This window comes from Corythoichthys intestinalis, chromosome 6 (assembly GCF_030265065.1).
Source record: "Corythoichthys intestinalis isolate RoL2023-P3 chromosome 6, ASM3026506v1, whole genome shotgun sequence".
NCBI classification, from domain to species: domain Eukaryota; kingdom Metazoa; phylum Chordata; class Actinopteri; order Syngnathiformes; family Syngnathidae; genus Corythoichthys; species Corythoichthys intestinalis.
Genome location: NC_080400.1, coordinates 39,940,563 through 40,228,920, shown reverse-complemented (window position 1 = coordinate 40,228,920; position 288,358 = coordinate 39,940,563). Strand labels below are relative to the sequence as shown.

At 39.5% G+C, this 288,358-nt stretch overlaps 5 protein-coding genes across 11 annotated transcripts; 4 read left to right on the top strand and 1 right to left on the bottom strand.

Moving 5' to 3' along the window:
* Positions 1–81,659: 81,659 nt before the first annotated feature.
* Positions 81,660–143,951, top strand: vps53 (VPS53 subunit of GARP complex). 3 transcript variants are annotated; one of them, XM_057839030.1, is made up of 22 exons: positions 81,666–81,801; positions 88,145–88,225; positions 94,728–94,777; positions 106,768–106,834; positions 114,922–115,008; positions 115,369–115,484; positions 116,053–116,172; positions 120,819–120,897; positions 120,963–121,106; positions 121,182–121,324; positions 123,848–123,989; positions 124,546–124,650; positions 124,951–125,045; positions 125,701–125,943; positions 126,643–126,790; positions 127,600–127,682; positions 127,765–127,843; positions 127,962–128,110; positions 128,199–128,268; positions 128,386–128,523; positions 138,400–138,504; positions 142,825–143,951. In XM_057839030.1, exons 1-22 carry the CDS (start codon positions 81,700–81,702, stop codon positions 142,993–142,995), a joined length of 2,517 nt encoding a protein of 838 aa, XP_057695013.1. In that variant the 5' UTR covers positions 81,666–81,699; the 3' UTR covers positions 142,996–143,951. The 3 variants fall into 3 exon arrangements, with proteins under 3 accessions (XP_057695015.1, XP_057695013.1, XP_057695014.1); XM_057839032.1 differs by lacking the exon at positions 94,728–94,777 and having other exon boundaries at positions 81,660–81,801; XM_057839031.1 differs by lacking the exons at positions 94,728–94,777; positions 106,768–106,834.
* An 862-nt stretch (positions 143,952–144,813) lies between these two features.
* On the top strand, positions 144,814–153,773 carry rflnb (refilin B). Of its 2 annotated transcripts, XM_057839425.1 has the most exons (4): positions 144,832–144,888; positions 144,951–145,369; positions 147,399–147,484; positions 152,528–153,773. In XM_057839425.1, the coding sequence occupies exons 2-4, from the start codon at positions 145,178–145,180 to the stop codon at positions 152,874–152,876; spliced, it is 627 nt and encodes a 208-aa protein (XP_057695408.1). In that variant the 5' UTR covers positions 144,832–144,888; positions 144,951–145,177; the 3' UTR covers positions 152,877–153,773. The 2 variants fall into 2 exon arrangements, with proteins under 2 accessions (XP_057695407.1, XP_057695408.1); XM_057839424.1 differs by having other exon boundaries at positions 144,814–145,369.
* Positions 153,774–154,648: 875 nt separating this feature from the next.
* Positions 154,649–161,506, top strand: dus4l (dihydrouridine synthase 4-like (S. cerevisiae)). Of its 2 annotated transcripts, XM_057838318.1 has the most exons (7): positions 154,649–154,951; positions 155,204–155,325; positions 155,437–155,554; positions 159,355–159,477; positions 159,553–159,779; positions 159,859–160,164; positions 161,469–161,506. In XM_057838318.1, exons 1-6 carry the CDS (start codon positions 154,863–154,865, stop codon positions 160,122–160,124), a joined length of 945 nt encoding a protein of 314 aa, XP_057694301.1. In that variant the 5' UTR covers positions 154,649–154,862; the 3' UTR covers positions 160,125–160,164; positions 161,469–161,506. The 2 variants fall into 2 exon arrangements, with proteins under 2 accessions (XP_057694301.1, XP_057694300.1); XM_057838317.1 differs by lacking the exon at positions 161,469–161,506 and having other exon boundaries at positions 159,859–161,458.
* Positions 161,507–161,701: 195 nt separating this feature from the next.
* Positions 161,702–185,292, top strand: bcap29 (B cell receptor associated protein 29). Its single transcript, XM_057838319.1, has 9 exons — positions 161,702–161,852; positions 162,212–162,319; positions 164,050–164,150; positions 165,338–165,485; positions 165,555–165,690; positions 168,164–168,266; positions 181,880–181,980; positions 182,070–182,151; positions 182,270–185,292. The coding sequence occupies exons 2-8, from the start codon at positions 162,228–162,230 to the stop codon at positions 182,103–182,105; spliced, it is 717 nt and encodes a 238-aa protein (XP_057694302.1). The 5' UTR covers positions 161,702–161,852; positions 162,212–162,227; the 3' UTR covers positions 182,106–182,151; positions 182,270–185,292.
* A 5,099-nt stretch (positions 185,293–190,391) lies between these two features.
* Positions 190,392–258,816, bottom strand: slco1c1 (solute carrier organic anion transporter family, member 1C1). Of its 3 annotated transcripts, none has more exons than XM_057838314.1 (15): positions 258,612–258,816; positions 240,497–240,679; positions 223,002–223,143; positions 212,012–212,144; positions 211,793–211,914; positions 211,561–211,707; positions 210,414–210,512; positions 206,683–206,925; positions 203,636–203,800; positions 203,250–203,445; positions 202,205–202,370; positions 197,627–197,799; positions 194,745–194,809; positions 191,914–192,031; positions 190,392–191,846 (listed from the first exon to the last, which is right to left on the bottom strand). In XM_057838314.1, exons 2-15 carry the CDS (start codon positions 240,590–240,592, stop codon positions 191,609–191,611), a joined length of 2,103 nt encoding a protein of 700 aa, XP_057694297.1. In that variant the 5' UTR covers positions 240,593–240,679; positions 258,612–258,816; the 3' UTR covers positions 190,392–191,608. The 3 variants fall into 3 exon arrangements, with proteins under 3 accessions (XP_057694297.1, XP_057694298.1, XP_057694299.1); XM_057838315.1 differs by lacking the exons at positions 240,497–240,679; positions 258,612–258,816 and adding exons at positions 228,058–228,694; positions 231,015–231,058; XM_057838316.1 differs by lacking the exons at positions 240,497–240,679; positions 258,612–258,816 and adding exons at positions 228,578–228,694; positions 231,015–231,051.
* Between the last annotated feature and the right edge of the window lie 29,542 nt (positions 258,817–288,358).

The window sequence follows — 288,358 nt, the reverse complement described above, 5'->3', positions numbered from 1 at the left end:
AAAAACTTATATGATATGTTAAATATTGCTATTGATCCTGAAAATATAAGTGATTATCTCTGCATTTGTTGGTTTTTGTCCATCTAGTGTAAAATCTGAGAATTTTATAGCCATTTTAAGTTTTGTTATCCTTTTATAAAAAAATAATTGATCAGAATTTTATAAGGGAACGACTTTTAATTTTTTTATCCCGCTGCACATGGAGACCCCTATTTGTCTAAGGTAGGTGCTTGTTTTGGTTTTAGCTCGGTAGCAGCTTTGGTTTTGAAAATATTTGAATTTGAAGTTTGTAAGACAAGGCCCCAAAGCCTTATATAAAGGAATGTTGTTTTTAACCTCATCAACTGACATCAAGCTGCAAGGTAACATAACATGTTTTCAAATCGGAATGTGTTGTTTTCAACCTTACCAAGCTGACTCCCAAAACATCGGCAACCTTACCAAGCTGACTCCCAAAACATCGGCAACCTTACCAAGCTGACTCCCAAAACATCGGAATGTGAACATAACATGTTTTTCTCGTCAACCGTGTGAAACATCTAATCGCACTCGAACGGGAGGGGAAGTTACGGGGCGCGGTACTTGCTATAAAGAAGCGACGGAGACAAGTACAATCAGAGTCTGCTGTGGGTTTACGCGCGGACGCCCAGCCTTGGTATTTCTTCGCTCACTATTACTGAGGACGCCCGGCTCTCCGTCCTTCCAGCACACGGTAATGAGATTTATGTTATTGCATGTAATCTATGAGCTGAAATACAATTGTTGCTTGTTTGCTTGTACACTTTATACTGTGGGTTAAATAAAATGTGCCACTTGTTTAACGCAGTGAAGTGTTATTGTTTGCTGTCCATGTAAGTCGCCGACGATCCGCGATCCTGAAGTTAATAATAAGTCATAGCAATTGATTATGAGTTGTGACTATTATATTATTTGATACTGTAATTGATTATAAGCAGTGTCTACTCAGAGAATGCTTGTCTGATTGGATATACCAGACAAATCAACCCATTGTAGCCTGGTGATTGGGTATCAGCCTCGCTACTATTCATTTTCATTGATACTGTGATTGATCATAAGCAGATCATCATCAGAATTGTTTCAAAACAAAGTTTTTGAGAATAGGCACCCTACGCATCGGCCCCGTTTCCCGTGTCCTGTCAAGTATTATGAAGTCTATGGGTAGCAGTTGTTAGGGTTGCGTAATCCATCCACTAGACGAAGCTGAGCTAAAGGGAATGTCATGCCATGATAGACCAATATTGATCCATATATAAGGTGCATCGAATTATAAGACACACTGTCGATTTTTCAGAGGATTGAAGGCTTTTGGGTGCGCCTTATAGAGCAGAAATACGTTATAGGGAGCAGTTTTAAGATCAGGCGACTTTTATTTTACATTATCGCAACGGCCGAGTTATATTTTTGGGGAAGTAAGAAATTTAAAAGTTTGGCATAGGTTGTGAAAATGCCTTGAAATGCATTAGACACGCCCAATGCCCTAAATAGTGTGAATCTGATGAGGAAGTCATTTTTCTAACGTGTTGCCAGCACAGTAAACAATTCAAAAAGCATGTGTGACTTTACAAACACCTTGGTTTTGTGCCCTGGGGAAATCCTAATGTGCGGGTGAATTGTGACAATGTCTTGCCAGAATCGGCCCCAAGGCCTTAGCTGCAAGGAAATAAACAAACATGCCCCTACCACTTCTGACCTAAGGGACTACATTTCTCTCTGGAGAAAAGTAATTGTTCACAATGTTTTGAAAGGTGTGATCAACTGTGGCTCTTTGCATGCCTCTTTTTCACAAGCAATACACATGGTTTGGTTCAAATATGTAATCAACAGTCAAATAAAGCTACATCGCAGTTAAGAACAGACCTAAACAACGAAATGGTATGAATATGGAAAAGTTAAGAGCCTATCTTACTTGCAGAGATGTTGTCTAGGCCACTTATCGGTAGCAGCAAATAGCGACCAAAATTGTGCTTTCACTCTCACCAGAGCGATGTCTTACGGAGTCTAGTTCATTTTGATTTTATCGCACTTGTGTCGCCATGACTTCTCCCGCTGCACATGTTCAGATATTTTTCATTGGTGATTGCTTCATTTATTATGGCATTTAATGGGAAATCTGTGGAAATATTTGGCAAAATAGAGAGACATTTTCATGGTAACTTGAAAGATGTGTACGTCTGTATCCTCAAATACAATAATCACACACGAAAACCTTAGCCTTTCTATGTTGCGTCTTCCAACGCACTGTGCTGTGCAAAAATGAGAAAAAATATTGAAAGATGTCGTCACATGAAAGCTGGCCTGCATTAAAAAAAATAGTTGGGACACCTGGCCGAGCTACAAATGAGCTTTTGGTAACAATAGTGGGAGCTGAAGGCCTTTCAAATGACCATCTACTGGTTTGCTGTTCTGAGAAAAAGAAAAAATAACTACACATTTTTTATTTTATTTTTTTTTTTTAACTTTTTTTCAATTTAAATCCAGTTTTTGCATTTTTTTTTCAGTCTGATCCGCAATATAAATATATATAGTACGCAAACTGAGAATTGCGTATGTGCCATTAGTTAAAGCAGACTCGCTTGGTTGGGAAAGCAGAGCAGAACAACGATCTCTCTCTATTTCCATAGTGTTTTCCAGTCAGCTATAAAATAGACATAAACTTCAGCTACTGGTCTGTATACACTGCATTGCTAAAAGGATTCACTCACAGGCCTTGATTTGCTTAAGAATTTAAGAGGCATCTCATTCATAATCCATAGATTTTAATACAACGCCTGTCCACCTCCTGCAACTATAACAGCTTCAAACGTTTCTGAGAAGGTATTTCACATTGGTTAGGAGTGTGTTTGTAGGAACTTTTAACCATTCTTTAATTTCTTTCAGAGCCGCATTTGTGAGGTCAAATACTGATTTGAAGGTCAAATACTGATTTGAACAAGAGAAGAGATAAGAATGCCTCCGCTCAGGGGATACTTTGGCATGACAACGGCAGGCGCACCATATTTAACGGATGAACGATCTTGGCGAAAAGTATAGCTGTCCTAAGTAGCCTGATTTAGAATTCCCCTCAAGAATGATGGGAAACAAAAAAACGCTCATTTTAAACCTTTATTATCAATATTTTTGTACGTAAATTTTATTGTGGACACTGCATTTCGGGGTCATCAACATGTCACCCATCATCAATCAATCATCAATCATCAGTCATCAATGTGATCCCCCTTGCCCGAAAAGTCAAACTCCGCCTATGCTACAGACAGTGTTGTAACGCGTTAATTTAATCTGTTTACTTTCTTTCAGTAACGAGCAATCTAACGCGTTCATTTTTCCAAGCCAGTAATCTGATTAAAGTTAGTTTCCTTAGGGCCTGTGCGTTACTATCTTGTTGTTTACTCATAATGTATGTAGAATGAAGAATACTGTAGTCATATACTAAAAGCATGTGAATAGAAAATATTGCTCTTGAGTTTGGGAGTGACATCACATCGTTTTCTCATCAGAAAAAAAACGGGTCACGTGTATTACCATGTTGTCTGAGCGCTGTCTGCCACGGCGGTCAAATCAAATCAAATCAAATTTATTTATATAGCCCTTTACAAAAGGTCCCCAAAGTGCTTTACAACAAAGACAAACATGGCACATAGTAAATAAACGGCAGGAAAGTATTATACAATGACATTAGGAAGAAAAAAGAAACGAAACAACGCATCACCATTAAAGTCAGACAGCAAATAAATCAATAAAACAGATAAAATCCAAAAACATTAAAAACCCTAAAGAAATAAAACCAGGCTAAACTAATCTTGGGGAAAGGCGAGTCTAAAAAGCTGTGTCTTTAAACGAGATTTAAAAAGGCCCAAATTTGTAGTGGTGCGGATTTCAGGGGGAAGACTATTCCATAACCTGGGTGCAGCAACCGCAAAAGATCGGTCTCCCCACTGTTTGAGTTTGGACCTCGGGACTTGCAAATGAAGTTGGTCAACAACATAGCATTCTGACGAGGTAGCCAGGCTAACAGTGAAAGGCAGGAGATATACCACAAACGGCTGCATTTGCTCACTGGAAATACAGCCATTAGTTTACATTTCTGTCCAGTAAAGATGACAAAAATTTCTCTGACTGTCAACCGCTAAAAACTCGACAGTCAATTCAAGGAACCGTTTGGAATTACAGTGCAACACGACAAAACTCGAAACAAAGCCTACGGGTGACGAGACAGCCAGTACTACAATTTGTAACCAGAATTTATGTACATTTAATAGTTAGAGCTTGTAACCATAGGCGGAGTTTTACTTTAGTGGGACTGGGGACAAAACATGTTGATGACATTGACACAAAAGTCAATGTTTGGACACACCTCATCATTTTTGCGTTTTATATATTTTCACTACGATTGTAAATTCTCACTGAAGACATAAAAACTATGAACGAATATGTGGAATGGCAAAAAAAAAAAAAAAACTTGAGAAGATTAGAGGCTTGTAATTGTCAACGTGGGTAAACCTCAACCATGAGAGACAGAATATGGAAAAAAGAAACAGAAAATAACATTGTCTGATTTTTTAAAAAAATATTTCCAAATTAGAGTAGAAAATAAGTATTTGGTGACCTACAAACAAGCAAGATTTCTGACTGTCAAAGAGGTCTAACTTCTTCTAACGAGGTCTAACGAGGCTCCACTCGTTACCTGTATTAATGGCACCTGTTTTAACTCATTATGGTATAAAAGACACCTGTCAGTCACACTAAAAACTCCACGATGGCCAAGACCAAAGAGCTGTCGAAGGACACCAGAGACAAACCTGCGCCAGGCTGGGAAGACTGAATCCGCAATAGGTAAAACACTTGGTGTAAAGAAATTATCTGTGGGAGCTATTATTAGAAAAAGGAAGACATACAAGACCACTGATCATCTCCCTCGAATGATAACAAGAACGGTAAGCAAAAATCCCAGAACCACACGGGGGGACCTAGTGAATGACCTACAGAGAGCTGGGACCACAATAAGAAAGGCTACTTTCAGTAACACAATGCACCACTCAATGCGGGACTCAAATCCTGCACTGCCAGACGTGTCCCCCTACTGAAGAAAGTACACGTCTAGGCCCGTCTGCAGTTCGCTAGAGAGCATTTGGATGATCCAGATGAGGACTGGGAGAATGTGTTATGGTCAGATGAAACCAAAATAGAACTTTTTGGTAGAAACACAGGTTGTGGCGTTTGGAGGAGAAAGAATACTGAATTGCATACGAGGAACACCATACCCACTGTGAAGCATGGGGGTGGAAACGTCATGCTTTGGTGCTGTTTTTCTGCAAAGGGACCAGGGTGACTGACTGATCTGTGCAAAGGAAAGAATGAATGGGCCATGTATCGAGAGATTTTGAGTGAAAATCTCCTTCCATCAGCAAGGGCATTGAAGATGAGACGTGACTGGGTCTTTCAGCATGACAATAATCCCAAACACACAGCCAGGGCAACAAAGGAGTGGCTTCGTAAGAAGCATTTCAAGGTCCTGGAGTGGCCTAGCCAGTCTCCAGATCTCAACCCCATAGAAAATCTGTGGAGGTAGTTGAAACTCTCTCATGGTTGAGGTTTACCCATGTTGACAGTTACAGGCCTCTCTAATATTTTCAAGTGGGAGAATTTGCACAATTAGTGGTTGACTGAATACTTATTTGCCCCACTAATATATATATATCTTCACACTGTTCGTGTTCAATCCTCGGTTCAAGTTCAGTTGTTGATAGTGTTTGAAAGCTTAGGTTTAAAGAAATTCTACATATCCATCTTGCCTCCTCAGGTGTAGTTTTGGCAAAGAAAAGTAAGGACAGTCTCTAGTGTGCTAGTCACATGATCTGTTTGGAAATTGAATTTGACCTATTATGAAATACGTTGTACAATTCTTGTTTATTTCATTAATTTTTGTTGTTTGTTTTATTGCTTTACAACTTTATAGACAACATTTTAACGGCTAGGTCTTTATTTTAAAAGGGACATTAGGCTTAATTTTGGAGTTAGCGGGGGTTTAATTAGTCGTTGGAGCTGATTTTAACAAATTCAATGCAGTTTGTCAGTTATTTGTTAGTTTCAGGGCTCCGGAGTGGCTAAGCTAGCATGAGTGAATGGTGGTTGAAATCAACTCCATCGACTAATTAAACCCCCGCTAACTCAATTACATGCAATGACATTTTTCTGTTGCCATTTTTTATGTTGCGGCAGCAAAAGGATAAAAATTGGTAAAAACTAACTAATAAGTTACTTTTAAAGTAAATTTGTTACTTTGATAATAAAGTAATCAGTGAAGTAACTAGATTACTTCTTTGAGGCGTAATCAGCAATTAAATGACTTTTTTAGGTAATCTGTGACAACACTGGCTACCGGGCTACTGTATACTGAGTGCAGCTGTTGACAAACCAGTAAAAACCAGTTCTTGAATGTATAAAGCCTGTCTGCAATTTATTGAGCAACAGTCAGAGGGATGGGGGAGGAGGGCGAGGGAATACACAGGAATGGGGAGGGAGAGTTGTAGAGGTTGAGCTGTATAGACTTAGCCTGGTACACCACACTCACCGCTGTTCCAGCTATTGAGTCTGGCCACCATTCAGCGGATACAATTTCCAGGGCAAGCAAGCCACAGCAAACAGACAGCGGAGTGGACCAATCAGCGATGGGCGGCCGTGACGTTAGTAAAGTGACGAGAGCAGGACAAGGGACTTACGCGCGGAAGTAAACATACAAGGAGAGCGTTTATTCAACATAGCTAGCGTGAGACAGACTGTTGTCATGGACTTGTGTAGATGTGTTTTGGGTAATTTAAAACTGATTTTACCGTGGATTGGAACATGTTCTCGGCTCTCCTGTTCGCCATCTGTGTTGTTGTGGAGACGACTTCCGACGCGGAAGAGTGACGTTGCTCGTTAAGAACACGTCACGCAATTACGAATCTGATTGGACAGTTGATTTTGTCCGTGCTCGAGAGGCCGTTAATGGGCTGGGTCCCAGACTATTCTCGCAGTGTTTGAAAAATACAGGGAGAACAGTCTGGCAGTGCCAGGCAAGTATAGACTCCCCCTACTGGTTCAGGGGTATGGGTCATTTGACCCATTTTGGCTGAAAACGACAATTTTCTCACCCAGAGCCCTTTGAGTGTTAAATCTCAACCTAGCATAACACCTTTAGTGTGAATTAGAGCAAATACTAGGAGCAAGGCGTTCTCAACCAATATTAGTGTGGAACCGCACAAATTTCTTCCGGAAAAAAAGAAAACAAAAAATCAAAATTCACATAAACACACTCTTGAACCAAGTAGAAAGCCTGTTGACAATAGCTGAAGATGTTGCTGCTGCAAGTGACAGGACAACATAATAGTAAAACCAATAAATTAGGAATGAATGACATGTCAAATTAGTTTGTAAGTGAGTAAAGGCAGGTAAGCAAATGCTTTGTGGCACTTTAGTGCATTACTGAATGGGTTTGGTCCTGAATGCATTCAAGAAATGCCAATAAAGAAGCTGCCCCTGACCTCGGATGGGATGGGATGGGATGGGATGGGATGGGATGGGATGGATGGATGGATGGATGGATGGATGGATGGATGGATGGATGGATGGATGGATGGATGGATGGATGGATGGATGGATGGATGGAAGGGAGGAAGGAAGGAAGGAAGGAAGGAAGGAAGGAAGGAAGGAAGGAAGGAAGGAAGGAAGGAAGGAAGGAAGGAAGGAAGGAAGGAAGGAAGGAAGGAAGGAACAACAACAAGGAAGGAAGGAATTCAGTAGGGATCTGAGACTACAGAGCTCCAGGCAAACATGAGCGAGCAAGCAGCATTTAGATGTGATGCTTAACATGAATGGAATAAACAGCCAACACAAATGAAGTTAGGCCATACTGTGATTTTTCCTTTTAAGTCCAGGTTTAAAATGCTTCTTTTTCTTATTCTAACATTTGAGGTGTTTTAAGCATTTTTTTTTTATTTTTTTTTAAATGTCTTACTTGCATTGTACGTTCTTTGGCACATTTCATAAAGTCATTCATTTCTGTGCTCTGTTCTTTAATTTTTTTTATTCTTTTAAATGTTTTCAATTGAATGATGTAGTTTTATTCATGCAAAGACTTATAAAAGAAAATGCCGTTCCCTTCCACACTTGTTCCCTTTTTAGCCTCTTCATGTTGGTGGTCAGACAAAGCCATTGGTCTTATTAAGCACCAGGCTTTTATGTTTGTTTGTTCCAATTATTTTTTCAGTTACAGTTTGTTTTCTAGAAGGCACTATAAAACAACATCTGATCGATACCAGCCTGCTGCCACTGCTGAATAGCTCTTTCATTCCCTGTGGAGCCTTAAATTTCATATCCAACTCCCAGCCAAAACCTCTGCAATGCACACACATACACACACACATGCACATAAACACACTGAAATGCAATCTCCCAAATATACTAGTACACATGCACATGCCTTTTCCATTAGGCACACAATGCTAATGTACCAACTGTCTGATTACCAACAGGCCACTGTGCAAATCTTTAACAAATCCCTGCCCAGCTGATGAAGTAAAACACAGCACAGAATACATAAAAGGAAATATCAATAAAACTGAGAGCAAATTATAAACCTTTGTTTTTAAATGAGAGTTTAAAATAAAATTAAAGGGCTAAGGTGTAATGTGGTGGCAGTTAAAGGAAAAAAGTAAATGATTTGAACATCATGATTTTTTTTTTTATGATTGGAAATATAGTGGGATATACAAGAATGTTAACGCAAGGGTAAAGAATATTGCCAAAAGGAAAGCAAGACATAGGAAATGAACTGAATGAAGACAAGCAGTTGATGTGACATATCTGAGCTCAACATGACATCCAACAGGAGAATGTCGTGGTTCGGGATGAGCCAGTAGGGCAGACATATGATCAGTCACCAGTCACATTCGCTGTATTTCACACCTCGGCATGCAAAGGTTATTGCAAACAAAGCCAGTCAACTGTTATTGAGAAATATTCATGTTGATAGTGAGCTGCATTTGTTCTCTCGTGTTACGTATTTGTCAACATCAAACTCAGGCAATAACCAAATCATATGTAATAGAGCTAGGAAGACATGGTACTTTTCTTTAATAATATTTCTTTTATATTTTCATTTAAAATGTCTTCATGACAAATTATTAAGAATTATTTTATTTGCAAGCAATGTTGAACGAAGATGTGGCAAGTAAATATCCATAAAAGTTTGAAATGGCATTTGAGTGCAGCAAAATATTGGTTAAATATCAGACAATTTCACTAACAATTTATTCATTTTATGTGCCTTCCCCAATAGCAGGTGACTGTGAGCCGGATCCGTTGTCACCTTGCCAGATTCACATAGCAAACACAATCACTGAATGTCAGTGCGGCAGAGGCGGCTGGGATCATTAATCTGACCCAATCATAGGCTATGCACTGTTCCGGTGCGGACCGTGCAGACCGGACGTGCTCAAAATCTGAAATTTAACGGTTGATGTGTGACGTCAAAATAGCGCGGCGGCAGCACTACGACACTAAACAAGAGAACACACAGGAGTCAGGACATAGCATCTCGGCGTAGGGCAAATTTATATGATAAGTGCTTCATTTAAAGTCATAATCGCGTTTCGAAGTCACTTCTTCACTATTAAACAAGTTATTCTATCGAGCGTGAATAAAATGGCCGGTGTATTCAAGTGATCTGCCATGTCAAGCAATTAGAAAATTTGTTGCAGAACAACATATGAAGGAAGAAAGCATTTACTCTTTATTGCTGTAAATGTTTCAATGTTGGAATGCTGTTACCCCGGAAACACACTCGGACCGTGTGTGCTGCGCATGCGCTGCGCTCAGCTCCGATGCAGACCGCCTGCGATGCCCAATGCCCACGGCGGTCCATACACTAGACTACGTATATCCATAACTCTATATATTTCAATCTACTTGCTTTCTATTCCTCTTGTGCTTATCGCCATTGCTGATTTCAATTATTATTAGTAGTAGTAGTTTTTGTTTTATTTTTATTTATTTATTTTTATTCTATTTGTTATTAAATGCAATTTTTATGTATAATTTCATTTCCGATTTTGATTGTCTTGGTTTTTACGTTGTATTGATTTAAATGTGATTTTTATGATCTTCATGTGATGTAAAGCACTTTGAATTGCCTTGTGTTGAATTGTGCTATATAAATAAATTTGCCTTGCCTTGCCTTGCCTTGCCTTGCCTTGCCTTGCCTTGCCTTGCCTTGCCTTGCCTTGCCTTGCCTTGCCTTGCCTTGCCTTGCCTACGTGATAAGATCAACGCAAAGTTTATTATTGTGACAGTATTTTCAGAAAAAGAAACACGCACAAATATGGGCCAAAAATGCACAAAGCCCAATAGCTACAGTTAACACATTCCGTACAACACAAATAAAAGCACACAACAACCCGCAGACGCAACCTCCCCTCACCTCCTACAAATCCATAGTGTAGCACTTTGAAGAACTGGCAGCGGAAATTAGCTTCAGTAAATAAGCACAGAGGCTATAAGATTGTAACAGTATACAAACTTTAACTTTCAAATGCTGTTTTTACTGTTCTACTGATCCCGCACCGAACCTTGATCTTTGTAGCGAGGTACATATTGAACCATGATTTGTGTGTATCTTCACACCCCAATATATATAGATACATTTTTCAATATGCAAGGTATATGGACACGTTATTCAAGAAAAGTGATGACTATTTTTGGTAATTAAAAAAATATACAGTATATATCAGGGGTAGCCAACTCTGGCCCTCGAGGGCCCCTATTTAGCTTGTTTTCCATGTCTCCCTCCTTTAAAACACCTGAATCAAATGATCAGCTCATCAGTAAGCGCTGCAGGAGCCTGATAATGATCCTGATTATTTGAGTCAGGTGTGTCGGAGGAGGGAGACATGGAAAACAAGCTCGATAGGGGCCCTCGAGGACCGACGTTGGCTACCCCTGACATATATTATATTGTAAAGTCTACAAGGACAACACCAATTTGGTGGTGAAAATACACACTCAGCAGGAAAACAGCAGGCTACATTATTTTCAATTAATCTTACCCGCATGGACGGCACGAACTGTATGTAAAAAATAGTTGCCCGAGAGTTTAAGATGACGCTCGCCACGTTAAATGCTAACAAGAACGCGAATGCCAAGAGCGTAGGTTTGTTCTTAACATTGGTAGGGACGATATAACAAGCATAACCTGCATGTACACTTTTTGCTGGGGATGGGACATTTATAAGGGATTTGGTGAACGGGGGTCAGGGCTACTTTCCTTACCAATATGAACCTAATTGGCTAAAAGATCAATGCAAAATAAGTAGTGTATTGACTTATACTTATTTTCACATGTATTGGTTCAGGTGATACACTGTTCAATTCAAACCTTTGTTTTCGGAAACTACAAAAACATCTTGAAAATGTAATAATTGTCTACATTTTATTAGCAAATTGAATTACAATATTTGAACACAATTTAAACGATATTAACATACACAATAAATACAAACTTGTTGAAAATAAATACAAGTCCTCAGCCAATCAAACATGAGCTGAAGGGGAAAAATGGAGCGGCAGATTCAACAAGCGAAAAGGGGTTAAGTCTGAACACAATGAAAATAATTCACTTTATAATGGTAGGATCAATTCTATCCTTACAACATATGGGGAGACAATCTAAATTACCTATATAACTAAACTCATTATGCAATGAGGTTGCTTAAAAGTTGGTGGGGACAATTTGAGCATCCTGAAAAGTGGCTAGTGTTATGTCACTACTGTCTCTATGCAAACCTACGCCCGTGGCGAATGCTATGTTTACGCTCTGAGCAACCTAGCCAATCATCATTGCCTTTGCAACGGCCTCCTTCCCCCTCCCGTTCTGCATGCTCCAGGGCAGGTAGGCAGGCAGATGTGTGATAAAATCAGACAACTTGCGCTTCATTCAACCAAATTCTAGTAACGCGCTCCTTCACATCCTCAGTAACGGTAACGGTGTTGCAAAGATGGGGGGGGGGAAAGTAATTAGATTACTCACTACTGAAAAAAAAAAACGCAGTTATTAACAACACTAAACACAACACACTATTAATTCATTCAATAAATCATTATGAATGATCTAAGTATTAGTAAATAGACTAAGGCCGGGATCGGCAACACAGTTTCAGGGGAGTACAGTAGCACGGGATTTCTCGGGGCAAAGGGCTGGACCTCAAAACACCTTGATTAGCATAGGTTGTGGACCAACAAAACATTATTTTGGCAAATTTCAGTTCGAGAACATTAATTTGTAGCTGGGTGTTGTTGGGTACCCTGGGTAAAACCTTTCATGCCACTGTATTTCTGTGACATTCTCAATTCTCATTGAAAAGTTCATGCTCCGTGGTTTATAGGTAGCGTCAGACTTTTATTAGCCATGCCCATGCCACTTGGGTGGTTTCAGACAAATTTCAAGGTTATATCTGTTTGACAGGAGTCTGGACAAGAGAATTCGGGTTAATGAAAGGTGTAACCGGAACGCGAGACCATTGCCTTAAAGAAAGGTGAAATTGAGTCATAAGCAAACATACATCTCAGACAGCTACACCGATGACCAAACAGAAAAAAAGACATTCCCGTTCACAATGGGTCATTCTCATTGAATTATTTGAAAACATCTCCATCTTTAACCCCTTTATCTAAAAGCTAACCCTGGCAGTAGATTCCAGGCAAACAATTTCAAAGAATACATCCTGAGGAGCAAGGAGTAATATGTCAAGTTAAAAGTAATCATCTAGTCCTGTCCTCTGTGTCCTCAGTTTTGAGACATCAATTACTGTAAATATTCTGTGTCTCGCAGGTCGTGTGTCCTCACAGCAATTGTTATTCCCACTTTAACGTATAGTATGTCCACAACAATGTATTGTTTGTGAAATAAAATATGCTATATATACATATATACACTCCAAATCAGATAAATAAAATCTTGATAATCACAAAAGATCATTGAGTGAACCTTCTTTATGCTGTGCACATATGACACTGAAACATATCATACATACAGTGCCTTGCAAAAGTATTCGGCCCCCTTGAATCTTGCAACCTTTCGCCACATTTCAGGCTTCAAACATAAAGATATGAAATTTAATTTTTTTGTCAAGAATCAACAACAAGTGGGACACAATCGTGAAGTGGAACAACATTTATTGGATAATTTAAACTTTTTTAACAAATAAAAAACTGAAAAGTGGGGCGTGCAATATTATTCGGCCCCTTTACTTTCAGTGCAGCAAACTCACTCCAGAAGTTCAGTGAGGATCTCTGAATGATCCAATGTTGTCCTAAATGACCGATGATGATAAATAGAATCCACCTGTGTGTAATCAAGTCTCCGTATAAATGCACCTGCTTTGTGATAGACTCAGGGTTCTGTTTAAAGTGCAGAGAGCATTATGAAAACCAAGGAACACACCAGGCAGGTCCGAGATACTGTTGTGGAGAAGTTTAAAGCCGGATTTGGATACAAAAAGATTTCCCAAGCTTTAAACATCTCAAGGAGCACTGTGCAAGCCATCATATTGAAATGGAAGGAGCATCAGACCACTGCAAATCTACCAAGACCCGGCCGTCCTTCCAAACTTTCTTCTCAAACAAGGAGAAAACTGATCAGAGATGCAGCCAAGAGGCCCATGATCACTCTGGATGAACTGCAGAGATCTACAGCTGAGGTGGGAGAGTCTGTCCATAGGACAACAATCAGTCGTACACTGCACAAATCTGGCCTTTATGGAAGAGTGGCAAGAAGAAAGCCATTTCTCAAAGATATCCATAAAAAGCCTCATTTAAAGTTTGCCACAAGCCACCTGGGAGACATACCAAACATGTGGAAGAAGGTGCTCTGGTCAGATGAAACCAAAATTGAACTTTTTGGCCACAATGCAAAACGATATGTTTGGCGTAAAAGCAACACAGCTCATCACCCTGAACACACCATCCCCACTGTCAAACATGGTGGTGGCAGCATCATGGTTTGGGCCTGCTTTTCTTCAGCAGGGACAGGGAAGATGGTTAAAATTGACGGGAAGATGGATGCAGCCAAATACAGGAACATTCTGGAAGAAAACCTGTTGGTATCTGCACAAGACCTGAGACTGGGACGGAGATTTATCTTCCAACAGGACAATGATCCAAAACATAAAGCCAAATCTACAATGGAATGGTTCAAAAATAAACGTATCCAGGTGTTAGAATGGCCAAGTCAAAGTCCAGACCTGAATCCAATCGAGAATCTGTGGAAAGAGCTGAAGACTGCTGTTCACAAACACTCTCCATCCAACCTCACTGAGCTCGAACTGTTTTGCAAGGAAGAATGGGCAAGAATGTCAGTCTCTCGATGTGCAAAACTGATAGAAACATACCCCAAGCGACTTGCAGCTGAAATTGGAGCAAAAGGTGGCGCTACAAAGTATTAACGCAAGGGGGCCGAATAATATTGCACGCCCCACTTTGCAGTTTTTTATTTGTTAAAAGAGTTGAAATTATCCAATAAATTTTGTTCCACTTCACGATTGTGTCCCACTTGTTGTTGATTCTTGACAAAAAATTAAAATTTTATATCTTTATGTTTGAAGCCTGAAATGTGGCGAAAGGTTGCAAGGTTCAAGGGGGCCGAATACTTTTGCAAGGCACTGTACCTCAAAAAGAAATAAACTGTCCATCATGATACAGTATTTCTATATAGAAGCGGAACGTGGTAACAGTTGTGTTGAATTTAAAGGAGATGGCGATTACTTCAGTATTTTGCAACAGAAAAACTGATGGTTTCAGTTATTTAACCTGTATTTAGCTAGGAGTAAAAAAAAAAAAAAATTAAATAAAAACATACTCAGTGTGACCAAAAAACATTTTATGCACCAGTGTTCTGATTAAGATAGACTGTCCACAAATAAAACGAGTTTGAAACGCTTAACACAAAAATCAGCAGTTTTCCTCAGCATCATCCAATAGATCCAAAACCAAAATAATAGTGCCCTGGTGCCCTTTGGATGCTCCGTGTCTCGGCAAAAGTGGTGCGACACCAGAGAGAAGCAATGGAGCTTGTTGCAATATTGGCGATGCTATCAATGCGGGGTGCGCCAGCCTCAACAAGGCCTGTGATGACTTATCACAGGTGAAGATGGACCTAACAGCATCGAATGTTGCCACAGCTCAAATGGTGACAAAAATCATCACGGAGATTCGGAACCAAGAGAGGCTTGTTCGCGTGAACTAAGCTAGGGCTGACGAGGAGTGAACCACCTGCGCGGAATGCGGCGGAGGAGGGCCTCCTTGTCTCCCTCGGCTGTCCTCCATCAACTAGAAGATTTCTTAACAGATAAATTCTCACCAAATCAATGACCGAACGGATGATTGACTGAATGACCCACGTGCCACGTCTAATCAATGACTACTGGGAAGATAATAAAAAATAAATTAAAAAAATATATAGCAATATAACAATATTTTATGATTTTTAATCATCTTTGTTATGTCATTCAAAATTTTGGGAAAAATTCATCACAATATAAGACTAAACCATATCATTGAGATAAAAAAGGATGTTTAATTGTTTCGTATAGCCTTGCAGAGCGTGAGAATTGAATTACTCATGCTTCACTTACCGATAGCTGAAGGTCCATAGTGACAGGAACTCAGACCCTAGGCCTAACTGAACAAGAGCGAAGCAAAGCAATTAATAAATGTGATCGACAGACTGAATGGACCATTTCATGCGTTATTAACTTTACTGATGGCGTGAGAAAGACCAAAAGGTTTGTCAACAAACTAATCTCATGTCTTCCTGTTAATCTGGTCATCCATCCAGTCTACTGCACACACTTCAATACCACTTACCCTCAGATACTGATCGGTGACAAGATGACACTGTGATATTCAAAAGACAGACAGAATAAACAGACGTCAAACAACATTCAAAACAAAAAAACATTTGTGGTGATTAAAGTGCAAAAATGTTGATTTGCTGGTTGATTTTTGCACAATTTACAAACAGACAGATCAATCGATCAACTCCCATTTAAAGTGATGGGGGTTTTTTATGTCTGCTGTTAAGCATTAAGGGAATGGAAAATGATACATTGTAATTACAAAACAGTACATTCTTCTCGTTCAACTTCTGTACTGCTTATCCTCACGAGGGTCGCATGGAGCCTATCCCAACTACTACTACTACTACTACTACTACTACTGTATATGGGCAGTAGTTGGGGAACATTCTGAACTGATTGCCAGGCAATCACAGTATACTGTTGTTCTATACTGGATTTATTTATTTATTTATTTATTTATTTTTATTTTATTTATTTATTTATTTTTTTAACTGTCCTGTTTAGCTGTTTGTCGCGGAGAATGGATGTCTAAGTGTCCGGTTGGTCTGAACAGTTTTAACGTTTCACATTGAGAGTATGACATACTCCCATTGTGATCATTCAACATACCTCGTTTATTATGACGAAGCAGTGAACAGGAAGGGGTTATGGGGGAACAGAAGAAAAGAAACACAACAAAAGAAAGAAAAGAAACACAAGCAACAACAAGAAATACATTGAGCGCCTACACGAACTATTAATACGTTGGTGCTATCGTCAGCTAGATGTATTTCCCCTTGACACCATGTGGAGGGCCTGTTGACCAGGGAAAGAAGGGGAGGGGGTGGGGGAGTCTATAAGGTAAGTGATTGGGAGGGGTAGAGTGTACACAAATCAGCTCTGTGTGAATCCCTTGTGAGTGTAAGCCCATCGGCAACCGACCCTACACCGCCCCACCACCAATCCCGGCCCTGGGGCCCCCCCATTCGAGTGCACCCAATAACATCCAGCCGCGCGCAACACCCACCAAACAAGTAACAGCCACGCAGACGAGCGGAGCCACCGCGCGGGTGCCACCCCAGGACCACAGGCGCCACGGCTCCCACCCAGCCAGGCCGGGGAGGGAAAGAGGGAGGGGCGTGGGGTCCAGTGCAGCCCATCCCTCCTCCCGCAGCCCATCAAAGGAGCCATTGTCACCCCCCGGCATCCAGGGTGATTCCCATCAAACGGCCTTCAGGGATGGGAAGAAGGGACGCACCAACAACCCCACAACCCCCCTCGCCCACCCACTCGGCCCACGAGTCACAGCCGCAGCCCTCCAACCAGCATAGCACGCTACGGGACCCCCGGCGGCCCACCAAGCCCAGGGCAGGGCAGGGTCCCCCGCCGGAGTAGGCGACATCCAGCCGATACACTGGCGTCCAGCCAGCAACCCGCGATGGAGCGCAGGGTGGATACACAGAAAGAGAAGGGAGGGAAAAGCAGAGGAGGGAGAACGCCGAGGAGCCGCCGCAGGGCGGCGCGAGATCTGAGCCCTGACCTCCCCCCACTCCCGCGGCCGGCAGCGCAGGCAGAGGGGAGGCCACGCCCCAAGAGCCACTCCATAGAGAAAAACTGTGGGACCCACATACCACACTATTACTGTGGCTGCCAGGTTTTGGGGATTGTGGATTGTGTGGGGAAGGTTGTGCAATGTTTGCATTAAAATAGGAGAGCTCGGCTTGGGGCAGTGGGACTGCTGCATGGAATTTCTACCCAGCCGCCCATCCCACCACCCTTTGCCGGAGCTCTCCCATGGAGTATGATGTGTGTGGCACGTTAAAAAAGGTGCAGGAATGGCGGGGCCTGCGCTGAGGAGATAACCGGGAGGAACCCCCCCCAACAAGTCACATCCATCCCACAACCTTGGTGTGTGATGCATTAAAAACGGTGGGGAGCCGGGCTGGGACTGCAGGGCCCAATCCCAACTCTCCCCGGAGGAATGAATGAGTATGTAGGTGCCAGGGTGAAATATACAGTATTTACAGTGCAAAGTGAGAAGTGCGTGAATTAAGAGGCAGGCTCCCGCAGGTGTGGCCCCGTCCACGAGAACCACCGGCCGCAGGGCAGGAGAAGCACCAGGGCCCCGATCAACCCCCACCCCAGACCACCCCTGGTGCACCCGCAACAACTTCCCGGGACAACCCACATATAACAATTTATGTATACTGTACATTTTTATTAATGTTGTGGCATTCCTTTGCAGACGAGACAGAATCCTTATTCTATGTTCATCATTCTAGCAACTGTTTCCCACTGTTGTTCGTAAATAGTCCATTTTATTTGTCTGTTTGGCAGATATTTTCTCTAATGTTATATATTCAATGACTAGATGTAGCCATTGCTTCATGTTAATGTTTTGTTTGTTTTTCCAATTCAACAATATTGTGTTTTTGGGAATCGTTAAATTTGCCAGTAGTGGACGGGCTTGATGATTTGGAGAACCCCATTTTGTGCATTTTTGATTGAGTAATATGCCATCTATGCAGTATTTTAAGTTGAGGGTTCTTATTCTTTGTCACTGTAAATGTATTTTTACAAATGTGGAACCAGTAGTTATTATCTAATGTTACCGTTGCTACATGAGAAAGCATTATAAACTTTTGAAAGTTTTTTTTTTTGTTGAGGATGGATGTTTACTATTTTATTTACGAAAGGTGGTGGGTCTCACGTTCCCATTAGTGATGAGAATTAGCATTTGATGGCTGCCCTGATTTTATTGTATTGAAGGAAATTGACCCCTTTGATTTGGAAATCTTGTAGTATTTTTTCATATGACATGATGTATTATATTTAAACAAATGCTGTAATTGGTTTATTCCCGTGTCATCCCATGTGCTAAAATAAATAGGAATTTTATTAATTCCAAAGTCTGTGTTGTGCCAGATTGGTGAAAATTTACACGGCGCTAATTGTGAATGCGTAATTTCCATTCCTCTCCACCAGGCTTTCAAGGTACATGCTATCATTGGATTCTTGAAGCAGCTATGGTGCTTGATATTAGAACTAATAAAGAGGAGGTTTGCCAGTTGTATTCGATTGCAGTCTGTTTTCTCTCTAATTCTAGCCATGACTGTTGTTCAGTGTTAAGATGTAACCACTTAACAAGATGTTGTATTTGATATGCTATATAATAGTGTTGGAAATTGGGAGCCTCAAAACCCCCTTCTGGTTTATTTCTTTGCAAGTTGGCAAGGCTAATTCTCTTTTTCTTGTTCTCAAAGTATAATTTTGTGACTGCAGAGTCTAGGTCTTGAAACCATTTTTGAGTGGGTTTAAAGGGGATCATTGTGGACAAATAATTTGTGGTAATATTTTCATCTTGTCTCTCTCTATCTGGCCCAAAAGTGAGATAGGTAGATTATTCCAGTGTATCAAATCTTCACATATTTTTGCTAAGAGAAGGTGCATGATTTAGCTTAGTTAATTCTTTAAGATTTGGTGAAATGTTGATTCCAAGATACTTTATGTTCCCTATTGGAATATTGTAATTTAGATTTTGATCCGCAGGATTCCATGAGTTTGTTGATAAGGGCATTAAAATTGATTTTGACCAATTTATAGCATAATCTGATATTTGTGAAAATTTCTTCTTAAATTCAAAAACCTCATGAAGGAAGGATTCTGGTTTTTATAGATATAATATATATTGTCTGCGTTTAAGTTAATTTTATGTTCTGATGTTTGCGAGCGGATCCCTTTAATGTTATCATTTTGTCTAATTGCAATTGCTAATGGTTCAATGAATAGAGTGAATAATAGGGGTGAAAGTGGGCAGCCTTGTGTGTTCCCTTTTGAAGACAGAAACTTTGTGAAATGACCCCGTTTGTGTTGACAGTGGCTTTTGGAGCATTGTAGAATGTTCTTATCCAGCGGATAAATGGCTCATCAAAGCCCATTTTTTTTCAAAATTTTGAAGAGAAAAATCAAGTTGACTGTCAAATGCTTTTTCTGCATCCAAAGACAGGATGATTGCTTTCTCTTTATTATTCTGTACACTATTAATGAGATTTAACAGTCATCTTATATTGCTTGTAGAGTTATGTCCTTTAATAAAGCCGGTCTGGTCATTATGAATAATTGTGGGAAGAATTTGTTCTAATCTAGCAGCTAAAGCCTTTGCATTTTTAATATATGTATTCATTAAGGACATCGGTCTATAGTTTGCTGGTTGGGTTAGGTTTTTCCCCGCTTTTGGCAGTAATTCGATTACTGCAGTGTTCATATTGTCTCCAGTTTGACCATTGGCACTGATTTCTTGCACTATTCTATAGAAAAGTGGTGCCAGCATATTCCAGAAGTGTTTAATATATGATGTCGAGAACCCGTCGGGTCCCGGTGAGCGACCTGTTTGGATGTCCTTTAAAGCGTTCCATAGTTCGGCGAGGGTTAGTGGGGTATCTAGCAATTGTTTACTTTCTAAAGTTATTTGATGGATGTCAAGACTGCTCACAAACAAGTCAATGTCTTCTTCATTATGTCATTTGTCACCTAGTATAAGTTTTTGTTGTAGCTATAAAAAGTTTCGTAAATTTTTTCTGGTGATTGTATTATTATGCCGGCTGAATCTTGTATTGTTGTAATTAATGTTTTTTCTTTGTTACGTTCAAGTTGGTTTGCTAACTGTTCAAAGTTAGTACTGTATATCGTAGCTGTTTTAACATAAACTGAGTTTTTTTTTTTTTGTTTGTTTGTTTTGTTTTTTTGACAGAATGCTATCGAGCCTTTCTTTGTAACTGAAGAGTTCTTTTTTGGCAGTGTCCAGGCCCGGAGTGGGCACTCGGGAGAAATGGCAAAGTTCCCGCTGGGCCGGTCTGACGTTTGGGCCGGTCGTAATATATGTTTGTACACGAAGCTTTCAGTTAAACTCGTTACTAATGCAATTAATGCAACCCCACTTTGTGCGATAAATTGTGGCCATTCTAACATTCCGTAGTTTGAAATTCAATACCCCGCGACGCGCTCCCAGTGCCGCCAGCTCTGCCTCTGGGTGTATCATAATACACTTGATCCTAGTAAAACTTAATTTTAGGTTTTAAATTTGGGTTTTAAAGTCCGAAATGGGGCACGTTGAGGCAGCGTGACAAGCGTTAACCCGTCTGGTTGTTTGCGCGACCCATTATGATTTTTTTCAAGCAAGTTTGGATGAAAGTACAGCGATTAAACTACCAGCGTGTTGGCTGCCCGAGACGTCGTATAGGCGGGCAGAAGCACTTGGGCGCTATGGCAGTCAGGCCAGCCTCATCCTAGGGGTGAAATCCCCTGGCCGGCGAAACGTAGCTTGGTCTTTTTCTAGACGAAAATGTGGCACTCTTCTCATTTGTTACTGCAATGTACAGATAGAGTAAACTATGAATGAACATGTAGAATGAAAGAATTTTAATGAGAGCACCACTTAAAAACTCCAGCATGAAGGCTCCAGGCACTTCGTGCTTGTGTCGCGGCCAGCCGATGCTCACTATTTTTTGGCACAAAAACAGAAGATTGGGGTGAAATCCACGTTCTCAGGCAAAACATACCTTTGCCATTTTAACCCAAAACATTGCACACTGAGGTGGACTGATGGGCGCAAACTACCCTGAAATGCAGGAATGGACAGCCGTTCTGGTGAGTTCAATCATACTATCTTTCACCTTTTTTTTTTTTTTTTTTTTTTTTTTGTAATGTCATGAATAATAGGAAAACACTGATAACCAATGAACTATTACATTAAAGTATATGTATATTGTACTCCCTGAAAATTTTGAATATCAAGTCAAAGTTGTTTTAATTTGGCAATTTGACATAAAAGATTTAACCAACAAAACTGAATATGTCAATTTGCATGTAGTGGCTTATCTCAAGCAGTTCCTCATAACTATTCTGATGCTGAAGATTTTTCAGCGTATTATAACCACAAACTTAAAAAAAAATTGAATATGATGAAAAGCTTCAGTTTTGTACACACTTGACACGTGTGTCATTCAAAACACCTACAAAAGGTTCCTGAGCCTTTAAAAAGTCAGTCTAATATATAAGATAAAATTAGAGCTAGTACTCCAAAAATAAAATGGTAACTCCACAAAGAACCTGTGCTTTAGCCCTTGATCTCAGAACTGTCAGTGGACATGCTAATCACTCTTCCTCCGTGCCTCTCTTTTTACAAGTTATTTGGGGAAAATTCATGTTTAATTCTTTACAAATGTAAAACTCTTGTGCTAATAGGTGTGTTTAAAAATGAAAATATGTAATTTATGCATTTTAAAAAATACCACTAATCACAAGTTTACTACTGACGGCATGCGATTAATCGCGATTAAAAAAAATGTAATCGCTTGATAGCCCAATTATTATTACAATATTTCAATACGGTAGGTCATGATACAGTATAAAGAGGGTCAGTCTGTGGCATGTAACTCCCGGGCTGAAAATGAGTCCCACTCCGGCCCTGGTAGTGTCTGTCGGATTTCTGGCGTATTCCTCAGTTAGTTGATTTTTATTTCTAATTCGTTTTCTAACTTCTGTTCTTGTTTTTTTTTTTTTTTTTTTTTTTTTTTTTTTATATGATGAATATGAGATGATCTTGCCTGGAATTCCATTTCCCCTTTCCCAAAGCAATGATGGTGAAATGCTTGGGTAATCGTTAAGTTCCATAAAGTCTTTCCATTCTTTCTCAACGAATGTATCAAATGCTGGGTCATCTAATAAGGAATCATTAAAGCGACAGGTTGCACAAGACAGAAAGCCCACCCTTCTCATCAGACCGTAGGACATGGTTCCAGCAATCCATGTACTTTGTTGACATGTCATCAGCAAACTGTTTGCGGGCTTTCTTGTGTACCGTCTTCAGAAGAGGCTTCCTCCTAGGGTGACAGCCATGCACACCAATTTGATGTAGAGTGAGGCGTATGGTCTGAGCACTAACAGGCTGACCCCCACCTCTTCAATCTCTGCAGAAATGCTAACAGCACTCCTGTAACGTGTCACATGACATTTTAGAGGGAAAATGACAAGCAGTACTCAGTTTGGACATTTAGGGATGTACGTTTTTTCATAGGGGTGTACTCACTTTTGTTGCCTGAGATTTAGATATTAATGGCTATATTTTGAGTTATTTTGAGGGTAAAATAAATTAACTCTATTATATAAGCTGAACACAGACTACTTTTCATTGTGTCAAAGTGTCATTTTGTCAGTGTTATCCCATGAAAAGATATACTTAAATATCTGCAGAAATGCGAGGGGTGTACTCACTTTTTTGATACACTGTATAGTGGCTTGTACTATGTTTCTCCCCTCAGGGTCTGCTATTGCATTAATTAATATAAATAGGATTATTTAATGTTTTAGTATTGATACTCCTCTTTGTCTGCTGTTATAGTGTATAGTGTTATACTGCTGTTATAGTTATAGTGTTGTGTCATGCCAGTTACCCTTCAATGCAAATTTACAGTATAACAGGTATCATCAAGACCCAATCACTATAGAATGGCACTCCTTAATCACTGTTGAACACAACTGTTTTTTGACATGAGCTCGCACAATGTACTACCAAGAAGAAAATCCTGTAAACGCTCAAAGGTTGTGCTCTTTCCCTCTCATCCTATCGCAGGCACTCAAGGTTCCATTTGTGCATAACTTTTTTTTTTTTAGAAATCCCTACAAGAGTAATTTTACACAACAACACATGACCAATAGCTCTCCACATATACCGTACTGTACATCCTTAGCACACAATAGGTTGGCATGAGGCTGGAATAAACACATGCCCTTGAAAAAGATTCATACAAACTGTATACAGCTGTAGAAGACAACTGTTGAAACTTTAATGTTTGAGTTTTAATGTACAGTGTTTTGCTGAGAACAACTGTCATATAAGAATAGCATATAATGTGTATACAGCATTAGACAGGCTGCAAAAGTAGGCGAATATTGTGAGTACCATGAAGTACATGTCTTTGACAAGTACAATGGTGACCAATAATTCCCCTTTTCATTGTGTCATTATTGTGAATGGTCCAATTTGGTCCATTATAGGTCGAATTGTTGCACTTACTCAAGTTGAGAACCTGGATTGACATTGTAGTATTCTTCAGAATAATGATTATTGATGTTGCAAAGGGCTGCCTATGAGATCCACTCAGACGGTCAAAGTTCAATTATTTCCAATCAGATGGAGCAACTGAGACTGGAGACTGAAGATTTGATAAAGGTGCCTTGATATTGTATTGGCAAGGTCTACTTCCTGGAATATTACTGAATATTCAATAGAGACTGTCACATGTTTACCAAATGATCTGTTGGGTACTGAAATAAATTTGTCACAAAGAATACCTTTTTCACTCTTTCATTTTAAACTTGGAATACAGTATTATATTCACGATACTGTAGTTGTATAAGCAGCGTGGTGGATGACTGGTTTGTATGTTGTTTCACAGTTCTTAGATAAGGGTTCAATCCCAGGTCCAGCCATCCTGTGTGAAGTTTGCATGTTCTCCCTGTGCATGTGTGGGTTTTCTCCAGCCACTCCCATTTCCAGCCACATCAGAAAAGCATGCATGGTATGATAATTGAACACTTTAAATTGTCTGTAGGTGTGAATATGAGCATTCGTTGTTCTTTGTCTTTTTGTGCCCTGGAGTTAGTTGGCAACCATTTCAGGGGGTGTCCTCCTCCTGCCCATAGTCAGTTTGGATAGGCTCCAATACTAATGCAAAACACGTGAGTATAAGCGAAAAGGCTGACAAATGTTTATCCATACATCTTTATTTATAGATCAATATGAGAACAACCACAGTGATAATGGTGCTGTACATAAACAAGACTGTTGCTGTTGTATCATCGCAGAAGGCCAACAAATCAAATTCTATACTGTAATAGTGCAAACAGTTTCGCAAATCAATGTAGCCCAAAAAATGTCATGTCAAAATAGTGGTGAACAGTCAGTTGATGCCACTGTACACCAACGCTGTGCATTGGTTAGCATAATGCTATTTGTAATCATATTTTCTAATAAAGTACCAAAGAAAAATGTAACTATCAAAAGGAAAATTACTGATACGAGTGGAATTCAGACTTCAAGAATTTGTTCAAATGAAGTGCTGCGTTTCACATACTGTACTGGGCAAAAGTAGCAGACCATCTCAGACTTCATTTTAGTTTTGCTTTTTTATTTCCGATACCTAATTACCATTTAAAAAACAAATGAATAAAAAAAAATTTATGAGAAAACTCAAGATTGTACACACACACACACAAAAAAAAAAGAACATACCGTTTCATGCATAAAATATCTGACATAGTTGAAATTTTACATCCATGCATTTTGCCAATTGATAACAATTGCCTTTGAAAGTCAAATATCTTTGCAAACAAGCGGCTTTGAAATGGGGGACAATATGATGTAAGATTGTCACCCATTATAAGTTCTCACATCGTGCTTGTGAGACGCCCACCTATCTTGGCCCATGGCTGTATTCATGTGGAAAGCATTGCATCATCTGACAAACTCAGACAACTTTATTCATTTTTCAGTTTTTCTTGGGAAAATCATCTAAGTTTTCAGAACCATGGTTACCTCATGTTTGTGCCCATTTCTTAAATAGTAATTAAATAGTAACATTTTAAGTACAACCCCAATTCCAGTAAAGGGACGTTTTGTTAAACAGAAATAAAAACAGAATACAATGATTTGCAAAACATGTTCAACTGCATTTAATTGAATACATTACAAAGACATGGTATCTAATGTTCAAACAGATAAACCTTATTGTTTTCAGAAAATAATAATTAACTTAGAATTTTATGGCTACAACCTGTTGTTCCTAAAGAGCTGGGTCAGGGTAATGTTTACCACTGTGTTGCATCACCTAACCTTGTCTTTAAACAACATTCAATAAACATTTGGGATCTGAGGACACTAATGGTTGAAGCAGGGGTGCTGCCAGGGATTTTGGGCCCCATGAAAAGATATCACTTTGGTCCCCACCACCAGTGCCGGGACACACACACACACACACATTTAGAGTATCAACGTAATTTCCTGCATTCTGGTGAATCTTCACACACTAATTGGTGCATTTTCTGCATTAATTTAAGATGAAAATATATTTATGTAAACATACAGCATATGGAGCAATAATGAATAGACTGATATCATCCATAAGAAATGTACTGAAGGCCATCTTTTACAATCTCAATATATTTTCATTAGAAATATTCTCAAAGCAAATACCATAATGAATGACTTAGAATAAATGTTTTGTTTGAACTTAACTACACGATAGTCAAGGGCGTAGGTTTGCATAGGGACGGTTGGGACAAAACACTACCAACTTTTCAGGATGCTTAAATTGTCCCCACCAACTTTTAAGCAACCTTATTTGCATTATGTAGTGACTTCAGTTATATAGGTTATTTATATTGTCTTCCCATATTTAATCTGTTTGGTATTATTAATGTCCCATCCTCAGCAAAAGTATACATGCAGGCTTTGCTGTAATATCATCCCTACCATTGTTGAGACCAAACCTACACCCTTGAGTATAGTATACATTACAGTATACAACTGTTTTAGTATGAAGAGATTGCTAAGGATTTGCCTGCTGTACTGATTAAATGTAAGCTAAAAGTGGAGCAAACACTAGCTCGCAAACAATTACAGTATTTCATTATGGAGCAGGCTTAGCCTCATCTGGAAATTCGCGATCTCCACTATGGGCAACAAGTCCGAAGCGAGGTCCCTTGTTAACAAACTAAATTCAATTGATGACAAACTAAATTCAATAAATTTTTGACAAACTGTATTCAAGCCGATTTTAAAAACGAAAATTTCCACACCAACTTTCAACATCTGTAGGATACCAAAAAATCCCGTCAGGATTTGGAATTCATGTTTTTGAATAGGAGCATGTCGCTCATTGAGACGGGAAAATCCCGTATTTCTTACAGCGTGAGCTGGGACCTCGCTACAGAGCTAAGATAACAGGTTAATTTTCAGCACTACACTGACACAAGCCACCAACCTTCCTTTGTGAAGTACTTTGTCACATCCTGTTGGCGTTTTCTAAGCATCTCCTGTTTTGCTTTCTTTTCTTTTCTCTTTTGAAAACCCGATTTTTCTTTTGAAAACATTTCTGCACTACCGCGCTCTGCGCGCTTCGAGTCATTGACTGGTGTAAGTGCACATCACTGCTCCCGTTTTGATCGAAGGAAGGGCGGACCAAACCATTTAATGAAAATACGGGGGTTTGGGGGGTGGCTGGCAATACATATGCTCTCTGTGTGTTTACTTTTTGCCAAAAACAAAACAAGAAAACGAAACCCTTTGTTTTATTCCTATTAAAATTATAATGATTAATATTTAAATTTGCAAATGATTACCTAATGTTATAATTTTCTTCGTGGGCCCCCATCAGGGCATGGGCCCTTAGAATCAGTCTCACTTTTCACCCCTATACGACGCCCCTTGTTTGAAGCTTTGTATTCTTTCCCATTCTTGCTTGATGTATAGCTTTAGAGGCTAAACATGTCGTATTGTCGTATTTTACGCTTCATAATGTGCCAAAGGTTTTCAATGAGAGACATGTCTGGACTATAGACAGGCCAAAACAAAAATAAAATAAACAAACAAAAAGTCTGATAGCATGATCCATGTCCAGAAATCAAGCTAATCGATTCATGCCTTCCCTCAATCTGTCTGCCTCTGTGTCTCATCTGTAGGCAGGTGCTTATCTGCTGGCCCTGACAAGTAAGAGAGATGGGACGTATGTGAGTAAGAGACAGAAGATGGTGTGAGGCCGGATGGAGACAGGAAAAAAGACTCAAGAAGGTGTGTGAGAAGCAGCCAAGAGTACTATAGAAAGGAGGGGAGAATATACTGTAAAAGGAAACTCTTCAGGGATGAAAGAACCACTAGCAAGGACAATTCCAGTATCCACCCTTTGAGGAAAAATTGCTTCTTGTGTGTATGAGGCACTCAATGATGCTAATTGCTTTAGTTTTATCTTATATAAAATGGCTAAATAAATACAATAAGATGAAGGTAAGCGAAACAAGATTTGTTTTTAATCCACAGACATGTAATGGACTCAAATTTAATATGGATAATGTCATAAATTATAAACGACAATGATTTTTTGTTATTGTTAAATGTTGATGCATAACTGCTAACTCAATGACCAGTGAGGAAAATTAATTGATTAACATCGAGAATTCAACATACTTTAAGATGTTTTGATGAACAGCTGTATAATAGTGCTGATGCTGCTCTACATTGTACATTATTGTGAAAAAATTGTAATATTTTAATTGTTTACCTCGGAAGAATGTTTCACAATAAATTTTGCTATTTCTACTCTTTAAAAAATAAAAAATAAAAAAAAAACTAAATTTCCATATGCCTTAAAAAATATCTCTTCAAAAGGTTTAAACTCTACGAGAGTTTAAATTCTCTCCAAAAGGGTTAATTTTAACACTGAAATAACATATGAGTTATTAACACAGAAAAAGTCATAGACACCAGAAAAGGGTTAAAATTAACATTGTGGGAGTTGTATCAACACTGCTGATTTTTCTGTATACTCATGTGCAGCACAATAAAAAAATTATTCCTTTACAAAGTGGGGCACATTCGGGCTTATTCATGTCTCTCGTAAGTGTACACAAAGCTATGGGTCACTTGAATTTAGGGTGACAACCAGTCCGGTTTTAGAACGGGCACTCAGCCTTTTTGAGCGATGTATCAGGCCGTACATTATTTGTCTGGCTTTTAAAGAAAATGGGCCGTGGTTCACTTTATGTGATGCAACTCAGCTCCACGGTTGTCACAACTGGTCTGTGATTGGCAAAGAGTGCCTTAAGTTTAAAACGTCTTATATCATTGGTTCAATAAAATGTAAACAAAACTTCACGTGTGGCCATCTGATGACGTCATTTCCTCGCCAAGATTTTACAACAGTGCTAGCACACATGCCAAAATGGCAGACATCTTTTAACACTAAATGAACGAAAGAGCACTATTTCCTCGCCAAAAGCAGTCGAGACTCGTTCCACGGTTTCTGCATGCTTTACCATTGTGGTGTGGACTTGAGCAGCAGGGGTAAAGCAGCCATAGAACGTCACGCAATAGCGTGAAACATGAAAAAATGAGGCGAGTGGCAGGTGTTTCGACATTGAAAACAACAAGCTTGTGTTTCATGTTTCCCTCCTTTAACACACCTGAATCAAATGGTCAGCTCATCAGCAAGTTCTGCAGGAGCCTGATAACGATCCTGATTATTTGATACAGGTGTGTTAAAGGATGGAGACATGGAAAACAAGCTGGATGGCGGCTCTCCAGGACAGGACTTGAAGACCCCTGCCTCAGGGCTATCCAGTCACTGTACACCCAACATGAGAGTTGTGTCTGTGTGCTCGGCAGTAAGTCAGACTTGTTCCAAGTGGGTGTTGGCCTTCTCCGGGGTTACACTTTGTCACCAATTCTGTTTGTGATTTTCATGGACAGGATATCGAGGCATAGTCGTGTTCGAGAGGATTTAAAGTTTGGTGGGCTGAGGATTGCATCGTCGCTTTTTGCAGATGATGTGGTCCTGTGTGCCTCATCAGCTTGTGATCTGCAGCCGAGTGTGAAGCAGCAGAGATGAGGATCAGCCCTTTAAAATTTGTGGCCATGGTTCTCTCCAGGAAATCGGTGCATTGCCTTCTCCGGGAAGGGAATGAGGCCCTGCCTCAAGTGAAGGAGTTCAAGTATCTCAGGGTCTTGTTTACGAGTAAGGAAGCAGGAGCGGTATTGCAGTCGCTTTATCGCACTGTTGCAACGAAGAGTGAGCAGAGCCGAGGGGCAAAGCTCTCCATCTACCATTCGATCATCGTTCCAACCCTCACCTACGATCATGAGCGATGGGTCATGACCAAAAGCACAAGATCGCGGGTACAAACGGCCAAAATGGGTTTCCTCAGGCGGATAGCTGGCGTACCACATGGAAACGGGGTGAGAAGTACTGCTATTAGTGAGAGGCTCAGAGTCAAGTCGCTGCTCCTTCGCGTACAAAGGAGTCAGTTGAGGTTGTTCGGGTATCCTTCTCCCTAGGGAGGTGTTCCTGACACGTCCAGCTGGGAGGAGACCTCGGAGGAGGCCCGATACCATGTGGAGGGATTATATCTCGACACTGGCTTGGGAGCGCCTCGGGATCCCCCAGTCAAAGCTAGTTAGTGTGGCCAGGGAAAGGGAAGTTTGGGGCTCCTTGCTGACACGGCTGCAACCTATGACCCGACTTCGGATAAGCGGTTGAAGATGGATGGATGGATGGATGGATGGACGGACGGACGGACGGACGGGCCGACGGACGGACGGACGGCTGGACGGAAATATGTTCCTTGTGAATGCTGTTTCAAAATAAGATTTGTTCTTGGGCATGTTGCAATTTAAAAATACTGTAGGCTACTGTAAAGTAAATAAATGGCCAAAAAAAGTTTGACCTTTGATTGGTATTTTTTAGTGATGCACGATAATACATTTTTCAACTGATACCGACAACCAATAATTTCCTCCTCGTTCCAACCGATAACCAATAATGTTAAGCCAATATTTCTATTAAAAGATTTATGTAAAATTTTAAAGTATACACAAGAGAAAATACTACTGTGCAAAAGTATAATTTATTGCTCATTTTTTCAACATCAAATGAGAACAAGTAGTAAATTCCAACATCTAAATAAGGACATTGTTGACATTGTGTAATGGTAAACTTTTGGCAACAATTACTTACAGAGTAAATACCTAAGTTGCACAAAAATGCCTTTAAATGTAAGCCATTCCTAACATATAACATTACAACACTGCAAAAACGCACCTCCTTAAAACTAGTTAAATTCCCTTGTTTTCTGTGTAAATCTATTGGAAATAGGTGAAATTATCTGCCAGCGCTTCAAGTATATTTCACTCAGATTTCTTGAAGAAAAATAGCTAGCTGAAAATAAGTTTAACAGCCTTATTTTAAGCAATAGATTATTATACTTAATCCTGAAAAAACTTGTTTGTCAGAAATTTTGTTTATTCAAGAATACTGTAGGTAAGGTTTAAAACATTATAACGCCGTGGGGGAACGCTCAAGAAACCAGGTTTTTTACCTCAGGTCCCGCCGTCGGGAACCAGGCTCAGCCCACCTGCCCACCCTACCGGACCAGCCAGAGCGGCGGGCTATGTTCGAAGACGGCTACTTGTCGACTATCAGTCTTGTACCGGTGTTTAGCCTTAGATGGAGTTTACCACCCGCTTTGGGCTGCATTCCGAAACAACCCGACTCCAGGAAGGCCACAGCGTCTCTACATCGTCACAAGCCCCATAGTTTAGCTTAATAGTTTATGTGTGTTTACATTAGCTTTAGCATTTGCGCTAGCGGCAGCCTCGTATTTGTTCCAAAAATCTTTGTTATGCAGTTTTAAATGGCTGATCGGGTTAGTTGTGTTGAATGAGGACGCTTTCTTTCCGCCTCGTGGAAATTCTGCAGTGCATGTTTTGCAGATGGCGAGAGCGCGTTTTTTTTTTTCACACACGGATAAATCAAGCCACGCTGGTGACAGAGTCGCCATAATATCCAACGACAGTGCCTCTGTTTTGTAACTCCGCGTCCTCAACCCCTCCTCCCTCGGGGGCTTCAGAGGTGGGAGGGGTTGAGGACGCGGTGGTGCAGAATTGATTGCGGACACTTGGAGGCTAAATCAAGTATATAATTATCGGATTGCATGATAGGTTGAATTTTATCTTCATGACGTCATAATTGTCATTATTGGCCAATAATTATCTGTGGCCGATATTATCGTGAATCTTTAGTATTTTTTTATTATTCAGTTGCACAAATATGTGGCAAGTCTGATGGGTTTTTTTTTGTTGTTGTTGTTGTTTGTTTGTTTTTAACATGTCCTCCATTTTGACCTTATGGAAGTGGTCACCCTACTTGAGATGCATGTGTAAATGAGCAGCTAATGTAACAAAGGCATACAATCAAATCAGAATTTGCCACTTGTACTGTAATCCAGCTTTAAAAATTGAAGGCAAGACCTATGATCAACATGGAAGTTACAGTAATTCTAGGTGAAAATTAATGAGTAAAATATAGTGTAAACGAAGTAGTATTGTTCATTGTCTTCAACATTACAACACAGAAATATGTTCCAGCTTGCTTGCAAATAATGCACACCGTATTCTTTTTGCTGGAACAAGGATGATGACAATGACAGTACAGTACAGTGTTGCATTCCTTAGCTGTTATAAAGAAAGTAGAACGCAACCAACTATGGACTATTTAAAACCATTGACTTGAACTTGCTGCTTCAACATGAAAATGTAATGTGAACAAAAGCAGTATTTACTTGGAATTTGCGAGCATCTCTGCCCACACTAAGGATTATTACGGGAATCCTGGTAGGTTTAGAGCTTTCTTGTCTCAATGTTCTTTAGTGTTGGAGCTGCTGCCTCACTGCTGCTGTTTCCCATTGATTGTTCTGAAGTTGCTTTGTAATGAATCTGCTTCAAGGGAGAACTTTAAATTGGGCCGCTTCATTGTGGGAGAGAGCGGCTTGAAATAATGTTTCCTTCTTGCTGCTTTCTAAAGAAATGAAGCAAGTGTTCTATCACACTGTGTCTGGTAAGGGCAAGGCTAATGTGCTTTTAGCACCACACCAGGATATCATTATATTTCTTGGTTTGTCGTAGTATCTGTAGGCAAGCCAATTATCTGGTTGGAAGGAGAAAGCTTTACAGTATTTTTGTCAGGACTCAATTATTAAAGCACAATTTGCTTGCAGCGATGAAACCTCCATTTTAAGTTGTTATGCTACAACACTGAATTATTTAGGAATAAGGAGGAAAAGAAACTATATAACCTATGATACCCCTATTGGGCTTCTAGATATTGTACAGTATCTAGTATTAATAATGTTACTACATATAAATAATATATCTATGTACCATACATGTATGAAATGCAAGCATCATCATGAAATGAGTCTTTAACATTTTCAAATACGCCACTTACTGCTGTACAACTGTACCCCCCAAAAAATTGTATCATTGTGCAGTGTCTTTCAACCTTTTCTTAATCACGGCCAGTTTTTGGATTGGAAAAAAATCTCGCGCCGCACCACAACCCAAAAATGTTCCAAATTACTTTCTGTACAGTAGGCTATATTTAATTATAAAATAATTTCTCAGTATTTAGACTTACTCAATGTGAAACTTAGATGTATTAATCTAAACTCTGTTTAGATTAAAACAAAGCTAATATCCTGGCAGGAATCTTCTTCAACAGCTCTCAGTCTCTGTTTTTATTTTTTTTAGAGCAGTTAGGCTTGAAAAGCTCAGAATTTTCAGACAGCAGGACTTTAGTAATGTCTTTAACCACATTAAGGTCTCGCTGACAATGACTTTGCAGACAGGTAGTATTAATGTCCCTGCCACAGTGTGGGACTTTTTGGATTTAGCAACAAGTTCAGCAACAAGCTTTGAGAGCTTTCTCATTTACCTTTGTAGTTCTTCTCAAAAAGTTGCCTGTTTCTCTGTGTTTTCACAAAGGCGAACAAAATAGTCCATAGTTTGAAGCGACGGGTGTTTCGTTTGGAGATTATGTTTAAGCTTGCTTGGCACCATGAGCTGTTGGCTCGTGTCGCGTTCAAGAACTGCTCGGATTTCTAGCTATCAGCTACCTTGCTGTCCTTGACAATGTGTTGGAATAACAAACAGGGGAGGATTGACGGTCATCACATATGGAGAAAATAGAAAGGATACTTTTGTGTACTAGTATAACGACACTTGACAAGTCTAATCAAATGATGTACAGTAGATGTGCTGGGTTCCACATGTCACGGATGGCAAGGTGGCTGATGGCTAGAAATCTGAGCAGTTTTTGAACGCAACACGAGCAATACCTCGCTCATTTGCACACAACCGATAACTTTCTACCTACTCCTTCCTTCCTACTGCAACTCCGCCTGACAATGTAAAAAAAAAAAAATACATAATAAAAAAATAACAAAAAAGCGATATTGGATAATTTGTTGCGGCACACCTGACGATCTCTCGTGGCGGCACACCATTTGAAAAACACTGAATTAGTCCATGGCTCCATTTACTGTATGTATGTATCTGCCAAGAATACGGTACTCAATGTGTACAGGAAACTGAGATTTCACTGTATAGCAAAATTATGAAGTACTTGCTCACAGGTATGTTTTTGGAAACATAAAACATATGCACAATAATAACATACAAACACTGAACAACAACAAACAACATTTAATTTATCTTTTCTAAATTCTCATTAGTTTAAACATTTTAAATATTACTGTAAAACTTCCATTTAACCAAATGATGGTTGTGTCTAAAACCGCACCTGGCTGCCCTCACTGGTGCCCATCTCATCTTATGTAAACAATCTAATACAAGAGGTTACAGCTATTATTATCAAGACAAACAATTTTACAATGAGGCCAGAGCCAACTAGGGACTGGAGTTGAGAATTAGCTGTAGCTATGAACTACTAGTATATGCGTGCATTGCACGCAAAAGACATGGCATCCTGTATTATAGGTTTTTAAATCAATGGCAATAATATATGTGTTTCTAATAACATATATATATATATATATAGATATAGATATATAGATATATATAGATATATATTAGGGCTGTCAAATGATTAAAAATTTTTATCGAGTTAATTACAGCTTAAAAATTAATTAATCGTAATTAATCGCAATTCAAACCATCTATAAAATATGCCATATTTTGCTGTAAATTATTGTTGGAATGGAAAGACACAAGACAGATATATACATTCAACATACGGTACATAAGTACTTTATTTCTTTATTATAACAATAAATCTGCAAGATGGCATTACATTATGCCACGTTATTAACATTCTCTTAAAGCGATCCATGGATAGAAAGACATGTAGTTCTTAAAAGATAAAATGTTTGTACAAGTTATGGAACATTTATATTAAAACCCCTCTTAATATTTTCGTTGTATTAAAATTTGTAAAATTTTCAATCAAAAAAAAAAAACTAGTAGCTTGCCATTGTTGATGTCAATAATTACACCATGCTCACTCATTGTGCTTAAACCCATAAAATCATTTGGACCCAAGCGCCAGCAGAGGGCGCCAAACACCAAAAAACAAGTAACAAATGGACATTACACTGCTGTCATTTTAATCTGTTTGAGCGGGGCATGTGCGTTAATTGCGTCAAATATTTTAATGTGATTAATTTAAAAAATTAATTAACGCCTGTTAACGCGATGATTTTGACAGTCCTCACATATATATATATATATATATATATATATATATATATATATATATATATATATATATATATATATATATATATGTATATATATATATGTATATATATATATGTATATATATATATGTACTAGCATATTTAAACAAAAACAAAAACAAATTTAATAAATATATACAAATTTAATTGAATAAAAAAAACGTTTTTTCAACAATATTGCCGCACACAATCAAAACTGATTTATATTCTTCCTTTAAGCAAAAAGGAACTGGTTGTCTTACAAGTTGTGTTGCAATCACGAGCCCGGATCTGGAAAGGTGCCATATTACTGACTACAGCTGTATTGACACGAGCTTGTGATCAATAAAATCTAACACATCCAACAAAGGCTGTGTCGAAGAATCTTTTGTTTGCCTTTCCATGCATCACTAAATCTCCAAAGAGTTACAGAGATCTGACCTCAAATGTTAATTGTGTCTCACATTCCTCAGCTTTTTAAAGTTGAAACCCTTCAGCTCTGCCAGACAAGTGCAATTGTGTTGTGATTGGTTTTCTGTTGCCAACTTAGCTTTAAACTTAGTTTATTTTCATGTCAAATCAATCAAAATAGTTTATGCAGGCATGATATGATTGGCACGTATTCTACTCTGTTATGCTTTCAGTTTGAAACATTGATATAAATGACCTTGTGAAGTAAGATAAATTGGAACAAGTTTATTGCTTGTGTATGATTTTTTTTAGATTGCTTGTACTATGGTACAAGTATGATTTCTTTTGGCAAAATGATAACAAATCACCATGTTCACCTGCAGTGCTTTCAGTATGTATCCACAGACATTAGATAGTTTCTGTTTGCATACGTCAAAGGAAAAGCACAGCTAACAAGCTTAGCCCACGTTAGTAGACACTGTCAGATATATACTGATCATTCTATTTTTATTCCTATTCAAATGATTGAATCACCTCAGTCATGTCATCATGGGCTAGGAGAAACACAATGACTTGAGATAAAATAAAGTCCTTACCGTTAAACAAGATTTCTTCATGTATGCAAATTGTGCATTTTGTGCACCAAAAGCAGAGTCAAGCTCCCTTCCTGACATGAAAGGAGACATTAATAGTGATTACGTGGCATGAGTCATTTTATAAAATAGCAGCCTGTGAATGTGGAGATAAAGGTTTAGCTGTGGCTGATATTATTGAATAAAAACCCTGATTTGTATGGCGTCTCTACACAAGAATAGTACTGCACAGGTAGAATAGACCTATCGCAAAAACCTGCCCCTTTGGAAAACTCGGACAACCCAAGGCTCTGTCAAATTTTCTCAGTGACAGTGAGACAGTGACTGATTCAAATTTCAAATTTACTTTCAAACTTTCTTTCAAACTTTCAAACTTGAAATTTATGAATTTGCAGTACCACAGTTGGCAATATACCTATTTTTCAAAATGAAATGTTTTTTCTTCCAGTATGCAGTGGAGCGGTAGGTCAACGGTATTAAACTTTACAGCGAGGAGGCCAATGTCATAATCGACGTGAAACACTACCATTCACAACCTAAAAAAGAAAAACCCCACAAGTCAAATATCTAACTAGTACCCTAATAACGTTAGCCACTTAGTAATATTATGTCATGGGTTCTGTCAGATTTTACTCCCGAAGCTTTTGTGGATATGAGTAAGCAATCTTTAACATTCAGTTGTACTCTCATTATTATCCAGAGGTGCTAAATAAACTATTTACTAGTGGTGTCAACAATAATCGATGCTGCGATGTATCCCGATGCGGGGCATGGACGATTCGATTCGGTGGGGGCAACAAGCCGAATCGATTCAGCGCATTTTAAAATACATAAGTACATTCAAAAATCTTCCCTGCGCAATTCCGGTGATGCAACGGATTTGGTTTCCCCATTTGGTATTATTATTCTCATGTTTCATTTTTTACACACGCATAACTCTGGTCAAGTTTCCCACCAACCTCGTAGAAGCCAAAATGTCTCCAGATGTCTGCTTTCAATGTCTTAGGTGCATCAATAATCTTTCTCGCTCCCTCATTCTCTACTTCAGCCATTCTTATGTTATGTCCTATCTCTTAGTGGTTAGATCTTGTGCCAGAACCCGACCCGAAATGTTAAGCATTCACGTTCGGGACGGGTCGGGTCGGGTCGGGTCGGGTCGGGTCGGGCCGGCGCGCCGACTAATAAATTATTTTTTAAAATTTTTTTAAAAAGGGATAAAACCGAGAGCAGGCTCTTTGAGTTGTGAATTTGCTTGTGCACGCACCGCCCGCTTTTTCTTCTTCTCCTCCCGTTATGGCGCTTGCGATTCGTTACGAAAGAAACTCTTATTTATGCACACAAAAGCAGCACAAATGTGATCCTTTTGAATCTTCTCCTCTGTGTGTCTGCAAAATCACGTTTTTTTTGTTTTTTGTTTTTTTAAACTTTCCCGCCGTTATTTCGTTGTGTAAATGCTTTTATAATGATCCTAAAAATATGTAGATTATCTAAACATTAAGAAAACTTGGGTTTTTTTCTGCCAACTGAGAATTCGTTATGAAGGACATTTTTATTTATGCACACAAAGGCAACAGAAATGTGATCCTTTTGAAGATTCTCCTCTGTGTGTCTGCAAAACCGTCTTTTTTTTTTTATATTAAACTTTCCCAGTGTTATTTCGTTGTGTAAATGCTTTTATAATGATCATAAAAATATGTAGACTATTTAAACATTAAGAAAACTTGCGTTTTGACATTTTATTTAAAAACTGTTTTGAGATTTGTTGTTGTTGTTGTTGTTCTTGTTGGTTTTAAAATGAGTGAGAGAAGGAGCCTGTCTGGTAAATTATGTAAAATTCTTATCAAGAATATGTGACCTACATTTGGTCTGTGAACCCGAGGGAGAAAAAGAAATCAAAAGACTGAAAATTTGGCTTCATTGGACACCCCGAGAGGGGTGCTGAAGAGGACCTAACACCACTAAAGCCAAAATAACTGACTCACTGCTCTAATCAAAAGATGAAGATCCTGTAGTGACCTGAAGCCATTTGGAGTGTTTAAAAAAAAAAGAGAGAAAAAAAAAAAAAGAAGAAAGCAAAAACTCCACATCACAAAAGATGCATAGTAGGGGCTTTAAGATAAGGAGCAGGAGCTTTTGGGGATGCTTTATTCATTTGTTTATTATTTATTTGTAAGTTCTTTATTTTGTGCTAGCGATGTGGCTCTTTTTTTTTCCAGGCGTAAAGGTTGTCTTTATGGGCGAGCGCATGGTGTAAAAGCAAGATACAGATACACATGATGATGTGTTGAGCTAGAGGGAGAAGCCCGCAAAATTGTTTTTATATGTTTCATATTATTACCATCATTGTTATATCTTACTGTTAAAACTACTAGTTTTATGCTTCTGTGTTTCTGTATGTATGTTGTCAATAGAATGCATACATTTTTTTCCACTGGGATATTAATAAAATATCAATTTTGAACAAAACTGAATCCAACGTCATTTCATGTGTTGCTTTTCTGTCATCTATCCTACCCGTATGTCAAGGTTTACTCTATTGTGATTCAACATGTTAAAACACGAAGAGTCAAAGGTGCTCCTCAGGCCAGCATAAAACAAACATTGACGTTAGTTAATAAATCTATGTATACAGTTGTACCTCGACATACGAATTTAATTCATTCTAGGACTTGGTTTGTAAGTCGAAATGGTCATATGTCGAGAGGGATTTCCCCAGATGAATACATTGCAATTCAATTACTGGTAAATCGTTCCACAGCTAAAAAAAAAAAAAAAAAAAAAAGCTACTCTAAATCCTTAATAAACACCTGCAGGTACAATTGTAAATAGCAATTACACGTAGCAAAATAAAAAAAAATTAAAATGAAATTTTAAAAAGCGTTTTTATTGTCACCTTAATTTATAGAGACTGGCAAACGGAGGTCGGAGGAGATGGCGGGTGTGGAAGTAGAGGAGGATACGGTGAGGCGTTTTCTAATTTAACAAATGCATTAAATTAGACACATGTAATACAAATACTATATGAATGAATAAGAAATTTTAAAAAGTGTTTTTATTTTTACCTTAACATACTGGGCAGGAGACGGCAGGTGTGGAGGTAGAGGGGAAACAGTGAGCCATGTTGTAAGCCGTATTGTCTAGCCTGTTCACTCACACGCACATTACGCTCATATTTTTATTTGATTTATTTCTTAATTTCATTGGTAAAGGTCACCTTCATCCTTTTTACACCGACACTACCACCTACACTTACCTTCTTGGGACCAATGATGATTTCTTTCACAAGAAAATCTGACGTGCTGCCATCTTGAACAATGAAATTGCGACGCTGTTATGGCAAGACAGATGATGAGTCAAATTTTACGTTGTCCATACTGTATGTCCAAAGAATCATATGTTAGTCTGTTTGTATGTCGAGGTATCCCTGTACATCTCAACAACAACAAAAATCATGTACATGTTGGGGTATATGCTTTAGGTGCGTCATCACAGCAGCACTACCGGCTTCATTCTTAAGTTTGGCCTCTTGATTGGCGTGTACCATGTTTTTTTAACTGTTTGCAAATAAACCATCTTATTTGCTCCAATTGCTCCCTTGTCGTCTACCCCTCCTTATTCCTTGCCCAGTAGTCCTCCGTTCATGATAGAGACATTCAATCAAGGCTAACTGTGAAATTACAGTGCCTTGCAAAAGTATTCGGCCCCCTTGAACCTTGCAACCTTTCGCCACATTTCAGGCTTCAAACATAAAGATATAAAATTTTAATTTTTTGTCAAGAATCAACAACAAGTGTGACACAATCGTGAAGTGGAACAAAATTTATTGGCTAATCTAAACTTTTTTAACAAATAAAAAATTGAAAAGTGGGGCGTGCAATATTATTCGGCCCCCTTGCGTTAATACTTTGTAGCGCCACCTTTTGCTCCAATTACAGCTGCAAGTCGCTTGGGGTATGTTTCTATCAGTTTTGCACATCGAGAGACTGACATTCTTGCCCATTATTCCTTGCAAAACAGCTCAAGCTCAGTGAGGTTGGATGGAGAGTGTTTGTGAACAGCAGACTTCAGCTCTTTCCACAGATTCTCGATTGGATTCAGGTCTGGACTTTGACTTGGCCATTCTAACACCTGGATACGTTTATTTTTTAACCATTCCATTGTAGATTTGGCTTTATGTTTTGGATCATTGTCCTGTTGGAAGATAAATCTCCATCCCAGTCTCAGGTCTTGTGCAGATACCAACAGGTTTTCTTCCAGAATGTTCCTGTATTTGGCTGCATCCATCTTCCCTTCAATTTTAACCATCTTCCCTGTCCCTGCTGAAGAAAAGCAGGCCCAAACCATGATGCTGCCACCACCATGTTTGACAGTGGGGATGGTGTGTTCTGGGTGATGAGCTGTGTTGCTTTTACGCCAAACATATCGTTTTGCATTGTGGCCAAAAAGTTCAATTTTGGTTTCATCTGACCAGAGCACCTTCTACCACATGTTTGGTGTGTCTCCCAGGTGGCTTGTGGCAAACTTTAAACGAGACTTTTTATGGATATCTTTGAGAAATGGCTTTCTTCTTGCCACTCTTCCATAAAGGCCAGATTTGTGCAGCGTACGACTGATTGTTGTCCTATAGACAGACTCTCCCCCCTCAGCTGTAGATCTCTGCAGTTCATCCAGAGTGATCATGGGCCTCTTGGCTGCATCTCTGATCAGTTTTCTCCTTGTTTGAGAAGAAAGTTTGGAAGGACGGCCAGGTCTTGGTAGATTTGCAGCAGTCTGATGCTCCTTCCATTTCAATATGATGGTTTTCACAGTGCTCCTTGAGATGTTTAAAGCTTGGGAAATCTTTTTGTATCCAAATCCGGCTTTAAACTTCTCCACAACAGTATCTCGGACCTGCCTCGTGTGTTCCTTGGTTTTCATAATGCTCTCTGCACTTTAAACAGAACCCTGAGACTATCACAGAGCAGGTGCATTTATACGGAGACTTGATTACACATAGGTGGATTCTATTTATCATTCATCATCGGTCATTTAGGACAACATTGGATCATTCAGAGATCCTCACTGAACTTCTGGAGTGAGTTTGCTGCACTGAAAGTAAAGGGGCCGAATAATATTGCACGCCCCACTTTTCAGTTTTTTATTTGTTAAAAAAGTTTAAATTATCCAATAAATGTTGTTCCACTTCACGATTGTGTCCCACTTGTTGTTGATTCTTGACAAAAAAATTAAATTTCATATCGTTATGTTTGAAGCCTGAAATGTGGCGAAAGGTTGCAAGATTCAAGGGGGCTGAATACTTTTGCAAGGCACTGTAGTTGTAATTATATAACCACATTTTTCAAATAATTCGAATAATTCGGCAGCACAGCCCATCCCTCCTCCCGCAGCCCAGCAAAGGTCAGAGTGGTGGCAGACCGTCCTCTCTAATCATCTCATTAGAACCTAACATGCTCGAAAGTCGCCTCTTTACATTCACACACCTAAGAGATAAAAACCCCTATTGGAGAGAGTACTACAAAAAAGGAGCGAATAAAGCGTCGTCACGGCAACAGACAGAGACATGTGGACATGGGCCGTAAAATAAGTGTTTCAAAAGGTCTTGAAACTACAATGACCAACCTGAAAAGAACTGGACATATATTAGAAAAATGAGTGACTTTCTATTGCCACTAGTTGGCGCTGTAGGGTTGATGCAAATGACCCCTACAGGACCCTTTAGAGTATGACTCAACAAGCACGAGATGTTTGGCGCAGATGTGTTGTAGAAGTTATGACTGTTCAAAACTTTTGGTGAAACGAAATGGCTTCAGTCACTTTCACGTCTCCTGTTGGACTCTTCTGCTTCAACCAAACCTCAGTATTTTTCATCAGGCACCTGGACACATGTCCTATGGCTCCCCTGATGCAGGTTTCAGGTGAATATATTTTTTTCCTTGGAGGAGGAGCCTGTTTAGTAAAAAAAGGCATTTCCTGTTCACACTAGGGGGCGCTAGGCCTAATGGGTAATGTTTCAATGCACTCGTGTTAAGGGTGGGATCCCGCACATACATGCCAGATATGAAAAAGATTGAACGTTGTGTCAAGGAGCTATTAGTCTTTTACTGAATTTGTTATTTTGCCAAAAAAATGGCCAACTTTGGCACCACGCCCAGGTCAGACCCATGAATAAAAACGCACCATTTTGAAAATTTTAGATCGCCTATGTCTCCTGAATAGTCTCACCAATTTTGAAGATGATCCAACTAACTCCCTCTGTGACAAGGTCTCAAATGTACACCCTGTTAATTGATAAAAATTTCACATTCGATCCAAAATACCCGATTTCCTGTTGGGTTTGGAATATGGGTTCAAGAGACTTTTTGGAGCAGTTTTGCACAAGGTATCGACTCCCCAAATTTCATTGCTCTGCGTTAAAAAAACCTAATAGGAAACGCCTTTTTGAAAAATTCAAGGGGCCGCCATTGAGCTATTTTGTTACATTTTTTTGTAACGTTGCAAGATTATCGCAATCCATGCAAAGCCGCATGTATGTGCAAAATTTAGTGAGTTTTTGTGCTTGTGGAGGCCTCCAAATGTAAACTATACTACAAATGGATAAAAATTTCACATTCGATCCAAAATACCCGATTTTCTGTTTGATTTGGAAAATGGGTGCAAGAGACTTTTTGGAACAGTTTTGCATAAGTTATGGACTCCCCAAATTTCATTGCTCTACGTTGAAAAAACCCAATAGGAAAGGCCTGTTTTAAAACTCCTTTCTGTCGCCACTAGTTGGCACTGTAGAGTTGATGCAAATGACCCTTACAAGACCTTTCAGGGTATGACTCTCAACAAGCACGGCAAGTTTGGCGCAGAAATGTTGTATATCTGCTGAGTTATGACTGTTCAAAGTTTTTTGCAAGACAAATTGTTGACGGTCATTGGACCTGTTTGGACCCCGCCGCTTCAACGAAACCTCAATATTTTTTATCAGGCACCTGAACACAGGTCTTAAGGCTCCCCTGATGCAGGTTTAAGGTCAACAGATTTTTTTCCCTTGAAGGAGGAACCTGTCTCGTAAAAAAAGGCATTTCCTGTTCTCACTAGGGGGCGCTAGGCCTAATGGGTAATATTTAAATGCACTCGTGTTAAGGGTGGGATACCGCACATACATGCCAGATATGAAAAAGATTGAACGTTGTGTCAAGGAACTATTGGTCTTTTACTGAATTTGTCATTTTGCCGAAAAAAATGGCCAACTTTGGCACCACGCCCAGGTCAGACCCGTGAATGAAAACGCACCATTTTCAAAACTTAAGATCTCATATGTCTCCTGAACAGTCTCACCAATTTTGAAGATGATCCAACTAACTCCCTCGGCGAAAAGGTCTCAAATGTGCACCCTGTAAATCGATACAAATTTCATATTCGATCCAAAATAACCGATTTCCTGTTGGGTTTGGAATATGGGTGCCAATGCTTTTTTGGAGCGGTTTTGGACAAGGTATAGACTCCCCCAATTTCATTGCTCTACGCTGACAGACCCTAATGTTATAGGCCAATTTTAAAATTTCAAGGGGGCGCCACTGAGCCATTTTGTTAGATTTTTTTGCAATGTTGCAAAATTATCTAAATTTACAATTTTCCGCACGTATGAGCAAATTTTGGTGAATTTTCATGCATGTTCAGGCCTCCAAATTGGCCGTTTTCATTTGCCCTGAAAAAAAAAAAAAAAATCCTTTGCAAAACAATAGGGCCTTCGCACGCTTAGTGCTCGGGCCCTAATTACATACCTTCTTTTTATGGCTGGGTTGAAACAGAAGCTGTAGTCTGAAAAGTAGTCTGAAAAGTCTGTAAACGGGGGTTTTCAGGGTAAAACAGAAAAATTTAACATAGTTCGGGGACTTCATGCGTCATGAATCTGCTATGGCAGCATATAGACAAATTATTCTATCAGACACAACAGTTCTTTTGGCTTAAAATACAGCGTTTTATTTTATAGAGGGGTGCGAGAGCAGAAACTGCTTTTTCAGCCTGGTCTGCGTTTTCCGCCATATATAGATAGATAGATAGATAGATAGATAGATAGATAGATAGATAGATAGATAGATAGATAGATAGATAGATAGATAGATAGATAGATAGATAGATAGATAGATAGATAGATAGATAGATAGATAGATAGATAGATAGATAGATAGATAGATAGATAGATAGATAGATAGATAGATAGATAGATAGATAGATAGATAGATAGATAGATAGATAGATAGATAGAAACATTTCTATGAAAACATAGCCTGTAGCTTCAATAGACCCTGTAGACTTGGCCCAACAAAAGCGACAGAACCACTTGACTTTAAAGTCAGATATACAGCATGCCTCAAATGACCTCCTGTCAAACTTTGTTACTATTGATCCGGGTCAGCTGTTTTAATTTTCGAAGTGACTGCACTTAAATGCCCCTGCCCCAAGCCTCACCCTATAGACAGCTGTGTGGTCAAAGCTTCCATTTCTTAGCATGGTGAAGTGTATCTTCTCATTTATCTTGTCACATTTATTGTTATTATTTATATTACTATATTATATTATTTTTTTTTTTTTATTATTATTTTCTATGCAAAAAGAAAATGATAGATTGCTTTGTGATGCATGATAAAAATCCACTAAAGATCCCTGCTTACTGTATGACAAATATTGAAATATCTTTGTAACTATCATCTCAGTTCAGAGCTTTGCATTAAATATGGCAGAATTTTGCACTAAAACGTTATCAAGCCTCAAGCAGGGTTTCTTTCCAAGCAAATGCTAAATGAATAACCCCCATCTGCTTATTTCAATGAACATCTTTCAAGTTACAACAAGAACTTAATTGGAGATAATGAGGTCACACTGGCCTTAAATCTCTGTATTAAAAAGAAAACGGTGTGGTTACATGACAGAAAGAAAAGAGAATTAGACTGCTAAATGTTGATCCATAAATTATTTGTTGTAATTGTTTATCGATAAACATTAATCTTACATTCGTTTTGCACAGAAAGATATTTTAGGTTGCAAAGGTTATTTTTATCACTTACCAATATCCAATTATTTTTTAAACTAGAAATGTGCCGGCTTATATTTCCTTACAAAAATAAACTAGTTGCAACCAAACAGACCGCAAGACTGATTGCATCAACCAGAAGAGCACTTAATTTATCATCAATTATTACATGATATTGTCATATCTGTATGCCTTCTCAGTTGTTTTTTCTTTCCAGCATCTGATTCAGCTGGATGGGCGGGGCCGTGGCCGCACACCTGTGGCGCATTAGGAGCGCTCATTATTTAAGGACTCCTGTCACCGTCTGCGAGTGTCGGACTATTGCATTTGCTTGTTACCTGCTTTGCTTACCGCTGTGTGCTCATCGTCACCCTTGGTGCTTCCCGACATTCTTCGATCGTGTTCTGGTTTGATCTCATTTACTTTTGTGTTTTTTTTGGATTTTGTAATTGTAATTTTGTACTGTTATATTCACGCCATTTTGGCGTGCTCTCTCAGTTGTATTTTCTTACTCGCGTTTTCTAGCGTGCTCTCTCAGTTGTATTTTCTTACTCGCGTTTTCTAGCGTGCTCTCTCAGTTGTATTTTCTTACTCGTGTTTTCTAGCGTGCTCCCTCAGTTGTATTTTCTTACTCGCGTTTTCTAGCGTGCTCTCTGTTGTATTTTCTCAATCGCGTTTTCTTAGCGTGCTCCCTTTGTTGTACTCATTAAATACTAAATTCGCTCTCGGATCTCCTGGTCTGTGTTTTGGATCCGCATTAACGGCTTGCCGTTCGTAACAGATATAGTTAACAAAATTTTGTATTGCATTCCCCAGCATTTTGATCCATAAATGACCATATCAATTCTCTGCTCAACTGTAGTTGCTGAATCGCAAGACATTTGAAATACGGAAAACATCCATCCATCCATCCATCCATCCATCCATCCATCCATCCATCCATCCATCCATCCTTTCATCCATCCATTTTCTGTACAACTCCTCCTCACTAGAGTTGCAGATGAGTTGAGTCCTATTTATATAAGACCTACAGTAAATATATATAGTATTTTTTTTTCTTCTACCATAGCTGTGAATAGGGCCCTATGACTCAAAACCATGACATAAAAGGAATTGCCAATACTGTCAAGATGTTCCGGTTTTCCCTCGGGGCATTGACTTTTATTGGATCTATTTCAAGCCCGTGTGAAAATTTGTAAAGTTAGACTCTCTCCTCAAGTGTCATATAGCAAGGATTTATAATACTGTAATATCACAATTTCAAAACCACTTCTGGCTTCAAAATGCTATATTATTTTCCCTCTTCATCTTTTTCAAATTATTTAATCTGTCTCATGAATGACAGCATTTCACAGAATCTGCCTCTACAGCATGTGCGATTTTAGATATTACGTCAAACTCTCACAGCTTTTGACATTTGTTTTTTTTCTGTTCTCCATGAAACTACAAATTAAACCTTGATGTTTCCTTTACAATGATAATCCCGTAGTGTTATTTCATGATGTACAGTGTATCACAAAAGTGAGTACACCCTCGCATTTCTGCAGATATTTAAGGTAATCTTTTCACGGACAACACTGACAAAATGACATTTTGACACATTGAAAAGTAGTCTGTGTGCAGCTTATATAATAGAGATCATTTATTTTCCCGCCCGTCTCATCAGACCATAGGACATGTTCCAGTAATCCATGTGCTTTGTTGACATGTCTTCAGCAAACTGTTTGCGGGCTTTCTTGTGTACCATCTTCAGAAGAGGCTTCCTCCTGGGGTGACAGCCATGCACACCAATTTGATGTAGAGTGCAGCGTATGGTCTGGGCACAAACAGGCTGACCCCCCCACCTCTTCAATCTCTGCAGCAATGCTGACAGCACTTGTGTAACGAGTCACATGACATTTTGGAGAGCAAATGACAAGCAGTACTCAATTTGACATTTAGAGATGTACGTTTTTTCAAAGGGGTGTACTCACTTTTGTTGCCAGGTGTTTAGATATGAATGGCTATATTTTGAGTTGTTTTGAGAAATTTTGAGGTTTGAGGAAAATAAATGTTCTCTATTATATAAGCTGCACACAGACTACTTTTCATTGTGTCAAAGTGTCATTTTGTTAGTGTTGTCCCATGAAAAGATATACTTAAATATCTGCAGAAATGCAAGGGGTGTACTCACTTTCGTGATACACTGTAGTTATTTTCTTTCTGTGTTACCAAAGTTCCACAATTGTAACAATTAACACATGAAAAATGAATATACAAATTTAAGATATTTTAAATTCTCATTTGACTGGGGATAAAATATCATAAATTTTTCCATACGGAACATTAAGCAGTATGTTTAGTTTTGTGTTGTGTTGTGTTGTGTTGTGTTGTGTTGTGTTGTGTTGTGTTGTGTTGTGTTGTGTTGTGTTGTGTTGTGTTGTGTTGTGTTGTGTTGTGTTGTGTTGTGTTGTGTTGTGTTGTGTTGTGTTGTGTTGTGTTGTGTTTTGTTTTGTTTTGTTTTGTTTTGTTTTGTTTTGTTTTGTTTTGTTTTGTTTTGTTTTGTTCCAGTTTATTCAGAAACCATTGAAGATAAACAGTACATGGTCACATGCAGTTCATATTATAAGATGAGTGAAAAGGACACTCTAAAGAAGCTATTTAAAGGTTTCAGTTGGGTCCATGTACAGTATGTTTGCATGTAAGTTTATTCATTTATTTCCATGCTTATCCTCACGAGGGTCACAGAGTTGCTGGAGCTTATCCCAGCTAACTATGGGCAGTGGGTGGGGTACCCCTGAATTGGTTGCCAGCCAATCGCAGGGCAAGATGAGACAAAAAACTAATCACACACACACGCATACCTATAGACGATTTGGAGTGTTCTACCCGCCTAACAGGAATATTTTTGGGATGTGGGAGGAAACCTGAGTCCCCGGAGAAAAACATGCAAACTCCACGCACAAAAGCCGGAGCCCGGGATTGAACCCTTGATCTCTAAACTACGAGGCAGACATGCTTACGACTCAGCCACTGTGCCGCCATGAATGTATCTATGGAGTTAGAATACCCTACTCACATGACATCACAACCACGCCTCCGCGCCATATTGTCCGTCTACTTGGCGTGTTGATGCATTACCGCTACGTAAATTCCTGTTTTTCTGCTCGTTAACATTAATAATCAAAATGGTGAAGGCGTGTGTGGCGGTTGGTTGCAATAACAGAGAAGATAGACGGAGATACTTGAAGTTCTACCGTATTCCGAGAGACCCGGAGAGGAGAGCGAGATGGACTGCTGCAATTTGACGAGAAAACTGGGCTCCAAACGATTACCACAGATTATGTAGTAGTCATTTTATATCTGGTAAGATGCATTTAATATATATTTAGAGGGTTTTGGGCTGACAACCACAATTAAGATCATTGCGAGGATAATCGCCGACAACATACAGGTTCAAATTCAAGATGCTCATTTCTTCCACCATCATTACATTTTGAATAATATTTAGCTGGTACCAAGTGAAGGAAGCTGGCCTCATCGACGGATCATCAGTTAAACAGGTGTGTCCAAACCTTTTGCAAAGGGGGCCAGATTTGGTGTGGTAAAAATGCGGGGGGCTACCTTGGCTGATTTACATAGAACAATATATTTAAACAAATTTTAGCAAGCCCTTCTGTGTGTCACATTTGCTTTATTATTTATTTTAATTCATAATTTCAACAGTCTCGTCTTTGTGGCTTTCTCTTTTGACACTCGGACTCTTGAGAAATACTGCTGCTGTGAAAAAATAAACTAGCTTCAAGTTGCTATAATTTCTCGCTGCGTATCTTCCCTGTAATGTTGTCGTACATGTCAGCGTGTCTTGTTTGGTAATATTGCGTTACATCGAACTCTTTGAAAACAGCGACTGTCTCTTTGCAAATGAGGCAGACACAGTTGTTGCGTGTTTTATTGAAGAAATAGTCCAATATCCACCTATCCTTGAAGCGTCAGCCATCGCAGCCAACTTTTTTTTTTTTTTTGATTGTCGCCATTTTAGAAATCACACAGGGTAATGTTGCTTAGAGTGCTGCTCTTAAAGTTTTTCAAACTTTCGTGAGAATAGGCTGATTTTGTGTGGACAAGATAGTTGTAGATATCAGGGTAGCAGATGTCAGGCAGAGAGGGTGAAGACAGCGGGTCGAAAAATATCGATTTAGGCATCAAATATGGATCTGGCGAATGGATAGACTGAAGCTTTTCCACATAACGCCTTTTATGCAATGCATCCAATGAGTTTACAGCGTCTTAAAGCACCGGGGCTTCCATGAATTGCTCTATAAACTGAACGACTAATTGAAACCATTGAGAATAGGGCTAAACAGAGACGGACAATATGGCGGCCGGATACAGCGACACGTCATTCTGTGACGTTGGTGAGTGGGGTCTATAGTTAGGTAGTTCCCAGGTTACAACGTACCCGACTTACTGTACGTGATTTTGACTTTACAACGCCAGTGTCTTGTCCGCCGTTTTGTCTCCAGTCGTTTTCCTTTCACAGTCGCGTAACAGTGTCTTCCTTTGTCACACTCGGAAATGTTTTGAGGTCACACCAGCGCTACTTTGTGTTTGTTTCGAGCATGCACAGCCATTCATGTTGAGAAGCAGGGGTGAACGCCAGTTAACATTACAAGAAGGCAGAGAAAAGGTAAACGGCGCAGGCTCGGTGATGCCCCCGATTATCGCCCTAAAATGCTGTAGGCTCTGGGTGTTGAAGGCTGTTATGGATGACACGCCTCTTTAACATTGCGTGGAAGTTTGGGACAGTACAGAAAGAGTGGCACTCTCATTTTTAAAAATGGGGAGCAGAGGGAGTGTGCCAACTACAGGGGCATCACACTCCTTAGCCTCCCTGGGAAAGTGTACTCCAAGGTCCTGGAAAGGAGGATCCGGACAATTATTGAACCTTTGATTGAAGAGGAGCAATGCTGGTTCTATCATGGTTGTGGAACAATGGATTAGCTCTTTACTCTTGCTAGAATCCTTGACGGACTTGGGAGTATGCTCATCCAGTCTACATGTGCTTTGTGGACCTGGAAAAGGCATATTACTAGGTCTCCCTGTGGGAGATACTGCGGGAGTATGGGGTGAGGGGGCCACTGCTTAGGCCCATCCAATCCCTGTACACCAAAAGTCAGAGTTGTGTCGGTGTCCTCGGCAATAAGTCAGACTTGTTCCAGGTGGGTGTTGGGTTGCGCTTTGTCACCATTTCTGTTCGTGATATTCATGGACAGGATATCGAGGCGTAGTCGTGGTGGAGAGGGTTTATAGTTTGGTGAGCTGAGGATTGCATCGCTGCTTTTTGCAGATGATGTTGTCCTACCGGTTTGCAGTCGAGTGTGAAGTGGTGGGGTTAGGGATCAGCACCTCCAAATCTGAGGCTATGGTTCTCTGCAGGAAAACGGTGAATTGCTGTCTCCAGGTAGGGAAAGAGGTCCTGCCTCAAGTGCAGAAGTTCAAATATCTAGGGTCTTGTTCACGAGTGAGGGCACAATAAAGCGTGAGATTGGACAGAGAATCGGGGCAGCAGGAGCAGTAGTGCAGTCACTTTTTTGCACTGTTGCAATGAAGAGGGAGCTGAGCCATGAGCTAAAGCTCTCCATCTACCGTTCAGTCTTCGTTCCTACCCTCACCTACAGTATATGGTAATGAGTGATGGGTCATGACCGAAAGAATACGATCGCAGGTACAAGCGGCCGGAATGAGTTTTCTCAGTCTGATAGCTGGCGTCTCACTAAGGCAAGGTTCATACTACAGGTCTTAATGCACAAATCCAATTTTTTCGTGTTTTTCTGACTCGAGTCAGGCATTAACTTGACGGTCTGAACGGGATAAGTCGCATAGAAGTGGACCATTTCAAATCCGATCTGAGTCACTTTCGTTTGTGGTTCAAATCTGATCTGGGCCACATTTTTTCAGAACATGACTGGCAGTCTGAACTGTCAAGAGTCCCAAATCGGAATTCATGCAACTATTACATCAGCAAAGAGCAAGAGGCACGGAGGACGGCAGGCATGTCGGCATTAGCGCCTAGCTTGAACTTTGCTTTTAAGCACGAAGCGGGCTTGACCATACTCATAAAAAAATTAAATGAGGAAAAGAATAAGCCTTAAAATTTTCGATTTTCATTCTGTGCGCCGTATTAGCAATATTTCATTATTGCACACATGGCCGAGTCGGGGCAAACTGACGCACCCACGTCATTTCACGCACACACGTCAAGGCTCATGTGTGCGCATGTATGGGTTCTATCAATCCATAGAAACTTTGAATATAAGGCTAACCGGGGATTATTAATGTCTGTTATTTGTGTCCTATTTTTGGAAATCAAAATATGATCACTCTGGAATGACATAAAGCTAGCATGTGTAATTTGTTTTGATGCTTCTGCGTATGCAGGTCTCTTTCCTGAGCGCATCTCGGACTGCGAATTAGTGCGCATGCGTGATACTTGAACGGTCTCAATGGACAAAGGCAGTCTGAACGGGCACGCCAAAAAAACACATATGGCAAAAAATCGGATTTGTGCATTAAGACCTGTAGTATGAACCTAGCCTAAGAGACATTGCTGCTATTCGTGAGAGACTCAGAGTCGAGTCGCTGCTCCTTCACGTAGAAAGGAGTCAGTTTAAGTCGTTAGGGCATCTGGTGCGGATGCAACCAGCGCGCCCCTAAGGAGGTGTTCCTGAAACGTCCAGCTGGGAAGAGACCTCCGGGTAGGTTCAGGACCAGGTGGAGGTGTCACAGTAGCTTGGAGGTTCCTTTAACATCGACATTTGTTTCCACCGTTAGAAAAGGGAGTCTAAAACTGTTCGACTTCAAAAAGCAGTAAAGCAAAATAGATTTAAAACCGTCGAGCCTCTTCCGGGCGCGGCATCTTGCCAGGCCACTCGTACGGTTGCAGCGTCTCCAGTTCTCCGGTCCGCCAGTGCCCGACCGCGGCGGCGGCTACCTCGGGGGTGCCTGTGCCCGATTGCGTCGGCAGTTTTTGGAATCACTCCTCGCCATACCTCTCTGCCTTCTCAGTTCTCTCTGTTCAGGCCAGTCTTTGTTATACGGGCAGGCAGGAGCGCACACGCGCCGCAGCCCGCCGCCCGACTCGGCCTTCTGCCCGTCTGCTTCCCTGTTCACCAGTTCAGTCCAGCCCCGTTTTGGCCATTTGGCCTCTCTTTAAAAAGAGTAAAAGTCAATCAAGTGCAGGGGGTGTGGTCCCTCAATAATTACTCTCAGCTGCCAACAATTAAAACTCACTAAAATCATGCAATGTAAAGTACTAGTAAAAATAATTAGAACACAAAAAAACTTTCAAAAGTCACACAATTCTAAAACCATGAAAACAAGTTGGCAGCCAAGATAAAAACAGGGTTCATTTTGACACTATCCCCCCTTATACAATGGTCGTCCCGACCATTAAAAATTTTTTTTTTTTAATAAAATGTATTGTGTCCTGTCCCCTTTTCTAACGGTGGAGTCGATGTCCTGCCGACAACACCAAAAATGTCACAGTAGCTCGGAGGTTCTTTTAACATTGAGATTTGTTTCCAACCTTAGAAAAGGGAGTCTAAAACTGTTCAACTTCAAAAAACATTTATTTTAAAACTAGTAAAGTAAAATCGATTTAAAACCGTCAAGTCAGGGGTGTGGCATCTCACAGGGCCGCTCGTGCCTCCTCCGGGTGCGGCGTCTCCAACTCTCCTGGCCGCCAGTGCCCGACCGCGTCGCCGTCCTCCGGGCAGCTAGTGCCCAACTGCGGCGGCGTCCTCCAGGCCGCCAGTGCCTGACCGCAGCGACGTCCTCCGGGCCGCCAGTGCCCTATCGCGGCAGCGGCTATCTCGGGGGCGTCTGTACCCGATAATGGTGGCGGCTATCTTAGGGGCGCCTGTGCCCTATCGCAGCGGCGGTTTTTGGAATCACCCCTCGCCATACCTCTCTGCCTTCTCCTCAGCCCTCTCTGTTCAGGCTAGTCTTTGTCATACGGGCGGGCAGGAGTGCGCACGCGCCGCAGCGCGCCGCCTGATTCAGTCTCCTGCCTGTCTATAATATGATAACAATTATTACTATTGTAACAAATTGGCTTCTAATGTGGCGGTTGTGTTTTGCACTCTGTTCCTGAAAGCTCCATGTGACTGACGACAGAGTGAGAGAGGTGCGTTAGAGTTTTTACTTTCACTTTTCATGTTCTGTTTTGTAGGCTAAGTGGTAACTTCTGAAACCAATTGATTAAAAACCTGACTAAGCTGGCGACTTCCTTGCGGATGTTACAATAATAATAATGATTGTCACCTTAACTTCACTGGTGAACAGAGGTCGGAGGAGGACCGTCGAGTTCGTAGGTATATTCCGGCCGTATTTTCAAGCCATTTCACTGCCACGCAAACCGCGCTCATATTTTTCTATAATTTCCATCTTAATTTCAATGCTAAGCGTCACCTTTTTCCTTTTTTCAACACCTGCACTAACCTTTTTGGGACTAATGTTGATTTCTTTCCAAAAAAATCGACGAGCGTCTGTCTTGCTGGAGAAAAATGACATTGTGGCGCTGTCATAAAACGTAATATTTCAAGCATGTCGTCATATGTCGGGACAAATGACGAGTCGAATTTTACGTCGGATGTTGAGAGGATCGTATGTCGATGTGATCGTACCTCCAGGTTCCACTGTATAGCGCTACACCAACAGCATGTGGTTGATCCATGATTGTCTGGCCTGTGAGTGAACGAGGAAAGGTGTGTTCCATTTACGCTTTCGCTCCCCCTCCGCCCATTTTCTCTCCGCCCTCCAAGGCCTCCGTGTGACGTCTTAGGTGGTTTAACAATTTGTGCTTTGAGGAGAGGCCACAGCCCGTGGCCTCTCCTCAAAGCACAGATTGTTAAATCTGCTAAATGCTAAATGGCTTTTGTATTGATGCATTTTGAGGTCTATCTTGACATTGGAAAAGTTGCTGCTCGTTTCATGGTGCTGAAAAATTTCAGTGATTAACTAGCTTGTGTGGGAGCTTCTCTCCATGAACCTTTTTTAAGGCTCTAATGCGTCACCTTATATATCCATTAGGAAATAATGTGATTTTTATAATGAGAACTTTGCCCGAATTTAAACACAGTTTTAAAACATTTTTAGTGCTAATGTGCAAGTTGGATTTCTGTATTTTCATTTTGTCTATCGCAACAAAGGACATAGACGTAGAGACAAAGCTGGATGGAAGCAGCTGTTAATCAGCAACATGGATGGCAGAAACCAAATGGAGGTTCTCTACTTGGAGAGTGAAAAGGGAAACGGAAAGAGCTGGAACAGCATAGGAAAAAGGAGACCCAGAGAGGTGAAGCTAAGTGGATTAGAACAGAACAGAAGAGTAGGGGAGAGAAACATCAAAGGTGCTCTTAAATATGAAAAAGAGGCTAAAAGCAATCGAATTGGACAAAAAAAAAAAAAACTCGGATTATACTGAGTATATCACTGATCAAAATGCTTGACAGTATGCATGACTTAAAGTACAGTGAATGTATAATTTGGCTGATAGACCTTAATTTAGCATCAGTACCCATGGGCCATAATGAAATTTAGGTCAAGATAGGTCTTGCCTCATTGGCCGTTTAAAACAGGAATTCACTTGACATTCTTCTTTGGTTTCATACTGAAGACAATGATGCATGAAGATGTCTTTACCATGTACATTGAAGAAAGTAAGTATTTGAACACCCTGCTATTTAAGTTCTCACATTTAGAAATATTGGGGGGACTCTGAAATTTTCATAGTAGGTGCATGTCCACTGTGAAAGAGATAATCTAAAAATACATCCAGAAATCATAATTTATGATTTTTCTTTGAACAATTTATATGTGTGATACAGCTGCAAATTTGAATTTGAACACCTGAGAAGATGAATGTTAATATTTGATAAAGCAGCCTTTGTTTGCAATTACAGAGGTCAAACATTTCCTGTGATTTTTCACCAGGTTTGCACATACTGCAGGACGGATCTAGGCCCCCCCATCAGTCAGGTTTCTGAGCTGTCGCTAAGAAATACAGAGTTTGAGCTCCCTCCAAAGGTTTTCTATTGGGTTTAGGTCTCGAGACCGGCTAGGCCACGCTAGAACCTTGATATGCTTCTTACAGAGCCACTCCTTGGTTTTTCTGGCTGTGTGCTTCGGGTCATTGTCATGTTGGAAAGACCCAGGCAAGACCCATCTTCAAGGCTCTGAATTAAGGAAGGAGGTTTTTCCCCAAAATCTCACAATACAGGGCCCCAGTCATCCTCTCTTTAATGAAAAACACCCTCAAAGCATGATGCTACCACCCCCATGCTTCACAGTAGGGATGGTGTTCTTGAGATAGTACTCATCATCCTTTTTCCTCCAAACATGGTTAGTGGAATTATAACCAAAAAGTTCTATTTTACTCTCATCTGACCACAAAACTTGCTCCCATGACTCCTCTCCATCATCCAAATGGTCAAAGGCAAACCTAAGATGAGCCGTGACATGTGCTTGTTTAAGCAGGGGAACCTTCCATGCCATGCATCTTAGTGCACAACAGTAACCTTGGAAACAGTGGTCCCAGCTCTTTTCAGGTCATTGACTAACTCCTGTGGTGTAGCTCTGGGCTGATTCCTCACCTTCCTTAAGATCATTGAGACCCCACGAGGTAATATCCTACATGGGGCTCCACTCCGATTAAGATTCATATTTAGCTTCTTCCATTTTTTAATGATTGCTCGAACAGTGGACATTTTTTCACCAAGCTGCTTGGCAATTGCCCTTTCTAGCCTTGTGGAGGTGAACAATTTTGTATCTGGTGTCTTTAGACAGCTCTTTGGACTTGACCATGTTACAAGTTCAAGTCTTACTGATTGTATGGGGTGGGCAGGTGTCTCTATGCTGCTATCAACCTCAAACAAGTGCATCTGATTCAGGATAATACATGGAGTGGAGCTGGACTTTTAATAGGTCTTTCAGAGTCAGAATTCTAGCAGATAGACAGGTGTTCAAATGCTTATTTGCCGCTGTATCACACAAATAAATTGCTAAAAATCATACATTGTGATTTCTGCATTTGTCTTTGAGATTATCTCTCTCAAAGTGGACATGCACAAAGCATGAAAATTTCAGACTCCTCCATGATTTCTAAGTGGGAGAACTTGCAAAATAGCAGGGTGTTCAAATACTTATTTTTTTCTCTATGTCTTTACCATGAATCAGCTAGGAGCAAACTGCAAAGCACGTTCATTTGACAACTAAATTGTATAAAAAGATGACTGGAGCAATGTATATTGCTTTTACCCGGCTATGTGCACTATGTTGTATATCATTGAAAGAAGTATCTACATTTGTACTTTTGTACTTGAACTTTGTTTTTTGTGTGTGTGTGTGTTTTTTTTTTTTTTTAAATCAGAATGGATTCGTGGGTATTAAATTTAAAAATATTTAATACGATGACCAAGACCACCTCATAAAAATGTTATTTCCCCACGGAAAACAATCCAACGATGGCTTTTCAGTGATAAATGTCTTCATCATTGAGCTGGCTTAGTAAGAGGGTTCGTGGTCATTGAATTATTATTTCAGCTTGTAGTGAAAATGGACAGTGATAAGTTGCATGTTTTCAGACTTTTTCCATAAAGTGCTGTTGTTCTTTTCTGGATATGATTACATGGTGAGAGATGAGCTCTTTTGACATATTCATGCCAAACTCGTGACAAGGGCTTCCCAGTTACCGTATAATCCAAACACTTCACATTGTTGGTGCTGCATGAAAGTTATATTTAATCTTATACTTTTATGCCACACCGTCATCAAATGTTCATTACAATGCCCGATAATCGGTGTGACTTTACCAAACCTTTTGCAAGGTAAGGAGAACAAGAGAGCCACTACTCAGCACTACTGTGCTTCTGTTTGTTGCCAATGCATACCGACTGCATTCTACTTCTCCCAGGGAGTCCAAAATCCAATTACAAAGGGAGTTGTTGAGGCCAACAATTGAAAGTTTCCCTGACAGGCTGGCTTAGGGAAATTTTGAAAGTGCTCATGAGGATATAAATCAGCATATTGGCGCATACCATGAGTTTATGATCTGGTATTTTGTGTGGTCTGAAAACTTTGCATAAGGGACTGGATATGACTCTTTGCACATTTTGTGTCCCAAAATAGTATTTTGACCTCAAAATCTCATTTTTTCGAACTATACAGAGGACTCCCTAGACAGGTGTGATGCTGATCTTAATGACTGGTGTATTTATTAGAAATAATGTACCTGACAGCAAACTGTTAAGGGGGCTTATATAAACCAGAGAGTGGAAAAGAGTAGATAGAGGTCTACTAGAAGGTATTTTTAAAAAAATTAAAAAAAAACAAGAAGCATAAAATCGTGTTTGACATTTGGAGAGTCTTTTGAAAAGAGAGAGAATCGGATAAAAAAGAATAGGCACGGGATTAGAATTGTTTCTCCTTGAACACATGTGGGTGGAAGTGAGAGGAGGGCCTGTGGACAGAAGGAAAGACTGAGACATAGAAACATCACAAGGATGTGTTCTGTATTTTTATCACTAAAATGTCTTATCAAAATGTGTTTTAGTGCTATTTTGATTCCTTTCCCAAGAGCAGTTTAGAAAATAAATAAATAAATAGATAAATAGTAGTGCGGATTTGTTTAGATTTGACAAAACGTTGCCTCATGATTGCTGGGATCAGGCCACTAAGGCAAGAGTTAATGCAAGGCTTTAAAAACAATGTGTCTGAAAAAAAAATAACTGAATCCAGATTATCCTCAAAACAGATATGTCGTCATATGAGCTGTTCAGAGTTTGATATTTTGTTTCTGTCTGTATGACCTATTGCAGACGGTCTGTCCACCCTGTTGGTGGCATAGCAAAATGAATAAAGAGTACTGCACTCTTTTTTATTGAGAATATGCAAACTGGAACTCATGTACAAAAGCTTAAGTGAAAATGAACTTATTGCAAGTTAAGGTTATAAGTAGGGCTGTCAAACAATTAAAATTTTTAATCGAGTTAATTACAGCTTAAAAATTAATTATTTGTAATTAATCGCAATTAATCGCAATTCAAACCATCTATAAAATATGCCATATTTTTCTGTAAATTATTGTTGGAATGGAAAGATAAGACACAAGATGGATATATACATTCAACATACGGTACATAGGGACTGTATTTGTTTATTATAACAATAAATCAACAAGATGGCATTAACATTATTAACATTCTGTTAAAGCTATCCATGGATAGAAAGACTTGTAGTTCTTAAAAGATAAATGTTAGTACAAGTTATAGAAATTTTATATTAAAACCCCTCTTAATGTTTTCGTAACCAGTTCAGGGTGTCCCCTGCCTACTGCCCCGAGTTAGCTGGGATAGGCTCCAGCACCTCCGCGACCCTCGTGAGGAAAAGTGGCATGGAAAATGAATGAATGAATGAATGAATGTTTTCGTTTTAATAAAATTTGTAAAAATTTCAATCAAAAAATAAATTAGTAGCCTGCCATTGTTGATGTCAATAATTACTTACACAATGCTCATGGGTGCAGAAGCCTATAAAATCAGTCGCACCCAAGCGCCAGCAGAGGGTGGCAAAACTCCATAAAACACAATTAACATGTGGACATTTCATTGTACTGTCATTTAAATCTGTCTGAGCGGGGCATGTGCGTTAATTGCGTCAAATATTTTAACGTGATTGATTAAAAAAATTAATTACCGCCCGTTAACGCGATAATTTTGACAACCCTAGTTATAAGATAAGAATAATACGATAAGATGTCAATAAGATGTTAGCAGTGTTAGCTCTCGACACTGCTCGACTGGTCTGCTACATACATACATACTGGAGTCCTTACCAAAAAAATGATTTTCCTATCATATTTCATACCTGAAAAATTGCAGCCTGTAAATGGTCTGTGTATCTTGGGTATTGCACAATATCATGGGAGAACATGCAAACTCCACACAGAAGAGTCAAAGCTAGCATACTCCAACGTGGGACTTACTACATGCCCTTCATAGACACTCAGTTCTTCAAAATACTGAAAGGACAAAGGGTGTATTTGGCTGTCCTTGGCATTAGTGCCTCACTTTATAAGTAGGAAAATTACAAAAGCAAGAAGTATATGGCTGAAAACACAGACAAGGCTAAAAAAAACCAGTTTCTGCTCTTGCACCCCTCTTTAAAATAAACTGCTGTATTTTAAAGCAAAAGAACTGTTGTGTTTGATAGAACAATATGTCTATATGCTGCAATAGCAGATTCATGGCGCATTAAGGGTAACTATTTTTAATCTGTCCGTTTTACCCTGAAAACCCCTGTTTACAGACGTCGCGCAACTGCTTTTTTTTTTACCTAGCCATAAAAAGAAGGTAAGTAATCGTATTTATTATTCGAAATGTCAGTCATTATTAGCTTAAAATCGTTAATTGATGTCTAATATTTCGCTTAAAAAAATTTTTTTAAAAACGACTTTAAAAAATTATTCACTGGCATATTTTAAACTTTTAAACAAATTACGTCACAATGAAAAAATTGGTGTCTGTAAAAAAAGTCACAGATATCTACCTCATAACCATCGCTTAATTGTATTTTTTTTTTGTTACAGTCGCATTTTCCCTAATATTTTAGATGATAACTAATCGATCCAAACAAAGAAAAATTGGACCAAAAAAAAAAAAAAAAGTTTAAAAAGGTAAATACTGTATATGAAAATGAACATCTTGATTACTCCTTGATGTCTGCGATTTCTGCATCGCTACCCTTAATATATTACCATGTTGTACCCATAAAATCCCCCAAAAATCCAGCTGTGGCAATTCACAGCTGTGTCTTGACACTCGGTGATAAATACCACATGGAGTTTTTGATTCGAAAAGAGGTAAGTACTCAATAATATCTCGTTAAAATCATGGCATCTTTATTTATGCGCTAGAGTGCTCTCACCTCCAGTTAGGGTTTTTGCTGTTTAAACATTTTTTTAAATGCCCTCCTGTTCAAAATGTTTCTTTCACCAGAAAGCTTAAAATTTCATTTTAAGCCTTCCAATGATGTTGGAATGCATGATGCATGATCACACATGCATATCGGACAATTTTGAAATTTGGCCAAATTGGGGGTAACAGAGCAGAACTTCAAGTCACCTGAGTGTTTTTCACCATACATTGAATAATGAATGAACCTTGCATAAATCCAATTTTTTTTTTGCTTTCAAAATCCTGAAAAATATCCACTGATGAAGTATGTTTAATGACTCATGACTGTAAGTCAAGACTGCTTGAGGCCACTATCTGGTAACTCAAATGAGTGATCTTTTTAAACGACCATAATTGCAAAGTACTGTAATATACTTGTCAATATTCTAGGCTAATCACAGTTTTTAAACCTTCTAATTAGATAATAAAAATGAAAGGGAGTACAAGGCTCATAAAATTAAGACTATTCAACCTTTGTGAAAAAAAATAATCGTTCTTATTCATTCAGTTATACTGTAGCAGGTTTGGAGAAGATTGCACACACAAACAGACACAGACACTGTGTTGGGTAGAAACACATCTTTACTTCATGATTGCCAACAAGAAAATGCTCAAAAACTACTACGCACAAACATGAATGACGTGAAAGCAACTGTCTCCCAATCCATTTCCACCTAGATAAGAGGCCTCCATCGTCCTAGTACCTCTGCCCACACCGCCTCCCCTCCCTACCCAACCCCCACCCCACCTCTTCTGCAGTGAGCCCTGTCATGTGGCAAAGCGTTCTGATGCGCTGCATGTTGGCAGGTTTGCAAGTCATCTGCCTCTGTTGCTGCTTCATCATGGTGACATTGGGCTACTTGTGGTGCTGCTGGGCCAGCAGGTAGCGGTAGTTGGGGTGACATGGCCCAACAAACACCTATTCAACTGCTGATTATTCACATATTCAACGGGATCATCAATGTGGAAGGATCAGAGAAGTTTTAAGAAGAGACAGTGTCAGAGTAGAAAGGTGTCTTTATTTTATAACTGTCCACGAGAGAGCAATCGAATACAATATCCCACACAAAACTGTTTCACACTGGTTGAGAAGTCTCCCCGATAACGCCTTTTGTCAATGTTTTGCTCGTTTTTGGGAATAACAGGGATGTAAAAGTTGTACTGTAGTTCTAGTACATTAAGACAATGATGGGAGATGAGGAAAAGTCCAGATTCATGTCTTCTGCCATTCATACACTTTACACTCAGGGGTGAAAGTGGTTAGAATTTCTTGCCAGAACTCCCGGACGTGAAGGTCGCCACCGAGCCAGAAATGTTATTTATTTTATTTTTATGTATTTATTTATTTGGGGGGGTCAAAACTACTGAAATGCAAAGAAAACTGTTTATGTCAGTTATTTCTATAACACATACAAAAACTGATTTTCATTCAAAATTGTATTTTTTTCAATGATTTGCAAAATAGAAGTTGACAAAAACAGCTATCAACCCAACTTCCATCTCCTAATTTTTATCTTCCCTCATTTCCTCACATACTAAATGCCAAATCTCAATTTTAACTACTTAAGAACATAGGATGTGTATTCAAGTTAAAGATAATGGAAACATTAACTTTTTTTTGTGTTTTTTAATAATACTGATATAAGTAACATACATTCACAAAAATAAGTGCAAATGACTTATATTATGCAGAGTGAAATGGAACATATTTTGAAGATCGCGCAAACACTGACTTTTTTAAATCATAAAGAAATCAATAAGTAGCCTAACATAAATGAACAAAGATAAGTCCAAAGTGCACATTGACAGCTAAAATGTTCTGAACCTCCCCGTCAGAGCAAAAAAAACTAAATATGATAAATAAGCCATCTTAACTCTTTCCTTGCTATTAAAGATTTGATTTGCATTGCCCTTTTTTTAAAGGTTTTTTTTTCTGTTTCAGAAAACATGAACATTTGAACCAATCAGAGCCAACTATCTCTGGTGATCATATGTCAGTATGTCAGCCAATTGAGCGGAGAAATGAGTCCAGGCGTTTTGCTTTGCTGCGTGCATTCGCACATTCTCGTGACCCGTCATCGTCAGACTCCTGATAATTGCAGCAGCTGGGGAAACTTCCATGCCGTCCGTGTAATAAAATAAATAATATCGGTGGAAACGGATTACGTTACACAAACACTTTATTATGCTTGTTGTTAACACTTGTGTATGTAAATCTGATGTTGGTAGATTGTTATCTTCTTGGAGATGAAATGTGTGGCAGCTTTGTATTTATTTTTTTTTTTACATAGCGTTTTGACAGTTGCGGTCATATTTTCGGAATCAAAGCACTGTATACCGGAACAGCGTTCCTGACCGTTCCCGCCCAGTTTCACCCCTTGTTACACTTCATTCACCAAATTAATAACAACAGTATAACACATGGAGCTGACCATTAGGACCACTGAAAATGGATTACAAAGAAAATTTACCACTGGACACAGATCAACTTTAACAAGAGAAGAAGATGGAATTGAATTCTCTCTTGGAAGTAGTACCTTGTATTAGTTCTATTACCAAGTGTTACCTTGAAGGCTTTCGTGGCAGGTTGAGGGCTAAAACATCCTTGGATTTTATCTTGGCAAAGATGCTTTTCGAAGGAAGAACTGGGAGGGAGCAATGAAGAAAGTGTGTACAAAGTAGCCTAATGGAAGTGGTTACCGCAGTTATCATAAGGGAGGAGTTCTGGTAGCCAATAACTTGGTCACTTCGACTTTGTTGCAGCTGTCGGGGAAAATGATGAATGATTTTTATTTCTTATCCAGTGTCCTCATTTGTCAGACTAGTTTACTAATGTTTTTTCAGGGCAGGGCAAAACATTCTCTTCGGATTTACTTATCTTTGGACCCAAATACTCTGTTAAAAGAAAGACAGTCCACACACTTAAAAAAATCACATTAGTAACAGTAGTGACAGGGACCTTCTGCTCACTCTGCTGCACATTCTTATTGCTGAACTAAGACTAGAGCACGTGTATTCTAAAATGACCACTAACTTGGAAAGTTTTTCCTTAGCGGTTGGCTCTGTGGGGATGGACAATTCATTTTTCAGAGTCAGTTACAGGTTGATTTGTTGGTTTTGTTCAATGTATAGAGTTAACAATTGGAAGACATAGTAACATTTGTTTGTCACCCTGAATTTTTCACTATTGCTCCTCGGTGCGATTCTTGCCTGAATTTGTCATTGTGATTTTTGAATTAATTTCTCTCTTTTTTTTAAAGGCCATTTGTTAATAAAGTTTCGCTTAGGAATTTTTTTTTTTTTTAAATCATTGTAAGAATGCAGGTTTTTGTTATGTTTTTTTTAAGAAAAAAAAAAAAACATTTTTCTAAAAATCTTTAAGATGTTTGTTCGTTTCTGTGGGAGGTTCATTCATCCAGAGCAAGGTCAGCGCTCACTGTTGCTGTGGTTCAGCAGAAAATAAGCAATACAATTGTGCTTTTCAGGCCTTTTTTGTGTACTTCGGTCTACAGTACTTGCATTTCGTCAAAGGGATATGATAAATGGAGAGGACATACACAGTATAGAACTTTTATCTGCACCATTACAGTGTCCATAGTCTTTTACAGGCACACGTTATACCATTTACTCAGTAGTAGGGACTGGTGGTTCTGCCATGCCCACTGGGAGCAATTTAGGGTTTCTTGTCCTGCCCAAGGACCTTAAAAAGTGGGCAATTGGAGCCCGAATCAATCAGCTGACCCTTGGGTCATTGGACACCCTGCTTTACCCATCTACTATCATGGATTGGTTATCCTTTTGTTCAGGTATGTATGTTTTTTCTTTTCACTTTATACTGGTTTATGTTGGTTTTCACCTGTATTTTTCCTTTGCAGTAGTTTCCACCTGTGTGATCACAGAAGGCATCCACAGCTGGAACCACTTCCTCATTAGTTAATCATCCAATCATCTGCTCGTCCTGCCACTATATAAGTTGAATTGTTTGCTTGGTTCAGGAGAGGTGGTGGCAGCTCTCAATTTGGTTGTCTTGGTTTGTTGGAGCCTGTTATGGTTTGATTTTGATTCTGTTTGTGAAGTTTGCTTTCTGCCACTTGTTTATTATTGATCTTGATCCAGACTTTTATGATGCAAAACAATCTTTTTAACTCATTTCAGTCTGGATTTCGGCCACAACACAGCACCGAGACCGTGCTTATCAAAGTCCTAAATGATATTCGTCGGAATACCGATGCAGGCAAATCATCTGTTCTGCTACTATTGGATCTCAGCGCCGCATTTGACACGGTTGATCACAACATACTACTCAGCAGATTGGAACAGTGGGTAGGGCTTACTGACACTATTCTTCAGTGGTTCACATCCTATGTACATGATAGGGATTTCTTTGTGTCAATTGGAAACTATCAGTCAGAACGAACCAAATTCACGTGTGGAGTCCCTCAAGGGTCAATTCTTGGACCACTCTTATTTAACATCTATATGCTTCCGTTAGCTCAGATAATGGAACAGTATGACATCTCCTATCACGCCTATGCAGATGACACACAACTGTACATTTCTGTGTCCCCACATGATTATAGTCCCTTAGTCTCCCTGAGTAAATGCATTCATCAAATCAATGAATGGATGTGCCAGAATTTTCTCCAGTTAAATGTGGAGAAGACAGAGGTGATCATTTTTGGGCCAAAAAAGGAAAGGTCAAAGATAAGCAGCCAACTTAGCACAATGTCACTTACAGCTACAAATCAAGTCAGAAACCTTGGCGTAATTATTGACTCAGACCTAAAATTTGATAGCCATCTAAAGTCCGTCACTAAATCCGCTTATTACCACCTAAAAAATATAACCAGAATTAAGGGGCTTCTGACTCAACAAGACATGGAAAAACTTATGCATGCATTCATTTTCAGCAGATTGGACTACTGCAACGGTATATTTACAGGTCTTGATAAAAAATCAGTCAGGAAGCTGCAGCTAGTACAGAATGCTGCAGCCAGAGTCCTCACAAATACAAGGAAGCTGGACCACATTACACCGGTTTTGAAATCGCTACACTGGCTTCCAGTGAGTCAAAGGATAGACTATAAAATACTACTGCTCGTCTACAAAACATTTAATGGCCTTGGACCAAAATACATGCTTGACTTGTTAGATTCCTATGAGACATCTAGACCCCTAAGGTCGTCTGGAACGGGTCTTCTGCATGTTCCAAGAACAACAACCAAGCAGGGTGAGGCAGCCTTTAGTTATTATGCTCCTCACCTCTGGAACAAGTTACCCGAACATCTGAAGTATGCTCAAACTGTTAGCTCCTTTAAATCAGGGCTAAAAACGCTTTTGTTTGGCATCGCATATCCATAACTGTCTATATATTTCAACCTACCTGCCTTCTATTCCTCTTGTGCTTATCTCCATTGCTGATTTCAATGATTATTAGTAGTAGTAGTTTTTGCTTTATTTTTATTTTTGTTTTATTTTTATTTATTTATTTTCATTCTGTGATTAAATGCGATCTTTTGTCTTGGTATTTACGTTGTGTTCATTTAAATGTGATTTTTATGGTCTTCATGTGATGTAAAGCACTTTGAATTGCCTTGTGTTGAATTGTGCTATATAAATAAATTTGCCTTGCCTTGCCTTGCCATCTCTTTTGTCTGTTTTTTCCTTTAGGTTGTCACAGAGCACAGAGGTAGGGACTTTAGTTAGACACCTGCAGGTATACATCGTGTCTCCCACCTCACGTAGGTACAAACTCTCTGTATTAGTCCATTAGATAGAGCGGCAACACCACCCATGTATTTTGGGGTACACAAGGTGCCTGCCACAGTAGTGCTTTAGTTTGGGGGTTGTTTTGGGTTCTAGGTTTAGTTGGGGTTTTTTGGAACTTTTATTTGGTGTTTGCTGCATAGTGCAGGAGGTTGGGTAAATGTTTGTGTGCTCTGTGTCCATTGCCTTTTGTTCTGTTAAATTAACTTTTTTTATTTGCAATTTTGATTTGTCACTGCCTCCTCCTTTCACACCTGCCGTCTTACGTTACGCTCGCGGCCCATGACCACCAGGGGTACTCGTAACAGCATCTTTTTAAGGGTTAGGGGGAGTAGTTTTAACACATACTGTATAAAGCATATCAATATATTCTACAAAGAAATGCATACTGTTTTAGATTTCTAGAGGAGGATTGTAGTGATGTTCTCTTTCTCTCTCAGTCCCTTATTTTTCAGAAAATGTTAACTATAAAATAGAGAGGATCAACATTGAAACTAAAGTGCCACAAGTAGAGTAAAGTAGACCTCCACCAAGGACAAACAACAAAAATGTCCAATCAAAGCCTAACTTCTGGTCTGTGCTATTCACGCTCTGCAGGGTAGACGAATAGAGGTAAACACTAAACAACATTCAACAGCCCATTTTCACAAAACACTACTGCCATGACAAGATTTTGTTTTCTATTATCTTGATCCTCCTGGCACTAAATCAGAAGTTAGGACCTCTATGAATACAAACAGCATCCCTAAAAATATGTAAGATGGCAATTAACAGAAACATATAATTAAAACAATATAGACAGCCTGCCACTTTATCACTAGACGATAAATTTTGGCTGAAGGAAATGCTTGATATTTTCCTTCTCTTTGCTGATCTTCTGCCCTACACACTATGTGAAACAATGAGCTTTTGCCCAAAATATATCTAACCAGTTTCCATTGAATGTTGAGTGATGATATTGTTTGTATCATATCTCCCACGCTCTATTTGCAACTAAAAACATTCAACCAGTCTTAATTTACCTGCCGCTGAGACAATTACAGAGCCGACATCCCTGTGGTAGAATTTGTTCCGCAGTTAAAATGAGACATCTTCTTGATTCCTTTTCTCATCAAAACAAATAAATCCACCATGACATATAATCTCAGCAAAGTAAAATGACTGCTATACACCTAACGTTTTTCATATTAAATGTACCCATGGCATCTAAATCCAAATCCTAATGCAGGTGATAAAATGAATAAATGCTAAATCTTATGTTACATTTAGCATACTACAGCTCAAGAGACTGAAGTAAAATTAAATTATGACTGGATTTCTTAATTCAAGACTTTCATTTAGTTCAAGTGTGTCTGTCTCTGTAAGATTACACTATGTCAAATCTTCGCAAAATATTATTTCTTTTTAATTGTGACACCACCTAAGACATATTTAGTTCAGGTTTGATCAGAAAAATTCTGGAATCTGCATTTTTTTAAATATTCTATTGGGATATCATGACTTTACTTTTGTTTTATAGATGCCTACTGCAGTTGACAGTTACTCCTTGCCTGCGCTGCAGTGATGTTAGTGGTGGAAAAAAAGGTTTGCTATTTCACAGCGTTTGACATTCCTAGGTGCACTTTCATCAATGTGGCTGACTAAATTAAAAGATGGAGTCGAATGAATGAATCAGGTTAAATTATGGGAGATAATGGCATCAATAGTAGCAAAGAAAGCAAATCTGTTCATCAGAGTATAATTAAAATGTTAGAAGTATATGTTTCGTTTATAAGAGAGAAAAACCTATTTTCAAACACTTTGATTTTTGTCTCAGTTCACAAGGGGGTGAATTTGCCTCCTTAATCTTCTCACAACATTGACCATTCTAACACACAACACTGAATTCCAGGGATAAACTCGATTAATCCACCAAATTATTTAAAAAATCAGTAAACAAACCTATTGTGGAGGGATTTTAACTACACTGCCTTGCAAAAGTATTCGGCCCCCTTGAACCTTGCAACCTTTCGCCACATTTCAGGCTTCAAACATAAAGATATAACATTTTATTTTTTTGTCAAGAATCAACAAGTGGGACACAATCGTGAAGTGGAACAAAATTTATTGGATAATTTAAACTTTTTTAACAAATAAAAAACTGAAAAGTGGGGCGTGCAATATTATTCGGCCCCCTTGCGTTAATACTTTGTAGCGCAACCTTTTGCTCCAGTTACAGCTGCGAGTCGCTTGGGGTATGTTTCTATCAGTTTTGCACATCGAGAGACTGACATTCTTGCCCATTCTTCCTTGCAAAACAGCTCGAGCTCAGTGAGGTTGGATGGAGAGTGTTTGTGAACAGCAGTCTTCAGCTCTTTCCACAGATTCTCGATTGGATTCAGGTCTGGACTTTGACTTGGCCATTCTAACACCTGGATACGTTTATTTTTGAACCATTCCATTGTAGATTTGGCTTTATGTTTTGGATCATTGTCCTGTTGGAAGATAAATCTCCGTCCCAGTCTCAGGTCTTGTGCAGATACCAACAGGTTTTCTTCCAGAATGTTCCTGTATTTGGCTGCATCCATCTTCCCGTCAATTTTAACCATCTTCCCTGTCCCTGCTGAAGAAAAGCAGGCCCAAACCATGATGCTGCCACCACCATGTTTGACAGTGGGGATGGTGTGTTCAGGGTGATGAGCTGTGTTGCTTTTACGCCAAACATATCGTTTTGCATTGTGGCCAAAAAGTTCAATTTTGGTTTCATCTGACCAGAGCACCTTCTTCCACATGTTTGGTGTGTCTCCCAGGTGGCTTGTGGCAAACTTACAACGAGACTTTTTCTGGATATCTTTGAGAAATGGCTTTCTTCTTGCCACTCTTCCATAAAGGCCAGATTTGTGCAGTGTACGACTGATTGTTGTCCTATGGACAGACTCTCCCACCTCAGCTGTAGATCTCTGCAGTACATCCAGAGTGATCATGGGCCTCTTGGCTGCATCTCTGATCAGTTTTCTCCTTGTTTGAGAAGAAAGTTTGGAAGGACGGCCGGGTCTTGGTAGATTTGCAGTGTTCTGATGCTCCTTCCATTTCAATATGATGGCTTGCACAGTGCTCCTTGAGATGTTTAAAGCTTGGGAAATCTTTTTGTATCCAAATCCGGCTTTAAACTTCTCCACAACAGTATCTCGGACCTGCCTGGTGTGTTCCTTGGTTTTCATAATGCTCTCTGCACTTTAAACAGAACCCCGAGACTATCACAGAGCAGGTGCATTTATACGGAGACTTGATTACACACAGGTGGATTCTATTTATCATCATCGGTCATTTAGGACAACATTGGATCAATCAGAGATCCTCACTGAACTTCTGGAGTGAGTTTGCTGCACTGAAAGTAAAGGGGCCGAATAATATTGCACGCCCCACTTTTCAGTTTTTTATTTGTTAAAAAAGTTTAAATTATCCAATAAATGTTGTTCCACTTCACGATTGTGTCCCACTTGTTGATGATTCTTGACAAAAAAATTAAATTTCATGTCTTTATGTTTAAAGCCTGAAATGTGGCGAAAGGTTGCAAGATTCAAGGGGGCCTAATACTTTTGCAAGGCACTGTATAATTACTTGTTTTTTACTTAATTTTCTTTATACTTGTGATGGACGAATAAAGGTAAGTAAGGTATCAGCAGTTTTAGCCGTATTTTGTCAGATGGCCTCAGTTATAAGATGTGAGGCTTGCTTGACGTGATTGATCGTGACACTTTAAATGTTGGCCAAATACATTCTCATTCACCTCTTATTCCTATGGTATCTGGCGACCACCATAGGTTTTCAATGCTACCTAATCATTTTCTGACAAAATTGTATATACTAGCAGACGAAAAGGCGACAATTCAAGTATTTATTACAACCTACCTATAAATCATGCTGTCCGTTAAATTTTGCAGGCTTTTGACTTTGAAAGTTCCTATCTTTCCTTCCTGACCCACCTAAAAAGTTCTTTTCCCCCATCCACAATCATGTTGCAAGGCTGATGCATCCACTTTGGAAATCCTTTCAGTACTTTTCCAAACCATGAATTCTGCCTGAAGCTGATGATTTTCTGAGAATGTGCTTTCAGCACATCTTGCATGAAGAAGGCGACAGTATTGCAATCTGCTTTCTGTGTCCATCTCTTTGTTAAGATTGTCTCTGAGTTACTGTTATTAAGATGTGTGAAAGCCCTGCTTTGTTGTGGCACTAAGGGTCTTGTGTCTGTCTGTGTCTTGTGCTTGTCTGTCAGTGATTTCACTTGATCTTATAGGCAAGTGACGTGTTGGATTTTCATGTACTTACGGCGTTACACTATACTGGCATTTATAATGACGTTATTTTTTTTCAGCAGTGAGTAATCTAATTACTTTTTCCATTTTTTGCAACGCCTTTACCATTACTGAGGACAATTTATTTGCATGAAGCATGAGTTGCTACTGACTGCCTGCCTGCGGGAAAGGGGGTGGTGACGCCGTTGCCATGATGATTGGCTAGGTGGGTGGACCATGGCCTGCTTCACTGCACACTCTGGCAGACAAAACAAGACAGGGAATTTCAAAGGTAGCATTCTTAAACTTAAATTATTTTCAATATTTAATAGTGTTACTTTTTGTAATATTTAAGGATAGCATTCTGCATATTGTGCAGTAGACCTAACATACAGTTTCAGAGATTTATAATTAATATAAGTTAATAGTTAATGGTCATGGTTACATTTGTGTTTTTTTACCAGACTAATATATTTAATCCATATAAATACCAAATTTTGTAATACTGTATATAGTGTTTTTATTCTTCAATCAGCTAAAATAAACATCTTAAATGTGAAAGGTGTTATAGAGTGTAGATTTGATTAGTGCTCAAGGCGTCACTTCCCTGCGCATTGAGATGACCATATGAACCAGGTTTTTCCAATGCTGGCGATCTTCTGCCAACTGCCCTGCATCTTTCAGGGTAACGCCGTGTTATTGGAGGTCGTTCGTAGTGACGTCATGCTAACGGGTTCGGGGCTTCCTTCCTGGTTGTCTCCAGCCTGCAGCCAAACTGGAGAATGGCTCGTGTCAGATGGTCTGGAGGCAGTCGAAGGAAATGGCCGAATCAGCGGATGGGGTGTGGTGCAACCAAGGAAGATGCTCAGAGCTAGTGTTTGCGGGCTCTAAGCACACAACACATTACAATTTCTAATTTACCCGTGCCATGGCTTTCAGACATGGGGAGATGTTCCGGGAATAGCCCGGGTTGGACACTTTCAGACTTGTTCCGTGTTGGTGACTCGACGCCCTCTGTGCGGGGAGGGTGTGTGTGTGTGTGTGTGGGGGGGGGGGGGGGATTTTACAACCTTGCCATTACTCATTTTTGGTCGGCATCGGCAACAAAATAAACCACACATTTCCAAAGATGGATGATGAACTGTCTCTTCCTCGGCTCTAAGATCCAATATATGCAATTTAAATTCGTTATGTTTCCAGTTTATTTTTCTTATTTCTAGTTTGCCATGTTGATAATCACAATGTTTGTTTACCACTTTTCATCTTACTGCACCGAAATAGGAAATGACAATCAGCACGCAATGATACTGACATCATCAGCCTTTGCACTGTGGCATGGGAATTAAACAGTTCCTTTCATACATGCTGTGTCCCGGGAAATCCTTTACATTACACTTGGACGCATCGGTTAACCTGTGTGTCATCTCCGTGTCAGTCGACCCAGGAAATTGCTTTCAGACATAAGGGCTAAATCCCGCGATTTATATGGAGTTCTTCGTATGTCTGAAAGGGGCTTTAGTTACATTTCAAAACAACTTAGTCCCTCAAGGGCAACCCATGTGCAGCTGCTTGCTTTGTCTGTCGACGTTTGGAGTCACCAGCAAACCAAATTGAGGATTACCATTTCCAGGTCATTGCTAAACTGTGAGTACAGTTTACTAACCTGTTAGTACAGATTACTAAACTGCGGGTACAGTTTAGTAAACTGTGGGTACAAATTACTTAACTGTGGGTACTGTTTACGAAACTGTGGGTACAGTTTAGCTATGAATAATACTTTTTTTTTCTAACTTGGCACCCGGGTTGCGCCGTACAAAAGCATTAATACTGATTGAAAATGTTAAAATTTCATCTGAGAATAATACAACCTGGATTTTTCACTGGATCACTTTGACAACGCCGGGACAACAACGAGGGCTAATGCCTTGTTGTTTCGGTTGCGATGTCATTGTTAAGAACTTTTCATTGGCAACATGTCATTTGTCACTTAGTCAAAGAAGTCGTCAGTAAAATGTTTTGATCAAAACAACAGAACACTTATCCACTGGTCCACTTTTATGTGCTAAATCCACTCAGCTCACTGATTGGTCTGAAAGAAAAAAGAGGCTTATATCAGCAATGTTCGTGTTGGATAAATTTCCCACACAACACCTATATACTAGGGTTGGGAATCTCTGGCATGATTCGATCCGATTCGATATGTATCTATATACACAGATTACGATTCACTTCATCACTAGCTCTGTCCCATGCAGATCTAGCTGCCGTCCTCACTTTTGAAAGTCTTCTCCAAACAGTTGGTCCAGAGCTGACATTTTCTTCTTTTTGCAAGGAGGCTCATCATCTGAATGAATAACAATGATGGTATATTACCGGCTTTGTTTGGCATGACTCAGTGTTGCTTTTTTTTCATCTGAATTTACCATTTTCTGCAAAACTATTTTTTCTAATGTTAAGAATTGATTTGTGTTCACTTTTGCGTACATATGTAGAAGACACACAAAAACCTTTGAGTACATCTTTGGTGGTGATGTTTGTGTCTTCATGGGCAGGCTCACTCCGACATGGATCTGTCTGCACTGCATCACTCTCAGCTGGAATCCCTTTTGCCTAGAAGTAAATAATAAAAGTACAGTTTACACAATTCAACAGCCGATGACAGTAATAACAGTCAGAATAAATCAAGTAACAACAACAAAGCACAGCAGACTGACAAACTGATAGAATGTGTTGTAATGTGTATTTGAGTAAATGACAGTGTATTACCTTATTATGCAAGGCTGTAGCTTCTGCCAAGATGATCATGAATGTCCTCTCAGAATCATGGTCACTCAGGAAGGGCAGAGACTTGAACCGGGGGTCCAGAGCTGCTGCAGTGTTCAAGAGATAATCGAGGCCAGCATAACGTTTCTCCAGGTCATTCCTGAATGCCTGCTTCATCTCTCTGATGACCACTGAGTCTTTTTCTGATGCTTCAAAGTTCTTTTTAAGCTTTGCTTTGACTGGGGAAATCATTGAAAGTGTGGGCCGGTGGTCTTCAGACATGGTTGTGGTCACAAATTTGACCGGTGCCATCAGCTTGACGATGTCTTCAGCATCACAAAAGTCTTTGTCCGTTAGAGTGGTCACCTCTCCTCTTTTTCTGAGATCCCTGGAAAGGAGGGCAGCAGAAATGGCAGAGTGTTGCTCCAAAAAGCGTTCCAGCATGTCGTACGAGCTGTTCCATCGAGTTGACACATCTCGGATCGGCTTGTGGGAGACCAAGGCCAGCTGTTTCTGTTTCTCTTGTAGAATTTCTGCTGCCCTAACACTGTGGTGAAAAAAGCCAACTACTTTTCTCACTCTGGCCAGCAACATAGCAACAGTGTCCACTTTGAATGCTTTCTGTGTGGCAAGATTGATAGTGTGTGCAAAACACATGAGGTGAGAAGTCATCTCAGTTTCTTCTCCAGCTAACACCATATTACTGGCATTGTAAGTAACCAGGGCTGGATCCTTATCAAGGAGGTCCCAGTCAACACATGCTTGTTTAAGCAGAGCTCCTATGTTCTTCCCAGTGTGTGATCCTTTAAACACCCTTGTTTGGCAGTTGAAGGTCCATGTTTTACAATCTGGAGTTACAGTATGTGGTGGGCCGTAATTGTCACATAGGACTCGGTTGCACACGATGTCTAAGCATCAGTCGTTACTGCCACTCGCTCTACATTTTCTAGTTCTTTTTCAACGTGGCTCTTCACTTCAGCATACAACGCTGGCACGCAAGTGTTGGTGATATGCTTTCGGGACGGTAACGTATAGCGTGGCTCTAAGGTACGCATCAACTCTTGAAATCCTTCCTACTCAACTATACTGTACTGGCATGAGCCCTTGGCAATGAAACGGGTTATAGCTGCCGTTATTTCCTTAGCTCGTGCTGAATTGTGGCCAAGTAGCCCGAAATAGTTCGAAAGTTTACCCGTTTGCGACTGTGTGGTAGCACTGTTAGCAGGCTCCCACTCCTTTCTCGTCTTTAACTCACCATACTATTCTTTGTGTTTTCTCGTTGCATGAAAGTCAAGATTTGTTGTACTACCAGTGTACTTCAGAGGTGCTCGGCACAGCTTGCAAATAGCATGGCTTTTATCGAGTTGTCCGTCGTTCTTGAAAAATCCAAACACGCTCCAACTTTTGACTTTTGTTTTCCAGGCACGTTGAAAATTGGTCGCTGTGATTCGGCACTTCTGCCGGGCTCGCTGGCGTCTGTGCTTGTGCTGTTTGTCCATTTTAGCATGTTGCATCGTCGACACTACTTTTTTTTTCACCTTTAGCTTTGGGCTGTGAGAGAACGTATGAAGAGAATGCTACGGAGCATGCGCGACTGTCGGTTCGTCAGCTCTCGCGTTATTATTTTAGAGATGAAAACTAAACCCTCGGGTAGCCAAATCTTATTCTTGCGATAGCCTGTTCTTAGCAATACAATCGATTTATGGACATATTTGTGGCTTTTTACTGTCGAATGGTTAGTCTGCTACCAATACAGCCTAATCGCTCACATGTAGAACCGGATATCCAGTCGTATCGGTTTATCGTTCTCAAGCTTAATATATACAATTGGATTTCTTGGAAAAAACAACTCAAACACTTGCCGCCACAGCAAAGAAACTAACCGATGAGGGCGCTAAGCATGAAAAAGCCTGCCTTTGAATACATCTCTTCCATTTACTGACACTGGCTTCCAGGCCATCAACAACAAATTGGGATAAAAACTGTGTTTTGTGATTTTTTTGGTTCATCTTACAAAAAAAAAAGTTTACCGGTTTAGGCTCGGTCAAGTCCAATCTATCGAATTCAGTCATGTACCTCATAATGTGATAGGGGACTTTAAAGATACATACTTTTGGTTGTAATACATTCACTGTTTTCTTCCCATCTGTATACAATATTAAAAACATAACAACAGTACAATGTTTATTCAATAAAATCGATAAACAAGATGTGAATATAAAATAAATTTGCTGTTTTCATTATTCATTCAGTTGGATATCATGAGACATAAAAGTTCAGACTTACAGCTTCCATATTGCAGTGGTGCTCACATGTGGATGCCCAGAGGGTTGTATGACACAAATTCAAAGTTCAGCGTTTATATTCATGAAGAGGATTTGTGGCTCAGAGGAGATATAGATGTATCATATGAAGTGTCTATGAATCAGCTCCTGAGTGCTATTGAACAACATGGTTCCACTATTCGCAAAGACAGGTTTATTAAGGGAAATAAATCAATGTGTGCAGAAGAACAGCCCTCCCATCAAGAATTTTATCGATTCAAGTGCCCCTTTGAAAAAAAAAAAAATTATAACAGTGTAGTACATATATTTAAAGGACATGGTATGGTCGTAGTATAATGAGCTTCTCAAAAAGCAGTTCATCATGAGATACAATTAGGTCAATTACATTTAACCATCATGTTCCGATCAGATTGTGAATGAATGCATAATACATTATGCCCCATGAAATATTACATTAGTCCCTCAGTACATTTATCTAGTGAGTTGGTTCCCAAATATGGCGATCGCTGACAAGTGTACGGGCCTTTGCTTTCATTCTTAAAACACTAGAGAAAATATTAAAGATTTTTTTTTTTTTTTTAAATCATTAAAAAGACAACACTGCATTTCTTTCAGGGCACGAGGACATCATTTATATTGTTGTGTGCTCTTGCAGTATGTAGTGTTTCTCATGTTAAGACAAAGCGTTTCCATGCATCCCCTGGTAATGCTGCGGCACAGCCCAACAAAAAGAACTGCTATTTTATTGGCTTTTTAAGAGAAAGGATTATAATATTAGTTTATAATGGGTACAAGCCACCTGCGGCTAGACCTGGCGTCTGAGAATGGCATGTATAGCGTCCTGCTGCAGAGCTTCAATCCATTTCGAGTCATGTCTACTGTGTAGTCCCTCAAACAAAAGAGAAGGCAAGACATACTGGACTTCATTCCAACATGGTAGGCTACAAAAGATACAGTGAGAAAAATAAGTATTTGAACCCCTGCAATTTTGCAAGTTCTTCCACTTAGAAATGATGGGCCGGTTTGAAATGTAGGTGCTTGTCTTCTGTGAGAGACAATCTAAGAAAAAAAATCCAAATATCACAGTGTATGATTTTTTTAACAAATTATTTTTATTATACTGCTGCAAATAAATATTTGAACGCCTTAAAAAAAATCAATGCTACAATTTGGCAAAGTAGCCTTTTATTACGGTTACAGAGGTCAAACATTCCCTGTAACTTTTCACCAGGTTTTTACAGACTGCAGCAGGGATATTGCACCACTGCTCCACATAGATCTTCTCTAAATCAATCAGGTTTCTGGGCTGCCACTGAGAAACACAGAGTTTGAGCTTCCTTTATTGGGTTTAGGTCTGGAGACTTTCTAAACCCCCCCAGAACCTTGATATGCTTTTTAAGAAGCCACTCCTTCGTAATTCTGGGTGTCTGCTTCTGAACATTGTCATGTTGGAAGACCCGGTCACGACCCATTTTCAATGCTCTAACTGAGGGAAGGAGTTATACCCCAAAATCCCACAATACATGGCCCTGGTCATCCTCTCCTTTATATATTGCAGTCGTTGTGTCCCATATGCAGAAAAACACCCAAAGCATGATGCTACCACCCCCATTCTTCACAGTAGGGATGGTGTTCTTGGGATGGTACTCATCATTCATCTTCCTCCAAACACTATGAGTGGAATTAAGACTATTAAGTTCAATTTTGATCTCGTATGATCACATGACTTTCTCCCATGACTCCTCTGGATCATCCGAATGGTCATTGGCAAACTTAAAACGGGCCTGGACATGTGCTGATTCAAGCAGAGGAACCTTCTGTGCCAGGCATGATTTTAAGAGTGTTTATATGCAGCTAACCGCCTCAAATAGGTCAAAAAGGCAGTCACAAAAAGTCCACCTCCACTCCACTTAATCGTTGGACTTTTTAAAGGTGACTAACAGGTCTTTGAGGCTTACAATTCTAACTAATAGAAAGGTGTTTAAATACTTATTTGCAGCAGTATGATAAAATTTTTAAAAACAATTTACTTTGTGATTTCTGGATTTGTTTTTCTTTAGATTGTCTTTCAGTGGACAAGCACCTACCATGAAAATTTAAAACCCGTCATTTCTAAGTGGGAGAACTTGCAAAATCGCAGGTTGTTCAAATACTTATTTTCCTCACTGTACCTATTGTAGCCTACCATGTTTGAATGAAGTCCAGTATGTCTTGCCTTCACTCTTGTTTGAGGGACTAACTCAATCGCAGGGTGTTCAAACTTTCCTCGCTGTACACAACATGACACAAAGGCGTTTGTTTTAAACAGTTGAGTTACTACTTGTCTGTAATATGTCTTGTTCTGAACCTAGTTTTTAATAGCAAGAGGGATTTATACATAACCCAGCTCATAATTAAAACTAACTCAAAAGTCAAAAGTATGGCTTAGTAAAACTACTCTTAGAAGTACATTTTACTCAAGTAAATAGAAGACAGTACAAGTAATGCATTACTACCCACCTCTGACCGGAAGTAGGGTCATGCTCCTCAACAATAACCTACAATACCAAATTCATATGAGCAATTTCTTATAACCAGGGGTGCACATAATTTTTTTGCCCAGGTTCTCAGAGGAGGACCTGGAGATGTGACTTGGTCCTCATTGAGCTTGAGAGCCGACCCGCCTGATGCGATAAATTTATGACAAGCTTTACTTAGAGCCAATTAACTTTAATTAATTATATTAACAATTATTGCTTGATTAACATCAACTGGCACAACAAAATTGCCATTACTTTGAAGTGAAATGTAAAGAAATAAGAAGCACCAATTCAAAATAAAGGGCATTATGCGGCTCACACATTAACTCCAAGCCTTTTTAAATCCTCCTCATAAGACCTCATTGAACGTGCATGTTTAGCTTTGTAAAATGCGAGCAAAAACACGTTTGTCAGTGCATGTCGCTGTTCATTAACTTTATTCCGCCACTTGTCCAGATATCAAGTGGCGAGTGTTCTTTGACCCTACATAAAATGCGCTGCTCTTATCGGCGACATTGGGATTATCACGGCACATTTTGTACCGCATTTCCGTGCGAGCATCATTTGCTTCTAGCCATGGTACCTCCTGTAGCCACTTTTCAGCAAAAGTCCTTTTTTTCGGTAGCTCCGGTGACGTCTCTGTCGTCTGTCTGTCTTTTGACGGGGGTGGGGGAACACGGAAGTAATTTAGTGATGGCCAAATGAAGCCTCATGAAGCAATGAAGCTTTGCAGCCAATTGGTTTGCACATGTAGCAAAGCTTCATGGTGCTTCATTTACCCTATGGCGCCATCAAGTGGTCTAGAAGCCCAAGAGGTCAACATTGTTAAGAATTCAATGGCTATTTGCTTAAGACAAAGATATGAATGTGCTTATGTTAGTAATTTAATATGTGAACAAAATACAACAAGTGCTAAGGGTAATTTGTTATTCATTTTTATTTAGAAATAATAGCTTTCCCACAGTGGCTGGCTTTAAACAGTTTCTTTTTTTTTTGAAAATATTTCACCAGCTTTAGAAAATATTCTGTCACAAGGCACAGATGAAGCTGGGGTGCAGAGAAATGTGAGTGCCAGTTTATATAAATTTGGATAGGTATTCTTTTGTGCCTACCAGTACACTAATGGATTGTTCATTCTGTTGATGTTTGGTTCAGATAGGTACACACACACACTCACATTTATATTAAAGTAGTTTTTCTCCCTTACCTTATTGAAAGCAATCAAATCAAAATGTTCCCATACAGGGGAGGATCGCTCTTTTCGCGCAGGATCCATCGCAAGCAAAGGACAAGGCTCGAAAAAAGATTGCACTGGTTGCACTGTTGCGCACAGATGTAACAAGTACAGGAGCCCAAAATCCACAAAATGTCAGATAACAGGCGATCGCCATTGCGTTTTGCAACCAATTTATACCGTAGTCTGTCCTGTTTTTGCAATGTGCGCCAAACGTTGGATCACTTCCGAAGCACTCACGAGATTCAGCCGGCCGCCGGCCGCCGGCAAGGCTTCCCACGTCATCATTTCCGGGTTTTGCCGAAATGAAGCGCGCCTCGCTACAAGCTTCGTAGAAACCCCTCTCCCATTACTCGACACAAGCTTCGGAACCTCGGCTCATTTCGTCCCATCACTAAAGTAATTACTCAGTGTGGCCTGCCTCTTCAAAATTTTGAGAAGTTATTTTCTCGTGTCCGCCGCAAATACAGTGGTCAGCCATCGGTACGCAAAAGCGTATGGAAGCCGTTGAGGGCCAGCGCATTTGTCTACGTCCAGTATGCATGTGCGCATGCGGACCACTTATGTGCACCCCTGCTTATAACCCTAGTTGTTCATTTTTTACCAGTATTTTTTGACAGGTGTTTACAATATTTTTGGATTTTCAATGTATGCAAAACATCAAATTGATGAAGAGTTTCGTTTGAAATAAACACCTTACAGGGACCAAAAACTTAATTAATTACTTAATCAATTAATTGTATTATTTTTCTCCTGATAACCTATTAATGTCATTCTTTCTCTCCTATTTTTCCCCTCAATTTTCATTTTCTATTTAAACGATCACAAACATGCAATACAAATCTGACACCACAAAAAAGAAATATACAGAGGGGAAAGATTGTAAGAATAAACAAAAATAAAGGAGGCACATTGCACACACTGCACACACACATTTATAGACATACTGTTGTGGTCAAAAGTTTACATACACTTGTGAAGAACATAATGTCATGGCTCTTCCAATTATTTCTACAACTGATTTTTCTCCGATAGAGTGATTGGAACAGATACTTCTTTGTCATAAAAAACATTCATGAAGTTTGGTTCTTTTATGACTTTACTTTGGGTTAACAGAAAAAGTGATCAAATCTGCTGAGTCAAAAATATACATACATGGATCTGAAAAAGTGAATCATTGACTTGTACAAGTCAGGAAAGTCACTTGGAGCCATTGCAAAGCAGCTGCATGTCCCAAGAGCAACAGTGCAAACAATTGTTTGTAAGTATAAAGTGCATGGCACTGTTTTGTCACTGCCACGATCAGGAAGAACCTGCAAGCAATCACCTGCTGCTGAGAGAAAATTGGTCAGGACGGTGAAGATTCAACCGAGAATCACCAAAAAGCAGATCTGCCATGAATTAGAAGCTGCTGGAACACAGGTGTCAGTGTCCACAGTCAAGCTTGTTTTACAATTTCATGGACTGAGAGGCTGCCGTGCAAGAAGGAAGCCCTTGCTCCAAAAGCGGCACCTTAAGGCTCGACTGAAGTTTGCTGCTGATCACATGGACAAAGATAAGACCTTCTGGAGGAAAGTTCTGTGGTCAGACGAAACAAAAATCGAGCTGTTTGGCCACAATGCCCAGCAATATGTTTGGAGGAGAAAAGGTGAGGCCTTTAACCCCAAGTACACCATGCCTACCGTCAAGCATGTTGGTGGTAGTATTATGCTGTGGGGCTGTTTTTCTGCCAATGGAACTGGTGCTTTACAGAGAGTAAATGGGATAATGAAGAAGGAGGATTACCTTCAAATTCTTCAAGATAACCTAACGTCATCAGCCCGAAGATTGGGTCTTGGGCGCAGTTGGGTGTTCCAACAGGACAATGACCCCAAACACACATCAAAAGTGGTAATGGAATGGCTAAATCAGGCTAGAATTAAGGTTTTTGAATGGCCTTCCCAAAGTCCTAGCTTAAACCCCATTGAGAACTTGTGGACAATGCTGAAGAAACAAGTCCATGTCAGAAAGCCATCAAATTTAACTGAACTGCACCAATTCTGTCAAGAGGAGTGGTCAAAGATTAACCAGAAGCTTGCCAGAAACTTGTGGATGGCTACCAAAAGTGCCTAATTGAAGTGAAAATGGCCAAGGGACATGTTACCAAATATTAGCGCTGCTGTATGTATAGCAGCAGATTTGATCATTTTTTCTGTTCACCCATAATAAAGTCATAAAAGAACCAAACTTCATGAATGTTTTTTTTGACAAAGAAGTATCTGTTCCAATCAATCTATCAGAGAAAAATCAGAGTTGTAGAAATAACTGGAAACTCAAGAGAGCCATGACATAAAATAAAACATGGTGTGGATATGGAAACCCTCATTCTATGCCATTAAAATATCCCAAATAGCAACATAAGATTGAACACATAGGACAATACGTTTAACATCAGCTTTAAAAAAAATTTTTTTTCTTTATTAACAACAACACGATAGACAGAACAAACAACAATACAACCCAAAAATAGACAGAAGAAAAAAAAAGAAAAAAAAAACATGAACACACACGTTTCGTCATCGGTTTTCCCAGAAGCCTTTTCACCAGGAAGTGGGAGGCTCTCAGGCTAATGCATGTTTTGACAATGATGGAGGATGAAGAATTTGAATTTACTGATGATCTGGAGGAAATTTTGCATCTCACCCCAGAAGTACAACTAGCGATTGAACAGGTAACGTTTGGGTTTCAAATCAATGTCCCTCAAGGCACGATTGCTATGGGTTTTGTTAACACACGTAGATGGTGTAACACATACCTGCTCGAATTGTATGATACTATAGTTACTTTTTTATAACATATTACACATATGGGTTGGCTGAGCTGCAAATCGTATTGGCAAACAAATGTCAACGTGCTAATTTAACAAAATGCATGCGTTTAATTTGCCAATGTTACAAACGACCGGTGTTCTGCAGTTCGTTCTACCCCAAGTACTACCGTGCTCTTTAAGGTTGTTTTGTTGAGATGCATACAGGAAGAACGTACTAAAAATGCTTAAAGAAAATACTTAAACGTAATAATATCAAATAAGGGGGGTTTAAATACACTACGTGACTAATGTGGTCAACAGATAAACATTCTGCTTTAAAGCTACCACAAGAAAGCACAATGCTTAAAAGCTATCACGGGAAAACACGCCAGAAATATTTTGAGGCAATGGAATGGTTAAAAAAGACTCAATAGACAAGTTTCCTGAGCGAAACATGGGCGGCACCATCTTTGATAATTTCTGCTCCGAACTTCCGGTTTAGACAGAACAACATGAAGGGCGGTTGAAGTAAGCAGCAGTGTTGTTAATAATGGTGTTACAATATAACGGCATTACCAACGGCGTTATTTTTTTCAGTAGTGGGTAATCTAATTAATTACTTTTCTCATCTTGGCAACGCCGTTACCGTTACTGAGGACGGAAAGGCATGCGTTACTATGCATTATTATATTGGTCGAAAAGTCTGAGGGAGACGGACTCACCGAGACGACAGAGCAGAGCAGGAGTGGGGAGGAGGCAAGAAAATTGTGACGCAGAGCAAACGCGATGCTAGGTAGCTCCAAAAATACCTGTTGTAGCCGATAGCGTACAAACTACGCCCGCATGTTATGGTAGATATGGTAGACATGGTAGATATCACATGTACTGTATATAGATATAACTAGATGCAAAATGACAGACACGGCACTAGATGCGTTAGTAAACAGCCACCATCTTAAAGCAGTAGACCTTTTATTACGGCTCTGTTGTAGAGAACCTTCCTAGCGAACCTAAGTAACTTTTTATCTAAAATACTTCTAAATTAGCAAAATCTTGACTTGAATCTATCTTTAAATGATGACACAGTTTTAAAACTTTCATATGTCGAAAGTAGAAGGGAACTAATGCAATAATGGGAGCAATTTTAACAACTTTTAACAATTGATTCAGGGTAAAGGGTAAATTAGGGTAAAGAATTGGGCTCGGGCCAATTGTACCAAAATCCTTCACAAAAAACTTTACATAGTGTGGCCAATGTTTTTTTTTTTTTTTTTTTGAGGAAAAAAAAAAAGTAATTATCACCAATTACTTTGTCAAGTAATTAATTACTCTTACATTCAGGTAATTGAGTTACTAACGCAATTACTTTTTGGGAGAAGTAATTTGTAACTATAATTAATTACTTTTTTTTCAGTAAGATTAACAACACTGGTAAGCAGTGGGCTGACAAAATTAAAACAGCAAAATATAATCAGAGCAACCCACGGAATCTCCAAAAATGGATTCAGCATCACGTAGATGAGACTCCGAGGGTTTCTGTGCTGTGTGCAAACTCCTGGAAGCGCCTATATGTACTAGTCGTTCTCAAAAAAATTAGCATATTGTGATAAAGTTAATTATTTTCTGTTATGTACTGATAAACATCAGACTTTCATATATTTTAGATTCATTACACACAACTGAAGTAGTTGAAGGCTTTTATTGTTTTAATCTTGATGATTTTGGCAAAAAAGTCAAGAAAAAACAAAAATCACTACCTCAAAAAATTAGCATATCATGAAAAGGTACTCTAAAGAAGCTAGTAACCTAATCATCTGAACCAACGAATTAAATCAAAACTGCCGACCTGACTGCTGTCCAGAAGGCCATCATTGACACCCTCAATGGAGAGGCTAAGGGGCAGTTTACATGTCGTCTCTGCAACACAAAGACGCAATGACTGAGTAGCGGACTCACCTCGCATGCATATGGTGTCGGCGAAGACGATAAATCCTAAATCCTGCCTCCAAAGTGGAAGAATCCGATTGCGGGGGATTGAGGGGGCTTCCTCGGCATGCATATCAAAGGCTCCCTCGGCGCAAGACCGCGCTGATAACGGCAGCACTCGTACACGTCACATTGGACGTGCGCAGCGTTGCTACTAAACATTAAAAACTGCAAATATGGCGGAATGTCGGCTTTAATTTACTGTTTTAATAATATTTTTAAATTAAATATGTTGAATGTTTCCATTTTTGTGCCTTTTTGATCAAAAGAAAAAGCCATTCCTTCGAGTGAGCGGGCATATTTTTTTCTGGGCTGAGGGAGCTTGGTGGGGTCAAAGTGCATCATTCTCGGTCGCCCTGTAAATCTGCACTGCCCCCTTGGGCCTGGCATGAATACTACATCGTTTTCATGCAGAATTGCGACATTGTTCAAATGGAGACGCAAATGCAAACACAAATTTGAAATTTTTCATATTCTTGGAGAGTCACCATGTAAAAGGCCCCTAAGATACAGAAAGAAATTTGTGAGCGAATAGGCTATTCCCAGAGTGCTGTATCAAGGCACCTCAGTGGGAAGTCTGTGAGAAGGAAAAGTTTGGCAGGAAACGCTACACAACCTGAAGAGGTGACCGCACCCTGAGAAAGATTTTGGAGAAGGGCCGATTCCAGACCTTGAGGGACCTGCAGAAACCTGGAAATGGGCTACAGGTGCCGCATTCCCCAGGTCAAGCCACTTTTGAACCTGAAACAGCGGCAGAAGCGCCTGACCTGGGCTGCAGAGAAGCAGCACTGGACTGTTGCTCAGAGATCCAAAGTACTTTTTTCAGATGAAAGCAAATTTTGCTTGTCATTCGGACATCAAGGTGCCAGTTTGGAGGAAGACTGGGGAGAAGGTAATGCCAAAATGCTTGAAGTCCAGTGTCAAGTACCCACAGTCAGTGATGGTCTGGGGTGCCATGTCAGCTGCTGGTGTTTGTCTACTGTGTTTTATCAAGGGCAGGGTCAATGAAGCTAGCTATCAGGAGATTTTGGAGCACTTCATGTTCCATCTGCTGAAAAGCTTTATGGAGATGAAGATTTCATTTTTCAGCATGACCTGGGACCTGCTCACAGTGCCAAAACCACTGGTAAATGGTTTACTGAACATGGCATCATTGTGCTCAATTGGCCTGCCAACTCTCCTGACCTGAACCCCATAGAGAATCTGTGGGATATTGTGAAGAGGAAGTTGAGAGACACCAGACCCAACACTGTGGATGAGCCAAAGGCCGCAATCGAAGCATCCTGCGCCTCCGTAACACCTCAGCAGTGCCATAGGCTGATTGCCTCCATGCCACGCCGCATTGAAGCAGTCATTTCTGCAAAAGGATTCCCAACCAAGTATTGAGTGCGTAGCTGATATAATTAATTAAAGGTTGACTTTTTTTGTATTGAAAGACACTTTTTTCTATTGGTTGGATGAAATATGCTATTTTTTTGAGAGAGGGATTTTTGGCTTTTCTTGACTTTTTTGCCAAAATCATCAACATTAAAACAATAAAAGGCTTGAACTACTTCAGTTGTGTGTAATGAATCTAAAATATATGAAAGTCTAATGTTTATTAGTACATTACAGAAAATAATTAACTTTATCACAATATGTTATTTTTTTTAGAAGGACTAGTATGGTTGGAAGTGGAAAGTTTTGAACAGCGTCCAGCTTCAAAGCGCCAATGTGGATCTACCTCGCCATACGCCTTAAATTGAAACCACCTGCAGACAATAGTTTAAGGATGTGCTTTTAAACCAAGGATCTACCTAAAAGATTGTATGTTTGTTCTTATCAGTTCGTTGATCATTCGTGGACAAAATTATAACAACCTCTAACCCTGTGTTGACGTGAGGCGTAGATTGGTATGCTGGCAACTTGAGTGACCAAAATGAGGTGAAATTACAAATAATATTACAGTTGCTGAATGCAGAAGGGCTGACATGGATTTTGTTTTTATAAACAGAAATAGTATGTCATTCTTTTTATGTTGCAGATATTCATCGCAATAAAACATTTGGACAACAACTATTTCTTTTTTTTTTTTTTTTTCAAACGATTGGTGCATGTGCAAAACAGGTGACTAAATCACAATTTATAAAAATTATTTGAAAAATATTAACAAAGGTGGAGCATAAGTCAAGCCTTTCATTATCAAAGTAGAATGCACGTATTCTCGATATACACTCACCGGCCACTTCATTAGGTACACCTGTCCAACTGCTCGTTAACACTTAATTTCTAATCAGCCAATCACATGGTGGCAACTCAGTGCATTTCGGCATGTAGACATGGTTTAAGACAATCTCCTGCAGTTCAAACCGTGCATAAGAAAGGTGATTTGAGTGACTTTGAGCGTGGCATGGTTGTTGGTGCCAGAAGGGCTGGTCTGACTATTTCAGAAACTGCTGATCTACTGAGATTTTCACGCACAAGCATCTCTAGGGTTTACAGAGAATGGTCCGAAAGAGAAAAAATATCCAGTGAGCGGCAGTTCTATGGGCGGAAATGCCTTGTTGATACCAGAGGTCAGAGGAGAATGGCCAGACTGGTTCGAGCTGATAGAAAGGCAACAGTGACTCAAATAACCACCTGTTACAACCAAGGTAGGCAGAAGAGCATCTCTGAACGCACAGTACGTCGAACTTTGAGGCAGATAGGCTACAGCAGCAGAAGACCATGCCAGGTGCCACTCCTTTCAGCTAAGAACAGGAAACTGAGGCTACAATTTGCACAAGCTCATCGAAATTGGACAATAGAAGATTGGAAAAACGTTGCCTGGTCTGATGAGTCTCGATTTCTGCTGCGACATTCGGATGGTAGGGTCAGAATTTGGCGTCATCAACATGAAAGCATGGATCCATCCTGCCTTGTATCAACGGTTCAGGCTGGTTGTGGTGGTGTAATGGTGTGGGGAATGTTTTCTTGGCACTCTTTGGGCTCCTTGGTACCAATTGAGCATCGTTGGAACGCCACAGCCTACCTGAGTATTGTTGCTGACCATGTCCATCCCTTTATGACCACAATGTACCCAACTTCTGATGGCTACTTTCAGCAGGATAATGCGCCATGTTATAAAGCTGGAATCATCTCAGACTGGTTTCTTAAACATGACAATGAGTTCACTGTACTCAAATGGCCTCCACAGCCACCAGATCTCAATCCAATAGAGCATCTTTGGGATGTGGTGGAACAGGAGATTCGCATCATGGATGTGCAGCCGACAAATCTGCACCAACTGTGTGATGCCATAATGTCAATATGGACCAAACTCTCTGAGGAATGCTTCCAGCACCTTGTTGAATCCATGCCACGAAGAATTGAGGCAGTTCTGAAGGCTAAAGGGGGTCCAACCTGTTACTAGCATGGTGTACCTGATAAAGTGGCCGGTGAGTGTATGTCCATCGAGTACAGTTAGTGTTGTGAGGCACATCGAGTGGTCTTACCTTGCATAACAGCGTTTTCCACCTGTAAACAAATGAACAAACAACTTGTAACACTTGCATTTATGAGTTTACATAATTGTGGCATTCTACACGTACTGAATAGCAACAGGCTAGCAGCAGATAGCATGTGTTGCAGCCACAACAGTGCAGTAGTTATAATAAATACTATTAAACATAAATAATATTAAACATCGTCATAATTACAATCATCATCTAATAACAATATCAAAGACAACAAGTCGTTTTATGTGCAAGATTTTAGCTTTAGTACTTTTTGAGCACCGGAAACATAAAAATGCAGGGATAGGAAGAACATACTTTCCATAACACCAGTGGCAACATGGATACATAAACACCCGGTCTTTGTGGTGGCACAGTCTTGGCTCCATATCTGCCTTCATTAACATGTTGTCCTCCAATGTTGGGATGATGGCAGATGGATGTGATATTTCGAAATTGCCTTTTTTGGGGGATTATAATGAGTAATGTTACTCCAGCTCCACTGTTGTTTTGGATGCAGAAAGTGTAAAATGAAAGTCGCGGGCAAAAATGCTGAAGTAAAGCAGAAGTACCTCGGAAACTTGTCTATAACGAAAATAGTAAATACTCACTGCTGTTAACTGATGTGCGCATGTGTGCGCAAGCGTACTGGGCATTGGTAGGACGTTTTGCTGTGTAGATATTTTGGCAGAGCACCGGTGGTCTGTTTCATTACGTTAGCATTCCACATCATATACAGTATACGCATATATGGAGTACTTAAGTATTATGCTTTGACTAAAATATGTTTATCATATGTTCCCAAGGTGTTTCCAAGTCAAGATCCACTTGATAAAGCAGACTTCAACGCAGTAGAATATATCAACACATTGTTTCCCACCGAGCAGGTAAAAAGGCAGTTTATTCAGTATATTTATTTCACTTACTGCACTTGTACTGACCATTTTATTACCTTGGTCTTTCCAAGGGAAAGAACAAGGTTATGTTGTTGTGCAACTTTATCGTACTTATTTTTATTTTTATTATTATTATTCATCTTATTCTCCGCGTTTTTTCGGCGCGCCGCACAGCCCGAACCGCTGCACCGATCGGCACCGTTCAAATATCGAAACGTCCGGAATTTTTGCGCGACGATGGCTTTTTTAAAAACGGCCCCGAAAAATTTTCCGTTTTCCCGCAAACGGCAATTTTCCAGAATTTTTTTTTTTTTTCAAAATGTATCTAGTCCTACAATTTTTGACCAAATCACATAATTTGGGTATCAAAAATTCCGGGACGATGAGGGGCATAAAAGTTGTATACAGAATTTGGCAAAAATTTACGGTTCCCCGGAAATTTGCCAAAAACTTTCCTATTCATTTTGAATGAAAAAAAAACACACGCTGCACAGCCCGAACCGTTTGACCGATCGGCACCGTTCAAATATCGGCACGACCGGAATTTTCGCGCAACGATGGGAATTTTTCAAACGGACCCGAAAAATTTTCCCTTCGCCCGTAAACGGCAATTTTCCGGAAAAAAAAAAAAGTTTCAAAATGTATCTAGTCCTACAATTTTTGACCAAATCACATAATTTGGGTATCAAAAATTCCGGGACGGTGAGGGGCATAAAAGTTGTATACAGAATTTGGCAAAACTTTACGGTTCCCCGGAAATTGGCCAAAAACTCTCCCATTCATTTCTAATGGGAAAAGTTCCCATTCACTTACAATGGGATTTCAATGGAATTTACATTGCATTGATGCCATTGACGGCCATGCATGTCAAATCTATTGATGCCAATGTACTTGGATTCTATTGACTATATGGATGTCGATGCCATTGACTGCCATGGACGTCCAAAATTTTTCCCATTCATTTTCAATGGGGAAAAAACAAAATTTCCCCAAATCAACAGAAAATGACCAGATATCAATAGGACGTGTCCCCCAAACTTCCCCAATTCCATTGACGCTTATGAAGGGTGCCGCCATTGACTTCCATGGACGTCCAAAATTTTTCCCAATCATTTTCAATGGGGAAAAAACTAAATTTCTCCAAATCAACAGAAAATGACCAGATATCAATAGGACGTATACCCCAAACGTCTCCAACTCCATTGACGCTTATGGGGGGTGCTGCCATTGACGTCCATGGACGTCCAAAATTTTTCCCATTCATTTTCAATGGGAAAATTTTTTTTTTCCCCAAATCAACAGAAAATGACTAGATATCAATAGGACGTGGCCCCCAAATGTCCCCGATTGCATTGCTGCTTATGGAGGGTGATGCCATTGACGTCCAGGGACGTCCAAACTTCCCATTCATTTCCAATGGCATTTCTTCATGTTTGTTCATTTTATTGATGCCAATGTACTTGGATTCCATTGACGCTTATGTAAATTGATACCATTGACGTCCATGGACGTCCAAAATTTTTCCCATTCATTTTCAATGGGAATTTTTTTTTTTTCCCCAAATCAACAGAAAATGACTAGATATCATTAGGACTTGTCCCCCAAATGTCCCCGATTGCATTTCCGCTTATGGGGGGTGATGCCATTGACGTCCATGGACGTCCAAACTTCCCAATCATTTCCAAAGCCATTTCTTCGTGTTTGTTCATTCTATTGATGCCAATGTACTTGGATTCCATTGACGCTTATGTAAGTTGATACCATTGACGTCCATGGACGTCCAAAATTTTTCCCATTCATTTTCAATGGGATTTTTTTTTTTTTCCCAAATCAACAGAAAATTACTAGATATCATTAGGACGTGTCCCCCAAATGTCCCTGATTGCATTGCCGCTTATGGAGGGTGATGCCATTGACGTTCATGGACGTCCAAACTTCCCATTCATTTCCAATGGCATTTCTTCATGTTTGTTCATTTTATTGATGCCAATGTACTTGGATTCCATTGACGCTTATGTAAGTTGATACCATTGACGTCCATGGACGTCCAAAATTTTTCCCATTCATTTTCAATGGGAATTTTTTTTTTTTTCCCAAATCAACAGAAAATGACTAGATATCATTAGGACGTGTCCCCCAAACTTCCCCGATTCCATTAACAATTATGAAAGGTGCCGCCATTGACGTCCATCGACGTCCAATTCTCCCATTCATTTCTAACGGCTTTTACTTTGTTTTTTGCCAATGACTGGCATTATGATCCATTCTATTGATAGACCTGAGTGGGGCTAAGATCTGTATCTCCACAGAGGAAAGACCAAGGTGTGTAATTTCTCCCGAAATTGCAGTTTCTAGTTTTAACATGATGTCACACGTACGGTGGTACTTCTACCTATGAATTTAATTTGTTCCAGGACCTTGTATGTAAGTTGAAATGGTCGTATGTCGAGCGGAATTTTCCCATAAAAATAAATTATAAATTGATGAATTCGTTCCACAGCCCAAAAATCTACGCTAAATCCTTAATAAATACTGCAGGTACAATTACTAATAGCAATTACACATACAAAACAAATGTATTATAAATCAAAATCGGAATAATGATACTAATAAATGGAAATAAAAAAAAAAATAAAATCAAAAAATAAACGTCACCCAAAGTCATCAGCAACTCACTCGCTGACAACTTCAGCCGATCACCGAGTCACGCCATCGAGTGACAGCCGGCCTAATGTTTATTTTTGAGTGTCTTTTTATTCTGGTAGCCTCCCTTTTTCTTTATTTTTTTTTTTTGTCTCCTCAGACAAAAACTTTGTCTTGTTACTCTGATATCTCTGCAGAATTTGCGCAAAGCGTTCGCATCGACTTCCATCTTTACAACGAATGGAGAAGGGACGAAGTGATGTATGACTTAAGGCAATCACAATTTTTGTAGTTCATATATGTGGCAGGGTTCCTGCCACCTTCTACAAAGTTATTTAGCGCTGATGAAAGCGATACAGACCCCCTCAAGCCATAACAGAGGTGTCATTCAACTAGTTGTCAGTCAACATATCATCACAAACGTTATGAAAATATTTTATAATGGTTGAAAAGTTCCTTCGTGTTGTTTTAACAGGGAGCAGCTGGATCCAGCCATTCTAAATGAGTTATGTCATATTCACTGTTGCTACTAGAGGGCATTGTATCCACCCAAATTAATAAAAATAAATGCAAACACCTTCACTACGAACCGTTACAACACCACGCAACAATTAAATCCTCGAAGCAGCAAAATTTGATTCAAAGCTTTTTTCTAGGGCTGTCAAACGATTAAAATTTTTAATCGAGTTAATTACAGCTTAAAAATTAATTAATCGTAATTAATCGCAATTCAAACCATCTATAAAATATGCCATATTTTTCTGTAAATTATTGTTGGAATGAAAAGATAAGACACAAGACGGATATATACATTCAACATACGGTACATAAGTACTGTATTTGTTTATTATAACAATAAATCAACAAGATGGGATTAACATTATTAATATTCTCTTAAAGCGATCCATGGATAGAAATACTTGTAGTTCTTAAAAGATAAATGTTAGTACAAGTTATAGAAATTTTATATTAAAACCCCTCTTAATGTTTTCGTTTTATTAAAATTTGTAAAATTTTCAATCAAAAAATAAACTAGTAGCTCGCCATTGTTGATGTCATTACACCAAGCTCACTCCCCAAACCCATAAAATCATTTGGACCCAAGCGCCAGCAGAGGACGCCAAATAATAAAAAAACAAGTAACAAGCAGACATTACACTTCTGTCATTTTAATCTGAGCGGGGCATGTGCGTTAATTGCGTCAAATATTTTAACGTGATTAATTTAAAAAAAATTAATAACCGCCTGTTAACGCGATAATTTTGACAGCCCTACTTTTTTCTAATCGAATTACTGGAGTTAATCGATTATTCGTGGCAGCACTAAAAAAAAGTTGAGCAGAGAATGAATTTGTGTAAGAATTACTTCATTCTTATTGAATATGGGCTAACAGCTAGCATTCAACTGGGTAAAGAATGTGAATCAATACTGTTACTCATGCCACAAACTACTTTTTAGTGCCAGCACTTTTCATAACGTAGAACCTATGAAGTAAAAGCCCATAAAAAGAACAGTCCATCTTAAAATTTTGAAATTGATCTTTAAAAAACGAATAACATTTTAAGGCCTTTTCACACTATCGGCAGCCCAGTGTGAAAGGGTCCCGTGGCAATGCACAACAAGATGGCAAAATCTAGGAGCCCACGTAGGGCTGATGTAGACAGAGCCAAGAAGTGAAGAGTGGTGACTGGCAAGCCCATTTACTAAGGTCCCCATGCACTAATGCATTTATTTGTCATTCATGCCCGAGAAAATATATTTTAAGGAATCAGGGAGATTATATTAGCCGTGTAAGATTAAGATTTACGTTCATTATCCACAATTCCACATAAACGCGCCTAGAGATAGCATTTGACTTAGCAAGAAAAGGTGTGAGAGGCACTTTTCAAGTTATTTATCAACGTTTCCTCTTCCAACTTCCTCCGCCAAAACAGCATTGATATCACTAGGCCTGCACCACCGCTATTGGAAGTGCTCACAGTGTGCCGCTCTTACACAGAACAAGTTTTTATTTGGTGATCCACCCCTCCGTGGAAAGTTCACTCAAGCTTTGCACTTACTTCCGTTTTGAATGCACTCTCCGACATCCACAATGAACGGGCTTCCACGTGGCAAACTGTGTGCTGCTACTGGAAGTGTTAAAAGGCGTTTACCTTACAGTGATGGGACACCCTTCAGTCAACACAATGTAGATTTTTTTATTGTCGTAATGCTGATTATTTCAATAATGATATTGCGCAACGCAACGCTGCCCTTTGGTGGGCGAGTTATAGCAAGTATGACAACCAACCCCGCTCTCCTTTATTGCATTCAAAAACGATGTGAGAACTGCTCTATTGCAGTCAAATCTACACAGTTTATAGATGACTAACATAGAAAACATAAAGTGAAGATTTTGAAGGGGGGGTCAGGGAACAACATCTGTTGGTCTATGTGGTTGACTTTGACAGTACATATTTTCCACGCAAAAAATTCAGCTACTTTAAATTGGAACGGCTAAATTATTTTTTTAGGCAAGTTGGTGGCCTTTTGAGCTATGTCATCAATATTTGAGCTTTGTTTTCCTTATTTGGAAAGCCCGCTAAACGCCATTGTATGTGCAAGCTGGCTGACTTACTTGATGGCAAGAATCACTGACAAGGCAGCTCAACCCAAAACAGGAAAATGGGGTCATTGATTGGATGTCCATTGACATCAATGGCAGCGAATCAATTTAAAAATAAGCGAATCAATTTAAAAATAATTATAATGATGAGGTTGCCGAGCTATGTTAACACTTATTTTTGGACTCATATGTGTCTCTTTAGGTCTTTTCAAGGGGCTGGGCGTGAGCACTTGAAAATTTTCCAATGTACATGTAACTTGTTTACTTTAAAGCAGTTTGTATTAGTGTAGTAAACTTTACCCGATGCGAATATGGCTTGCTACTCAGTGGACAAACAGATCTTCAAAGATTTTCTGATTTCTTTATTCCTATAAGTGAGCATTGTTTTGGGTCATTTTATATGCTGCTAATGCCAATGCCCTCAAACCAAATTGCGTTATTGTGCTTGCTGTTTTTATAGCGATGCAAATGCTGTTTTTTTGTGACTACATATCGTATATCTTAGCATGTAATGTCATGAAAAAAAGAACAGATCAAACCATAACATGCTTTATCATGTTTATGCCTAAAACACAGCAGTCGTTGGCACATTATGGCGATAGATGGGGGGAAAATAGCATGCATTCAGATGTCTCCGCTAACGCCCAAACTGGAACTGAAAAAACGCTTATCACAAACCCAATGATGACTGTTTGGTTTCCAGTTTTTCATTTTTGAAGTGGCTACTCTGCCAGCAGGCAATCTTGCGATCTTCTCTGTACAACTATTCACGGCTTCCGCTCGATTTGTCTTCTCTTTGATTAATTTAGATTTTTGGAAAGAGGGCGTGGAGAGGACACGTAAAACACCAACCTTCAGGGAAATATCTGGTAGTGCAACTACAAACAAAACAAGTTTTGTCATTTTCAATGGACCCCAGCTGTAATCAGTCTCATTCTGTCACCCAGATGCAAACATGAAAAGGTCTAGATCAAAATGTCTGAAATGGATGGATGCAGATCCTCTCATGGCTGTGAAGTGTTTACAAGTCTAGTTATGTAGATATCCTAAATTTCCATGAGGGGGCTCTGTAAGCTAATAAAATAGAATTGTAAAGCAAGCTAGATCAAAAAGATCTTTAAGGATTTTGCAGAGAACGTTTCACAGAAATGCTGTCACATAAATATAACATGAAACGGATATAATTTTAGAAGACTCGTGTTAAAGTGTTGTCGCTTCTTGTTTGCTTCATTTTTTCCCCTCCAGTCCATTGCTAATATCGATGATGTGGTAAACAAGATACGTCTGAAAATAAGGTGAGTAGATCTTAATCATTGTGGTCATTTGCTAACTCAGCAATATGTATGTACAGTATATGTATACAGTGGTATGAAAAGGTTTGGGCACCCATGATAATTTTCGTCTTTATAAATCATTGATTATTTGGACCAACAATTTCAATTAGATACCGTACATCATATAACAGTCAAACAGTAATATTTGAGAAGTTGGAAAAAGTTTATAGGAGTTACAGGAAGTGTGTAATAATTCTTTAAACAAGAGAAGCCAGGTGTATAAATTTGGGTAACCCAACAGAAATATTACATCAATATTTGGTTGATCCTCCTTTTGCAAAAGTAACAGCCTCTAAATGCTCTCTATCGCTTCCAACAAGGGTCTAGATTTTGGTTAAAGGTACAGTGCCTTGCAAAAGTATTCGGCCCCCTTGAACCTTGCAACCTTTCGCCACATTTCAGGCTTCAAACATAAAGATATACAATTTTAATTTTTTGTCAAGAATCAACAACAAGTGGGACACAATCGTGAAGTGGAAAAAAAAATTATTGGATAATTTAAACTTTTTTAACAAATAAAAAACTGAAAAGTGGGACGTGCAATATTATTCGGCCCCCTTGCGTTAATACTTTGTGGCGCCACCTTTTGCTCCAATTACAGCTGCAAGTCGCTTGGGGTATGTTTCTATCAGTTTTGCACATCGAGAGACTGACATTCTTGCCCATTCTTCCTTGCAAAACAGCTCGAGCTCAGTAAGGTTGGATGGAGAGTGTTTGTGAACAGCAGTCTTCAGCTCTTTCCACAGATTCTCGATTGGATTCAGGTCTGGACTTTGACTTGGCCATTCTAACACCTGGATACGTTTATTTTTGAACCATTCCATTGTAGATTTGGCTTTATGTTTTGGATCATTGTCCTGTTGGAAGATAAAACTCCGTCCCAGTCTCAGGTCTTGTGCAGATACCAACAGGTTTTCTTCCAGAATGTTCCTGTATTTGGCTGCATCCATCTTCCCGTCAATTTTAACCATCTTCCCTGTCCCTGCTGAAGAAAAGCAGGCCCAAACCATGATGCTGCCACCACCATGTTTGACAGTGGGGATGGTGTGTTCAGGGTGATGAGCTGTGTTGCTTTTACGCCAAACATATCGTTTTGCATTGTGGCCAAAAAGTTCAATTTTGGTTTCATCTGACCAGAGCACCTTCTTCCACATGTTTGGTGTGTCTCCCAGGTGGCTTGTGGCAAACTTACAACGAGACTTTTTCTGGATATCTTTGAGAAATGGCTTTCTTCTTGCCACTCTTCCATAAAGGCCAAATTTGTGCAGTGTACGACTGATTGTTGTCCTGACTCTCCCACCTCAGCTGTAGATCTCTGCAGTTCATCCAGAGTGATCATGGACCTCTTGGCTGCATCTCTGATCAGTTTTCTCCTTGTTTGAGAAGAAAGTTTGGAAGGACGGCCGGGTCTTGGTAGATTTGCAGTGGTCTGATGCTCCTTCCATTTCAATATGATGGCTTGCACAGTGCTCCTTGAGATGTTTAAAGCTTGGGAAATCTTTTTGTATCCAAATCCGGCTTTAAACTTCTCCACAACAGTATCTCGGACCTGCCTGGTGTGTTCCTTGGTTTTCATAATGCTCTCTGCACTTTAAACAGAACCCTGAGACTATCACAGAGCAGGTGCATTTATACGGAGACTTGATTACACACAGGTGGATTCTATTTATCATCATCGGTCATTTAGGACAACATTGGATCATTCAGAGATCCTCACTGAACTTCTGGAGTGAGTTTGCTGCACTGAAAGTAAAGGGGCCGAATAATATTGCACGCCCCACTTTTCAGTTTTTTATTTGTTAAAAAAGTTTAAATTATCCAATAAATGTTGTTCCACTTCACGATTGTGTCCCACTTGTTGTTGATTCTTGACAAAAAAATTAAATTTCATATCTTTATGTTTGAAGCCTGAAATGTGGCGAAAGGTTGCAAGATTCAAGGGGGCCGAATACTTTTGCAAGGCACTGTATTTTGGACCATTACTCCTGTTCAGTCAGGTTGATGGTTTCCGAGCATGAACAACCCGCTTTAAGTCACACAACTGGTTTTCAATAATATTCATATCTGAGGACTGAGATGGCCATTCCAGTACGTTTTACCTTTCCAACAGCATGAATACTTTTGTAGATTTTGTTTAGTCTTGTTGTCATGTTGAAGTATCCAGCCCTGGCACAACTTCAACTTCATCTGTGATATTTGAACATTGTTCTCAAGAATCTGCTAATACTGACTGGAATTCGTATGAACTACAACTTAAATAAGATGGCTCGTACCTGCACTGGTCGCACAGCTCCACACTTTGAAGGAACAACCACCAAATTTTACTGTGGGTAGCAAGTGTTTGTCATGGAGTGTTTTTAGAACTGGCTTAGGTCTTAACTAGTAACAATAACTTTTTTTTGTAAGTATAGATATATGTTCCCCAGGAATTCATGAAATCAAATGTGGGGTGCCCCAAGGGTGAATTTTAGCTCCAGTACTATTTTTATATGCTTCCCCATTAGAATATTGTCTGGAAACTAGGGATGCAACGATACAGTTAAGTCACGGTTCGATACGAGGGACACGATTTTTGATTCGTTTTTTTATTTTGCTAACAAGCAAAAATAACAATGCCATCATATAAACATGCATTTTAGTTAATATAAAACCAAGTATTGTTGCATCCTTACTGGAAACATGGTATCAACTTTCACAGTGATGCCGATGACACACAGATGCCATATCACCTGATGACACTGGACCAATTGATGCCCTTTTAAATGCATTTTAGATATAAAATCTTGGATGGCAGCAATATCCAGTCTTTCAGTTAGTAATGTTAATAAAAATGTTATGCATCAAATATTTAGTATAATTTATTGAAATTTACACAAAACAAAATGTAAAAAGGTCATCTGCATGGGATGTACAGTGCTTGTGTGTCTCCAAACAATAAAATATATTTTAAAATGACTAAAGCAAATAACATTCTTCCTAAAACTATTGTAGCGTCACTAGGAATACTGTCGGCGCCGTAATGATACGTCAACGTGACCCTCCTATTGGTGCGTTTGATGCGGCAATGTGACACTCCCATTGGTGGGTTACTGACACCACAATTGCATATTTTTTGTGAGGTGCAGCACCTGAGTGATTGCGGAGAAAAAGAAACCGTAAAAAGCGAGCTATACTTCTGGACTGATTTACTGAAGCTGATTTCTATGTTCGTGTGCTTGCGCATGTGTGTGTGGATTTGTAGTGGGGTGGGGTTGCGTCCGTGTGTTGAACGGAATCAAACCGCAGCAAAACTCTACTTTTGCCCTTTGTGCATTTTAGGTTCATATACTGGACTGTCTCAGGAAATTAGAATACACAATATTCTATTAGAATATTGTGTATTCTAATTTCCGGAAATTAGAATATTGTGTATTCTAATTTCCTGAGACAGTCCTGTATATATACACAGGACTGTCTCAAAAAATTAGAATATTGTGTATTCTAATTTCCTGAGACAGTCCAGTATATGCCTTTTTTCTGAAATTAGTCACAAAAATAAACTTTGTGTTGATCTGATCTGGTCTCCGTTTTGCACATGCGCATCTATAGTCCACGGGTGTACGGACTGCATGATATATGCATTGGGCATCGCGGCCCACACATAAGCGGCCCGCATTGGAGCTGAGTGAGGCGCACTTGGAGATAGTGGAATTTGGGGGTAAGCATAGCTGTCATTCTATACTGTGACCAAATGGTGCATAAGGGCTGCAGGCTTACCTATTCACTTTTTGCCCAACATATTATACATATCATGTTGGAGATATGGGAATCTCATGAAGCATATTCATTTTACATCATATGACTAGCGCAACCAGGACAAAACTGAGGTTTTCAATATTGGTCCCGAAGCTGAGATAAACTACCTGAATTAAATTATTTTAAACTCTGGCAACACAAGAGGTAGGCCTGGACAGGGAGGAGACCCGGACGCCAATGGTTCCAATCACACCGCTTCTTTATTTGATAAACAGTGGATTTCCCCCAAAAGAAAGTGGCCAAAATGTGGCAAAGAAGATAAAAAAACAATAAAAAATTAAACTCCTTAGAAGGGTCAACCTAGGCCTGTTCTTCAAGATCAACAAAATTTTAGCATTGTGTCAATCTCCATCGCACCTCTCCTCTCAATCTGGTCTTTTTTTATCCACTCATCCAGGCCGGCTGCGATCAAGTGGCTTAAGCAGCCACACCTGGGTGAGTTGTGTGCCATGTTGGGAAATGTAGTGTCTGGGCCGACGGCCATCTTGTCAGGATTCCTCATCTCCGGCCAAGGAATATAGCGTCCCTCCACTACTTGCCCCTGCGTGATGTCACAAAACCTACTCAATCTGTAAGAACCTTGGCCGTCACTTTTGACTCTAAGCTTAGTCTTAGGTTTTTATCATCAGATAAACATAGCCAGAGTTCACTCATTTCTCTCTCAAGCAATCACAGCTATGTACTTTTATCCAATGTCGCCTCGGCTATTTAATTCTCTGGTCTTCGAAAGAAATGTATCACCAATCTGCAGTTATTGCAAAACTCAGCTGCACGGTTGTTGACAAAATCAGCGGGTGATAACTACATCAGTTTGGCATTGGCTTTATTTCAGTCTTTAAGTGTCTTAAATAATGGTCCAGGCCGAAGGTTGGCAACCCATGTTTTCTTTAGCGCTGCCCGAGTGGCTCCCTGGAGCGTGTTAAAAGTGTTTGAAAATGGAAAAAGATGGGGGAGGGAAATATATTTTTATTTTGAACATGGTCTCTGCAGGAGAACAAACATGACACAAACAATCGTAAAGTTTTCCAATGCTTTAAAAATGTAGAATAAATATTACATTTCAACATTTCTGTCAAAGAAGATTTGGATCATAGCCTGTGATGCAAGTTTCTATCAACAGGGCGACTGTGTAAACCTACACCGGCAGCTCTATCCTGCCGTGAACTGATCTGCGTTTTCTAATTCAGAACACCTATTTGTAGACTTCAAAAACAAAACCAAGATGGTGCAGAAAATCAAATACAGTGGGGAGAACAAGTATTTGATACACTGCCAATGGGTTTTCCCATTGACAGTGTATCAAATACTTGTTCTCCCCACCAGAGGGTGCGCTAGACTTTTTCATTGTCTGTCATTTTGACTGACAGGGTCATAAAAATCCGGTCATAATCTATTTTTACCCGTCACTTAAATTTTTAAAATGATGATAATGACATTGTGGTTACCCTTTGTTTGGCATAATTCACCTTCCGTACTTGTGTGTCCATTTGGCCGAGCGCGTTACCGGCTACGACACAGTCACGTGACAGAGACAATTAAGAGCCGCGCGCGTTCCGGCTTGAATAGATAGTTCACAGAGAGCAGCAGAGCTACAGCAGCTGGACACAGCAATTCGAGCTAACAAGACTCTTAACATTGCATACCGCTTCAACATATTCAATAGTATTTAGTTTTCATTCATTTTAAATTCTGTCCGAACAAGCTTAACAGAGAATCCACAGCGTGCCATCACACATCAAGCAGATGAATATGTAACTTTTTCTCCGCAGTGACAAAAACAGCTGACTGTCGCCCCAGTAGGTAGGCTACATATGAAACAATGAAATTAACAGTTCACCTGCTGTGGCCTGAACGCAGTCTCACACTTTCCTCCTGGTGCGCATGGACTTGAATTGCGTGCCCGCTTGTGCAGTCCCTCTTTTTTCACCTCTTTTATCAACACCATCGTCGTTTTGGGGCTTTTTGAAGAAACTTCGGACACTCGGTTGCCTTGACATTTTTCAGAGTAAGGCCAATGACGTCATGCATCAAGAGAGACAATAGCTAATTAATATGCTCACTCGCCACCCTGTGGTCTGGGGTGTGAAATGCAACCTGTCAAAATGACAGATGGACTTCAGTTTTTTCCGTCACCGTTTTAAAAAATCGGTCAATGACGGAAAATATTCGGTTAACGCGACCCCTGCTCCCCACTGTACATGCCTCTCGCACTAAGACAGTGAAGGAAAGGGCCATTAAAATGGCAGGCAACATCACCAATCAGCAAATCAAGGACATTAATTCATGTCAGCATACCTGTGATGAGTCGTGTGATGTGATAGATTTTGAACACTCTGCGCTTTTATGCAGGTACGGGAACTCCGATTATATACTTTTTCAAAAGGGTGCTGTTTTATTTTTCTTAAACGCAGGCTGCATTTTTCACTATTTTTGTAGCCCAAATAAGGGGCATGTTATGCACATTCTACTTTGTTGTTGTTGTGTTTTTTAATCATTAATATTGTAATGAAGTTAAACTTGAGGCAGCATTGTACAACAACAAGTAGTCACGTGGTGCGTCATTCTTTATAGAACGCACTGCAAGGAAAATAAAATATTAATCCAGAAGGCTCATTGTATTTATAGCAAATTTAGTCATTTTGATAGAAGCTAATATAGATACATACAACATGTGTTGCCTTCATCATAATGCTTCGATGAGGCTTTTAATTTTTTGCTGCTCCAGACATATTTGTTTTTGTTATTTTGGCCGAATATGGCTCTTTCAACATTTTTGATTGCCAACCCTTGGCTTAGGCCCATCTGATTTATCTGATCTGCTTTTACAATATTGGTCATCACATATCCTAAAGTCCACTGGCACCATCCTTCTATCTGTTCCTAAACCTGTCGCGATATGCAATAATTCCATTTATCGCACTGTAAATAAAAATGAAGGCGGTAATTTTCCCGCTGCGATTTATCGCCTCGCGTGCACGTGCTTACGCGCTCGTGCGGCAGTTGTGTGGCAGAGGTGCTGTTAAAAGTTCGGCTTCCTTGTTACCAACTATGCAATATTCTGCGACGAGGACTCACTCTGTTTTATTGACTTCTGGGTATGTTTGTTTTATACATTTGAGTTTGAGTGACCATCATTCAATGGAGGTGGCCAAGCGCACAGCAATGAGCATGCAGAGTGAGGAAGACGAAAATGGACGGAAAATCCTGATTTCCAAGACAAACAACACAGCCCCGGTGTGGGAATATTCTGATTTTAAACCAAATGAAAAATGGCGAGGCAACCAAAAAGGATGAACCAGTCTGCAAAATGTGTTTGGAGGTTGTTTCAACAAGAAGGGGCCAACAGAACAAACCTACATGCTCATTTGAAACACGATCTCCCTCTATAGTTTTCACTGCTTGGTAAGATGCCTTCCTCGTTACATCAATTGACAATTACAGAGGTGTTCACTTGATGTGAGAAATACAAACGAGACCGCGCAAAATGGCGTTCCCTCACGGAAAGTGTAGTCCGCTACATTGCTGAAGAAATGAGACCGTTTTACCTCCTTTTAATTTTGTTTGATACTTATTAAAGCCAAATTTTTGTTACTGCTTCTTAAATACTCTATTTTTCTCTTTTGTTGTTGCAGTGCAACTTTTTGTGTTGCTACAACTTTATACCTCTGTGCCTAAATGCTTAAGTTATTAATTTAAATTTGATCTTGAAAAAGACATTTTATTTAATATGTGTTTCTGCGAGGTATTAATTAGGGATGCAACAATACAGTTAAGTCACGTTTCGGTACGATTTTCGATACGAGGGACACGATTTTCGATTCGATTCAATGCATTTAATGCTCTGAAACAAAAAATACAAGTGTTGAAAAAAATTTTTTTAAATTTTTTATTTTGCTAACAAGCAAACATAACAATGCCATCACTTAAACATGCGTTATAGTGCATAATATTTATGTGCTTACTTCTTACAGATCTTAAGAAATTTTGTATAAAAGTGCTGAGAACAATCTTTACTGTTTGTAAAAAGAGGCGGGGCACACTGTTGATTGCTATTACTCTCTTAGCAGGTATGTTTACCACATGAGAAAAACATCCTATTTGTGGTCCGAGTACTGAATTAACAATATTTGCAGCATTATCTATAGTCACTGGTATGTATTGATTTGGCTTGCTTAACTTCCATTCAGTCATGCCGGTTTTTAATTAATCGATGTAGTGTATGGACTACGCGTCCCATGATCAGTCTGGGCTCACGCAGCCAATGGCATGGGATCTAACGTAGCACATCTAGGTTGCAATTATTGCTATTTGATGATATCTAGTGTGTGCGCGCGAGTGTTGTCGGGCATTAAAAAAAAAAAAAAAAGTTAACAAACACCACAGAAGTCTTTGTTTAACATGTTCGAATGGGGATAGCATACTGTATCAGCTCACCCAACATGCTGCCAAACAACTGATCTGTACGATACTGAAGCCGGCCAGCCGCCTCCTTAAGTGTCTGTCTTTCCTCACGAGTAATGATCCTCGTGCAACAGCTACCATCTTTTATGCAGTCTGAGGGAGGAGTGGCGGAGGGGGGCTGCTAGCAGCAGAGTTTGTTTTTTTTTCAAGGTAAAGCTGCGCCGGACATTTTAGCGAGACGGACGACAAAAATAAATTCGGAAAATACATTTTGGGAGCTTTTCATTTGGATGTAATGTTTTTGCGTATTGAATCGAAGAGGCTGTATCAAACGGTTCAATATAAAACCAAGTATTGTTGCATCCTTAGTGTTAATATTGTTGAGGCATGGCCTATTGTTTTAAGTTGTGATTTCTTAAAAAGTATTTTTGAATTTAAGAGTAAACGTTTATTGCGTTTAAATAGGTGTTCATGATCTATTAGTATATATTGTATTCTCACTGTATTATTGTAAATTGGTTAAAAAAAATGGGGGGGGGGGGCGCAATAATATCGCATATCGCAATAATTTATGAGATAATTTATCGCCCACTAAAATTTGTTATCGCGACAGGCCTGTCTGTTCCTAGGGTTAGAACACAATCTTAAAGTGATCCTCGATTTTAAAGACATGTAGGCTGTAATAAACCACAATTGTTCTCTTATATTAAAATATGTCGTTAGAAACACATAAAATGTTAAATCAATGGAAATATTTTATAATATTTAGTGCATATTTTGACCGATAGTTGGCGCCATGTTCTGCGGGCGCGGAGTGATGACGTAGATGATATTTTTCCAATCATGTAGCGTGTGTACAACAACTGTGTATTACTGGCTTAACTCGCGAAGTAAAATGCCACAATGTGCTGCTTACGGATGCAATTTCGAGTCAAATGGAAACAAGGAGAGTGATGCGAGTCTCCACAAATTTCCTGTTGACAATAAGAGGAGAAAGGTTTGGGAAAATGCCTGTAGATAAGCAAATCTTCTCAAACAACCAAGGCTTTGTTGTCGCCATTTTTCTCCTACCGCGTTTGAGGATTTTAGTAGATGACAACTAATGAAAGATCTCACCGGAGCGGCTAGATATAAGCGCAGACTAAAACCAAATGCTGTTCCAACTATTTTCCCGCACAAGAAGCCTCAGCCTGCTCGGATATCGAGTGAAATGCGCGCAATGAAGCGAGACGGACGAGACACTCTGGCCGCCCTCTTAAGCACCCAAGCCGCTCCTGTTGCTACAGCGGGAGGCGAACCTTCAGGCGTACCGCTAGTCACAGAGGAAGCTAATAATTCACCTCTACTGTCAGTTCATCAGGCAGTAAGTGTGTGTGTTCAGTATTCAGCTAATATGAGTGATGCTGCCACTCAAACTGATCAAAGCACGTCCAATGCAATTCATTCTATGCAACACAAATGTCCCAACCCCATTGATAAAGCAATAAATTCTCATCGCCGGAATGGCATACATGTGAAGTCAAAATCCATTTTAGGGGACTCCTCTGAAAGCTCATCGCGAGAATTATGTTGGCACGTTGTGTGGTTGGGGGGGGGGGGGGGTACTTTGTGAAGGGAACAGCTGGAAATAATGCTACCTTCCGTGGGTCGCATGCCAGACAGACATTACTATTTCTTGCAGCCTAAATGTCAATAAAACAACGCGGATTAGCTCCGTGGTTTGATACTCCGCCTCCTTCCCGAGCTCGCCACACATTCATAGTTTTATTGCCTTCAGTGAGAGTTTATAATGTCAATGGTCAAGAAAATAAAAAGGCACGAATGCCAATGTGTTTTGGCCTGTACTGTATGTAAAGCATATGACAGCTCTGGATGCTAACAATCTACACAATTATATTGGAATGAGTTTGATGACGCAATAACTCACCTTGAAGATCTGCTGACAAAAACCTGAGTTCTCGACAACATACGCTCTCTCGCTCCGTTGTCATCGAGATGCACTTGCCGCAAGTACACCAGAAGTTTAGCCCAACTCTTGCCTCATCAGGTATTTCTTGCTCTGCATTTCGTCTTTGCTGCTCGTCTTGTGAACGACCGACAGTGCTGTTCTGCTCTTCACTTTTCCGCTCTGGTTCAAATTGGAAGGGACGAACCGACGACATGTTGGGATAGCTAATGAATGACACGCTGAAGTCCGGCAGCGGGATTTGTGACGTCACAGCACTGCGACGTCAACAACCATGGCGAACAATCAGTTAAAATAATTTTACAAATTTTATTAAAACGAAAAGATTAAGAGGGATTTAATGTCAAATTATTATAACTCATACTAAGATGTATCTTTTAAGAATTACTTGTCTTAAAACTAGAGGATCACTTTAAGGGGAGGCTACTCGGGTTAGAACAAAATCTTAAGGGGAGGCTACTTTTAGTTGCTTTGGTCCTTGCCTCTTTAACAGCCTGCCTGAGGACATCAAGAATTCAGATATTTTTTTAAAGGAGACTGAATACTCAGTTTTAGTTTGGCTTTTATCTGATTATATTTGCTTATAATTTTTTGGTGATCTTGCATTTCGCTTCAGTGTTGCCTTCTAGGTGTGCTTCCATACTAGGAGGAGCTTGCCTGGGAGGACATTGTCTGAGGTAGCCTTGGGCCCAGCAGGTGGAGTGGAGGCTGTTCATGATGTGTAGCCGCTGTCTTCTGGGCTTGTTATTGTCTCCAGGCCAGCGCTACCTGTGCCCCTGGTGTGGAATCGCCCCTCAGCTTGCCTTTCAACACCTGGTTCCTCATCCTGATCGAGTCTTCTGTGCGTGGGAAAAGGAATGGGCAATGAGAGTTATGATTTGGGGTCGGGGGGGGATTCCTGTTTTGTTTGTGTTTTTGTTTTACAATGCCATTTTATGAAGCACATTGTTGCATTTATTTGCTTGAAAGTTGCTAAATATTCATTTGATTTGATTTTTCATCCTTCATGCATACCACCCATTTTTATGTCCAAACAACTCAATGTCATTTTTTACCCGTGCAGTACCTCATTTCAAAATAAATCTGGCTTGTCCAAATCTGCTTTAGCATGACTCGAGCTACTCTGTTTGTGACCAGTAAAGGATTCTTCCACATTACTCTCCAATACAGCATTTCTTTGTGCAAAGTTTGATGCACGATGAAATGATACCCAAAGACACCATTGGCAGCAACGTCAAGTTTTAGGTCTTTGGAAATGGTCTGTGGGTTGAGTTTGACTGTTCTCACCATCCTTCGCCTCTGCTTATTTGAGATTTTTCTTGGCCTGCCACTCTGGGCCTTATGGAGAACTGTGCCTGTGGTCTTGAATTTTCTCACTGTTTCTCAGTGGAACCTGACAGCTGAAATGTCTGAACTAGCTTTTTGTATATTTCTTATAAACCATGACCAACAATATTCGTTTTCAGATCAATCCAGAGTTGTTTTGATGCTCCCATGTTGCAAATCATTAGAGAAGATGCAAAGAGAAGAAACACTTGCAAAACCGCCATTAACACCCTTTCCAATGATGGGCCTCATCTATGAATAATTATTGTTCCCTTTCCTCAACTGTACAGTTTTTTCCCCCACTTTTCAAATATTAGTATGTTTGACTATAATTAACTGAAATTGCTGATTTTTACAACTGATGATTTGTAAAGGAATATTTTGAAAATGAGGGGTTGCTAAACTTTTTCATACCACTGAATACTGTATATATCCTCTTTAAATAGTGTCTTACATTGTGCAGGCGCCTTGATGACAACATCAGGACAGTGGTGAGAGGTCAAACCAATGTTGGGCAGGATGGGAGGCAGGTGAGTTGGAGTTAAAATTTTCACAGCCTATTTTCAGCCTAAAGGTTTTTTTTATTGCTTGTTGTTAATACTGTTTTACACATTTATTACTGCCTCCCCGTTAGTCGGCTGGGATAGGCTGGCGCAAATTAGGCGAGTATACATTGCCCCTTGAGATACTACATGCCCTAAATACAAAGAATGTAACATCTGCTAAACCAAAAATATTCCTTACACACTATTATATATGTACAGTAATATTCTGCATTGAGAAACCAATGTCTTATATTTAATTTATTTGTGAATGGCAGAAGCAAGTATTGCAGGTAACTTCTTTGTAGCTATTGTTCTCTTTCACATTATAGTCAGAGTCCGTAGCTTGGCTAAACTGCATACCAGCATGATGATTTGTGATTGGAAATATGTTTAACAATTACAATTGTCTCCCTGCCTTTTTTTCTACGCAGATGGGAGGGAAAAGTCTCTTCTAATACACCTCTCATTATGATATTCTGTCACTGTATTCTTTTAGAGACGAATAATTAGCTTTTGAAGCGACTGCTGGTTTCTATACCCAGTGTAAGGAGTAAGACACATGAACAAATAACTTCTAAAATGTAAATAGGTTATCGGGTAGTGTATCTGCAAATTATTGCTTCGGGATATTTGACCAAGAAACATCCGATTTAATGTCAGACATGCTAAATGGCCAATTAGAGGGCTCAAAACGTTATCCTCCCTCTGAAGTCACAATGCTCCAAGGTGATGTTCTCATTGCTGGAAAATAAGGACAGTTCTTGCTCTCCGTTTCATTTGTCCACTGTGCAATCCATGGAAAAGGACATAATGACTCAGATTCATCCCCATTGCGCAAAACGACCTTTTTACAGAAAAATATTTCTGGGAAATATATTCCCTTGCGTGTACTTCTTTTTGTTGAAAAAAGAAGGAAAAAAAAAAGAAAAGAAAGAAACCGGCTTTCTTGTTAGAGCGGGAATGGAAAAGAGCAGTCCCTCCATCTTTAATTCAAGCCTTTCCCCAGCCAATGGTTTGTGGTTTATAGGGAACATGACTCCTGAAGGCTGAGCCATGATGGTTTTGAAAAGTCTACTTCATTTGGTGAGGGTTGTCCTCTGGGTGTCAGCTCTGGTGGCCATGTCTTTTCCAGTTTGCTACTGTTTGGAAGCGGAAACACTTTAGCACAACCCCAGACGAATAACATTATCAGGTTGCACACACACAATAACTTAAGGTTGTTTTTCCAAGGCCACAAAGCAATTCCTACATTTCCAAAGGGAAAATCTTTTCTACAGATGGAAAGAAGGAAATGTGCACTTTTCGGATGAAGAGTGAGACATAACAGCTGAAATAGAATAAAATCCTCCATTATCATCATCATCAGTATTGTCTTTTGCTCTTATTTACAAAGCAATATGTGACTGGTAGTTGACATGGAAGAGTGACTCATTGGCTTGGTTCACACCGCAGGTCTTAATGCACAGTTCCGATTTTTTGTCTTATCTGTTTTGTTGGGGTGCCTGTTCAGACTGCCTTTGTCCATTGTCATTCACTCCCAGCCATTTTCACCAGAGCAAGGCCCTTCGCTCCCGTTCGTTTTACTGGATTTTGACTGATTTTGCAAGGCCCACAGAAAATTCTGTTCTTTTGCTATATAAATGTAGAACCCACCAAAAGAAAGACTAGACTCGCTTCTTTCAGCAGAAAAAAGTTAGTTAATATCTTTTTCCATTCTTTAGTAATCAGCATTAGAAAATAGCTTAGTTTGAGCAATTTTCCAATTTCTAATGAAAAAACAGAGAAATTGAGCTTTTTGTGAAAGCATACATTTCTAACGTAACTTTGGCTTTAACACAGCTATTTTTCGCTAATGTGACATACCAAACATCTGAATAATGTTTTCGTTCTACAAAATAACAAACAACAAGACAAATAGAGCTTTTGATCGCAAAGTAACTATTTATTTACACATAACTAAACTATTGAACTATTTGCGCACATAACAATGGGGAAGGCTCCCGGCTGCTCCCGGTTAAATGAGGTGGCTCCCAGTAATCTGATGAGTCCGGATCAAGATCGGTCTTACTTTTTTCATCATCTTCATCGTTGGTTTCAACCTCGGGCTAAGGAGTAATGCAACGTGAGCTCCGTAGAACACGTGTGGAATGTGACGCTGTTGTGGACGTCACCGTCTGTCTCATCAAGATATATTTTTTTTAATCCTTCTTTGACAACGGTTTTGTTTTCTTTTCAAAACACTCCTCCAGTGTCGTTTTTAAAAAAAAAAATAATAATTTTTTTTTTTTTTTTTTTTATCGTTCTCCACATTTTTCTCAAATTGTCACGTGACTTCACAAGATCCCTTCAACTTCCGTTTCCTGACTATTGTTCTTCACTTTCTTGGCCCAAGATGAGTTCTTACCAAATGCGCTACTGACCTCCAGGGCCAGTTTTATTGCTTTAAAATGGGTTTTGAGCTTGGTGCATTGTATCTTAGATACATAGGAACCTATAGATGTGTACGCACGCTGGAGATCATCTGCAGTCAATCCGGCGCACTGACGCAGAGTGTATACATTAAACAATAGGACATAATGGGAACGGATTGGGTCTGGTGCTATTTTTTGCCGGACCTGGAACGAAGATGCCCGATGTATTTGAGCCCTAACTCGCAGTCCGACAACGCGGATTCGTGCATTAAGACCTGCGATCTGAACCTAGCCAATTAAGTATGGTGAGCTGGTTACATTGTCCTGCAGATTCAATGATACTGTAGTTGAGAGTTGTCATTGAACTCTGAGCGCGTTAAAATGACAGCCATATCGCATATACAAATGAAGAACGACAATCTCCTTCACGTTTTCGACAATCTCCTTCACGTTTTTTTTCAATAACCTAGAATATAATGCCACACAGATTATCTATTCTTATACTCTTGGTATGTCAACCACTTTGGGGTCTTGCAGAGGTCACCTGTCCCTAAATTTCCCTTGGATTGTGCACGCAACGGAAGGCCTCTTGACAAGCCAGCAAACTTCTGACAGCATTTTTCATGGAACTTTGTGAAAGGCCATGACACGGTGTGTAGTCTGTGGTCGGTTTTTGTAATGTACTTTGGTCGACTACAAATAGTGTCAGTGGTTTGATGTTTAATTGTGTGTCCAACTGGGGTTAGCCCATTGAGAAGGACCCTTTGCACATGAACCCATGTGTAATTGATTCTGAACATGGATACCGTGCAAGAAGGATTAAACTAGAGCATCTTTAATAATAGGGAGAGATTGTGAAGAATGTCATCACTACAGTTGTGTACAGTTTGCTTTGGGAGCATGACAATTTGGTCACTTTACATATTTTCCCTACCCAATAGAGGCAAGTTCAGCTCAAATCTGGGTTAAGGCTAGAGGGTTATTTATTTATTTTTTTTTTGTATTAAATATATAATTTACTAAACTAAATATCTTAATGGGGAAATTTAACATACTGTTCTGTAATTTGTGTCGCACAGCGTAAAGACAACGTAGCACACACAATCAGCCATTCAAGAAGTGATATCAGAGTTGAAAGGATGTGCAATCACTGCTGCGGGGATGAGGAAGGCGCTTTGCTCAAAAGTACCCCTTTAAGATGGATGCCGTTTTTCACATTTGTCTCCTGCAACACTCAAACTATGGCTCTGATTCTAAAGCATATAGTGATATCATCTTTAACATGCTATTAAAAGTGCACATGCAAATGCTGTCATATTGTACTTGTTAATCTGCTGCTGCTTGCTTGTGTTGTCTTGTCCTTTCTGTTTGTTTTTGCACATGTATAAGCTCCCTTTTTCATGTCAGATGTGGTTAAAACTTAAAACACTGCATCAAAAATGTTGAGGGGCCTTTCCGTCCCCCCCCCCAAAAATGTTAATATTTAATGTAAAATTTTAATATTTCATATTGTTGGCAAAAAAATTCAGAGGCAGTTTTAGTTTTTCACATGTATCCTTCCCATGCTGTCTGACTCATCCAGTTATTTCTTTCTTCTGACACTAACTTTTTTATGCTATTCTAACGATGTGCTTTCTGCACTTGTCATTTAAAATAACATCTGGGGTACACCAGCAGCATAATACATTCATTTTTCAATTACGTGCAGTGATTGGAAAGATAAAAATCCTATCAGTCGTTGCGAAGTATGAGGAGGGGGATTGCAGTAATAATTGTCTGTGCATAAAACATTACACTTAATGTTGAAATGGCTCACTTTTCATGATTCCACAAGTTTAAGTGATTTTTATCATTCATCCTTTCATCTTCCGTTCTATTTACCCCTGTACTTAAACTAGTTTAAATTCATGTTAAGTAAAGTTGATAACTTCTCTGGTTTGTGTCGCCATTAGTTGGTCTTTTCTTCCCTTCAAACTACACTACTTCAATACAGTAGGAGATTCTGCTTATTTCATGTTAAAGGCATACACTGTTGTGTTTGTGTGGGAAGGCAGATAGCATCTCGGGCATGAAGGCGCCTGCTGGGCAGTGGTCTCCCTCGACTTTCCTTCAGGCTAAATACAGGAAATGAGCACTAGGCAGCAAGCCAGAGTGATTCGGCTGAGTCTGCATGAGTGACAATTGCAGCCTTGAAGGTTTTTGGCTTCTCAGGATGTACAGATTTTCTTAAAGATTGCCTACAGGGAAGCTCTTAAAAATTATAGGGCGCTTCCAACCAATCTAACTGCCAGATTAAAAGGTGGGCATGAAATTTACCTAATTTCTCCAGATTTCTAAATGATTCTTCAGTTTAAAGGAGTATTAGGTAGCATTAAAAAAAAAAACACACCAAAATCTTTAGTGAACGAATGTCATTCCAAAGTCATATTTATCAGATAATCTGTTTAAAATAAGTCTGGCAACAACAACACTTCTGGTAAAAAACAAAAAAAAACAAAAAAACAATTTGAAGTCTGTGCTACCAGTAGATGTCTTAATTTAATTTAATGTAATGTACTGGCCCCTTGCTTTTCCTAAAATACCGTATTAATTAATTGTCCCTTAGTTCAGTTTATTACAAGTTTTGTATTTGTGTTAGATTAATCTTCAATGTATTGTCTTCCTTAAAAGTAACTTGAATTAACTGATAGTCATAATGGCTCAAGAAACAAAAGATACCTATTTAAAATCACTCCAGTCTTTTTTTTTATGTGTGTTTCTCATTTGTGTGTGTGCACAGCTGGTGACCTGCTGTTGCAATAAATTTGTACGCTACCCTTTGTATGTTTTGTTTATATGACTTTTAAATTTTCCCATCATATTATCCACATTTTATTCAGAAAGCATTGTGACCCTATCAATTTCTTCTCACATTTGTTTGGATTAATAAGTTGATCGGTATATGGTTAGATTGATACTTTATTAAATTTGTGGTGGAAATGTTACTTTTCTAAGTTTGGTTGGTAGTCATAGGTTGCAGGTATATGCACTTTAGAAATACTTTCTTCGTTATTTCAGACCCAAGATTATCCATATGACAGTTAAAAACCAACAAGAAATTGCAAATATTGCCTTTTTCGAGAGCGAAAACATAGGATTTTTATATATTAACTAGGGCTGTCAAACAATTAAAAGTTTTAATCGAGTTAATCACAGCTTAAAATTAATCGTAATTAATTGCAATTCAAACCATCTCTAAAATATGCCATATATTTCTGTAAATTATTGTTGGAATGGAAAGGTAGGACACAAGATGGATATATACATTCAACATACTGTACATTAGTACTGTATTTATTAAAACAATAAATCCACAAGATGATGTTAACATTATTAATGTTCTTTCTGTTAAAGGGATCCACGGAGAGAAAGACTTGTAGTTCTTAAAAGAAATGTTACTTCAAGTTAGTAATTTTATATTAAAACCCCTCTTAATGTTTTCGTTTTAATAAAATTTGTAAAATTTTCAATAAAAAAATAAACTAGTAGCTCGCCATTGTTGATGTCGGGACGTGGTGACGTCACATTCTTTCTGTTAAAGGGATCCATGGATAGAAAGACTTGTAGTTAACTTGTAGTAACTTAAAAGAAATGTTACTTCAAGTTATAGTAATTTTATATTAAAACCCCTCTTAATGTTTCCGTTTTAATAAAATTTGTAATATTTTCAATAAAAAAATAAACTAGTAGCTCGCCATTGTTGACGTCGCCGCGTGGTGACGTCACATCGGGTTCCCTGCCGTTCTTCCACAGTGTCTTTAACTACGTAAGGTAGTGATTGAAATACACCACAAGGTGTCAATGGCGAGTTTTAAATTACTTAGAAATCAAGCCAATCAATGTGTTTTGTCTCTCGACTGACGCCATAGTTCCCTGTTTACTGGTACATCCACGTCATTTGAGTGCTGGCTTCACAACATACGAGACCTCTGATAGTTTGTATATTGTGACTAAATATTGCCATCCAGTGTATTTGTTGAGCTAAACAAAATGTTTGAATAGAGTTCGACCAAAGTCTGAGTAAGTTTTATGTGTATTTTGCCAAGCTATTTTGATTGGGAATGCAGTTCTCTTTGCATTGTTGTTTAACTGTGTGAGAATAGGGCCTCATGAATACAGATTGAAGCGCTTTTCTTTTTGTGAACGTAATTTTTTTTTTGAGAGATAGGAATGTTATTTTTGTTGTGTTTTCACTAAATGATACTTAAATTTGTTGTGAAGGAGTTGCCGAAGCTTATACCAATAAATGGCGCGGTCTAATGAACGCTTGTGTCACTCGCCTTTCTCTGCCTCTTAGCTCTCAATGTACAAAAAACTGCGTCATTGTAATCTGTTTGAGGCAATGCATGAGCAGGTCATTCCACGCATGTGTTAAATGCTTCAAATATTTTAACGTGATTAATTTAAAAAAATAATTACCGCCCGTTAACGCGATAAATTTGACAGCACTAATATTAACATATTTAATAATCAAATGTTTGATTATATTACTTTGTATTGACATGGGCCCATGTGATATGATTAAAACACCAAATGTGACAAATGACAACCATGACTTTCTAAGACACTAACATCACATACCATAACAACATTTGTTTTAGGCTCCCATTCAGAGAACAATGTTTATTACGATAAAATGTTATAACAGCACCCAACTGTTTTAAAACTCTAAATGTTTATTTTTAAATGGGTTTTATGTTTTATTGGCTACCAGAACTTCAAATTATCTCATTAACCCTAATAGTGACGGTACTTAAGTTGAGCTTGGTCTCATGGCTCTTTGCCTGGTTTGAGTCTGTGCCCAGTCGACCAATTAGACTGCGCCTGAAATTGCAAGCAGGATTAGCAGGATCATTTTTCATTTGGAGCCACAGCTCACTGTGAGAGTGAATAAAAGTGATCTCTGCAAATCAGACCCAGATTTCGATACCAAATCTATGTACACTTCAACCAAGTGTTGCACAACCACCCAGTCAGTAAAATATTGGATAGAACAGACTAAATTTCTAATATAGATTGCTAGTTTTAGACCACTGCCAATTTGGCTCAAAGTTTCATGTACTTTAGGCCAATTATACCTACAAGCTATACGTTGTAGTTTAGAGTATTGCCAACCTTACTCTAGTCTGTATGCCATGGAACATCTGAGAAGGGCTTTAAACACTAGTCCACTCCCAAAGTATATAATATCATCCACCAGCATGCTATTTTGTATGATAATTTACCTTCAATTAAGTTTTATTTAACCAGATTTTGAAAGGAGAACAAAATAATTCCTAATTAAGCTTCATAATGGCTTCAACAGTTGATATATATACTGTATAGGTGAAAATAGGATAACTCAAATATCTGTGTCGATACCGATTATGTATAAAAATAATGATGTAATGTACCTAAATTATTTTAGATGGTTTTACAATTTGAAAAATTAGTTCTTATGGGTTTTATTAATTTATGAAATGTTAATGGATGATTCACTCCCGAGCACATTTCTTTATTCAGTCTTTGTTAGTCCTTTAAAAAAATTACAGGCCCACTCATCGACATGAGTGTTAGTTCTCTGTACATCTAAGTAACTTAAGTAGCCTCTATTTTTAATATTGACTCATCTGATTTATGCAGGCTTTGGAACAGGCCCAGGTAGCAATTCAGCAGCTTTTTGGAAAAATCAAAGACATCAAGGACAAGGCAGAGAAGTCTGAACAAATGGTACCTACGCACACACACATTCAACAATCACATTCAACACTTTCCAACAATTATAATGAATAACAGTAGGCAGCCTTTGTGTGAGTTGTTTGTGTGTCAGGGGAAGGTTGAAAATGTGGAGTGACTAAAGGAAGGAATGGAAGTAGGAGGTAGACCCTCCCTCAAGATTTCTAAGCAATTTGTTCTCACACCAGCATGTCTGTTTTTCTCTATCTTAGCTGTGTTTCTCCGTCTAAAAAATGTTTTTTCTTGCCAACCATTTTGTCCAGTACATTTACTCCATTTCTGTTCTTTATCCTTGTCCCTCCTCTGTCTTTAAATTGCCAAACTGCTTGATGCCTCCTCCCTCCTCTTTCTTAGGTCAAGGAGATTACTCGGGACATAAAGCAGTTGGACCATGCCAAGCGCCACCTCACTACATCCATCACCACACTGAACCACCTGCACATGTTAGTTGGTGGTGTGGACTCTTTAGAGTGGGTACAACAATATACTGTAGAAAAAAAAAAAAAAAATCATCAGCAAATGTGTGCAGAACTACGGTGGCCGAGAGGTATCAGGCGAAATGCAAAGTTCAAACACTTTGCAAATAGAAAACAACACAAACCCCAATTGCAAACGCAAAGCACGACTGCAAATTGGCAAAAGCACAAACCCCTACAACACGAATGCAAATGGGAAACCCACGGGGATTGTTTTGTAACAGATTACATTCATGCTTTTTTTCTTTTGCAAAGACTTTGCAATTGGCGTTTGCGTTGTGGCAGTTTGCATTAGTGCTTTTTTCTTTGCATTTCGTCTGACATTTATTGGCCACCGTCAAGATTTTGTGTGATTTGAAGCTTACTTTTAAGTCTGTATCAAAATCTGTCCTCAAAGTGTATCCTCTTGTTGTTATCAGTACAGTACTTGAAAGTTCTTTGAGCATAACTTTAACATGCTATTAATCTCTGTCATTTGTATTCTTTTAAACACAGAAATGAAGACCTTCACAATGACATGTACCAGTATAAATGAACTTCAGCCTGAATGTGTGTGTTCCAGGGCGATGACCAGAAGAAGGCAGTACGGTGAGGTGGCCAATCTCCTGCAAGGAGTGGTAAACGTACTTGAGCACTTCCACAAGTATATGGGCATACCACAGATCAGGCAGCTTTCTGAGAGGTACCTCTTACTTAACACATGTTTAAAAAGTTGCTCACATCTCTACTGCACTGCAATCCGTTTGAATTTTACAGCACCTCTAGAATCAGGCAGGGCAAGTCTAACTTCAGGTGCAGAGGAGTGGTGACTCGCTTAATCAAGAAAGAATCATCTGTTCTGTTTTGACTGAGGGTGTGGCAGACAGTTTTGGAATACCATACAACAGCTGCACGGAAGAAGTGACTCTTCTGGAGTAACAGATGATGGGGAAAGTCAAGAAATATGAGAGGTGGAAGCAATGAATGTCGAGAAGCCTAGCAAAAAAGGCCGATAGCATGAAGCATAAGTGAATACTGAATGAATGAATACAGGTTCTGAAATAGCTGAGGAGAGTATATATACAAGCAAAATTCTGTGTGAAGAATTACACATTTTTGTATGCTACTAGGCCTGTTGCTGTCACATCTCATCCCCCCTTACATAACATGTCCCAGAAATAAGCACAAAAATACCTCCTGTTTTTCCCTCATTACTTATTACTTATAAATCCAGTCTATCAGGATAACGACGTTCAACAGTCACTTCCGATTTTCCACTTGTGGAAACAGGTTCCGATACCGTTTCAGGTTCTGTTTGTGCATTGGTTGAATTAGACACAATTACAGCAGGATTGTTTGGGTTTGACACATCCGGTAAGCTAGACATTTCTGGTATTTTTGACACATCCGGTAAGCTAGACATTTCTGGTATAATTACACTGCTAGCATCATCACAATCAATTGACAGTTCTGGAGTAGTGTCTGGTGTTCCCAACAATTGATCCACATGGCGACGCCAAACACCATCAGCTGTCTGAACTGTGTAGGAAACAGGCCCAGTTTGGTTATGTACTTCCTTGATCTAAGTACATGTAAGGCCGAGACTTGAAAGGAACAACACTTCTTTATTCAGTGTGCTTCTCAGCATATAGGTCACTGAGACGTAACAGAGATTCCTTTTTATACGGTAATACCACACCCACAGGAATGGCACACTATGGCAACAGCAGTGTGACATAAATATGTCACAGTTGCGATAACAAATTTTAGTGGGCGATAAATTCTCTCATAATTTATTGCAATATGCGATATTATTGGGCCCCCCCCAAACATTTTTTTTTTTTTAACCAATTTACAATAACACAGTAAGAATACAGTATGTATTAATAATACTAAGTAATATTAATTACACCCATTTAAACGCAATAAACGTTTACTCTTAAATTCAAAAATACTTTTTAAGAAATCCCAACTAAAAACAATAGACCATGCCTCTTTAAAGTAAAAAACAACAATATCGATACCGCACAGAAACACAGAATAAATACAATGTCTTTTTCAAGGAACGATAAAGTTGCACTTCAATAACTTAAGCATTTAGGCATAGAGGTATAAAGTTGTAGTAACATAAACAATTGCGCTTCAACAACAACAGAGAAAAATAGCAGTAACAAAAATTTGGCTTCATGAAGGCTAGGTTCATACTGCAGGTCTTAATGCACAAATCCAATTTTTTTGTCATGTCTGGTTTTTTGGCGTGCCCGTCCAGACTGCCTTTGTCCATGGACCCCGTTCAAGTATCACGCATAGGCACTAATTTGCAGTCCGAGATGCGCAGAAGCATCAAAACAAATTATACATGCTAGCTGTATGTCATTCCAGGGTGATCATATTTTGATTTCCAAAAAGATGACGCAAATAACAGACATTAATAATCTCCGTTTAGTCCTTTATTGAAAGTTTATATGGACTGTTAGAACGCATACACGCACGCACATAAGCCTTGACTTGTGTGCGTGACATGACGTGGGTGTGTCAATTTGCCCCGTCTCGGCCATGTAAGCAATACTGAAATGTTGCTAATTCGGCGCATAGAATTAAAATAGAAAATTGTCAGGCTTATCCTTTTCTTCATTTATTTTTTTATGACCGTTTTCAAGCCCGCTTTGTGCATAAAAGCAGAGTTCAAGCGAGAACCTAATGCAGAGCTACATCACTCCCGTCCTGCCTGCCGCTTTTGCTTTGCTGACGTCATTGCTGCATGAATTCCGATTCGGGAGACTTGAAAGTTCAGACCGCCAGCCACATTCTGGAAAAATGTGGCCCAGATCAGATTTGAAATGGTCCAGTTCTATGCGGCTTGTCACGTTCAGACCGTCAAGTTAATTCCTCAATTGAGTCGAAAAAAAACACGAAAAAATCGGATTCATGCATTAACACCACCGGTATGAACGTGGCCTAAGGCTAGGTTCAAATGTATAAAACGAACATACCCAGAAGTCAGTAAAACAGAGTGAATCCTCATCACAGCATATTGCTCTGTTTGTAACAAGGAAGCCGAACTTTTAACAGCGCGTCCGCCGCACATCTGCTGCACGCGCACGCAAGCACACGCACGTGAGGCGATAAATCGCAGCGGGAAAATTACCGCCTTCATTTTCATTTACCGTGCGATAAATGGAATTATTGCATATTGCGACAGGCTTATATGTTACATACATGATACATGACAGGCACCCAGTGACATTTCTTAATTATTGTTTTTCATTCTCTGATAGTTTTTCCTTCAGTTTTTCCACTTATTGTCTTACGAAAATCAACATCTCTGGCATTGTCAATCAAATTGAATATTGATATTATTACAATATCTCATATACTATACCATTGCTGAAAATTGGTTTGGTTTACCAACTTTAACAGTAGGAATTTAATGCACAACAGTATCACTTTAAGGTACAAAACGGAATTTTTTTTGTTAATTTAAAATACCTTTCTAATCAATACGTGCCCCACCAATGCCCTTATGAGTATGCACAGCCCTAACATTTTAACTCATTCACTCCCAGCCATTTTCACCAGAGCAAGGCCCTTTGTTCCTGGCCGTTTTACTGGATGATTTTGACTGATTTTGCAAGGCCCACAGAAAATTCTGTTCTATTGCTATATAAACAAAAGAAAGATTAGACTCTCTTCTTTCTCTCTCTACTTTTCCAATCTACTTAAGACTTGCACTAGCAGTAAACAATCACGTTTGCTGTTTTTACGTTTCTGGTGCTGATTTGATGGGCCACTGCTCGTTGCTTTAAGTTCATGCTGTACAAGCATCCGCACCATGCACGAGCTTAACACAGGCTGCAGTCACACTTTAGGCAGTGGCGAGTAAAAATGTGACAAACTCCATAAAGCACCTTTAGTAGTTCCTGATGACTAACTTCTATGGGCATTGATTTTGATTTAGTTGTGTGTGTGTGTGTGTGTCTCTGTGTCATTAATATTGTTTACTTTGGAAAAATCAGGATTGTTTTTTTTTTTCATTACCAGGGTTTGTATGGGTCATTGAAATCCTTGAAAATGCTTGGCTTTTGAGTGAAGTCTTTGAAAATGCGTGGAAGTGTTAGGCGCACAATATTTCTCAGCACCCTGTCTAAAAATACATATTAATAAATGAAGGCAAATAAAATAATTGGCATCATCACTTTAACGCGCTCGTTCTGAAGTTTCTTTCCCTTAATGTCCCGCGTCACATCGCCGCTCCCAAGAGTATAGTGCAATTGAGTCCGTGCATGAGCAGTTTGGAGTTTAGGCCAGCGAACAGTATTCAAATGTCGTAGAATTTAAATGCATACATGTGCATTTTCTGTGGTTCAGTACTCTACTTTTATCCCATGACTAGAACTTTTTTTTTGCATCGAGAGACCGTTTAGCTTAGCACTTGGAGGAGTGAGAGCCCATTTTCAAGTGTCCAAAACTTCAACAAAGAGCATTTATAAAGGTTTCCTTGGCCGTGACCTATGTGTCTCTGTCCACCGAACAGCATGCTATCACCCAGCACCTCTGCTATTGTACTCGCTAAGAGTTTGCCATAAAACGCTCACTGTCGCCAGGAATGCACCCTCGTTTTTTAAAAACTGGAAAACTGGTCTTGTAAATCCTTAAAAATTGCTTGAATTAGGACATGGAAAAAGGTGTATGAATTATGAACTCTGTATGAGAATGGGAAGATACATTTTAAAGTGCTCAATTTGACTGGGAGTGAGTTGTAAAAAATAGTTTTAGCGCTGCGTTTTATTTATATTTTAAATCTGCTTGATATTGCAGTGTATTTTACAGTATATTTGTAACTTATATGGAAGATTTGTATGGATTTCTCACTGTATGGCACATTCTGCCATACTGAAGTGGCTTTGCTAAATACTTATCAGGGGAAAAAAACATGAGCCTTGCTGACATCTCGTGTCATATCAAGCATGTTGATCGTTTGAAGTTCAAATGACTCTTGAGGCATTTTTTTTTTTTGAAAATATTCAACTTTGGAAGTTGCGCTGTTGAAACGGTTCATGTGACACAATTGGGACTGACTTGCAGACTTCAAAGATAACGCGACCTATTTTTGAGAAAACCATAAGTACACTGTATTTCAGACTATGAATGACCTCTACTTATGAGGCTGCATCAAGACATACTGAAATTGACATAAGTTTGAGTTTGAGTCTTTACAAATCGTTGTTTACCCACAATATCTTGCATACAGCGTCTGGCTTAATGGGTAGTGAATGAGAGTGTAGCGAAAATAGGACACTTCTACAACTTTGATACTCCCACTGTGAATTTGCTCTCTGACTTGTTTAGAGTAAAAGCAGCACAGAGTGAGTTGGGCACTCAGATCCTGGCAGATTTTGAAGAAGCCTTCCCGTCCCAGGGCTCCAAGGTAAACAAACATGACATCTTTTCATATGTGTTTATCAGACACTTGAAAGTTTATTCCCCCTGCAGAGGCCGGGTGGACCAAGCAACGTGTTGCGAGATGCCTGTTTGGTTGCAAATGTTCTTGACCTACGCATCAAACAGGAGATAATCAAAAAGTTCATCCGGCAGCATCTCTCTGAGTACCTTGTGCTGTTTCAGGAAAACCAAGATGTAAGTAGTTTTATTAAAGAAGATTTAATGATTTGTGTGATTCTGAATGAAGAAGTACTTTACCAAATGCTTTAGGTTGCATGGCTAGACAAGATTGATCGCCGTTATGCCTGGATCAAGCGGCAACTCGTAGACTATGAAGAAAAATATGGACGCATGTTTCCAGAGGAGTGGTGCATGACAGAACGCATTGCAGTGGAATTCTGCCACATCACCAGGTAGATTTTTAAAGCTTTTTCATTAAACTGTGCATGTACAAAGGACTTCTATATTTAACAATGGATAAATTAAATGACAATGCAAAGAAATAGTCAAACACTGTCTTTACCAATGGATGGATTAACTGACAATGCAAAGAAATAATCAATCACTTGCAGAAAACTTGTCTATGCATTTTATATATTGTGGTTGTTTATTATGTTTTATGTACCGTATTTTTCGGACTATAAATCGCTTTTTTATTTTTTATTTTTTTTATAGTTTAGTCTTATACTCTAGGGCAACTTATGTGTGATTATTTTCGGTCGGGTTGGGCCGACTTCTCTCTCGCTAACTTTTTTTGTAATAAATACAGTATATATTCATATATTTATACTAAAATGATGTATGGATGTTGATTAAAATAAATAATTTGGATAAAACAGAGAAGGCGCTGTGCATGCCTGTGCACGTGAATGCAGCGGTCCCGCTCTTTTCAATCTTCCCCTCCACGAGCATCCTGGTATTTCCTTTTCGATATGGAGCAGCTATAGGAGTGAAAAACAAGGGGGAATTGAAAAGCAAACAACTGCGGTAGGCGTGGGATATGGAAAGGATTCAACTTGATTGTTGAAAATGCTATTGGGAAACCTTTGCCGGCTTCGCTTAATGTAAACGAATGTGGCGCTTTGGTCTCATACGAGAAATATATGTAACAAACTTTTCCAGTGTGATTTCGTTGTGTAAATGCATTTATAATCATAAAAATATGTAGACTATTTAAACATTGAGAAAACTTTTCTGCCAACTAAAATAAATGTCCAGTCCACTATCCGCCTGTTAGACCAGACACGCAAAAATAAAAGCTATAAATGTTTATTGAATATCCATCTTATAGTCTTGTTTAACTAGGAGAATTTGTTACAAAAGACAGGCTTTAATTTGTTGTCATTATGCATATATGCACCAGCATCGTCACAAACGAGATCACACAAAACGCAACCACGCGTCGCATCCCCGCATTTCCTCCTTCTCCTGAGTCCTCACAAATAAAACATAAAATTTCGTTTTTTTCGGGCTTGTGCCTACAAATAAAACATAAAATTTCTTTTTTTTTAGGGCTTGGGCAAGCAAATTGATTGGACTCGGGCCGCGTCGGAGTTTAATACCTGCGGGCCGGTCAGGTCGGGCTGGATTTTTTAGGCCCGATCTAACTTCTAGCGTCATGTAATGCTAGCATACAGTACACCTATTCAGCCTGTTATTCTGTATTGTATTTTAAATTGCCTTTCAAGATGACATGTCTGTTCTTAGTGCTGGATTCTATCAAATAATTTCCCCCAAAAAATGTGACTTATACTCTGGTGCAACTTCTATATGTTTTTTTGCTTTTCATTGCACATTTTTTGGCTGGTGCGACTTATAGTCCGAAAAATATGGTATTAGGAGAAAGGAGTGATCAGGAAGAGGTTTAGGGGGGACAGAAAGAAAGGAAGCAGACAGAGTAGGAAAAGAACAAACAACAAAAAATACATTATTAAACTCCTGTGCTAGAACATAGTGTTGCTATTGTAATCTAATTACGTTTACCTGCGAAGACCATGTTGGGGGGCCTGGTAACCGGGGACAAAGAAGAGGTTAGGTAAGTTGAAAAGAAATGTTATCAGGCAGGGTGGAGTGTACACAATTCCGGCAATGTGAGGTGAGGAAACCATTATTATGAAAATCACCTGTAAGTGTTGTTAGGTTGACATCCTACTCGATGCTACGTGATCGCTAATCCTGGCATTGACGATCTTGTTTACCTGACTGTGCTTAGTTGCACCTAGTCATGCATGAACCCATTCTGACTTGTGATAGCCCTGCAGAAAAGTGTAAATGGTGTGCGGGGGCCGCCCTGGCACCGCCCCTGCCAACCAGTAGGGGAGTGAGCGCTCACCCATTTCTTTCTTTTCTGTTCTTTTTCAAATGAGTGCAGATATTTGCGTTTCACTGAGGCTGTTGTCTTTATTCTTAAAAAAATAACAAAGAAAAGTTGTAGTTTCTTCAAAGTTAGGCCATTTTGGTTTGTCAATCACTTTTGGTTTGTCGTTGCAAAATATTTTTAGAATAGTGGGGCTAATTGACCAACCATACCACCCCCAACAGACACACACATGCACACACACAAGCAAACACACACATTTAATGAGTGTGCAATGGATACCTGGCATATTCACACTTCGTAGTCTAGCATTTGTGAATTAATGTAGTCGCAATTTTTTGGCTGAGGCCATAACAGTTAAATTGTACCATTTTCTGGTAATGTGATACTTACAAGCTATACTGGAGTTGTGTTCAGTATAATTTGGACAAAACCACATTTACATTACATTTATAGTTATTTAAAGGGTATCAATTACCTGTAGATTTTCACTATTCACTGCAGGGCTTGGTTTTTATTCCCTGCAAAATGCTGTGGACCACTTCACCTTAAATGTGAAAAATCCCCCATCCATTTGATATTTATGTGTCAACGTTTGTATGCATATTTTTTCCAAAAGAGCGGAGCTTTCCAAAGTAATGAGAACACGAGCCAAGGAGATTGAAGTGAAGCTGCTTCTGTTTGCCATTCAAAGGACTACGAACTTCGAAGGTCTGCTGGCAAAACGGTTTACAGGATGCACATTAACTGATGTCCCTGTGGTAAGAACTAGCAAAGTGCGCTTCAATCACATGCTCACAAAAGTTGCAACACTTTTGTTTTCACGGTGCTCATGTAAAAATATAAGCATGTACGTAGCAAAGTGCACTTCAATCACATGCTCACAAAAGTTGCAACACTTTTGTTTTCACGGTGCTCATGTAAAAATATAAGCATGTCATTATGTACGTACATATAAAGGAACTAAAAAGTGCCCTTCAGGCAAAACAACTGCGTGGGCCGATCATAATTTGAGAGGGTTTTGGGTTGCCAAAACTAGATTGAGCTGGTGCGCAGCTGAGAATATTTTGGCTCAGCAGAGATCCTTCTGCTAATACCGATTTGCATCTGTACAGTTTTGTTGGATTGGTATTTTGTAAATGAAGTTGAAACAAACCTATTCAACTTAAAAATGAACTGTGAAAACATTGTTCATATAATTTTCCATAAATTTAACATAACATGTTATCCAGTCACTGCAATTTTGACAGATGAACTGTAAATGTACAAAACAAATAATTTAATTTTCTGTGTCAAATAATTTTGTTTTCTGTTCAGAAGAGGCCAGAGAGCCCTTTGGACCCTTCAAATCCTTTCTTGGAGGACGATCAAGGTGAAGATGAGGATACTGAGAAAGATGACAAGGATGAGGATCTGGCAAAGGTGAGATAAACATCAATAAAAACATTCTAAGTATATATTTGTCTAATCAATAGCTTTAATACAACCTGGGATTTTGGCCTCTTTATTCTGCAAAAATGTTCTTCACGACACATTCTATACCACATCATGACCCCTGTGCAGTGTGTGTTCTTATTCATTTATGTTTTGACATTGACTCGTCTGATCTTAACAGGGAAGCTTTTTTTTTTCCCCAAACGTGCACTGATCTATTCTACTTAACGATGGATGTTCAAATAGGCGCTCTTAAAATCAGTATCTGTGTTTCTTGTAACCCTGTAGCCCAGAAAGTCCAAGGCTCCTGAGAATCCTTTCCATGGCATCGTCTCAAAGTGCTTTGAGCCTCATCTTTATGTCTACATAGAATCTCAAGACAAGTAAGAAGCAACCTTTTTTAGCTTCCCATACTGCATATATATAGCAACATAATCAGAAAGTTGACACATGCATTCTTGTTTCCCAATTTCACCTTTTTCACTGACACACATCCCTCTTGCACTCTACCTTAATAGCTTGTCTGTCTTTCCATCTCTTTTCCTGGACATGCCACTGACTCGGTTTGTGGCAGAAATGTTTCCCATTAGCCACACAACCACAGACGCTGAGAGAGCGAGAGAGCTTGAATAAGTTGCTGCCTCAGCAACCATTTTTTTTTTTTTTTTTTAGTAACGCCACCTCTTAATTAAAAAAAAATTTATTTTTTTTTACTTTTTAATGTTCTGATGCCTCCTTCAGCCTTCTCACCCTCCTTGTGTTTTAGGTTTCTTCTTTTCTTTCTCTTTTCCCATATTTTTCCCTCTATTACTCACCATCCTTCACTTTTCCTCCCAGCAGTCCCTCATTTCTCTTGCCAGTAGTGATTGCTCCAGAAATTAATGCTGTTTTAGTAGAGCTGTGATTACATGGTTGTTATGCACAGCTTTAAATGGGGTTTGTCTGTGCTCATTTCAATTAAATCCAGAGGCTTGACTATATATCTTTTTATATGCTTGCCTGTTAAGCCATCTGGTATTCTGCGTGTTTTCCTTGCAGGAACCTTGGCGAATTGATAGACAGATTTGTGGCTGACTTCCGAGCATTGGGGCCACCCAAGGTTGCCACAGACGAGGGTGGCGCTGTTCTGCCAAGCTGTGCTGACCTCTTTGTCTATTACAAGAAGTGCATGGTCCAGTGCTCCCAGCTGAGCACTGGGGAGCCCATGATTGCCCTCACAACCATCTTTCAGAAATTCCTGCGGGAATATGCTTGGAAGATACTCTCAGGCAACCTGCCTAAGTAAGAGCACGTTCATTCTGTTCAACCAAGACATAATTTAATCCTCATTTGTCACACCCTTGTGTGGTCTTTCTTCTTGTGTAGTGATAAAACCATGAGGGAGTTGAAAATTCATTTGGAAATAGAATAGCTTCACTCGTCGCTGTTTTAATGGGTAGCAGTATCATGGAAAATGGAGTGGGTTATGCAATGTCTACAGCATGTAAATTTGTATTAAAATTATTTGCATCACTAGCCACACTGGAAATCATCCCTGACAAATCTACATACACCATTGTGCTGTTTGTGTTGCAGATATGCAAACATGCTAATTACACATACTGTATGTGCTCGCTAATTATCTATCCGGTACTGTCAACTATATGCAATCCCTTAAACATATTCTCAAAGGTATGCCCATAATCTATTATCTAATGTGGTGAGTAGTGAAGACCCCCTAAGGTTTCTTATTGAGGGCAATTTATACATGGTTACTGACCACAAAAAAATAAAATCTCCTTGCTGTACTGGCACTAAACCTTCGGGCGCATTACTTTAAAATTACTTTAAAGAATTTCGTGTTTTAAATATTTAGATTTCAACCATTGAACCATACCATTTACTACTTCCCATAATTCCACCGATACTACTTTTTCTCCAAGATATTCTGTATCCCTTCATTGTTTTGTCTTTCGGGAATTTTGTGTATTCCATCTACAGGTCGGCCAGTAACAGTGGTGTTCTGACGATCAGTAGCCTGCTGAAAGAGAAAGAAGGCTCGGAAACGGCCAAATTCACCGTTGATGAGTTGTGCCTCATCTGTAGCATCCTTAGCACTGCCGAGTACTGCCTTGCTACCACTCAACAGGCATGTAAATTTAAAATGTGTGTATTTCTTTAAATGTTATGCGCAATAAGTCTGCAGTACAGGAATGCAAATTGTTGGTTGGTTGGTTGGTTGGTTGGTTGGTTGGTTGGTTGGTTGGTTGGTTGGTTGGTTGGTTGGTTGGTTGGTTGGTTGGTTGGTTGGTTGGTTGGTTGGTTGGTTGGTTGGTTGGTTGGTTGGTTGGTTGGTTGGTTGGTTGGTTGGTTGGTTGGTTGGTTGGTTGGAACCTTTCATTGGAATACTACAATACAGAATAATTAAAAAAAATATTCAGTGGACAATTTGGGCGCTTATTGGGGAAGATATAGTAAATAACTGGAGATGTAGCCCATGTTACACAAACACAATAAAAAATGTAACAAGTACACTGTATATATATTTACTCTTTCTGTCGTTGTTGACTAGTGTTTTGTAGCTTAAATACAGCGACATCTGTTTTAGAATTTTCGATATCTCAATCTCATCATGTTTCCAATTTACTTAAGCATGTTTCTGTATGTTCACATTGATATGGATTTTTTGAATTCTCATATCCATTAAGGTAATACTGCTTGCCCTGATAGCAACAAGTTGGACATATTTTTTATCGCATTGAGGTCGATCTCAGTTAATGTTAATATTTACTTCATATGTGAATACAATGTTTAATTACGTTCTAATTTCTTATGTTTTAATTGCAGATTCTTTAAAATTACCAGTTTAAAAAAACTGTAGAATAATCACGTTTAAAAATGGTTAATCTATTACATATTCCAGTAATATTGTACTGATTCTTGTATGATGTTTTAAAGCTTGAAGAGAAACTAAAAGAGAAAGTGGATAAAATTCTGGTGGAGAGAATTAATTTGACTGGAGAGATGGATACATTCAGCACGTATGTAGAGAACATAATTAAGCTATTGTTCTTATATAGCAGCTTGTCTTTTATAATATGTCTGTTATACTCATTTTATCAGGGTGATCTCTAATAGTATCCAGCTACTTGTTCAGGATCTCGATGCTGCCTGTGACCCAGCTCTCACTGCAATGAGCAAGGTCAGGCTCACTATTGCATTTTTCTTCCATCACTGCTAATGCAATTTAACAACATAAATGACTATATATATAAGGAGGAGGCTTATGTGACTACTTGTTTAAATTCATTTTCCTTTAGATGCCATGGCAGAATGTGGAACATGTCGGTGACCAGAGTCCCTATGTAACTTCAATCATCATGCACATAAAACAAAATGTGCCGATCATCAGGGACAATTTGGCTTCCACACGCAAATACTTCACACAGTTCTGCATCAAATTCACAAAGTAATAAATAAGATATCTTTCAATACTCAGTACATACAATAAGTCTCACGCAGAGGTATGTATTATTGTTTGTTTATCTCTTTTGTAGCTCTTTCATCCCCAAATTTATCAACCACTTGTTCAGATGCAAGCCTATCAGCACGGTGGGAGCGGAACAAGTATGTCCATGCTAATTATCTACTGATAAGCACATTTTAATCACCATATTAAGCACGTTGTAGGTTGTGTACAGCTATTTTCACTGGCTTTTAATTTTGTGAATTCCTCCTGACAAGCTGCTCCTGGACACACACTCCTTGAAGACCGTCCTGCTAGATTTGCCGTCCATAGGTTCCCAGGTACTTCGCAAGGCACCAGCTAGCTACACCAAGATCGTGGTGAAGGGTATGACACGTGCCGAGATGATACTAAAGGTCAGCAACTGTGTTTCTTGTGTTAGACTGACATGATTATTTACTGGGCAACTTTTGGTTTGAAACACTCCATGCTTGGCTTACTTTTTTTGGAGGAATCTGAGAAAAAACTTAAGTTTAGTTTACTTTCCTCACACAAACTTAGAATTACTAGTAGAGCACAGTGAAAACCAGTATCACTGCCATCAATCGTAACAGGACACCTAAAATGTTATGACAGCTGTGTCTGGTGTAGGTAAATGTATGCCTGTCTTGTCAAGAGAAAAAAAATCTGACCTTTAAAGGCTTAGAAATTTCTTGTCTTTGATTTGAGACTCCTAGAAGTACCTTTTTCTTTAACCTCTTGAATAAGGATCCCGTAACAATGTCGCACATTTAAATGATATATTGTTGATATTCTTAGTAACTTTAATCATAACAAGAATATCCTGACAAAACTTTTGTCTCAACCATTTCATACTAAATGATGTACCGGTACTAAAATATGAAGACAATTCTTAATTGGCCCTTCGAGGGAAGGTATCTACTCTTTTAATTGTTTAAATGGGTTCCATTTAAATATATTTGAGTTTTCAGTCAGTATATTTTTTTTCAGCCACGCAATCCTTCCATCTTTCTAAAATAATCAATAAGTTTATGGGCGATTCTAAACATGACTGAGATGATTGTTTGGTTTGTTATTTTTGCAACAAGCTCTACCAGCATAAGCACTAGCTAACCTGAGAACCGGAGCAGAATAAGCAGTACAAAATGGACGGATGATGATGCATAACAAAAATATAATTTATCTGTCTTACTTAATTCTAACTTCGTCATTGCTTTTTAGTTGTGAGGAATCCCATGGTTAGACTGACTTATGGTGATGTGTGTGGATCCCATTTTTAACTCCCAAAGGTCTTTGTCCCAGAAAGGCTTACATATGGTACACATTATGGTCTGTACAAACAAATTACATGCAACATAGTAATGACTGTGGACACTCAGTGAGATGTCAGAGTGAGAAATCAGCACAAACACATAAATGGTGATAAAATTGCAACCATGAGCAGTTTGACAATATGATGCATTGCGCAAGGACATCGCAGGGTTAAAAGAAAGTGAACCAGCAACCAATCTTTCTACAATTTCAACTTGTTTACCTTCAGCCAAACCCCCTCCATCCTCCAATGTAAAATGCCACATACCGTAATTTCCAGAATATAAGGCGCACCCGTGTATAATGCGCACCCCAAATTTACTTGTAAAATCTAGGGAAAATTATTGTACCCGTTTATAACGCGCACCCTAATTTTAGCACCAATAAATAGAAGAATACAAGAAAACAGAGCTCGTGTACAGATACAGAGATGTCATTTTACTGACTGGTGAAACACAGCACAAGCATAGCACATTGGTAGTTCAAAACATTACCGTAAACTGACAATATTTACGGTAATAATATGATTTGACAACTTCTCCAACTTACCAGAATCTAGGAGAAAAGAAAACAGATGTGACTTTTCTTTTAAAGGCTGCTGTATAACTTGCTCGTTTCCTCATGATGAATAAATCCTTCTTCCATGGATTGATACGGTAAAATGAAAGTGAGAACGTAAGTCGGAAATCCGAGAGCGCTCATCGCTGTCAACACGACAGTAACAAAAAGCACTATTGTTATTTGGGTTTGAGTTTCCCGAGGGACCAATATAGTTGACGGACACAGGAAGTGTGTGTCCTTACATTTGTTATGGCTCGAATTGCGAAGCTGCAATAAACGTCGACTCAAATGAGTTCAAGAAACTAAATTCTGTGCTTTATGAAGAGTGAAAAAAGCAGAATTTAATACACACGAAATCATTCGGCCGATTAGAGTGAAGTATTACCGAAACAAAATGGTGACGTCACGTACCGTAATGGTCGGCAACGGGTCGCCGCATACGTTTCTTTAACACAACGTGGCCGTGTCAATGAAAAAAAATCGGTGTATATGTATATGTAATACATATATATTTCTGTCTCCATCCATGTACCCGTTTATAATGCGCACCATGAGTTTACAAGTTGATTTTGGGGGAAAAAAGTGCGCGTTATATTCGGGAAATTATGGTAATACAAAAATACAAAAGGAGTCAGTAGGCATATAATATTCGGATAAGTATTTCGAAAACATGGCATGTTCATTAGATGGACTATTACTTATAAGACGAACCATAGAAATCAAGAGAGTTGACCTTGCCTCAAACCAACTATGTGACTTCAAAAGTGACTCTGGTATGTTACTGCTACAAACCAAGATTACCCCACCCTAATGAACCGTCCCTGGAGTGAAAAAAATGCCCCCCAACACACACACACACAAAAAAGCGAATGCCTGTCTGTCTTTTGAATTTGGTGGGACTCCCAGGAGCCCTTGTTTCCTTCCAAATGTTGCCCTTGATTGTACTGAATTATCTTGATGTCAATCAGCAGACTTGCTTGAGTTGTGTAATTCCTACCTATAGCTTAAAAGTAACAAGATCGATCGGATTGATTTACCATTACAATGATCTGTGACATATCTTCAATTTTAGGTATCATGTTATTTGGTGTTAGTGCAATAAAGCTTATATTTTCTCTCTACTCTAGGCCTGATTTAGTCATTACAAATGCTAGGCGCTAAATTGCCTATTCACTCTCGGACCACTCTGTTGGTGGGAATGTTTTATGTGACCATATATTTCAATCTTTATTTGAATAGTGTGTGTTTATACTAGGGCTCTCAAATTTATCACGTGAATGGACGGTAATTAATTTTGTTAATTAATCACTTTAAAATTAGGGCTGTCAAAGATTAAAATTTTTAATCGAGTTAATTACAGCTTAAAAATTAATTAATCGTAATTAATCACAATTAATCGCAATTCAAACCATCTCTAAAATGTGCCAGATTTTTCTGTAAATTATTGTTGGAATGGAAAGATAAGACACACGACGGATATTAACATTAACATTCTTTCTGTTAAAGTGATCCACGGATAGAAAGACCTGTAGTTCTTAAACGATAAATGTTACAGTTACAAGTTATAGTAATTTTATATTAAAACCCCTCTTCATGTTGTCGTTTTAATAAAATTTGTAAAATTTTCAATCAAAAGTAGAGTTAAAATAATAATAAGAAGAATAAAAATAACAAAAATAAAAATAGAGTGACCAAAGTCTAAGTTTTACATGTATTTTGCATAGCTATTTTGATATGGAATGCCAGTTCATTTTGCATTGTTGTTTAACTGTTTGTCAGAATAGGGCCTCATTACTATAGACCAGTACTTCTCAAATGGTGGGGCGCGCCCCCCCAGGGGGGCGCAGAGCGATGCCAGGGGGGGCGCGAGTGACCTCGGGGAACATGCTTTTTTTTTTTTTTTTTTTTTTTTTTGCCGTACTAGAATAAAGTGTACTTGCACATCCACTCCGTGGGTGGCAGTGGCGCTCTCATTTTCAAAGTGCGTGCAGTATTTTTGAAGTAAGCAAGAGCACACGGAAGAGACTCATGCAGAGCTGGACTCACGCAGCGACCCACTGTCTTTCTCACGTGTCCGGCCGAGAAGTGCCGTTTTCGGCTTGGGATCGTCACGACCACCGCCCTCACCTACGGTTCTCCCTCGGCCGCCGAGAATGCGCTTTTTTCGGGCCGTTTGCCTTTGACTTTTAATATAGTGGGAAATGAGGAAAGACCACTGTTTACTGAGTCTAAAAATGATTATAGCGGAGAAGCCAAATCAGTTAAGACGCCACTTAAAGACATTAGACCTCAATCTCATTGATAAACCGCTTGATTGTTTTTCAGCGAAAATGTGCCGAATATTGCCAATTGTCACAATCGGCCCGCTTTGTCAGTGTTATATCAGTAAACCAGTGAGCACTGTGGTGAATCAGCGAAAATAAAAACTTTCCTTCTGAACAGAGACCTTTTCCCCCTCTTCTATTCAGTTTTGTTTTTTTTCGGTCAAATTTTTTGGCATGTTGTCCTGAAGAGTAAATGTTTCTAATCAATTTGAATTTGTTATTATTTACTGATTTTATTACATTTTATTGTTCAGTATCAAATGGTCAAAAATGTACCTTGAGTGTATTTTTACAGTTTGGATGTGACTTTTTTTTTTTTTTTTTTTTTTTTTAACTTCAGGCAAATTGATGCGCATTAAGTCTTTTCTGTTACAAGCAACACAATGTTAAAAAAGTTATACTTTATTATAAGTTGATCTATGTTACTTTTTTTCTTTAATAGAAAAAAAAGGACACAATGTTAGGCTGAGGCGTACTTATAATAGTAATATAGACGAATGATACTATTTACAGTGGCGGCAGAGAGTTGGGGGGGCGCGAAACATTTACGTCTTCCTTGGGGGGGCGTAACAGAAAATAATTGAGAAGCACTGCTATAGACTGAAGTGCTTTTCTTTTTTTGAACATTATTTTTTTTTGGAGAGATAGGAATATTATTTTTGTTGTGCTTTCACTAAACGATACTTACAGTGGGGAGAACAAGTATTTGATACACTGCCAATGGGAAAACCCATTGTACCCACTGTATGTTTGTTGTGAAGGAGTTGCCAATAAATGGCGCGGTCCAAAGAACGCCTGTGTCCACTCGCCTTTACTGTATAACATATATCTGTACATATCTTACCCAAAATACAACAAGAGTCATATAATTGCCACTAAAAGAAAGAAAACTTACCCAAATATGTGTGGAGCACAAATAGCAATTTGCATTGCATTGTGAATACAGCATAAACGTCTCACTACTACTAATTCTCCCACGTTTAGAAGAAATAACATGAGTATGGAACGGCGCTGCCCCCAAGCGGCCGGTGGCATTCTCTTCACGCTTAATGTCCATAAACGGCCTCATTGTAATCTGTTTGAGGCAATATCTGAGATGGTCATTCACCCAAGCGCCAGCAGAGGGCGGCAAAACTCCATAACAACAAGTGAGCGTTTCACTGTACTGTCATTTAAATCTGTCTGAGCGGGACATCTGCGTTAATTGCGTCAAATATTTTAACGTGATTAATTTTAAAAATTAATTAACGCCCGTTAACGCGATAATTTTGACAGCCCTAGTTAAAATATTTGACGCAATTAAGGCATGAACCGAATGACCTGTTCATGCGTTGCCTCAAACAGTTTACAATGACGCCGTTTTAGCACATTGAGCCCATAAAGGCAGAGAAATGCGAGTGGACACAGCGTTCATTGGACCGCGCCTTTTATTGGCTTAAGCAGCCACTACTAACAGTCATGGTTGCCCAACTTCCCATCATGCATAAATGTTAATAATGTTAAAACCATCTTGTGGATTTATTGTTATAATGAACAAATACAGTAACTTATGTACAGTATGTTGAATGTTTATGTCCGTCTTGTGTCTTATCTTTCCATTCCAACAATAATTTACAGAAAAATATGGCATATTTTCGAGATCGTTTGAATTGCAATTCATTACGATTAATTTTTAAGCTGTGATTAACTCGATTAAAAAATGGTATTCATTTGACAGCCCTAGTTTACACACTAATAGATCGCAGGCATTATGGCACCCAGTGTTGAAATGGCAGAGATGGCTGTATTTAAAGAGATTATTGTGCTCTGATGGTTTCCCTATTTTTTGTATGCAAAACCTAGGTAAATTAGGCTTTAAACGCCTCCAATACACAATTATCTACAAATATATCTATATTTTTAGTTTTGGCGACTCCCAAGTAGCCTTATTTAGCTGTTATGTAGATTTGTACTAAATGGTGATAGTGGGTACATTGGGGATAATGGGTATTTTGTTACAGATATTCAAAACTAAAATTTTTTACATAACCCTAGATAAATAACACACACAAAACATTTTTTTAAATACCAATACAATATAGTGGTGTAGGATGTATCCACTATCCAAGTCACATGTATTTATCCATCCATCCATCCATCCATCCATCCATCCATCCATCCATCCATCCATCCATCCATCCATCCATCCATCCATCCATCCATCCATCCATCCACCCACCCCTCTAACCCGTAGTACGGGGGCGGGTCGCAGCAGCTTTAGCAGGGAAGCCCAGACTTCCCCAGCCACTTCACCAGCTCCTCCGTCGGGATCCCAAGGCATTCCCAAGTCAGCTGAGAGACCATCTCCAGCGTATCCCGGGGGCCTCTAGCCGGTGGGACATGCCCGAAACACCTCTCTAGGGAGGCGTCTAGGAGGCAACCGAACCAGATGCCCGGCTCGACACAGAGTCCCTCCCAGATAACCGAGCTTCTCATCCTAACTGTAAAAGAGCGCCTGGTCACCCTCTGGAGGAAACTCATTTCAGCCACTTGTGTCCGGGATCTTGTCCTTTCGGTCACAACCCACAGCTAGGTGGGTAGGAACGTTGATCGACTGATGCAGAGTCAGCATCACTGCAGATGCTTCACTGATCCGCCTGTCGATCTCCCGCTCCCTCCTACCCTCATTCCTGAAGAAGACCTCAAGATACTTGTACTCCTCCACTTGTAGCAAGATCTTATTCCCAACACGGACAGGGCACGCCACCCTTTTCTGACTGATGACCATGGTCTCTGATTTGGAGGTGCTGATCTTCATCCCAACCTCTTCACCTGCTGCAAACCGCTCCAGTGAGAGTTGGGGGTCACAGCTTGATTAAGTCAGCAGCACCACATCATCTGCAAAAAGCAGAGATGCAATGCTGAGGCCACCAAACCAGACCCCCTCAACGCTTTGGCTGCGCTGAGAAATTCTGTCCATTAAAATTTTGAACAGAACATTTATTTTAACTACTGTATATACAGTAACTCATAAAAAAACAGAAAATCCCATTGTTTGATTTTTAAAGAATTTATTTCCAAATTAGAGTTAAAAATAAGTATTTGGTCACCTACAAACAAGCAAGATCTGGCTGTCAAAGAGGTCTAACTTCTTCTAACAAGGTCTAACGAGGCTCCACTCATTACCTGTATTAATGGCACCTGTTTTAACTTGTTATCGGAATAAAAGACACCTGTCCAAAACCTCAGTCAGTCACACTCCAAACTCCACTAAGGCCAAGACCAAAGAGCTATCGAAGAAAACCAGAGACAAAATTGTAGACCTGCACCAGGCTGGGAAGACTGAATCTGCAATAGGTAAAACGCTTGATGTAAAGAAATCAACTGTGGGAGCAATTATTAGAAAATGGAAGACATACAAGACCACTGATAATCTCCCTCGATCTGGGGCTCCATGCAAGATCTCACCCCGTGGCGTCAAAATGATAACAGGAACGGTGAGCAAAAATCTCAGAACCACACGGGGGGGACCTAGTGAATGACCTACAGCGAGCTGGGACCACAGTAACAAAGGCTACTATCAGTAACACAATGCGCCGCCAGGGACTCAAATCCTGCACTGCCAGACTTGTCCCCCTGCTGAAGCCAGTACACGTCCAGGCCCATCTGTGGTTCGCTAGAGAGTATTTGGATGATCCAGAAGAGGACTGGGACAATGTGTTATGGTCAGATGAAACCAAAATAGAACGTTTTGGTAGAAACACAGGTTCTCGTGTTTGGAGGAGAAAGAATACTGAATTGCATCCGGAAGAACACCATACCCACTGTGAAGCATGGGTGTGGAAACATAATGCTTTGGGGCTGTTTTTTGCAAAGGGACCAGGACGACTGATCTGTGTAAAGGAAAGAATGAGTGGGGCCATGTATCGAGAGATTTTGAGTGAAAATCTCCTTCCATCAGCAAGGGCATTGGAGATGAGACGTGGATGGGTCTTTCAGCATTACAATGATCCCAAACACACAGCCAGTGCAACAAAGAAGTGGCTTCGTAAGAAGCATTTCAAGCTCCTGGAGTGGCCTAGCCAGTCTTCAGATCTCAACCCCATAGAAAATCTGTGGAGGGAGTTGAAAGTCCGTGTTGCCCAACGACAGCCCCCCAAAAAAATCACTGCTCTAGAGGAGATACGCATGGAGGAATGGGCCAAAATACCAGCAACAGTGTGTGAAAAGCTTGTGAAGAGTTACAGAAAACTTTGGCCTCCGGTATTGCCAACAAATGGGTACATAACAAAGTATTGAGATGAAGTTTTGGTATTGACCAAATACTTATTTTCCACCATGATTTGCAAATAAATTATTTTTAAAAAACAATGTGATTTTCTGGGTTTTTTTTCCACACTCTGTCTCTCATGGTTGAGGTTTACCCATGTTGACAATTACAGGCCTCTCTAATATTTTAAAGTGGGAGAACTTGTACAATTAGTGGTTGACTAAATACTTATTTGCCCCACTGTATAATGTAGACATTGTTTTGTTTATTATTATTTTTTACCCGCTACTGAATCCAGTAGTAAGGTTTTTTGCAAGTTTTTCTACAAGTAGTGTCTTCTTCATCCGGAATTCTGGTTTCATGCCTTTAAAATTATGAAATGTAAAAATCTCAAATAGAATGACAAACTCAAGATTTGTGGGAAAAATCGCCATTAGAATTTTAACTGGCTGAGGCCTGTAAAGTTGCTGCTCATGTTGTTGTTGTTTTTTTAAGGGTTGTGTTCACAATCATTTGTCATCTATTCCTCTGAAAGTTGGTATTTCTATGAATGTATAACAATCAATCCTCAGGCCCCAATTTTTATTTTTGTATCAGGGTAGATCAAATTAATTGCTGATTTATTGGGTTTTGTCAGTAAGGAGTTAGCCACAGAGGGCATACACACTTATCGTCTCAGCCTGTAGTAGCACACTTGTGTTATTTTTCTTTTTTTTTTTTTTTTTTTTTGTAAAAAATTGAGCAGCTCGAGTCGAAAGTGTTCTTCCCTTATTTTTCTTTTTTTTTTTTTTTTTTTTTTTCTTTTTTTTTTTTTGTACCGTTTAACAACCAGTTGTGTGGAACACTTCCAGCATGATATTACGTCTTGCTTGGATGCTCTATATTAGAACACTTCCAGTACTATGTGAAATAAATAGAACTTGATTGTTTGATGCCATGCAATTTGCGTGATCTTGCTTTTCAGCCGCAGCTGCTTGACAGTGTGAGGCATATTCTTCTGTTTGAGAAGATTGTTTCTTGTGTACATTAAGGTTGTTTTGTAGCCTGTTATGTTCAAAGCTTTCTGAGATGGCCTCTTCTCAGTGGTGAAAAGCCTGGAGATGTGGCTTTTTTCCCACTCTTCCAACCCAGCCCAACATTGCTCCAGTCCTCTTGTCAAGGTCTCCTCTTGAGACCATTTAAATAGCAACCCCCATCCTCACCCTGGTTTAACCCTCACGTTATCACGCTGCCTTGTGTGTGTGGGGTGGTGGTGGTGGGGCAGGGGGTTCTGGGTTGCATTCTTACTCTTGCTTATATTCTCTAATACCCTGAGGTCTTTCCTTGGCCTGGGTGCAGCACAGTTGCCAAATAAATCACTTGGCCAGCTGTGCGAGTTGCACAGCTAAGAATTCCGCACAATCCAGAACTTTTTTTTTTATGCACGCTCACTTCTCAAATTCTTCTAATTCCACTACAGCAGCCTTCAATGGACACGATTTTTGGGCATGTAACGGGTTAAAATGTTGCCAAGAAAATATATTGTTAGAGCTGGTCCCCTCATTTGCCTCTGATCCAAGCAGTCTGCCTAATTTTTCTCTATTGTGCAAAACTTGCAAAAGAATGCAATGTAAAATTCTTTAATCACAAGTCTCTACTTCATTTAAAGCCAGTAGTAGTGGTTGTCTGAGATTGAAACTCCACACCCCATTTGCCTGATTTAGGTCATGGCGGCACCGTATGGGATCATTTAAAGATCTCTTGGGTCGCACCATGATAGCTCGCAGGAGAGGAGGGGGTGTCAAAACACACTTAAAACTACTTTTTTTTTCTTGTTTTTTGTTTAGGTGGTTATGGCCCCACATGAACCGCCTGTAGTATTCGTGGATAACTACATCAAGCTTTTGGCTGATGGCAATCCTGAAACATTCCAGAAAATACTTGACATGAAGGTTTGTTCATTTTTCCACTTGTTTAAATTCATTGCAAATGCATTCATATTTTGGGCTTGTGTGTGTGTGTGTAGTTAATTCAAAATGCAGTTTCCAAATGAAAATGTATTTATTTGTGTAAATTTGAGGCAGGAGGTCACAACCTCATACATGCACATGCCACTTTACGGCATGGATTTACTATGATTAATGACAATTGTAGACGCCGTAGTTTAACATCACTGTACAGATAATGTCTGATTACAGAGAGTCTTGCTGAAGCAAAAATTTTCAAAAATAGTATTCTTCAGCTAAAGTGAAGTAGGCCACAGGGTCTAAAAGAGAATCGCAAAAAAATATAAATAAGAAACAGTGATCGAATCCTGTATCCCTCTTGAGAACATTAAAAGCCATTTTAACTCTAGGTTTTCGGGCTCCAATGGACCATAGTCAGAGCCATTACCCACAAATGAAGAAAATTCGGAGCAAGGGTGACCCTGACAATGGGTGGTCCGCCAACAAAAAATTCTCTAAAACAATGCATTGACCATTTATACAAGAGGTCACAAACGAACCCAGAATGTGCTGAAGGTTATAACTGGCTATGATTTTGTGCCGTCAAATTTTCTAGGGTTATTCAGCAGGGTTATTCTAAATGCATAGTTGAAAGTTACTGACAGCCATCTTGCATTTGGGACTTCTACTGAGCTCTAGTGTAGCTGACTAAATGTGAGTGCTTTCGTCCACTAAAATTCTCATCACTCGCTGAATTCCTGAAGAACCTACTAACACTTTTGTTTGTAACAAACTATAGACCCCAATCACCAACGTCACACAATCACGTGATCGCTGTATTATGCCGCCATATTGTCCGTCATTGTGTGTCCGTATTGTCATTGATCGTAGTTTCTAAAGGTGGATTCACTTGCAAATTATGGAAGCCCCGGTGCTTTCAGACGCTGTAAACTCATTGGATAAGTTGCATAAAAGCTGTTATTTGGAAAAGCTTCGGTCGATCCAGTCACCAGATCCATATTTGATGCCCAAACCGATGTTTCCTCCCGTCCGGTCCCTTCCCGTGCGTCAGAGCTCGTCCTGAGACCACAAAATTTCCAATCATACTCCAGTTTATGTCACGATGAGGAGTCTGGTACCCAAAATCGGCACCGGCCTGAATATAAACCGACATTTGGTCAGCTGAGCTTCACCGTTGTCACGATTGTAAAATGAAACTTGATCGACAACGGGCCGGTGTGTGCTGCAAAATAGCTGCCCCGCGTGAAATGTCCCCCCTGACGGGAGCGCTTATTTATAACGCTTTATTGAAGTGAAAACATCAAATGTTTTCCTGGACGCATTACAGTAATGGATTTATGACTGTAAGATCAGTTTTAAATCATTAAATTACACAAAATATTAGTACTGTATTTTAGTAACAAATCGTAGACTGGGCCACATAACCATCTTTGAACATAAATGTATTAGTCTATAGGTTTTCACGACCATATCCCAATGACAATCACACAGGCATGACATTTATTAGTTCAAGCAGAGTAAAATAATACATATTCACGGTACAAGAAAGTCATTTCCGTGTGGGCGATCCCGTCATCGGGGACATTTCACACAGGGCGGCTATCTTTCGGCACAACACCTGTTGTTGCTCTCACCTTCTTGCTGCGCGACCGTGGCGATGAGCTTCGTAGTCTCCGTCTGATGATGTCTGCGATCGTGTTGGCATCATATTGATGTTTTCGCCGCTGTCTAACGGCTGTCGACACAAACGCATCATGGACCGAGATAAACAAACCGTGCTGCTTTCGAGATTTGCCCTTTTAACAATGGGCACACAGCAACTACTAAAATGACCGTTTATCTTCTCTGTTACTGCAACCAACCGCCACACATGCCTTCACCATTTTGATTAATCAATGTTAACGATTGTCAGGAAGGTTTTTGGGTTCGTTTACTCGGCGGTGATTCCTTAGACAAGCAGAAAAACACGCAGGAGTAGGAGGAATGTACGTAGCGGTAATATGTAAACACGATGAGCTGACGGACAATATGGCGGCACCAGTCAGGGGGGCGGAGTTGTGACGTCACGTGATTGGGGTCTATTACTGTGGTTATGATTCAAGCTGGATAATGAAAACAAATATTATAATTATTAAGTTTAAAGTTCATTTACTGCATAGCTGACATTTATGAAAAACCAAGCCGTTTGGAAACCGTTTAAAAACGTAATTTTAGCTATTTCGTAGTACGTGCTTCATTGACTATAGTTGACTAATATAAAATAATTGACTATTTTCATCGAAAAGCCCGACACAAAATGGCTGACATGTGACAACGCTCGTCGCTATTGGCTAATAGCACTCATCAGATACAGACGTGAAGAAACTAGGACAGCCTATGGAAGCCTGTGTGTTTTCTTACATATACAGCATTTGGTGGTATGGATATTAAATATCAATCTTAACAATCTTGAGGGATTGAAGTAATAGAACTAAACAATTAAAACAAAAGATTTTTTAAATAACTTTCTGTAAAATGTCATTTTAAATAAATGCAATTTGTGTTGAGGAATAAATTAGGACACCCCTACATTCAGTCCCACTTAAAATGGCTAAAATCACACACAGGGGTATCACATCATGTGCACATGATTAGAACATAATTACTCCGTGTTTTGAAGGAGGTTTGCCTTATTTAATCCTCACATTTAGTTTGGTGTGCTTCTGACTGTTGAAGTGAGAGAAAACACCGCAGTGAGATTAAAGGAGCTATCTGAGGCCTTCAGAAAGAAGAATGTAGATGCTTATCAGTCTGGTAAAGGATTTCAAAAGATCTCAAAATAAAATAAAATCAGCCATTACACTGTCCGGAAAATAGTCTACAAGTGGAGGACATTCAAAACAACTGCAAAGATGCACACGTTTGGACATCCAAGCAAGTTCACACTGAGAGCAGACCGCAAGATGCTAAAAGAAATCTCCAAATATGAAAATGTCATGTCTAAAATGTCATCACGGGACCAACAACAGGCTCTTGCTACTGTTGATGTGAAAGTGTATGCCTCTACAATCAGAAAGAGACTTCACAAGTTTAACCTTCATCGGTGGTGTGCAAGGAGGAAAGCTTTACTGTCCAAGAAGAACATGAAGGCCAGACTGAAGTTTGCCATAGTGAATGTAGACAAAGACCAGGACTTAGGGAATAATGTTCTTTGGACAGATGAATCTAAAATTGAATTATTTGGACACCAGAACAGAGGACATGTTTGGCATACACCCAATACAGCATTCCAGGAAGAGAACCTCATACCAACTGTGAAACATAGAGGTGGAAGTGTCATGGTTTGGGGAAGCTTTGCTGCAGCTGGACCTGGCCAGCTCACCACCATAGAATCCAGAGGGTGCTTGAAGGACATGTGAGATCATCTGTGAAAAAAATTAATTGAAGCTGAAGCCAAACTGGACCCTGCAAATGACAATGACCCAAAACATACCAGTAGCTCCACAAAGACTCACTGAAAAGGAAGAAATAGAGTTCTGGAATGGGTGAGTCAAAGCTCAGTTCTTAATCCCATTGAGATGCTTTGGGGTGACTTGAAACTGGCTGTACATGCAAGAAACCCCGATGAAAGTATTCTGCGTTGAGGATTGGGGCTAACTGTCTTCAGACCGATGTCAAAGACTGGTAGATGGCTACAAAAAGTGTCTCACCGAAGTTATTTCAGCCAAAGGGGGTAACACTTGCTATTAGGCGGTAGGGTGTCCTAACTTTTTCCTCACTTAGAATATGCATTTTTGTTGATACTGTATATTTGGTTTAATGAGTAAAACAATGTTTCTTTTTGTTGTTTACCTGCAATTAAATTACTTTCTTTTCCAGAGATAAAGAAAACCAAGATCAGACATTGATATGTGAAAATTTCTTGATAAAGAACTGAATATTTCATAGGGTGTCCTAATTTTTTAACATGACTGTATCCAGTTTTACACACACGCGCACCTCCCTTTAAAATAGCTGTTTATGGTCACAAACCATCCAATATGACAAAGTTAAATCTTAAAAACATTCAACAAAGGAGGAGGCCCTAATACTTCCACAGTAATTGAGAAAACTCATTGATAGGCATTTCAACTTTGCAATTTCGGTTATTTAGGTCAAAGTTAACATTTAGGGGACAATTCTTTTTCAAAACTGGGACAGATAGTTTTACCGTTCAAAATACAATTTAAATTGGTGTGGTGCTTTGAAACAAATGTTTCGTATTGTGTATGTGTATTGTGTACATACACACACAAACAAACAACAATGTAATGCTCTGTTGTGTAGGGTTTAAAACGTGGTGAGCAGAGCAGCATGCTGGAGCTCTTCAGGCAGCGGTTGCCCACACCGCCCTCCGGGGCCGACAGCAGCAGCTCCTTGTCTTTCAGTGCCCCCACCCCTGAGCAGGAATCTTCCCGCATAAGCAAGCTAGAGAAACTTATCAAGAAGAGACTGTGAAGGAAACGCACTTCAAGAGTCTACGTGCTGTGACTGGCCTTTAACTCTCAATTATTAATCTCACAAAATGTCATTCTGCTCCATTGAATTATTGTTAAAAACAAAAGAGATGACTTAATTTTCCATCACACCAAAAAATGAACCCAAGATCATGGTGAGTTGTGAAGAAACTTCCTCAGAGGTGATTTAGCCTTGAAGATCATAGTGAGTTGTGAAGAAACTTCCTCAGAGGGGATTTAGCCTTGAAACAACCCTATTTTTGAATGTGCAATTTCCTTCGTGTTTATGCAAATGCTAATGCTTAGATTGGTAAATAATAATGAGTTGCAACATTAGTTATTGTATTCTGTCTAGTACAGATAATTTGACCTAAATTAAATGCCGTTTTCTTAGTATGATAAAGGACTGTGCCTGGAAGGCCTCATTGCAAATCAGTATATTGATTGAAAAATATATACATTTCTCTTTCATATTTTTATGAACAGGAGAATAAAAATAATAACCCCCTTGATTAGGTCTCCTAGATGTTATTCGGTTTACTCTGTTAGACATAACAGGCAGGTACACCGGCAATCAATTCACTTGCACACGTGGTATCTAGTTGATAGTCACGACAGATCATTTAATGTAATCTCTAAAATCCCAACAATGCCATTGTAAAATAATAGATGGTTGAAAAACATTTATTAAAATAGAAAAGGTAGCTGTAAAAACTAAATGCCTGCTGGTTTTAGTAACTCATTCCTTTCATATAATATACTGTATGGTTGGTAATTTGCCTTTGTGAGAATAAGCGGTGTGGAAAATTAATGAATGAATACTGTATGGTTGATTATGCTGTAATGTATGACTCAAGTTGTGAATATTACTTAACATTGCAACAGATGAATCCTGTGCTTCATTAAATAATTTTATGCTGCATTCTTGTTTTGCGGAGTAAAACTAATAAAAATATGTAAACGTTTAGTCTATGGTCCTCATTAGATGGTGTGCTTTTTTCAGTGTCCCATCAATTGGCATACCGTACTGCTGTTTTGTTTCATTTATTCATGAACTCATTGGTTCAATAGTAAGGAAACAAGCCGTAAAAGGGAAAGGAGTTAAGCTAAATATCCCTGGAAAATATAACTGCCGGTAGTATCATTTGTAGGACTTTAATGAAGGAATTTGATAATAACTTTTGAGTTCAACAATCTTTTGGGGGGGCACCCCATACTGCAGTATTACACAGAATAATGTTACACTATACTATGGAGACGCATGAAACAACCACAGTAAAACAACAAAATTGTTTTCTGAGCAAAAGGCAGCTTTGGTGGGGGGGGGGGGGGGGTAAATTTTCATATCTCGGTGTTAATAGATACATTTCTTTCAATGAGCAGTCGGCCGCATAACACTTGAACAGAAAAGGCTTGAAGGTTTTTATCACGTTGACTGAAGCATGCATAAATGGAACACTTCAATCTGCGGTCTACTAAAGGAAACCACACGTGACCTCAAGTCCTTAGCTAAATTCTGTGGCATGGCCTTAAAAACAGAAAAGTGATTTATGTTTATGTCCATTGTAGATGAATTAAAACAATTCTGCCAAGAGGGAGCCTGAAATCCCCGATACCACTTCAGCCCATCACTAACTGCAATGCTTTTTATCCCGAAAAGTATTGCAACCATAATTTTTCATGTTTGAGAAATCCATGCAGTCATTGACTGACAAAATGATGTTCTCTGGACATGCTTTATATATATTCACAACCACAACTGGGTTCATTTTGTCCTTCATCCAATCAGCATGAAGGAAAAGCCCTCAATGGGCGGGACTTTTCTCTTTAATGTATGAAGGAACTTTCGAGGGAAAAGTCACTGAAGTTGAGACGTGGAGCTGCACAACTTTTGGTAAAGGTTTCCCCGTACAGTTATATAAATATAGTTTCAAGTATAACATATTTTCATGACAGGGAAAAGAAGAAGTCGAAGGTGCTGCATGTACCTGAGGAAAAATGTATATGGGACTGGACATTGAATTAATCCCTCCCAAACCCGAACAACAGCAGAACCCGCCTGGGAAGTCGTAAAACGTAACCTCGAAGGACTTAAAAAGTACCGCAAAACGGGAACTAAATTCTAGAAGTTGTTCTCCTTCGCAACTAGCATATTGCTGGAGTTTCACAATTTCCCACTTGAAATGGTTGGACGGTTGAACTTTCCAAATGTTTGCGAAGAGGACCCGCTGGGCATGAGCTCTCGGTCGGACAGAGGTCTAGATAGCCCGGACTCCGGGTTACCACCGAGTCCGAGCCCCAGTGCTTGGCTGCTGCCTCCGGACAAGGCCCGTGGCGTGAGCCCGGTACCGGAGGTCGAAGGAACCGGATCGCGGGTGGGTCACCGATTTACTGCATCCCTGCCATTTTGTCACTGCCAATATTTTAAAATATTCCTCATTACTGAGTCCGATTCCAAATTGACATAATTTAACCACTCTTTAAAATGTTTTTATTTTTTTTTAAATTAACAAAGGAAAAAATACTAGAAATTATTCCAAAAGATCTTAACATTTCCAACTCATCCAACAACCTTGCTTTACTTGGTTTTGCTGGTAAATATTAAGACGCTTCAGACGTTCATGTGTAGCAATGTACTTAAAACATTAAGACATTTATCTTTTGGTCGACACACAATTACTTTCCTTTTAGTCAAGGGTTTGGCGCCATCTTAGGGCATTATTGGAACAGCAAAAAAAAAACATGAATGGGTGAAGTTTCGAATAGCTGAGGGAAGATTCCAAATAATTGTGAACTTCAAATAGACTAGCTGGTTCACTGTATGCCCATATTTTGACCCGTTAGCTTTAATTGGGTACTTGGTGCATTTTATGTTAAGCAGTTAGCCATTATCAGTTGATGACTTATTGAACTTCTACCTCATTTGGAAAGGTTTACCGCGCAGCTTTCTCCGGCCTCAACTCCCAAAAGGCCTTCTCCGTCAACTTCCATTAGCCAGCTGTTTGTTGTCAGTATGACCAACAAATACCGTATTTTTCGGACTATAAGTCGCACCTGAGTATAAGTCGCACCAGGCATGAAATGCCTAACGAAGAGAAAAAAAAACATAAACACCGGAGTGCAAGTCTCATTTTTTGGGGAAATTTACTTGATAAAATTCAACACATAGAACAGATATGCCATCTTGAAAGGCAATTTAATATAGAAATACAATAGAGAACAACATGCTGAATAAGTGTACAGTATGATGTTACGTGATGCATGAACAACGAAATGCGAATATACTGTCCTCACCAAGACGCTACTGCTCGGTCCTGGCTATACATCGAGCTAAACTCCCAAATGACGATGGTGGAGGTCCGTATAATTTGCTGAATCAATTTCGTCCTCGATACCAAATAGGTTTGCATCAACGTGAATAAATGATAATTAGGTGCTATTACAGCAATGACACAAACGGTTAGCATGCGTTCGCTAGCATTAGCACATTGATGAAACAATATCACAACTGGCTCTAAGTGTCCGATCGCGGGTGGAAAACACACAACAACAACAGAAAAGATGATACACACAGGCGTTGCCTCTGTAGAGATATTTTACAAGCATAAACAATGAATGTAGGTCAGCAGCCATGTTTCTCTCTCTCTCTCGCCCACTCGCTAAGAGACGCTGTGTAGCTGTCCGTCTTCTTCTGGCGTGTGAGTGCTCTTCTTCGCGTTAACAAGTGCGAGTGCGCCCCCACTTGGGCGTGAAAGCGCCACAAACTAAAAGCATGCATTTCAATATAAAAAAGCCAATAATACAATTGAACACACATTGCCAAAGGCAGAACGCGAACGTGGCCATAGCTATTAAGAGTTATTCAGATAACTATGGCATAAAGAACATGCTAACATGTTTACCAAACCATCAGTGTCACTCCAAAATACCAAAATAACGTGAAATGATATCATAATGTGTTAATGATTTCACACATAAGTCGCTCCTGAGTATAAGTCGCACCCCCAGCCAAACTATGAAAATAAAACTGCGACTTATAGTCCAAAAAATATGGTACAATATACTGGCAGTCCAATAAAATGGTAGATACTCACCTGCGAAGAATGCACCATAGTAAAAGCAAGATATTTTTAAGACATCTTTTGGTCTTATGCAGTTCATAGTTTTAGATATGTGTTCTACATAGAAATCAGCAGGAAAAGTATAAATGCATTCACTAAACTCGTAGGATTACAGTATATTTGCTGTGAATGCTTAAAGTGAGAGGGTCACATTTGACAAAATGTTGAGATTAAATCCAGGGTATGCATCTTGAGTCCCCAAAACTCTTCTTGGAATAAAGTTGATTGCAGTTCAGTTTAATCTAAAAATTCTTTTGTTATTTTATTTACATTTTTTTTGCAGGTTTCAACTTTGCCGTCTGGTTCCTTGCAGCCACTATCCTTTGGGGAGGGAATAACAATTGACACCTTACCTCCCAAAGAAGTAAGGTGGGTTGTGTTGAAAAGTCTGTCCATCCATCTTTCCATCCGTTCATTGTGTTCAAGATCACAGCATTGAGCATATACGAGCTGATTTGGCTCGGGAGGTAGATACATTTTGCAGATCAGCCACCAGTTTATTACAAAACTCCCCTGGCACAGATTATATTATGCTGGTTTTAAATTGGACAGTATCTACTCATCTCAGATTTGCCACATATTATAGGCCTATTGGTTAATGCAGGAACCACAGTGTAGTATGTCATAACTTTGACAAAACACAGTAACAAAAGCCACTGCTTGTCACAAATTAGTTTTGCTAATTTGACTTTGCGGCATTCTAATTAGGGATGTCCCGATCACATATTTCTGCACACGTGTCCGAATCACCTGATTTTGAGTATTTGTCGTTACTGAGTGCCGATCTGATAGAGAGACAAAAAAGAGATTGTCGTCTCGCCCACCGGGGCGGTATGGTTTCTCCTTTCAAGCTCGGGTCCTCTACCAGAGGCCTGGGAGCTTGAGGGTTCTGTGGAGGATCTTAGCTGTCCCTAGGATCTCTTCTGAACGGAGACGTCGGACGTTGTTCCTGTTATCTGTTGGAGCCATGCACCCAGCTTGGGGGTTACTGCCCCTAGTGTCCTGATCACTCCTGGCACCACTGTTGCCTTCACTCCCCACATTTTCTCCAACTCTTCGACCCCTGATATTTTCTCCAGCTTTTCGTGTTCTTTTTCCCTGATGTTGCTATCGCTCGGGATTGCTACATCTATCACTACTGTTGTCTTCTGATGTTTATCCACCACCACTATGTCAGGCTGGCTGGCCATCACCAGTTTGTCTGTATGGATCTGGAAGTCCCACAGGATCTTGGCTCGGTTGTTCTCGACCACCTTTGGAGGTGTTGCTCACCTTGACTCTGGGGTCTCCAGTCCGTACTCGGCACAGATGATCCTGTACACTATGCCGCTCCCTGGTTATGTCGTTCTGTATATATATATATATATATATATATTAGGGCTGTCAAAATTATCGCGTTAACGCGCGGTAATTAATTTTTTTGAATTAATCACGTTAAAATATTTCACGCAATTAACGCACATGTCCCGCTCAGACAGTATTCTGCCTTTTGGTAAGTTTTACAGCAAGGTTGTTTGTGCTGTCTAACAGCGAACTCTTGTGGTCGCTTTGCGACATGGTTTATTGCTTTCTTGCCAGTTCAATATGGCTGCACGACATCTCGGGCTGACGCCTACGTTGTAATGTTGTGCTTATATGATCCTTGGACAAGATTTGTCCGTAAGTATGGTTGTTGTAAAGAATGTACATATTATGTTAGTAAGTGAAATGTTATATTTTTTTGTATGAGACGCTTTTTGTTTGTTTAGTGAACCTGTATAGCGTGCTAAGCTAACGTTGTTGCTAATGCAATGCTTGTGTACTTTTTTTTTGTAGTTTCACTACGGTCTAAAGAGGACAGTGGTTTGAGGCCATTTTATTAATAAATCAGATGAAAAAGGAAGAAGTCTGATTGTTAAGGCGTCGTTCTCTAGCTGTCTAGCTTTGGAAAAAGTAGACGCTTCGGAGTGAGGACAGCATAGACAAATTTAATTGACAGTAGAGTGAAATGCCCACTACAGTCCTTATGTACCGTATGTTGAATGTATATATCCATCTTGTGTCTTATCTTTCCATTCCAACAAATTATTTTACAGAATATATATATATAATTTACAGAAAAATATGGCATATTTTATAGATGCGATGAATTGCGATTAATTACGATTAATTAATTTTTAAGCTGTAATTAACTCGATTAAAAATTTTAATCGTTTGAGAGCCCTAATATACATATATATATGTATACACACACACACATACATATATATATATATATATATATATATATATATATATATATATATATATATATATTTATACACACACAGTGTACGGTGTATCACAAAAGTGAGTATACCCCCCACATTTCTGCAGATATTTAAGTATATCTTTTCATGGGACAACACTGACAAAATGACACTTTGTCACAATTAAAAGTAGTCTGTGTGCAGCTTATATACAGTAATAGAGTTGATTTATTTTCCCCTCAAAATAACTCAAAATATAGCCATTAATATCTAATCCCCTGGCAACAAAAGTGAGTACCCCCCCCTTTGAAAAAACGTACATCCCTAAATGTCAAAATTGAGTACTGCTTGTCATTTTCACTCCAGAATGTCATGTGACTCGTTACAGGTGTGCTGTCAACATTGCTGCAGAGATTGAAGAGGTGGGGGGTCAGCCTGTTAGTGCTCAGACCATACGATGCACTCTATATCAAATTGGTGTGCATGGCTGTCACCCCAGGAGGAAGCCTCTTCTGATGACGGTACACAAGAAAGCCCGCCCGTCTCATCAGACCATAGGACATGGTTCCAGTAATCCATGTGCTTTGTTGACATGTCCTCAGCAAACTGTTTGCGGGCTTTCTTGTGTACCGTCTTCCTCCCCTACAGGCTTCCTCCTGGGGTGACAGCCATGCACACCAATTTGATGGAGAGTGCGGTGTATGGTCTGAGCACTAAGAGACTGACCCCCCACCCCCACACACACACCTCTTCAATCTCTGCAGCAATGCTGACAGCACTCATGTAACGAGTCACGTGACTTTTTGGAGGGAAAATGACAAGGAGTACTCAATTTGGAAATTTAGGGATGTACATTTTTTCAAATGGGTGTACTTACTTTTATTTCCAGGGGTTTGGATATTAATGGCTATATTTTCAGTTATTTTGAGGGGAAAATAAATTAACTCTATTATACAAGCTGCACACAGACTACTTTTCATTGTGTCAAAGTGTTATTTTGTCAGTGTTGTCCCATGAGAAGATAAACTTAAATATCTGCAGAAATACGAGGGGTGTCCTCACTTTTGTGATACGCTGTATATATACTAGTGTATATATATTTATATATATATGAAACATACATTGCCCTTAACAAATTTCTATCCTTTCCACCACGCAAAACGCCCACTTTGCACACATTGCAAGTCGCTGTTGCATCTCCCCGATCTTCGATGGTAAAATATTTCCACACAGCAGACATTACCACTCTAGTCGCTCACCATTGAGTACCTGTGTTAGCTTCCAGAACGTTCTCCTGTTGGGGCTGTTTACAGTACTTCCTCTTCTGCTTTTTCCGGGAGTGTTGTGGAGTATAAAACGTGTATATTTTTGTTTCTTTTGGCAATGCCATTTTATTTATGGATTATTTTTGTTAGTTTTTAGCCCTTAAAAAAATAATAGATTTAAAACCCAATCCTTTTCTCCCGATTGCGATCCCCTGGAAAAATGACATGATCGGCCCGATTTCCGATCACGTGATCAGATGGGAACATCCCTAATTGTAATATTTAAGCATATTGTTACATTTAACACTAAATTTCCTGAGTCAATTTAGCAAACAACCATACCGTCGCTGATAAGTAAATGCCATCATCTACACTCTTGTTAGAATGGCATTCTGACCTGCATGTTCAATCCTGTCTTTTTTCTGTGGAAAAATTACCTGTTGGAGATATATTTATTCCCACATATTAGAAAGTCCACGGCAGATGACCACAGGAGCAAAAAGCAACAATCACCTAAGCTAAATACATTTATTCATGAATGTACAATCAAAAGTAGGCCGGCCTGTACCTCGTTTCTCGAGTGCACCGTGATGCCTTCGTGAAAAATCAGCTATTACCTTTAGAATCATACACTTTTTATTATTCCATATGTGAATAGGCAGGCTGATGCCAGCCCACAAGTTAACCTTGTAAGGGCACCAGTGTGGCTCACACCAAAATGGAAATTACCTGTGCAGCTGCACTCGGGCCACAACTTTATCTGTCTACGATGGCCATGCTACAGGAAAGAAGTAGGGAGCTCCCATTCATTTCTTATCCAAATAGTCATGTGTTACAGACACATAGTGAATTAGATATGGAAATAATTATGCCAAGTAAAATGAACAAATAAGCAGGTACAAAATAAATACATCTACACTAGTTAATAATTAACTTATGATTTTTTTGTAGACAAAAGTACTATGGTTCACATTAGATACAGATATGAAAAAAAATAAATTTTGTAAATTATTGATTTTTTTTTCTGATTTTACTACTGGATACCTACTTTTGTCCGCTTCTGTATAAATAGGAATGTTCACTTCTGAAATTGCCCAATAATATCACCGTGATAACTGAAATAGTGATGAATGGAATCCTACAAAGGTAACTTTAGCCAAAAAAAAAGCAAATTATCTTCAATTCCAATGACTGTCTTTGTTCAGCACAATAGGCTCATCAGGCAGCAATTAGGAAACCAGAACAAAGCAGTTATTCTGTGACATACTGTTCCTGTTCTTTTTTATTATTATTATTCTATAAGGTAACCATAGATTTAATTTGATGCCAGGGGCATTGTGCCTCTTATTACCACCATCGGTGTGTGAAAGGGTAAATGTGTGCTAATGTAAAGTGCTTTGGGCATTGTAACAATGTAGATAAATGCACTATGCAATACTCTCCATAAGTACACTCCATTATTATTGTGACCAGCACACTGTTGTTTAATCCAATTGTGCCATGCTTCAATTTAAATCAATCACTCTTAAACTTTTGCTTTTTTATCAGGTAGCAGAAGTTTTTGTAATCATTACATTGCTTTGTAAAATCAAACATCACTATTCATTCATTTTCCATGCCACTTTTCTTCACATGGGGGTGCTGGAGCCTATACCAGCGAACTAAAGGCAGTAGGCGGGGTACACTGGTGAAAGTAAAAATACCATGCAAGCCAGAATCAATATAAAAAAATTAGAAATAAAAAAAAAATATTAGAACCACATGCAATTAAGCCCGAACAAATAAAGAACATACAAACTGTTACAACCATCAAGAACAATACTGTTGTTTTATCTTGGTTCAACTATATTCACTGGAAAACTAAGCTTGGCTAAAGGCAGCACTGTCCTAACTGATGGATGGGCTTTTTTCATCGACAGATACACCTCCTTAGTGAACTATGACTCAGACCGCCACTTTATTCAGAATGTGGCTCTGCAGCCGTGGGGTCAGAGCCTTGAGCACTGCAAGCAGACCATCACAGCAGTGTCCAGCAGCACCTGGCGTCATTACAAGACGCAGTTGGACTTCCAGCCACGCCATCGGCCGCATAGCTTTATGAGCACCACCATCATTTACCCCAAGAAAACGAGTGTCGTGTACGCAACAGAGCTGAGCTATGACCGCCACCGGCGAAACAGACGTTTCCTCTCCAGTGTGGAGTTAGAGCCAGCGGGAAGCTACCTCAGTAAGACAGGAGAGATCATTATGACCGATCCTGTTCTGTAACATACCCTTTGGCTGGCTGTTGCTGACCCTGCTGTGTCATCTTTACATTTAAGTAGGCATTTAACATTTTTAATGGCAGTGAACCAAGAGCACACATGCCGGCTACCTTACATACAACAGATATGTGAAGACCTAGTCTAAAGTGAAGCTAATACACGTTCATGCCATGTCTTCATAATCCTGCTAGTGGATGAGTCATCCATTTCAAACTGACCTTTATATCAATTTCTGGAAATACTGTATTGGTCTCAGTCTTTGTGTTTTTGCAGATCTTGGCCTCTGGAGGCTAATGACTTGCACTCATTGAACCCTCCCTTTAAAGATGTATTTGCCTGAAGTCTGAGATTATTTTTAATGAAAGCAAAGTAGGAAATGAAGACAAATTCACTGTTGTGCAGGTGTTTTGGTGCATGCCAAGAAATCATGTACTAAAGATAACTGCACTGTACAAAGGATACTTAGCTATGAATTTTTGTTGGTGGTTGTTTTTATTTCTGCACTAAATTAACACAAAATAAGCTGTCCCCTTCCCATATTCTATGTATGTAGACATTAACAAAAGCATTACAGTGTGTACTAATGTTTGTTGATTAGTGCAACTGTTCAGTATGAGTAAGCTTGTGCACATGGCATACTTAGATGGAACATGAGTCTTAAAAGTGACAAATACATCGTTTTGAAGTCCCTTACAGGCCAACTAGTCAACAGTTAAAGCAACATTCCACTCCACATTCTATGACAGTTGAGTGAAATTTTATATTTATTCTTTTTAGTTTTTTTTCATCTGATAGATGCTGAGTTTGCAGTGTTTTTGTTCTGCTCTGTACTTGATAATAAATGCTTATTATTTTTATTTGCTGGTGGTGACTTATTTGGATATAAACAATTCAAGCACAATAAATGTTTCATTTTGTTTATTGGATGGAGGGCAGTTGGTATGGAAAATTGAATGGTGGATGTGCTAACGACACAAAAAATATCTGACAAAGAATCATGTATATATATATATATATATATATATATATATATTTTTTTTTTTTTTTTTTAAACCTTGTATTGACATTTTGACTATTAACACCCATCCCAACTACGTGAATTCGACATAAATACCTGTAAAGACATAATATACATAATATACATGGATAATCCATATTCCTGTCTTGTTAACAAAGAAATGAGTTGCAAAAAACAAACAATCATTTATGTTGCAATGAACTTTAAATAATTATTTATTTATTTATTTTATAGTGCTGGAGCGCCTCGTAGTGATCAGAGAGTGTAATGATCAAACGTCCATATAAGAAACGTACTGTATCCATACAAGTTTGCTGAATAGAATAGTGAAATAACAATGATTGTTTCCACCCGGGGACTTTTCGCGTGTTAGACGGACGTGATAACCACTACAACATAGAAACTTGGTGCGCAGCGGAGTAACTAAAAGTACAAATCGAATTATTTGATCTACGGAAAGGTTATTACAGTCAAATGCAATGATAAGGGCGCATACAAATACACTATTTGCCATCGTAAAAATGTGTGATACAGTAAACCACACATGTTTACGTTGGTAAATTACAACAGGGCGTCTTGAACGTAACATTTAGTGAGACGTGCTTTATCAGCTACGACCTCTAGTATCTCTGTCTCTCTTCTTTTTTTATAACCTAGTACGCAACTGTTTGGCAACCATTTAAAAAAAACTTTTTTTTTAGTCTTGAAACATATACTTATAGTTTGAAAACGTCATTGCGCATAAGCCACACCCACATTATCCGGCAAGACGGTCGAACGAAAAAAAAAAAACGTGCATTCTCTATGGTTGAAAACAAGGCTGGAACTTGGCTACCCTGTAGCCTTGTCGTTTGCGACTGTTTGTATTCTATTTGATGTGGTTAAATGTTTAAGCGACAGCTGCCTATAAACGAGTTAGCACTGAAGAGCAGTAGCTGGTTATGCTAGGTGATCACGCTACAGTTTGGCAGGATGAAGACCACGAACCACAGCAGTGTCATAGACATGTTTGAAGAAGAAAATGTGGTCAAGATTTGTGCACCAATGGTTCGATATTCAAAGTAAGTTTGATCGTGTCATTTAAATTTCTCACCTTACTTCCTGTAAGTAGTAAGGATATCACATTTTGCTGAGCCTACTTCTACCTATTTTTCCAGACATTTGCTCTTATTGATGTAATGCAATTCTACACTCATGCATAAAACAAATCTGTTTGGCTATTGTATTGAGATTGACAATACAATAATTTGTTCCATCTGCCCTAGTTTCTGGTCAGATATACTGTAATGTATGATAAAATCCTTTCTCCACAGACTAGCTTTCAGGTCGTTAGTGAGGAAGTACAACTGTGACATTTGCTTCACTCCAATGATAGTTGCATCCGACTTTGTGCGATCAGTCAAAGCCAGAGACAGTGAATTCACCACAAATGAGTGTGAGTAGCAGTAATTCAGACATTGTCGAGCGTTACTAACAGATTATTTGTATGTGTGTATATATAATATATAATGCCGTGCTCAGCTTTTACGTACTTTGTGTCCCACAGGTGACAGACCCCTGATTGTACAATTTGCTGCCCATGACGCTCAGACACTGGTTGATGCAACGCGTGCTGTTTCACCGTTCTCAGATGGTGTTGACCTTAACTGTGGATGCCCCCAGAGGTGCACAGCTTCCTGCTTTAAGTTTCACTCTTAATTTGCATTTACATAGCAATAACTAAGATTGGGATTTTTTGATAGCTGTGTGTTTTATATATAGTGTACATACAGTGCCCTCCATAATTATTGGATTTATGTTTTTTAGCTCCTAATATTTCTAAATAATATGGGACCTTAATGGAAAAAAGAGAGAAATCCAACCTTCAATACAAGTGCATTTATTCAGTGGGGAAAAAATCCCACATAAAGAAATAATTATTTGACATCAAATAATGTGTGTCACGGTTATTAGCACCCCTGGTGTTAATACTTTGTACAACCCCCTTTTGCCAACAAAATAGCACCTAATCTGATCAGGTGCTGTCTACACGCCAACAAACTGTTTGGGAGGCATGCACGGAGAAAACCTTTCCTCACTCACAATCATAAAAGCAAATGTCTGGAGTTCGCCAAGCGGTATTGGGGCTTCAACTGGGACCGTGTGCTTTGGTCAGATGAGACCAAGATTGAGCTTTTTGGCAACAAACACTCTAAGTGGGTCTGGCTTGCCACGAAAGATGCACATGCTGAAAAGCCCCTCATACCCACTGTGAAGTATGGGGGTGGGTCAGTGATGCTGTGGGGCTGTTTTGCTTCCAAAGGCCCTGGGAACCTTGTTAAGGTGCATGGCATCATGAATGCTTTGAAATACCAGGACATTTTAAATCAAAATATGTTGCCCTCTGCCCGAAAGCTGAAGATTAGTGATGGGATGAAATGAGCCGAGGTTCCGAAGCTTGTGTCGAGTAATGGGAGGGGGGTTTCCACGAAGCTTGTAGCGAGGCGCGCTTCATTTCGGCAAAACCCGGAAATGATGACGTGGGAAGCCTCGCCGGCGGCCGTCTGAATCTCGTGAGTGCTTCGGAAGTGATCCAACGTTTGGCGCACATTGGAAAAACAGGACAGGCTACGGTATAAATTGGTTGCAAAACGCAATGGCGATCGCCTGTTATCTCACATTTTGTGGATTTCGGGCTCCTGTACTTGTTACATCTGTGCGCAACAGTGCAACCAGTGCAATCTTTTTTCGAGCCTTGTCCTTTGCTTGCGATGGAACCTGCGCGGAAAGAGCGATCCTCCCCTGTATGGGAACATTTTGATTTGATTGCTTTCAATAAGGTAAGGGAGAAAAACTACTTTAATATAAATGTGAGTGTGTGTGTGTGTACCTATCTGAACCAAACATCAACAGAATGAACAATCCATTAGTGTACTGGGAGGCACAAAAGAATACCTACCCAAATTTATATAAACTGGCACTCACATTTCTCTGCCCCCCAGCTTCATCTGTGCCTTGTGAAAGAATATTTTCTAAAGCTGGTGAAATATTTTCCAAAAAAAAAGAAACTGTTTAAAGCCAGCCACTGTGGGAAAGCTATTATTTCTAAATAAAAATGAATAACAAATTACCCTTAGCACTTGTTGTATTTTTTTCACATACTAAATTACTAACACAAGCACATTCATATCTTTGTCTTAAGCAAAAAGTCATTGAATTCTTAAGAATGTTGACCTCTTGGGCTTCTAGACCACTTGATGGCGCCATAGGGTAAATGAAGCACAATGAAGCTTTGCTACATGTGCAAACCAATTGGCTGCAAAGCTTCGTTGCTTCATGAGGCTTCATTTGGCCATCACTACTGAAGATGGGTCGTCACTGGGTCTTTCAGCAAGACAATGACCCTAAACATATGGCCAAATCTACACAGAAATGGTTCACCAGACACAAAATCGAGCTCCTCCCATGGCCATCTCAGTCCCCAGACCTCAACCCCATTGAAAACCTGTGGGGTGAGCTGAAGAGGAGAGTACAGAGGAGAGGACCCAGGTCTCTGGATGAATTAGAGAGATTCTGCAAAGAGGAGTGGCTGAAGATCCCTCTTTCTGTCTTTTCACATCTTGTGAAACATTATAGGAGAAGATTAGGTGCTGTTTCGTTGGCAAAAGGGGGTTGTACAAAGTATTAACACCAGGGGTGCTAATAATTGTGACACACAATATTTGATGTCAAATAATTATTTCTTTATATGGGATTTTTTCCTCACTGAGTAAATGCACTTGTATTACAGGTTGGATTTTTCTCTTTTTTTCCATTAAGGTCCCATATTATTTAGAAGAAGAAAAAATATTAGAAGCTAAAAAACACATAATTATTATAAATCCAATAATTATGGAGCGCAATGACTGTACATTTCCAGTGACTCATATCTGATATAGCTTTGTTTACATTGAAGAAACAGATGTAACAACCTACATATGCAATCACCATGTAAATACTGCCCCATAAACACCAACACTGGGCTCTGACAACTCCAGTAAACAATCAGGAATAAATTAGAAAACGTTTAATTTTTACATATCGTTTAGTGGGCCTGGCCAGACTTTTTTTCCTCAAGTTGATTGCATTGATACTCGGATGGCTGCATTAATCTTGCTTTACTTTCTATTTAACACGGTACTAATCTATGGCATTATATTTAACAAGGTTTAGTTTTACACTCATTTGAATTTGAAGTTTTTTTTTTTTTTTTAATTTATTAATATTTAATTTGTTTAGTTTATTGTGAAGAAAAAACTAATGCAATGGTATAGATGCGACAAATCTAAATATTTCACTCAAAATAACTACATCACAGACAACAGATAAAATGTTTTTTTGTTTTTTTAATGAGAACATTTGTCATTTCAAAAGAAATGTGGATTGTTTATTTCATTTTGTCAAAAAAACTGCGAAAAAGTTGGGATTGATAGCAATAAAAGGTTAGAAAAGTCAATTGCACATAAAATGAATAGCTGAGAGAGCAGTTTCCACTGGGTAGAGGATCACCAATTCGCTCAATGTTGTGCAGAAAGACAGTGGAGCAATATCAGAAAGGTGTTTTCCAGTGACAAACTACAAACAGGTTGAAATGATCATCTACGGATGGAGTATTCGTTGGCAAAAAAGTCCTCTGAGTGCTCCTTGAAAATGGATAATCAGTGCTAGCATTGTGTCCCTAATCATAACAAATAGTGGATAGCCATTCTTTTATGGCACATAGCATTGGATAGAGACTTCATAATATGTTTCCCCAGTTTTTGATGGTCTGATGAGGCGGCTGGCAAGCGTTGTCAGCGTTTATAACAAGTTGGCATTTACATGGAAAAGCTTGCAAACTTGAGTTTTTGGACTTTAAGTTGGAATGCCAACACAAAGCTAAGTATGCATTCAAAATGGAGCACACGAGAACTCAAGAATATTTTCATGAATTATGGAACACTTGCGGTAGTTGTTAACATACCCCAGCAGCAATGTTATCATGACGCACCAGGCCTCGGAGCAAAATTAAATGAAAATGTCACTTTTTTTTAAATGAAGAAAATAAGCTCGTTTGGTCCCCCAAAAATCCATAAACGAGGTGCTTTTTTATGAAATTGTTTAGAGGAAAAAAAGTAGTGGGTCTAGTCCAAAAATTGAAGTGTATGTATGTACTGGACTGTCTCAGAAAATTAGAATACACAATATTCTAATTTTCTGAGACAGTCCTGTACATTAATCCACCATTTAAAGCAGGGGTGTCCAAACTTTTTGCAAAGGGGACCAGATTTGGCGTGGTAAAAATGTGGGGGGCCGACCTTGGCTGACGTCCTTTACATAGAACAATATACAGGACTGTCTCAGAAAATTAGAATATTGTGTATTCTAATTTCCTGAGACAGTCCAGTATATAGTCCACTGTGGTAATAGCAACATACTAAAGTTGTATACTGTACTGTGTTATTAGATGGGCCATGTCCGCAGGATATGGCGCATGCCTCATCAACAAGCCTGAACTGGTTAAAGACATGGTCAGACATGTCAGGAACCAAGTGGACAAACCAAACTATACAACGTCCATAAAAATAAGGTAAATAAAAATTAGACCTGGTTAATGAAAACAAAAAATCATAATACATCATAATCAAATAGAGTTCATCTGTAGAATTCACGATGACCTGAGGAAGACCATTGATCTGTGCCAGAAGGCTGAGTCAGCAGGTGTGTCGTGGATCACAGTGCACGGCCGTACTTCTGAGGAGCGTCACCAGCCAGTCCACTACGATGCCATAAAGACAATCAAAGACAGCGTGTCCATTCCTGTTATTGCAAACGGGGACATAAAGTACCCACGTGATGTGGAGTCTATTCATCAGCTAACTGGTGTTGATGGTAAGGCTTGCTTTATTGTGAACACAATTGCTGTAGTGAAAATATTCAACTGAAATGAGTTTCATTTGATTGGTTCTAGGTGTGATGGTAGCGCGAGGGTTGCTCGCTAACCCAGCGTTGTTCGCCGGGCATGAGGATACACCTTTGGAGTGTATATGGGACTGGGTGGACATCTCTGTACAACAGGGCACTCCTTTTACATGCTTTCACAATCATCTCATCTACATGCTTGAGAGGGTGACCTCTCAGCCTGAAAGAAAAGTATTTAATTCTTTATGTAGTACATCAGCGGTAATAGACTACCTGCAGAGTACATATGGCTTGGTGCATGAGTTTGGAACATGAGCCCCCACGTCCTCTTTCTAAAGAACTTGTCTCACTTTGGGTAAGATGGAGCCTATGCCAGCTAATATTGGTGCATGGTAAACCCGTGGTTGGTCGCCAGCCAATCACCGGGCAAATATAGTAGAGACAAACTTCATATTCACTCACACCTTGGGACATTTTAGAGCAAATGTGCGCATGTTTTTGTGCTTAATTTGATTTTTAAAATAGACTTACAGGCAGAGTCATTTATTAATATTTTTATTTTGTAAATATTACAATTATTCATGCTATTTTTTTATTCTACAGTTTAAAATTAATTGCAATTAATATACTGAACAGGATAAGCAGGTTAGACAAATCATGGATGGATAGCTGACAATTTAATCAAATGTAAAATTGCTTCTACTACTGTGTTTTTATTTTTTTTAATTTGTTACTGCTCATCCTCACGAGGGTCAGATGCATGCATTTTATGTGTTAATTGATTTTCCTCGTACAATGATAAAAAAATACTTATTTTACATGTACAGTACTTTGTTTACAGCAGGGGTCCCCAAACTACGGCACGCCTCCACATTTGGTCTGGCCCTCTGAACGATACCAGAGAGCATTTTGATTTTTTTTTTTTTTTTTCAATAGTGTTATTTATTCCCTGGCTGTTTTTCTGTGAAGAACCAAGAGAGGGTTATTTGGTTATTATCCATTTAATTAATAATGATATTATATTATATTATATTATATTATATTATATTATATTATATTATATTATATTATATTATATTTTGTTCCGTGGAGAATCCAGAAAGGGTTATTTGATTGTGGCTTTCTGAAAAACAATAAATGTTTACATTTAGGCACTCCTGCAATCGTCACACTTTATCTGTTACAAACTGACCCCGGCCCCTCATCAGAGAAGGGGAAAGTTATGTGGCCCTCACAGGAAAAAGTCTCGGGACCCCTGGTTTACAGTGTCAATTTTTATGCCAATGTATTAAGGTTTCTCATCAGTGCTGTTACTTTTGTACTACGTTTTTGGCCCAGCTTGCAGTACCTGCCACATTGTCCATCCTGTTCACCACCACAATTACCGGGAATGCTAGGGATATCATGTATAATGATTACATGCATGTTTTTGGACTAGGAGGAAGCCAGAGTACCTGGAGAATAGAAGTGCTAGAGCCAAGATTTGAATTGTGAAGCAGATGTGTTTGTTAACCACTACCCACAATGTATTGTAAATACTATAGTATTCTCTCTGTTGATGCCGCTGTTTTTCGTCAGTCGCATAAACTGACAATATGTAAAACTAATTACAGTACTGGTGAACTAGTTATTTGGGATGAATTTGATGTGTGAACACAGGTGAAAAGAACAAAGTCTACTACGAAACAAGACCAGGCCAAACGGAAGTCATTCGTCTTTTAGAAAAAGATCAAGTAAGGAACACCCAATGAGGTATTAATGAAACTTAGTACCTTCGCTGGTAGTGAAATGAACTATTATACGTCGTTTGCAAATTTTTAGTTGCTGCGCCGATTGTTTTTGCCTCACCGCGCATCACATGAGTGCAATGACTTTTAATTTGAAAGGATACAGCGGAAATGTAGCTTCTTACTGTGGGGTTCAACAGACGAGGAAGTGTGGCAAGCAGAGAGACAGATGGAATTGACGTAACCCTTTCAAGCTTCGTTTAAGCGTTGTTAAAAAGTTGCTTTCAGTTTAGTTGTCGATTCTGTGCCTCTCCCGGTAAGTCAACAAGCTGTAGTCGTTATTTGCAGCCCGTATGAAGCTGAAATGTATAAATAAAACTTCTTTGGATCGTGGGAAAATGTCAAAACGCATGATTAATTTTCAAATACAGCCTTCGTAGTGCGTTTTGTAGGGTGTATTTAAGTCACACTGTGCTTTACGCCGTCCAACGTAAAGTTAAATGTTAAACCTCCGATCGAAGTGAGCCGTGTTTGGCCGTCAAGTGTTGATAAACGAGTAGGAAGTTCTTAGTGACGATGAACCACGCCTCCAATTGAAATTGACGACGGAGGTTGCAGAACCACTTCACTAATCTTGCACTGTTCACTAATCTTGCCCTGTTTATCTTTTTCAAGTTCTCACCTACCAAAGATGACGCTGCAATGGACTGCTGTTGCCTTCTTTCTCTATATGGAGATTGGAATCCTTGTCATCCTCTGCCTGCCCTTCATATCGGCTAAGAGGTGATGCATAATGCACCTACAGTACTTGTATTTCAACAATAATTTAAATCATGGCCCAATACGACTCACGGTTATCCCCCTTTAAATATTTGGATGTCTCAAAAGATTATCATGGCTAGTTATTCTGTGGTGTAGTTTGGGTTCAAAGTTTTCATCCTACCTGATCTGCTAGAAATCAGTCAAGGAAGAAAGAAAAACTGACATGATGTAAAAACAAGTATCTCTGCCTGGCATATACAGAGAAATTGTACGGTATAGACCCTACCCACTGACGTCACAAAATCACGTGCTCGCTGTATGGTTCCGCCCCCTTGTCCGTCATTTTGTGTCTGTATTATCAATGGTCTCAATTGATCGAGCAATTTATAATGCATTTCATGGAAGACCCGGTGCTTTCGGATACCGTAAACTCACTTGATGCGTTGCATAAAAGGCCTTATGTGGAAAAGCTTCAGTTTATCCATTCGCCAGATCCATATTTGATGCCTAAATCGATGTTTTTCGACCCGCTGTCTCCGCCGTATTTGCCTGACATCTGCTAGCTACCCTGCTATGTACAACTATCTTGTCCAAACAAAATCAGCCTATTCTCACGAAAGTTTGAAAAACTTTAAGAGCTTGGAGGCTTATAAATACTTCGTTGCTGGTTGGGTGAAACAGGTCCTCGTCCACGAAAATTCGGCAGGAATCTATCTTGTGCTTGGAAAGGTGAGTTACAAAATTTTCAATTCAAAATCTTTTGTTCTTGCTAACATCCACTGTCAAGTCTAATGTATTTCATGTCATTTGTCAATGGAGCTAGGGCTTTTAATGTTTATATGGTTTAGCGATAACACTCTCACTACATACATACGTGTATGTTGTCGGCGATTAGCCTAGCAATGATCTTAATTGTGGTTGTCAGCCCAAAACCCTCTAAATATATATTAAATGCATCTTACCAGATATAAAATGACTACTACATAATCTGTGGTAATCGTTTGAAGCCCAGTTTTCTCGTCGAATTGCAGCAGCCCATCTCGCTCTCTCCTCTCCGTGTCTCTCGGAATCCGGTAGAACTTCAAGTCTCTCCGTCTATCTTCTCTGTTATTGCAACCGACCGCCACACACGCCTTCACCATTTTGATTATTGATGTTAACGAGCAGAAAAACACGCCGTAAATAGGAGGAATGTACGTAGCCGTAACAGGTAAACACGATGTGTTGACGGACAATTGGGCGGCACCAGTCAGGAGAGCGGAGTTGTGACGTCACGTGGGTAGGGTCTATAAAATGATTTACATATTTAGGTACCAAATGTATGTCTACTACTTTAGATGTGTCGGTGTATTTGCTGAAAACCTCACTTGTTCATGCTTTTTCAACTTTTTCCAAGGTACCACGCTAACATAGGGCAAAGGTGTATCTACCGTTTTGCATGACAACAGAGGTACCTTCAGGACACTTCCTAATTGGCTGGTGTTCTTCAAAAGCATGGAATCAATGGCTGGACCAACCTCTGAGTTGAACAAATCCAATTGGAATTTTCATTATTAATATTGGAACTGATTTATATTTTCAAATCACGCAACACATCCTACACCACGTGAAAATCACACAGGGGAATGTTATTTACAGAGTTTGATCAGAAGAGGTTTGTCAGGATCGAATGAAGATTTGTTGCCATGTGTTTACTCCGCTAAGAGGAATGAAGTATGACAACTGTACGCTTCCTTGTGCCTTTGTTTCAGGTGGCAGAGTGTTTTCAATTTAAGGATCTGGAGCCCACTTGCCCACTTTTGGAACAAAGTTTTTCTTACAATGATTGTCATTCTTATTGTCCTTTTCCTCGGTAAGTTGAATTGTAGTTGTTACATGACTAAAGGGTGGCATACTTGAACACAACTTGTTGTAGTTTGCTCATTGGTCATTGATTTGTAGGCCCTTGTAGGCGCATGGGAAATGGAATAAGTTCAATAATCAAACTTTATACTGGAAAAGTATTGAAACAATTCTCAACGTATGATTACATTTAGCATGTTCTCGCTCTAAAATGTTTGTCCTTCTGAACGTGTCGTTTATCAGTGGCGCAACTCTGCTTGAGTTCTGGCCACTGCTCAGCTTAAAAATAAAAATGCTTGCTACACAAATGTGCAGTGACACAGTGCACATTCATTTGTATGTCTGTCACGCTGACACACATGGATCTGTGTCTGGTGCACTTCAAATATTTTCAACACACACCACCTATGTGCACCTCTGCTAATACCGAGCAGCTGGCACAGCATTGGATCTCCCCAGCAGTCCTTTCTAATTTAATTTAATAATGAACAATTAAATTAGTCTATATACCTTTCATCCCCAGTGCTTCAGCTTTAGTGGCTCTTATTCCCTTATTCTTATAATTCATATAAAAAGGATGTGTGGAGTCATAAATAATTGGATATTATTTGTATCAAAAATCACTGACATCATCCATTGACTGATTTCTGAATATAAAAGACGTTTTCAATCTTTAGTTGAACCTTGGCCCCTATATCACGTGAAGAACAGTTCAACGTATTGACTTATTTTTATTTGAAAATCCACCAGATATTTTACTCTGTAGCCACATGGAACCGCTGCTGCTGCGCTGAATTTGTAGCGTTGAGCTTGCAGTACCAGGCAAAAATAGAAAACACGTGTGAAGCTTGTGCTGCCCCAAGGTTCACGCAACGCTCACTTGTCGTATGTAACTACACACATTCATTATAAGGGCTGTAAATTTCATCCGGTTGCCGTTTGCAGGAGGATCAGAGCTTTGTTGGATACAGTGTATTTCAGCCTTCCGAAGGCAACAAGTTTCTGGTTCAATGTGTTTTTTTTTAATTCTCATAAATGTCAATGGTAGCCTAACATAGGAAAATGAATTGATGAACCCACTTTGTTGAGGATAATCTTGCAGATGCTCAAAAATCTGGAATGACACAAAACATCGTTTGGAGAATTTGGCACTTATAAAAGGTAACTGCATTACAACACTGTGTGCTTCTTCTCTAGATGCAGTCCGTGAGGTGAGGAAGTACTCTGTTAAAGATCTGGGCACAGATGCCAAGCTGCTACCAAACATGCATGACCACATGCACATGAAGCTTTTCCGAGCCCAGAGGAACCTGTACATTTCTGGTTTCGCTGTCTTCCTTTGGCTGTGAGTTTTCGCCTCGCTCTCACATTTCAAATATAAACACACATTATACCTATTGTATTATGTCAAAAGGGTTATGAAGCGAGTGGTCACCTTGATTAACCAACTTGCTTCAGTGTCTATGACCACTGCGGCTCTGCAGGCACAGGCTGAAAATGCAAACAAAGCCGCCCAAAAGTACATGGAGGACAACGAGCTGCTCAAGAAGGTACCCTGCACTTATACAGTATATAGAAAGATGCATAGATAAATAGTTTTACCGCTCTAATTGGTGCACTACGATCTCATACCAGCAATGTCTACATTGAAACTTCTTTAAATGACACCCTATACTCTACCCATAGTCTCCAGTGTATACACTGTCCACTCAAAGCTGGTAAAACGCAGCTGAGAAAATAGGCACAGACTCTTTATGTACTTTCTCTACCTGTACAATGTCTCTGGTAAGGCTACTGCAACTAATGAATTAAATCGATTAATAAATTAGTTGTCAATGAATTTGATAATCGATTTTTGCCGGCAGCTATGAGAAGCCCTTTTGGGTCCTTGTTTGTGTGTAATGTGAGGCTGCGTAGGCACCAGTGGTTAGGGAGAGTTCACTGCTACACTCAGATTTAGTTGCTGAATGAACTCGAGAATTGTCTTGAGTCGTGTGTGTTAGATCCAGTGTTCCTCCGTCAGAAGTGAGTAAATGAAGCTAATTGTATTGTTTGTATCCTTTTTTGATGAGACGTCGCTACTTAGCACGGAGCGCTAAGCTAATTAGCGATTATGCTACTCAGTGTCTTAAGTGTCCATTGGTATTGTGTTTTTGACAAGCATATTAGCAGCACTCGAGTTATTGTTAGTAAAGTTGTCTCATTTCTTTGTGTGAAGAAACTACACGCATAAACTCATTCATATAACAGCTGAGAAACGCTGCCTTTCAACACAAACTCCCAGTCAGACTGTTAATTGTCATACAAAAGAGTGCGCTTTGAAATTGGATTTGGATTGTATTCATGAACAACTGTTTGATAAAGAAAAGTAACTCATTAGTCTGCCTCCTCCTTATTCGATTTTGTTGTTTAGTTTGTGTAAAAAAAAAAAAAAAAGAGTCATTAACACAATTCATATCAGTGCTTTGCCCACAAGATAAAAAATGACAATAAGCACTATTTTTATTAGAATGAACAGGACTTTTGTCTGACTTATGTACTGAGAAATTCTCTTTGTTTTATACTCAGATTAAAAAATGTCAATCAGCACTACTTTTTTTTATTTGAAAGAACAGGACTTTTGTCTGATTTGTGTACTGAGAAATTCTGTTTGTTTTATACTTAAAACCTTTATTAAAACCTTTAACAAGTTTTATGTACTTAAACAGTATAGTTGTAGGCTACAGTTAGGTCAGGGAGCTGTAATAAAATAATAAGGAAATAGTCATCCATTCTGTCTTCATTGTTACTTACAACATGCCTAAAACCACTTCAAGTGAAGGTGATAGAAAAAAATGATTTATCCAATTAATCTTCCAATTAATCGATTATAAAAATAATCGTTAGTTGCAGCCCTAGTCTCTGGCTTTCTCCATTTTCCTTGTGGGACTCAGGCAAAGCCCGCTTCAATTCCTTGAACCGTTATAGGTTGTTTCTCTAATAAACACTAGGGGTGCACGATATCCATTTTTTGAAACCAATACCGATATCGAGAACTTCCTGCTCCTCAAAGCCGATACCGATAACTGATAATACATATACAGTAGGGAGAATAAGTATTTGATACACTGCTAATGGGAAAACCCATTGGCAGTGTATCAAATACTTGTTCTCCCCACTGTATAATTTTTAAAATGTATAACCTGAGTTTTTGAACACGTGGAGGTTTAAAACAAAAACAGTGGTGGATTCAACATAGATGTGCATTTGATCTCATCAGATTTTTCATAATGACATGAACAAAACAGTGCGTTTCACTTCTGCACTGCCCGACAGCCAGCTAAGAATGAATGCACTTCCATAAACCACAAGGCTTGGTCTTTTCTTGCTTTTATGGGAAGACACTTGTCTTAATATTGTAAAGGTACAACAGAAAAATACACATATTCAATACTCAATATACAACAAACTGCACAATACACTTATATACACAACTATTATATGTATAGCATAGCACACTAGCTTGAGCTACTAAAGCATTGGCTGGCTTCTATAACACAACTTATGAAGTTCTGTACATATGACCCTTCACCACAGAAGTAAACATATTTTGCTCATCCATATGTAATAGTAAACATAAAATACTTACATATATTTCCGAGGCGGAAACGTAACAGAAAGCATTCACGACTGTCAATGCTACCGCTAGACACAGCAATGTGTAAGTGATAGAACCAATCTACTGTAACAAAAAATAGGTGCATTGAATTATTCTGACCAGCAGGTGGGAGCAGTGCCCCGCAAATGGTCAACTGATTTCCCATACTATTGTGTAAACTGCAAAGCCAGAACAGTACATTTTATCGGTCCTATTATAAATGTTATTGGATTTATCGGGATGACGTCATGATTCCTATTATCGGACCAATAATTATCGTGCACCAGTAATAAACACGCATACTACAGTAGGTAGCCAATATGCTTTTGATGAGTAATTCAGTGTGACATAGCTTTTGAAACTCTGTGCTTGATATGTAATTTCAGACTCTGATGGAGGGGACAGGCGACGAAGCAACTGCACAGGGTATGGAGCTGTTGAGGAAAGAGGTTGAGAAATTGCAAGAAGAACTGAAGGCATCAGCAGAAGGTTAGGCTTTCTCACATTTTTTTGCAGACTATTTTTATACCTGTCCACACAACTTTAAAGGTGTATTTAAGCCCCCCCTGCTTCTGCAAGGTACATCTGCATTTGCTTAGACTATCCATGCGCAGAAAGTAGCAGCCTCATGTATTATGCCATTGTCCGCACAATTTACCTCTTAACTGGAAACTCATAACTTGTCAGCAAGAAATTTCAAGATGACTACGCCTTCAAGACGGGGGTTGGAAACTCCATTTTGGGAGCACTTTTTTGTTTTTTCGCGAATGCATCAAGCGAGAGCGAGTGTGAGGGCACGCGCGGGTTTTACAAGGAGTCAGAGTTGTGATTGAAATAAATCCTTAGGAAACGACAACGAAAGCCTGACATTAATTGTGATGTTACAATGGTTGCTTTGTTGCGCACTCATCATTTGGAAAATAAGAAATCGAAACATGGCGTGGCACTACCTATAATTGCTGGAAGTGAAAACCACAATCAGGGGACTTGTACATAACAGTGACCGAGACAGGTGGAGCCTCTCAGGGCTGCCGTTTCGTGTGTCTCGCTCTCCTGAAAGTGGCGGAAACCAGTTCGGTCGGCATTGGGTTGGGGGGGGCAGCCCCGCTGCTGGCTAAGCTGAGACTTAAAGCAACACTATTTAACTATTTAACCTTTATAAAATATTTTCATAACGTTTGTGATAATATGTCGACTGACAACTAGTTGACTCATGACACCTCTTTTATATCTTGAGGGGGTCTGTATCGCTTTCACCAGCACTAATTAACTTTGAGGAGGGTCGCAGGAACCTTGCCGAAGAAAAAAAAAAACTACAAATGTGCTGACTGCTTCACGGCATACCCCTCTTTCCTCATTCGTTATAAAGACGGAAGTCGATGCGAACGCTTTCGCTTGAATTCTGCAAAGATGGCAGAGCAACAAAAGAGACAAAAAGTTTTGTCTGAGGAGGGGGAAAAAGAGAGGCTACTAGGATATACCGTATTTTTCGGACTACAAGTCGCACCTGAGTATAAGTCGCACCAGCCATAAAATGCCCAACGAAGAGGAAAAAAAACATATATAAGTCGCACCGGAGTATAAATAGCATTTTTGGGGGAAATTTACTTGATAAAATCCAACACATAGAACAGATATGTCATCTTGAAAGGCAATTTAATATAAAAATACAATGGAGAACAACATGCTGAATAAGTGTACAGTGTGCAGTGCATAAACAACGAAATGCAAATATACTGTCCTCACCAGGATGCTACGGCTCGGTCCTGGCTGTACAAACTCCCAAATGACGATGCTGGACTATAATTTGCTGAAGCAATTTCTTCCTCGATACCAAACAGGTTCGCATCAACATAAATAAATGATAATTAGGTGCTATTACAGCAATGACACAAGTGGTTAGCATGCACTGGCTAGCATTAGCACATTGTTCAAACAACCACACAACTGGCTCTAAGTGTCCGATCGCGGGTGGAAAACACACAACAACAACAGAAAAGATTATCCACCTAGGTGTTGCCTCTATAGAGATATTTTCCAAGCATAAACAATGAATGTAGATTAGCAGCCGTGTCTCTCTCTCTCGCCCGCTCGCTCAGAGATGCTGCGTAGCTGTCCGTCTTCTTCTGGCGTGTGAGTGCACTTCTTCGCGTAAACAAGTGCGAGTGCGCCCCACGTGGGCGTGAAAGCGCCACAAACTAAAAGCATGCATTTCAATATAAAAAAGTCAATAATACAATTGAACACACATTGCCAAAGGCAGAATGCGATCGTGGCCTATTAAGAGTCATTCAGATAACTATAGCATAAAGAACATGCTAACAAGTTTACCAAACCATCAGTGTCACTCCAAAACACCAAAATAACATGTGAAATGATATCATAATGTGTTAATAATTTTACACATAAGTCGCTCCTGAGTATAAGTCGCACCCCCAGCGAAACTATGAAAGAAACTGCAACTTACAGTCCGAAAAATATGGTACAAACATTCTCTCTGCGTTCACATGCTGGGTAGCTTAGTAGGGTCCCCATATATGTATATGTCACCTTAACTGGCATAACTAAAGCTTGAGATGGTACGAGTTGTCACATTGATTTTGGTCAACAGCAGAAGGTGTTTATGCCCAAATTTGATCAATTCATCACTCTTCCAGCAATGCAATATTCACCAGAGTGTTTTAAAGTTGTGTCCAGGTCTAGTAATCACCCATTCTCCTTACTTTCCGGGCTGCTCGGAAACCTACCGGGGAATGCCAAACTAAGCCAACTTGCCTGTCACGCTGGGACGGCTAAACACTGTCCTACTACACTGGCACTTGTTTAAATTATGAATCCTTGCCTCCACAGCGACAAATAACATCAGAAGAAGTGATTAGGTTGATAGCACTGTTAATCAGAAAGCACACATGTCCAAAATGATTAGATTTTTTAAGAACCAACAGATGGCAAACAGGGCCCCAGACTGCAATCAAATGGTTAATTAAAGCCAGTGTTGTTTTTTTTCCCATCCACTCGCACATGCGCGACCAGTAACATTGCGGGTTTTTTTTTTTTTTTTTTTTTTTTTTTTTTTTTTTTTTTTTTGCTGACAAACTTTCACGGTTAAATCCACTTCTTGGCGGTAATATAACGAGCTGGCCTACCAAAGGAAAATGCAACAGAAGAAAAATAAGGTGTAAGTGTGCGATGTTTGGAGCGGGTTATAATTGGGGTAGCAGGACAACTTCAGCAGACAATGGCGAAAAGAACAATAGGTGACTACTTTCTTTCCAACAAACCCGCCGGCACTGTTTCAAAGGAGGTCAACGGAGGGAATAAGTCCAACTCAGTGGCTCAACACATGGGAGGCGATGAGCGATAGCGAAATGTGAAAGTCCTAGCCGTTGAGCTGAAAACTAACACACGGGGCGTGATTGTTAATTTCCAATAAAACGCACGTTGCAGTTTTATACCTTTATTAATTGCTCTCAACAGCCAGAAGTACCTTTTCGGCAGCAACCGCCAAAACACACTAACGGGCGCATTTTCTTACGTCACAATTATGCGCTGCAAAACCAAATGCCAACAGTGAATACAAACAATAACCATAAACCACTAACAAATTAAACTTAACAATCTCCATCATTTTAAATTTTTTTTTTTTTTTAACACAAGGATGCAAGTCAGCATTCAGTATAAATGATTATTAAAGGCATAACATTCAATGACATTTTTTTTGTTTTAAATTTAACAGTCAAAAGCATTCTTCAATAAACAGTTAATCCTCAAGTTTCCACTGTCCATCCTTCAACACCTTGAGAAGCAGTAAAGAGGAAGCTCCTTTTTTTTGTGAGACAATCGGCCAACTGTTCCTTTGTTGAAGACCAGTGAACATGATGAATCCTTCCGCTTTGGAGTAGTTCTTTAATGCCACTTACTTCTAGTCTCAGTCGTTTCTCCGTTACCGACTTTGTTGATTTGATGGCATCCACAAGTGAGTAATTGTCTGTGACACATGTCACTGGCAGAGTGCCATGCTTGACTTGTCCTGTTGTGAGTTCAGCGTAAAGGGATGACAAAAATATGGCATTATCGATCCCATCAGCAAGAGCAAGTGTTTCTCCGGCCAGTGTGCTCCGAACCACTCTCCTGATCCTCTTGGATTGCCAGCAGATAGGAGAGAATTTTCCTTCCTTGCCCATCAGCACAATGAGATGTCCACCTTGTGTTGCACCATCAGGAAGATTTCCCATTGAGGCATCACTGAAAACGACAAGCTTCAAAGAATCATCATCTCCTAAGTATTGGTATTTAAGTGTGACATTTTCTGACTTGAGTTATCTTATCACTTTATTTGCTTCGTGCAAGGTTTGCACAGTTCCAGTTTTTAAGGTAGATGCAAGAACACATGTGTCAAACATGACATCTGGCCTGCTTTGTCTGGCTACCCATAGCAGCTGACCAATCTTTGACCTCAGCTGGTCGATCTCATTTCCTGTGAGAGGTGAATGACGGTTCAAAGCTCTTGATGAATCCATGACAATAGGTTGAAGATTTTTTATGTACGCATCCTGTTGCATCTCCACACCATTTTTTACAGTCGCCAGGTCCATTCCAACATAGCGAAAGCACTTGTGCTCCTCACGGCCCACTTGAAAAGCTGTTTTGAGCTGAGGAATGATGGTCTTGGTGAAAAGTTGTGAGCCACCCCATATAAAGTCATCTACATGGCATGCGAGGATGCCAGTTACATGGCCATTTTCATCCAACCAGTAGAAAACAGCAGGATCTACTTGTGACATTCTGGCTCCTGCTTTTTCCAGTGTGGCTTTGACTTTATTGTACCAGTAGAGTGAGGCATCGGCTAGTCCATAGACACATTTATTAAGTTTCCACACTTTTCTTTCACATCCAAATTCAGGAGGAGGACGAAGGTGAATGTCCCGAGACAGCTCTGCACCCTGAAGAAACGCTGACTTTATGTCCATGGAGTGCAGCATCCACTGTCTTTGGCAAATCACTGCCACGATCAATTTTAGTGGTTCTGATGAGCATGTAGGGGAGTCTTTCGGAAGATCTGTATTGTTATACTCTTCGAATCCCCTAGCTACTAGACGTGCTTTGGGTACAATACCTTCTGTTGTTTTCTTCAGTGTGCACACCCACCTGGTGGACACCAGTTTTTGACCAACTTCTTCCACCTCCTCAAACACTCCATTGTTTTTCCAGTTACTAATTTCATCCTGTTTTGCCTTCTGAAATGAAACATCTTCTGTGACCAACACGTCATTGTCATGCATGTCGGAACATACCTCATCACTGTTCAGAGGCTCAAGCTGAAGATCATCTACTTGACTTAGATCAGCTGATTTTGTAACACCAGCTACAAGTTCCGGTTCTGAGTATTTTAGGTTGTACCAGTTCTTGTACTGTCCAGTGGCTTTTCCGGCTCGTCCAATCACTTTAGCCGTGTGAGAAACACCAGTGTCTTTGTCCAGATATTTGATCACTTGTCCCTTTTTTAACTTCACGGAGTCTCCAGTTGTGTCATCCCTTAGCTGTGGATCATGATGATGGGTATTCCTTTCAAACTCAACATCATTGTCCATTTGTATGTCAGCATTTACAACTGTGTTTTTTTTTACTCTGCTGTGGCTCAACAGAACTTGGTCCTTCCCTGGGATCACCATCAGCCTTCCTTAATCTCGATTGGTGAACTCTGACGTACGTCCCACCATGACGTACAAATACAACTACTCCATCTTGTCCTATTACAATGCCAGGGCCTTTCCATTCAACACAGTCTGCCCTTTTGTAGAACACTTTGTCCCCAGTGTCATATTTCTCATCATTTGGACGTATTTGCTTTCTGAGAGCTCTCCTTATTCTTTCTGAACACTCTGCCTCGGAAAATGCTTTCCTTGCTGTGTGTAAGGCAGTTAAATGTTGTCCAACCCATCCGCTGATGGTCGTGCCTTCCAGGGCAGGTGGTTTATCAATCAAAACAGAAGGAAGATTAGGATTGTGTCCAAAAACTAGTTGATATGGACTGAAGCCGTGAACATTGTGCATTGTATTTTTTGCCATAAGTGCCCAGTCCAGGGCTGTTTCCCAGTCACACTTGTTGTCCACTTTAACTTTCAGCAGTATTTCTGTGAGTGTTTGATTATGGCGTTCAAGCAAACCATTACTCCATGGGCTGTATCCAGCAGTAGTCTTTATTTCAATATTAAAGTTCTCTGCCATGTCTCTTATTTCATCATTATTGAATTCTCCTCCGTTGTCACTGAAAAGTCGTTCTGGTGGACCGTGAATACTAATCCAGGAATGAATGAATTTTTTTACAATTAGATTTGGCTTCTTGGAGGTGACGATGCATCCAGCACTGAAACGAGTAAAATGATCAATAATGTGCATATACCGCACACTGTGTTCTAGCTCATGTAAATCCACTGCTACAGTCTCGTTGTAGCGAGAAGCCATTGGCAGACCTACAGCAGGTTTAGGCTTCGATTTGCCGTGTTTCAAACATATTTCACATTTGCCTACAATCTTTTCTAGAATAGAAATGTTCTCAACATCAGCATTTCCAGCATTTATGAGCAATGTTTTGAGTTTATCAACTGAAGCATGTCCGAACTGCTTGTGCAATTTCAGGAAAACTTTGTGCTTTTGTTCTTCGTTCATATTTTCTGTGATCGCAAGTACTGTGTTCTCATATGCATTACTTGGAGATTCTTTACTTGATATATTTATACAGTAGTGTCCTGACGATGTCACTTCAAGAGCTAACTGTTGGTTCAACATGGTGGCTGTATCCTCCTGTAAATTTAGCACAGCCCTTGTTTCTTTTTTTCCAAGTCCGTCACCCGCGTCCATATTTCCAACTCATTTTTCCATTTCTCGTAGGACTTTCCTTCTTCAAATCCCGGGGGTAATCTGTAGTTGTTAGTGGCAGCCATCCTCTGCTACCATGTTAATTTCCAATAAAACGCACGTTGCAGTTTTATACCTTTATTAATTGCTCTCAACAGCCAGAAGTACCTTTTCGGCAGCAACCGCCAAAACACACTAACGGGCGCATTTTCTTACGTCACAATTATGCGCTGCAAAACCAAATGCCAACAGTGAATACAAACAATAACCATAAACCACTAACAAATTAAACTTAACAGATGCTAGTTCACCGGCAAATGACAGTGACACGCACCGCCCTCTGCCTGTTCATCATCGCTCGTTTCGGATTAGCTATCAATTTGGAAGGCATTTTAACATTTCCAGTCTTTTCTGAGCGCCAACAATCTCCCATAGTGCTGCCTTTTTATTAATGTCCCGGAAATCATGCCGAGAGGTATCATAAAGTATGTGCTGGTCGCACACTGCTAAAATGATAACTCCTCCATGTTGACAAAGTGTGGCTTGTAGATGTCAATTTCCAGGCTGGCCTGGTGATGTGTTGATCAATAAATCTGTTGCTGATTGGTTGTGCTGCCAGGTGACAGTGACAGAAATAGAAATTCCCATGGCAACCTCATTTCTATGCAGTATACTGAACTGGTTGATGACAAAACTGATAGAGAATAAAATATAGATTCATAAGTTTGTAGTGTTATGCATTTATTATTAAAGTATTTATTGGTTAAATAGTGAAAATTAAAGGAAAACTGCATGTGCGCCACTGAAATTTGAAGTTAGGGGCCACTGTGCTCATGGTAAAAAATGTTAGTCTGGAGCCCTGGAAAAGGCTTAATGCTGCTTTATCCTAATTTTTCAAAGATGGTTGGGGGTTCGGGCGGGAAAAGAAAAATGAATCCACTTCTCAAAAAAATAATTCTTTGCCCAAACCCCTGCAAATATCCACCGTTAATATATATTAAATATTTATAGTATATGCAATGCCATTTGTGTTTGTTGACCCTATTTTCTCTTAAGAATACACTACTGTTTTTAAATTTTGAGTTTGGAGCAGTGAATACTGAAAGAAAATGGTCAATTCTTTCTTTTTACAGGTTCTTTAATTCTCTTCACTAACAGGAGATGACGACACACAATTCAGGAACAAAAAGAAAGCAATAATCACCTAAGACATATACATTTATTAAGGGAAAAGTAATTTAAAACCTGCTGGCCGCGAGACATCTCTCCCTAAGCATAACGAGGGTCTTCACAGAAAAAAGTGTCCTGACCTTCAACTTCAAACAGTTTATATACGGTGTCTACACAAACCGTGAAAAAAAAGGAGCAAATCATGAACAAGGCTTTGAGCAGTATCTCGCTCCCCTTGTAATAATAATTAATATAATAATAAATGATTATGGGTGACGATGTGATGAAGAACAGATATACACTACTGTTCAAAAGTTTGGAGTCACTTAGACCCCAAACGTTTAAATGGTAGTGTATATATGTGTGAATAAATGGAAATATACAGTGTATCACAAAAGTGAGTACACCCCTCGCATTTCTGCAGATATTTAAGAATATCTTTTCATGGGACAATACTGACAAAATGATACTTTGACACAATGAAAACTAGTCTGTGTGCAGCTTATATAATAGAGTTAATTTATTTTCCCCTCAAAATAATTCAAAATGTAGCCAATAATATCTAAACCCCTGGCAACAAAAGTGAGTACACCCCTGAGAAACTACATACATCCCTAAATGTCCAAATTGAGTACTGCTTGTCATTTTCCCTCCAAAATGTCATGTGACTCGTTACAGGAGTGCTGTCAGTATTGCTGCAGAGAATGAAGAGGTGGGGGTCTGCCTGTTAGCGCTCAAACCATACGCCACACTCTACATCAAATTGGTGTGCATGGCTGTCACCCCAGGAGGAAGCCTCTTCTGAATACAGTACACAAGAAAGCCCGCAAACAGTTCGCTGAAGACATGTCAACAAAGCACATGAATTACTGGAACCACTACATCAAATTGGTGTGCATGGCTGTCACCCCAGGAGGAAGCCTCTTCTGAAGACTGTACACAAGAAAACCCGCAAACAGTTCGCTGAAGACATGTCAACAAAGCACATTGATTACTGGAACCATGTCCTATAGTCCGATGAGACGTGCGGGCTTTCTTGTGTACCGTCTTCCGAAGAGGCTTCCTCCTGGGGTGACAGCCATGCACACCAATTTGATGTAGAGTGCGGCGTATTGTCTGAGCACTAACAGGCTGAACCCCCACCTCTTCAATCTAGCAGCAATGCTAATAGAACTCCTGTAATGAATCACATGACATTTTGGAAGGAAAATGACAAGCATTTAGGAATGTACATAGTTTCGAAGGGGTGTACTCATTTTTGTTGCCAGGGGTTTAGATATTAATGGCTATATTTTGAGTTATTTTGAGGGGAAAATACATTATTTCTATTATATAAGCTGCACACAGACTACTTTTCATTGTGTCAAAGTGTCATTTTGTCAGTGTTGTCCCATGAAAACATATACTTAAATATCTGCAGAAATGCGAGGGGTGTACTCACTTTTGGACTACACTGTATAGCTACAATACTTTCACTCAGTGAATCTTACCATGTGTTTCAAAACAAGCAAGACTGGCGAGGACACTGGTGAGTGGGGGGAGGCGCAGCACTTCACATCAGTGACCCAATCAAAATCTGTTACGATGCAAACTGACTACATGTAAAATACGAAAATATCACACATTGTGAACATGTCTCAAACTATGACGCATTTTCGTTCCGTTCTGGTCTTGTCAGATGAGACCTAGCATTCCTCGAAAAAATTGATTTTCATCGTTGACAAAAAGAACAATACTCTTTATGTTCAGTACAGACCAAAGGTTTGGACACGCTTTCTCTTTCACAGTGGGTATGGTGTTCTTCGGATGCAATTCAGTATTCTTTCTCCTCCAAACACGAGAACCTGTTTTTCTACCAAAAAGTTCTATTTTGGTTTCATCTGAACATAACACATTCTCTCAGTCCTCTTCTGGATCATCCAAATGCTCTCTAGTGATCCGCAGACGGGCCTGGACATGTATTGGCTTCAGCAGAGGGACACGTCTGGCAGTGCAGGATTTGAGTCCCTGGCGGTGCATTTGGTTACTTATAGTAGCCTTTTTTACTGTGGTCCCAGCTCTCTGTAGGTCATTCACTAGGTCCCCCTGTGTGATTCTGGGATTTTTGCTCACCGTTCTTGTTATCATTTTGACGCCACGGGGTGAGATCTTGCATTGAGCCCCAGATCAAGGGAGATTATCAGTGGTCTTGTATGTCTTCCATTTTCTAATAATTGCTCCCACAGTTGATTTCTTTACACCGAGCGTTTTACCTATTGCAGATTCAGTCTTCCCAGCCTGGTGTATGTCTACAATTTTGTCTCTGGTGTCCTTCAACAGCTCTTTGGTCTTGGCCATAGTGGAGTTTGGAGTGTGACTGATTGAGGTTGTGGACAGGTGTCTTTTATACCGATAATGAGTTAAAACAGGTGCCATTAATACAGGTAACGAGTGGAGCCTCGTTCGTGCATTTTCTTTATTTTCATGACTATTTATATTATAAATTCTCCATGAAGGGGATAAAACGAATAAAATGAACGCATGTGGAATTATGTACTGAGTGAAAAAGATGAAATAACTAAAAACACGTACAGTATAATATAATGATGTCCCGATCGATCGGGTCCGATCACGTCATTTTCAAAGTATCGGAATCGGCAAAAAAATATCGGACATGCCTTTTTTTAATATATATATTTTATTTAAATCGTTTTCTATTTGTATTTAACGTTACAGACAAAATGTCTTACACTCATCCAGAGTAGTTTTGGCTTAAAGTAGGGCTATCAAATTTATTGCGTTAACGACGGTAATTATTTTTTTTAAGTTAATCACGTTAATTAATTAACGCATGCGCTGCACGACCCACTCACGCATTGTCGTGTTCAATCTATAAAGACGCCGTTTCACCTTTAGATAGCACTAAAAGGCAGCGTATAATGAGTAGAGAGAATTTTGACAGCCTTTGGAGCCACTTTTTATGTGGCTAAAGCCTTACAATACCTCTCAGCAATTAAAAATAAATTTCCCAACGCAGAGAAGGTATATCAATTGGTGCCCCTATGCACAGTCATGGTTGCACTTCCCATCATGCATTTGGGCAGAAGTTAAATGGCTGCAGTATCATTTACTGAAAGCTCAACAAATACACTAGATGGCAATATTTAGTCACAATATACAAAGTCACATTTATCCTTTAAGAATTACAAGTCTTTCTATCCGTGGATCCCTCTCACAGAAAGAATGTTAATAATTAAATGCCATCTTGAGGATTTATTGTAATAATAAACAAATACAGTACTTATGTACTGTATGTTGAATGTATATATTCGTCCGAGTTTTATTCATTTTTTTCTTAATGCATTGCCAAAATGTATATGATCGGGAAAAATTATCGGGAATGATTGGAATTGAATCGGGAGCAAAAAAAAAAAAAAAGCAATCGGATCGGGAAATATCGGGATCAGCAGATACTCAAACTAAAATGATCGGGATCGGATCGGGAGCAAAAAAACATGATCGGAACAACCCTAGTATAATATTCTAGTATCTTCAAAGTAGCCACCCTTTGCTCTGATGACCTTTTTGCACACTCGTGCCATTCTCTTAATGGGTTTCAAAAGGGAGTCACCTAAAATGCTTTTTGACTTGATCTTTTTCAGGGGAAATTAGTGGAATTTATTGCTCTATCAATGGGGTTGGGGACCTTCGTTTGTATTGCATTAAATGTGGTGTGCCCAAACTTTTGGCCTGTACTGTATATGTAGGCCAAACTGAAATGAGCCTTGCATATCTAAATGTTGAATCAATAGCAGTCAGTCATTAGGAAGTAAGCAAATATGCGTTTGTGTTTTTCTTGAACTTGGATTCACAAATACAGGCATTCACTGGCATTTACTGCCTTGAGCATGTGAGAGCGTGCGCTGCTGCTTTCAATAACTCGCCACGGTCATCAAACAAACAAATTGTCGCTTTACAATTTTTCGACCTACTTGTGTTGTTAGTTCAACCATAACGGAGTTATTGGGTCCACTGTCTTTTTCTTGATGTGTAATATGCGTTGAGCGCTTCCGCCTCACAGTTCTGAAATTTAAGGTTCAAATCCCAGGCTCCAGCCTTCTTGTGTGGAGTTTGCATGTTCTCCTCATGCCTGTGTAGGTTTTCCCCGGGTTCTCTGATGGCCTACCACATCCCAAAAAGGTGCACGGTAGGCTTACTGAACACTTCAAAATGTCCCTAGGTATGATTGTGTGCATAATTGGTTATCTCCTTGTGCCCTGTTATTACTTGGTAACAAGGAGTGGGAACCTCTTGGTACCTCACGATACGATACGATTTGCGATGCAAAGCTCATGATAACGATGGTCTGACGATATGGCGATGCAACGATTATTGATACATTGGTCAGGAAATCATTCTAGGATATTCTACAAACAACTAATAAACAGAAAAACAAGCTTCTGCTGTGAATTGGAATGAGTTTATCACTTGTAGAGGTTCAATCCGTTCATTCGCTGCCACCCTCCCAGTTCAAATGGATTGGACGTCTATGGCCGGTAGTGGCAGCCAATGCCAGGCAATGAGGTAATTTTGGGCCATTTAAGGCCATTTTCCTGTTGATTTTCAGTTACTTCCTGTTGATTTTAGGGTATATTATGGGTCTCTTCCTGTTTATTTTGAGTTACAGAACAGGAAGTGACCTGGGAATCACCCAAATGAATACGCAGTGATTCAAACTCAACAGAAAATGACCTGTATATGCCCTAAAATGAACAGCAAGTGACCTGTAAATGCCCTGAAAATCAGACAGAATGACTGTGAATGCTCTGGTTTCGAACGAACTAACTTTCCCAATCTACAGTAATTTTCCGAATGTAAGGCGCACCCGTGTATAACGCGCACCCCAAATTTACTTGTAAAATCTAGGGAAAATTATTGTACCCAAGTATAACGCGCACCCTAATTTTAACACCACTAACTAGAAGAATACAAGAAAACAGAGCTTGTGTACAGATACAGAAATGTCATTTTACTAACTGGTGAAACACAGCACAAGCATAGCACATTGGTAGTTCAAAACATTACCGTAAACTGACAATATGCACGGTAATAATATGATCTAACAACTTCTCCAACTTAACAAAATCCAGGAGAAAACAAAGCAGATGTGACTTTTCTTTTGTAGGCTGCTGTATAACTTGATCGTTTCATCATGATGAATAAATGTTTCTTCCATGGATAGATATGGTAAAATAAATGTGAGGACCGAAGTCGGAAATTGGAACGAGCGCATCGCTACTGTAACAAGAGGAACTATTGTTATTCGGGTTTGAGTTTCCCGAGGGACAGATATAGTTGACGGACACAGGAAGTCTGTGTTGTGTTATGTTTGTTATGGTCCGAGTTGCCGAGTTGCAATAAACGTTGACTCAGATAAGTTCAAGAAACTAAATTCTGTGCATTATGAAGAGTGAAAAAAGCAGAATTTAACACAGACGAAATCATTCGACCAATCAGAGTGAAGTATTACCGAAACAAAATGGTGACGTCATGTACCGTAATGGTCGGCAACGGATCGCTGCATACGTCTTCTTCAACACAACATGGCCGTGTCAATAAAAAAAATCGGTCTTTATATATTTCTGTCTCCATCCCTGTACCCGTGTATAATGCGCACCATGATTTTACAAGTTGATTTTGGGGGGGGGAAAAGTGTGCGTTATATTCGGGAAATTACAGTAAATGTATTGGGCGATGAGCACCGTCAATGCAGCCGTAGAGTTAACTGAGACACTATTATGATGGAAGATTTTGGTAGCAACTTGTTCGTTTATTTTTATTTTAGACATTGACACCTTTTTAAAACGATAACTCGATTCTTGGCAGGAGCATATGGATAACCTTTTGGGATACAAAGTACCACGCTATATCACCATTTCGATATTTTGTCACACCCCTACTGGAAACCAATTGAGGGTGTACGCCGCTTACTGCCCATAGATAGCATGGATAGGCTCCAGTATCACAGTGACCCTCATGAAAATAAATGACACTCAAATGAATCAATAATATGTGTTGTTCTGTATAAAATGCAGCACTGAAGAAGTCTGAATGCGATGCAGATGGATTGAAGAAACAGACAGACGGTCTTGCAAGAGAGTACGACAGACTGCTGAAAGAGCATCAGGAGCTTCAGGTGTGGCTTTGTCTTAATAGGAACTGTAAATTAGCATCAAGCCAAATAACAATTGCACAGTAAAATTTGCTCATTCTTGTCTTTGTCAGAATCTTCAGAGTCCTGTAAACAAGAAGGAAGACTAATATTTGGAACAAGTGCTACACAACTCCTTGTGACATTGCACAAAAGGTGCCTGAAGTACACACTTTTTTTTTTTTTCAAACTGTTTTTTTTTTTTTTTTTTTTTTCTTTTTAAATATATATTTTTTTATTTCTATGGGTCTTCTGATGCCTTAATATCTTAAAGGGGAGTTTCACGCACGTGTTCCTGTTTCTGCCTGACACTGTGGGACTAAGAGAACTGCTACTTGAGTCAATGCTCTTATTTTTTGTTTGGTTACATCTATGGAGAATCGGGCATGGGTTTCACAAGAGAAAATTACCAGTTAATCTTCCTTATAGTTGAGCTGTTCTGTGGAATGGAATTTTTATTAGTGTGTTTTTTAAATTCCTGATGGGTCGTGTTTTTCTTTCCCGACCTCAACCACTCGTGAAAGGTTGTCAAAAGTTTACAATTTTTTTGGGGTAGTCGCACGCACATGCTGTCAAATTATTACATTATTGTTGTTTTTTTTTTTTGTGTGTGTGTGTGTGCTTTCATTTTAGTAGTGGAGTGTTGAAGGTGGCGATTTCCAACTGTCTAACAAGTTTGTAATGTCTTAATTTGAATGTGACAATGGCAAAAATGGAAGAGGTAATGTTTATGTATAATACACCTTTGTTTTTTAGGGGTGGGGGGTGCAATGGTGACTTAGGAGTGAGTTTTACTGTGTTGGACATGATCAGTTTGACTTAAAAGTTTGCTATCTGAATGCACTGTTTCACTTAATCAAGAGGAAATTAGCTTTACAAGTACCTTGGACATTGTAACGTGTAAAATAGCGTGCCTGTTAGGGAGTTGCTAAATGGTTTTAATGTTTTTTTTTAATTCATTTCAATTTAAATAAAACAACTCAATTACTCCTTTGGATTTGACAGTACATGTTTTATTACCTGTGACATTTGTACAAAAATAATACTTAAAAACTAGATACATTCTGATTTTTGTAATGCAAGTTACAATGTGATAACTTCCTTCTGGGGAACCCCGGCGCCGCTTTTGGTCTGAAGGTACTCAATACAGCTAAATTAAAATAATCACAATGAAGTTGAACCTCCCAATTAGGTTATCCATGATTTATCCTCGATAGGGATAAAGTCTAAAAACAAAACAAAAAAAATAAGATATCTATTTATGAGGACATTATATGTACATAATCTGAATCCACAAATGCTCAGCATGAAAGGAGGATGTTTTCTTTCCCCAAAAATGTAAAATAATGAACACCTGAGAATAAAAATGACAGCGTTTTGACCTCACCTTCTTAACACACACTCAAACCCTTGCAAAAATGTCACAAAAAGTCACCAGTGTAAAGTTTAATAATATCGAGGTAGAGCTAAATGCTTAACAGTGTTAAACTAAACATACAGTGGTGCAAATAAGTACTTAGTCAACCACTAATTGTGCAAGTTCTCCCACTTGAAAATATTAGCGAGGCCTGTAATTGTCAACCTGGATAAACCTCAACCATGAGAGACAGAGTTTGAAAAAAAAAAAAAATCACATTGTTTGATTTTTAAAGATATTTGCAAATCATGGTGAAAAATAAGTATTTGGTCAATACCAAAAGTTCATTCAATACTTTGTTATGTACCCTTTGTTGGCAATAGAGGCCAAACATCTTCTTTAACTCTTCACAAGCTTTTCACACACTGTTGCTGGTGTTTTGGCCCATTCCTCCATGGAGATCTCCTCTAGAGCAGTGATGTTTTGGGGCTGTCGTTAGGCAACACTGACTTTCAACTCTCTCCACAGATTTTCTATGGGGTTGAGATCTGGAGACTGGCTAGGCCACTCCAGGACCTTGGAATACTTTTTATAAAGCCACTCCTTTGTTGCCCTGGCTGTGTGTTTGGGATCATTGTCATGCTGAAAGACCCAGCCACGTCTCATCTTTAATGCTCTTGCTAATGGAAGGAGATTTTCACTCATTACCTCTCGATACATGGCCCCATTCATTCTTTCCTTTACACAGATCAGTCGTCCTGCCCCTTTGCAGAAAAACAGCCCCAAAGCATGATGTTTCCACCCCCATGCTTCACAGTGGGTATGGTGTTCTTCGGATGCAATTTAGTATTCTTTCTCCTCCAAACACGAGAACCTGTGTTTCTACCAAAAAATTCTATTTTGGGTTCATCTGACCATAACACATTCTCCCATTCCTCTTCTGGATCATCCAAATGCTCTCTAGCTAACCCCAGATGGACATGGACTGGCTTCAGCAAGGGGACACGTCTGGTGGCGCATTGTGCTACTGATAGTAACCTTTGTTACTGTGGTTCCAGCTCTCTGTAGGTCATTCACTAGGTCCCCCTATTTGGTTTTGAGATTTTTGCTCACCGTTCTTGTTATCATTTTGATGCCACAGGGTGAGATCTTGCATGGAGCCCCAGATCGAGGGAGATCATCAGTGGTCTTGTATGTCTTCCATTTTCTAATAATACCTCCCACAGTTGATTTCTTTACACCAAGTGTTTTACCTGTTGCAGATTCAGTCTTCCCAGCCTGGTGCAGGTCTAAAATTTTGTCTCTGGTGTCCTTCGACAGCTCTTTGGTCTTGGCCATAGTGGAGTTTGGAGTGTGACTGACTGAGGTTGTGGACAGTTGTCTTTTATACCGATAATGAGTTCAAACAGGTGCCATTAATACAGTACTTCTCAAATAGTGGGGTGCGCCCCCCTGGGGGGGCGCAGAGCGATGCCAGGGGGGGCGCATGTGTCCTCGGGGAACATGCTTTTTTCTTTTTTTTTTTTTTTTTTTTTTTGCCGGACTGGAATAAAGTGTACTTGCACATCCACTCAGTGGGTGGCAGTGGCGCTCTCATTTTCAGAGTGCGTGCAGTATTTTTGAACTAAGGAAGAGCACTCAGCACACAGAAAACAGATATGAAGAGCAGTGCGCCGCCGGCGTTTTCCGACCGGACTCACTCACGCAGCGACCAACTGTCTTGTCCGGTTCTCACGTCGCCACCCGAGAAGTGCCATTTTCGGCTTGGGATCGTCACGACGACCGCCCTCACCTACGGTTCTGCCTCGGCCGCCGAGAATGCGCTTCTTTCGTGCCGTTTGCCTTTTAGCTTTGACTTTTAATACAGTGGGGTGATGAAGAAAGACTACTGTTTACTGTGTCTGAAAATAATTACAGCGGACTGCCAGAAGCCAAATCAATTAAGACGCCACTTAAAGACATTCGACCCCAATCTCATTGATAAGCCGCTTGATTGTTTTTCAGCGAAAACGTCCCGAATATTGCCAACAATAGTCCTGCTTTGTCAGTGTTATATCAGTAAACCAGTGAGCATTGTTAGCATGCTCATTGCAAAATGACTCCACACCATTGCAAAGGAGGTAATACTGAGTGTGAGCAGCAAAAATAAAAACTGTCCTTCTGTCCAAGGACACTCTTTTTTTCCTTTATTCATTTTTGTTTTTTCGGTCAAATTTTTTGGCATATTGTCCTCATGAGTAAGTGTTTCTAATCAATTTGAATTTGTTATTATTTACGGATTTTATTACATTTTATTTTTCTGTATCAAATGGTCAAAAATACCTTGAGTGTATTTTTACAGTTTGAATGTGACTTTTTTTTTTTTTAAATTCAGGCAAATTGATGCACGTCAAGTCTTCTCTGTTACAAACAAAACAATGTTAATAAAGTTATACTTTATTATAAGTTGATCTGTTACTTTTCTTTATTAGAAAAAAAGGACACAATGTTAGGCAGATGCGTATTTATAATAGTAATTTTATAGACGAATAATACTATTTACAGTGGCGGCAGAAAGTTTGGGGGGGCGCGAAACATTTACGTCTTGCTTGGGGGGGGCGTAACAGAAAATAATTGAGAAGCACTGCATTAATACAGGTAACGAGTGGAGCCTCGTTAGAAGAAGTTAGACCTCTTTGACAGCCAGAAATCTTGCTTGTTTGTGGTGACCAAATACTTATTTTCCACTCTAGTTTGTAAATAAATTCTTTAAAAATCAAACAATGTGATTTTCTGTTTGTTTTTCCCACATTTTGTCTCTCATGGCTGAGGTTTACCCATGTTGACAATTACAGGCTCTCTACTCTTTTCAAGTAGGAGAACTTGCACATTTGGTGGTTGACTAAATACTTATTTGCCCCACTGTATGTGTCACGGTCGATCCATCAGTCAAAGCAGTTTTTTGCATGGAAAATACCATACAACACAAGGCAACTATGGCAGTCAATGATGGCCGTAGTTACTACAAAGATGCTGATTTTTAAGGTAATCTATTTAGTGTACAGGAAAGCACTGCCTGGAATTGTTGCGAAACAGTAAGAGGCAGTTAGTATTTAAGCTTTCTGATCAATGTTTTTCAGTATAGCAGTGCAATAAGTCACTAGATTGTCTGGAATGACGATAATGGGTCTCATGACATCAGGTGGTCCAACGGTTAGCAAGTTGTTCCTCTGCATTTGTAGGTTTTCCTGGCCATTAGGTTGATTGACCATTCTGAATAATGCTTGATGGTATCTGTGTAAATAAGCAAATTCTCCCCCAAAAATAATCTGTTCCTCTAACACAGTGTTGATGTGAGGCTGCAGTCTTAGAATAGAATGGCCTCGACAATCCCCGTAATCCTTGCAAGGCACTTTATGGCACAATTACATTCAGGGTTTTCTTGTGTGAATTGCACTCTTCCACCCTGTCTGTCGAGCAGTTTTAATGTGGTTACATGCGTTTATTGTATGGGGTCCAAGGTGTCCTCCAGTTGAGCCCTCCGTTACAGTTGTGCCGACAGAGCTGATAATTCGCATACGTTTGGCACAGTGGGATTCAGTCGCTCTATATGGTGCCACACAGCCCTCGTGATCCCTTTATCTTCGTGGACTGTCCTCTAACTAATGCTCAAATTCTTGAAGCGGGTGTGACTCCTATTATGCACCACTCCCCTTACAGGCTGAGGTTTTACTACTCCTGTTAGGTCCTGTTCTACAGTGGTATGAAAAAATATTTGAAACTTTTGGAATTTCTCACATTTCTGCATAAAATCACCATCAAATGTGATCTGGTCTTTGTCAAAATTACACAGATGTAAAAACAGTGTCTGCTTTAACTAAAACTACCCTAACATTTATAGGTTTCCATATTTTAATGAGGATAGCATGCAAACAATGTCAAAAGGGGGGAAAATAAGTGAACGCTCTGCCTAAGGAGACGTTAAGAGCAATTGAGACTAGAGATGTCCCGATCCGATATTTGGATCGGATCGGACGCCGATATGGGCAAAAAAATGTGCATCGGTATCGGATCGGAACACGGAAAAATTCTGATCTAGACTTCCGATCCAGTTTTCTTTTAAAAGTCCGGTCCGGGTTTTCCAGCGCATCGATTTACATAATCCATTCCAGTTTTTGCTTCGGTTTCCCCAAAATCCGGTCCGCATTTTACGGCACACCTTCAAGACACTACATTTACAGTACCGTCTCCAAATTTACCGAGAGACTTTATCGATAAAAATGTCAGCTGTGTGGGATCATTTCACCTTAAAGGACGACAAAGACGAAGAGGCAGAGTGCAACATATGCCACAATAAAGTCAAGCGTAGTGGTAAAGCTGTAAGAAGTTTTGATAAAACCAACCTAATCAAGCATTTAGCGAAATACCACCACAAACAATATGAGGAGTATGTTAAGAAAACCGAAGACAAAAAGAAAGGTTCTACGCAACTAACACTGGCAGAAACTTTTGCTATGCGTGACAAACTGGCACTCGACAGTCCCAAAGCCCAGGGAATAACAAGAGTCATTGCCGAAGAATTCATTCTGGATGACGAGCCATTATCTCTCGTGAGTAAAGACGCACCATCCAACACTTAGAACCACGGTACAACATGCCCAGCCGTCATTACATCCTTCAGCGATTCGGCCGTGGAAGATTCGAGAACGATTCACAAACATCCAAATTCCGATTAATTGAAATATGTCAAGTAAAGCGGAACTAATAACCAGCGCGGTCTTCCGGACGCAATGAGAAACGGACCGCATTGCGTCCCAAAAGTAAACATAATGCTTGTTTAGGCCCGGGTAATGCCAATGCTCAACTCACGGCTTTAGCTCAACTCATGCCGCTGGATAAAAAACACAAGATTACCTGACTGCTGCTGACAGCTGCTACAAACTACGTCAATGTCGTTTTACTGGAGATACTAGATAATAGATATCATATGCAAGCAATATTGAAGTATTGAAAACCAGATGCGTTAGTAAACAGCCGCCATCTTAAAGCAAAAGACTTCCGTAGTAGGCTGTTGTGAACCTTCCAAGCGAACCTAATTAACTTTTTTATCTAAAATACTCCTAAATCGGCAAAATCTTGACTTCAGTCTATCGTCAAAACAGTTTTAAAACTTTCACATGTCGAAAGTAGACAGAAGGGAAATTATGGAATAACGGGAGCAATTTTAACAACTTTACCAGTTGATTCGCAAAATTAAATGAATTGAATGTAGTTTAAAGCTGCTGATACAGAATGGGGACTTGAGTATTTACTGTTTTAAAATGTTAACTTGATACTGAAATAGTCGTTTATTTAAACCTGAGAGGCTTTTTATACATTTTTTGTAACTAATGCACAAAACTTTAAAAGCATCTAATAGCTTGGGGGATTTGTGGGATTTTCCACTGAGGTTGTTGGTGTGTTTTGCTTTTTTAAGACAGTTTACAATATTATTTTCACGTTTTACAGACTGACTATGCCATTTCTGTTTGTTATTTATAATGTTTTGTGTTTGTCACTGAATAAACAGGTCAGTTTCTTGTTACCAACCGTTGTGTGTTATTCAAACTCACCTAATTCAGCTGGCTAGTTGTTATCAAGATTACTAAAACCTTTTTCAACATGAGTCTGACAACTAAGTAAGGAGGCTAAATAACTAAACTTTAACACATGCTCAGATAGGTCGGTATCGGTATCGGATCGGAAGTGCAAAACAATATCGGTATCGGATCGGAAGTGCAAAAACATCCCTAATTGAGACTTTTTACCAAACAATTTAAGTAAGGTGTGTGCCAAATCACTGATGAGTGGTTTAAAGCTGCCCTGCCCACTATAAAACACACACCTGGTAAGAATTGTCTTGATGAGGAGCATTGTCTGATGTGCATCATGGCTCGATTAAAAGAGCTGTCTGCGATCAAGGATTGTTGATTTGTATAAAGCTGGGAAAGGATACAAAATCATCTCTAAAAGTCTGGATGGTCATCAATCCACAGTCAGAGAAGTTGTCTACAAATGGAGAGAGTTTGGCACTGTTGCTTCTCCCCCAAGGAGTTGCCGTCCAGCAAAGATGACGCCAAAGTGCAGAATATTAAGAGAGGTAAAAAAAGAACCCTAGAGTGTCTGCTGAAGACTTACAGAAATCACTGGCACAGTCCAATTATCTCTTTGCCCACATCAGTTATATGTAAAACTATGGCCAAGAATGGTGTTCATGGGAGGACTCCGCAGAGGAAGCCACTGCTGTCTATAAAAAAATTAAAAAAAAACATTGTTGCTTGTTTAATGTTCGCAAAAAGGCACTTGGACACTCCACAGAAGTTTTGGCAAAATATTTTGTGGACTGATGAAACCAAAGTTGAATTATTTGGAAGTAACACACAACGTCATGCGTGAAGGAAAAATGGAACAGCTCACCAACATCAACACCTCATCCCCACTGTGAAGCATGGTGGAGGGAGGATCATGATTTGGGGCTGTTTTGCTGCCTCAGGGCCTAGACAACTTGCAATCATGAATGGAAGAATGAATTCAAATGTTTATCAGGATGTTTTTCAGGAAAACCTGAGGCTGTCTGTCAGACAGTCGAAGCTAAAAAGAGGATGGATGCTGCAACAAGACAATGATCCAAAACACAGGAGTAAATCAACTTTAGAATGGTTTCAGAAGAACAAAATACACATTTTGGAGTGGCCAAGTCAAAGTCCAGACTTGAACCCCATTGAGAATCTATGGCATGACCTAAAGACAGCGATTCATGCCAGACATCCCAGGAATCAGACTGAACTACAGCAGTTTTGTAGAGAAGAAAGGGCCAAGATTAGTCTCGATCGATGTGCCAGAGTAAGCCGCAGCTACAGGAAGCGTCTAGTTGAAGTTACTGCTGCCAAAGGGAGGGCCACAAAATATGAAATGTGATTTTTCACCCCCCCCCCCCCTTCTGTCATTGTTTGCATAATATCATTAAAATATGAAAACCTATAAATGTTTGGGTGGTTTTAATTGAAGCAGATATTTCTTTTTTCATCGGTGTGATTTTGACAAAGATTGGATCCCATTTGATGGTGATATTATGCAGAAATGTGAGAAATTCCAAAAGGTTCAGATACTTTTACATACCACTATATTTGTCAGCTGTAGACTGTCCTTTCCTCACAAGGGCTGACACTGGCTTCCTTCATAGAGTTGTACTCCTCATCCAGGGATGCCTAACTGGAGAAAAAAAAATAATAATAAAGCCTGGGTGGCCTTAAAATTTTTCCTCCTCAATTTGAGGCACTGAAGCTGAAGGGGCCAAAGTGATTTTTTTTTTCCTACACATCCTATTTTTCCCTATACCCACTCAATACCCTCTACAATCTGGCGGTATTTCCCACAAAAGATATTTTATATGTGGGGGAAAAAAAAAACTTGCTCAGGAAAGCTCGTAAGACATTAAAATCACCCTGTAAAAATAAATGCTAATTAATACAGGTTTACTGTAAACAAAATAGTCAAAGGGTGAGTTATAACTAGTAGTAAACTATGTACTTTTACACTAACATAACACTAATAACAAAGTAAAAAACACTGAGAAGAGTGTTTAAATTGATAAGAAGTTATGTTAGGAGAATAGAGATAAAGAATGTGACAAAAAAGGCTGTAAGATCGGATAGTGTCATTTTAGTAGTTTAGTTTTCATAAGAACTAAAATGACCTTTGTTTTTGTAACTAAAATCATTCAACAAAGATTAATGGTGAGCATCATGAGTAAGAAAGTGCAACTGTTGGTCGCAGTATTTTGCTTTTAGGCACAATCTATTTGGATAAATATGACATTCACTTGTGTAAAATTAGACTAATGACTTCAGTCTTGTAATATTCCAACGTTTTTCTTATATATATATATAATTTTAACCTTAATACTGACGTTTTCCTCTTACCATTCAACTTTACACTCTAACACTTTTTTTGTGTGTGTGGCACGAATACTATATACATAAAAGCAGTATTAAACCCATTTTTTAAAAAGAAAAATACATTAAAGAGAAATATTTCAGCTACAATATATCAAATATCTAAAATCCCCAAAGCACACGAAAGTAGTAAATATAGAATGAATACTTTAAATATTCAGATTGAATGATTCCCTGCAAATTTCATGAGTATCAGTGTGTGTGTGCGTGTTCATCTGTGTGTGAGATGAAGGGAGGAGAAAAGTGGTCCTTGGTTAGTTTTTTTTTTTTTCTTCTCGGGGAGTCACAGTCGTGTCTCACGGTCTGTGCCGTTTTCTGATGATTTTTGTAATGTCTCAGAGTTTGAGATCACAAATTCTTCCTTTCTGAGCGCTTCCAGCTCTGTTCCACCATTGGCCAGAGAACTACGAAGGGCGTCATGTTCCTCTTTCTTCAGCTGCCTCTTGAGCAAGATGAAGCCCGGGATGCAAATTAGAAAGGAGATTGTCCTCAAGCCCAGAGTCAGGCCTAAGTAGGCTATCCTGAGAGCAAACAATTACAAACCTCTTACAGCATGTGGAAATACATTTCTTATTGAACAAGTTCTACCTGTATGCTGTAGTGTTGTAGATCCTACAAGCTCCTATTCCACCGCAGCGCTTCTGAGCCCATTTTAGACATGAGGTGTCAATGATGGCTCCAAAGTAAATGGGTGCTGGGATTCCTGCTGTAAACGGACAGTCACATCATTTTAGCAGTCAGGCATATGTGATACATTTTTAGACCGGCCAGAGGTGGGGGATCTCAAGATCTCACTCGCTTCTCTTCTTGTCCTTGTTTTTTTTTTCTTGGTGAGGCCATTAACTAAAATGTCTACTCCTTTGTTATTCATTGTAGGTGAGAATGAAATCTGGTAGATGAGTAGGTTCTATAGTAGTATGAGTGTTGTTTTTCTCAACAATGATAACGAAAATATTCGAAGAACAATTTTTTTCATGTCGATGACTAGCTAAAATCGTGGTTAGGCAGACTAGAACATCTTTGCCACAATTGTCAGTTTTTGTCTGACAAGACGACAAGGAGACGAAAATGCAACATTGTTTCCGTCATATGTTCACAATGCGTGACAGTTTCACATTGTACGTCAGCTTGCAACGTGGCAGTGTTTGGGTCGTGTCATTCATGTGAAATGTGCTGCACCTCTCCTCACCGGAGTTTAGGATCTGTCTCAAGCTAGGCTGCACTCCATCTTGCTTGTTTGGAAACATGGTAAGATTTGTTTTCTTATCTTAGCAAGAGAGAATATGCAATGTTGCTTAAGCCTTTAAAGGTCTGTGCTGAGTGATCAGATGCTAAATGTAGTCCTAAAATAAGCATAGCGTTAGCATTAGCATTAGCTTCAGAATGGTGAACGTCCTCTTTAAACACTGGTCAGTCTAAAGCAGAGTGACTTGGTTTTCTGGTCAGTAAGTTTAAGATGTTAAACACCCGGACAATTTTTTTTTCACATACAGCTCGTGGTTTCAAGGTAAGTTTAATTGAAAATCATGTACTGCTTTTCCTGCTGAGTGTCTGTTATCACAAAGTTGGCGTTGTTCTTGTAGACCCTACAATATGTCCTCGTCTATGTTAATTCAAAATTATTCATGGACTAAAATTTTTGGATTTTACAGACGAAAACATTTTGAATAACCATCGACTAAAACTAAACGAAATTTGCATGAGATTTCGTCGACTAAAACTAGACGGAAACATTGAAATGACTAAAATACGACTAAGACTAAAAAGTACTTTCGTCGAAAAGACTACGACAAAAATGTAAGGGGCTGTCAAAAAAACCCGCTAAAGTGCATCGATCATTACCATCATTTTAAAGGGCAGCTGAATAGCTTTTCGTATGAGCGTTTTACTTGGTTAAATTGGCCTCAAAGCATCATTCGCTGTCTCAAAACTCACATTACCCCAATTTTTTTTTAACTGACCGTGTAGTTTTTGAGTTACTGCCATTGCAAACACCTTAGCACGAGGGACGTGCCTCGCTGCCGGCCGCTACCCGATGACGTCAATTCCAGACCCCGCCAGCGCTCTAATACGAAAGTATAGCACCACGCTATCCTCGCCACATATTGCAAACATTTTCTGGGCTTTACCCGCGCGATTCATCATGATATCTCGATGTGTAGCGATGAATTGCGCACACGAAGGCTCAAGACTATGATTAGCCCCAAAAACCTTCTTCTGCAAGGATTTGGACATCTTTTGTGAGAGTCAAGTGGAAAAACTTCTACCCGGTAACATATCAGGGCGAGACGGGCGCCCGGTTGTTGGTAGACTTTTAATCCCCAGCGGGGCTGGGATCCCACCGCGGCCGGCTGCCAAGAGGCGGCCCTCACCTTCGTTGCGCCTCCGGGTTTCGTAGCTGGGATGAACCCGACTCGGGAAAGGCCGCGCCCGGCTTGCCAGGGGCCGCCACCGGCCTCAAACCATCCACGGGCAGAGCATAGCCTCCATTAGAAGGACTCAGGCCCACCAGACTGCGTTGGGCTGAGAGGCCAGCCATACGCCGGCCGGCCCGCACTGTCCGCCCGCCGCACAGCGCTGACCCCGGCGTGCACTGCCGCTCCCTACGGCGCGATTGGCAGAACACCGGCTCCTCGATCACGTCTTTGTTTTCAACATTTCAGCAACAACAGCTTTTAAAGCCTGAGAGTTTGGTTTTTCAAAGACGTAAGTAGACCCTTACTGGCCATTTGACACGTTCATTACTTGATCACGACCTGTTTTTTTGTTGTTGTTGCTTGCCTGTCATAAAACAGCTGACAGGTTGTTTATTCATGTCAATTTGATATATTTATTACTAGATCTATATATACTACTCGTCTGTTTTGCAATTTCTGATAATTATGTCACAGAATGACTGGGGGAGGAAGGTTCAGGGAAAAATCACGATGCTAGATGCCTACCACTCTTTTGTGAAGGGTCGGGCTGCCAACCGGCGTCATCACCAACATCAGCTGTGCCTAGTAAATTGTCGTCATCTGACGTCTCAGGTTCAAACATTGTAGGGATTCATTGTAGATAATATATCCTGGGAGCCTTTGCCATCATTGGCGTCACGAACAAGCGATCCTGAATGGTTACTTTCGGTGGAAATATCACTGATATCGTTGCTGCTGCTTTGCTCGCTGTGGATAGTTCAGGAATTTGTCACACTTCCGGGTTTGGGAAGGGACTATTAACAGAGTACAAAAAAACTAAAAATTACACCAAAATTCGAAAAGCTCTTCAGCTGCACTTTAATGTTTATCTGAGGTCTGATTGATTCATTGCAGACTTATTTTTGCCTGTCGTTTCCAAGTTAACCAGTAGAGGGCATGCCTACTCTTTGGATGTGCTTATGATGAGACATTTATCAGGATGGTTGTTTTGATGTAACTTACCAAGTGTATGTGTTGCTAAGGCATGGAATCCCAAGGCAAAGGATTTCAATTGTGGTTTGATGCACCTACAAGAAAAATATTTGAAGTCATTAATACTAAGGGGCCATTGACATGGTGACTGTCCGAGAATACGAAAAATTTCAAATTTGCATTTACAGTGGGGAGAACAAGTATTTGATACACTGCCGATTTTGCTGGTTTTGCCACTTGCAAGCCATGTAGAGGTCTGTAATTTGTATCATAAATTCTCTTCAACTGTGAGGGACGGAATCTAATACAAAAATTCAGAAAATCACATTGTATAATTTTTAAATAATAAATTTGTATTTAAGTGCATGAAATAAGTATTTGATACATTACCAACTAGTAAATATTTCGGCTCTTAGTTTTTTTTTTAAGAACCACTCCTGTTCTCCACTCATTACCGGAAGTAAGTGCACCTGTTTGAACTTGTTACCTGTATAAAAGACACCTGTTCACATGCTCAAACAAACAAACAAACTCCAACCTCTCCACAATGGCCAAAACCAAAGAGCTGTGTAAGGACATCAGGGATAAAATAATAGACCTGCACAAGGCTGGGATGGGCTACAGGAAAATAAGCAAGCAGCTTGGTGAGAAGGTAACAACTGTCGGAGCGATTATTAGAAAATGGAAGAAGTTCAAGTTGACGGTCAATCTGCCTCGTTCTGGGGCTCCAGGCAAGATCTCACCTCGTGGGGCATCACTGATCATGAGGAAGGTGAGGGATCAGTCCAGAACTACACGGCAGGACCTGGTCAATGACCTGAAGAGAGCTGGAACCACAGTCTCGAAGAAAACCTTCGGAAACACATTACGCCGTCATGGATTAAAATCCTACAGCTCACGCAAGGTCCCGCTGCTGAAGTCATGTCCAGACACGTCTGAAGTTTGCCACTGACCATCTGGATGATCCAGAGGAGCAATGGGAGAAGGTCATGTGGTCAGATGAGACCAAAATTGAACTTTTTGGTCTAAACTCGGCTCGTCGTGTTTGGAGGAAAAAGGAGGAGTACAACCCCAAGAACACCATCCCAACCGTGAAACATCATTTTTTGGGGCTGCTTCTCTGTCAAGGGTACAGGACGACTGCACACCGTATTGAGGGGAGGATGAATGGGGCTATGTATCGCCAGATCTTGGCTGACAACCTCCTTCCTTCAGTGAGAGCCCTGAAGATGGGTCGTGGCTGGGTCTTCCAGCATGACAACGACCGAAAGCACACAGCCAAGGCAATTAAAGAGTGGCTACGTAAGAGGCATCTTAAGGTCCTGGAGTGGCCTAGCCAGATCTGAACCCGATAGAAAATCTATGGAGGGAGCTGAAAGTCCGTGTTGCCCGGCAGCAGCCCCGAAACCTGAAGGCTCTGGAGAAGATCTGCATGGAGGAGTGGGCCAAAATCCCTGCTGCAGTGTGTGCAAACCTTGTCAAGGACTACGGGAAACGTTTGGTATCTGTAATGGCAAACAAAGGTTTCTGTACCAAATATTAAGTTCGATTTTTGTGATGTATCAAATACTTATTTCATGCAATTAAATGCAAATTTATTATTTAAAAATCATACAACGTGATTTTCTGTTTTTTTGTATTAGATTCCACCCCTCACAGTTGAAGAGAACTTATGATACAAATTACAGACCTCTACATGCTTTGCAAGTGGGAAAACCAGCAAAATCGGCAGTGTAGCAAATACTTGTTCCACCCACTGTAAGCACGAACACCCAGCATTCAGTGCCAGGTCATCAGTGAGTCACCATACGTTTGCATGCCAACTATCCATTAACGCTTGACCTGATTGTTTTCTTTGCCTGTCAACATCAATAAAATCCTGTGTCTGCGATACGCAACTGGTTCCTCCATCTCGTACATGACAAGTTCGGCCAAAAAGTTTTAGCACTTCTGCTGTAGATAATGGACATAAATGGAAGGAATTAATTAAAGTGGTTACATTACAACTTCTTGCTGAAATCTGGCAGTGTGTGAATATCATTTTTCAACACAATTCTTACATTATGCAGAGAAAACTGTGTTCCAGTTTTTCCCTACTAGATTTTTCTGTTTTCTCAAATGATCCCAAGATTACAGCAGCCACAGTAGTTCTTATTAAGCAGAGGTCAAGGAAATAGTTCCCACAGTTGGCCTACCCATATTAAGTAAGGAGGGAAGCTTATTACTGCAAAATTGCCACGTAATACGTGTTCTGAGCTTTCTAAGGGCACTTCACTACACTAAAGTAATCTGGCAGTTTTTCTATAATCCATTTTCAATGAAATCACAAAGGCATGGATGTATCTGATGTGGTCATAGAGGCATTTTTTTGATTGCCTTGCTCAAAACTGCCAACAATGTAGCTGCAGCCAAATAATCGAACACCTTTAGAAGATTGTGGAAGAATATTATAAAAGGTAGGAAAATTAAACAGCAGCAGTTTGCACTCTGACACCAGGACCACAGCAACCTCCCTAATCTCATTAATGAGGAAGAGAAACTGGTATTTCCCAATTTACTAAGGATCATGTGAATGGAAAGAGGTTTAGGGGGAAAAAAGTTGGCAGATATCCCAGTGGGATTTCTAGCTACAGAAAGCTCAAATCTGCAGAAATTTTAAATTACACTCAGACCATAAATAACCCATTAAATTGTGTCTGAATGCTTTGATCTAAATGAAGCACTGTTCGCACAGCACTTATGCCTGAACACCTAGTGCAAAGCATTTAACCATGTGGTATCCAAATCAAAATCATGCAATATGTATGGGAATGTAACATAACATAAGTCCACTCACTGATTATAAAAATAGCTTTGATGATCAAAGGATGAGGGGCATGAAAGCTTTTTATGAGCTTTGGAGCAAGGCTAACCTGATGAGAAGCATGTATCCGGGCGTTCCTCCCAGGGAGATGATGAAGGAAGTGATGACGGAGAGAGCCAAGAAGTACGGGAACATCCTGTCACAGTCGTCTTTATCGGGGCACTGACCTGTACTGGCCGTCAAGTTACTGGCCACACCGACACAACTACAGTTGGAGAAGACCTGAACAAACATATTAGAAAAACGCACTTGAATACGAGAACATGGATGCATGGTTCTCAGAAATAAACTGTTGTAATGATTGGGTGTTGAATAGTGAATTGAGGTCATGGTAAAAGCCTCTGAGGCTTTTGCTTTGGAAAATGTGTGGCTGAAAAGTGATTCTTTAAAGGCCTGCCAGGAATCTTGGCAGGCCTATAAAGAATCACTTTTTCGATAAAACTGGACAATGGGAGAATAGGTCGGCCAACACTGTTGTGCTTGTTTCAAGTTGGAAAGAGATTTATTTGGAACTTTGAGAGCAGCAAATTCTTGCTGCATCTGATTATCTAAAACAACTATGAAAAGCAAAACAGAATGAGTGTGGTCTACAAACACTTAGAAGCCCTGGTAAGTGTTTTTTTTATGTGTTATATTTTTAGAGACAGTATTGTGAACTGCTATATTGTAGTGTATAGGTAATGAAATAGAAGTATATTCCGAATGGGATCATACAGTGGTGTTCAAAAGTTTAGACACTCTGGCTACATCCACACTTGGTCATGCCACTATAATCTTAATAGGTATTAGCCCAGACTTGTCCTACTGTCTGCTCACAAACATTAATATGAGCACTCAGTAGACGCTGGGAATCACAGCAGAGTGATTAAAAACAAATGGTTGCTTGTGGCTCGTGAGCCGCAGGCTGCCAACTGCTGCTATCTACCTTCAGGTGGCTTCATGTCTAAAAACAGTGGCCGATTGTGTCATTTCGTTGGGAATTACCGGTAGTTATTTCCAGATTATTTAAAAAATGATTGATACTATGGAAAATGAATGACAGATTCATTGTTCTGAGCAAAAATGGGAGTTTGTTTATGAAAATTTGACTATTGAAGCACTCTTCATTTTCATTGTAACCTTATTTCTAATAAAGTTGTGATGTTGTGTTGTACAAATATAAACACAATACAATGATTTGCAAATCATGTTCAATCTATATGTCATTGAATCAGGGGCGGTGATCTGTTTTCAAAGTTGGGGGGACAGTAAAGAATACAATTTTAGAGAATCAATTTTTGGGGGGACAATGATAAAAAGAGTTGTACAGCACCTTTTACTGCCATATGTCGCTTTAGAGTGCCTGTGACACATGAAAACATGTTTATTTCATATCACATGTTACCACATGTAATATGAAATAAATGGATGTGTGCACAAGCGATCGATATATTTACCGTAATTTCCTGAATAGAAGGCGCACCCGTGTATAATGCGCACCACAAATTTACTTGTAAAATCTAGGGAAAATTATTGTACCCGTTTATAATGCGCACCCTAATTTTATCACCAATAAATAGAAGAATACAAGAAAACAGAGCTCATGTACAGATACAGAAATGCCATTTTACTGACTGGTGAAACACAGCACAAGCATAGCATATTGGTAGTTCAAAACATTACCATAAACTGACAATATTTACGGTAATAATATGATTTGACAACTTCTCCAACTTACCAGAATCTAGGAGAAAACAAAACAGATGTGACTTTCCTTTAAAGGCTGCTGTATAACTTGCTCATTTCATCGTGATGAATAAATGTTTCTTCCATGGATTGATACGGTAAAATGAAAGTGAGAACGCAAGTCGGAAATTCGAGAGAGCTCATTGCTGTCGACACGACAGTAACAATAGGAACTATTGTTATTTGGGTTTGAGTTTCCCGAGGGACAGATATAGTTGACGGACTCACACAGGAAGTCTGTGTTGTTACGTTTGTTATGGTCCAAGTTGCGGAGCTGCAATAAACGTTGACTCAAATGAGTTCAAGAAACTACATCCTGTGCTTTATGAAGAGTGAAAAAAGCAGCATTTAACACAGACGAAATCATTCGGCCGATCAGAGTGAAGTATTACCGAAATAAAATGGTGACGTCACGTACCGTAATGGTCGGCAACGGATCGCTGCATAAGTTTCTTCAACACAACGTGGCCGTATCAATTAAAAAAAAAAAAAAATCGGTTTGTGTATATATATATATATATATATATATATATATATATATATATATATATATACATATATATATACATATATATATTAGGGCTGTCAAACGATTAAAATTTTTAATCGAGTTAATTACAGCTTAAAAATTAATTAATCGTAATTAATCGCAATTCAAACCATCTATAAAATATGCCATATTTTTCTGTAAATTATTGTTGGAATGGAAAGATAAGACACAAGATGGATATATATACATTCAACATACGGTACATAAGGACTATTTGTTTATTATAACAATAAATCAACAACATGGCATTAACATTATTAACATTCTGTTAAAGCGATCCATGGATAGAAAGACTTGTAGTTCTTAAAAGAAAAATGTTAGTACAAGTTAGAGAAATTTTATATTAAAACCCCTCTTAATGTTTTCGTTTTAATAAAATTTGTAAAATTTTCCATCAAAAAATAAACTAGTAGCCCGCCATTGTTGATGTCAATAATTACTTACACAATGCTCATGGATGCTGAAGCCTATAAAATCAGTCGCACCCAAGCGCCAGCAGAGGGCGGCAAAACTCCATAAAACACAACAAGTGACCGTTTCACTGCGTACTGTCATTTAAATCTCTCTGAGCGGGGCATCTGCGTTAATTGCGTCAAATATTTTAACGTGATTAAAAAATTAGTTAACGCCCGTTAACGCGATAATTTTGACAGCCCTAAGATATATATATATATATATATATATATATATACATACATATATTTCTGTCTCCATCCATGTACCCGTTTATAATGCGCACCATGATTTTACAAGTTGATTTTGGGGAAAAAAAGTGCGCGTTATATTCGGGAAATTACGGTACTCAATTTTTTAAATCCTGCGCTACAAATATGAAAGACTTCCGGCCACAGTCTCAGATTGAGGAAGAAGGCGGATGTGACGTCAATAGCCACGTTTACATGCTGACTTTTATTCATACTGATTCAAATCATTCCGAATGGAAATTTCACATCAGCTGTTTACATGTCACTTCATCTATTCCGATCCAGCGTTTACATGTGACTGCCTTTATTCCGAAAGGACGTTTGACAACTGCCGTCTGACATGCGCAGATTAATCAAAACAAAGTGTCACGTTGCAAAACATGGAGATCGATCGTCAGATCAGCTGCTGTTTTAACTTTTCGAGTGGAAACAAAACTTCAGAATGATACGCCGTTCATTTAAAAAGTTGTGTGGGTGCGCTGTGCGTGTGCTTGGAAGCCATGTTGCAAGTGACGTTACTTACGTCACCAAGTCACGTCACCACGTCAGTACGGAGCATGCGCAGAAAGAACGCAACCAGACACCATTCCGCTTCCCTGTTTACATGATATAATTTTACTTCTAATCGGTTTGGGAAAAGGAATATTCCACCCCTGTGAATCGGAATGAAATTCCATTCGGTTTGGGCCTGTTCATTCCGAAAGAGGTGTTTATATGGAACACATTTATTCGGTTTGAACAAATATTCCGATTGTAATTGGAATATTTGGCTCCATGTAAACGTGGCAAATGAGTGACATCATCCCTCTGTGGAATAGTATGCCCACCCCTAAGCTACAAAATGTCAAACCCCATTCCACACATGGTAAAACAGCATGGCTTTGTAGTAAAAGAGTGCGGTACTAAAAGGGCCTGCAGTCCAGATCTGTCTCCCTTGGAAATTGTGTGGCACATTATGAAGCATAAAATATGCTAGCGGAGACCTTAAGACTTTTGAAGCTGTAATTCAAGCAAGAATGTGAAAAAATTTCACTTACCTGAACAACAATTGGTGTTCTCAGTTCCTGTATGTTTGTTGAATGTTGTTAAAAGACAAAGTGGTGTAACAAAGTGGTAAACATGACTCTGTCCCAATTTTCTGGGGAACATGTAGTAGCCATAAAACTAGTTTTTTTTTCTCTCTTTTTGCTAAAAAAACAATACAGTTTATGAATTGAGAACATTGAATATATTTTCTTTATAGTGTATGCAATGAAAAATAGGTTGAACATGATTTGCAAATTATTGTATTCTGTTTTTATTTATGTTTAACACAACATCCCGACTTCATTAGAATTGGGGTTATGTTACTTTTGACCAGCCCCCCCCTTTAGGTGAGTTACGTTCTATATAACTTAAATTCATTGTTGAATAGCTTATTAGTGCTGTTAATGTTATGGTCATATCTAGGCCTCCGAAGTAAACAAATTTCTAATGTGCAGTAGGCTTTGATCTGAAAAAGTGTAGGAACTCCTGGTCTTCAACAGTATAGCACGTATTTTAACCACTATAGCGTAATCGGCCCAAATTCATTCATATGCAACATGCCTCTTGAAAATAGTACAGTATTTTATCAGAATTCATTTATTTATTTTAGAATTTTACTTACTGTATTTTTCCCTGAGCCGGTTGAGCTGGTGCAGCCCGCAAGACAGGGCGAAACATATGTGATTCCATTCCCTCCACAGATCGGGTCCCAGTTATTTGCAGAACAGTAACAGTTGGAGTTGCAGGTAGTGAACACAGAGTGTTTGTCATAGGATATTCCCTCCATGCTGGAAAAGATAAAATACTAATTGATCGTGATATTTACAGTGCTAACAAAGTATATCTCTTCATTTTAAGATTTCACTCAAACTCATAGTTGCCTACAGTAGAAACCAAAGTATACACTTTTTCTTGTTTCATCGAATTACCGTATTGGCCCGAATATAAGATGGTGTTTTTTGCATTGAAATAAGTATGGGTCGTCTTATATTCGCGGCCTGGACGTAATACCCCTTCACGACGCTAGATGGCACCAGATATCATTGAAGCGATGTTCTGTCATGACAGATCTCAGCTACTCTCAAGTTTAACCAGTTTGCATTATTTTACTGCAATGTTTTTCCTTATTCAGATTTGTTTCAAGACTACAGTTACAGTTAGACTTCACTTTGATGGTTAATGCAGTTATTGCAATGTTGTTGTTTTATCACAATAGATTGGTTTATTTACATTTCAAAAACCAGAAGTCATTTATGAATGTGATTGCACTTTAGTTTATATATTTAAATGTTCAGATATTAAGATTTGAATGAAGCAGAATAACATGTTTTTTCTCTCAAATATATTGTTATAAGCATTTGTTTCAGCTGTACTGTATTATTTTCTGTATAAAAAATAATTTGGTGTTCAAAAAGTCTTTTTTCAAACTTGAGTCTTGAAAAAGAGGGGGTCGTCTTATAATCAGGGCCGTCTTATATTCAGGCCAATATGGTAAATAATCATAATAGTTTAACTGATTTATTGTAAAAAAAAATACACCAAAATATAATACAATTCATTTTACCTCAACTTTCTCAGATTTTTTTCAAGTATTTTTTTTTTGTATTTATGGATTGTGTTCAAGTCTAATGGTTCGATTTTGCACGTGAAATGATTTACCAACCAACCTGTTATAGGGAAGTGTCACTCCGGCAATTTTAGCGTTCTCACAACTCATCACAAAGAAGAACAGTGAAAGAATGTAACCAATGAAAGATGTGGCAAAAGCAAACTTTGCAGCTCCCATTATGTTCAGCTTCATTTTCTTCATCAGAAGGCCACCAGAAAAAATCCCAAGGGCAACCGCTGGGATATTAATCACACCTGAGGTTTAGGAACAAAACCGAAAAAGTTACAGTTAATGGTAAAATAAACTACTTATTTCACATTGAATCTATGAATGTTGGTCACTTAGAAAAATAAAATAAATTAAAAAAGAACAAAGACACACATTTACTACGTGACACTTATCTTTCAGGCTTTTTATTTATTTATTTACATAACTTCGTCCTACCCATTAGAAAGTTTGCCTTTGAGGCAGATTGCCTGAAGTGCTGCTCAATGTACTTGGGTTTGTAAGTGACCATTCCGATTAGAGAGTTGAGCTGGATGATTGTCACACACAAGTAGATCAAATAAACAGGGTGTCCCAACAGCATCCTGAGAGTTGGAATAAAATCTGGGAAAAGACAGTGGAACAAGTCTATGCTGTTATTTCAGCTCATAGCCAGGGTTTGCTGGAGCCTATCCTGGGATACAATCTGAGCTGGTTGCCAGTCAATCACAAGGCACACATTGACAAACAACCTTTCACAATGACAATAGAAGCCGGTGTACCAAGAGAAAAACCATGCAGGCACAGAATATTCAAACTCCATTCAGAGCTGTGAGGCAGTGACCGAGCCACACTGTTCATAAATATTAGCGATTAATAAGGTTGAGATATACTGTATAATTAGCTCAATAGCGGATTCCACACACTGTACACATAGTGTTCTGCCCCACTTAAAGCAACACTTTGTAACTTTCAGTTTTGATCGATTTTAGCGATGCCGGTGGACAAAAGCGAAAGCGCTCAATATTATTACCATATTGGCCCGAATATAAGACGGTCTTTTTTGCATTGAAATAACACTGAAAAAGAGGGGGTAGTCTTATATTCGCGGTCTAGACATTACACCCATTCACGACGCTAGATGGCGCCAGATATCGCTGAAGCAATGTTCTGTCATGACAGATCTCAGCTACTCTCCCCATTCACGAGGCTAGATGGTGACAGATATCATTGAAGCGATGTTCTGTCATGACAGATCTCAGCTACTCTTTTTAGTTTAACCAGTTTGCATTATTTTATTGCAATGTTTTTCCTTATTCAGATTTGTTTCAAGACTACAGTTACAGTTAGACTTCACTTTGATGGTTAATGCAGTTATTGCAATTTTGTTGTTTTATCACAATAGATTGGTTTATTTACATTTCAAAAACCAGAAGCCATTCATTTATGATTGTGATTGCACTTGAGTTTACATATTTAAATGTTCATATATTAAGATTTGAATGAGGCAAAATAACATACTTTTTCTCTCAAATATATTGTTATAATCATTTGTTTTGGATGTACTGTAATTATTTTCTGTATAAAAAATAATTTGGTGCTCAAAAAGTCTTTTTTCAAACTTGAGTCTTGAAAAAGAGGGGGTCGTCTTATAATCAGGGCCGTCTTATACTCGGGCCAATACGGTATTATGTGAATTAAAAACATTTTTTGAGACGATTCGACTATATACAACAATTTGGCAAAGTGCAGATGACGAGAAATGAGTCTTTCAATCTGCCGTTTAACTTCTCCTGTCATCATGGCGCTCTGGCGCCGCCATCTAGGTGATGACGTCGGCAGAGTAACGATTTCAGCCGATTTAGAATTCAGCCCAATGGAAGACGAAGATTCAGAACGAGGAAAATGTGAGAGAGAGAGCAGCAAAATGTAATCAATGTTTTTATCTCTGTACTCAAATATTTTTACAGGATATTCTTTTTATCTGAGCATGTTTCCCCAATTGTTAAATGAATTGTATGGTCATGATAAATAACAGTCCTATGCTAAATGGAATATGAAATATTACAAATGCATTTATTCTGTAAATGGCTAACTTACTGGCCATTGTTTACTGGCCAAGTTGGCAGTTTTGACCATTATATAATGGTCAAAACTGCCAACTTCTTAACCCTCCCGAACGTTTTTTTTATGCCACCGGAGTCACTTCAGCTTTTGTCTTTTCCCTGGAGACGGAGGAAAGAGCGTAAACAAAACAGGAGGCGTGAGAGCTGGGCCACATGCGAAACCGAAGGAGCGGCTCTTCCAAGTCTCTTCCTTGTCTTTCAAAAATGAAAAATCAGACAAAGCTACCCCGACTCATGGCAGCGGGGGTGATTGTCTTCAGCAATCGGCCAGCCCCTGGCGGCGAGCAAGTTTCGGCTCTTCGTTCTGCTGCGGCCCCGACAGACAGGCAGTGCTCGTCGCAGGGGGCACAGAGGGGAATGAACACTGAAAATGGCGCATTCTCTGTGGACAAACCAGCCGACCTCGGAGCGTTCTCCAGGCCGGCACGTGAAGAGGGCCGAGGGGACTGGAAATTTCGACACAATCGAGAACTGGAAAGGAGAGCGGGGGGCTCCGAGCCAAGGATAGCGCTCTATATGCGGGATGCCTTCATCGGCTGGCAACCATGGTGTGCGACAAGCCACCGGTCGTCAGCCGAGTGGCCTTCTCGATGGACAGGGAGCATTGCCACCCACAAAATGCAAGCCACCTCCTTATTAAAACGTTTGTCATGATCCCAGTATTTGACATAACATAAAACACGCAGCTTAGTCACTTCGTCATCCGTCCAATGGTCTTTAGATTGTCTGACTTGTTTTGCCTTTTCTTCGCGGTGAACAGGATATTTTGGAAATCCAAAAAGCATCACACCACTCTCCTCTGTGTAGCAACAAGAGCCTGCAGCACATTGGGCTGGCGTGACGGAAAAATAAACGAATTATCCCGCAAAATCAGCTGAATCCCCAGTCCTTCTGCATACTATAGCAATTGCTGTATTGTTAAAATGATTAGTCCGCTGACGCCTGACGAGCTGACGAGGGGGGGGGGGGGGCATGCCAGGAAGTGTTTATTCTGTATATCCTTGTAACCTGCCCTTTTTCCCTCCTCAGAAAAAACAACAACTTTTGTCTCTTTTGTTTCTCTGCCATCTTTGTAGAATTTGCATTGACTTCAGTCTTTATAATGAATGGGGAAAGGGGGAAGTGGTGTATGCTGTAAAACAGTCAGCACATTTGTAGTTTTTTTTGTGTGGCAGGGTACCCTGCCACCCTCCTCGAAGTTAATTAGTGTCGATGAAAACAATACGACAATACAGACCCCCTTAAGATATATAAGAGGTGTCATTCAAGTAGTTGTCAGTTGACATATTATTGCCAATGTTATGAAAATATTTTATTATGGTTGAAAAGTTACCTAGTGTCGCTTTAAACACATTGTATGCACTTTATAGTAATGCTCACCTTTGGCCATCTCTATGAAACTGGTGTGTTCTTCTACTGGATACTTGTGCTTTATAGAGGCAGAGTCTTTAATGAATCTTTTCTGCTCAGGCTTTTCTGGGGATTTTGAGCCTGACACTGGCAGCGAGCGTGGTAGAAACCAAAATGGAATGGCAGAAAGGAGGGTGATGACACCAGCTATGAGGTAGCCTAACCACCAGGCTCCGACCCAACGGGAATCTGCTGGGGTGATAGTGATGGTTTCTGTGTTGGGGGTAAATAGAGTGAAATTTATATTCAATATTTATTGTTCACCATCATGGCATTTACATTTATAAGACATTCTGGCAACCTGGACAACTTTCTACTTGATAAAAAAATACCTTTTTTTATATATATATAAGTTTTGAGTAAGCAGAAGTTGTGGTAAGTAAGCAGAACTTAGAATTTTATGTAAACTGGACTTTTACATAGACTTTAGGAGTTTATGTACATACATACTGTATAAAGCCAGGGTCAGCTGCATATTACATAGTCAGGTGAGCAACCTGGCTTACAGTGCTGTTACCAACACGCTATTTAAAATTGACACACCATTTCAAGTAAGCACAACTTACTTTTTATAGTGCAACTTAACATTCCAATGTCTGCTTACTCAGAAATGTATGTTACACATTAAAACTTTTACGTTTTATCAAGTTAACAGTTAATTAAATTGAGTAATAAATGCTCAAAATATCAACTTACAAATGAAAACTTGAACATTTTAGTTGTGCTTACTTAAAATCTTAAATTAGCACAGCTTTCTGGATGTTTTTTTTTCTATTTTACAGTGTATTACATTTAAATTTGTTTGTAACCTAAATATTTTTTTCGAGTAAAGAACATTTCCTTGCGATGTTAAGAGTAAGAGAGTAAGAGCAACATTGCTACCTTTTTCTCATGAACACTGAAATTTACTTTTATGATATTACTACTTTTTGTCCTAAAAATGGAAACTTCTTGTTGTGATATATTACCGATTCCAAATATATACAGTGGGGCAAATAAGTATTTAGTCAACCCCCAATTGTGCAAGTTCTCCAACTTGAAAAGATTAGAGAGGCCTGTAATTGTCAACATGGGTAAACCTCAACCATGAGAGACAGAATGTGGAAAAAAAAAACATTAAATCACATTGTTTGATTTTGAAAGAACTTATTTCTGATTTAGAGTGGAAAATAAGTATTTGATCACCTACAAACGAGCAAGATTTCTGGCTGTCAAAGAGGTCTAACTTCTTCTAACGAGGTCTCACGAGGCTCTACCTGTTACCTGTATTAATGCCACCTGTTTTAACTCATTATCGGAATAAAAGACACCTGTCCACAACCTGAGTCAGTCACACTCCAAACTCCACTATGGCCAAGACCAAAGAGCTGTCAAAGGACACCAGAGACAAAATTGTAGACCTGCACCAGGCTGGGAAGACTGAATCTGCAATAGGTAAAACGCTTGGTGTAAAGAAATCAACTGTGGGAGCAATTATTACAAAATGGAAGACATACAAGACCACTGATAATCTCCCTCGATCTCGGGCTCCATGCAAGATCTCACCCCGTGGCGTCAAAATGATAACAAGAACCGTGAGCAAAAATCCCAGAACCACACGGGGGGACCTAGTGAATGACCTACAGAGAGCTGAGACCACAGAAACAAAGGCTACTATCAGTAACACAATGCGCCACCAGGGACTCAAATCCTGCACTGCAGACGTGTCCCTCTGCTGAAGAAAGTACACGTCCAGGCCCGTCTGCGGTATAGAGCATTTGGATTATCCAGAAGAGGACTGGGAAAATGTGTTATGGTCAGATGAAACCAAAATAGGACTTTTTGGTAGAAACACAGGTTCTCATGTTTAGAGGAGAAAGAATACTGAATTGGATCCAAAGAACACCATACCCACTGTGAAGCATGGGGGTGCAAACATCATGCTTTGGGGCTGCTTTTCTGCAAAGGGACCAGGACGACTGATCTGTGTAAAGGAAAGAATGAATGGGTCCATGTATCGAGAGATTTTGAGTGAAAATCTCCTTCCATCAGCAAGGGCATTGAAGATGAGACGTGGCTGGGTCTTTCAGCATGACAATGATCCCAAACACACAGCCAGGGCAACAAAGGAGTGGTTTCGTAAGAAGCATTTCAAGGTACTGGAGTGGCCTAGCCAGTCTCCAGATCTCAACCCCATAGAAAATCTGTGGAGGGAGTTGAAAGTCAATGTTGCCCAACGACAGCCCCAAAAAATCACTGCTCTAGAAGAGATATGCATGGAGGAATTGGCCAAAATACCAGCAACAGTGTGTGAAAAGCTTGTGAAGAGTTACAGAAAACGTTGGCCTTCGTTAAGTCGCAAAGTAATTAGATGAACTTTTGGTATTGACCAAATACTTATTTTCCGCCATGATTTGCAAATAAATTATTTAAAAATCAAACAATGTGGTTTTCTGGGTTTTTTTCCACATTCTGTCGCTCATGGTTGAAGTTTACCCATGTTGACAATTACAGGCCTCGCTAATATTTTCAAGTGGGAGATCTTGCACAATTTGTGGTTGACTAAATACTTATTTGCCCCACTGTATATATTAAATTTAGGGTTCTAAATGCATTATCTCTTCTTTATTACTTTAACCACAGACAGAGAAGAGAAAAGCAAGTGAGAAAAACACTGAAAACTCTTGTTTTCTAATCTCTGTGACATGAAAGGTTATGAATGGAAAACTCCACAAGCAATTCATATAAAGACCATTTACTTCATATGCAATGTAATACAAAGACTAAGGTCAAATGTCTTTTTTTTGCGAGATAAGTTGTATTCTTAGGGGCAGTTTACATGGGGACGAGCTGAGAATACGGCACATTTTGTTATTGCATTTACATGGTTCTGTCCCATTCGAACGATGTCGCCATTCCGTGTGAAAACAATTTAGCATTCATGCCAGACCCTGGGGCACAGTGGAGTTTTGAAAGGCGACAGCCAATGATGCACTTCTTTGACAACAGCTTTCTCAGCCTCTAAGACAACACACCCACTCGAAGCAATGCCGTCAACACGTTTTTTTTTTCTTTTGCTTCAAAAGGCACAAAAACTTGAATAAAACAACAACTCGATATATATTAAAAACTAATTTATTAAAACCACGGTCAGTTAAAGTCGACGTTTCACAATATGCTGTTTAGAATGTTTTGTAGCAGTGACTGCGCATGCCCAAAGTGATGTGTGCGAGTGCTGACGTCATTGGAGCGAGAGCGTTCCATCGATATGGTTGCGGCGCAATCCCCACAATCGAATTGTTCCGCTTTGGAGGCCGGAATCAAAAGTTTGAGTCTTTGCCTTCCGTTTTTGCAGTCACCGTGTAGAGGCGAGGCCATCATGCAACGCAGTCGTTGCGTCTTGGTGTCATAGCGTCACCATGTAAACAGCCCCTAAATTGAACTCCCACTGCAGCACTCTATTTGATTGAAAGCTTCTCTGGTTCATTAACTAATTGTTACTAATCCTGAACATCTGTTCTGGCTGCCACTCATTGCATCTGCTGCACATGCTGTCGTATCGATAACATCATGTATCTGTTTAATTAAGGATGGCATGTCTGCCAGAAAACAGCTCTTCTAATAATCCACTTTGGATGACTCAGACCTGTTCTAAAGTGCTGTGAAAGTTTTGATACAACATAGTTTTTTTCACCAATAAATGTCAAAATATAACAACTTACCCAGTTTTACAAATCCTATATCGACATAAATCTTTGCACATAAGGAGCCTAACAGGTAGCCGAAGACAGGCCCCACCACAGAGATGGTCTGCACACAGCCTAGAACACATGAAACATTCTCAAATTAAAAGAGGTATTTAATATGATCACATGCAGAGCAAAACCACCACCTACTATTTGGAGGGAGGGGAGCTTTTAATGATCAAATGTTGCTAATGGGGGCATTTGGCGGGACAGTTACCGCACATCATTTTGGTTTAACAAAGCTATTATGTTAAGATTCTCTGGAAAAAAATACGACATAAATCATAAAAGTTATGATCATTATTATTACTATTTTTGTATAACACCAACAATAATATTTTTGTGCTGAGCATTTTTACTGTATACAGTGATCCCTTGCTACTTCGCGTTTCAAAATTCGCGCCCTCAGTCCATCGCAGGTTTTTTTTTTTTTTTCAATTAAAAAAAATATAATACAGATGAACTGAGCGTAGTCTCACTCTCCCTCCTTCTCCTTGCTCTTTGTTGGTCAGGTAGTGCACTGGAGTTGCTTATTAAAGTTAAACTATGATTGACAGACGTTTAATGTTTCATCTTGCCACAGATGCCTGGAACCCTAAGCTTCAAAGTGCTACATACGTCAATCCTCGTTTAACTTGTTAAACGGTTGCTGTGGCAACTCTTTGTGTGTAAGTGAGCAGCTTGAGCGGATTTGAGTGGACTCACTGAATGAAACATTTAATAAAGACAAGCATTTTTATACTTTATTCTTGTTTTAAAAATAATTTGGTGGGACAGTAACATGTTTAAAACTTATAATTATTATATCTCAAGTGCTTAAAAACCATTTATTAATATATTTATATACATATGTGGAAAAGAAGTGAAAAAACATTATTTATATGTATCTCTTTCCAATGCAAAATCTGAATAAATAATATAATAATAATGATAAATAATGCTACATTGCTGTTTTTCCACTTATCGCGGCGGGTTCTGGTCCCCATTAACCACGAAAAACACGGGATTACTTTAATATATAATTCCATCATCTCAAGGTCTCTAATGGAAAACCTCAGTTGGTATGGCAGCAGATTAGCATTTATAGTAGATTCCCCACAGATATTGAAAATTGTTTTCGTACCCACATATAAAGCAGCATTCTCCTCACTGGCAAAGTCATCTATATAGGAAATTCCAAGAGGTTGAACAGGAGTCTCTCCAATCCCTCGTAGGACATTTCCCAAGAGCACATATATCCACATTGACAGGTTGGAATCTCCTTCACAATCTGGAGGAGATTATTACATTGTGGTACCAGTGCGTGTCTGTGAGGAAGTGCATCTGTTAGTGTGTTTATATGAGTAGACACGCACCCGTCACTGGCACTTCAGGTAATTTACTATTTTGGCTGGGTTCAGCTGTGGAGATAGCTGAACACGGGGACGGCGTAAGACTTGAATTCACAACCCAACGTGCTGAAGATTCATATTCATAACTGTACACAAACCGTACAATGGAAATGAAGGAAAAAGTTAGTGAATGATTTCTGTCTGGTATGTTCATCAAAAATCAAAGTTAGGTTCGTTACTCACCGTCCAATGATGAAGTGAGGTAGGGCAATGATGAAGGTACCAATAGACATCAGTATACAACCAACTGCAATAATCTTTGGTCGATGGAGTTTGGCACCAAAGTAACTGACAAATGCTATAACTAACAGGTTACCTGTCAGAAGAGATCAATTTTTAGGGAGTTTATGGCAGACACATTCTAGGGATGTCCCGATCCAGGTTTTTGCACTTCCGATCCAATACCGATATTGTTTGGCACTTCCGATCCGATACCGATATTGGCCGATACCGACCTATCTGAGCATGTGTTAAAGTTTAAAGTTATTTAGCCTCCTTACTTAGTTGTCAGACTCATGTTGAAAAAGGTTGTAGTAATCTTGATAACAACTAGCCAGCTGAATTAGGTGAGTTTGAATAACACACAACGGTTGGTTACAAGAAACTGACCTGTTTATTTAGTGACAAACACAAAACTTTATAAATAACAAACAGAAATGGCATAGTCAGTCAGTAAAACGTGCAAATAATATTGTAAACTGTCTTAAAAAAAGCAAAACACACCAACAATCTCAGTGGAAAATCCAACAAATCCCCCAAGCTATTAGATGCTTTTAATGTTTCGTGCATTAGTTACAAAAATTGTATAAAAAGCCTCTCAGGTTTAAATAAACGACTATTTCAGTATCAAGTTAACATTTTAAAACAGTAAATAAAATACTCAAGACCCCATTCTGTATCAGCAGCTTTAAACTATATTCAATTCATTTAATTTTGCGAATCAACTGTTAAAGTTGTTAAAATTGCTCCCTTTATTCCATAATTTCCCTTCTGTCTACCTTCGACATGTGAAAGTTTTAAAACTGTTTTGAAGATAGATTCAAGTCAAGATTTTGCCGATTTAGGAGTATTTTAGATAAAAGTTAATTAGGTTCGCTTGGAAGGTTCACAACAGCCTACTAGGGAAGTCTTTCTGCTTTAAGATGGCGGCTGTTTACTGACGCATCTGGTTTTCAATGCTTCAATGTTGCTAACGCAGTCGAGTCTGTCGTGTAGCATCTGGTTCTATATACATATGATATCTATTATCTCCAGTAAAACGACGTTGACGTAGTTTGTAGCAGCTGTCAGCAGCAGTCAGGTATTTTTGTGTTTTTTATCCAGCGGCATGAGTTGAGCTAAAGCCGTGAGTTGAGCATTGGCATTACCCGGGTCTAAGACAAGTTATGTTTACTTTCGGGACGCAATGCCGTCAATTTCTCATTGCGTCCCGAAGACCGCGCTGTTTATTAGTTCCGCTTTACTTGACATATTTCAATAATCGGAATTTGGATGTTTGTGAATCGTTCTCGAATCTTCCACGGCCGAATCGCATGTTGGATGGTGCGTCTTTACTCACGTGAGATAACGACTCGTCATCCAGAATGAATTCTTCGGCAATGACTCTTTGGGACTTTCGAGTGCCAGTTTGTCACGCATAGCAAAAGTTTCTGCCAGTGTTAGTTGCGTAGGACCTTTCTTTTTGTCTTCGGTTTTCTTAACATACTCCTCATATTGTTTGTGGTGGTATTTCGCTAAATGCTTGATTAGGTTGGTTGTATTAAAACTTACAGCTTTACCACTACGCTTGACTTTATTGTGGCATATGTTGCTCTCTGCTCTCTTCATCTTTGTCGTCCTTTAAGGTGAAATGATCCAACACAGCTGACATTTTTACCGATAAAGTCTCTCGGTAAATTGGGAGACGGTAGTGTAAATGTAGTGTGTTGAAGGTGTGCCGTAAAATGCGGACCGGATTTTAGGGAAACCGAAGCAAAAACTGGAATGGATTATGTAAAGTGGTGGGCTGGAAAACCCGGACCGGACTTTAAAAAAAAAACTGGATCGGAAGTCTGGATCGGAATTTTTCCTGTGTTCCGATCCGATACCGATGCGCATTTTTTTGCCCATATCGGCGTCCGATCTGATCCAAATATCGGATCGAGACATCTCTAAAACATTCATTTAAAGTATCCAAGTATTCTGGCATTTGGGTTTGGCAAACTCAATGTTGCAAAATATGCATGCCACATGTGCTCTTGAATGGAAACATATACTAAAGTTTAGGCACCCTGCATATGCCAAAACTCTTTCATGTCACTGTACCGTAAACGGTATTTTGCTCCAAAAACAACTAAATTCCGACTTTTTTTGCCGCATACAAAAAAAACAAATGATAGATATTATTCGAGGAATGGAGGAAAGGTTCCACCAAAAATCTGAAAATAGATAAGTTGCAAATTCAGAACCACATACGGTATATGCAGGTGTTCACTGTATAGAGGATGGATGGACGGACGGACGGATAAGCCCTTTTCTCCTTTGTCTTTCTCATCCCAAGTGCTCTATTCTTAACAGTGGAACCTTCCGTTCCTCTTTGCATGTGTGTTGCTCTTCCTGTCACCTTGTTTCCCTGGCAACAATCCTATAGAAGTAGCTGGTTGCCTTGACCACGTGAATATATTTCACAGTGGAAACGGAACTACTTTTATATAATTCCATTTCAGGGTGCTACAGGTTACCCTCTCAATTTTTGTATGAAATGTATCATGTCGCACCATGGCCTCATCGTGCTGCAGCCTATCCCAGAAGACTTTGGGCAAAGGGTGGTCGACACCCTGAACTGGTCGTCAGTCAGTCACAGTGCATAAAACGAGATGGACAACCATTTGAAGTCACATTCACACAGTCAGTGAGTGGGAATTGATCTTGTGCTTTTGTCCAAGGCGAATGAATATGCCACTATAACACCAGTGATTTAATTAAGATGGAGGGAAAGACAACACACGTGCGGAAAAGTGTTAGTACACCTCTGCTATGAAAGAAAAATTTGCAGGAAATACTAAATTCAAATTGAATAACTGAAATTAAATAACTTCAGTTCTACAGAATTATTAATATATGGCGGAAAACACTCAGGTGACTTGAAGTTCCGCTCTGAGATCCCCAATTTAGCCAACTTTCAAAATTGTCCTATAATCATGTCTGATACATCATTTGAAAGCTTAAAAGCTCAATTTTCTGGGGGTAGAAAAAATTAGAACAGGAGGGCATTTAAAAAAAAAAACTTTTTAAACAGCAAAACCATAACTGGAGGTGGGAGCACGCGAGAGCAGAATTAAAGACGCCACGACTTTATCGCGCACTTACCTTGTTTCGATCCAAAAACTCCATGTTTCGATCCAAAAACTCCATGTAACATGTATCACTCAGTTTCAAGATACAGTTGTGAATGGCCACAGCTGGATTTTTGGGGGATTTTATGGGTGAAACATGGTAATATAACAGGGGTCGCAATCAAAGAGTGGTCGAGATTTTCTTTTTCATATATTTACCCTTTTAAACATTTTTTTTTCTTTCTTTCTTTGGATCGAAATGTGACAGTAACAAAAAAAAAAAAAAACAATTAAGCGCTAGTTATGAGGTAGATATCCGTGACTTTTTTTAGAGACGTCATTTATTTTCATTGTGACGTAATTTGTTTAAAAGTTTAAAATATGCGAGGGAATATTTTTTTAAAGTCGCTTTTTTTTAAACGAAATATTAGACATCAATTAATGTTCGAAGCTAAAAATGACGGATATTTTGAATAACAAATATAACTAGGCCTGCAAGCAGGACTTAACGGGCCCTCGCAATCTAGCGCAACTCGGACGTCACGCAACTCTGACAGTGTGCAGGTCAGGTGGTGGCAGATCGTCCTCTCTAATCATCTCATTAGAACCTAACATGCTCGAAAGTCGCCTCTTTACATTCACACACCTAAGAGATAAAAACCCCTATTGGAGAGAGTACTACAAAAAAGGAGCGAATAAAGGGTCGTCACGGCAACAGACAGAGACATGTGGACATGGGCCGTAAAATAAGTATTTCAAAAGGTCTTGAAACTACAATGATCAACCTGAAAAGACCTGGACATATATTAGAAAAATGAGTGACTTTCTATTGCCACTAGTTGGCGCTGTAGGGTTGATGCAAATGACCCCTACAGGACCCTTCAGAGTATGACTCAACAAGCACGAGATGTTTGGCGCAGATATGTTGTAGAAGTTATGACCGTTCAAAACTTGTGGTGAGACGAAATGGCTTCAGTCATTTTCACTTCTCCTGTTGGACTCTTCTGCTTCAACCAAACCTCAGTATTTTTCATCAGGCACCTGAACACATGTCTTATGGCTCCCCTGATGCAGGTTTCAGGAGAATATATTTTTTTCCTTGGACGAGGAGCCTGTTTAGTAAAAAAAGGCATTTCCTGTTCCCACTAGGGGGCGCTAGGCCTAATCGGTAATGTTTCAATGCACTCATGTTAAGGGTGGGATCCCGCACATACATGCCAGATATGAAAAAGATTGAACGTTGTGTCAAGGAGCTATTAGTCTTTTACTGAATTTGTCATTTTGCCGAAAAAATGGCCGACTTTGGCACCACGCCCAGGTCAGACCCATGAATGAAAACCATCCTGAAAACTGTAGATCTCCTATGTCTCCTGAATAGTCTCACCAATTTTGAAGATGATCCAACTAACTCCCTCTGTGACAAGGTCTCAAATGTGCACCCTGTTAATTGATAAAAATTTCACATTCGATCCAAAATACCCGATTTCCTGTTGGGTTTGGAATATGGGTTCAAGAGACTTTTTGGAGCAGTTTTGCACAAGGTATCGACTCCCCAAATTTCATTTCTCTACGTTAAAAAAACCTAATAGGAAACGCCTTTTTGAAAAATTCAAGGGGGCGCCACTGAGCCCTTTTGTTACATTTTTTTGTAACGTCGCAAGATTATCGAAATACACGCAAAGCCACATGTATGTGCAAAATTTGGTGAGTTTTCGTGCATGTTCAGGCCTCCAAATGTAAACTGTACTACAAATGGATAAAAATTTCACATTCGATCCAAAATACCCGATTTTCTGTTGGATTTGGAAAATGGGTGCAAGAGACTTTTTGGAGCAGTTTTGCATAAGGTATGGACTCCCCAAATTTCATTGCTCTACGTTGAAAAAACCCAATAGGAAAGGCCTTTTTTAAAACTCTTTTCTGTCGCCACTAGTTGGCACTGTAGAGTTGATGCAAATGACCCCTACAAGACCCTTCAGGGTATGACTCTCAACAAGCACGGGAAGTTTGGCGCAGATATGTTGTTTATCTGCTGAGTTATGACTGTTCAAAGTTTTTTTGCGTGACAAATTGTTGACGGTCATTTTCACTTTCCTGTTTGGACCCCTCCGCCTCAACGAAACCTCAATATTTTTCATCAGGCACCTGAACACAGGTCTTAAGGCTCCCCTTATGCAGGTTTGAGGTCAACAGAATTTTTTCCCTTGGAGGAGGAACCTGTCTCGTAAAAAAAGGCATTTCCTGTTCTCACTAGAGGGCGCTAGGCCTAATGGGTAATATTTCAATGCACTCGTGTTAAGAGTGGGATACCGCACATACATGACAAATATGAAAAAGATTGAACGTTGTGTCAAGGAACTATTAGTCATTTACTGAATTTGTCATTTTGCCGAAAAAATGGCCGACCTTGGCACCACGCCCAGGTCAGACCCGTGAATGAAAACGCACCATTTTAAAAACTTAAGATCTCATATGTCTCCTGAACAGTCTCACCAATTTTGAACATGATCCAACTAACTCCCTCGGCGAAAAGGTCTCAAATGTGCACCCTGTAAATCGATAAAAATTTCATATTTGATCCAAAATAACCGATTTCCTGTTGGGTTTGGAATATGGGTGTAAAAGCTTTTTTGGAGCGGTTTTGGACAAGGTATAGACCCCCCAAATTTCATCACTCTACGCTGACAGACCCTAATGTTATAGGCCAATTTTAAAATTTCAAGGGGGCGCCACTGAGCCATTTTGTTATATTTTTCTGCAACGTTGCAAAATTATCGAAATTTACAATTTTTCGCACGTATGTGCAAATTTTGGTGACTTTTCGTGCATGTTCAGGCCTCCAAATTGGCCGTTTTCATTTGCCCTGAAAAAAAATAATTTAAAAAAAAAAAAAATCCTTTGCAAAACAATAGGGTCTTCGCACGCTTAGTGCTCGGGCCCTAATTAATTAACTTCATTTCATGGCTGGGTTGAAACAAAGGTGGTTGCGCGACGACTGTAAACTGGGGTTTCAAGGGTAAAACGGACAAATTAAAAATATTTCTGGGGCGTAATGCGCCATGAATCTGCTATGGCAGCATATAGACATATTGTTCTATCAAACACAACAGTTGTTTTGGCTTAAAATACAGCAGTTTCTTTCAAAGAGGAGTGCAAGAGCAGAAACTGCTTTTTCAGTTTTGTCTGTGTTTTCCGCCGTATACTGTACATATATGTAATACTACAACCATTAATTAACTGGAGTTATTCGATGAGAAAAAAGCTTTGAATCAAATCTTGCCACTTCGAGGATTCGTTTAATTAGAGTAGCGTCTAAATGGTTTGTTGTGAAAGTGTTTGCATTTAGTTTTATTTATTTCGCTTGAGACACTGCCCTCTAGTGGCAACAGTCAATAGGACAAAACTCATCTAACATGGCTAGATCCAACTATTCCCTGTTAAAACCAACATAAGGTAAGTTTTTGTTTGAGCTAATATGATTGTTTATGCATTTGTAAATTAGAGGTATATTTAGTAGAGGTGTGCAAAATTTCCGATTCTTAGATTATTCGTGATTCGGCCGTGGAAGATTCGAGAATGATTCACAAACATCCAAATTCCGATTATTGAAATATGTCAAGTAAAGCAGAACTAAAACACAGCTCGGTCTTCGAGACAGTAATGAGGAACGGACTCAGAGTAAATGTCATGCTTGTCATTACTCGGGTAATGACAATGCTCAACTCACGGCTCTGCCTCAACACATGCCGCTAGATAAAAAAGACAAAATCTGACCGCTGCCGACAGCCGCTACGAACTATGTCCACATAATGCTACGGTACAGTGCCTTGCAAAAGTATTCGGCCCTCTTGAACCTTGCAACATTTCGCCACATTTCAGGCTTCAAACATAAAGATATAAAATTTTAATTTTTTGTCAAGAATCAACAACAAGTGGGACACAATCGTGAAGTGGAACAAGATACGTCTGAAAATAAGGTGAGTAGATCTTAATCATTGTGGTCATTTGCTAACTCAGCAATATGTATGTACAGTATATGTATACAGTGGTATGAAAAGGTTTGGGCACCCATGATAATTTTCGTCTTTATAAATCATTGATTATTTGGACCAACAATTTCAATTAGATACCGTACATCATATAACAGTCAAACAGTAATATTTGAGAAGTTGGAAAAAGTTTATAGGAGTTACAGGAAGTGTGTAATAATTCTTTAAACAAGAGAAGCCAGGTGTATAAATTTGGGTAACCCAACAGAAATATTACATCAATATTTGGTTGATCCTCCTTTTGCAAAAGTAACAGCCTCTAAATGTTCTCTATCGCTTCCAACAAGGGTCTAGATTTTGGTTAAAGGTACAGTGCCTTGCAAAAGTATTCGGCCCCCTTGAACCTTGCAACCTTTCGCCACATTTCAGGCTTCAAACATAAAGATATAAAATTTTAATTTTTTGTCAAGAATCAACAACAAGTGGGACACAATCGTGAAGTGGAACAAAATTTATTGGATAATTTAAACTTTTTTAACAAATAAAAAACTGAAAAGTGGGGCGTGCAATATTATTCGGCCCCCTTGCGTTAATACTTTGTAGCGCCACCTTTTGCTCCAATTACAGCTGCAAGTCGCTTGGGGTATGTTTCTATCAGTTTTGCACATCGAGAGACTGACATTCTTGCCCATTCTTCCTTGCAAAACAGCTCGAGCTCAGTGAGGTTGGATGGAGAGTGTTTGTGAACAGCAGTCTTCAGCTCTTTCCACAGATTCTCGATTGGATTCAGGTCTGGACTTGGCCATTCTAACACGTGGATACGTTTATTTTTTAACCATTCCATTGTAGATTTGGCTTTATGTTTTGGATCATTGTCCTGTTGGAAGATAAATCTCCGTCCCAGTCTCAGGTCTTGTGCAGATACCAACAGGTTTTCTTCCAGAATGTTCCTGTATTTGGCTGCATCCATCTTCCCGTCAATTTTAACCATCTTCCCTGTCCCTGCTGAAGAAAAGCAAGCCCAAACCGTGATGCTAACACCACCATGTTTGACAGTGGGGATGGTGTGTTCAGGGTGATGAGCTGTGTTGCTTTTACGCCAAACATATCGTTTTGCATTGTGGCCAAAAAGTTCAATTTTGGTTTCATCTGACCAGAGCACCTTCTTCCACATGTTTGGTGTGTCTCCCAGGTGGCTTGTGGCAAACTTTAAACGAGACTTCTTATGGATATCTTTGAGAAATGGCTTTCTTCTTGCCACTCTTCCATAAAGGCCAGATTTGTGCAGTATACGACTGATTGTTGTCCTATGGACAGACTCTCCCACCTCAGCTGTATATCTCTGCAGTTCATCCAGAGTGATCATGGGCCTCTTGGCTGCATCTCTGATCAGTTTTCTCCTTGTTTGAGAAGAAAGTTTGGAAGGACGGCCGGGTCTTGGTAGATTTGCAGTGGTCTGATGCTCCTTCCATTTCAATATGATGGCTTGCACAGTGCTCCTTGAGATGTTTAAAGCTTGGGAAATCTTTTTGTATCCAAATCCGGCTTTAAACTTCTCCACAACAGTATCTCAGACCTGCCTGGTGTGTTCCTTGGTTTTCATAATGCTCTCTGCACTTTAAACAGAACCCTGAGGCTATCACAGAGCAGGTGCATTTATACGGAGACTTGATTACACACACAGGTGGATTCTATTTATCATCATCGGTCATTTAGGACAACATTGGATCATTCAGAGATCCTCACTGAACTTCTGGAGTGAGTTTGCTGCACTGAAAGTAAAGGGGCCGAATAATATTGCACGCCCCACTTTTCAGTTTTTTATTTGTTAAAAAAGTTTAAATTATCCAATAAATGTTGTTCCACTTCACGATTGTGTCCCACTTGTTGTTGATTCTTGACAAAAAAATTAAATTTCATATCTTTATGTTTGAAGCCTGAAATGTGGCGAAAGGTTGCAAGAGTCAAGGGGGCCGAATACTTTTGCAAGGCACTGTAGATATCACGTGTATAAAAAAAAAACTAGATGCCAAATGACAGACTCGGCGGCGTTTGCAACACGTGTATAGAAAACTAGATGCGAAATGACAGACTTGCCGGCGTTAGTAAACAGCCACCATCTTAAAGCAGTACACTTCCCTGGAAGGCTGTTGTATCGAACCTTCAACGCGAACCTGATTAACTTTTTATCTAAAATACTCCTAAATTGCCAACATCTTGACTTGAATCTATCTTTAAAACAGTTTTAAAACTTTCACATGTCGAAAGTAGACAGAAGGAAAATTATGGAATAACGGGAGCAATTTTAACAACTTTAACTGTTGATTCACAACATTAAATTAATTGAATGGAGTTTAAAGCTGCTGAAACAGAATGGGGACTTGAGTATTTTATTTATTGTTTTGAACTGTAGCTGAGGGTACTGCAGCACCCCGTGGTGTTGGGGGGAGGTGTTTTGGTAGACTTTTGTTTGTTTTTAAAAATAAATGAAACATATTGAAACAATAACGTATTTAACTCTACATATGTTGAAAAAGTTTTTGTTGTTAATAACATGGTCGCCACCTGACACCTTGTAATAAGCTGCTATTGGAACGGAAAATTTGACAGAGAAAGCGTTAACATGGTGCAAAAACGAATTTTCTTTACAAAAACAGCAACATTTTCTAAAATTCAATTCAAAGTCAAATGATCTCTGGTAATTGTAATCAAAGGCTACTGTACCAAATATTAACACTTATTTTCTCAGGTGTTCAAATACTTATTTGCAGCAGTGTAACACAAATAAAGTATTAAAAAATTATGCACTATGATTTCAGGATTTTTTTTTTATATTGTCTCTCACATTGGACAAGCACCTACCATGAACATTTCAAACCCGTCATTTCTAAGTGGGAGAACTTGCACAATCGCAGGATGTTCAACGACTTATTTTCCTCATTGTACAACAAATGGGCATAGGGGGATGACAAAATATGCGCCTTTAGAGGATTTTTCAATCGTCTCAAAAATGTCTATTTTTAGGTCACGTGATTTGACTTACTTTTTAGGTGCTGTTTTTTTTTCTTCTCCAAAAGAGAGATTTTAAGCTTTCCAATGATGCATCACACATGCATGTTGGACAATCTGAAATGCCAAATTGAGGGTATCAGACGTAAACTTTGAGCCACCTGAGTGTTTTCCGCCCATGGACACAATACAGCTGTTTGCAACATATTATATTTCAGGTCGCAACCAAATGATGAAGCCAAGGAAAAGGGAATATTTTGTCTCATTTCTACTTGATTGATCTCCACTGAGTTAGTCATTTGTACAATAAGCCAACATGCTTGCAAATAAGGAAATAAATAACTAATGCAGGGTGTACCATTACTGTAGAAAGCATCTGACTGCGCACATACCAGCCATACAAGTAAGCAGCAGTCACCTTGGTATGTAGTTGTATTGTTTATTTTATTGTTAACCTTCTGCCAAAAATCATAACTTACTCAAATTTTGAGTGAAAAATATCAATGGTAAGGTAAAAGGAAATATTGCCTCCACTAACACATTTGTTATGGTAAATCATTAGAAGAGAACACTATAGCACTCCCGAGATACCATGCAAATATTCCCCAATAGATCTTTGAAATGATTAGGGAATGTCTTTTACATAATGTGAAGTAGTATAAGCCTTACACAGGAAGCAAATAATGTCTCTTTAGATTCTGTTCTAATCTGTCAAACACATGCAAGCCCATGAAATCCTTTCTCTGTATCTAAAATAACTTTGTGACCCATTCATTTTGCAAAATAGTAGAAATGTGTCGTGAGTGAATGACATAGCTATGACACAGAGGTATACAAGTGATGACAAGCAACCAAACTCACCTATCTCAAAGCTTCCATCAATGATGCCTATTAGGTAACTCGGAATGTCAAAGCGCCTTTCCAGCTGAGTTATTGTGCTCTTCATGTAGCTCCCTGACAGAGCCTTTGCAAAATAAGCAAAGGACAAAGCCACCAAAAACATCTGTGAGGACAATGGAAATGGATAAGGATAAATAAATTTGCTTTGCTTTAAGATAGACCAGAGCATTTGTTCACATGAAATAAACACAAAAAAGAAGAACTGGCAAAAGAAGGCAAACTATCTCCAGAGTGCATTTTCAGAACAAAGTTATTTACCTCAATATTTGAAACCGTAATTGTATTTCCTTATACAGAAAAAAAAGTAATGTTTTTGCCAACAGCTATCATACTGTCAGAAACTGATACTCTGCCTCGTGGCACCATGTTGTGACTCCCATTCAAAATGATTTTCATGACTCATTAAGGCGTGGAATGTTGCTATTTTTTTAGACACACCACAAGCAACTATGTATCAAACACCAAACAGTGTTTTGGAAATGCTTAGCCAGTGTGTAGTAACAGGTGAATGCTGTAAAAGCAAACTGTAAATTTCATACTGTGAAACAAGGTTAACAGGTAAGTGATCATACTAAGGCTCTTTGATTTATCTATTTTGAACCGAAACTGACTTTCCTGGTTAAAATGATGTTAAAAACGTTCAAATCGGTATATTCCATTTTCAACACTGCACCATTTTGGTTTATCTAAGCCGTCATAGTTCCCCCTGAATTTCTGCGTCCTCCCACGAGCGCGCGCCGTCTTACATAGATAACAATAACAACAACAACCATGACTACTGGCAATTTTGCTACTTTTGCCCAGCCAACTTTGAGCACAAACTGCATATCGCCATGAGTCTCATTATGTACTCAAAGTACTGTTGTATACTGTGCCCTCCATAATTATTGGCACCCCTGGTTAAGATGTGTTTTTTAGCTTCTTATATATATATTTTTTTCAAATAATATGGGACCTTAATGGAAAAAAAGAGAAAAATCCAACCTTCAATACAAGTGCATTTATTCAGTGGGGAAAAAAATCCCACAAAAAGAAATAATTATTTGACATCAAATAATATGTGTCACAATTATTAGCACCCCTGGTGTTAATACTTTGTACAACCCCCTTTTGCAAACAAAACAAGGTCTGGGGACTGAGATGGCCATGGGAGGAGCTTGATTTTGTGTCTAGTGAACCATTTCTGTGTAGATTTGGCCATATGTTTAGGGTCATTGTCTTGCTGAAAGACCCAGTGACGACCCATCTTCAGCTTTCGGGCAGAGAGCAACAGATTTTGATTTAAAATGTCCTGGTATTTCGAAGCATTTATGATGCCATGCACCCTAACAAGGTTCCCTGGGCCTTTGGAAGCGAAACAGCCCCACAGCATCACTGACCGACCCCCATACTTCACAGTGGGTGTGAGGTGCTGTCTACATGCCAACAAGCTGTTTGGGAGGCATGCACGGAGAAAACCTTTCCTCACTCACAATCATAAACGCAAACGTCTGAAGTTCGCCAAGCGGTATTGGGGCTTAAACTGGGACGGTGTGCTTTGGTCAGATGAGACCAAGATTGAGCTTTTTGGCAACAAACACTCTAAGTGGGTCTGGCGTGCCACGAACGATGTGCATGCTGAAAAGCAAAGCAAACAATGATCCAAATGAGGGACGGCTAGGTTGACTTCATTGTTCCTTGTGGAGGCTGGTCTCACTGCAGTACTTTTGCACGTTAGCATAATTCACACAGTTTAATGTTATGCTAACTCTGATGCAGGTCTAACTTTCAGTAGTAAAATTAGTGGTGTGTCCCCCACCTCCACAACATTGGCGTCTTATTACATTACTTAGATTGGCTGCTGCTGGCCGAAAAAAAACAATATCACTCCTCTTCGAATGGGGCGGCATGTGTTCGAAATGAATCTGTCGGGGCTGTGTGAGTGTGTGTGTGCCCGTGTGTGTCTGTGTAGTTTGGAGGGGTCAAGTCATCAGGCAATCAAACGTGCGTTTGAGGGGAAAAAATGGACCGGCACATTCAGCGATTGAAAAGGGGGAAATGTAAGTCTGAACAATGAAAATATTTCACTTAATAATGGTAGGGTCAATTCTATCCTAACAACATATGGGAAGACAATCTAAATTACCTATATAACTTAACTCATTATATAATGTAAATAAGGTTGCTTAAAAGTTGTTGAGGGCAATTTGAGCATTCTGAAAAGTTGGTAGTGTTATGTCCCTTCCATCCCGATGCAAACCTACGTCTTTGCTATATAGGAATTCTCAGATCAGTTTGGTGAGGAAGGATGTGATGAAAACCCTATGAAAAACATAGATGAACAAAACAGATCATATTCGTAGGCTCCTTTCTATAGTCCTTTTCATAACATTAGTTAATGAAAAAGCATAATTTACTATTTTAGATCAACCCCTCAGTTCTAGGCAAGCCTATATTGGTAAAGTGGACATGTTTAAATTATTAGTGTATGACGTTCACAGTTGCTTGTTGCATTTTGAGATTTGAAATGAAGGAAGCTGTTGAGCCATATTTAATCACCCCTAGATTGTAACAACCTTAACTAACAGAATTATGTGAAAACTGGTTCTTAAAGCGGTAGTTCAGAATTTTTGACATCAGGCTTAATCTTCGAGTTTGGGGGTGGGGGGGGTGGGGGGAGTTAATCAGTCTGTGGAGTTGATTTCAAAATATTCTGTATTGTTAGTTAGTTTTTTTTTTTTTCATTATTATTTTCAGGGCTCCTGAGTGACTATGCTAATGCAAGTCAATGTGGACACTTAGCATGCTAATAAAAAGCGATATTCACCGATCTAACATAGTCAAATAAATTCAAAACGCAGCTCAATGTTCAAAAATCCCCAGCAGCCAAAACAATGCCGTAATTCATTTAATTCTGCGGGACTATCTTTTATATGCGTAATGACACCACGCTAGAGAGGAGTGCTATGGCCACTCGTGTTCACCTAAATCTGCTCTTCTGAAGGTTCACGAAAGCACATCAACATGGTGAAAAGTGCTTTTAGAAGTTGTGATAACGTACAGAAGAAATGGACAAAGGAAAGTTTCTACCGCTTCCCTGTGAAGAACAGGGAACTACAGTATATTAACTGTGGTTACTCTCTGCTGGATATGACATACGGTGGACAAAATACTGCTTTGGAGAATTTGCAGCGCGCATTTTCATCGCTATCCTCTCCTGAAACCAGAAGTCTTCAAGAGCTCAAGGCGGATGCACACCTAATATTGCAGCCCGCGTTAGTGAGGCTTGTAACAGCCACGATGCATATTTATGGTTCGCGTTTTTAAATTGGAAACAATGGTCAATGTTCTGTCCAATATTTCACGAAGTGCATTTTTCCTTCGTGCTTTTATTATAACAGTCGTTTGACAGGAAGGAAGTACTGCGGTAGCCATTTTTGTAGTATTTTCATCAGTCCGTCGTTTGGTGAGAGCTGGTCAGCATCGATTTGTGTGTTCACGTTAATGATGGGATTTTCGGCTCTTTTCGGTGATCCGGTTCATTTGAATCGGCTCAGTGAATAGAGCCGGCTCATTTTGGCTCTCAAATGGCTCTTTTAACTTTAGCTTTTCTTTTAAATATTTACGACAAATTTAGCATACATTTTAATAAATGACTTGGTGAACTACACATTGCCCTCTACTGACTGCAAATAGCAACAATTATCAAGCAAAGAAAAGGGTTTTTACTTATTTTATTGAATATTAAAAAGGCTCCAATCAATAAACAAGCAACAAAATTAAACTTCAACCAACAACAATCAAACATGCTCATCATAACAAAAATAGTGAGTAGTAACTGCAACATCAGCAGCGAACAAAACAAACATAAGATACTCCTTGCTTTATTTTAACAAACATAAGCTACTCCTTGCTTTATTTTAAATTTGCACTCAAGAAAACTAAATACTTCAACTTGGACGGCCTGATCCGGCTCCTTCTCTCAGTAATTATTTGTCCAGTCTTTGAGAACACCCTCTAGGGCAGTGGTCTCAAACCGGTCCTCAAAGGGCCGCAGGGGGTACTGGATTTCATTCCAACCAAACGAGACAAATACCTTTTCACCAATCTGGTTTCTTACAAGTGTAATCAGTTGATTGCAATCAGGTGCTGCTTATGTTAGTAGAAACCTCATTGGTTGAACTGTTTGTGCTGGATCTGTTGGAACAAAAACCAGGACCCACTGCGGCCCTTTGTGGAGTTGGTTTGAGACCGCTGCTCTAGGGTGACAGTAGGATGAACTGTCCTCATGTGCCTATGGAGGTTATTAGTTGACCCTCCTCGAACGGACAGAGTAAGTTTGCAGACACGGCATTCTGCCCTTTTGTCATCTGACTTTAACCAATTAAAATGTCCCCAAATGTTACTGCGTTTTTGGCTCATCTTGAAGGCCTAAAAACCGCGTTCGTGTGTCGTCCTTTCCTCCTCCTGCGTCTGTATTTGGCTGCGCAGATGTGACGGAGCATGTGCTTAGTGTGCACTCCGTGCAATACCAATTAGGTACTACCTAGCCTCACGTTGTTCAAACGTTGTGTTATTTGCACCTTCGAAGACATCGTCTTTTCACTCCAATTCATTTTTGGATACGACAATTAAGCACCTGGAGCTCGGACGCTACCTCCCGACTCCCGTATTCATTTTGAATGGAGTTTGGCTGACTGTACACTTGTGTTCGCTCTCACGCACAAGGGGAGCAGTACAGTAACCTTTTCAGATCACCATCCCGAATGCAGTAAATCATTTCACTTCGGTTTACAAATGGTTCGCTGGTTATGTGCGTGCACACCCCCACACGCATACATGTACTCTGACTCTCCCTCATTGGGACTAGTAGTCGGACTAGGTAATATGTAAATAAGTGATATGTAAATCATACAATACTTTTTTTTATCCTGTACTATTAACCCCAGACACCTCCAGCAATCAGTAATCAGCAATCATCAGACATGGACCAAATCTAAATATATCAACATTTGTCCCATTAACAATTGCACTCTACCTTTCTTATATGTACTGTACGTATCTCAATCAAATTTACTCTGTTAGGGACTTTGAGATACAGCTTGGAGTTTCCAAAGCAAACAAAAAGATGGGTTGCCTGGAGGAGTTACGAGCCAACAACGCAGACATTCAGACAGAATTTGGTGGAGCGTGTCCTGGACAGACGGCAGGATTCATCAGTGAAGTTTGCTGATCCGGACTTTTATTTAAAGCCTCTAACTACAATTCCCCAGAACATTGCAGGCATCAAAAGGCCTGAAAAAGAAAAAGTTATTTTACAACATGTCAGTAGATTTAAAAAATAAGTAGGCTGACATTTTCCTTTTTTTTTTTTTTTTTTTTTAAATATTTTTGAAAGAAAAAAAAACACACAAAAAAAAAAAAAAAAAACACATATTGTCTTATTTGTGAAATGTGAAGGTAAAGTTTCTGGGTATGTAGGAGTTGTACTTCGAACAACCGCAGAGCATCTTCAGCTACCCTAAAAACCATTGTAGTTTCCAGTGACAGAAGAGTACTTGTCAGGGATGCAGGAGACGACACACGATGGAAGAACACGTCGCTGGCCTCTTCCTAGATGTTCACCTTTCATCGTCCACTCAAGAAAAACATTATATGCCACCAATCGGAGTTGCCTAAAACAAGAAAACCATAATACAGGGTGATTAAAAAAGAAAAAGTCCCAAAATCATCATGTAATAGATCAAAAGTTTAAATATACAATAAAAAAAGTTACAGAACTCTATTTTGGACACATGTTCAATATACCAAACAAATAAGCAGCACTTGACTATAAGCAGCAGGATTCAAAATGAGGGGGAAAAAAGGGGGCTTATAGGCCACAAATTACGTAAATTCAAGGTTTTAAATCAAGTGCTCTACGGTGACCATCACCGGCACTTAAACTACAGTATATGAAATAATACTTGAAGTTATGTTCAACACATTTGCCTATGTCAGAATTTTATAATGTTTTTCATTTTTGACATTTTGCTTGATTATTTAGGCACATTCTCATTAGGGATGTCCCGATCCAGGTTTTTGCACTTCCGATCCGATACCGATATTGGCCGATACCGATACTGGCCTATCTGAGCATGTGTTAAAGTTTAAAGTTATTTAGCCTCCTTACTTAGTTGGCAGACTCATGTTGGATAAGGTTTTAGTGCTCTTGATAACAACTAGCCAGCTGAATTAGGTGAGTTTGAATAACACACGACGATTGGTAACAAGAAACTGACCTGTTTATTCAGTGACAAACACAAAACATTATAAATAACAAACAGAAATGGCATAGTCAGTCAGTAAAACGTGCAAATAATATTCTAGACTGTCTTAAAAAAGCAAAACACACAAACAACCTCAGTGGAAAATCTCACAAACCCCCTAAGCTATTAGATGCTTTTAATGTTTCGTGCATTAGTTACAAAAAGTATATAAAAAGCCTCTCAGGTTTAAATAAACGACTATTTCAGTATCAAGTTAACATTTTAAAACAGTAAATAAAATACTCAAGTCCCCATTGTGTATCAGCAGCTTTAAACTACATTCAATTCATTTAATTTTGCGAATCAACTGTTGAAGTTGTTAAAATCGCTCCCGTTTTTCCATAATTTCTCTTCTGTCTACGTTCGACATGTGAAAGTTTTAAAACTGTTTTGAAGATAGATTCAAGTCATGATTTTGCCGATTTAGGGGTATTTTAGATAAAAAGTTAATTAGGTTCGCTTGGAAGGTTCACAACAGCCTACTAGGGAAGTCTCCTGCTTTAAGATGGCGGCTGTTTACTAACGCAACTAGTTTTCAATAGTTCAATTTTGCATCTAGTTCTATATAGATATGATATCTATTATCCATAGTAAAACGATGTTAACGTAGTTTGTAGCGGCTGTCAGCAGCAGTCAGGTATTCTTGTGTTTTTTATCCAGCGCATGAGTTGAGCTAAAGCTGTGAGTTGAGCATTGGCATTACCCGGGTCTATGACAAGCATGATGTTTACTCTCGGGACACAATGCGGTCCGTTTCTCATTGCGTCCCAAAGACCGCGCTGTGTATTAGCTCCGCTTTACTTGACATATTTCAATAATCGGAATTTGGATGTTTGTGAATCGTTCTCGAATTTTCCACGGCCGAATCGCTCAAGGATGTAATGACGGCTGGGCATGTTGTACCGTGGTTCTAAGTGTTGGATAGTGCGTATTTACTCACGAGAGATAATGGCTCATCATCCAGAATGAATTCTTCGGCAATGACTCTTGTTATTCCCTGGGCTTTGGGACTGTCGAGTGCCAGTTTGTCACGCATAGCAAAAGTTTCTGCCAGTGTTAGTTGTGTAGGACATTTCTTTTTGTCTTCGGTTTTCTTAACATACTTCACATATTGTTTGCGGTGGTATTTCGCTAAATGCTTGATTAGGTTGGTTGTATTAAAACTTCTTACAGCTTTACCACCACGCTTGATTTTATTGTGGCATATGTTGCACTCTGCCTCTTCGTCTTTGTCGTCCTTTAAGGTGAAATGATCCCACACAGCTGACATTTTTACCGATAAAGTCTCTCGGTAAATTGGGAGACGGTAATGTAAATGTAGTGTGTTGAAGGTGCGCTGGAAAACCCGGACCGGACTTTCAAAAAAAAATGGATTGGAAGTCTGGATCGTAATTTTTCCGTGTTGGCCGTTCCGATACCGATGCGCATTTTTTTGCCCATATAGGCATCTGATCCGATCCAAATATCGGATCGGGACATCTCTAATTCTCATAAATAATTTCCATACTGCTAGTGCTTTTTCTATTGACATTATGCTTTTTACGCTCACAATTCATTATTGTTGAGATGATATAGCTGCTTTTCTGAAGTCGAACTAAGCTTCGAGTATACCATTGGTGTTTTTTATTGTGAGACAATTACGAATATTCGTCCAGCGGCAAAATAAGGCATGCAGGAATCCACTCACCTAATTGATAGCTACCCATTTGGGCGAGCTGGCCATGGTTTTTTTCCCAGTTGATCTGGTCTACGAAGAAAAAAGTTTCAAGAACACCTTTGTTGAGAAGTGGTAAAAAGTCTATGTTGCCATCTGGACACATTTTTTGCACTGACACCACCAGTCTCATGATTTTTGGGGCGGGAAGTTGCTTGTTTCCACACAAAACAAAAAAGCGGTGAAAAGACCAATGTGATACCCCTTCGCCCTGCTTGCCCAAGCAGCCTGTTCTCTCCAAAGCAACTGAATTACTAATGTTGCTTTTCTGACTGCATTTATTGACATGCAATGGAAAGCTTTAATAACTTTATCCTGAAAACATAGCCAATACTTTTGATTGCATGTGTCATCGGTGATTCTCCTGCGTGCATACGTTTTGTTATTAGCATGCTAGATGTTCCAATTGACTTCCGTTAGCTTAGCCACTCTGGAGCTTTGAAAATACTTAAAAACTAACAAACTATACATAATTTTTTAAAATCAACTCCAAAGACTAATTAACCCCCTCCTGACTCGAAGGTTAAGCCTGAGGTCAAAAATCCCGAACTCCCCCTTTAAGGTATTGTGTGCACAAACACAAAGGGTGATAACAATCCCCTTAACTTGAATGCAGAGTAAACAAAGTGAGTTGGTAAATGTACAGCAACCTTCCTCCAATGCAGTCATCTTATAGCCCACAACGAGATTGTTTGTTCCAGAATGAATGAGTCTATCCAACAACATGCGTATACCTTGTTCCGATAAAATGCTGATCTTCAAAACTTTTCATACGAATAAAAAATTGTATCGCTACTAAGTCATGTTTCAAAAATCAGTCTCCACTTTAAGCTAAATGTGGCAGCAGTGTTGCATTGTACTGTAACTGTTTTCTTAAGAATGTAATCGTATGTATGACATAATCATTAAACCTTTGTTCAAGAGATGTTGCCACCCAATTTCTATCCTTATAGGTACAATAAACAAAAAGCAGGTAACAAAAGCATAGGATTAGAGTTACAGGAAATTGTGCCAAGTCCCACCCAAACTAAACAATACTGAGAAGAAATAAAGTATGTCCAGAGAACCAATCTGTATTATGATAAACTGCTTGAACACCATTGTCTCACATAACTTTCATCTGGAGGAAGAACCAACAAGAGCTTTTGATCTCATTTAAAGTTGCGCAAACTTTGGAAGAAGACTTCAAGCTTGTTTTTTAAAGGTTGTTTGACGTAGAAGAAAGGTGAGTGTGAGATGGAAAAGCCTGAGGTGGTCTAACCAAAACATCACAGTCATGTTGTGCTCGGCCTTATTTTTCAGCTCTGTCTTTGAGGGGGAGCATAGAGATCATTTGTGACGCAGATGGGAGGACAACAATAGAGACCAGTGAACAGATCTTGCCAGTTGAACAGTTACAACAACAAAAATACTAGCAATGTTTTGTAACCCAACAGTTTTTCGTTGTTTCTAAGTAAACTACATTAATCGATGAGACCATTTAGATTTGCTCCATTCTGTCTGAAACGCAAAGGCCAATAAATGCCAAGCCCACTGTTGTGCCTCTCAAGAGGCTTACGTTTCATGATGAATAGCATTCTCAATTTGACATTCAATGTGTTTTACAGTAGGTGTTCTATGGAAAAATGTGTCAAAGGCCACATTCTTCTTGAAAAGTGCAAATTCGTAAGAGCATTCCCAATGAGGCCTTCCTCATGTTATTTTCAGTCCTGGTATATACCTTACCCACCGACGTCACAAAACCACGTGCTCGCTGTGTGGTTCCGCCCACGTGTCCGTCATTTTGTCTCTGTATTAGCATTGTTTTCAATTGATCGAGGAATTTAAAATGGAAGACCCGGTGCTTTCTGATGCCGTAAACTCACTGGATGTGTTGCATAAAAGGCGTTATGTGGAAAAGCTTCGTTCTATACAGTCGCCAGAGCCATATTTGATGCCCAAATCGATGTTTTTCGACCCACTGCCTTCGCCCTGTCTGCCTGACATCTGCTACGCTGATATTTACAATTATCTTGTCCACACAAAATCAGCCCATTCCCACGAAAATTTGAAAAACTTCAAGAGCTTGGAGGCTTATAAATACTTCGTTGCTGGTTGGGTGAAACAGGTCCTCGTCCACGAAAATTCGGCAGGAATCTATCTTGTGCTTGGAAAGGTGAGTTACAAAATTTTCAATTCAAAATCTTTTGTTATTGCTAACATCCACTGTCAAGTCTAATGTATTTCATGTCGTTTGTTAATGGAGTTAAGGCTTTTAATGTTTATATGGTTTAGCGATAGCACTCTCACTACATACATACGTGTATGTTGTCGGCGATTAGCCTAGCAATGATCTTAATTGTGGTTATTTGTCAGCCCCGTAGACGAGGCCAGTTTCTTTCACTTGGTACCAGCTAAATATTATTCAAAAAATAACGATGGTGGAAGAAAGGGAAGTCACAAACATCTTGTATTTGAAACTATGTCGTACTACGTCGTATGTTGTCGGCGATTAGCCTCGCAATGATCTTAATTGTGGTTATTTGTCAGCCCCATAGACGAGGCCAGTTTCTTTCACTTGGTACCAGCTAAATATTATTCAAAAAATAACGATGGTGGAAGAAAGGGAAGTCACAAACATCTTGAATTTGAAACTATGTCGTACTACGTCGTATGTTGTCGGCGATTAGCCTCGCAATGATCTTAATTGTGGTTATTTGTCAGCCCCGTAGACGAGGCCAGTTTCTTTCACTTGGTACCAGCTAAATATTATTCAAAAAATAACGATGGTGGAAGAAAGGGAAGTCACAAACATCTTGAATTTGAAACTATGTCGTACTACGTCGTATGTTGTCGGCGATTAGCCTCGCAATGATCTTAATTGTGGTTATTTGTCAGCCCAAAACCCTCTAAGTATATCTTAAATGCATCATACCGGATATAAAATGACTACTACATAGTCTGTGGTGATTTTTTGGTGCCCAGTTTTCACGTCGAATTGCAGCCGTCCATTTCGCTCTCCTCTTTGGATCCCTCGGAATACGGTAAAACTTCAAGTCTCTCCTTCCATCTTCTCTGTTAGTGCAACCAACAGCCACACACGCCTTCACCATTTTGATTATTAATGTTAAGGAGCAGAAAAACATGCCGTAAATAGGATAAATGTACGTAGCCGTAACAGGTTAACACTATGTTTTGACGGACAAGTGGGCGGTACCATTCAGGAGAGCGGAGTTGTGACGTCACGTGGGTAGGGTCTATAACACACTATTGTAATAAAAGTACAAGTATATTTCCTAGTAAGTAGTATAAGGAATTACTCCTCTGAAAATAGTAATATTAGTTTTCCAAAATCATTATTTGCGTAACATTGCTAGTCGCAACTCCCAATTCACCACACACACACAACACACAGCACAGAATGAAGCGGACATTAACGGAACAGTGATTGGTTGGTGTTTGCCACGGGATATCATTAACTATTCCCGATTTGTTGCTGGTATCCACCAAGCAAGATGCGGGAAAAGTTGATGCGTTACCACAAGAACAAAAGAGTTCCAAAAAGAACACTTGCTGCGAAAAACTAGTTTCAACGGGTAGAGATTTAACAGTTATTTCGTATATGTGGAATGAAAAGGGAACCTCTGCCGATGAAGTGCTCATTTTGCCCGGGGACTTAGATGTTGTCCACTCCTTTCAATACAACCGTCAACTTGAAAAAGCACTAGGAACGCTCATGTAAAGCTTTTAGTGAAGCAACCCACCCATAGATATAACATGTATAAGGCCACATGTCTAAAGCGGAGTCGGCCGCTTGAGTAATCGACAATGGTCTCGTGTCGGGGGGACTTGTATGGCGGTCTCCGTTGTAGCAGCTAAAATACTCTCATCTCACTGACTTCTTGACAGATTTATAAACAGTATGGTTTCAAACAACTAGCTTTATATACTGTATTTGAAAGCTATGAACCCACTGACATGATAGCTCAGCCTAGCAAGCAACATAAGTCTTTTGAACAAAAGGCAACATTAAAATCCGAGATGCAAAAACAAACAAAAAAAGTAACTAATAATCAGTGTTGTCACGGATTACTTAAAAAAGTAATTTAATTACTGATTACACCTGAAAAAAGTAATCTAGTTACTTTACTGAAAAGTACAGTGACTTATCAGTTACTTTTTACCATTTTTTTTTTTACCAAAGACTTGCTGCCTCAACAAAAATGACAACAGAAAAATGTCATCGCATGTAATTGAATTTTTCACATAAGGCCTAATCTTTGCGTGCGCGGGGTTTTAATTAGTCGATGGAGTTGATTTGAACCACCATTGACTCGCGCTTGCTTAGCCACTCCGTAGCCCTGAAACTAACAAATAACTGACAAACAGCACATACTTTGTTCAAATCAACTCCAACGACTATTTAAACCCCCACTAACTCCAATATTTAGCCTAATGCCAAAAATTCTGAACTTTCCCTTTAAAATAAATACCTAGCCGTTAAAATGTCTGTAAAAGTTGTAAAGCAATACAACAAACAACAAAAATAAATGAAATGAACAAGAATCCTACAAAGTATTTCATGTGGTGCTTTTCAGCATGCGTATCTTTCGTGGCACGCCCGATCCACTCTAAAATGCACAAAATGGGGTTCTCCCAATCCGATAAATGTACAAACTGCAACGAAGATACTTCAGATACATACTTTCATGCTCTTTGGCAATGTAAACCAATACAAGATTTCTGGGCACAGGTAACGAAGAAACTCTCTTTCCTATTGAACTGCAGGATTCCATTGTCTCCAACTCTTTGTCTGCTTGGCGATCTGAATACAGTGAATATCTCTATCCATCAAACCCGTCCACTACTAGCAAGTCTAACGATAGCCAAAAAAACAATATTGTTGAATTGGAAAAACAAACAAAACATTAGCATTAACCAATGGCTAAATCTAATCATTGAATATATAACATTAGAGAAAATATCTGCCAAACAGACAAATAAAATGGACAAATACGAACAACAGTGGGAAACGGTCGCAAGAATGTTGAACATAGAATAAGGATTCTCTCTCACCTGCGAAGGAATGCCACAAAAATAATAAAAATGTACACATAAATTGATGTATGCGGGGTGTCCAGGGAAGTTGTATGCATCCTTCTGCAGCTGGAAACAGGACATGTTTAAATCCAAACTGTTTTGTACACTCCCAACAGCATGTAATAAATACACTTTCTTCCTTCACAGTTTAGTCGGTCAATGGGCTTATTTTACAAGGATACTCATAGACAATTTGGTTTCCAGCTGCTGGGGAACATATGCAACTTTTTTTTGGAACACCCTATATATTATCAGACTTGGAACAATTAAGGAACTATGCGTAAATAATACACTTCACCGGTCCTTAGCATACATCTAATGGTGTTTGATAAACCTCTTCTTCTGTCAGCTTTACAGGTGGAGTTTGTTGGCGTCCTGCCCTGGGCCGTCCCGTCGCCGGTCTTGGCCCCCGGGATTTTCGGCCGGGGCTTGTCTGGTTGCGTCTGGCTGTGCGGGGGTCCCGTCGGGCGCGCGCTGGTGTCGTGGGCGGGTGGGGGGGCCGCGCGGGTGCCGGTCCGGGGCCGCGGCCCTTCCCCGGCCGGCCGGGGTGGGGTGGAGTTGGGGTGGGGGCCGGGGGGTGCATTCGGCAGCCATGGTTCCCTCCCAGGTCCGCCCGGCCGGAGCCGCGTCTCCCTGTACCGGGTGCCGGGGAGGTGCCCTCTGGTGTCATGCCGCGCGCCCCTCCTGGCCCGGGGGTGGGTTGTGGGGGGCGCGCTTCCGTCCCCTTGGTCTGCTTCCGGCCCTGTCCGCCTCCCTGGGCCGCGGTGGCCGCTGCTGCCCCCCGGCCGGCGGGGTCGTTGGCGGGGCCTCTTGGGGCCCGCGGGGCCTTGGGTGAGGCTTGCTGTCCCTTGCCGGTGGGGTGGACGTCCCCTGGTCGCCGGCGCTTGGTGTGGCGCCTGCTCGGGGTGCGGGGTGGGTGCTCGGTGGGTGGGGGGGGGGGGGGGGGGGCGGTCGCGGAGGCGCCGTGGGCGGTCTGGGGCGGGGATTGATCGGGGCCCTGACGCCTCTTCTGCCCTGCGGCCGGTGGTTCTGGTGGACGAGGCCACGCCCGCGGGAGCCTGCCTCTTAACTCACGCACTTCTCACTTCGGCACTGTAAATATTTTTCACCTTGGCACTTACATGCTCATACATTTCTCCGGGGAGAGTTGGGACGGGGCTTTACAGTCCCGGCCCGGCTCCCCCCTGTTTTTAATGCACCACACACCAAGGTTGTGGGATGGTTGGGACCTGTTGGGGGTGGGGGTACCTCACGGCTGCCTCCTCACCACAGGCCCCGCCATCTCTGCACCTTTTTTAAATGCACCACACATCATACTCCACAGGAGAGCTCTGGCAAAGGGCGGTGGGACGGGCGGCTGGGCAGAAGCTCCATGCTGCGGTCCCACTGCCCCAAGCCAAGCTCTCCTATTTTAATGCATACATTGCACTACCCTCCCCTCACACCCCCATCACGGTGCTGGGTGATGGCTGCCAGTCGGGAACCTGGCAGCCACAGTAATAGGGTGGTAGGTGGGTCCCACACTTTTTTATATGGCGTGGCTCCTGGGGTGTGGCCTCCCCTCTGCCTCGGCTGCCGGCCGCGGGAGTAGGTTGGGGGGTCGGGTCTCCGATCTTGCATTGCCCCGTGGCAGTTCCTGGGCGTTCTCCTGCCTCCGCCTTCCCCTCTCTTCTCTGGCTGGGCATCCGCCCTGCGCTCCGTCGCGGGTCGCTGGCTGGGCGCCCGTTTATCAGCGGGTTGTCGCCTGCACCGGCGGGGGACCCTGCCTTGCCTGGGGCTTGGTGGGCCGCTGGGGGTCCCGTGGCGTGCCGTGCCGGTTGGGGGGCTGCGGCTGTGGCTCGTGGCCCGGGTGGGCGGGCGGGGGTGGGTGTAGGCGTGGGGTTGGTGATGCGTCCCCTCCTGCCATCCCTGAAGGCCGGTTGATGGGTGCACGGGTGGCCCAGGGGACCACCCTGGGTCCCGGGGGGGGGACGATGGCTCCTCTGCTGGGCTGCGGGAGGAGGGATGGGCTGCGCATGGCCCCCCGCCCCCGCGCCCGCCCTCCCTCCCTCCCTCCCCGGGCTGGCTGGGTGGGGGCTGTGGCCCTGGGTTGGCGCCCGCGCGGCTTCTCCGCCCGTCTGCGTGGCTGTCGCGCGCCCGGTGGGGCCTGCGTGCTGCTGGATGTGGTAGGGCATTCTCGGGTCGGGGGTCCCGGCGCCGGGATTGGCGATGCGGCGGCGTAGGGTTGGTCGCCAACGGGCTTACTCATAAGAGATTCACACGATTACTGGGTTCTAGATCACAGAACTGATTTGTGTACACTCTACCCCTTTCAATCACTTAGCTTATAGGCTTATAGACACCCCCACCCCCATTCTCCTCTTTCACTGGCCAATAGGCCCCCACATGGTGTAAACCGGAAATACATCTCGCTGACGATAGCACCAGCATATTAGTAACTAGTTTAGATGTTCAATGTATTTCTAGTTGTTGTTTGTGTATGTGTTTCTTTTCCTTCTTCTCTTGTATTTCTTTTCTTCTGTCCCCCCATAATCCCTTCCTGTTCGCTGCTTTGTCATAATAAAAAGGTATTTTGAATGATCACAATGGGAGTATGTCAGACTCTCAATGTGAAACATTAAAACTGTTCAGAATCTGGGCACTTAGACTTCCATTCTCTGTGTCAAACAGCTGAACAGGACAGGTTTAAAAAAAAAAAAAAAAAAAAAAAATGCATTTCATGGAAGACCCGGTGCTTTCTGATGCCGTAAACTCACTGGATGTGTTGCATAAAAGGCGTTATGAGGAAAAGCTTCGTTCTATACCCTAAAAATAAAATAATAAACAAACAAATAACTAAACAAAAATAAATGAAATGAACAAGAATCCTACAAAGTATTTCATGTGGTGCTTTTCAGCATGCGCATCTTTTGTGGCACGCCCGATCCACTTAGAGTGTTTGTTGCCAAAAAGCTCAATCTTGGTCTCATCTGACCAAAGCACACGGTCCCAGTTGAAGCCCCAATATCGCTTGGCGAACTCCAGACGTTTGCGTTTATGATTGTGAGTGAGCAAAGGTTTTCTCCGTGCATGCCTCCCAAACAGCTTGTTGGCGTGTAGACAGCACCTCATACCCACTGTGAAGTATGGGGGTCGGTCAGTGATGCTGTGGGGCTGTTTCGCATTCAAAGGCCCTGGGAACCTTGTTAGGGTGGCATGGCATCATGAATGCTTCGAAATACCAGGACATTTTAAAAATCAAAATCTGTTGCCCTCTGCCCGAAAGCTGAAGATGGGTCGTCACTGGGTCTTTCAGCAAGACAATGACCCTAAACATATGGCCAAATCTACACAGAAATGGTTCACCAGACACAAAATCAAGCTCCTCCCATGGCCATCTCAGTCCCCAGACATTATTTTGTTGGCAAAAGGGGGTTGTACAAAGTATTAACACCAGGGGTGCTAATAATTGTGACACACATTATTTGATGTCAAATAATTATTTCTTTATGTGGGATTTTTTCCCCACTGAATAAATGCACTTGTATTAAGGTTGGATGTTTCTCTTTTTTTCCATTAAGGTCCCATATTATTTGAATAAAAAATATATATATTAGATGCTAAAAAACACATCTTAACCAGGGGTGCCAATAATTATGGAGTGCACTGTATGTTGTTGACCGCCGTGGCAGACAGCGCTCGCTTGGTAATACACGTATTTTTCCCGATAAGAAAATGTGAGATGTGATGTCACTCCCAAACTCAAGAGCAATATTTTCTATTCAAATTCCCTTCGTACATGACCACAGTATTCTTCATTCAACATACAATACGAGGCTACAACAAAATAGTTACGCACAGGCACTAAGGAAACTAACTTTAATAAGATTACTGGCTTGGATAAAAATGAACGCGTAAGATTGCTCATTACTAAGAGAAAAAAATCTGATTACAGTAACGCGTTACACTGCTAACTAATTACTTTGTTCAGGGAGTAAATAGGTTGTGTGAGGTTTTACCATTTTTGATAATAATATGTAATGTGCATTATATATATATATATATATATTTTTTTTTAGCAGCTAACCCCAACACTGGTCAATTTTATTATTGCCCGACACCAGCTTAGTCGATGGATTTAGGTTCTAGTTACTTTTCACAAAGAAGTTAAAAATGCATCCTTTAAACTTAAAGAATACAATCAGGAGAGGTTGGCACATAATGGTGAAAAATGTTGCTCATTTAAAGAAATGTCAATACATCGTTTGACTGTACCCAACTTACTAGTTTGTTTGTTTGTCCTAGAAACAGTGAAATAGACATCCCCATGTCAGTGCCATCTACTGTATATGAACCACTACCTTGCCAAGTTTTTTTCTTTTGAAACAAATACTTGCCTTAAGACTGGAGCAGGATGAGAAGCTCATTTTTCTGGATACATCGTCACTGCGGTGATTCTTCTGCACGCCGTCGCGCTCGGATCCCATCTCCATCCTCTTGAAAGGTCACTGTGTCTGCTTTGCTGTAGTCTACCACGAGCTACCACGAAGTGCAAATTCTTGGCACTGATGCATGCAAGCCTGTAAATGGATAATTCAAGCATGTGACCCACTTCTTATTCTCAGCACAAACAGAAACATCTTACAGCAGGCAGAGGGGAGTACACGAGTAAGAAGTTAAATGAGTTAGACCGATCACACAATAGTCAATTTCTTTATGTATTGTTTAAAAAAGGGGCTTCAGGATAATTAAATGTAACAAAAGGAAATAAACTATGAATCTTGACTGCAGAAGAAAGTTTTAATCCACATTAAAAATTAGTTAAGGTTTCAGTTACAATACATTATAGAGGACAAAGGATCAAGCAAATTGTCAAAACCATTTTATTTGTTCTCTTTCTTGTTGTCCTGCCGCTTTATCCCCACTCAGTATAGTTTATCCTAGAGAGGAGTCATGTGAAGCTGTGAATGTGATCCCTCAGGGGTTAGAATTAGTGATGCCACTCCAGCATTGAAAGTGAACAGAATACACCAGCAGCATTACTGTCAACAAGACTGCATGGAAACGTTTGCTTTTCTGCATTAGAGATTCTTCTTTCCAGGTTTTGGAGTTTGGGATTGCCATCTCCAACATTTGATAAACAGAATCAGTGTAGAATGGAACCTCAAAAGTCATACAAATTAGAAATTTCTAGTTCTAGTGACACATTTAACGTAAGGAGAAAAATACACAGCGTGTCTTGTTTGGTAATATCACCTCACACTGAACTGAGATCAAGGGTTCAATCCCGGGCTTGGGCCTTCCTGTGTGGAGCTTGCATGTTCTCCCCGTGCCTGCATGGGTTTCCTCCGGGAACTCCGGTTTCCTCCCACATCCCAAAAACCATGCATTGTAGGCTGATTGAACACTCTAAATTGTCCGTAGGTATGAGTATGTGCGTGAATGGTTGTATGTCTCCATGTGCCCTGCGATTGGCTGGCAACCAGTTCAGGGTGTCCCCTGCCTACTGCTCGTAGTTAGCTGGGATAGGCTCCAGCACCTCCGCGACCCTCGTGAGGAAAAGCGGCATGGAAAATGAATGGATGGATGAATAATAATTTCAACAATCTCGCAACTAGCCTTTGTGGCTAAGCTTTCGACTCTCGGGCTCTTGCGAAATGCTGCTGTAACATTAACTAGCTTCAAGTTGCTTCAATTTCTCGCTATGCATCTTCCCTGTAATCTTGTCGTACACGTCAGCGTGTCTTGTTTGGTAAAATCGCCATAGATTGAACTCTTTAAAAACAGCGACTGTCTCTTTGCAAATGAGGCAAACACAGTTGTTGCGTATTTTAGTGAAGAAATAGTCCAATTTCCACCTTTCCTTGAAGCGTCAGCAGTCACAGTCAACTTTCTTCTTTTTTTGTTGATTGTCACCATTTTAGAAAATTGGGAGTAAAAGGTCACACGGGGTAATGTTGCTTAGAGTAATGTTGCTTTTTAGTGGGTAAACGAGTAGCAGCATTTAGTGTGTAAGCTACCTCATATGCTGGTAGCAGTACTGCTGACCAATTTATTAAGTCTGTGTGCGGGCCAGACGTTATTGATTTTATGACAGAGGCTGGGGGCCGGATGAAATTTGACCACGGGCCGCATTTGGCCCCCGGGCCGGACTTTGGACATGTCTGTTTTAAAGGTTTGATTTAACAGTGCTTTCTTCAAACTAACAACAAATGCTCTATTCTGAATATGAGTTCTATTTCAAAGAATTAAATCATAAAATTATGAATACACCCCTATTGGTTTGAATTAGTTTCAGTAGTCATCAGCAAAACAGTTTTTTTTGCAGTGAATATTAGGTATCATCTAATTACAGATGGCACTACAGATCCTGACCAAGCAAAGTTCTTATGTGGACCCAAGGTCAATTGCTTTTGAGCCATTCACTGCCACAAGAAGGGCTGTAGTGATCATTGACTGAGAGCCCTCAAACATTCATCACACGCTTTCCCAGGTGCCTATAGAGCGGGAACGTCCATTTTATATTTGGTAGGAAAATGTAGTCCTTCACTAAGGTTTTTTGTGTACCAACCAGAGGTTGCGCTAGACATTTTCGTTGTCTGTCATTTTGACTGACAAGGTCATAAAAATCCGGTCATAGTCTATTTTTATCCGTCACTTAAATTTTTTAAATGATAATGATGACATATTCAATAGTATTTAGTTTTCATTCATTTTTAATTAATATTGTAACACTTGCTTGGCGGCGAAAAATTAGACACGGAAGTCGTGGTATTTTTCTCCCTTTTTACTCTGCTTACCAACAACTCCGCCCCCAAAGAAAAAGAGGCAACGATATAGACCCCAATCACCAACGTCACACAATGATCTTAATGTCAGCCCAAAATCTTCTAAATATATATTAAATGCATCTTACCAGATATAAAAAGACTACTACATAGTCTGTGGTGATCGTTTGGTGCCCAGACTTCTTGTCGAATTACAGCAGTCCATCTCGCTCTCATCTTCACCATTTTGATTATTAATATTAACGAGCAGAAAAACACGCCGTAATAGGAGGCATGTACGTAGCGGTAATGTGTAAATATGACTAGCTGACACACAATATGGCAGCTCCGGTCAGGGGGGCGGAGTTGTGACGTCATGTGATTGGGTGATTGGATGACGCGCTGGCACACCGGGTGCACCAATAAGAACCTCGCGTTGATGTGTCAATCACGGTGCCGCCGCCAGACCCCGGTGACGCTACAATATTCTGACAGAAGAGCCAACGACGTCATGCATTAAGAGAGACAATAGCTAATATGCTGACTCGCCACCCTGTGGTCTGGGGTGTGAATTGCAACCTGTCAAAATGACGGACGGATTTCAGTTTTTTCCGTCACCGTTTTAAAAAACCGGTCAACGACGGAAAATATCCGGTTAACGCGACCCCTGGTACCAACTTAGTGATGAGTAATACGAAGCAAAACTGTCTTCGGGTTGTGTGTAGTCTTGTGGCTGTGCAATTTGTGTGTACATTGCTCTGCATAATGTACATACATCATGTACAGGCTTATCGACGATGTACAGAGGAGGGATTTCATTTATGAATATGTTCACTCAAAGAGGTGGCGTTAATGTACATGGAGGACTTTTTAATATTCTAGGAATATCCTGCCATACAGTCCAATCTACATTTAAATCAGTGCAATTGAGTCTTGGGGGCTTTTTCATTAATTGAGCTTTTTAAAAATCTTGTCACAGAGTACTTGTAGCCATCAAGGCTTTTGTAGGCTTTTAGGGTTTCTGGGTGTAATTACGCTTGCTATTTACAGAACAAAGTAATGACTGTATATGGACAGGTATTCCAAGTTCTGCACTTCGAAAGACAAAAAAATATCTTTCAAACAGATGTTTGGCAACAAATACAGCACCACTGAACTAATCTGCTTGATTTTTGAAATATACCGCCTTCAATGCTTGCCTAGTAATTTTTTGGTGACAATTTACATTCATTGTTACTTCATACACACCACGGTGTGTTAGGTGGCCAAAATGGCTGAGAGTTCTCATGGGGTGGAGTCATGCAACAATAATGAAAAATGTCTATATGAAGGAAGCAAGGTACACTCTTAACTGATTTGTCTACAAATCGGAGGACACAAATAGACAAACAACCATTCGTGCTCACAATCACATGTACGGACAAAACCTGCCATACATATTTTGGGGACTTGTGAGAAACCAGAGAAAATCCATGTCGGCATGGAAAAAACACGCAAACTCGACAAAGGAAAGTCTGAGACTAGGATTAAACCCTTAATCAAGCAAATTAGTTAAATTAAAATTGAAAACAAATGTTATCATATAATCTCTCACTCCCAGTCTTTCCAAATACAATGGATATTTTACTTTTCTAACTGTCAAAGGGCAGTGAATGAGATAAATACAAAAGTATTCTATTTTTAAAAGTATGATACATACCTTTTTTCTAATATTTTTTTATTCAAATTTATGTTTTGAAAGTAAATTGCATTTGTACCTATTCAGTGATTCTTACACGTACTGTTACTAGAGGGAACTGGTTTACCGCTTTTGGTCCTCGTACCAGAGTTTGAGAATCACTGCACTGTCTGAGTAAATTGTCTTATCAAATTACTGGAATATGGGCCTGTCGTTTCCATTCTCTGATTCAATCAAAAAGTAAATGTAACCCCAACCACAAACCTACTAAATATTTTAATCGTTGCCTGGCACAGCCAGACTGTTCTCCCTGTATTTTTCAAACACTGTGAGAATAGTCTGGGACCCAGCCCATTAACGGTGTCTCGAGCAAGAACAAAATCAACCGTCCAATCAGATTAGTTTATTTGCGTGACGTGTTCTTAACGAGCAACGTCACTCTTCCGCGTCAGAAGTCGTCTCCAAAACAACACAGATGGCGAACAGGAGAGCCGAGAATATGTTCCAATCCACGGTAAAATCAGTTTTAAATTACCAAAAACACATCGACACAAGTCATTGACAACAGTCTGTCTCGCGCTAGCCATGTTGAAAAAACTCCGCTCGCCTCGTATATTTACTTCCGCGTGCAAGACCCTCATCGCTTTACTAACGTCACGTCCGCCCGTTGCTGATTGGTCCACTCCGCTGTCGGTTTGCTCCGCTCTGGAAATGTTATCTGCTGAATGGTGGCCAGACTCAATAGCTGGAACAGCGGTGAGTCTGGTGTACCAGGCTATTGTACCGTAATTTCCCAAATATAACGTGCACTTTTTTTCCCCAAAATCAACTTGTAAAATCATGGTCCGCATAATAAACGGGTACATGGATGGAGACAGAAATATGTATATATTATATATATACAGTATACATATAAACCGATTTTTTTTTTTTTTATTGACACGGCCACGCTGTGTTGAAGAAACGTATGCGGCGATCCGTTGCCGACTATTACGGTACGTGATGTCACCATTTTGTTTCAGTAATACTTCACTCTGATCGGCCGAATGATGTTGTCTGTGTTAAATTCTGCTTTTTTCACTCTTCATAAAGCACATAATTTAGTTTCTTGAACTCATTTGAGTCAACGTTTATTGCAGCTCCGCAACTCGGACCATAACAAACGTAACAACACAGATTTCCTGTGTGTGTCCGTCAACTATATCTGTCCCTTGGGAAACTCAAACCCAAATAACAATAGTTCCTATTGTTACTGTCGTGTCGACAGCGATGAGCTCTCTCGGATTTCCGACTTACGTTCTCACTTTCATTTTACCGTATCAATCCATGGAATAAACATTCATTCATCATGATGAAACAAGCAAGTTATACAGCACCCTTTAAAAGAAAGTCACATCTGTTTTGTTTTCTCCTAGATTCTGTTAGTTGGAGAAGTTGTCAAATCATATTATTACCGTACATATTGTCAGTTTATGGTAATGTTTTGAACTACCAATATGCTGTGTTTCACAAGTCAGTAAAATGACATTTCTGTATCTGTACACGAGCTCTGTTTTCTTGTATTCTTCTATTTATTGGTGCTAAAATTAGGGTGCACGTTATAAACGGGTACAATAATTTCCCCTAGATTTTACAAGTAAATTTGGGGTGCGTATTATACACGGGTGCGCCTTATATTCGGGAAATTACGGTAATCGGACATTAATCAATGTGTCAGGATGTGTGAGAAATAAAATTATATCAGAATGTACATACCGTAAATCAATCTATTACTGTATAGATTTTCCATCTCTATCTACCAGTGCATTCCATATTGAAATAAATGTTTTTTTCCAGATTGACTGTTAGCTGTTCCATGGGGTGTTTGGTTGCACACCCTGCTGAATCTGTGACATTCTATTAAAGGGCATCACTCAGAAGAGAAATGGCCTATATTCACCCTGTCACCATATGATCCCCGCTGCCTTTGACAATAACGAAAATGTACAGAGGAAGTATCAAAGCCATAACTTCTCTGAACTTTAACGTGAAATCTGGATAAACCAGCATTATCACACACCACTAAAGAGATTAATCAAAAAAATGTGAGTGTACTGACACTGGAAGCAAACAAATGCCACATATTTATTCTTGCCAACCCAGAGAAGGGCCCTATTTTTGTACTCTTTTTAAATTTAAGCCTGTGTGAGCATTCACCAAGCCAAGGGGCGTTTCAGACCAGGTTTTGGTAATTTGGTGGCACGTACGAGCATACAATTTAGAAAGAGCGCGGGTTGTGTCTAGCCATGTACGCAAGACTGTACTTCATGATTCATTGATTCTTCGTGAAGGATCCAGCTGTGGCCTGCAGTACTTGCCAATCACGATCCCTGCCCCTGCTTTCAACAAGTAATCAGATCAAGCCATAGGCGGACTGACCATATATGCATTCAGGAGGAGCACAGAACTTCCGGCTCAGACAAAACATTATAAGTTGCGGTTGAAGTCAGCAGTGTGTTGGACTAACTCAAAATCAAATCAAAGGAACCCATTGATTCTCCAAAAATGGATTTAGCACAACGTAAACGAGGGTCCGGGACTTTCTGTGATATGTGTGGCTGTGCGAACTCCTGGAAGCGCCTAAATATATGGTTAGATGGGGAATGTTTTTATCACCGACCAGCTCCAAAGCGCCAATGTGGATGTACCCCGTCATAGGCCTTACATCCGAAATAGGGCTGTCCCAAATGACTAATTTTCTCCCGATTAGTCAGCCGACTATTTTTACGATTAGTCGACAAATCTAATAATTTAATTTTTTTTTTCTTTTTTTACTAATTTAGCAATGAACTTTTTGTTGACACTTATCAATTCACAAAAACTTATTGGAACACTTAAATTATTTAAGTAGAAATAAACACATAGATAACAATAATAAATCACAAATAAACAATGAGTTCAAATGCTGATAGAATTAACTAGTGCAAAAGAATGGAATGTAAACAGATTCAGAACACTGACTTCGCCTTTCCAACATGATTCAAAATAATTCTTAAAAATACACCTAGCATTAATATTATAGTATAGTATAATATATAATAGTATTATAATAATTATAATAATTATTCATTCCCATTCAGATTTTTCATAAAGGTATTCTTAGTGTAGAATCTGAATTCTAAAGTATGTGGGGTTAACTCCAGAAATCGCTATTTATATGACGAACATGACATGCTTTTATTTTGAAATGTTCGCCGGAAGTACGTTCGCTAAACCGCTAACTTCAGCGTTACACTCCGCAAAAAAACACTTTTTGTCATTGCATGTAGTGTCAGTAATAGATTTTTTTTGGTCATTTTTTTCGTTGGCAAATGCTGTTAACCAGCGATTTTTCATATTTGAAGTGTCACCTTTTAACCGCAAGTTTGCTTTCACGAGACGACTGCCAATGTTTTATAGCAGGCTAAAGTAAGTTGCCTTTTTCCCCCCATTCACCTGAGTGTAGCAGTGCTATGTTACAGTGTTTAATATAGATGTGTTTTCTTATTTTGTATGTCTGAACTTTAATTCTACAGCATGTTGATAAGAGAAAGGAACTGGAGTCTCATATGCCATCAGCACGCACGCACCAATATATGCACGCACGCACGTGCGCAGCGATAAATGGCAGCCGTGAAAATTACCGCCCTCATTTTTATTTGCCGTGCGATAAATGGACTCATTGCATATCGTGACAGGCTTAGCAACTTCAATAAAACATGTCGTTAGTTAGTTAGATGGACTTACAAACTGGGTGACGGTGCTTTAGGTGTTTATTCACGGCCGACGTGCAGCCAAGCTTGGCATTGAAGAGACGGGACACAAGAGTGTACTCTCCTTTGTTTCTTTGAAATAAGTCAATGTTTTGGACACTCTGGTGCGCTTTTTTGGCTTTGCGCCGCTTTCCCCGCTTGCATACAGAGCGTCCGACATTCTGAACTTTCCACCCATATATTTTTTTTATCCCTTCATTAACCGTCGACAGGATGTTGTGCTCGTCTACGGATTTATGTCATCGATGACGTCGACTATGTCGAATAGTCGGGACAACTCTAATCCGAAACCAGCTGACAATATTTCAAGAATGTGGATCGCTTCTCTAAACTTAAAGGCACCATCTAATATATATATTGTGTGTTTTTATCACTCCGTTGATAAGAAACCCACCAAAGAACATCCTTTACTGGACATTTGGTTGTGTTGTTGTTAGGGATGGGAATCGAAATCCGATTCCAATTCGGAACCGGTTCCGAGTGTTTCGAGGCCTCGACATCACAATGAAAAAGCCTTAACGATCCCTTTAACGATTCCTAAAGACGCGTATTGCGTCGTGACGTGTCTTGTTGTCCAGACGCATCAAACTAGCATGACGCCAAGAACCACTCGCTCCAAAGTTTGACTACACTTCACCAGGAAAGAGTGTGAAAATGAAAGGTTACGATGGGTAAGCACGAGCATTGCAGCCATAAACATAACAATGACAGCACGTAGGTTCAAACGCTCGAAAGTGTGTCTTCACTTCACGAGGAAAAATTACAACAAAGCGACTTGCAGTCATTGCAAGGTGGAGATAACTGCATCGGGAGGGAATACGACTGCGCTGTCCTCACAGAGAGGCTAAGGCTCAGTCCTGGCTATACAGCAAGCTAAACTCCCAAATGACGATGCAGAAGACATTGGTATAATTTGCTGACTTTATTCAACCACCACTTGAAGAGTGAAACTAAGAATAGAAATGAAACAAATCAATTTCGTCCCCAATAACAAACAGGTTTGCATCAAGGTAAATCAGCGATGATCAGCTGTTAATAACAGTAATAACAAATGGTTAGCATTCGTTCGCTAGCATTAGCACATCGTTCAAACCACTACACAACTGGATTTAAGTGTCCGATCGCGAGTGGAAACACAACAACAACAATAACACAAAAGATGATACATACAGGCGTTGCCTCTGTAGATATTAACATTAACAAAGAACGTAGGCTCGTAGAAGTGTTTCCCTCTCTCACTAACTTGCTCACTCGCTTGGATGCGGCATTTCTTCTTCGGGTGTAAGCGCGCTCTTCTTCACGTGAGCGCGTTCTTCTTCGCGTCAGGAAGCGCAAGGGCGCCCCCACTTGAGCGTGTAAGCGCCACAAAAACTAAAAGGCATGCATTTCAATGTAATGGTAAATAATACACGTTAACCCAGCAGTCCCCAAACTGCGGCCCGCGGCCCAAATACGGCCCGCCTCCACATTTGGTCTGGCCATTTTGAATTTTTTTTTTTTCTCAATCGTGTTAATTATTTCCTGGCCCTTTCCTTGAAGAATTCAGAGAGGGTTATTTGGTTAGTTAATAGTGTTTTTATTATTAATTATTATTATTATATTATATTATTATTTTTATTTTATTTACTTTCATTCTGTGAAGAATCCAGAAAGGGTTATTTGATTGTGGCTTTCTGAAAAACAATAATTTTTTTACATTTATGCACTTCTGCAATCGTCACACTTTTTCTGTTACAAACTGACCCCGGCCCCTCATTAGAGAAGGGAAAAGTTATGTGGCCCTCACAGGAAAAAGTTTGGGGACCCCTGCTTTAACACATATTGCCAAAGGCAGAACAACAACCTATCTGCCAATATATACCAATATTTTTTATTTCTATTAGATAAATGTTTCAGTAAAATGTTACACATTCTTGTGTGTTTGCCACTTATTGCCACAGTTAACATTGAGGCTTTGGGCCTCTTTTGATCTCGTTATGAGTTTGTAAGGTTGTGACTTCTGATTAAACAAACTCGATGCCAATCCAAACGTTTGTTCTTCTTTTTCCCCAAATTAGAATCGATAAGAGAATCCATAAAGAATCGAATCGTTAAGCAATATCGATAATGGAATCGGAATCGTAAAAATCCTATCAATTCCCATCCCTAGTTGTTATACTAGCAGCTAAAGCAGCAGCAGTATTTGTAGTACAAAATTATTAAACTTCATGATTACAATCATCATCGTAATATCAACAGCAAAGGCAGCAAGTCTTTTCATGCGCCAGATTTTGGGTTTCATATTTTTGGAGAACATACCTTCCATACCTCAGTGGCAGCATGACTACACAAACTCCCGGGACACGCAATACATGTAAAGCTTGCAGTTTCGACGTCTCCCTCCTTGTTACCAGCACCTATGCTTTGTGGTACGGATCATTGAGGCACTGGCTTGGTTCCACATCTGCCTTCATAATGACAAAATTCCCGTGTTCGTGTATGAGGACACATCCAACTTTGTGGCTGTGCAGGTACTGGAATGCCTCGGCGCTTTTCAGGTTCCTGATGGTGTTTTCATCAACTGGCATAGAGTCAATAAAACACTATAATATTTTACTTGTGGTCACTTTTGGCCATTTCTTTATGTTGTCTTCCCATGTCGAGATAGCAGAAGGATGCAGTATTTCCGTATAGTGTTTTTTCAGGATTTTTAGTGAGGGATGCCACTCCAGCACCATTGCTGTCAATGTAAAATAACGTGAGAACGGAAGTCGCGAGCAGAAAGCAGGAATTAAAGCGGAAGTACCTTGGAAACATGTCTATACTTTCTTTTATACTATACTTTTAAGAGTTACAATACATACACCAAAGCACGCATATCTATCAAAGACAGAGGGCGCTGTAGGGCGGCCTTGCAGTTATGCAGAGCGGTATATAGAAATAGAAATTGTAGCGTGGCCCTAGCACGGCCCGCTTGAGTTAGCTAGACCGGATATCTGTAGCCATCTAAACATCCAATGCGGACGGAGTGGTGGAGAGCAGCCCTCGAACAAGCTGAGAAACAGCCTGTCGGCGCAAGGAGTGTGAGTAACAGTGTAGCTACACATGCATGGTAAAAACAAGCTGTTTATCTGTATTCATACGTCACATTTGTAAGAAAATACATAAAATGGATTTGTTTAGCGCGTACAATTGGTTGCAAAATCACAACATAGGCTACGTGGTATATCAATATAAAAATAGGTCAGCTAAATTACAACACAGTGCTGCAACACATAAAATTAAAAAATGAAGGTTTGTTTATTAAAAGTTATACTGTATTTACCGTATTGGCCCGAATATAAGACGGCCCTGATTATAAGACGACCGCCTTTTTTTCAAGACTCAAGTTTGAAAAAAGACTTTTTGAACACCAAATTAATTTTTATACAGAAAATAATTACAGTACATCCGAAACAAATTATTATAACAATATATGTGAGAGAAAAAGCATGTTATTTTGCCTCATTCAAATCTTAATATCTGAACATTTAAATATGTAAACTAGTGCTGCAATGATTAATCGATTAACTCGAGTATTCAATTAGGAAAAAAAGATTCGAATTAAATTTTGCTGCTTCGAGTATTCGTTTAATTATTGTGGTGTTGTCATGATTTATTTTGAAAGTGTTTGCAATCAGTTGTATTGATTTGAGTGGATACACTGCCCTCTAGTCTGCCTCATTTCACATGGCTGAAGCCAGCTGCTCCACGTCAAAACCAACATAAGCTAAGTTTTTGTTTGGGCTAATGTTTTTTAAATGCATTCTTAAATTTGTTTATGGGTATTTTTTTGTGGGAGCATGTGTCCGAACCATTTGTTAAGAGCATCGTTAAAAAAAAAAAAGTTAATGTTTTATAGCATTTAAGCTAGCGGACTTTTGCAAGTTAGCCAATTGTTCTTTTGTTGTACATAGATCCTTATTTAATCGTTTTTTTTTTTTTTTTATACTGTTTGAGGCTCAGCAAAGGTATTTTAATTTTTCATGTTACTTATCCGATTACTCGATTATTCGACAAACTAGTTCATCGATTAATCAACTACTAAAATAATCGATAACTGCAGCCCTAATGTAAACTAAAGTGCAATCACAATTGTAAATAAATGGCTTCTGGTTTTTGAAATGTAAATAAACCAATCTATTGTGATAAAACAACAACATTGCAATAACTGCATTAACTATCAAAGTGAAGTCTAACTATAACTGTAGTCTTGAAGCAAACCTAAATAAGGAAAAACATTGCAATAAAATGAGAGTAGCTGAGATCTGTCATGACAGAACATCGCTTCAATGATATCTGGCGCCATCTAGCGTCGTGAATAGGGAGAGTAGCTGAGATCTGTCCTGACAGAATATCGATTCAATGATATCTGGCGCCATCTAGCGTCGTGAATAGGTATACTGTCTAGACCGCGAATATAAGACGACCCCCTCGTTTTCAGGCTTATTTCAATGCAAAAAACACCGTCTTATATACGGTCAATACCACCAATACGGTAATATACAGAAATATATAATATATATAAATATTACAGAACAAAAGGGAATCTTTGTTTAATTTTATATAGGATAATACTGAATAATGTATTTGCAATTTAATAATTAATATTTGAATCCACATGTCAAAAACAGGCTAAGAAACACTCAAACTCAAGAGCACCTGGAAGCATTTATACTCATGACAACAGAGTAGGATTGTAGGATTCTAATCTCACTAGAGTTATTTGATGATTGATAGAATAGCTGAAAAAAAGTAACTTGCTAAAGAAACTATTGTTCAGCATTTGTGTGTTTCGTTTTAGCTATCAAATATTGATGATTATTGCTTCCTTGGTTCTTTTGTTTTTTTTTGTTTTTCTTTTACAGTAAACAATGACTTGAATTGCAGACATTTATACTAAATCTTGCTTGGCCTTTTTTCCGAGTATTGATTTTTATTTTAAAAAAAAAAAAAGTGTCTTCAGTTCTTTAAAATAAGGCTTTTTTGTGAAAATATGTTGTTTCATAGTTTTTGGTTTGCAGACAATCTTTAATGATATATTTTTATTTATATTTTATTTACTTACCCGATCACTTGTTCTTATTGTTGTCAATTGGTGATACGATCATTGTTGAACAAAAATGTATTTAAAATATGTGCACAAATATGTCTTTGCAGAATTACAAGTTCTAGGGCTGTTTTTTAGTCCCAGTCCACCCCTGGATCAAGCTTCTTTATCCACCAACCGCGCCCCCTGCTTTCAACGACCAATCAGATCAAGCATTTGTTATCCACCAATCAGGAGAAAGAGGTGGAAGCTACAGACATGACCATCAGAAATACACTTCAACGGAAATACACTGAATGCCCTCATCAAAAGAAGAAGAAAAAACATCATGAGCTTTTCTTGACGGGAAACAATGTTTTTGTTCTTCAGCGAACCAATATGTCATACTGTGGCTTTATGTGAATTGATCACCTTCTGATGGCGAGTCAATCAGGGGAAAGAGGCAGGAGCTTCAGACGTGACCAGGAAGCAACTATCGGCTTGAATACTATAGCGGAATGCATGTGGATAGGTCTTGTGATATAGGGCTATACAAGTAAAATTTAATTGAATTGAATTTTCCAAGTTTTGTCTGAAACACACTTTCCTCAATAAAAGATGAGCAAAGAATGTCATTAAAAGCTTTTTTGGATAGTAAACGATGTTTCTGCGAGTGTGACAAGAGGACTCAGATAGCAGACCAACATTGAATAAACGTCGATTTTCCATCAAAATCCATCAAAGTTGACATCAAATTTTTCAACAATAAACAATGTTGAATCAATGCTGCAAATACCGGCGACACATGACAGTGACATTGAAACAACGTTGTTCTGTGGTATGTCAGGCGATGGTTGGGGTTAACATTGTTTTGTAGTTGATAAACTAATGTTGACAAATAGTTGATTTATAATTGACCGGGAATTATGATTAAAAAGTCATTTAATTATGGATGAGCGGGAGTTCTGAAAAATATTTGTGTTCTTGGTTGACCGGGAAGACAGCGAATCACCTTAAACGGACTCCACTGGAAACGCCTCATTTAAGGATAGCCACATTTAAAGGTAAGCCTGCTGCACTTTTTCAGAGCCTTCAACGACAATGATGTCTTACGGTAGAAAGAACCTCATTTGTCATTACCACTTGTATTTGTAACCCAGCGTTAAATTACCAGATAATATATTTTTTAATCAATGTGTTATTTCGAATGCACCTGTATGCACCAAAACGCAAAGAATGCCATCTCTTCTCTGAGAGCGGGAATGTCAGATGTTAAAAAAAAAAAAAAAACTTCCAGAAACTTCCACGTAAGTTGTACAGATAAATAACACTCCCTGATACTTTAAAGTTAGTCATTCACATTTTATTGACAGCTAGAAGGTTTTGGATACGAGTCCAGTGCGTATTGAGCCAAAGAGAGGAAAGTTTGTTGAACCAAACCTATCCTGGTGGGTTTCCTTTTGGGCTAGTTGTTGATGTTCGCTAGAAACAATTTTGATAAATAAATCCACACGTAGAATTATAAAACCAGCCAGGACAATACTGTTATGGACAAAGATTTGTGATAAGAGTTATGTTGTTATGTCAGGTATGTTTAAGAGTGGTGAAAAATTGTTTTAGTGAACTTTTCAATGTGTTTTTAGCATTAGCACATGAGCTGTGCATGTTATAGGAATAACAGTGTTAACTATATTCGAGTCCAATATATACCGTATTTTTCGGACTATAAGTCGCACCTGAGAATAAGTCGCACCAGCCATAAAATGCCCAACGAAGAAGAAAAAAACATATATAAGTCGCATTTTTGGGGGAAATTTAGTTGATAAAATCCAACACCGAGAACAGATATCTATCTTGAAAGGCAATTTAAAATAAAAATAAAATAAAGAACAACATGCTGAATAAGTGTACAGTATGATAATGTTACATGACGCATGATCAACGAAATGCGAACGTGGCCGGTATGTTAACGTATTACAAAGCTATTAAGAAGTATTCAGATAACTATAGCATAAAGAACATGCTAACAAGTTTACCAAACCATCAGTGTCACTCCAAAACACCAAAATAGCATGTGAAATGATATAATAATGTGTTAATAATTTCACACATAAGTCGCTCCAGAGTATAAGTCGCACCCCCAGCCAAACTATGAAAAAAAACTGTGACTTATAGTTCGAAAAATACGGTATATACATTTTTTTTAAATTTAGCTAGCCCATTACTTGTCTATGTATTCAATTGTTTTGTAGTATCCTCGTCGTCCGGGCGGGTTTTATAAATTCATAAAAATGTCCGGTTTTTATGATTTTTCACGGGACCAATTTGAAGGGAAGCCCTCCAGCCACTGGGTAGCAGTGCCTGCCTGCGATGACATGGCTCCTAGTAGTAGGGAGGGAAGGAGTAGTTCTTCTTGTTTTTTTTTGGCAGTTTACCCCTATCATGAGGCATTACCGCCATCTACTGGGTTGACGATTTGGCCCCAACGCCTGCCCAGTTGTTAATTTTTTTTTAACGATAAATACGTATATAATGGCAACTGTTGACTTCTGTCGGAGTTTCCGTTTATTTAGGTTATTATTGTGTGCAATCTAGAACATTGAATGAGAATATCAATTGAATGGGAACAGCAATTTGTCAAGGACAATTGTCGTGATAGTAATTGATAAAAATGTTTAGTTGGCACATAGTCTACTGTGTGTAAGTATATTGACTGGACTACATTTCCATGGGTCTGCATTATACATATATATATATATACACACACATACATATATATGTGTGTTGGTTTTAGTTATTTAAAAAAAAAAAAATTTCAAACTGCATTTTTTCATCCAGAGTGAGGGGTCACACTTTAAATATATTAAAGTGATATAGGCAACTTTGCATGAACTTCGAGTAAAATTCAAGTATCTTGAGGCCGGGCTGAGTGTCCTCTTTTTTGGAAATCAAAATATGGTCACCCTATTGTTACCTTCAGTGCGGCCTGGACTGAAACCCCACCAACGAGACGCCAGCAGAGGCGTTGGAAAACTAAACTAACGACTACTTACGTTCCTTGTGACTGCCGTTTTGTTTGTATTCTTCAGATTCACATATGAGGCAGATAGGAATGGAAGCGTCAGAATACACATTCGCTGCTACTGTGCAGAAGTGGCTACGCTACGTCCTAGACCGCGTTGGTGGCAAGGTTCACACCGAAGCTTGTCATAATGAAGAGGAGACTTAAGTTTCAAATATGTTTACTGAGCATTGTTAAAAATTATTTTAAATCTAGACAAGTTTTTATTTTCATTATTTATTCAGTAGCTATAATATTTTATTAGTCAGCCAAGCTGTTTCTTCTGTCAGTAAATAAAGCGGGACCTCTAAATAAAGGCATATTTAAAAGCAATGATAGCGTCATGGTTGAAAATGAAGTAAAACATAACATTAATTCAGCGTTGTTCCAATATTATTGATAATCGAAATAACGCTTAGGTTTTGTCAGGATTTCAACATTGAAACAACATTAATTGAGAGTGCAAAAGTGATCAACGTCAGGTGTCAACGTTGATTCAACGATATAAGATCAATAGCGGAAAGTTGATCCACCATCTCCACGTCGGTCTGCTATCTGGGGAGCCATTCTCCAATCAGAAGCCGTATGTTACGGGCAGTCAAGAAAGGCCAAGGACCCAGTTGCAGAGGCGTCTTGAATTTATTTAGAAAACAAAGTCTTAAGCAAAAAATCACCGAGAAGGGGAAAAAATGCAGTCTCCCAAAAAAAATTACAAAATGTGACCAGGACAACAGTACATGGAAAAGCGTGGTCTTCAAGGAGCGAGGCTACAAACAATGTTGGTGCTGGAATAATCTGAGCAAAGCAATAAAACAACTAACAAAAATGAATTAAATGAACAAAAGAAATATTTTTATAATGGGTCAAAATTATTTTTCGAACAGATCATGTGACGAGCACCTTACATGGTCATTTGCTTTGCTTAGTTAAAACCACCTGAGGACCGAAGAGGCAAGATGGATATAAGTAATTTTTTCAAACCTAAGCTTTCAAAAGCGACAACAACTACTGAGCAAGAACCGAGGATTGAAAATCTGGACCATGAAACGCCCGAGAGCACCGCCAAAATAATGAGCGGAGTTTCAATTTGTCCTACTAAAGACGCTAATTGTACAACAGAGCCACCACCGGCGGGTGTACCATATTCAATGGATGACGATCTTGGCGAAAATTATAGCTGTCCTAAGCAGCCTGATTTAGAATTCTCCTGCAAAATGATGGGAAACAAGAAAACGCTCATTTTCAACTTATTATTATAAATATTCTTGTAAATCAATTTTATTGCTGACAATGAGTCTCGGGGTCATCAACACATGGTGCCCACCCCGCCCCAAAATGTCAAACTCCGCCTATGTTGTGCAGCCTGCAGACAGGGAATAAGGCATCAATGCTGAATTTAAGCAGGAACACAACACTGTATACGTATATCTTTTAAAGTTCATCCCATGAAACGGGTCTCAATTGGATCTTTCCCAGATTGATAGTCATATGAACCAGAACATTTCCAAACACACGAATGTGTTTATAAATTTTCTATTTTGTAATCCTAATTATGTCTATACGATAAAACAAATATGCCCGACCACATTGTTTGGGCAGAAATGTCAGGGAACCCTTGGAAACTATCAAATTTGACTTTAACATTTCAATTTCACAAATCAAACAATTTCACATACAGTAGTTTTGTCATCCATCAATGGCAATGAAATAAAATGAAAGGCGGCAGCAGAACAATTAAATGGTCCTCCGTTAGATGGCAGAAAATACAACGAGTAATCTGTGTATCAACCTGTTGTAATTCACAATAAATTAGGGCTTCACTTTTGTGTTGAATAAAACGTTTTAACATTTTACACTGAAGAGGTCCATTTGTGAGTAAACTGAGAAAACACAATCATTATTTTAGTATTCATACTTTTTGTGACATTTTAGTTGGTTGTTTAGACAATATTTTAAGTATAAATTCCCATCGGGCATAGAATTTTTTTTATTTACTGACACGAACATGAATAAACGTGACGTGAGAAATGACGTTTTCAATGTTTACATCGTTTTATTTAATGACTTGTCCATATCTGCAATAAGAGACTACTTATAAAATTGACTGGTAAAGCGGTTCTATTATATATACACTAAACTGTGCTTAACTTTAAGCGCGACTCGCTTACCTTCGTCACAAAGCGTGGTTGAGTCGAGGTAGAGATTCTGAGATGGGAAGTGTACAGGTGGGCTTGGGTCAACCAGCTGCACTACAACTTCACATTAGGATTGGAAGAGAATGGGCTCTTATCTGCGGCTCGTCCAGCCTCCGAGGGTCCACTTAAAAGCCCAAGTCAAGGCTGCCTCCATTTAGCCTGTCAATCTCCGTGTGTACACCGCATTACGGCAATGTGCTGTAAACGCGCCCATAGACAATTTCAAAATAAAAGCCCCAAACTCATATTTTTCAATGGTTATGTAATAACAGCGGAATTATAGTCAATATTGAAACTCTTGGGATAGTCTTCATGAAAATCGATAGTTGCGTGATATGTGTGTGTGTGTGTTATGAAAATACTAATTATAATAATAAAATCATTTTCAATCGCACAGCCACACAACATAATTGCCCAAGTATTTCTCGACCAAAAAATTCAATCAGATTTAAGTAACTACAGTACCTAACTATGAAGATTTGAACAGACTTTATTTTGAAATGTAACATCAGATTCTAATGATAGATTTAATAACTCTTGATAAAGCAAGTGACTATTTTTGGTCAATTAAAAAAGATTATATATATATATATATATATATATATATATATATATATATATATATATATATATATATATATATATATATATATATATATATACATATATATATATATGCATTTATAAATTAATAAAATGTTAGTAACCTAAATGAATAAAATGAAAACCTCATGACTGAGGACAAGTGGCACGGAAAATGAATGAATGAATGAATGAATGAATGAATGAGTTAGTTAATTAATTAATTAATTAATTAATTATTGAAAACAATTTCTGGCCCCAATAACACTGTAAAGTTTTCGAGAATTTCATTGTTATCATGGAATGGCTGTTAAAGCTCATGTTTCAGTGCCATTGGCAGCTCTAGACTAGCCTGGTACTCTAGACTCACCACTGTTCCAGCTATTGAGTCTGGCCACCATTAAGCGGATAAAATTTCCAGGGCGGAGCAAGCCACAGCAAACAGACAGTGGAGTGGACCAATCAGCGACGGGCGGGACGAGGGACTTGCACGCGGAAGTAAACATATGAGGAGAGCGTAATTTATTCAACATGGCTAGCGCGAGACAGACTGTTGTCAATGACTTGTGTCGATGTGTTTTTGGTAATTTAAAACTGATTTTACCGTGGATTGGAACATATTCTCGGCTCTCCTGTTCGCCATCTGTGTTGTTGTGGAGACTGCTTCCGACGCAGAAGAGTGACGTTGCTCGTTAAGAACACGTCACGCAAATGAACGGATCTGATTTGTCGATTGATTTTGTACTCGAGAGCCCGTTAATGGGCTGGGTCCCAGACTATTCTATCAGTGTTTGAAAAACACAGGGAGAACAGTCTGGCCGTGCCAGGCAAGCTCTAGACATTCAATCCATTTTGACTACAAGGACTGGCAACTCTCATTCAAGATGGATTAAATGTCTGGTGCCTTCAATGGCAGCCAATGAGTTAAATGAGTGCCCTATAAAGGGTTAAGGCCATTATTACATGTTTGTATAGTCTAGCGTCTAGTGTTGTTAGTCTATCTCAGTGTTTTTCAACCAGTGTGCCACAGTCATGAGAGATCGTCAGGTGTGCCGCGAGAAATTATCCAATATCGCTTTTTTTCTTTTTACGTCGTCGGGCAGAGTTGCAGTAGTAAGGAAGGAGTAGGTAGAAGGTTGCGGTCGTGTGCAGATGAGCGAGGTATTGCTCGTGTCACGTTCAAGAAGTGCTCAGATTTCTAGCCATCAGCCACGTTATCCATATGTGACGACCATCAATCCTCCACCTGTGTTTTATTCCAACACATTGTCGACCGACAATCCTCCACCTGTGTTTTATTCCAACACACTGTCGAGGACAGCATTGTGGCTGATGGCTAGAAATCCGAGCAGTTGTTGAACGCGACATGAGCAGCTATCCAACGGCGCCATGGTGCCATGCAAGTTTAAACGTCATCTCCAAACGAAACATCCGTCGCTTCAAAACAAGTCGATGGATTATTTTGTTCGGCTTTGTAAAACCACAGAGAAACAGGCAACTTTTTTGAGGAAAAACTACAAAGGTAAATGAGAAAGCCCTCAAAGCCAGTTACCTTGTTGCTGAACCTATTTCTAAATACAAAAAGTCCCACATTGCGGCAGAGACATTAATACGACATGTCTGCAAAGCCTTTCTCAGTGAGATGCTCAGCCCTGATGTGGTTAAAGACATTGCTAAAGTCTAACTGCTATAAAAAAGTAAAAACAGAGAGAGACAAAGAGCTGTTGAAGAAGATTCCTGCCAGGATATAGGCTTTGTGTTCATCTAAACAGGCTCAAGTTTCACACTGAGTAAGTACTGTATAAATATTGAGAAATTATTTTATACCTAAATATATGTAGAGTACTATACAGAAGATAATTTTGGAACATTTTTGGTTTGTGGTGTGTCGCGATAATTTTTCCAATGTAAAAACATGCCGTGACTCAGAAAAGGTTGATAAACACTGGACTATCTGAAATGTTCTTTTTGACAAGGTGAAATGAAATCTCCAACATAAACCCAGTCCAGCTGGTATAAAAAAGGTGAAGGGTGAGGTGGCAAGTACATTTCACTTCTATGAGATTTGAGTTATGCTAAATGGTAATTTTCTGGTTAAAAACGCAGTCGGAGAGCTTTTCTGGACCATTTACAACCGCTTATCCGAAGTTGGGTAGCGGGGGCAGCAGTTTTAGCAGGGAGCCCCAAACTTTCGAAAAATCAGATTTTTTAGTGTTTTTCCGACTCGAGTGAGGCATTAACTTGACTGTCTGAATGAGACGAGTCGCATAGAAGTGGACCATTTCAAATCTGGGTCACTTTCGTTTTTGGTTTAAATCCGATCTGAATATCGTGGAGGTCTGACCTGTCAAGTCTTCCAAATCGGAATTTATGCCAGCAATTACGTCATCAAAGAGTGAGAGAGACAGAGCGCTACTGTAGTGGTGCAGCTGTGCATTAGCGCCTAGCTAGCCTTGAACACGGCTTTTGGGGAAGGGTCGGGCTTGACAACAGTCATAAAAAAATAAAATGGGTTGATGATAAGCCTGAGAATGCTCGGTTTTCTGTCAGCTCCATTTCAGCAATATTTTAAGTGTTGAGAGAAATGGTGGAGGAAATGTTTTGTATTCATAAATGTGTCCTCAATTGATGTTGAAATAATGTTCCTATTGCTTGTTATTATTGACATATTATCTTTTTGCCACAAGATGGCAGGATGGGACTTAATTGTCTAAAGTGCTACTTTTATTACTTCTTCTTGTTTGACTTTGATGACTTTGATTTGTGGGATTGCCTGTGAAGACAGCATTGAGACAGGATGTATCCGCATGTCAATGGAAATTAAATACGCCGAGTTTTGGCTAAAAGACAACTTATTCTCCGTCAATTCTTCCTACGAATGCAACGTTGAGCTGCAACCACCTCAACATTAAGATTACTTACACTGCCGAGAGTCGGGACAAACTGTCCGTATGTGTGTGTGTCATGCAAGGACAGTGCGTGCATGCTATCGAGCCATCTAAACTTTGAATACAAAACTAAATGGGGATTATTTATGTCTGTCATTTGTGTCCTCTTTTTGGAAATCAAAATACGATCACCATTGAATGACGCTGAGTCAGGATGTGTTGTCTTATGTTTTGATGCTTCTGTGCATGCAGGTCAGCTTCCTCAGCGCATCTCGGACTGCGAATTAGTGCGCATACGTGATACTTGAACGGGCTTAATGGACAAAGGCAGTCTGAACAAGCACGCCAAAAAAAACAAAAAATCGGGTTTGTGCATTAAGACCTGCGGTATGAACTTAGCCTAAGTGAGACAAACTATACTCACATATGCAAATGCAGTGGTACCTCTACATACAACTGATTTGGTTCCAGGACCTTGTTTGTAAATCGAAATGGTTGTATGTCGATCAGGATTTTCCCATAAGAATACATTATAATTCCATTAATTCGTTCCACAGCCCTAAAACCTACACTAAATCCTTAATAAATACTGCTGGTACAATTGAGAATAGCAATTACACGGAGAAAAACAATACATTCTGAATAAGAATCGGAATAATAATATAATAATAGTAATAATAATAATACCCTTTTGGCCCGAATATAAGACGGCCCTGATTATAAGATGACCCCCTCTTTTTCAAGAGTCAGGTTTGAAAAAAGACTTTTTGAACACCAAATTAATTCTTATACAGAAAATAATTACAGTACATCTGAAACAAATGATTATAAGAATATATTTGAGAGAAAAAGCATGTTATTTTGCCTCATTCAAATACCAGAACATTTTAATATGTAAACTAAAGTGCAATCACATTCGTAAATGAATGGCTTCTGGTTTTTGAAATGTAAATAAACCAATCTACTGTGATAAAACAACAACTGCAGTAACTGCATTAACCATCAAAGTGAAGTCTAACTGTAACTGTAGTCTTGAAACAAATCTGAATAAGGAAAAACATTGCAATAAAATTGTTAAGGCTCACTCCTCATCACCTTCACATTCTTCCCACTGACTCTGCTCTGCACACCTGTCACCAATCACCACACCTGCCTCCACTCCACAATCAACCACCTGCCACTATAGAGACCGGTCTGCACAACATTTGACACCAGAGCTTCACCTCACCATGCATGGTAAAAGTACAGGCCACCCTTTTGCTCACCTTGCGACTCATCTGTGCTTATTTTTCTTAACAGCAATACTGAGCCAACCCAGCCTTCCAGCACATTCAAGAAAACTGCAGAGCCGCCACTCCTCACAAACTTTCCTTTGTTGAATAAACACATCTTGGACTTCGGATTTCTAACTTCTTTTTGCTGTGCTTTTGGGTCACACCGTCAAGCCACCATAACAAAAATAATGCAAACTGGTTCAACTTGAGAGTAGCTGAGATCTGTCATGACAGAACATCGCTTCAATGATATCTGGCGCCATCTACCGCGAATAAAGATGACTCCCACTTTTTCAGTCTTATTTCAATGCAAAAAACACCATCTTGTATTCGGGCCAATACGGTAATACCTGTAATAATGAAACGACACGGGTTCTAACGTGGCGGATGTGTTTTGCGTGGGGTACCTGAATGCACCGCGTGGCTGACTTGACAGAGGGAGGACTTTTAACTTTCACTTTTCATGTTCAGCTGCAGCGAACAGACATGTTGTGTTGCACAAGTTCTGAAATAAAGATTAAAAACCTGACGAAGCTGGCGATGTTACCACAATAATAACTGTAGCCTTAACTGATAAAGACTGGCGAACAGAGGTCGGAGGAGGACCGTCAAGATCGTAGACATTTTACAGCCGTAATGTCGAGCCAGTTCACAGACACGCACACCACGCCCATATTTTTCTGTAATTTCCATCTTCATTTAAACGGTAAGCCTCACCTTTTTCCTTTTTTTCACCACCTGCACGAACATTCTTGGAACCCAGGTTGATTTCTCTCAGAAGAAAATCTGCCGTGCGTCCGTCTTGCAGGAAAACAAAGAAACTCCAGCGCTGTCATAAAAGTCGAAAAGATCGTGTGACAGAGCGATAGTATGTCGAGGTACCACTGTATAGGACTGTGAAGCCTTCATACATTTTCACATTGGCACTGTTTCTTTAATAGATCTTATCAAAGACTAATAAGGCTAATTAATTGATAGATATTTGTAAAATCTTTGAGAAACATTGTATGCTATAACAAAGTCTGTAACATCTGAATAACGTTTTTCATTTAAATTTTAACAGTGTGAAGCGGTCTCTGAAGGGTTTGCTTGGGGTGAGGGAAGAGGAAGACATGCATGTAAGGAAAGCACTTTTTAAATTCTTGAAAGACATTAAGTTTTATACAGATCGTAAGGGTGGAAGACTGGGTTCTGCATATTCTTGGACAGTAGGTGGCGGCAGGCACCTGAAAGTTGTTTGCAATCTGCCATTAATCAAAAGACGAAATTTAACGCACATGTGCAGTACGGCTACCTGATTGCGGCTGGCTTTTCACGTGACTGCGCTTCCCCCAGTGACTTTATGCTTATAAATGTGAAATATTCGGACATATACCGTATCGGCCCGAATATAAGACAACCCTGATTATAAGATGACCCCCTCTTTTTCAAGACTCAAGTTTGAAAAAAGCTCTATCTTGGTCTCACACAAAAATACACACGGTCCCAGTTGAAGCCTGGTGTGCTGTGGTCAGATGAGACCAAGATTAAGCTTTTTGGCAACAAACACTCTAAGTGGGTCTGGGGTGCCACGAAAGATGCGCATGCTGAAAAGCACCTCATACGCACTGTGAAGTATGGGGGTGGGTCAGTGATGATGTGGGGCTGTTTCGCTTCCAAACGCCCTGGGAACCTTGTTAGGGTGCATGGCATCATGAATGCTTTGAAATACCAGGACATTTTAAATCAAAATCTGTTGCCCTCTGCCCGAAAGCTGAAGATGTGTCGTCACTGGGTCTTTCAGCAAGACAATGATCCTAAACATATGGCCAAATCTACACAGAAATGGTTCACCGGAAACAAAATCAAGCTCCTCCCATGGCCATCTCAGTCCCCAGACCTTGTTTTGTTGGCAAAAGGGGGTGGTACAAAGTATTAACACCAGGGGTGCTAATAATTGTGACACACCTTATTTAATGTCATATATTTTTTTCTTTATGTGGGATTTTTTTCCCCCACTGAATGAATGCACTTGTATTGAAGGTTAGATTTTTCTCTTTTTTTTCCATTAAGGTGCCATATTATTTGAATAAAAAAATATATTAGAAGCTAAAAAACACATCTTTTTCAGGGGTGCCAATAATTATGGAGGGCACTGCATGTCTGAATTTACCACATAAATCACTTTGACGGCCTCGTTGCTCAAGTGGATGGTGATTCATTGCGTGCATGCGCAGAAACAATCGAGACCTGCCTAAGATTTTAATCTTTATTAAATAAAGTCTTATGGTTTCCTTTTTATTTGGACATTTGCATATTTGCATTGCTTGGACCAGGGAGTATCTAACGTGCACTACCGGTTTACAAAAATGTATTTTTGCCATGACGCCAAGACAAGTTTATATTACTGTAATTTGTGTATACAATATACAGTGCTGCTCAAAAGTTTGTGAACCCCCTCAACATTTTGGAATTTTCTATTATTTCAACCTGATTTCCTAATCAATCAATTCAGTAGTTTTTTTTTTTGTTTTTTTAACAGTTGTGTTGTCGAGACTAAATTAAAAAGAGTTTTCATCAACTGATGTAGGTGCAAAATTGAACTGTTTGGTCACAACCAAAACCGCCATGTCTGGCGAAAAGTCAACACTGCATACCACCAAAAGAACCTTCTCCCAACAGTGAAGCATGGAGGTGGGAATGTCAAGATCTGGGCTTGCTTTTCATCCTCAGGACCTGGACAACTCCACATAGTCCAGGGAATCATGAATTCTGAGGAATATTGTCAAATCCTAGAACATAACCTGACGCCATCTGTTTTGAAGTTAAAGCTTGGCAGAAGGTGGATCATGCAACATGATAATGATCCAAAGCATTCCAGCAATACAACCAAGGAATGGCTGAAAAAGAAGAAGATTCGTGTTCTGGACTGGCCCAGTCAAAGTCCTGACCTAAATCCCATTGAAATGCTGTGGCGGGACCTGAAGCGAGCAGTTCATGCCAGACGCCCATCAAACCTCTCTCAACTGACTGCGTTCTGCAAGGAAGAATGGGCAAAAATCCCCCAAAGTAGATGTGAGAGGCTGATTAGTCACTACAGAAACCGTTTGGTTGAGGTAATCTCTGCAAAAGGAGGCACAATATCCTATTAACTGAAGGGGTTCACATACTTTTGCACACATGATATCTGAGTTTTTCTTAAATCAACCACTTTTGTTAAATAAAGAATGACAATATAACTATTTCTTTTGTTTCAGTCCATTATTTGGAATGTCAGTATTGTGGATTTGGGTATAACTTAACATTTAATAAGGTTATTTTAGTTTTTTTTACAAAAAATCTGACCATCGCTGTGGGGTTCACAAACTTTCGAGCAGCACTGTAGCTCATACAGATCAACTAAAGGTAAAATTGTTACTTGAATGTGCTATAGAATGATACCATATGCCCGAAAAATAGGCGATATCCCACCTTTAAAAAGGCTTGCTACATTTAGACGAGTCAAAATTCACTTTGAAGGACCAGGAAAGTTTTCTGTTCCTCATTTATGCCATCATTTGTTTGAAATGATATTTATTTATTTAAAAAAATAAAATAAAATTCACTTTACAATTTGTGTGTCTAAAGTATATGAGCATTACCTTTTTTTCCATAAATAGATCCACATGTTTGATATTTGGACAATACTGTTGTAGTCTTTTTAATTACTAATTTTAAATGTATTAGCTCAGTGTATTGTACCTCAGTGGTGTTGTAGTTTTTACCTCATTTTATATTGCTAAAAGCCTGCAAGGGTTAGTCTTATTGTTCATATAACACCAGCACCCTTGAGAGATGATGAATGTTAAAACACAGTGGTTGACCTCCTTTGTTCACAGCAGGCACAGCGTGGACAGATAATAGGGGGAAAATCGGTATTTCTGTTGCTGTGGTTACATGTAGTTCATTCAATGTCGACTGATGACGTGAGCCCCGAGTCCTGTATGAATATTACTGTGTTAAACAATAGTGTACCAGGCAATATTATAAACAATAACAACAGTACAACTAAAATACTCATTGATTTCACAAGAGATTAAACTGAAAAAGTTACATATCAACTACATATTCAATAAATAAGTATGTGTGTCACCTCCTAATTCTGCATTCAAATCAACCATTTGTATTATTTCTGCTACTCATTGTGTATTACAGAGCAGATTAGGAAATTAGCTGGAAGATTTCAACACCTCAAAACTGCAACAATTCCTCTGTGGAATTCTGTTGCGTGACTATGGCTTTGGCCTACATACGTATAGTAAGTAATGGCGTCATGTGATTAGATATGGCTTACAGCTCATTTGTAATATCATATGACAAACAGAATGCTACTTCCCATTTATGTAAGCAGGACTTTTCCTGTGCTACAAACACACAGACTCCACTGTTAAACACGTCTTTGAACAGAAGTTTGCAAATGTGTTGTTATGGAATAACAAGTTTTCATACAAAGTTGGATATTTTAGTGCAAACAATGGAATCCAACTGTTTCCCTTACAAACAAACATTTTTATGATTCAGCATTTATTTCTTGCTAATGGTTTAACTAATCTGAAGTTTGATGATAATATTTTGTATATCATAACTTGGGAACAGGGAACACTCAATTTTCAAGCTCTGGTCATTGTATATTTTGAAACAATTTTTCCCACAGGAAATCATGGAAATGCAATTGAGCTCACATTTCCTTCATAAAAACTGTTTGCGGGCTATTAATAGGAATTAGTAGTACCTACTATAAAACTGCACTTACTGGAAAAACTCACACGTATTGGTCATACTGTATTGTCATAATTAAATACAGAACCAAGTATTATAATTGCTGAGACCAATTAATTAAGATAGCTGTAATAAAAAAGAAATCTTACAGGCGTACTGCATGTGTTGTTGTAAAAACAGGACAAAGACACGGTAGTTATAAATCATTTAATTTAACAATAGTAACATTACAACATCAACACTGCTTTGCTAGTGACATGTTCTAATCATACCTATGTATCGTATAGTTATTTTGTAATACATTTCGAAGAGGCACTTCCAGTAAGTCTGGCAATAGAGGAGCTACAGTTTTGTGTCTAAATTACAAAACAGTAAAAATAAATATTTTTCTAAAATTTGATTTTTAATATAATTTACTTTTGCAATATGTACAGTATATAGTCTTTTATACAAAGTCAAACAAGATAAAGGAGCCAAATGTTATATTCCACTGAAACAAATACCTGTGGATCACACAACTTCCCCATCCTGTAAGTATTGCTACTTGTGTTGTGTGTATTGTGAGTGCAAGTGCCTGCTATAGTAGTTTAGAGGAACATAAACAAAAGCAATCCTGTTGAAAAGTTTGTTTTGGTCACAACAAGCAATGTACCATTCATACAATGCATTTGAAAATGGTATGGCACAACAAACAATAATGAATGTAACAAAAAAAATGTTTTTTTGTTTAACACCAAACAATGGGCTTCTCCTGTGAGACAAGTACACACCTGTCTTAACACAGTGGGCCCTATTTTCAGATGTCGTTTAGACCAGCGTGACTCTGAGCGAAGCCAAATGATGTTTTACAAAAAAAGAATAGAGACCATATTTTCGTTGCCTTCACTTGTGTGCTCCTGAGTGAAACGAGACACAAGTGTATTTTCATACAAGCATCGCACACGCCACACAAAAATTGTTTTGTTATTTAACTGGAAGGTAAACTTTCTTACTACACCATCAAAGGGTTTTGACGCAAATCTAGGGCGGTGGCGGGGGGCCTATAAAGCTCAGCGACAATGTATGTTGAGAGCTACTAATGAAATGACCAAGTCAAAATTATCTACCTATATATTTTTTGAGAATTATATTGAGGATTTTTCCAACTTAGGTATATCAATGTTGATGTAAAATTGGCGAGAACTATCTGGCTAACTTGTTATGTTTGCTGCACTTAGAGCCGTTGTTTGAGCATGCACCTTGACCTAAGTGTGGATAATTTTTTTATTTTTTTATTTTTTTTAATTCAGACGTCATTTGACTGGCTGCCCTGTGTATCAATCAAGTTATGTGATGGATGATAGGCTTGTGTCCATTTTTTAAAATTCAATACAATTATACTTTATTTGCATAGCATCAGATAGCGCCTACAAAGGTCAGCAGCAATATTGCGCAACAAAACATGATTAAGCCTTTTTTAACCTTGAAAAAAATATTAAAATACATTATTATTATTATTATTATATATGGCGGGAAACAGACATGGCTAAAAAAGCAGTTTCTGCTCTTGCACCCCTCTTTAAAAAAAATCTGCTGTATTTTAAGCCTAAAGAACTGTTGTGTTTAATAGAACAATATGTCTATATGCTGCCATAGCAGATTCATGGTGCATTAAGCCCCCGAACAATTTTTTATTTGTCCGTTTTACCCTGGAGACCCCTGTTTACAGACGTCGCGCAACCGCTTTTGTTTGAACCAAGCCATAAAAAGAAGGTAAGTAATTAGATGAATCATTCAAAATGTCTGTCATTTTTAGCTTAAAATCATAAATTGATGTGTAATATTTAGTTCAAAAAAAAAAAAAAAGACATTAAAAAGTTATTCACTCGCATATTTTAAACTTTGAAACAAATTACGTCACAATGAAAAAAATGGTGTCTGTAAATAAATTGGGGATATCTGTAATCTGCCTCATAACTATCGCTAAGTATATATTTTTTTGTTACTGTCGCATTTTCCCCAATATATTACATGATAAATAACAAGAACAAGAGAAAAATGGAAAAAGAAAAGCATTTAAAAGGGTAAACATATGAAAAATAAAATCTCGACCAATCCTTCATGTCTGCAATTTCTGCATCACGACCCTTGTTATATTACCATGTTTCAACCATAATATCCCCCAAAAATCCAGCTGTGGCCATTCACAGCTGTGCCTTGACACTCGGTGATACACGCTATATGGAGTTTTTGGTTCGAGAAGAGGTAAGTACGTGATAATATCTCGTTAAAATAATGGCGTATTTAAATATGCTCTCTCATGCTCTCACCTCCAGTTAGGATTTTGCTGTTTTAATTTTTTTTAAATGCCCTCCTGTTCAAAATGTTTCTTCCCCCAGAAAACTGAGATTTTACGCTTTCCAATGATGTATCACACATGTATATAGAACAATTTTGAAATTTGGCCAAATTGGGGTCTTAGGGTAGAACTTCAAGTTACCTGAGTTTTTCCCGCCATATATACAGTATATTTGCAAATACAGTGCCTTGCAAAAGTATTCGACCCCCTTGAACCTTGCAACCTTTCGCCACATTTCAGGCTTCAAACATAAAGATATAAAATTTTAATTTTTTGTCAAGACTCAACAACAAGTGGGACACAATCGTGAAGTGGAACAAAATTTATTGGATAATTTAAACTTTTTTAACAAATAAAAAACTGAAAAGTGGGGCGTGCAATATTATTCGGCCCCCTTGCGTTAATACTTTGTAGCGCCACCTTTTGCTCCAATTACAGCTGCAAGTGGCTTGGGGTATGTTTCTATCAGTTTTGCACATCGAGAGACTGACATTCTTGCCCATTCTTCCTTGCAAAACAGCTCGAGCTCAGTGAGGTAGGATGGAGAGTGTTTGTGAACAGCAGTCTTCGGCTCTTTCCACAGATTCTCGATTGGATTCAGGTCTGGACTTTGACTTGGCCATTCTAACACCTGGATACCTTTATTTTTGAACCATTCCATTGTAGATTTGGCTTTATGTTTTGGATCATTGTCCTGTTGGAAGACAAATCTCCGTCCCAGTCTCAGGTCTTGTGCAGATACCAACAGGTTTTCTTCCAGAATGTTCCTGTATTTGGCTGCATGCATCTTCCCGTCAATTTTAACCATCTTCCCTGTCCCTGCTGAAGAAAAGCAGGCCCACACCATGACGCTGCCACCACCATGTTTGACAGTGGGGATGGTGTGTTCAGGGTGATGAGCTGTGTTGCTTTTACGCCAAACATATCGTTTTGCATTGTGGCCAAAAAGTTCAATTTTGGTTTCATCTGACCAGAGCACCTTCTTCCACATGTTTGGTGTGTCTCCCAGGTGGCTTGTGGCAAACTTTAAACGAGACTTTTTATGGATATCTTTGAGAAATGGCTTTCTTCTTGCCACTCTTCCATAAAGGCCAGATTTGTGCAGTATACGACTGATTGTTGTCCTATGGACAGACTCTCCCACCTCTGCTGTAGATCTCTGCAGTTCATCCAGAGTGATCATGGGCCTCTTGGCTGCATCTCTGATCAGTTTTCTCCTTGTTTGAGAAGAAAGTTTGGAAGGACGGCCGGGTCTTGGTAGATTTGCAGTGGTCTGATGCTCCTTCCATTTCAATATGATGGCTTTCACAGTGCTCCTTGAGATGTTTAAAGCTTGGGAAATCTTTTTGTATCCAAATCCGGCTTTAAACTTCTCCACAACAGTATCTCGGACCTGCCTGGTGTGTTCCTTGGTTTTCATAATGCTCTCTGCACTTTAAACAGAACCCTGAGACTATCACAGAGCAGGTGCATTTATACGGAAACTTGATTACACACAGGCGGATTCTATTTATCATCATCGGTCATTTAGGACAACATTGGATCATTCAGAGATCCTCACTGAACTTCTGGAGTGAGTTTGCTGCACTGAAAGTAAAGAGGCCGTATAATATTGCACGCCCCACTTTTCAGTTTTTTATTTGTTAAAAAAGTTTAAATTATCCAATAAATGTTGTTCCACTTCACGATTGTGTCCCATCTGTTGTTGATTCTTGACAAAAAAATTAAATTTCATATCTTTATGTTTGAAGCCTGAAATGTGGCGAAAGGTTGCAAGATTCAAGGGGGCCGAATACTTTTGCAAGGCACTGTACATAAAACAATAATCTAATACGATCTGCCCACATTAGCATTGTGGTTGACTGGTAGATAGTCTGTAGGTTCGGCGCATGCTTCAGGCATCTCTATATCGGTATATATAAAAAAAGAAAACATAAAAAAAAAAATTGACATGTTTAAAAATAGGCTGCCAAAATGAGAACATATTTGAACAGGAATTGATGTAGAGTAGACATTAGCTTGTTAGCTAAGCTACATTGGTTTTAAATTAAAAAACAAACAAAAAAAAACATCATTATCAACTTATCAACAAGTTTTCGGTGAATGCATATGTGTCATGCCACGTCGCTTCCTGTTTTATTTTGAAGGCTGCGTACTTGCCCTTCCTTATGTCATCTAATCACCTATTGTTTGCACCTGTTCCCCATTACCTTGTGTGTATATAATGCCCTAGTTTCTCTTGTCTTGTGCAGAAGTGTATTTCTTCTAAGGTCAGTCACTTCAGCCTCTCGCCATAGCTATCATAGTTATCCTGTACATTATCCTCCATTTGGAGCACTTTGTGTTTGAAACTTTTGATCCTAGCTAGCTTGACTTTTCCCTCCGTTTGGAGCGCTTATGTTTTTGTGTTTCCTCCCTTTTGGATTGCTTTGTGTTTGAACTTTTTTATCCTAATTTTCCTGACTCATTCCTCCATTGGAGCGCTTTTTGTTTGTACTTTTTCTCATCCTTGCATGTCAGCGGAAGAACCTGTGTTTTCAAAATAAAGTTTTGCCTGAACCTCCGCAGCTGAGTCCGCCTCGCGTCTCGGCCTGACAATATGTGACACCACGATCTAGACCCATGTCCTCCCCCACGTCATGTCATCTGTCCATGAGGTTTGCTTGACTTTCTAATACCAAGTATGCAACGATAATTCCACTGAGCAAACTAGTTTCTTCTTTTGTCAAAAAGAAGACGAGCAGTGGAAGAAAAAATGGCAATGTTTTAAAGGGAATGTAAAGTAGCCAGCGAAACAGTAGGTGTTCACTACTATAAACAATGATTTTCGATCACTTTGCGACTTGTACTATGAAATTACTTAACTATGACAACACTCTAGATCTAAGAGGCACAGATGAATAGGGCCAACGGTTTTGGTAATTTCCTGGCATGCACTTTGGTGGCAAGGAGACACCTCGATGGCACTGTGTGCCCATCTTCGCACATGTGCAGCATGGTCTGCGCTAGCATGAAATTACACTTGTTTTGCGTTTTAAGACAGAGCTCACGGACACAGTCTATGAAAAATAGGCCCACCATCATCTATCTAGATTGCATTGACAGAAAAGAGGACTAAAATCCACTTCTTTTTTGGTTCTATTTTGTTCAAATCACGAGTTTGACAACCTCTTTGGTGTGTTATAATAACGTTCCAGCAATCTTCAAAGAAAATCACAAACTTTGATAAGCAGAATTAGTTTAGTTGTAAATTCATAACTTGCACTTATCTTGCCAAGAAGTCATCATACATGTCGAAGCTATGAAGCTTCATTATTGAAAATGGTCTGAAAGCTTTGCACGCCCACGGCTATGTGTAGTACAGTACTTCAAGAATGTACAAGTAGTTATGCTGCAACAAATTTCAGACTTCGCATCCTTTTTGAACATGAAATATTCATAGTCTTCATTAATGCAACGATAATAGAGGCTGCATAAGATTCAGACAGTACTGGGTTCTGTCTTGCTTGGCCTTGATGTCTGTTATCTTTGGGGTATTACGTAAAGAAGAAAGACAATAACTTGAAACAGTATTTCTGTACGCTCAAACAAAGAGTGACTACTGTTTTGTCAAATATAGTGTTTTTCAATCACCGTGTGGCGGCACACTACTGTGCCGTGGCATTGTGTCTGGTGTGCCGTGGAAAATAATCAATTTTCACCTAACTGATGTAAAAATGTTTTTGGAATATGAGTCAGCGAATGCGCAAAATCTGGTGTCCAATGGTTGGTAATCATGCAATACTCTTCCATATCAGTAGCTGTCAATAATTACTTTGTTTAGTGATGCGTAAGATGTAAGAGTAGCATTGGGCCTAGCAGTAGTGGCTAGCTAGCGAAACTATAACAGTGATGGAGATGGTAAAGATATTTAAAAAGGAAAGATGCCAATTTGAAACAGGACAAAATTCATTGAATGGCAGTCTAGAGGAAGCAAAGACCATTTCCTCTCGGAGAGTCTCTGGTGTAAGGCAATAAGCAAAAGCTATCTTTCATTGTGATTTACGCTAGAATGCAGAGAACAAATTAAAATAGCGTGATTTCATCGTGCAGTAATACCTCCTCCATCACAGAAGGTGTCAGACTGAGTGAGTAAAAATATGATTATACATTGTGTTTTTCTTTGTTTGATTCCGATTCCACAGATGGCTTTATTTTGTTAATATAGTCTACAGAAATTCATTCGCACGTTTTTTGTTGGCGTGCATTGGGATTTATTTATTTTTTTGTATGAAAAAAGTGTGCCGTGGCACAAAAAAGGTTGAAAAACAGTGGTCCAATACACAAAAGAATTCAAATTTGGCTTGTAATATTTTTTCCCCAAAGTACTGCAATTCTCTTCCTATGTTATTGCACTTTTTTCATAATATTGTGACTATTTGTTTTAATGAACATGACAAATTGGTAAAAAGTTCTTGTATCATTGCAAATTTGTGCTTTTAATATTCTGACTTGATTTACAAAGTAGTACCAACATAATTTTTTACCAATGACACTCTGTGTTACATTTTGTTCACAAACAAAACTTTTATTCTCATAATTTCATGCCTCCACTTTTGCAACATTGAAATTCATCATCATAAAATTCCAACATGATTCAAATATCATTTTGGCTTTTCTTCTCAAAACTGGGACTTTGTTCTCGTGGGATGACCACTTTAATTTGTTTTCCTATATTGAGGCAGGGCCGGCCCAGCCTATACGCAGACTATGCAGCTGCTTAGAGTCCCTGACCACTAGGGGGCCCCCAATCTGGCAATTGTTTAATTTATATTCTATTTTGTTTACTAGAGTTTGCTTTATTTGACTTTTGTGAGTTTTGATACTTGATTACAAGCTTAAAAAAATAATAGTTCTTCCTTAACTTCTTTCTTTCCTCTTTTAGAAAAAGGTTTGGCGCTATTTACTGTAAGTACTGACAATCATTTGGGGTGAGAAGTTTGAAGTATGCAGTGCAACAAAATCTAATATACAAAATATGGACGTATGGGTTGGATTGCATGTATGGGTTTCACAGTAGACTGTGACGAAATGGTGGGCCATATATATGGGCCCCTTTGCATTGTTTTGCTTAGGGCCCCCAAATGGCCTGGGCCGGCCCTGTATTGAGGCATATGTCACTGCCCTTCATTATTCTTTCAGTTCTTTACCTACTGCAGTACTTCTCAAGCAGTGGGGCGCACCCCCCAAGGGTGGGGCAGAGCGATGCCAGGGGTGGCGCATGAGACCTCGGGGAACATACTTTTTTGCCGTACTACAATAAAGTGTAATTGCACATCCACTCAGTGGTTAGCAGTGGCACTCTCATTTTCAGAGTGTGCGCTGTATTTTTGAATCAAACAAGAGCACACGGGAAAGAGCACTAGAGATATGAAGAGCTAAGACGAGGAAATTTTACGAAATGTATGTAGCGTTTGGCTTTGACTCTTAATACAGTTGGAGGCAAGGACAGACCAGTCTATTTACTGTGACACATGTTTGCAGCGGACAGCAGGAAGCCAAATCAATTAGGAGGTCACTTAAATACCGTATTGGCCTGGATATAAGACAGTGTTTTTTGCATTGAAATAAGACTGAAAAAGTGGGGTTCGTCTTATATTCGGGGTCTAGACATTATACCAATTCACGACGCTCAATGGCGCCAGATATCATTGAAGCGATGTTTTGCCATGACAGATCTCAGCTACTCTCAAGTTTAACCAGTTTGCATTATTTTATGTTTTTCCTTATTCAGATTTGTTTCAAGACTAGTTACAGTTAGACTTCACTTTGATGGTTAATGCAGTTATTGCAATTTTGTTGTTTTATCACAATAGATTGGTTTATTTACATTTCAAAAACCAGAAGCCATTAATTTACGAATGTGATTGCACTTTAGTTTACATATCTAAATGTTCAGATCAGGGGTCGCGTTAACCGAATATTTTCCGTCGTTGACCGTTTTTTTAAAACGGTGACGGAAAAAGCTGAAGTCCATCCGTCATTTTGACAGGTTGCAATTCACACCCCAGACCACAGGGTGGCGAGTGAGCATATTAATTAGCTATTGTCTCTCTTGATGCATGACGTCATTGGCCTTACTCTGAAAAATGTCAAGGCAACTGAGTGTTTGCCTGGCACGGTCAGACTGTTCTCCCTGTATTTTTCAAACACTGAGAGAAAAGTCTGGGACACAGCCTCTCGAGTAGGTACAAAATAAATCGACAAATCAGATTTGTTTATTTGCGTGACGTGTTCTTCACGAGCAACGTCACTCTTGCGCGCCGAAAGTCGTCTCTACAACAACACGGATGGCGGGAGAGCCGAGAATATGTTCCAATCCGCGGTAAATTCAGTTTTAAATGAGCTAAAACACATTGACACGAGACATTGACAACAGTCTGTCTCGCGCTAGCCATGTTGAATAAACTCCGTTCTCCTTGTATGTTTACTTCCGCGCGCTAGTCCCTCGTCCTGCCCTCGTCGCTTTGCTAACGGCACGTCTGCCCGTCGCTGATTGGTGCACTCCGCTGTCTGTTTGCCTCTTGTTAAGCTTGTTCGGACAGAATATTAATTAAAATGAATGAAAACTAAATACTATTGAATGTGTCATTATTATCATTTTAAAAATGTAAGTGACGGATTTTTATGACACTGTTAGTCAAAATGACAGACAACGAAAAAGTCTAGCGCAACCTCTGGTTCAGATATTAAGATTTGAATGAGGCAAAATAACATGCTTTTTCTCTCAAATATATTGTTATAATCATTTGTTTCAGATGTACTGTAATTATTTTCTGTATAAAAAATGAATTTGGTGTTCAAAAAGTCTTTTTTCAAACTTGAGTCTTGAAAAAGAGGGGGTTGTCTTATAATCAGGGCTGTCTTATATTCGGGCCAATAAGGCACATAAGATCCCAATCACATTGATAAGCCGCTTGATTTTTTTTTTCAGCGAAAACGTGCCAAATATTGCCAACAGTCATCCCGTTTTGCCAGTGTTACATCAGTAAACCAGCGAGCACTGTTAGCATCATATAAGGTGGCATACCAAGTTGCTCTGTACAAACTAACCCCGTACCATAGCAAAGGAGCTGATACTGCCTGCAGCAAAAATAAAAAATGTCCCTCTGTCCTATGACACTGTCGGTTTTGGTCTATTAATTTTTGTTTTTTCGTTCAAATTGTTTGGCATATTGTCCTCATGAGTTAATGTTGCTACTCAATTTTAATGTATTTTTATCTATCGATTTTATTACATTTTAGTTTTTAGTATCAAATGAACAAAAATGTACCTTGAGTGTATTTTTACAGTTTAGGTGTGACTTTTTTCTTTTTTTAAATGCAGGCAAATTCATGTGCTATAAGCCTTTTCTGTTACAAACGAAACAATGTTAATAAAGTTGGACTTTATAGTAAATTGATCTATACTACTTTTTGCATTTTTAGTATTAAAAAGGACAATGTTTTGCAGAGGTGTACTTATAATAATAATAATATTATAGACAAATGATCTTGTTTACAGTGGCGGCAGAGTTGGGGGTGCGCGAAATATTTACGTCTTCCTGAGGGGTGTGTGACAGAAAATAAATGAGAAGCACTGATCTACCGTAACTGAAACTAAATCAGGCAGCCATGGTTTGCTGGTTTATATAGCAATTCATTCTCACGCCTCGGACTTCTAATCAAAAGTTTGCTTAATTAAGAAGCTTCCACTATGCTGACATAATTGTTGTGATTTATGGAATGACAGACACCAAAAAAATCTATTGACTATTTGGTTGATTAGGAAGTAAACACAGTCGTTTGAAACAATTGTGAAAACAAGTATGGTGTGTTGGACTCTAATGCAATGTATAAAATGGTCTAAAAAGGAAGACTGGATGTGAGCATTCACACTATGAACTCATTCGGTGCAAAACCGTACTGAGGCAATGTTGACGTGCAGCTCATTCTTCCTCCAAAGCATCACAGCAGCTTTATGAGAAACATGCATGAATATCTTGAACCATTTGTAAACGACAGCAATGTCTGTCACAGCTTTCTTTTTTCCCAAAGTGATTTTCATTTCTGTGCTGTACAGCACAGTTTGTGAGGCAGATCAGTCCAACTCGACTCACGAGAAATAGGGGCTTTGGGGACAATAAAAGTTGAGCACTATAGATGACACAGTGCTGTTAGAATAGTATGCACGTTAGATTGCAAAGTGAGGCATTAAATATACTGCACAGTGAGAAGGATATATACAGTGCACAGAGCTTGAAGCTCATATTCATGTCGTCAGTCTACACGGGAGGCAGCACACTTGCACAATAGTCTGTTTAGTCAGTGATTATTTTTAAAAATAGACAATAAACAAAAAAACAAAAAAAATGCATGTTTAAATGTTTATGCCAAACATGACACTCTCATTTATAAGTGGAATAGGTAGTATAAGCTGCCTCTTGCTGCATATGCTTGCGATACAATGATACCCAATAGTGTTGGCACAAGATCTGGGCCCCATATTGTTCCTTTAAAACATATACAAACAAACAAATATTGTGTTTATGTCAAAGATAAAATAAAATAAAAAAATAATATTAAGCCTTGGGACTAAGCAGTCAGGGGCATTGCATTGCACAGCTTAGGCCTCCTTTACACGAAGGAGCATGTTGATAACTGTGCAATGGATCCAGCTCATGAATCTGAAAGTATTAATGTTGGATAAACTCAAATTGAGTTAAGTAATCAGGTCACAGTAGGGTAATTTCTACAAACAATCCTGTTCAATGGATTTTTTAAAAATCATAAAATCTAATTGACTCAAGTTTAATCACAACGTGCGTTCTTTCAAAAATAAACATTGCATTCATATTTCATCTTCAAATGCATTCATATTTCATCTTCAAATGTGTTTATCGCTAGGATAGAACAGTGACCAAAAACTGCGCTTCTTTGTTAGTAAAACAGAAGTTAATAGGCGCAGTGTGCTGTGGATATAATGATACATAAACTCTATGTTCTCTGGCTTTTCTGAGACAAGCTATGGCTTGTCTTCAAGTAATTTCAAACATCATAATGATAAAAAGGATAGAAATGCAAAGGAAACACTATTTATGGAAAGACTAAGTACACCTCGGGCATTTTGTGGGGGGCTTTTAGTATGCTTTGTAACAGAGTGGTTACAGTGTTGAAGCCTTGTACTTGATGACCTATAAATGCTTGCAATTACGCTGTTTGAATTGTACTTCAAAATAATTCTTCCCTGGTTTCCAACAGCGTTTTATGTGGCCTAAACAACAGAGCTAAAGCTGACTACTGTGATGTAACCCATTATTGACGGAAATATTCTTGCACCACACTCCAAGGTTTTGAGAAAAATCATTTTGGGTGTTTCACATAATCTTTCAAACTGTTATATTTGTTTGAATGTCTTTAAATGGTTCCCGTACAAAATAATGGAAATGCAAAAATACAGTTCTAGTGTCAACAGTTATGCTACATCTGTGCATCATACTTTTTAAACATTGGTAATTGTCAAATTAGTGTAATTGTATATCGTCTGTATGATTTTAATAACGCTTATAAATGACAGTTTTATGTTTTTAGTTAGGGACAATTGAATCATGTTTACTCAAGTTTGACAATATGGCTTGTTCTACCTGAGAGATGTAGGACCTGCCTATACTGTTGGATGATTTGCAAAGGAGGACATCCGTACACCACAAATGAACATAATTTTGAAGACGTCAGCCCGGCATTGCACTACTATTAGAATACGGAAATTAATAGATAGCCAGATAATTTCCTCAAATGATAGCCATCTAAAAAAATGAATGATCAGACTTCCCTGTAGGTGAAAGTGGTCCTTTGACTGACAGGTAATCAATTAGTCCAGGGTGGACCCAGCCTTTCACCAAATCTCCTGGGATAGGCTCCACCCATTCACGACACTGAATGAGATAAACAGTATAAATTAATTCAAAAAATAATAATTTCCAATAAAATATACATCCAGAACTACATTCGCATTCGCATAAAATACCAAGCAGAGGTCTTAGGCCACCATTACCTTTGTCGTTTATAGTTAACCGTAAAATAGCATAAAAAAGTAATACTACAGTGGGGAGAACAAGTATTTGATACACTGCCAATTTTGCTGGTTTTCCCACTTGAAAGCCATGTAGAGGTCTGTAATTTGTATCATAAGTTCTCTTCAACTGTGAGGGACGGAATCTAATACAAAAATCCAGAAAATCACATTGTATAATTTTTAAATAATAAATTTGTATTTAACTGCAGGAAAAAAGTATTTGATACATTACCAACTAGTAAATATTTCGGCTCTTAGTTCTTTTTTAAGAACCCCTCCTGTTCTCCACTCATTACCGGAAGTAACTTCACCTGTTTGAACTTGTTACCTGTATAAAAGACACCTGTTCACATGCTCAAACAAACAAACTCCAACCTCTCCACAATAGCCAAGACCAAAGAGCTGTGTAAGGACATCAGGGATAAAATAATAGACCTGCACAAGGCTGGGATGGGCTACAGGAAAATAAGCAAGCAGCTTGGTGAGAAGGTAACAACTGTTGGAGCAATTATTAGAAAATGGAAGAAGTTCAAGTTGACGGTCAATCTGCCTCGTTCTGGGGCTCCATGCAAGATCTCACCTCGTGGGGCATCACTGGTCATGAGGAAGGTGAGGGATCAGCCCAGAACTACACGGCAGGACCTGGTCAATGACCTGAAGAGAGCTGGAACCACAGTCTCGAAGAAAACCATCGGAAACACAGTACGCCGTCATGGATTAAAATCCTGCAGCGCACGCAAGGTCCCGCTGCTGAAGCCAGTGCATGTCCAGACACGTCTGAAGTTTGCCACTGACCATCTGGATGATCCAGAGGAGCAATGGGAGAAGGTCATGTGGTCGGATGAGACCAAAATTGAACTTTTTGGTCTAAACTCGGCTCGTCGTGTTTGGTGGAAAAAGAAGGATGAGTACAACCCCAAGAACACCATCCCAACCGTGAAACATGGAGGAGGAAACATCATTTTTGGGGGGCTGCTACTCTGCCAAGGGTACAGGACGACTGCACCGTATTGAGGGGAGGATGGATGGGGCTATGTATCGCCAGATCTTGGCTGACAACCGCCTTCCTTCAGTGAGAGCCCTGAAGATGGGTCGTGGCTGGGTCTTCCAGCATGACAACGACCCAAAGCACACAGCCAGGGCAACTAAAGAGTGGCTCCGTAAGAAGCATCTTAAGGTCCTGGAATGGCCTAGCCAGTCACCAGATCTGAACCCGATAGAAAATCTATGGAGGTAGCTGAAAGTCTGTGTTGCCCGGCAGCAGCCCTGAAACCTGAAAGCTCTGGAGAAGATCTGTATGGAGGAGTGGGCCAAAATCCCTGCTGCAGTGTGTGTAAACCTTGTCAAGGACTACAGGAAACGTTTGGTATCTGTAATAGCAAAGGTTTCTGTACCAAATATTATGTTCGATTTTTGTGATGTATCAAATACTTATTTCATGCAATTAAATGCAAATTTCATTCATTCATTCATTCATTTTCCATGCCGCTTATTCCTCACGATTAAAAATCATACAACGTGATTTTCTGTTTTTTTGTATTCAATTCCGTCCCTCACAGTTGAAGAGAACTTATGGTATAAATTACAGACCTCTACATGCTTTGCAAGTGGGAAAACCAGCAAAATCGGCAGTGTATCAAATACTTGTTCTCCCCACTGTATAGCGTACACAGTGGAAAATGAATCGTTGACTACTCCTAACTAAATTTTAATTCAGTTAATGAATGATTGAGGTTGAAATTCTTCTCAAGTCACTTAAAACAAAAGATGGGTTATTTACTACAAACGAAGGATAAGCTTCAGAAGGAAGAGATCAAAAGAGAAAAATTAAAAACTAGAATTTTTCAAGTGGAAATTGTATGATGATTGTTAACAGGTACATGTGCCACATGACTAATCTAACGAAGGCTTTTACAATAACAAAAAATTGACCCCGAGAAGATTTCTTGTTTCTATTACTTTTTAGGACTATTTTGCTGGATCAAAATAAATAAATATAGATTTTTGTGCCCAGCACAAATATAGATGAGCGCGATGCTGCGGCAATTGAAGAGGCGTTTAGAGGTTTTGGTAATTCCATTGACACGCGCAAGCATGCCCCTTAGAAAGATGGAGGATACACCTCTTAAGGAAGTAAATACCGCCGACTCTTTCGTAATACTAAGCTGGCTTCTTTGCATTTCCTTTGTTTGTGCTCCTCGTCCTCCACCTGACAGGGGGGGAAACTGGTTTGTTGAACGGAACACCCTTTGTATGAGAAAGTACAAGCAGTCAAGCAGATTAACAGAAGTTGGCCAGGGAGATCTGCACTCTTGTAATATCTACCTGTGCCTCAATCACTTGCACACCAAAATCACCTTAAGCCAGCAGTCTGCTTTGCGCTGTGTAACGGTCACCTCTGGTTTCCAAACAACATCCACCACACGGTGGCGCCTCTTGATTTATGTTTGTTTTCTTCTTCTGTTGCTACTCACTTGGTACTACTTGTTGGAGCCAATTGTGACTGCGTGTGCATGGCCCATTGTACTCCCGAATGACGAGTGTTCGAGCTGGATTTATTTATTATTTTGTGAAATAAAAGTGCATAAGTGCAAGGGAGCAGACTTCCACCCTTTTTTACTTATTATGCACGTATCCTGCCTTGCCACGCATTAAAGCTGGGCCTCAGACGCCCTCTTCAGTGGCAAAATGTGACTTTTGTCCACAAAATTTTAACTTGCACCGGATGTGTCTACAAAGACATACTTTTGCTCCCCCATTAGACCCAGTTAAACAAAACACATGTGGCATGCTCAATGCTGAAAGGAAAATCTGCTTAAATCGTTTTTTACGCTGGAGTGCACGGCTGCAACATATAAAAATAGGACTCAAAGTCTTAACATGGGGTAGAAGGGGATTTATGAAAAAACAAAAATTCCAGTGATCAGCTACTCTTGATTTAAAACCAACTAGTTAAAGTTATAATAAAATTGTAATGGTAGCCCAAGAGTTCACAAACGTCTGTATATGAATAATAGAACCTTGCAACACTAAATGTATTGTATATCACTGTGTTTGCATATGGTATCAAATAATAAATTCTCCATAAACAAATGCTACATTTGGGGTATTGTTTTCCTCTTCCTGAGGTAAATCTGGCAATTGGGAGCTTAGTCACCTTTTCCCTCAACATTATGATTAAAATCTGAAGCTAAACTTGATACACACGTGATGTATACGCATAGACAAACATGTTCATACCCTTTACTGGTCACTGAATTAAAAGAACGGATAAAGGTAAATACTGTGCACAAATAATTGAAGGTCAGGAATCACCTTTTTTTCTGAGATCAACTAATAACACTTGCCGTGACGAATGTGGTCGTACCCTTAACTTTAACCCTTTTTCAACTGCATGTTTTATCTCATTTCAAAGATAATAGTGTTTACCCTGTATTGTTAAAAGCACCTAAAAACTCAAATAAAGTACAAGGAAAAGTCTACAAATTAACGGACAACTTGATCTGGCTACTTAATTACCTATCTCATTTTCTTACGTCAGCCTGGAACTCCAACTGTATTAGGCAGGACTAATCTTTCGCTTGGAGTTATGCCTGACCCAGTCAACATGATTTTTTTGGTCGAACCCGACGATCCACTGCTATATTAAACAACATCGTGTCATTATGTTGCAGTGTGTCTGGGAGCGGATGAGTTGTCACCTACAAGACCAGAGCCTGCCTGATCACTGTCGAGAAAAGCACGTTTCAACAGCTAACCTCGTAGGGAGGCGGGACAAGCGGCTGTCAATCAGTAATGGGAACGGAGACACTTTGTATCGTAATAGTGACGGTGTTCTGCCATTCTTCCTGTATGGATCTTAACAAAACAAGCTGAAAGCGCACGGTGTACTTTGGGTGTCAACTTCGCCTCTTGTAGCACGTTTCGCCAGTGTAGCACATTTTAGCAGAACACCAGTTTTGTCATACTCTCGTCTCGTCTCATCCTGTCTTTCCTGTTCATTTTGCTTTTGCTGCTTGTTTTGTGAAATATCAATAGTGCTGTCATGCTCATTAATGTTCCTCTGTGGTTCAAATTGAAAGGGTTGAACAGATGACATGTTTATGTTGCTAGAGTCATACTGTACGTGGCGAGATGTCCTACATGATGCCCAGGGCGCTTGCTCATGCATGCGTACATCGATTATAAGTACTTACTATTCTTGTTTTATTGAGTATTTTATTACATTTTAATTGCCTCATACTCAGCGCCTCATCCCGCTCATACTTTTAGTCATTGTGTTTTGTTGTGGTAGTTTTAAAGCAGAGTGTTGATCTATTGATCACATTAGTCACGTAGCGTATTTAAACCACCCTTATTTGATATTACCATGTTTTGGTATTTTCTTAAAGGGAACCTCAGACCTAAAAACTTGAAGGCTCGAACAAGCCACAATTGTTCTCTTTCACTAAAATATGTTATTAGAAGCACATAAAAGATTGCCATTGATTTAAAAATCTATAATATTTAGTATGTTTTGACCTACGGAGAGTGCCATGTTTTATGCGCGCAATGGACGCTTGGGGTGATGACTTAGTTTGTCACTGTCACCAGACGAACACTACCAGTGTACTGCAATTCCTTCTACGCGGCTAGACGTCCAAAACATGCGCGGATTGGTTAAAAGCGGAGACTACTTACTATTTTTGTTTTTATTGAGTCTTTTACCACCTTTTCATCTCTTCAAAATACCTTTTACATGTGTTTCCCTCTCATACTTTTAAGCATTGTGTTTTCTTGTGGTAGCTTTAAAGCAGATTGTTGATCTGTTGACCACATTAGTCACGTAGCGTATTTAAACCACCCTCATTAGATATTAATACGTTTAAGTATTTTGTTAAGGCATCTTTTGTATGTTCTGTCTATCTGGCAGAACACCAGTTTTGTCATTCTCTCGTTGCATCTCATCCTGTCTTTCCTGTTCATTTTACTTTTGCTGTTCGTTTTGTGAAATATCGACAGTGCTGTCATGCTCATTAATGTTCCTATTGGGTTCAAATTGAAAGGGTTGAACAGATGACATGCTTATGTCGCTCGAGTCATACTCTGGAAGCCTGGCAGCGTAACCCGGTGACATCACCGCCTTGTGACGTCAACAACAATGGCGACTTACCAGTTAAACTAATTTTACAAATTGTATATAAACATCAAGAGGGGTTTCAATATCAAATCATTTTAACTCATAATAACGTTTATCTTTTGAGAACTACAAGTCTTTCTATTCTTGGATCCCTTTAAGGTATTTTTTAATACGTTCTGCCTGTATGCATCTAAACAAATCAAGTTGAAAATGCATGGTAGTATTTTGGGTGTCAAATTTGCCTCTTGTAAGACATTTCACCAGTGTAAGACATTTTGGCAGAACAACGGTCATCTGCTCTGCTCAAATCAACACATTCGCTATCAGTGTTGTTAATCTTACTTTAAAAAAGTAATTACAGGAAATACAGTAATTACAAATTACTTCTCCCAAAAAGTAATTGAGTTAGTAACTCAGTTACCTGAATGTAAGAGTAATTAGTTACTTGGTACTTTTAATGTTGTGAATCAACCAAATCAAAGTTGTTAAAATTGCTCCCATTATTGCATTAGTTCCCTTTTGTCTACTTCTCGCGTCATTCAACCAACGTAGAAACGCATAATAACGCACGCCTTTACATCCTCAGTAACGGTAACAGCATCCCAAGATGAGAAAAGTAATTGGATTACTCACTACTGAAAAAAATAATGCCATTAGTAACGCCGTAATTAACAACACTGTTTGCTATAAACAAGATGGGAAAATTCACTGTTAATTTTGTCTGCATGGGGTTGAGGAACTCGTGTAGGTGTCACTTTCTGCCGACATCACACTGAAAAAAAAAAAAAAAACGAAATATGAGGGCGAGAAAGCGCGAGCAAGCGAAAGCACATGCCGGTCATGAAGTTACACTACTGTCCAATATTCATCAACAAATAGTAGAAACATGTAGGAAGTGTCACACTATGTGACACGACAAGAAGAATTTCTGACACACCCGACTCAGTTCAACAGTCGGTGGATATGTCACACCACACAAGGCATCGTGAGCCTCCCACTTCAAAATGTCAGCCACTACAGTCAACGATTCTGCACATGTCTGTCACGCCGAAATCCGACTGAAATCGTGTAGTCTGAGTCAGGCATTAGACAGTTCAAGCATTACTTTGATGGATGATTTCTTGGGATTTTATTTTGTATTGAAGAGTAACAAGGCTGGTTACGGATAATGTAAAAGTTAAAGTGACAAAGTAATGAAAGGTTCAGGTCTGTGAAACCTCTGTTGAAATACAGTAAGGGAATAGATTTAGATCACACTTTTAGGATTAGTCCAATGCTTTAAGTTGTTTTTAACCACAGACCATGACCAACAACTCTGCCCAAGTTTTTTTCGACAATGAGCAGTGAAATTTTGCAGGATGCTTTTCAGATTTAATGGTCACAGATTCAAGACAACCTGTGCCAGATAAAGCAAAGCATCCCGAGAACATAACAGCACTTCCTCGACATACAGTGGGGCAAATAAGCATTTAGTCAACCACCAAAGTTCTCCTACTTGAAAAGATTAGAGAGGCCTGTAATTGTCAACATGGGTAAACCTCAACCAAGGGAGAAAGAATGTGGAAAAAACCCCCAGAAAATCTCATTGTTTGATTTTTAAAGAATTTATTTCTAAATTAGAGTGGAAATAAGTATTTGGTCACATACAAACAAGCAAGATTTCTGGCTGGCAAAGAGGTCTGACTTTTTCTAACGAGGTCTAACGAGGCTCCACTCAGTACTTGTATCATGAGCAACTGTTTGAACTCATTATCGGTATAAAAGACACTTGTCCACAAGCTCAGTCAGTCACTCCGAACTCCACAATGGCCAAGACCAAAGAGCTGTCGAAGGACACCAGAGACAAAATTGTTGACTTGCACCAGGCCGGGAAGACTGAATCTGCAATAGGTGCAATTTTGAAAATGGAAGACATACAAGACCACTGATAATCTCCCTCGATCTGGGGCTCCATGCGACATCTCACCATGTGGCGTCAAAATGATAACAAGAACGTCGAGCAAAAATCCCAGAACCACACGGGGGGACCTACTGAATGACCTACAGAGAGCTGGGACCACTAGCAGTGCGACGGTTTGCGGTTCAAAGCCGAACTGTACCGTTCGCCCTGTACGGTTCAATACGCCTTTATGAACCACGCCTTTTCAGTTTTGCAATTAATTTATTCCGAACGCTTGTGGAATGAATTGGTCGAGCTCTGTGTGCCTGTGTGTGACATGAAGCACAGCTGTGGAGAAATTCCCGCCCCGCAAGTAAATGTAAGATCGCTGTCAAGCACCTGTGCAATAGAAGCCGAGTAACGCCCTCTCTCGCTTACGATCGAATGGAAAGCGAAACCAGAAAGAAAACAAAAAGCTATGGCGAGCGGAGGAGTGGAAAGACCGAATTTTGAGGAAGCACCGGCTTCTCTCAAATCTGCGGTTTGGCAACATTTCGGTTTCCCTGTGGACTACAATGCGGAGGGAGATAGAATATTGAAAAAAAAAAAAAAAAAAACAATTTGCAAGCATTGCTCAGCGCTTGTTCCCTATGCTAATGGCAACACTTATAACATGACTCCAGCACCTCAGCCGGCATCACCCACAGATATCACTTTCTCAGAGCAGGACAACTCCAAAGATGACACCAGTGAAAACACAGGGCGAGCTTCGCTAATTTATTTGCAACGCTGGACCTATGTTACATTGTT

Bases quoted from the DNA above. Each gene is read 5' to 3' on its own strand.
- dus4l (XM_057838318.1), top strand. From the start codon at position 154,863: ATGAAGACCACGAACCACAGCAGTGTCATAGACATGTTTGAAGAAGAA. The intron at 155,555-159,354 runs GTGCACAGCTTC...CTGTGTTATTAG, and splicing joins AACTGTGGATGCCCCCAGAG to ATGGGCCATGTCCGCAGGAT. The intron at 159,478-159,552 runs GTAAATAAAAAT...GTTCATCTGTAG, and splicing joins ACAACGTCCATAAAAATAAG to AATTCACGATGACCTGAGGA.
- slco1c1 (XM_057838314.1), bottom strand. From the start codon at position 240,592: ATGGAGATGGGATCCGAGCGCGACGGCGTGCAGAAGAATCACCGCAGT. The intron at 210,513-211,560 runs GTACGAAAACAA...CATGTGTTCTAG, and splicing joins GAATGCTGCTTTATATGTGG to GCTGTGTGCAGACCATCTCT. The intron at 194,810-197,626 runs GTTAGCCTTGCT...TTTTTCTTGTAG, and splicing joins GGATACATGCTTCTCATCAG to GTGCATCAAACCACAATTGA.
- vps53 (XM_057839030.1), top strand. From the start codon at position 81,700: ATGCATGTTTTGACAATGATGGAGGATGAAGAATTTGAATTTACTGAT. The intron at 120,898-120,962 runs GTAAACAAACAT...TTCCCCCTGCAG, and splicing joins TCCCGTCCCAGGGCTCCAAG to AGGCCGGGTGGACCAAGCAA. The intron at 128,524-138,399 runs GTCAGCAACTGT...TTTTTTGTTTAG, and splicing joins GTGCCGAGATGATACTAAAG to GTGGTTATGGCCCCACATGA.
- rflnb (XM_057839424.1), top strand. From the start codon at position 145,178: ATGGTTGGACGGTTGAACTTTCCAAATGTTTGCGAAGAGGACCCGCTG. The intron at 145,370-147,398 runs GTGGGTCACCGA...TTTTTTTTGCAG, and splicing joins TCGAAGGAACCGGATCGCGG to GTTTCAACTTTGCCGTCTGG. The intron at 147,485-152,527 runs GTGGGTTGTGTT...TTTCATCGACAG, and splicing joins TTACCTCCCAAAGAAGTAAG to ATACACCTCCTTAGTGAACT.
- bcap29 (XM_057838319.1), top strand. From the start codon at position 162,228: ATGACGCTGCAATGGACTGCTGTTGCCTTCTTTCTCTATATGGAGATT. The intron at 165,486-165,554 runs GTGAGTTTTCGC...TTATGTCAAAAG, and splicing joins TTCGCTGTCTTCCTTTGGCT to GGTTATGAAGCGAGTGGTCA. The intron at 165,691-168,163 runs GTACCCTGCACT...ATGTAATTTCAG, and splicing joins ACAACGAGCTGCTCAAGAAG to ACTCTGATGGAGGGGACAGG.